At 43.6% G+C, this 243793-nt stretch overlaps 7 protein-coding genes and 1 long non-coding RNA gene across 15 annotated transcripts; 3 read left to right on the top strand and 5 right to left on the bottom strand.

Moving 5' to 3' along the window:
- Positions 1-214: 214 nt before the first annotated feature.
- Positions 215-22201, top strand: CYB5B (cytochrome b5 type B). The gene is made up of 5 exons (XM_075838530.1): positions 215-448; positions 15052-15180; positions 17102-17128; positions 20103-20137; positions 21192-22201. Exons 1-5 carry the CDS (start codon positions 305-307, stop codon positions 21280-21282), a joined length of 426 nt encoding a protein of 141 aa, XP_075694645.1. The 5' UTR covers positions 215-304; the 3' UTR covers positions 21283-22201.
- Positions 22202-32982: 10781 nt separating this feature from the next.
- Positions 32983-50583, bottom strand: LOC142661200 (uncharacterized). Of its 3 annotated transcripts, none has more exons than XR_012850674.1 (4): positions 50385-50583; positions 38393-38511; positions 36601-36679; positions 32983-33293 (listed from the first exon to the last, which is right to left on the bottom strand). It is a non-coding gene; the product is annotated as an uncharacterized LOC142661200 (long non-coding RNA). The 3 variants fall into 3 exon arrangements; XR_012850673.1 differs by lacking the exon at positions 50385-50583 and adding an exon at positions 50232-50292; XR_012850675.1 differs by lacking the exon at positions 38393-38511.
- NFAT5 (nuclear factor of activated T cells 5) lies at positions 50153-116160 on the top strand. Of its 5 annotated transcripts, none has more exons than XR_012850671.1 (15): positions 50153-50494; positions 77642-77767; positions 85423-85954; positions 89434-89620; positions 90268-90458; positions 92010-92182; positions 93706-93840; positions 94656-94708; positions 95919-96051; positions 96729-96806; positions 104333-104481; positions 106331-108599; positions 108996-109222; positions 111258-112320; positions 112435-116160. XR_012850671.1 is itself a non-coding variant. In XM_075838525.1 (14 exons), exons 1-13 carry the CDS (start codon positions 50155-50157, stop codon positions 109217-109219), a joined length of 4590 nt encoding a protein of 1529 aa, XP_075694640.1. In that variant the 5' UTR covers positions 50153-50154; the 3' UTR covers positions 109220-109222; positions 111258-116160. The 5 variants fall into 5 exon arrangements, 3 of the variants coding, with proteins under 3 accessions (XP_075694640.1, XP_075694642.1, XP_075694643.1); XR_012850672.1 differs by having other exon boundaries at positions 111258-112537; positions 112641-116160; XM_075838525.1 differs by having other exon boundaries at positions 111258-116160.
- A 3702-nt stretch (positions 116161-119862) lies between these two features.
- Positions 119863-133111, bottom strand: LOC142661199 (NAD(P)H dehydrogenase [quinone] 1-like). Its single transcript, XM_075838529.1, has 6 exons — positions 132955-133111; positions 122215-122379; positions 122010-122140; positions 121685-121798; positions 120756-120857; positions 119863-120214 (listed from the first exon to the last, which is right to left on the bottom strand). Exons 1-6 carry the CDS (start codon positions 132959-132961, stop codon positions 119900-119902), a joined length of 834 nt encoding a protein of 277 aa, XP_075694644.1. The 5' UTR covers positions 132962-133111; the 3' UTR covers positions 119863-119899.
- Positions 133112-143161: 10050 nt separating this feature from the next.
- LOC142660503 (NAD(P)H dehydrogenase [quinone] 1-like) lies at positions 143162-153111 on the bottom strand. Its single transcript, XM_075837125.1, has 6 exons — positions 152994-153111; positions 149534-149698; positions 149164-149294; positions 146385-146498; positions 145069-145170; positions 143162-143701 (listed from the first exon to the last, which is right to left on the bottom strand). The coding sequence occupies exons 1-6, from the start codon at positions 152998-153000 to the stop codon at positions 143390-143392; spliced, it is 831 nt and encodes a 276-aa protein (XP_075693240.1). The 5' UTR covers positions 153001-153111; the 3' UTR covers positions 143162-143389.
- Positions 153112-156055: 2944 nt separating this feature from the next.
- NOB1 (NIN1 (RPN12) binding protein 1 homolog) lies at positions 156056-164187 on the bottom strand. Of its 2 annotated transcripts, XM_075838523.1 has the most exons (9): positions 164063-164180; positions 163846-163978; positions 162817-162950; positions 161710-161781; positions 160197-160328; positions 159374-159625; positions 158783-158880; positions 157058-157202; positions 156056-156643 (listed from the first exon to the last, which is right to left on the bottom strand). In XM_075838523.1, exons 1-9 carry the CDS (start codon positions 164129-164131, stop codon positions 156374-156376), a joined length of 1305 nt encoding a protein of 434 aa, XP_075694638.1. In that variant the 5' UTR covers positions 164132-164180; the 3' UTR covers positions 156056-156373. The 2 variants fall into 2 exon arrangements, with proteins under 2 accessions (XP_075694638.1, XP_075694639.1); XM_075838524.1 differs by lacking the exon at positions 160197-160328 and having other exon boundaries at positions 164063-164187.
- A 3285-nt stretch (positions 164188-167472) lies between these two features.
- WWP2 (WW domain containing E3 ubiquitin protein ligase 2) lies at positions 167473-203453 on the top strand. Its single transcript, XM_075838522.1, has 22 exons — positions 167473-167532; positions 169699-169770; positions 179123-179245; positions 179351-179408; positions 182231-182310; positions 182988-183180; positions 187048-187137; positions 187243-187417; positions 189063-189117; positions 193338-193419; positions 193659-193787; positions 194385-194469; positions 194715-194786; positions 195471-195559; positions 196542-196701; positions 196785-196918; positions 197823-197963; positions 198054-198174; positions 198265-198369; positions 198894-198990; positions 200228-200300; positions 200589-203453. Exons 2-22 carry the CDS (start codon positions 169710-169712, stop codon positions 200686-200688), a joined length of 2223 nt encoding a protein of 740 aa, XP_075694637.1. The 5' UTR covers positions 167473-167532; positions 169699-169709; the 3' UTR covers positions 200689-203453.
- A 26789-nt stretch (positions 203454-230242) lies between these two features.
- PSMD7 (proteasome 26S subunit, non-ATPase 7) lies at positions 230243-238376 on the bottom strand. The gene is made up of 7 exons (XM_075838521.1): positions 238218-238376; positions 235736-235827; positions 233887-233979; positions 233710-233807; positions 233166-233246; positions 232371-232462; positions 230243-230748 (listed from the first exon to the last, which is right to left on the bottom strand). Exons 1-7 carry the CDS (start codon positions 238289-238291, stop codon positions 230316-230318), a joined length of 963 nt encoding a protein of 320 aa, XP_075694636.1. The 5' UTR covers positions 238292-238376; the 3' UTR covers positions 230243-230315.
- Between the last annotated feature and the right edge of the window lie 5417 nt (positions 238377-243793).

The raw sequence follows: 243793 nt of genomic DNA, 5'->3' as shown, positions 1-243793 counted from the left end.
GATTCTTAATCACAATGCAATGATGACCTTTCACATGGTCTTTGATTCACTTCTGTGCCCGTGACAAAAATGGTTTCCGGGAGCTCCACGCTATTTGACGTATATTCTAATTCGTCAGTGGCCTGAAGGCACCGGCGTCCGTGATTGGCCGGCTCTTTCTCATGTGTCTTGCCTTCTTGCATGTGATTGGTCGTCACCTTGGAGACCTAACCTGTGTCCATGAGCCGAGGGTAAGGTGTCGCTGTACGGAAGCCGGGAGCGGTCACATCGCGACGAGTTACGTAACGCGTTCTACCCACTGGCAATGGCGAACAGCGAAGGCAGTCCCAGTGAGGAGACTCAGGTCGTTTACTACACCCTGGAAGATGTGAGCAAAAGGAACAGTGCTAAGGAGCTATGGCTGGTGATCCACGGCCGAGTGTACGATATTACAAGCTTTGTGGAAGAGGTACGCGAGTTTGTCAGCTCAGCTCATCTCATTACTATGGGGGGGGGGGGGTTCATGACTGAGACTGTGTGGCTTTTGCGCAATTCAGGTCGTGCAGTGTTATTTTTCCCTTCATTAATATCACTGGAAACGAAAACTGATAGTCATGCGCAATTTCCAGTGATTTCTACACACGGCGACGATATCGGCACAAAAATCTACTCCAACTGCTGGTAGCCAGTACGTAGCGGGACTAATAGTAATACTTGATCCAACTGTAGCTGATCGTTACTGATCATCATTGTGTCTATGGTATTATAATGATCGCCTTCAGACTGCGACCCTCGCCGATCCCCTGAGCGTAGGGACTGTGGCGCTCTGACATCCATATACCCCGAGGTCGTCGTCCTAAGATAAGCCCTTTAATTCTATTCCGGAGCTCATCGTTAAAGGGCTTTTCCCATAATCAATATTTATCACCTTTCCACAGGATAGGTGATAAATATCTGATCGGTGGGGGTCCGACCGCTTGGGCCACCGCCGATCATGAGAATAGGCTTACCTTGCCGTTCCTGGGAGCCCCATATATATCCGTCATGAGCGATACTGCACATTCTCGGCCACCGCTCCATTTATTTCTATGGGGCTGCTGAAGATAGAGCTGAATGGAGCATGTGCAGTAGCGCGCTGTTTATATGGGGCTCACGGGGACGGCAAGGTAAACTTGTGATTGGTGGGGGTTCCAGCGGTTGGACCCCCACCGATCAGATATTTATCAACTATCCTGTGCATAGGTGATAAATAATGATTATGGTAAAACACCTCTTATACATTTAGGGCATGTCTTGTGATTATGCCATAAATGTCTGATAGATGCGGGTCCCGGCTCTGAGAACGAGGGGATCCGCGACCCCATACCTTCCTATGAGGCCGCCGCAAGCCTTCTCAGCTGTTTCCGTAACTCTCATAGAAGTGAATGGGGAGCTGCTCCTGTCTGTCATTCTTCACTGTCTCAGCTTTCCCAGTTTCCAGAATGGCAAATATACAGCAACACATTCCCTTCTTTTGAAGCTCTGCATAACTAGGCACATTTTTTTTCTGCACTCTAGGAAAGCTGGGTGACGATGGAACGGCAGAAACAGAAATGATTCAATTCAGGTTTTTTTTTGTACAAAACACATACCAATATACAATCAATACAAAACAAAGACATTCAGAAAGGCATCCGTACCATATAGAGATGTCAACCTAGAGCAGAAGCCGTATATGACAGTAACAGGTTATGCAAAAATGACCATTCCCGAAAGCCTGACTGAATGAAAACACCATTCACTCCCAATCATCCTTGTGCTCTAACCCCCCCCCCCCCCACTCCGCCACTTTCAAGTGACCATTAAACCGCAGTTTCTAGAGTCTCCAACCATCCGGACCAAATTCTCCCGAATTTATCCGGACATTTTCTTCTCAGGTACAGCTTTTTATACATAGGGATATATTTATTCACCAGTTGCTGCCAGTGTATCCACCTTGGACTTTCTGTGCTCTTTCGGGCACAGAAAAGAACAAAGCGTAAGAATATCTTATCATAGTGGCTTTGTGTAACGTCACCCATAATGCCCAAGAGGCACATCTGGGGGGTAAGAAGTCGCGGTAACTCATAATCGGTATGAAGAAAGGCCACTACCTCCGACCAAAAGGGGGCAGCTCTGGGGCACAGCCACACACAATGTAGATAGGTACCAACCTCCGACTGGCATCGAAAACCGCTATCCGAAGCCAAGGCCCCCATCCTCTTAAGCCTAACTGGCGTGTAATAGATCCTATGCAAAAACTGAGATTGTATGAGAAAGTCCCGTGCACTTGCCACCGAATCAAAAAAAAAAGAGGATTCCACCTCCCGCCAGTCCTCCTCTGTCAAGTTGGGGACCCCCCCCCCCTCCATTGCAGATAAGCCTTATCAAAGGGTCTAGCACCCAGGGTAGTCATGAAAGTGTACAACTGGGTGAGGACCTTTGAGAGATCAGGAGCACCAAGAAGGTCCTCTAACCTAGAGAAACCCAATTGAGGTGACATAAAGCCAAATTGGGCACACCAGGCATGCCCGTAGCTGGAGATAGTGGAAGAAAAACCTTTCCCTGAAATATTAAACCTTTCCTGAAGTTCGAAAAAGGATTCAAAACCAGAATCTGCAGTGACCACCTGACCCAGGAATTTAACCGCTGCCCCGACCATATCCCCGCTCCTGGCAACGACTCCAGATGAGGCACCCAAGGATTATTCCAAAGTGGAGTCCTAGGTGAGTACGAGGGGACCGTAGTTACCAAGCCACAGCCACCGTCCGAAGTGGCAGGGGTACGCAACCCGGGGATTTTATCTATATAGCAAGTTAGTCAGACTCATAAGTTCACCCGCCAGTGCAGTGGCTGCATTACTCAGACCTATATCTATCCACCAATGTGCAATCACCAGTTGAGAAGCCAAATAGTATATATGAAGATTTGGCGCCGCCATCCCCCCCCCCCCCATCGTTTAGGAGCCTGCAATAGACTAAGACTGAACCTAAGAAGAACGCCACCCTGCCAATAGAACAATCGCAGTACACTATCAAGCTGTTTAAAGAATTTATTCTGCAACACCACCGGACAGGCACGAAATAGGTAATTCAGTTTTTAATCACCGTTTTTTAGGCATCCTTTTGCAAAAAAAAACAAAAAAAACTTTTGTTGTGCATCATGAGGTCTCGCGGATCCACAACAATTTGCCAGAATTGGTGAATTTGCAAATCCGGGCCGAAAATGACATGTCCCGGGTTTTTGCGGTCTGGATTTGTGAACCCTTGCACAGATCCGTGCAAGCTACGGTCATGTGGATGGGGCCGTAAAAATGAATGGATCCGCAATTTGTCTGGCAAAAATGCGGATAAATTGTGGCTGCAAAAGCACGGTCGTGTGCAGGAGGCCTTCGAATATATGAAAGAGAACATCTCAAGGACTGAATATTTACTGGAGTTGTTTTTCCCGGATGGGGGTGCTCCAGTTACGGACAAATATTCAGCAGACACTTAAAGGAAAAGCACATGATTTGCTGCATGTATAAGGCAATGCGTTAGTTCCACATTCATTTGAGTTTTGGAAACATCAGCCGCTGATCTTATGATTACCACCGTGGATCCCCCACATTCATTTTAGTGTAGGTAGTCAAAAATTGAAGTCTCATCTGCAGTGATGTGAGATCCAATAGAAACCGTACCATACACTGTGTGTCCGTAGACGTCAGACGTATGATTTTCTGAAGGATAATTTCTCCTGGGGATAAGTGGCACCAGAGATGTCTGGCAGCCTCTCATCTTCCCGTGTTCGCTCTGCCGAGTCCAACGTCCATGATATTGAGTCACTGAAGAGCTGAACTTTGGTTCCCAACTCAATGTCCGTCATAAAGCGCCGCTGTCCTGAGTGATGTCTGTCTGGGGATTCGATCAGCCGAGAGAGACCCACTATTCTGCATAAAGTACATGAGGGCTTTGGGGGGGCAATTTTGGTAGGTGCTACTGAACCCACAAAATGCTCTAATTGAACCCTTGAATCCCTGCCCATACGCCTTTTTGCAGAGGTGCTTAAGGGTACTTATGCCACAGTGCCACCTTTTCACGGCCCTGTGTCATAAGCTTAAAGTCAGCCGGGCACCTGATCTAACAGCCTGGATCGCAGTTTACGATCCTGCCAGTTGAACCCCTTAGATGCCATGGTCAATAGCGACCGCAGCATCAAAGTGGATATTTTGGGATGGAAAACCATTTCCATCCTCCCTAAAAAGGTAAACTTACGTATACCAACCTGACGGAGGATACAAGGACACTCTTTTTGGCCTAGTCAGACTAATAGAGCCCTATTGACACAGAGCTTTCCTGACATATATGATAGACATAGTGTGGACAGAGCCTTACTGGTAAGTGATAGCACCTCCTAGTGGTAAAATGGGAATGTGTGAGAGAACTTTAGTATAAGTTAGCTGTTAGAGCTTATTCACATGTGGCGGTTCCAATAATCCGGTTTTTGGCCTATTTCTATGTGAAGAGATATCTGGCTGTGATGGGAACAGCGGGTGGGATTCTCTCACAGTTCAGTTGGGTCCATTCGGTTTAATGGGAGACTCTAGTGACTTTTCCCATTGTGATCATTCATTAGTGAGTTCTGAGCAATGACAGAGCGTGCTAGACGTCACCATCCGGTTCACACGATATCCAGAGATAGAAACTAACGGGCGGCACAATTTACCTATAGCCCCCACCCTTTTTCCTGTAACTTTGATTAGGGTCTAAGGTACTCAGTTGGCGCAAGGACATAAGTGCCACCCACATGCCCAGAGGTTGAATCTCTGGGTGAACCCGACCAAGTAAGTAAGATTGGAGATAGTCTATACATGTACCAAGAGTATGATGTAGCGGATGAGGGTCAGGATCACACACATGCAGTTTTTCTAGATAAACGCAGAAATGACAGGAGATGCATCAGTCTCTTCTTTATACCTTCCCTGCCCTTCGGATCCACTTCTGGCTTTGGCTCTAAAGAGTGAGCCAAAAACTGCATCAAAACTGTGTGTGTGATCTTGGCCTAATAGAGCGGAGTACGTAATATTGGTGCGGTGAACAGGAGGGTAGTCAGACAGTCCAGGCTTCAGCAATGGAGATATAGCAGAGCTGGGTATGTGGTACAATTGATAATCCAAAAACTTAGGAACGAAGAGTCCAGGAAAAATCTTGTGAGCTATTCTCCTGTAGAAACATGGCTCGTATGGGAGAATGCAGCGCTCATGTAAAGTACCATATGGCGCTATAATGCGGACCTGTAGGGACTCGATACACCGTCGCACGGTGTCCATGTACAAGCGCTGATGCTACCTGACCGCTTGTCTCTTGATCTTTTTTTTTTTTTCTTTTCTTTTTGTTATCATTTAATACTATATCATATTGAAATGCACACGACTCCAACTCCGCGCAGTAGTTATGAGGTTGAGTTTTGCAGAATGTTACATCATGTGACTCCCGTCATTCAGCAGGAATCATGGCGCCGCCTCCGCTGCAGAATCCTGTTGGTTGTTTTACTGAAATTGACTTCCTCCCATATTCATTGTTCTTGTCGCTTGGGATGTACGGGAAGAAGCGACACACACCGTAGCAGAAGGCAGTTTGGCGCACAACCTCACATTTAAACCACGCCCATTTTCTGTTTAAGCCACACCCCTTTTTAAAATTCTGCCGAAAAAGTGCCTAAAACAGTTTCTAAATGTGGCGCAGCATGAATATCACATCTGCCGCACTAAGTGATGACTACTTGGCACTGGGTGACCACTGTTGGCAGAAAGTGTGTTGCGTGTTCTGTGTTTGCTCCATACAAGGTGCTCCTTTTTTTTTTTAAAGAGGTTTTGTTTTTCAGCTGCTACAGCCTGTTTGGCCCGAGGTAATTTTTCCTGTGCATGCCATAGTTCCCATAAAGGTATTTAGCATATAATGATCTAATTATAAATCCAGGTCAGGAGGTGCGGAGCCGGGTGATGTGTCGTTTTGTGGGAAGAAGATTCTGTAGAACTTGTAATTTAGTTAATCGAAATCTCTCCTCGTCCTGGGTTAAGGTGGCCGTACACATTAGAAGTATGTCACGAAGGGTTCGTGGACCCACTGGGCCGTCCCGACATGGCGGTATGGCAGCTGGCCAACAGGACGCAGGTCAAAGTCTATAGTTCGTATAGGGTACCTATGGCAGCTCGGACAGTAGCAAGGCAGGCTAGGGAGGAACCTGGCAGCAGGTGGGCGTCAGGTGTGGAGAAGCAGGTCAGGCATAGAATGCAGCACAGCACGGCTACAGCAAGCACGGCACTAGATCAGGATACAGGAGCAGGAAACACTAGGGGGCCATTTGCAAGACAGACTAGGAATACAACAACAAAGCTCAGGCATAGAACTAGGGGGCTGGACCCCTCTTATAGTCCAGAGTACTCACGGGTCAAAGTTCAGGAACGAGGTCCGATGCGCGCGCTGCCCTTTAAGAGCGGGCATAAGCGTGCTCGCGCACCCTACGGGATCCGGCAGTGGTGAGTAGACGCAAGCGCTGGCTTCTCCTGAGGCTGGGGCCAGCGCTTGCCGACTCGTGGCTGCGGCTGTAAGGGGTAGAGCGGAGCTGACAGCACGCAGCCACGGACATGACAATGTATGTCTGTCAGACGTGGAGATTTCAGCGGGATCAGCCAACCATCTAATGTTTATGGCAGTGTCCCGACTCTCACCTACAGCAGATGATCGAGGAGAAAAGAGTCGGGCACCTTGGATTCCAACATGCCCGATTCTTTTGTTCATAAGAAGATAAGCGCCGCCAGAGGAGTCTGGTAGCGGTTTTATCCCGATTGAAAACACATGCATGCTCGGCCGAGGGGGGGGGGGGGGGGTTGTTCGATGTCGGCTGTCGGCTGTCCGCTATTCCTATCTAAAGCTTATGGCCAGCTTTAGGAGTCCAGTGCGCAGCCCTCCGCATTGATTGAGTGACTTCTTTGTATAAATGGGCATACAGGGAAGGCTGTCAATCACTGAATAGCACCGCCCACCGGACTCCTAAGCCCAGAATGAGCAGAGGTCTAGATCAATAAATTACGAGTTATACTGAATTTTTTCCTGGAAAACTATATATCCGTATTCTCCGCTCCTCCCGCTCTATAACCTGCTGTCCACAGCTCGGAATGCATAATTAACGTGACGGATTCCCTTTAAGGGGTTGTGGGGCAGAAATCGCTTGAGCCAACCACTCCAGTTCCTATCAAGTCAGGGCTGTAGGGGGTCATGTGAACCTGTCTCGGCTCTGCTGATTGGTGGATAAAGTTCATAGAAGGGTATATGTCTTAGCACTGTAGGGGGGTAGACGCCATTACACCCTGTAGTTCTAGTTATGGGGCATCTGTAAACTTATTGCCCAACTTCTGCAGATGTAAAAGAGAACTTTTTGGATGCCGGCTAGAGTGCCCCCTACCACTGTGCCACCAATCCCAATATCCTTCGGTCAGTCCTGTTATACTTTAATATTTGCAGCTTCCATTATAACGTTATAAAATAAGAACATTTTATTTTTTCTATTAACAATTTTTGGATCAAGGCTTGCTGCTGTGTGTGTTGCTGCCAGTTTCTGGCATTTGATAAAAGCAGTGATCCACAGAAGCTGACTGGCAGCCGCTCTCACCCGTGTCCAGTGCCCCTGACTTGGTGACTGAATGATGAAAGGGGTCGTACCCTTTACACATGCACTTTGATTCAGAGTTGCCATAACCTGGCATAGGGCGCAGCAGAGTGTTTGTTATCCTGCAAAACCCATCTAAATATCTTATACCGATGCTGGATGACAGCCTGTGTTGGGGTCTTTAAACATGCACTGTGTGAATAGACCCCAATAGTCCAGAGCTGCATTTACAATTCTGCTGGTTGCTATTGGAAACCAACAATCTTGACCTCCGATATACCCCAGTTGGCCTTAGTTAGGATTTGTAATGCCTTCCATTTAGCTACATTAACCCCTTCCCTATCGCCCACTGTCTTTTGACGACGGGCGGTGCAGGTCCAAAATCTACAGTGCCGTCTTTTGCCGTCGGTGTAGAAAAGGCTTGTGAGCGCTCATTCTCTAAGCAGCAGATGTCACTAATCACTTCTGTACTTCGAGATGTCTGCTGGGATTGGCGGAAACTCTGACCCCGGCTGTTTAGCCCTTTGGTTGCCACGGTCCGTGACCACAGCATGATCAAAGAGTTTGATCTCGTCACCGGTGACGCGATCGGAGACTGAGAAACCCTCTGCAGTCATCCCTGGGGTCCTAGAAAGACCCCAGGGCTGTCTGTACAGTATGCCTGCTGTTAAGCCAAATGATGTGCTGCCCTAACAGCAGCCTCTGTCATAGTCTAATGTAAAATAAAGTTGTTAAAAATGTATCCCTTCATGGGATGAAGAAAAAAAGTGATCAAGAAATGTCCAAAAAGAAAAAGTCCTCATTTAGCATAAAATCTATATTTTTGTCCATACATTGAGTAAAAAAACAACGTATATTCGGTATCTATACGACCGTAATAACCTTAAAAATTTATTTTAACAGGTTATTTAGCGTAAAACTTGAACAGAAAGGAAAATATGTCGAAAATCACTTTTTTTTTAATCTATACATCCGCTGAAAAAATACATTACGGTGTAAGTTATGTCATTTATTTATACCCCCAAACTGCACAGGAAAATAATACAATTTCTCCCGCATAAAACAAGGCCTCGTATAGCCACGTCAATGAAGTAATAAAAAAAAGTTCTGGCTGCTGAAAGGCAAAGGCAAAACCGAAAACATGTAACTGGTCATTAAGGGGTTACCAATGGATGCGTGACCCTATTGTAAACATTGTGTTTCACGGTCAGGCAATTTGGGTTCTTGCAGAGCATTTCTTCTATAATGAGACGTAACTCACCATCTGTAAAGTGCAAGTAGCCGGTATATATGCACCGCTCTGCACTGTATACGGGTCGGGTAAGGATCATGCAACAGTTGGAAGCATTTGATATTGCACCTAACGGTGTCCCCAACGTGTCAATAAAACAGGCAAGGATTGGACTCCTTAAGTTGAATTAGGGCTGGGCGATTTTGCCAAAAGATAATTTTTTTTTCAACACTTTGGGCACTTTCAATTTGAATCTCGATTTTTAATTTTTTTTCTGCTAGCGCCGAGCGGGCACTCTGGGGCGAAATTTCATTATAGTGATAGTGTCTGAAGTGTGAGCAGGACCCTGTCCGTACCGGCCCCACCATGGGGTTTTAATAAATTACATTAAGGCCGGATTCACACGACTGTTTTTGATGTGTGTCCGCCGGATTTCCCACCCCGATCACGGGACATGTGGACGGGATTCCTGGCATCATAGACATTTAGGCTACAGTCACACGACAGTAAAAAAAAACATGGCCATTAAAAACTGATCAAATGGCAGTTCTTCATCAGCATTTTGCATCAGTGTCTCCAAATTCTCATCCATTTTCAGTCCGTCTGTCCCACTTTCATGACCGTTTTAAAAAAAGAAAAAGATGGATTTAATAAGTCAGGGTTTTTGGATTAATCCACTGAAAATAACAGTGCCCACATATAGTGACATGGTGCCACAGTGCCCACCTAGTTCCACCCCCAAATATAGTGCCACAGTGCCAGTGTACAGTCGCCACTGTAGCTGCCACTAGGAAAGGAATCCCTAGCCAGAAGTTGCCAACGCTTTGGCCGGGGATTCAGCTCCTAGTGGGAGCTACTGTAGTGCGATCTACAAGGGGGGGGGGGGGTGCAATTTACAAGGGGGGGGGGTGCGATATGCAAGGGTGGGTGGTGGTGGTATCGCTATATACTAGGACTCTGCTTTCCCACGGAACTGCTATTTCGTACTGTATTATTTTGTTCAGAACCGCAGTTCCATGGGGAGGCAGGGACAGAACGAGGCGGACCAGTCAGTGACGAGGCGGCGGGGCGCAACTTCCTCCTGCAACACGGCGCCACTAAAGAATCGATTCAACAATTCTGTTAAAAAAACAGAATCGTGAGAGTCCTTGCGGGCAAATTAAATCTAATGAATTCATTTGATCGCCCAGCCCTAAGTTGAATATTGTGTGACTGTTGGTGTCTCTGCCCTTTAATTCTATTTTTTCATTATACGTGGCATGCCGTTACCAACACTGTCCACATGAGGGTGCTGTGTGCCCATCAACATTTTTAAAACCATTTTCTCAGCATGGCACGTGTCTCACCCATTGCATAGTAAACTGCCCAAAGGGAGGGTGGACGACTACTTTCCACAGGGTGAAAAGTTCGTCATGCCATGCCCCATAGGTAACATTCACACAGCTGTAAATTGTATGTGAGCAACAGATCTCGTGACATCAATTAAAGGGATGACGCTATGAAACCAAACCCCACACGATCTGAGGTCTGTTCTCCGGGTCAGACCTTTTGATTACCATCCTATTATCGGGGTGTGGTTCTATTTTGTGTGTGTTCATATCTTGATTTACACGCGGCCACGCTTCTGCTTAAAATATAGATAATAACCCCGTGCCACGTGAGGATCATTTCGTAATGACTATGAATTCTTGGTAGTGCACTGGTGGGAAAAGTGCCAGAAAATGGAATGATCTCAAATCTATAATATTAAAATTCCCATAATCCATACAACATTCTTGGGGGATATGGACCCTTTTTTCATATCCTGGACAAACCCTTTAAGTAATTATGAACAGTTTCTTATTTGCTGGGCAATAAAATTCCCTGCAGCTGCTCTCCTGGGTTTTTGGGAAAATGACAATTATATATATTTTTTGGGAAGGGTGAAAACGGTGATCACCACGTCCAAATGACAACGCGCACATTACCTTTTAAACAATACACCTTTCACATGGGCATTTCCTTATATACTGATAGTGATCGCATGCCTTCCCTGTTCAGTCTATGCCCGGGCTCCTCATGCACAATGCCCCGTGGTTGTGCAGCGGTCGCCCTGTGATGGATCACGTATATATCTCCCATCCAGAATGACATTTGCGGCTTCCAACTCTCACTGTAATTTCTCTTGCGACATTTTCCCTCCTTCAGGCATCAAAACTCCTTCCAGATGATCACAAGATTTTTATAACCGTTCCAGATCATATTTTATATACTGAACGTGGGGAATAAATGCAACTTTTTGTTGACTTTAAAGGTAAAATATCTTCTTCTTACATATAATTTCTTCATTCATTGCACATAATTCTGCTGGTAAGTGAGCGGAGAGCTGAATACATCCGCAGCACAAATCTCTCTTCAGTCCTGAACCTGTCAATAATGTGTCAGTGTCAATGAAGCCCCTCGCACCACGTTTATGCCCTACGTTTAGCGTGTACGCCAGGAAAGCTCCCGCCATACACGGTAAACGTGTCCATAGGGCGCCATTAGTCCGACAGAGGCCAAAGGGGTGTTCTTCTCGCCTCCGTCAGACTGGAATACTTCTGTATGCGTTTTTGAAGGATGGAATAGTGTAGTACAATACACTATTGGATCCGGGTAACGTATGGCATATGTCACAGGCACCCGTTATATGTATACGTCCTGAGCTTTTCATGACGTATACGTTAAGCAGATACCATAATAGTCCATGGTGACGGATGCCACTGTTAGGGGATCAGTCACATCCTACGTTTAAAGTATACGCTGCTAGATTTTCCCAATGTATAAGCTAAACGTGATGTGAATCTTAAGTTTATCAGGTTGGTGTCCAGACTATTTAGCTCAAAGAGAATTGTCTAGACTGGATACATTGTAGCAGCCCCTCAGTTGTGAGAAATAATAGTCTATGTTCACACGTTCAGGATTTGATGAGGCTTTAGGCGCAAATTCTGCATTCCATGCAAGTTAATGGGGCATTTTATAACCCATTCACATGCTCCGGAACAAAACAGAGCAGTTTCCGCACAGGAAAAGCCGTGGATTTGCCCTATTCAATGACCATTGGGCTAATCCATGGGGGCATCTGCCAGCACATTCGTGATGGAAATCAGAGAATCGGGCACAGATTTATTTTTCTGTAGGTTCTTTTCATGTCAGGATTTGTCATAGGCTGTCCTGAACATGCGAGCCACTGGATGTAAACAAGAACGTTTCCATTCACTGACAGCAAGCAAGCATCTTCAATTTTGAGATATGCAAACACAAAGTATATTTATTTGAATAAGACGAGACAGCATTTTTAAAGGGTTCTGGCCCCCAAACCACTGATGGCCTATTTGGTAGGTGGGGGGTCCAATCCAATCAGAATGGGATGAGCTGAAAAGAATGGGGCTGAGCTTGCAGTACCGAACACAGCCACACGTATGGAGGAGCCACTGTGCCTGGATAAGTTCCAGCAAACGCCGCGGCCACGTCATTCTGATGATCAGCGGGGGTTCGACATTTAATGTTTTATTCCCAGAAAACCCCTGCATGCAATAAGGATGCGGCCCGACGTAATACTACATCAGGATGTTTTCTGTGCGTGCGCAATCCGGCCGTCGCTCTAGCAGCGGGTCTCAAAGACTGTTTAACCCTTTAGGCGCCTCAATCAATGCTAATCGCGTTATCTAAGGAGTGTAAATATAGGCAGCTTACATCTTTGTGAACCCCATCTTCACAATTACCGAGGTCCATGGTTTTAATATGCCAATGATTCACACAGAACGTGTGCTCAGGTTATATAATAAGTTCACACTGTGGTGCTGGCGGGCACACGCTGGGCACAGGAAATAACGTATTATCTATGCTTCATTTACAGTAACAAGGATCTGCTCTGGAATATTCATTTCACTGCATTCTGCTGCTTCAGCGCTATTCTACCCCACGCAGCCTCTATGCCATGAATTACACATACTAGGCCTTAGAGCTCCCTCTATAACCAAAGTCCTACAACTGAACGGCTGATGTAAAATAAAATATAAAAAAAATATGTGGATGTAGGATCCCCTGCCAGATGGCAATGAATTGTGCCCAATAACAAACTTGGCTCTACTGCACTGAAACTCAACACTGCTACATTTGGATGTTTCCTTACTATCGTCAGCAGCCTCTTAGAAATTAACGGAGCGGTGGCGGAGTATGTGCAATACCGCTCCATTCATATGGGGCTCCCAGGTAAGCTCGTGATTGGTGGTGGTCCCACCGATCAGATATTTATCAACTATCCTGTGGATAGGTGATCAATAAAGATTATGGGAAAAGCCCTTTAATTCTGTGTTGGTTGCTGGCAGAGAATTACATGGGACTGCAGGCATCCAGCTCGCCATATCATGTCCTGCTGTCTTATGGCTCGGGATATATTGGCACCGCCGTTATTTGTTGACCATTATATTCTACTAGTAATCGTCCCTTCTACTTTGCTGGTGATCTGGAGCTCCCACCATACAGAGAAGTAAGAGGCCTTATTAATGCCCCAAAAACAACCTTGGGAATGGAATGGGGGTGAACTGGTAGAACCGGATGGTTGAAGCCTAAGGGAATGCGTAAAGTCGGCTTTCTGTTCTTGGCACTACAAGACTTACATATCCTGTGGGGTGTTGAAATAGCAGTTTCTTAAAGAGCCACTGAATGGATTATTATGGATGTGATTTTTATTTTTGCCCCTATAATTATAATGTTCACAACCCTATGATTAAACAACCCCATCTAATACGTCTTTCACGGCCGATCATGGGACGTTGGCATCGAGTCTTTTCTTAAAGGGACCTGGCAAAATGGTCTATATAATAGTATATTTAGCACTATATATATATATGTATGTGTATGTATGTGTATATATATATATAAGCAAAAAAAAAAGTACTAGGGAGCATTATTCCTCTAGCAAAGATGTCTTCTAACTATTTCATTCTCTGGGGCAGGACCACCCGAGATTGAGCGTAAAGTAACGTATACTCCAAATAGTTCAACCAAGAGCCAGGGAGTCTGAGGCTTCGTTCAGATCTGCGTCAGGGCTCTGTTCATGCGTTCCGTCTGAGCTTTCCGTCAGGGAAACCCATAAACGGAGCCCCGACTGAAACAAACGGAAAACATAGGTTTGCGTTTCCATCGCCATTGATTTCAATGGTGACGGATCCGGTGCCAATGGTTTCCGTTTGCCACCGTTGTTTAAGGGTTCCGTCATTTTGACAGAATGAATAGCGCAGTCGGCTACGGTATTGATTCCGTCAAAACTACGGAACCCCGGATCCGTCACCATTGAAATCAATGGTGATGCAAATGGCAGCCTATGGTCTCCGTTTGTTTCAGTCGGGGCTCCGTTCATGGGTTCCCTTGACGGAAAGCTCAGACGGAACGCATGAACAGAGCCCCGACGCAGATGTGAACGAAGCCTGAGCCTTGCTGGATGTTCACCGCACATTACATGTATGCTCGATCCAGTGCAAACTCTTTCCTTCAATCGGCGAGTCTATGTGAGTCTCATAGACTTGCATTGAGAAACTGACCGGTATCTACGGCCGACGCTGTAGGATTTGAGTGGTCAGAATGGAGGTCACGTAACGAAACAGAGTGGCTACCGGTATGATAAAGCACCGGTAAATACACCTGATTACATTTCATCACATGTTCTAGGGGGGGGGGGGTGAGAGACGCCTGAGAACCTGGCACTGTAGGAACCCATTTTTATTTTCGTTCTCTATATAGTGTTTTTATCGTAGGGACTGTAATGGCGGTCGTATGGTTGTCCATGGTTACAAAAAGGGATTTATGTTTTTCCCCAGAACAGCGCTACCCAATGGGCTGTGTTTGGTATTGCAGCTCAGTCACATTAATTTGAACGGTGAAGAGCTGCAATACCAGACACCGAACATGTGCAAGAGGTTCTGTTCACAGAAAAAAGACTGTTCTTGAAATCCTCGTCAGACCCTTTAAACTTATTGGTCCAGCTTTATGGAAAGGGTGGGATCCCATAAAATACCAATATCATTATACGATGGACCGTATATGGTATGGAAAAAATGTAAGTTGCCTCAGAACGCATGCCCCTCCACCATCTGCATTATGACCTGTGGGTTCTTAAAGACACATCACTATGGTTTCTGCGCTTATTTCTGCAGCATCCAGGAGGAGAGGAGGTCTTGTTTGAACAGGCGGGAGCCGATGCCACAGAGAGCTTTGAAGATGTCGGCCATTCTGTTGACGCACGGGAGATGCTGAAGCAGTATTATGTAGGAGATCTGCATCCGGTAAGATTGTTATATTACAGATCACATTTATACCTGGTCATTGCCACAACAACAACTTATGACATCACTTCCTAACCAGTATTAAATGGGTGCTCCGATGATAGACCCCTTTAATGCTTTGGGCATATTACTGGCATCGCTGACCACCTAATGTGTATGGGGGTGTCTCTACTCTTTCCCCCCCCCCCCCTCCCCAACAGCAGGGGTGAAGGAGGATCAGGCATGTTGGATTTCAGCATCCCCGATCCTTTATTCTCACAGGAGATAAGTTGCCGCCAGAGGTGTTATTTCCCCTCTTCTCGTGCACTCTTGACTATGAGTTAGTCCGACAGCTTTCTAAGGTGTAAGGAACACACAGGGCAGATACGCTGCGTATAAGTACACAGTGTATCCGGCCTGGAAGCAGCACGGAATTCCACCCGAAAAAACATCAAATTGTCGTGCGGTTTTTCGGGTGGAGTCTCCGCTGCGGAAATACGACTAGAAAAAAAAAAAAGTACCCTTACCCCGTTCTCTGATGTCATAGCTACGCGACTATGCTATTGTTTCCGGCAAAAAACCTGAAGCCTTTTGGAACGGGGACACACGGAAACCATTTGCAACGGAAGCATTACCATTCAAATCGGTGGTAATGCAAACAGAAGCTATGGATTCCCTGGCAGAAAGGTCTAACGGAACCCAGACGCTGATGTGAACGGGCCCTAAGTGATGGCGCCATAGCTGCTAAAAATGGCTGCTGTAACTTCTACAGAAACGTGACATAAAAAGACACATCACACAGTGATAGAACAAGTGTCACTCCTCTAATACTAATATATGGAGAATTGAATTTTAAACAATTACCTACCGTATTTTCCGGACTATAAGGCGCACCGGATTATAAGGCGCACTTTCTATGAGCGCCTTATAAGCAATCATGTTTCATATATAAGGCGCACTGGATTATAAGGCGCAGCACATTACCGTTAAATAAACCATTGCTCAGACTGCAAGTCAAAATTTATTACACTTTTTAACAATAACTTGCAACTGGTTCAGCTGTAATTGCAAATCAAAACGTTTAGGGTATGTGCACACACACTAATTACGTCCGTAATTGACGGACGTATTTCGGCCGCAAGTCCCGGACCGAACACAGTGCAAGGAGCCGGGCTCCTAGCATCATACTTATGTACGACGCTAGGAGTCCCTGCCTTGCTGCAGGACAACTGTCCAGTAGTATAATCATGTTTACAGTACGGGACAGTTGTCCTGCAGCGAGGCAGGGACTTCTAGCATCGTACATAAGTATGATGCTAGGAGCCCGGCTCCTTGCACTGTTCGGTCCGGGACTTGCGGCCGAAATACGTCCGTCAATTACGGACGTAATTAGTGTGTGTGCACATACCCTTACCGTACTTTTTCAGTTCATTCCTAGGCGCACGGGGGGGAGGAGCATGGTGTGTGCTGTGGTATGCCGCCGCCGACCCCTGCCGCCCACGATAGAGGTAAAGGATCCTGTATGAACCCCTCTCTTTACTGTCGGGTTCATATATAAGGCGCACCGGATTATAAGGCGCACTTTCTATTTCTGAGAAATTCTCAGCATTTTATGTGCGCCTTATAGTCCGGAAAATACGGTAATATATCCTAACAGACACCCCAAAGTCGATTCTACACTATCCTATATTTCGTATGTATACCATGCAGTAAAGGATTATCTATGTTCATATTATGTTCAGTGTTCGAGAATAACCACCAGCTCTTCAATCCCCACTATAACCATTTACTATAAAGGGCATGAAATCTACCCATTATTAAGGTTTTAGCCCCCCCGTATTAATCTGGCATATATCGTATTGTCTCAGCAGGTTTCAGCCGTGTACATAATTTATTTGGCTGTTTTGTAGTTTTATTTTATCTTTTTTTTTTTTCTAAACAGGATGACTGCAAAGACAACAATAAAAAGGTAAGCACGCCTCCTGTATACAACATGCCACAGCTTAAATGGGTTGCCCTGGTTGGGGGCTGATTTTTATACTGATGATCTGTGGGGTCCGACACCCGGACCCCGCACCGATGAGATATTCTGGCTGCCTCCGTGGTGCCGTGAGCTATGCAGGATCGGTGCCAAACCTTTAAATCCCGACACTAGCATCCTATTCTGACCGGTCAGCCAGCAAATTAGGGGAGCACTGGCCTGTTTTCTTAGAGGACTTGGCAGCTTATCTGACATGTCTGTTTGAGTAAATACTTAATAAAATAACAATTCTGGTGCATCTTTTCTTTGAACTTTGGGTTGAGCTGCTCCTCTGTTAATCCTCCTGGGAATATATGAATACATTGCCAAGTGGATGTTCCCATCCCCTTGTCAATATGGTGTGTTCCTATACAGCCTGACACTGTCTACGGCCCTGTTTACATCTGCTTTAGGGCTCTAAGTCGGGGGATTCCTTCAAGGTTTCCGTCACTTTTGACAGCAAGTATAGTACAGCGCGCAGCATCCAGGTGGTATTGCGCTGATTGAATAGTGTCAGGCTGTGTAGGGACACACCATTTTGACGAGGAATGGTAACGCATAGTTATCAATTTATTTGTACATTTCTAGGCGGAACAATAGAGGAACATAGCAACACAGTGTTCTAAAAAAATATATACCATAATTGTTTTTACAGGGATTGAAAATATTTACAGGACCTCTTTCTAGGGTGCCTAAAGATGGCATATCAGAGGATGCATTAGAATACCCCCTTAAAGAGGCTCTGTCCCCACATTATAAGTGCCCTATCTCCCACATAATCTGATCGGCGCTGTAATGTAGATAACAGCAGAGGTTTTTATTTTGAAAAACAATCATTTTTGAGCAAGTTATAAGCAATTTTAGATTTCTGATAATTAGTTTCTTAATTCCCAATTGGGCGTTTTTTAACTTTTGACCAAGTGGGTGTTGTAAAGAGAAGCGTATGAGGCTGACCAATCAGTGTCCTACACTTCTCTCCATTCATGTCCATTTGTACTCCGCACATAGTGATATAGTGAGATCACGCTGTGCTGTCACATACACCCACATTAACTTTACTGAAGTGTCTCGAGTGAACAGACATCACCTCCAGCCAGGACGCGATGTCTATTCAGAATCCCGCCACTTCAGAAAAGTTTGTGTGGGACTTAATCGCTGTATAGTGTGATCTCACGAGATCACGCTACTGCTGTCATTCTGCTGTCATTCGCGAGATCAAGCTGTGCAGCGATTAAGTCCCACACAAACTTTACCGAAGTGTCGGGAGTGTGAATAGACATCGCGTCCTGGCTGGATGCAATGTTTATTTACTGTCAAGACATTTCAGTAAAGTTAATGTGGGTGTATGTGACAGCACAGCGTGATCTCGCTAGATCACGCTGTGCTGAGTACAAATGGACATGAATGGAGAGAAGTCTAGGACGCTGATTGGTCAGCGTCATACACTTCTCTTTACAACACCCACTTGGTCAAAAGTTAAAAAACGCCTAGTTGGGCATTTAGCAAGTAATTAGCATAAAAATTGCTCATAACTTGCTCAAAAATGATTGTTTTTCAAAATAAAAAACACTGCTGTAATCTACATTACAGCGCCGATCACATCATGTACAATATAGGCCACTTCTAATGTGGTGACAGAGCCTCTTTAAGAGATTTAAAGAGTCCTCCAAGTTTGAAGCTGTTTTTGCGACTTTAATATGAAATTGACAATGCTTTGGGACTCTACCCCTTTATGACCTATACCAGGTCTAGGGGTACCCATAATGTGGTTTCAATAATCTCTGCATCTTCACTTGTCAGTAATTATAAGTAGATGAAGTAACGCTGTTGTCGGCCCATCTGCCTCGTATACTCTCCACATCACTGGCAACCGGCCATAGCCAGATTAAATATAATTTCCGATTTCTTCTAATTACAACTTCTTGTAATTACTGTTTGTTTTCTTAATGTTGTCTTGTGCCCTTTCCTCCTTCCCCTGTACCTTGTATCTACCCTGGGCTGGTTATTTCCTCCCTGCTGTGTACACGCCCGGGGCTGACCCACGGATACATATCACAATGCCACTCACTATTCGCTGTAAGGGGCAGGTTTGTGATTAAAGGGCCATTAAATCCAAAATGCTAAATAATCTGTATATTATAAGTGTGATTAATGCACATGTGACCTTCCTACACTCTAGCGCAGTCCGTAAAGCTGGCCGTATGCTTTCGATAGCTGTCGGCCAAACGTGCATGCCTTCTCAACAATAGGAAGAGTGGAAGCCGCTGCCAGACTCCTGACTAAATGATTGGGCATGTTGAAATTCAATAGCCCGATCCTTATCTCATCTGCCGTCAGTGGCGAGTCGGGACAAGGACATAAACGTTAGATGATCGGCTGGTTCGTCCGACATTTATCTATTGTGTATGGCCACCTTTGGACCATTGCAGGAGCCAATTGGACTTCTTGCTAACCCACAGACAGTGGAAGAGGGGGCAAATGGAAAGGAATAACAGGCTGCAGCATCTGACTGCACAGGGTTTGTATGTAGTCTGTAACCATGGAGACACAGATCTGCATGTGAGCTGTATACACAAAACTGTAGAATGTTTTTAATCAAAACTGTTGGGTTTTCACATGATGCATTGTAGTTCTATTAAATGGGAGCGAATGTGTACACATCCTTTAAAGGGAATCTCTACTTTGCAACCACGTCAATATATCAGGGAATTGCGTTACGTGTAAGCCACTAAGCCAAACCAAATGGCCAAATCAAATTTCCAGTGATCCAATATTACCCATAAAGTTATATGCATATAATAGGGAATTTCTCATCATGCTCACGAAAGGTTAACATATGACTTTAATACTCGTACGTTGCATGTGTGTTGCTAGGTAGAATCTATTCGCATTGGATAATTTTATTTTGTTTTTTTTCTTCCAGGATGTCTTGATAACCACATCATCCGATTCATCCAGGTAATGGCTTCTCTTTTCCTAAACTTCGATTTTAGAGCGTTTCCCTTCACACTTTCATGTTTGATGCCTTATTATAAGCCCAAGGTAAATAAAAGTGTAGCTAAACTTTTGAAAAACTTTTGACATGTCAACGTGACATGTCAGAAGTTTTGATTGATGGGGGTCCGAGCACTAAGACCCCACCGATCACTAAAAGGTAGCGACAGAAGCGCTCACGAGAGCGCTGTGCCGCTTAGTTTCTGATCGGCTTTTGCACAGCGCTCACCCGATCGCTTCTGCCGCTTCATTTTAGCGATCCATTTTTCTGTTTCGTCAAAGTAACAGAAAAACAGAATTCAATGCTGTGACAAATCCGTCGCATGAATGACCTCAATAGCGCCCGATGGCCCCCATTCACTATAATGGCTTTCGTCATTGTGTCCATCATATTACCGGAAAACATAGCTCAGCATGCTGCACGATTTTCCTATCATTGACAGAATCTGCAACGGAGGCTCCAATGGAGCACTTCAACACAGATGTGATCACCGCCTTAAAGGGGCATTCCCAAAATCAAAAATGATCACCTATCCACAGGATAGATGATAATTGTCTGAATGCTGGGACCCCACAATCGCGAGTACGGGGTCTTGAACCTCCTGTTCCTCCTCACTGATGGGGCTGTATTCAGCTGCTTCCGTCATACTCATAGACTTTGAATGGAGCAGCAGTAGGCATGCTCGACCGCCATTCCATTCAATCTCCTCCTTACTGCGGTCGAGCAGTGAGGGGGCGCAGGGGGTTCAAACAATCGGTGGGGCCCCCAGCGACCAAAAAATGATCACCTATCCTGTGGCTAGGTTATAATTTTTGATTCCTCGTACAATCGTCTTAAAGGAATACTCAAGGCAATACTAATGCAGGACTGAGGGGCGTGTACTACACGGGGGTACTTTTTGATTGCCAGCATCATGCACCACCCCCTCAGCCCCTGCACCGTGTACCAGCTTTATCCGGAAGTTCCCTTTAAAGTTTTACAATTACTTTTATTTATTTTTTCCTGTTCTTCATACAGTTCATGGAGCAATTGGCTGATCCCGGCTGTGGCTGTGCTGATTCTGGGCTTGATGTACCGTTTCTACTCGGCGGACAGCCGCTCATCCTGAGCGTCGTAATACCTTAAACTACCATAAGCTGCCGGTGTTTTCACGCACAAGAATATGAGCAGGATCCGAAGCACAGAGAAGAAACATCCCACATCTCTGCCAGATCCAAAAGTCAAACTTGGAACGGAACCTCCTCATTTTATGTCAGTGACCAAGACCTCTCGTCCATACCGTGTGCCTGTGTTGTGGTTTAACCCTATGTAAACTCTGGATATTCTTACGGGACTTTTTATCAGAATATTGTGTCACAGAGCATGCCTCATACTTTGTATTCCTTCAAGCTTATTTCCACTTTTAAAAATATTTCTAAGTTTGAATCACCATAAAAACGTAGTAACTTTGCAGATACTTCGTTTTACTGGTTTTGGCCCAACTTCAAAATTCTGCTGGTTGCCCTTGGAAACAGACAACAGTTTAGCTCCACCCCCGCTGTCAGACATGTGAACGAACAGTTCAGCTTGAACTATGTCACTGTCTTCTCAGCTCCCATAATGCTCTGCTGTTTTGTAACAGGAAGCCAGAACTTTTAATTGAGCTAAAACTTTATGTAATTCAGCAAAGTAGAACAAGGTATTTACAAAGTTATGCAACGTTTTATGTCGATTTTTAACTATGAAATGCTGTGAGTTGTTGTTCGGAAGTGGAAATCCCCTTTCATTTTCTCCACTTTTGGGGTATCGGCGGGCTTTTACTTCTACTTTGTCGCTGGGAAGCTGCCTTGTTCTGTGGGATGGAGCTATGGATGCATGTTGGGGACAACATAACGTTCAGTGTTTCAGACCTTTTAATGCCTGTGTGTGAATGGTTCTCCGCTTTTTCAGTAATAACGGTTTTCATCAATGTCATATTTACACTAAAAGCCATAACTAAAGATCTTCAAACATCACTGATTTTAATAAACTCCTTCTCCTGTATCTTATATGTGGTTCGCTTGCTGCACATTGATATTTTTTTTAGAAAGATGCAGGGGCAAATGTTTTTAAAGGGGGTTTGCAAACTTTCCCTCTGATTTATACTTGCTTTACATTTCTGGCTGCCTGCAACTGCCACTAGAGGGAGCTCACTGCATAGGGATTTATACAGCTCCCATTGAACTCTCAGGGTAAGTTCACACAGAGATTTGTTTTACGCTGATTTTGACACGTTTTCCGTGTCGGAATCGGCATCAAATCTGCCTCCTATTGATTTCAATATGAATCAGGTATTTTATTTTATTTGATTATTTTTGCAGGACAGGTTGTTTTTTTTTCCTTCTCTCTCTTGAAGCAGATTTCGCTCTAGAACATCTTTTTAAATCATTTGGAGGCAGAAAAAACTGCCTGCATTTTAAAAATCGCCCAAAATATGGAGTCAGATTTTTTTATAGCTTGACAAAAAAAACGGAGTGTGAACATACCCTAATAAAGTCACATCCTCACCTAATGGTGGGAGAGAGAATTTGCATGAACTCCACAGAGAGGGATTTCCAGGCACTAGGTTCTCGTCCTTGATACGAGTAGATGGGAATGGATGCAGTGAGAGATGGATGGATAGAGGAAGGGAATAGATATGTGGATCTGGACTTTTCATGACCATGTGTTACATGGTCACCCATTGACCCACTAATAGTATTGTAGTGGAAGTTATTAAAGGGTCTTGCTTATATTTCTGGCCAAACAAGGAATATGACTGGCTGAATTTCTCAGGTATGTTGCAGTATTTGTTAAAATACTAGACCATTGTGGTTGTGGCATTATTCCCCATGGTGGACGATGGACCTAACCGCTTGTGTTAAATAGGTTTTACAGAATTAGAAAAACATGGCTGCTTTCTTCCAGAAACTGTCTGGTATTGCGGATTAGCTCTATTGAAATAAATGGGGCTGAGCTGCAATACCACACACAACCTGTGGACAGGGGTGGCGCTGTTTCTGAAAGAAAGAAGCCATGTTTTTGTAATTTTTGTACAACCCCTTTTAAAAAGAGCCTGACAAAGCATGCTGGGACATATGGTTTCTTTAGTTCTTCTCCATGTTGCTTGCTGTCTTTTCCCCCTTCCTGATAAATCAGCTGATGCTGTTCCTCTCTGGATCAGAAGGTTGCACCAAGTCCTCCTCCCACTCATTCATGAGAAGTTTGTTTACCATTTTTATGCGTCCCCCCCCCCCCCCTCCCCCGTTACTTTCTCGTGAGACAGAGCGCCTTGTGTGTTGTGAAGTCTCACACAGTAAATGTTTGTTTGGTTGGTCAAAGCTCACACAATGAGTCTCTGTAAAGTGTGTAGTTTGTCAATACAATTGTCACTCTGCCATCCAAGTGACAATGATGGGACATGTGCTGAACGCTCACAAGTGATGCCTCCATACTACATCCAAAGGGGTGGTCTTCTCGTCTGCCCAGGACCACCCTGTTTAGCTAAAGTTGAGAGTTGTTGCCAACCATGTGGACCATGTCCTTCCACGTAAACAATGTAGATCTGTGCAGCTCCATTGTTTAACCATTATAAATAATAATAGTAGCTGATGGAAGTTTTTTCACATCTTTTTCACGTCCATATGAGATATTAACATTTTTCGGCCTTTTTTGCAAGCGACAGTCACCTGAAACTAATGCCATATTGCCGCCTTTTAGGGTTCACACGTGGCGGAATTTCACTTAAATTCCGCTGCGGACACTCCGCAGCGTTAATCCGCAGCGGAGCTGTTTCTGCATTGACTTCCACTTCTATTTAGAAGTGTTCGTTTAGACGATGCGTAACATTCCGCTGCGGACCATAGGCTGCGGAGCGGAATTTGGTGTCCGCAGCATGCTCTGTCTGTTGCGGAGCAGTGGCGGACTGGTTGCGGACTCATGGCGGAATTTCTCCATTGACTTCAATGGAGATTCTAAGTTCCGCAATGAAGTCCGCAGCTGTCATGCACATGTTATGTGTGCTGCGGATACGTCTTGCTTTTTTGCCATGACATTTCTTCATTCTGGCTGGACCTATGTATTTCTAGGTCTACAGCCAGACTGAGGAAGTCAATGGGGCTCCCGTAATGACGGGAGCGTTGCTAGGAGACGTCTGTAAATAGTCACTGTCCAGGGTGCTGAAAGAGTTAAGCGATCGGCAGTAACTGTTTCTGCACCCTGGATAGTGACTACCGATCCCAATATACAGCAACCTGTCAAAAAATATAAGTTCATACTTACCGAGAACTCCCTGCTTCTGTCTCCAGTCCGGCCTCCCAGGATGACGTTTCAGTCTAAGTGACGGCTGCAGCCAATCACAGGCCAAGCACAGGCTGCAGCGGTCACATGGACTGGCGCGTCATCCAGGGAGGTCGGGCTGGATGCCGAAAGAGGGACGCGTCACCAAGACAACGGGCGGTAAGTATGAAATTCGTTTACTTTCACTAGGGAAAGTGCTGTCCCTTCTCTCTATCCTGCACTGAATAGGGAGAAGGGAAGCACTTTTCCCGCAGTCCGCAGCAGCTAGTCCGCATCAATTTACTGCACATTTTGTGCAGATCCGCAGCAGAATCTGCAACGCAGATTCTGTGCGGCATTGATGCGGACAGTTGCGGAGGATAATCCGCCACGTGTGGTCATGCCCTTACAGAAGATTCTCAACAACGGATGTCAGACTGCCACTTTCTCAGTATCTAGTGAACATCTGGCGTCCGTTTCTGTGACGGCCAATATGGCAGCGGTACCTGCTGACGCTTGACAAAAATGTCCACCACAAAGCAATATATAAAAAGCAGAAGGGGAAAAAAAAAAACAACCCCCGACCTAACAAACTAACTTCTGGTGTATTTGGGTATAGCCGCCGCTTTAAATTTTTGTGCAAACTCATGTTCGAATGCCCTATTAAGGAGTTTTTGGTTATTAGAGGTGGGTCCCCCCGTAAAGAACGGATATGTCGACCGTTCTTAACCCTAGACACTATAATCCAACAAATACTAATATGCCAAGTTACTAAGGGCATGGGTAAGAGAAGTGGTGAACCTGGGCACTATTGCCATAATCTGGGACCAGAACACCGCCGCATAAAATAAACGCTTTTTTCTTTTCGTGGGGGTGGGAGGGTTCCGAGCGTTAATGCAAAGTATCAAGAAGGTTAATACGTCCAGGATACAGTTCTCTATATCCTGCGACTCAGGAAAGGATTAAATCCTTGATGAGAATGAATTCCGTGGGGAATTTCGGACATCTTTTATTTAATATCCCCTTTAATTCCTCTTGTGTTCAGCTAAGGTTACAGAGCAGTGTATCCATGAAGAGCCAAATCAACTGTAGGTTATTGATCCTATCGCCTAATGATACTTCTTATAATTTAGACCATTATTGCCTTTATCTGCATTGTGATTGGAGGGTTACAGTGGTTATATACGCAGCATTAGAATATCTGCATCTGTATAGCTGCTGCTTTGGACTCTTAATGTGGTTCTTTGGGGGTAAACATCTACAGGGGGTTCCGAGATTGTTTAATGATGTCCAATCTCTATGGTTAGGACATGTACAGAACTAACCCACGGCCTCTCATCCATATAGCGCACGTAAGTCAGCTTGGTCTCTGCATTCGGAACTACATTAGTAAGTTAAAGAACTGCATGTAACCCCCTCTCTCTCTCTCTCTCTCTCCTGTCCCCTGTCCCCCCTCCCCATACACCCGTGCACATCGCTGTATTATGGATCTGTGTTGTACAGATCCATGATGGAGCAGCCATAGAAGTCTATGGGTCCAAAGTGTACCTCCGTATGGCTTCGATTTCATGAAGAGTCATATAAAGACTTTTTGTCTTTCAGATTACATCCATTGGCATGCTGTATTAAAAAGGTACCCGTGGCACAGAGCTGCAGGGACTCCATGTGGCACTGTACAGTCTTATCTGTGTGCATGAAGCCTAAACCACATGTGTCTTCCATGTGCAGCATAGGATTTCAGTGCCTCCTAGTTAACCCTCCCCCCCTCCCCCACCCATGGGTGTCCACGTAAGGCAACGACGCTAACGTTTAGTTATCCGGCACATCCTAATAATGCAGATTTGCCACATTCCAATTTAGCACGTTTTAAACCACTTGTAATTTTTTGGGTAAAATTAGACTTGTGTCTTCGAACAACAACGCTTTTGTATAAGTTGTGACGATGCTGTGACACACGCCGGACGGACCAGCTCCTCCGTGTGCTCAGGGGCGGTTATGAAGCTCTGATGGAATATTTCCTACTCTATTCATTTCCAGTCTGAGGTGGAACATAAAGGACACAAACCTTCCAGCCGCACCAGCAGAGATGTTTTCCTTGGAGCGATTCCTCCTCCGCTTTGTGGTGGCGTTAGCAGAGCGATCATTGCTCAGTTTAATGACACAAATATTGCTGCTTTTGTTTATTTTTTATTATGTTTTTTTTGCTCTTCCCTGACCTATAGGAATATGCATTATCCACACTTCCCAGACCCAGTTCTAGAATAATCTACAAACTGATGTCCCTTACGTAGCCGCCTTCTGTCCGTGCTTCCGCCCTCTTGTCTGGTCGATAGAGTAATACATTTGCCATCTTACTCGGAAACGTTGGCATCATTATTCGCTTCCTGTTAGCATCTTTGTTGTGGTGCTTCGTGCTACTTGTGACTTTTTGTGGTAATGTCTCAACTACCTTCGAATATAAATACAAGTAGGTCACCCGTGCATCAAATGTTAAGGTGAGAGCTAGGTCAGTGCTTGTGTGATCAGACATGTCTAATCCAAGTACCTCCTAGTTAAATAAATTACATTGACGTACCCCCAAGGCTGCGAACATACATTGAGCTGGACATTATAAGGACAATGCGAGTACCCCCTAAAGACGTGGCTTAGACCTATTTGGATTCATAGAAGTCAGGGGGCACCATAGCAAAGAACAAAATGTCCCTCTAGTGCCAGATTTGCATTAAAGTACCCCCAAGACTATGATCATGTATTGAGTTGCATATTAAAAGGACAGTACAAGTGCCCCCTAAAGACGTGGCGTGTACACATTGGCGTACATGGAAGTCAGGGGGCACCATAGCAAAGATCAAAATGTCCATCTAGTGCCATAGTTACATTAAAGTACCCCCAATGCTACACTCATACATTGAGCTGCACATTTTAAGGACAGTTCGAGTACCCCCTAAAGACGAGGTGTAGACCCGCTGGCATACGTGGAAGCCAGGGTGCACCATAGCAAAGAGCAAAATGTCCCCCTGGTGCCAGATTTTACCCCACGAGACAGAAAGGCCTGGTATTTTGTTTCCCCCCCACACACACACCCTATTTTCTATTACCCTTGGGCCCATTTCTACACCCTTGTTTGCTGACAATGTAATTCCTCTGGTGAGGGGAGTCCTGCACAGGTTATCATCACAGTGTAAAAAGATATGGGTAATCGGGGCTCGCTCCCCCTCTCCAAAAACCTCATTGCACCTGCCTCAATAAAATGTGTGTACCCCTGGTTTATACGTACGATAGGTTGAGTACCTAGGGACTAAAGGACCTTTCTAGTTTCATATATTTCTGGAGTTTCCCATTGTAATTATTTATCAGGGGGTCCCTTATTTGGTCCTGAGGTTTGCTAAGCAATTTGCTCTCAATATGTTCAAGCTGCTGCAAGGCTGGCCATAGTCTTTAGTTGACATCTCCACGGGTAACACAACTATTGATACAGAGATAGATATTGTCCATTCTTCTGTTTCAGTGCCAGAAAGGGAGCAAGAGGGCCAGTCCTGAATGGATGATAGAAAGGTAACATTTAATTGTTGGTTTTTTTTAAAGGGAAGGTCCACCAACCAATTATATTTCACTTTGTTGTTCAAATGCATCTAAAAATAAAAAAAATGAACCAACTTTGCAAATAATAATAATAAAATCTCCTATCGTTTTGTGTCTACAGCTCCTGTGTGTTTTCATGGCAACAGCTCTTGCACATGACAGAGATCGAGCCGTGAAAAAACGGTCCATGTGTCGGCCGCATTTCGACCACGGAACAGATGAAAGGAACTCCTGGAATCATAGACATTTCCAGGGGCGTAACTAGGAAAGACTGGGCCCCATAGCAAACTTTTGACTGGGTCCCCCCCTCCCCTGGGTATCACACAACCGCCCCCCCTTGTAGATAGTGCCTCCCTGTAGATTACGCCACACAGCGCCCCCTATAGATAGCACCATACAGCCACTACAGCGGTAGTTTCGCCACTGGACATTTCTAATGCTAGGAGTCTCGGCCTCCCCACGGACATAAATGTCTATGACGCCAGGAATCCCGTTCACCTGTACCATGGTCGGGCCAGGAAATCCGGCCAACACACAGACCGTTTTTTCACGGCCCGATATTGGTCGTGTGCAAGAGGTGTAACAAACTACTAGCAAAACCTTATAGTCTGATCCTGCAGTCATAATCTTTCTTTTGTTTGTTCCCTTAATTCTTACTAACTTACTTTTTATAGGTTAGCAAAAAGTATGGGACTACATGGTTAGATTACACAGGGTTTGTTTGTAGTCTGTTACCATGGAAACATAGATCTGCATAGTAGCTATATACCCAAAACGACAATAAATTTTCAATTCGGACTATTTGCAAAGTTGCTTTATTTTTTAATTCTAAAATCATTGGGACAATAAAAAAAAAGTAACTGGCTGCAAAGGTGGATCTTCCCTAGTTCGCTCTTAAGGAGTGGGGGGATTCAGCAGGGTCACCTATCTGCTAAAGTTGTTCGTTTCATATGTAAAATAATGCAGTAGGGGAGAATTTATGATTCATCGCCAGTTTTTTGTCCTAAAAAAAATTTGGAAATGCGAAAGGCGGCCTGACAAATTTACTATAATTTATGCCAGAGATGCGCCTAATTTATTAAGAGGCTTGCACCAGAGGAGACCGCTACAGCCTGTGATTGGCTGCAGCGGCGGTCACATGGGATGAAGCCTCGTCCCCTGGAGCCTGGCCCTCTGACGTCATCCAGGCCAGCCTCTTGGGATGACGTTTCATCCCATGTGACCGCCGCTTCAGCCTCTGGAGGAAAAAACACAGACTCCTGGGTAAGTATAAGATTTTTTTTCTGCTGAGTTGCGCTTTTTTTGCGGTGGAATCGTTGCGAACCCGCTGCAAAAAACGCAACAACGGCTATTTGTTGCAGGTTTTACCTCCCATTGAATTCAATTGGTAAAACCGCAACAAATAAGCCTCGATTACGCAAATACAATTGACATGCTGCAGATTCCGCACCGCAGGTCAATTTCTGAGTGTTTTATCTCACTATTTACGCCGCGTGTGGATGAGATATTTGTTTTACCTCATCCGCTTTGCTGCTACTGTATTTTCCGCAAAGAAATCTGTTGTATTTACGCAACATGTGAAATGACCCAAAGGGTGAGTCTATTGTGAGGCTCAGTGGCCAGAGTAAAAACGCAAACATTTTAGGATTATTTTTTACTGTAGATTATTACATCTAAAAAAAAAAAATGGAATCACCAAAAATTCTTAAAAAAAATATGTTTAACAATAGATCATTTTCAGATGACACATTCCTTTATATCGCAATGACGGACGTTTCTTTGAAATGACATCTACCATCTGCGATATACGAACCATTATACTTATTATAAATGAGACGCTGTTTTATCATCCCTTGGAGGAAGCGAAACAAACAGTTCACTGAGCTGGTCACTGCGGCTCTTGTTCATGCCACCAGTCATGGGCGAAAGTCGGAATTCAGCAGGAATGTGGTGGGAGGCTGGAGGCCGTGCCCTATGCAGGGACTGTGAACAATTTACCAACCAATTTAGTAATGAAAACTTCACAATATTATTTGTTGTTCATGTGAGTTTATTATAGAAGAAAACACTGGGGGACATTTATCGAAAAAAAGTGCAAGGGAAAAGTGGAGCAGTTGCCCATAGCAACCAATTAGATTGCTGCTTTTAATTTTCAAAGGCCTCTATAAAATGAAAGCTGGAATCTGGTTGCTATGGACAATTACTTCACTTTTCCTCAACTGTTCTTAGGTGAAAAATCTATTGGTGGGCATTGAAAGGGGTTTTCGTTGATTGATTAGTGGGGTTCCATCTTTTGGGACCTCGGTAATTCGGCACAATGAAGGGGCTGTACTAGTGGCTGTGCCTGGTACTGCAGCTTGCCCCATTCACTTGTCCTGGAGGTCAGACCCCCACCAATTAAACATGGATGGCCTATCCTAAGGATAGGCTACCAATGTTAAAGTCACAGAGTACCCCTTTAACGTTTGCATGAAATGAAATGTTCCATCGCATACTGCAGCAATATTATGTTTACATATTGTAGGTTTCCATGGTAATCTAAGCTTGGTTTAACCCCTTAAGGTCAAGGCCGATTTTGGCCTTGAGGACAGAACACTTTTTTTATATTTCCCTCTTTGCATCCCGACGCTCATAGCTTCTTTATTTTTTGTACGACGTAGTTGTATGAGACTTTGTTTTTTTGCGGGACGAGTTGTACTCTATGTGGGTACCATTTTTTGGTACAATTACATTATCGTTTAATTTATATACATTTTTATTTTGGCGAAAATGCCGAAAAAAAGCAGTTCCGCTGCAGTTTTAATATTTTTTTTTTACACCATACACCGATCATCATAAATAATGTTATACATTTGTTGTACAGGTTGTTAGGGTCGTGGTGATACCAAATATGCGTATATTATTTCATGTTTTGGGACTTATATTTTAAAAAGTTTATTTATTATAAAAAAAAGTGTTTCTGTGTATTTTTTTTACTTTTTATTTATTTACATTCATTTAACTTTTTTTTTAATCCCATAAAGGGATTTTTGATTTTGTAACTGCAATGTACTAGCATAGATCTATATGCCAGTACATTAGCCTGTTACTGATTGTACACAGGCAGTTGTTGGGGCACACCTCAGTATGCCCTAACAACAGGAAATATGTTCAGACAGCCCTGGGGTCCTTCAATGGACCCTGGGCTGTCTGGCCATACAAGTTATGGGCTTTGATCGCGTCACCGTTATCTTCTGTGACGCGATCAAAGTGCAGTCCCTTCTCCTTGACCGCCGCGATCAGCTTTCATCGCGGCATTCAAGGGGTTAACGGCGGAGAGAAGAGGTTTCTCTTCTCTCCCTCTGTCAGAGCGGGGCCATGGCTGTGTATTACAGTCATTGCCCCGCTCTCCATCGCGCGTCCTCTGTCGGCAACCAGTTAAAGAGGACCTGTCACCTCTCCTGAGATGTCTGTCTTAGTAAATACTTGTATTCTTTATGAAATAACAATGCTGGAACGTATTTTCTTAGAAGTCTTTGTTGTGCTATTCCTCAGTTATTCCTCCTAGAAATGTATAAATAAACTGACAACTGGGTGTTCCTAGTTGGGGGTGCGTTCCTACACAGTCTGACATTGTCCAATCAGTGCTGACAGTGAGACTGTAGGAACACGCCCCTTTGACAAGAGGAATGGTAACACTCAGTTCAGTTGTGAACTAAGGATATGTTCACGCGCTTAAAAAAAAATGTCTGAAAATACGGAGCTGTTTCCAAGGGAAAACAGCCTCTGATTTTCAGCCGTTTTTTAATTAACTAGCGTTTTTTGCGGCTGTTTTTCTATTAAGTCAATGAAAAACGGCTCCAAAAACGGCTCAAGAAGTGACATGCAATTCTTTTTCGTGGGGGCGTCTTTTTACGTGCCGTTTTTTAAAAATGAGGCGTAAAAAAATGCACTGTCGGAACAGTACGCCGTATTTCCCATTAAAATCAATGGGCAGAAGTTTGCAGGCGTTCTGCTTCCGATTTTTCAGCCGTCTTTCGGAACGTTTGTGGCCCGAAAATAAGCCGTGTGAACATACCCTAATTCATAAATATTCAGGAGGTGTAACAGAGGAATAACACCATGCAGAGTTATAGGAAAAGGTTCACAATAATTGTTGTTTCATGGGGAATACAAGTATTTACTAAAACAAAATGTCAGTTTTGGTGAAAGGTCCCCTTTAATAGAATGGGGGGTACAGGTTTCGGCTATGGATGCTAAAATGCAGCTGTATTATGGCTGTCTGGAACTGGCCTTATGTTGGAAGAAAACGACACCATGCCATCCTAATCGATGAGGCACGGTGGAAGCAGTACAATGGTGTGGTAGTGCCATTGATGGCCCCTGGTATGATCTGGTTCCTTTTAGGACATCCCGGGATACCTCATTAGCAGCTACTAAAAACAGTAGGTTCAGGATATTACCAGTAGCTACTAAATATAAGGGTATGTTCACACGACAGCGTCCGTAACGGCTGAAATTACGGGGATGTTTTCAGGAGGAAACATCCCCGTAATTTCAGCCGTAACAGCATGTGCAGGCGCTTGAACGCCGTGTCCATTATGGACGTAATTGGCGCTGCTTTTCATTGGAGTCAATGAATAACGGCTCCAATTACACCCCAAGAAGTGACAGGTCACTTCTTTGATGCGGGTGTCCATTTACGCGCCGTCATTTGACAGCGGCGCGTAAATATACGCCTCGTGTGAACAGACAAACGTAAGCCCATTGCTTTCAAGCCGCAATTTTCGGACGTAATTCGGTGCAAAAACGCCCGAATTACGTCCGTAATTAGTGTGTGTGAACATACCCTAAGGGTTCACAAACTTTTCATCAATGACCTTGATTATTTAAACCATTTACTTAATAACACAAAAACAAAACTGACATTGTAAAATGTATGATGTTTGCCAAATAATAATGCGTTTATTTATTATTATGACTTAGATAAAGATAAGATCGCTTATTAGGAGCCATTCATACAGAGATGCAGATCATTTCAATTGACTCGCAGAACTCCACATGTACAAGAGCAGTCAGAACATCATCTGACATGCGGTCTCTCTGCATTTATTGGACTCGGAATAATTTATCTTCAATCTATGGCTATAGTAGGATCCATGTTGGGAAAACACGTTTGGAAATATGACGTATAACTTCACCGCTGTAACTGTATATACATAGGTTCATTGGTATAAGGCTTCGTTCACATCTGCGTCAGGGCTCCGATCCTGAGTACCTGTACTGAAATGATTATAGGAAATTATATTTACTGTACAACAGACAGTTGTATATATAGAGAGAGAAAGTGGGGACCATAAAGAATACAAGTTATATTCTGTTTGTGTGGTGAGATGGAAGTATGATGTCTTAGTGGAGCAAGTTGAGATCTTTTTGGACACCATGTCTTTCTTAGGTCCAATATTCTGCACTGATTAATTTCTTAATCTATCTTTATAGCGGGTTCTCTCATACAGAGCTCCATATCTGTTGCATTAATGTAAATAATAAAATACTAGCACCCTTTAGCGCCACTAGGGAGACTTAAGGCTATGTTCACACAGAGTATTTTGGGGGAGGAATATCTGCCTCAAAGCTCCAAACGGAATTTTGAGGCAGATATTCCTCCCCCAAAATACTCAGTGTGAATAGCAATTATCGCGCCGTTTTTCGCCCGCGGCCATTGAGCGCCGCGGGCATAAAACACGCTTTCTCCTGCCTCCCATTGAAGTCAATGGGAGGTCGGACGCGGAAGCGCCCGAAGATAGGGCATGTCGCTTCTTTTTCCCGCGAGGCAGTTTTACTGCTCGCGGGAAAAAGACGCCGACGCCTCCCATTGAAATCAATGGGAGGCGTTCTCGGGCCGTTTCTGCCGAGTTTTGCGACGCGGTTTCCACGTCAAAAAACTCGGCAAAAGACCCCGTGTGAACATAGCCTAAGAGTTTCATAGTATTTTATTATTGGGTTCAATGCATACACAGTATACAGCAAGCTCTTAAACTCCCCCTAGTGGTGGCTGCAGTCTACAAGAATTGTATCATATACTGTTTTGTTTTCTTAGATCTCTGTATCAGAAAAATGGATCTTTGACTGGTATAAAGGTATATTAAAGGGTTATTTCCATCTCAGACCTTTATGGCAAATCCACAGAATAAGCCATAGATATCTGATAGATGCGGGTCCCAAATCTGGGCCCCGCACCTATTGCGACAGCGTCACCCTCTTGTTTCTAGTCTCATCTGGTGAGATGGCCGCCAATACCAGACGGGGGGGACGGGGACGACGACTATGTGGAGAGATGGCCATGCGTGCGTGCGTGCGTCTCTCTTTATTATGTTCTATGGGAGTTACGGAAACAGCTAAGGAGCACCAGCATCATCTGCACATAGCCCCTGCCTGAAATCGGCGGTCAGCAGCCGTCTCACCTGACGGGCTGTGTGTTTGGATGACCAACGTTTTCGATATACTGTTGGTGCGGATCCTCGAGTTGGGACCCGTATCGATCAGACATTTATGGCATATCCAAAAGAAAAAAGCGTGTGGAGGAATCCTCCAGCTCACCTGACACACACCTGTGTGTCGTTGAAAGCGCCCGGTTCCTCGTGTCGGCACACGGATAGCAAATAGAAAAAAAGGGATAGAAGGTAGGATCCAGCGCTGTAGTGCGTTTAAAATAGAAACGACGTTTCCAAGTTTAATGTCCTGGGTTTAAAAAGGAAGTCCAGTGGTATAGGTCCAGGGTGTAGATGAAGTGGGAAGAGGGTGTCCTCTGTGGCCTACGCGTTTCGGACGTCGCTGCGTCCTTAGACTTGGCTGTAATTAGTTTTCAAAAAGAGCGCGCTGTCTTATATGGGTCATGATGATAGCAACAGCTGGTGGGTAAGGAAGTGATTGCGTTCCACGGTTGTGATGTGGTGGAACGCACATATCGAGCGTAGATCTCTTACTGCCGTACACGAATGCTTAGTGAGTATAGCAAAAAGATAAAGTTGGTTACGTTCATGATATAATAACTGTAACTGTTTTTTAATTTTCTTTTTTCTTTAGTATATTTGTAGAGATGTGTGTTACTTAAAAGACTTCTCAAATAGCATGTTTGTCTTTTGTTAAAGTTTTGTTTGGTTTATTTGCGTTCCAGGACTTTTTTTTGGGAGATGGCATGAAGATGTGTATTTGTCTTATGTTGTTAAAGTTTTGTTTGATTTGGTTGCGTTCCAGGCCTCACTCTGGGAGACAACTCCGGGACGTGGTCAATCACAATCGGCTTCCAATCAACCGACACTTATCTTACAACAAAGTAACCAATTTTCCAAAATAAAAAGCTTAATTAATAATTACCTGCCAATCCTCATGGAGGACGATACACTACGCACAATTCTGTCAGGAGGTTGTAGGATAGTAGCAAAAAAAGCTTCCTCTCTGGGTAATATCTTGTCTCCCTCGTTATATACACCCAATACCAATACAACAACAACATGGTTAGAGACTAAAGGCTTTTATAGATGTGGCCAACATCCATGTAAAACCTGCTCTTATGTACATCCAACAAAAAATTTCAGCAATTCTACAGATACAGATAATTTTACAATCCAAAATTACATCAACTGCAATTCAGAATCAGTTATTTATTTAATAGAATGCACAGTATGTAGACTCAAATATGTTGGGTGCACAATCAGAAAATTCAAAACGAGAATCTTAGAACACCTGAGCTATATAAGAAACGCAAATATAATCAACATATCAAATGCGGCCAAGCACTTTATTACCAACCACAACAGATCTACCAATACTTTCCGCTGCTATGCAATTGAAAAAATACAGCCACCTAAGCGAGGTGGAGACATTAAACACAAAACTCATTTAAGAGAAGCGTATTGGATATACAGGCTAAACACAAGATACCCAGAAGGCCTAAATCTAAGGAAAGAATTGATGTATCTCTATTAACTCATTCATACCACATTGGGTTTTAAAATGCTATTATGCTTTGTGAATTAAGTCTAAGCCATTATTTTCAAACCAATACGAGGTATCTATACACTTCCAATTTGGAATTTTAATTATACACTCCACCATATGTACAGACATAACATGTGCTTTTTGCTTTGTACATACGAAAAACTACCCCATAAATATTTTTTATCCTATGTTATTGTAAGTTCCCTCACGATACCAGAATAGTTGTGGTCCAATCTACACTTCCCCATATCCCCATCCTCGTCAATGACAATTAGAGCCCCGTTCTCACGGTCACTATTTCTAACTCAGCATACAGCCCTACATTCCAATTTAAAACATATCTCAATTTTTAATAATATAAAAAAAAATCCCAAAAAATCAACATATGTTCAGAGCAAGCATACCGTACTCCTACTGTAACAGATATAATAGCTACAAATTTAAAGAAAAATAACACTTGCATACGTCATTACCCATCGTTAAAAAACAGGATAAGCAAATCAAAACTATACTTCGCTAAACAAGTGGTGATTTACATATTAATCATCACCACATAAGATCATAATTATCCACAAATTAATTTACTTACCGATGCGCGATGACATTCCCGGACAAGATGAGAAGTCGGATTGTTGACCACGTCCCGGAGTTGTCTCCCAGAGTGAGGCCTGGAACGCAACCAAATCAAACAAAACTTTAACAACATAAGACAAATACACATCTTCATGCCATCTCCCAAAAAAAAGTCCTGGAACGCAAATAAACCAAACAAAACTTTAACAAAAGACAAACATGCTATTTGAGAAGTCTTTTAAGTAACACACATCTCTACAAATATACTAAAGAAAAAAGAAAATTAAAAAACAGTTACAGTTATTATATCATGAACGTAACCAACTTTATCTTTTTGCTATACTCACTAAGCATTCGTGTACGGCAGTAAGAGATCTACGCTCGATATGTGCGTTCCACCACATCACAACCGTGGAACGCAATCACTTCCTTACCCACCAGCTGTTGCTATCATCATGACCCATATAAGACAGCGCGCTCTTTTTGAAAACTAATTACAGCCAAGTCTAAGGACGCAGCGACGTCCGAAACGCGTAGGCCACAGAGGACACCCTCTTCCCACTTCATCTACACCCTGGACCTATACCACTGGACTTCCTTTTTAAACCCAGGACATTAAACTTGGAAACGTCGTTTCTATTTTAAACGCACTACAGCGCTGGATCCTACCTTCTATCCCTTTTTTTCTATTTATGGCATATCTTGTGAATCCTATTAGAAATTTAATCAGCACAGAATTTTGTACTTTTTTAGATCCTGATATATAGTCCCTGGACTGTCTGGCACTGTATATGTAAATGACCTCTCCCTTCATGCATTGGGATATATTTTTATTGTGCAGGATCTTATCTTTGTACATACTTTACATTTTCACTACTTGCTCCCAGATAAAACATTTCCAAAGCTTTATGAATGAGGAACCCCTTTAATAACCTGCCTGGCCTATCAGGACAATCTTCCTATCAGTAACACCACAGCAGAGCCCCATTGAATATATAAAGAGAAGTTTATTTTAGAAGGAAACCAACAAACCACCATAAGAAATAAGTGACACCAATTCTAAATTCTGTTCCACAGATGCAAAGATTATTGGTAAAAATGTATTTGTTTCGGTCTACCCCTACCCTTATGGCTCATTTCCCCATCCTAATGGAAATATACATTATACCCATCTCCAAGAGAGACCATATCTAGCGTCTTGGACATTCTTACCAGTGAGGTTGAATTGGCCATGGCTATTGGACTCCATCTGAATATTTCCAAAAATACACACACTAGATATTGTCCCAAAAACAAACAAGAATTTCCTTGAGTCCGTATGCAGGTCTAAATATCGACCTAGTCTTGGCAATGTCCTATAGGACTGTGATTGACCCGGCACTGTGCCCGACATGGAACCAGCTATCTGACATGTAGAGCTTGGCAGCTCTTGGCCTAGACAGTGTTGTGCAAGGGGTTAATTTTTAGGAAAGACAAAAGGGAGAAGGACCAACGTGTTTAACTTGAAAGGACACAGCCGAGAGCTGCCAGACAGGTTTAGGCAGAGTAGCAGAGAGGACTTCTCTTTAATAAGGGACAGCTTCTGCCTCTGATAAGCTGCAGCGTGCGGGTTTGGGAGTGCTGCCGTATGACCTATGGGGACAAAGATCTGACCCTGGCAGTGCAGGTCTAACACAGTGCTACTGTGCCCATGCCAAAATAGCCGAACTGATCAGGACTTTCTTCGTGAGCAGCTGAAGGGGCTGCTGTTCCTGGGTTTTAGAGGCAACATAAAGAGTCTTATTGATTCTTATAAACATTTCTGTAACCTAGAGGGGCTGACGAGCGTCAGGCGGTCCGAGAGTCAGCAACGTTATGCGCTCCCTCTCTGAGGACATCTTTTCTGCACCCCGGCTTGCAAGTCAATGGCGACACGCTGGTCTTATTCCTGGAGTGAGAAGGAGAGGTAAGAGGCAGAAAATAAAATGTCGTTTTTTTTAAAAAAAAAAATATTAAAAACTTTCAATGAAACATAAGTTATTTAGATGAGACTTCTTGTAATTGATGCAGAAATGTGACTAATTCCATTTACTGTACATACTATGCAGTTTTTCTAAAACGATGTAACATTGGTACATTGGAAAAAAAAATTTAAGTGGCTCTACAGTACATCATATTAAACTTTGTCATCTTTTTGAGCAACTTGGTCCCCAAGAACAGCTCTAAGCATTCGAGGCTATGGGGAAAGAGCGTCCATGGATGTAGTGAGCGTACATAAAACTTCATGTATGCATTGCTCGTCTATGGACTCACTGAATGTAAACAAACAGTCCGCCCTTTGTACCCACAGTCCCTGAGATCTCCTCTAAAGGACCAATGTGGCCTAAGAATATATGTTACAAAGTGTGGGCACGCAATCTCGTTTCAATCAGCTTTATTTGTAAATACAATGAGAGAATCCCTTTAAATAACCATCCAGTTATAATGCTTTAATTTTCATAGACTTCTTATATAACAACTTATCACACAATATTACTGTAAGGTTCATCCATGGTGCCATCAGAATAATCGACAAGGGGCAGGAGCCATTTATCCAAGCTCATTCTTGATTTTACAAAGAGGGGGCCGGACTGGGTTGTTAGAGACCCTTTTGGTTCTGCGTCTGCAAGGTGAAGAAATAGTCATACACTAGATCTCGTATGTTTCCTTGCCATAATAGTATGTCCAGGGGGATATGCAACATTTCTGAGCCATAGTGAACGTTATTTCATGAAAAATTATCAAAATGAATATAAATTTTATAAAATTATATATTCCTCCCACCTGTGCACCACAAGCAACCATTAGTATAGTGGGATATCCAGCTTAAAGGGATTGTCCAGTTTAGAAAACCCATTTCCATATACCCTATTAGGGAATTCTGAGTTAATAGAGGGGGGGGGGGGTTGTCTGTTCAGGATCCTTATCTCTTGGCCAGGGTGGAGAGCAGTTAAGAAGGAGGACCAGAATTAGGGTATGTGCACACACACTAATTACGTCCGTAATTGACGGACGTATTTCGGCCGCAAGTCCCGGACCGAACACAGTGCAGGGAGCCGGGCTCCTAGCATCATAGTTATGTACGATGCTAGGAGTCCCTGCCTCGCTGCAGGACAACTGTCCCGTACTGTAATCATGTTTTCAGTACGGGACAAGTAGTTCCACGGAGAGGCAGGGACTCCTAGCATCGTACATAACTATGATGCTAGGAGCCCCGCTCCCTGCACTGTGTTCGGTCCGGTACTTGCGGCCGAAATACGTCCGTCAATTACGGACGTAATTAGTGTGTGTGCACATACCCTTACAAAGAGAACACATTGACATGAATGGACACTGTGTAATGCTTAATTTCCCCTGTGGTGGCGCTGCAGGGAAATTGAACAATTACTGTCTGGTTTCCCCACAGATTGCAGCTGATTGCTGGAGGTCCCAGCAGGGGGACGCTTTGTGATCATCTTATTGTCAAGGGAACCTGTGGAGAACGCCTTTAAAGATCATCTGACATACCTCTTTATTTTAGGACATCTATAAAATACACCTGCACCCACTAAATGGCCCCCTGAGCCTCAATTACAGGGCTGGCTGATGCCAGTGCTGTTTTACTGCAGCCATGGTCCTCAAGATTTAAGACAGTGCTTCTAAACGTCGGGGGTTCCTTGTAAGCCGGAAACAGCAAGGTCATTTTTACAGTAGGGATGGTGTAGGAATAGGGATTCCATGGGGGGGGGGGGGGGGGTTCCCTGGTTCCCTCATGGTAAAAAGGTTGGTAATCGCTGATCCAAGGTCATATACAGAATCACAATGCACTGTAATGCTAAAATGTACGGTATGATCAAACTGGACCAGCAGGTTGTTATTCTTAGTTAAGATGCCATTAATTATGTACAATTATTATGAAATAAGAAAACACCCCATTTTTTCAGAGCACGCCTGACCCATCGCCCGGAGATTTTACGTAATGTTCTGAAGCCCCTCACATAGGTCTGCCCATGAAATGTCCAGACCCGTAGATAAGATCTGTACAGCGCTATGTTTGTGATTAAGTCCGCTGACGTGCTCCAAGCCGAAAGTTCACACTGACGAGATGTCAGGAGATAAATCCGACTAGAAACCCACAAGTTACCGCTCATCGACTTACAGAAGATAAACGTCTGAATCTGATATACGGTTATCATCACACTCCACACGTTACATCGATGTCTGATTGTGACTTGTGTTGTGTTTAAACAATTGCAATTTATATCGTCTTAGCTGTTTACTATATTGTTGAGGGCAAGCCTGTGGGTGAACTAGGTGGGGCAGGGTTTTATTTAGGGCTGTCACTGCCCTGACTTTTAAAGTACACCCAACATTATTTATTGATCGCCCGTATGTCCCCATCTATTTGCAAACCGCTCTCCCATTTGTTTTGCCTATTATTCTTTCTTTGATTAGTCAAAAGTGAACTACAATTATGTTAAATGGATTCGCCCGATATCTCATCATGGCGGGTAGATTATAATTTGTTCACATCAGGGACCTTAAAGGGGTTATCCAGTAACTTAAAAATGATGGCCTATTCTCAGGACAGGCCATCAATATCTGATCTAAGAGTGTCTCCTGTTCTGGAGAACCTAGCACATCCATACATTACACAAACAGCTCAATGATTTCACTGGCAACTGTGTAATGCTTCATGTCTCCTGTGGTGGCGCTGCAGGGAAATAAAATAATATCTGATCGTGGGGGTCTGTCTCTTGGCACCCCCGCCGATCTGCTATTTATTTGGAGGGGCTGAGGTATTCTGGCAAGCACTGCTTCCCGTTCATTGCTTATATAGCTTGTTACCGCTCCGTCCTTGAATTGGAGAAAGCTGTACAATCCCTTTTTGTTAGAATAGTCCCCCGGAGGATAAGTTGATAACAGGGTTTCCAACTGCTGAGACCCCCAGTGATCAGCTGTAATCTTTGGGTGAATATGGCTTCAATTTCCCTATAGCACCACCACAGGAAAAATGAAGAATTACACAGTTTCCAGTGAAACCATTGAGCTGTCTGTGAAAATTTATGGATGTGTCGGGTCCTCCAGATTAAGAGACACTCTCAGAAGCCAATTGTCACTCTGGCTAATTGATGAGGGTCCTGACCGGAGACCCCCCTCTATTACTTCAGAATTCCCTAACATGAAATATGATGTTTTTTAAACCAGAAAAGCACTTTGATTTGTCCATCAGTATTTTTTCTATACCAGAGTGTTGCCACTTTAGGGTATGGCAAATTATGTCATTATATCACCCATAGCTAACCTGCCTGTTGACAGTTTCCAGGAAGCAAAATTAGATGACAATGTATCTAATGTATTCACTTATAGGTTCTATTTAAAAAATATATACATACTGGGTAGAAAATATAAAATAAGTTACTTGTATGAACATTCTTGCGTTTTATAAATCTGACTTGAGAATGCGGCCAGGGCTTCTGGGTAGTGAGAAGAAAGTAAGAGGGACACTTATGCCGCATCACTTACCTGCTAGTGTCCGGATCACACAACCATTCATTAAATTTGCATCTCATGCAAGAAGCAGCTGAATTATGCATGTTGAGGCTGAAAGCACATGTTCCTCCAATGTTACCTGGTAACAGGTATCTTTATCACGCTCACTTGTGTCCTACGAGCGCCGCATGTGGACTCGCTCTGTTCATGCTTTTAGAAGCGTAGGTTCACTGAACTTGTATATTCGGAATATGAATAAGCATCGCTGCCCTAAAAGTCTTTTATTATAATGTCCTTCCCTTTAGGATACGTCCACATGAGCGTAAAGGGTATGTTCACATGCCCTATTTACGGACATAATTCGGGCGTTTTAACCTAGAATTACGTCCGAAAATACGGCACCAAAGCGTCGGCAAACATCTGCCCATTCATTTGAATGGGCTTTACGATGTTCTGTGCCGACGGTCATTTTTTTTACGCGCCGCTGTCAAAAGACGGCACGTAAAAAAGACGCCCGCATCAAAGAAGTGCCTGTCACTTCCTGAGACGTAATTGGAGCCGTTTTCCATTGACACCATGGAAAAACTGCTCCAATTACGTCCGTAATGGACGTAGCGAAAAGCGCCTGCACTTGCCATTACGTCTGAAATGCCGGAGCTGTTTTCTCCTGAAAACAGCCCCGTAATTTCAGCCGTAACGGGGGCTGCCGTGTGAACATACCCAAACACTGCAGAATATCCAACTGGATTTTCTGTGCGAATATACTGCAACTTTTTAGCAAGAGAAATTGACATGCCGCAGATATAGAATCCGCACCGCAGGTCTATTTCCGCACTTTTCTACATATTTTTTTCCGCAGTGAATGATTGAGATTTGTCCAAATCTCAGCTACTTTCCTGCTACTGTAATACGCTGTGGGATTTCCGCACGGAAATTCTGCAGTGTTTACGCTACGCGTGGATGTACCCTTATGAGTAGGAGTGAGGATCCGTTAAGCCATGCGGATTTTCAGACTCATCATCGGATCATCAACAAGGTTTAAGGCTCTTTATACATCTGCGTCCTGGTTTCCAATTATAACCGTCATATTGACTTATAACGGGGTCAGTAATTTTGACGGGTAAAATAGTGATTATTTTTTTGTCGAATCTGATGGAATCTGTGACGAGGGCTTTGAATGGAGTCTCCAACGCAGATGTGAACATCACCGGATATGATATTTGTGTATAAAAGTCACATCCAAATGGGGTTTTCTTATTGTGTCAGAGCTTGGGCTTACCGGAGGATCCTTTTCTACTCTGACCCTACTGTTGGGGTCCTAAGGACACATGCACATGATGCATATTACGTGCAGATTTGCCGCATGGATTTTCCTACGGCAAATCCGCAGCGTGAGACAGTACTAGCAAAGTAAATAGGACAACAAGTAATTCCATCTACACGTTGTGGAAGTTTTCCGCATGTAAATTGACTTGTGGTGTTGATTTTAAAATCATGTCAATCAGCATGTCAATTCATCTTGCGTTTCTGTCTCAGAATTGTATCTGACAAGTTTATTTAAAAAAAAACCTCAAAAAACGCGCCAATATCCGCAGCATAAAATCTGCATCATAATGTAAAATCTACATAAAAAACCCCACAATGTTAAGTGTGGATTTTACCTGCGGAATTACCTGCGGTTTTGATGCAGATAATTCCGCATTGTGTGCATGTCGCCTTAGGCTAAGTTCACATCTCGTTTTTACTGCACGTCTAATGTGCACGTTTTGATATAAAAAAAACAGTGTCAAAACGCGTACCACAGCGTGTATATTTATTTTTATGGGCAGGACGGATGCCCCAAGGGCATGTTCAGACATGGTGCAATTTTTCCGCTGCAGGTTTTGCTGCAAATTCGTGGCAATTACGCAATGAATCTGCAGCAACATTTGCATATGTAACAGTTTGTTCAGACGTTGCGGATTTCACAGCGGACTTGCCACAGATGCCTCTGCATTGCAAATGCTGAAATCCGCAGTGAAAATCCTCTGCTTCTCCACTGGCGGCCATGCATGCTGCGGAATGAAAACTCTGCACCGCAGCCTATTTTCCACAACAGCTTTTCCCGCAATGTCTGCACTGTTACCTAAAAAGCCATAGAAAGTTATGGAAAAAAGTCTGCTGCAGATTTCCACTGTGGACTGTCCGCAGCGGAATTCCACAGCAATTCCGCCACGTCTGAACATGCCCTAATGGTATAGTTTGTGCATACGTTTTGTGTGCTTATGTTCTATCCTTTTTTCCGTATCCTGAAAAGCGTGGGCTACTACGGTTTTCAATACTCTTTCAAAATGTATACCACACGTATACGTTTTTATTTGTTTTGAAGTCAATGGCGACTTATGCAATGTTAAACCCGACATTTGCATACGTAAAACTTTACGTTTTTGTCACCATATATGAGAAATCTTGACTTTACAATGTTTGATTTAACTCAAGAATAAAAAAACGTATACGTTTTCAGAAGAACGGACACAAATGTATAAAAACGTATATGACGTATACTACAAAAAATGTAAGCGTATGTTACGAATGCATACTGTACGTTTTTGTGACTTTAAAAACGTATACATCGTTGTATACCACAAACGTGTGCACAAAACGAGATGTGAACTTAGCCTTACGCGCATATTTGTGTCCAACGAGCTAGATCGTATAATATAATATCCAGTGGAAGGTTCTGCTGGAGTTGATCAAGGATCCACCTGTTTATTTGTCTTGCTGATATTCTTTGTATCCAGATACAGAAGTGAAGGGATAATTGTTTTAATGATACGCTCCACATGGTATCATTTTATTATGTCATTAATCTGAAATGATGAAATGTAATTGCACCTCCCCAGGCACGAGCGCCCAGGTATGATTTCACCCTCTGCACCCCTGTAGATACCCCACTGGCCTTCATTAACACCACAGTTCATGGTCATCCATACTTCTCTTCTTCCATAGGGTATGTTCACACGGCAGCGTCTGTGACGGCTGAAATTACGGAGCTGTTTTCAGGAGAAAACAGCTCCGCAATTTCAGACGTAATGGCGGCAAGTGCAGGCGCTTTTCGCTGCGCCCATTACGGACGTAATTGGAGCTGTTTTTCCATGGAGTCAAGGGAAAACGGCTCCAATTACATCTCAAGAAGTGACAGACACTTCTTTGACGCGGGCATCTTTTTTACGCGCTGTCTTTTGACAGCGGCGCGTAAAAAAAATGACCGTCGGCACAGAACATCGTAAAACCCATTCAAATGAATGGGCAGATGTTTGCTGCCACTTTGGAGCCGTATTTTCGGACGTAATTCGGGGCTAAAACGCCAGAGTTACGTCCGTAAATAGGGTGTGTGAACCCAGCCTTACTGGAAACCTTCCACTTCTATAATGATCCATAGATAATACTATACCTGGATATTATCAAACTCCCATTATATTTCAAATAAATGTATTTATCTTGATCTTGCCATGTAAATCTGTTTCATCCCACATTTAACATACAGAACAGTTGCAAACACTCTACAGTGCTAGAGATTTTGATCTAGTAACAGAATGCCAGAACTACAGTAAAGACTGACACAGATGGGGAACAGTGGGAGAAAGGACACAAAGGCATGAGTGGTAACTCTACATAATAATGCAGATGTATAAAATATTCAGGGTCATTTGGGAGACAACCTCCGAAATGGGTGTATTTTATATTAAAAGATTTCACCAGGCCAATACTTCACCATAGGGTACGCAAAAGGGGCAAATGCCCATGACCTCTACCATTCAGGATCCCCAACAATCCCCTCAGGATGATTCAGAGGCTAGTTATAATTTGACTTGGTACTTAGGTCCTGAGCGTTGTCATGTGGGCACTGTATGGGAATAATATTTGGGCAAAAACACACTCTGCTATTTTGGCAGTGTAAGGCTCTGTTCACACGGAGGAATTTGCAAGCAGGCAAAATGTGCCTCAAAAGTCCTTCAGGAATTTTGAGGCAGATTCTGACCTGCCTGCACTTTCTTGCCGCGTTTTTCGCCTCGCAGCAGATGAGGGCTGCGGACAAAGAACGCAGCGAAAAACGCTTTCTCTGTCTTCCATTAATTTCAGTGAGAGGTCAGAGGCAGAACCGCGGCAAGAAAGAACATGCCGCTTTTTTCTCTGCAAGCAGCTAAAAACCGCAGTGGAAAAAAACGTCTCCGCCTTCCATTGAAATCAATAGGAGGTAATTTCAGCTGTTTTCTGTCGCTGATTCCGGCGCGGTTTTCACTTCAAAATTTAGCGCCAAAAAACTATGTGTGAACTGGCCCTAAGGTAGTATTATTCGGTCAGAAACACGCTGTTATATGGGCACTGTATGGTGGTATTGTTCGGGCAGCAACACTGTTATTTGGGCACTGTACGGTAGTATTGTTGGGGTAGAAACAACTGTATATGTTTGGGCACTGTATGATGGTATTCTTTTGCCACTGTATGGTCTCATTGGCACTGTATGGAGCATTATTTAGAAACAACCTAGTTCTATTATTTGTGCACTTTGTGATGTACTATTTGGCCATTATTGTTGGAATTGTTTGGGCACTACTTGGTCCTATTATTATGGCACTGTATAAAGTATTATTTGTGCCCTGAATGATGTAATATCTGACCACTGTATGGTGGTATTGTTTGGGCACTGTATGGTGGTATTATTTGGGCACTGTATGGTGGTATTATTTGGACACAGGTTCTATTACCTGTGCACAGTATGGTGGTATTGTTTGGACAGTATATGGTGGTATTGTTTGGACAGTGTATGGTGATATTGTTTGGGCACTGTATCGTTCCACTATATGGACGTTGTATGTAGTATTATTTGGACACAGGTTCTATTATTGTTTCACTGTATGGTGGTATTGTTTGGGCACTGTATGGTGGTATTATTTGGACACCGTTTCTATTATTTGTGCACAGTATGGTGATATTGTTTGGGCACTGTATGGTTCCACTATATGGACGTTGTATGTAGTATTATTTGGACACAGGTTCTATTACTTGTGCACAGTATGGTGGTATTGTTTGGGCACTCTATGGTGGTATAGTTTGGGCACTGTATGTTTCCACTATATGGACGTTGTATGTAGTATTATTTGGACACAGTTTCTATTTGTGCACAGTATGGTGGTATTATTTGTGCACAGTATGGTGGTATTATTTGTGCACAGTATGGTGGTATTATTTGTGCACAGTATGGGGGTATTATTTGTGCACAGTATGGTGGTATTATTTGAGCACTGTATGGTGGTATTATTTGTGCACAGTATGGTGGTATTATTTGTGCACAGTATGGTGGTATTATTTGTGCACAGTATGGGGGTATTATTTGTGCACAGTATGGTGGTATTATTTGTGCACAGTATGGTGGTATTATTTGTGCACAGTATGGGGGTATTATTTGAGCACTGTATGGTGGTATTATTTGTGCACAGTATGGTGGTATTATTTGTGCACAGTATGGGGGTATTATTTGTGCACAGTATGGTGGTATTATTTGAGCACTGTATGGTGGTATTATTTGTGCACAGTATGGTGGTATTATTTGTGCACAGTATGGTGGTATTATTTGTGCACAGTATGGGGGTATTATTTGTGCACAGTATGGTGGTATTATTTGTGCACAGTATGGTGGTATTATTTGTGCACAGTATGGGGGTATTATTTGTGCACAGTATGGTGGTATTATTTGAGCACTGTATGGTGGTATTATTTGTGCACAGTATGGTGGTATTATTTGTGCACAGTATGGTGGTATTATTTGTGCACAGTATGGGGGTATTATTTGTGCACAGTATGGTGGTATTATTTGTGCACAGTATGGTGGTATTATTTGTGCACAGTATGGGGGTATTATTTGTGCACAGTATGGTGGTATTATTTGAGCACTGTATGGTGGTATTATTTGAGCACTGTATGGTGGTATTATTTGTGCACAGTATGGTGGTATTATTTGTGCACAGTATGGTGGTATTATTTGTGCACAGTATGGGGGTATTATTTGTGCACAGTATGGTGGTATTATTTGTGCACAGTATGGTGGTATTATTTGTGCACAGTATGGGGGTATTATTTGTGCACAGTATGGTGGTATTATTTGAGCACTGTATGGTGGCATTATTTGTGCACAGTATGGTGGTATTATTTAGGCACTGTATGGTGGTATTATTTGGGCACTGTATGGTGCTTTTTGAAGGAATATTGGTGTGAACGTCCTGCAGGTATTTACAGTAGGTTCTTGTTTTACCTGTAGTCTGTTTATTTTTTGTAAAGCTATTTTCTTTCTTCCATAAGCAAGAAGGACCCACACAGAACAGGACAAGGATCTTCACAAGGGAATATCTCAGAGCCTTCTATTTCGGGATCATTTTTAGATAACAGAACAAATCCTTTCCCATGTTACATTATGATAAATGTTCCTCAATGAGGACCTATGTACGGACTACCTACGTAGTCGATTATAGAACCAGTCCACACGTGCACAGACCTGTAATAATATACAGGAGCATTACATTATTCCAGAAACTGACAATGATAAATGACAAAGGAGAATTCATTACTTGTCTGCCAACCTTTAAAGGTCACGATGGGCATGGCACGCAATCATCAGAGGTGGGAACTATATGTACCAGCTTCCCGATCAGACTATTTTAGCTTGTGTAATTACAGGTAGTGATCTTAATAGTGCCCGTAAGGGCTTTGTGCCGCACGGCATGCAGCAAAAATTGGACGTGGATTACAGTAAATTGTCGTGGTTTTGCAAATGTGGTTTGGGCCACGCTGCGGGTAAAGGGGGAGCACATGGTTTTCATGAGCTTCACCTGTACTTGCAGCCAAAAACTGCAGCGCAAAACATTGGCATTTCTGGTAAAACGCGTGCATTTTTTCGTAGGGGCCACGCAACCGAAAACCTAAGCACAAAACTGTGGCAGCTCGCTGTAAGACCGCGCTCAGTTTTGAGGCAAGGTTCTCGGCCATGTGGCAACTATATTGGCTTGACGGCATCGTGTATGGGCACCCTTAGGGTATGTGCACACGGCTTATTTTTGGCCGAAAAATCGGAAGCAGAATGCCTCCCAACATCTGCCCATTGATTTCAATGGGAAATACGGCGTTCTGTTCCAACGAGGCGTTTTTTTCCCGTGCACTGACATACATACACTCCGTGTACAGGAGCCCTAAACCCTCATTCAGATGGGCATGTTGTATTAGTGTTTGCATTCCTCCGGTGGTGTTCAGTAAGACCGCGGAGGATTCTGCTATTTCACGCAACCGAGATTGATCTTAGTGACGCTAATGATCGATATTGCACTGCGATTTACCGCGATATCAGATTCCGATAATCATGAAATGTTAAATAATTCTGAGTGTGTTTAGGATTATACAGTATATATGTCAGTGGTCGGCAATCTGTGACTCTCCAGTTGTAAAACATCAAGTCTTAGCATGCCATGAAAGCCACGGACTACCATAGCATGCTGGGACTTGTAGTTTTCAGATGAAGATGGAGTCACGTCGCAGACTACTGATACATATGAAATAGATAAATCAGTATATTTGTTAATAATTTATTTTGGTTATTGGAGATGTGGATGCGAAATACGAATATTCTTGTCTTTATCACGATGATTTTGATTGATTGGATGATTGATTGGATGGTGGTGATTAATTGATGATTATGATTGATATTGATGATGATTAATTGATGATGATGAATTATGATTGATTATTATGATTTATTTATTGATATTGATTATGATGATGATTGATATTGATGATGATGATGATGAGACTGTGCGGTATCCGCTCTGATCATTCGCCTCACTCCTGTCAGGCACTTGTTGCCTACAGGCTTCTCATTGGCTAACAAGCGATAGCTTCAGGGCGCCACAGCCAATCACTTTGCCCGCAGAGCCTGTCAGTAGCAAACACTGGCAAAACTGTCCGCTTTTCATCGTCACCCGCCAATCTTTTCTTACAACTCCGCCCGGAGGAGGCGCCACTACGTCATTCTTCGTACAACATATTTCAGCGCATGTCACGGTTCAGCTCCACCCTTAGTTACCGTCACTACCGTGTTGGCTCTCTCACCACGCCCCTAGTAACGCTTACCTGCCTGTCAAAGATTAAACCCCGCCTACTCCCTGGAACGGTCTCTCAGCACAAAAGTCCCGCCCCGCGCTTGCGCAGTATACAGTCAGTAGGGGGGCGTGCCGTCGGTTCCTGTCAGTGTGTGAACAGACCGGAGCGAACACCGGGACTTACCGACTCATCCCCGTATCTCCTGCTGGCCCGGGCGGCCATGCCCTCCGACTTCATATCGCTGCTCAGTGCCGACCTTGACCTTGAGTCCCCGAAATCCTTGTATTCTAGAGGTGAGCGGGGGCGGCTGTGGTGGAGACGACACACGGGTGACTGACACTATTGTTCTGACTTGAAGCTCTCGCTCATGACTTTGGTTGCCGCGAAGGATTCTGGGAAGATAACAATGCTCCTGGTAAATCTTATTGGGGGGAGGGGGGTGTTTCATACACAGTGACCTGCAGGGGGCGACTCGTACTTGTATCAAGAGCTTACACTCTTTACCCACATGACTTTTGTGTACTTTGAATTCGATTCAAGTCACATAATACGACTTTTCTGTGATTTAAGCTGCGCACAACTTTCCACAGACATCTGTGGAGTGCACTTGTTACGTGATACCGTAAAATTGCGCCAAAGTTGCATTGACTTGTGACTCCTGTGACTTGAGAATCTGTGGCTCCTCTCGTGTACCAGCGTGCCACGGAAATCGTTATTGACCATTATAGAACGTATTGTTTACTTGTCATTACCCGGAATTGGAATCTATTGTCTGTCCTGTATATAAAGTGTCATGCGGGAGGCTGGGAGTTGTTTTTTGTGTCTATGAATTGTTTCTATACTGGAGTCGTATACATCAAGGCCAAAATGATTTAAGATAGGTCAGTGGTCTCCAATTTGTGGTTCAATGGGTTACAAAACTACAACTCCCAGCATGCCTGGACAGCAGCAGGTGAGACCATTGACGTAAAACATTGTCCTGTCCGAGAGGATCTGCGAGTCTCCTATTATTTACACCGCCTGAGATATTTTTCTGCCTTCGTCTCTCACCTGAGACATTCTGCCTATAGTACAATATCTCACTCTGTTCCCAAGAGCTCACAATCTAATTCCCTATCTCGTCTAAATACTAGTGTCCATTTTCTAGAAAGTCGATGAACCTTTCCATAAATGTTGCCCAGGTTAGATTTGAACCCAGGTCTCCTGGTCCTGATAAGTGAAGATGATTCCATAAGTTTTCACCCCCCCCTTGCCTCCGTTCCTGAGATGATCAGCCGGTCGCTTCCACATGACAGGTGACTTGCTCGGCTAGTTCTTGGTAGTACTGCATTAACTTAAGTGTAAATAAAATTCTTTTTTTTTTTTCTAACCTGTCACCTAGAAGAGATTTGTCCCCGAGGACGGTTCACCTGCACCGTGGCCTCCTGTTTATACCGGTTTATTCTTTCCTCTTCTGTTACATTTAATAGAAACATATTTCTGTAGACTTTTTATTAGTTATATATCTGTTTCTAGGCAGATCTGTGTCTTGGTACAGTTGGGAAGCTGTTAGGCCTCGTTCACACAGTGCAGATTTGGTGCAGTTTTATTTATGCAGTCTTTAAAGCCACAACCAGGAGTGCATCAAAAGGGAGGCGAAGTCTATAGGAATGATTATATGTGCTCTCTTTTTTTTTTTTCAAATCCACTCATGGTTGTGGCTTAAAAAACTGCACCAAAACCGCACTGTGTGAATACACCCTTACAGCCCCTTGAGGTGCGTTAGCGGTGGCCATATTTGTTGTCACTCAGCTTTCCTGGAAAAGGATATAGGGAGGGTGGGGTAGATGGTAGGTTTACCAGTGTATGGCTGGCATAAGGTATACATAGCTGTCCCAGTACATCAACCATGGGTCAGCCATGGTCCATAGTGGGTCCAATCTCTCCATTTTTTTATAAGATAAGTAGCAGGTCATTGCACATAGATTTTCCGACCTGTTCAAAAATCTATTTTGTGATTATTAAGCCACAGCTGCAGGCTGCTAGTGCATGCTAGGAGTTGTAGTTGCACAGTGTTTAGAGAGTCTCCGTTTGTGTTGGCCCCTGACCGGGTCGGATTAACCCCAGGTAGCCCATGCACCTGTAAATTTGCTGCTGGTGTCCTGCAGAGGGTGAGATGTCTACATAGGTCTATTCTAGTATCTCTGCTTCCTGTCGTGGCTTTGAATCACTCTCCTATAGGTGCTCTGCTAGTTAGGCCTTCATTTGTATAATAATAGAACCCCCTATATATGTAGTTGGTCTATTATAGATTAATGTAGTCACATTGAAAGATTAACTGTTCTGTGTGACACAACACGGGCATTGCCTGCCTATTTAAGGAGCCCTGACCCTAATGTTGGGAGTTGCTGATATCCATCACGTAGATGGAGATAAATCTTTCTGGAGGTTCTTGAGATATGTGTGAGAAAGTATCAATCAGGGTTTTTCTGGACTTCCTGACGGTCATCCGAAACTACAGTCAGAATGGCTGATAACAGGGAACAATAGGTTGACGTTGGGTTTCAGGTTTACTTTCCATTGACTAAGGGCCAGCACATGTTTTTGTTCAGCAGGACAAGTCTACTTTGGGCAATGCAAAAAGGGACCCCCCCCCCCCCGATCAACTGGGAGGGAATACCACAGTAAGTGCTGAATTCCTCTGCAGCGCCACCACAGGGGAAATGTAACATTACACATTTCTGCTACTGAACTCAATTGGCTGCATGTGCAATGCAAGGAAGTCCTGGACAGATTTATCCGTGCATAGCTGGAATAGCTGGGTGACCAGCCCTGTGGGGGCTGTAATGATGCTGGGCCTGGTGGGTGCATCCCATGTAGATGTCCTGATAAGAGGAGTGATCGTGGGTCGGGGCCATCTCCTCCTTGTAATCGCATATTCTGATGAATTCACCAAAAGTTTGTTCTGCAAAAATGAGATAAAATTAGAAGCGTGTAGGAAAAAATATACTTGTTACCATCGAACTTACTGGAGGTGTCTGACTATATAGATTGTCCATTTTATCTTAATCTATATGTCCTTTTAAGCTGTAGGATGTGACCGATGTGGCGTAACCAATAACGGCTGCCGGGACAGCGCCCATAGAGCTGAACTGGACAAATCTCAAGAGCCCTGGAGCCAATACGGCTAGGAATTTGCATTGTTTTCTATTGACTTCTATTAAAGTTTCTAATGTTGAGCCAACAAGATAGTCAAATTGGCTTCCCAAGGTCACCAGACAGAAACCCCCTTTAAGACCGTTATAGCCGCCATATCCAGGTGTGCGCCATATGCAAATGAATTGTCCAAGAGGCGCCATGTGGTGTTAGCTGTAACCACGTGGTGCCTCTTGTCTAAGCGGTTTACCATAGATTGTGGATGGCAGAGGTTACATTGTTCTTGTATCCTCTAATGGTTTGCTGTGTATTCACTGTAGTTTGCATTTTATTCATGCAACAGAAAGATCAGGATGAACGGTACTTTCTGAAATTAGGTATAGAGGAGTGCTGCGGAGGATAAGCTTTTGTCATTATATCATTTTTTAGAATATCTCATTTATATTGTTCCTTTTTATGTCTTTTTTTTTTTTCTAGGTTATCTATTGTGTTGCTTTTCTTCTTTGTTTTCCAGCTCGATCACGCTTGGTCTGTCACTTACCTGTGGACATGATTGTAGGTTGTGTTACCTGCTCCTTTTTTATTTTTGCACGTTCGTAGTACGTATCCCCCGATTATGCAAGTTCTCATGTCATAGACGACATAAGTAAAAAATGAGATGGGAACCGGATACCAGACTGGCACCGCTCACTTACTCATAATGGTGGCTGGCATGTTTTGGGTTGAGTCAATATTTTACAATACATTCGTGGTATGGGCATTGTGCCATTGTGGGAAGCACTACAGATGTAGGAAGAATCCAAGGAGACTTTAGGCATACTCCTGCCACTTGGGTCAATGAGATTAAGTGACGCTTCATTTGTACTGTATGTTGGAGAATTGTATAAATGGCAGTTCATTAGTATGGTGAAATACCTTTTAATCTGGCGTGTGATAATCCATAATTTATTTCCATTACAAGATGTATTATCTTTTTAGAAGGTACTGATTCTCCTTGCGGAGAACCAGTTGGAAGGAAGTCTTAAGGGCAATGCTCATTAGGAATATTAGGCAAATTAGCTCTCCATAAGGGATACAACTGTATCTAGTGCCACCTATTGGTGACTAACTGTAAATCAATATCTGACCCTCTATAGACCCTTGATGTATTTGTGGAAATTCACAGGATCAGACATTGAAGACTGTGCAAAGATTCTTTACTCTTACAAGACGTTAGATACACTTTTCTATGTCCATCCAATAGTCCAGAACATCTGATAACCTGGCATCTATCAGGTCTCATTGATGCCAGATTAAAGGATTTTTACTGCACATATTTATCATTATTATTGCAATTCCTCCTTTTACGAATAGAAGCGATCTCCCTGTAGCTTCCCAGCAGCCCGTCAGCAGTTTTATGGCAGTCTGTGTCTGCTGCTCCATAGACAGTGTACATGCTGCCATAAACAGTTCTTGATGGAACGTCATTTCCTTGCCTTTGTACTGGGAATGGGTATAACGAGTATAGTAGGGAATTGCCATTCATGCAATTCTCCAACTCTTTAAAGGGGAAACTACACTTGAATTTAGTTAGTTGCTTTATATTGTACTTGCTTCTGTATATCTGATGGTTTGGCTTGATTTACAGACTGTCATGTAAACTAAGAGGAACGAGCTGCGTTTCCTAATGTTGTTCCGTTCTCTGAGTAGCTGCAGTTTGATGGTTTTTGTTTTATTTTTCAATAATAGTTTTCATGTAGAACCAGATTTTCCCTCTTCTCCATCCGATTTAACAGGTGTTTCAGGTGACCGGGGTATGTAGTGCACGCATGTATATCTGTTATCATGGGACCTGGCTTGCCTTGTCAAGGTCATTCACTCTGCACGGTCGTCCTTGGTTTTGTACGAGGAGGAGTCAGATCTGGAGGGCTCGGAAGGAAATAGTGAGCCTAACAATGCAGATCACCCTCCTGGCCCACATACTTATACCCAGGGTCTACTGCTTTCCGTGCTGTTTTGATCTCGCAGTAACGGGACTCGTGAGGTCACGCAAGGGACTGGATCTAGTGGTTTCCCTTGGAAGTGACAGAATTTGATTGCAGAAATGGTGCCAGCTTCTTGAAAACCCTTGGCAGGTCCATTCACGTGGATGCCAAAACTATGGTCGGAGTTATTTTTGGATACAGATGCATTGTGTACCATCATCCTGTCAACACTACAGGGGAATGGAGAAAAAAAGTTAAATTCCGCTGCCATTTTAACGTCGCAGGGCTCAGTGGAAAGTGCTTTAGTACTCGCATGTTATTAATCCAGCCGCTGGCTTCCCTTGTAGATCACAAACTCCATTATAAGCTGGACTGACGTAGGTTTAAACTCCAAAGTATCTTAGCAGCCTAGAAAAATGCAGTCTCCAGCATAGAGCGTATTACTGAACGCTGAGTCCCACAAAGCTCTGGAGAGGATGGAAAATGAGCGATCCGGAGGACCAGAGCTTGTGCACTTTAACCTGTTTATTACCAGTAAGGATGCCATACATTAAACACTATTAAAAAAGAATGGAAATCCCAAACAGGGAGATGTTCTCCATCCCTGTACACTCCAGCTCTGAAAGTCGGCTGTCATACTCCTCTAAGGGGCTGGGGGCATCATTAAAGCCATTTCTCCATGATTCTGAGTGACCATGTAAGACTCCACAGACGTGCAAAGATCTGGTATTGTCAATAGTGTTCCTATTCTTAGACAATGGGCAAATATAAAGAGCACGTTAAAAAAAATATATGTTTCTCTAGGCATGCTAAATAACTCACTGGTGTGTTTACAGTACATTTTGGACATCATTTTGGAATTTATATCAAGATATAATCTTCATAGACGAGTACACTGCATTCCTGGTTTATATTCCAGAGCTGCATTCACAATTCTGCTTGTTGTCAGACACCCCCCTACAGTTTATCAGAGGAATAGCTAGTTTCTCCTGATCAGATTACCGTACACTTCCTGGGATTCAACTCCTCAGAGCAAACTCTGCAGACACTGAACAAGCAGGTAATCCTATGGGATTTAATTTTCAAAGCCTACAAAATTGTGAATCCAGCTCTGGAGTATAACACAGGCTGTAACTCCGGATCCGTACAGGATAAGTAATGTATGTACACAGTGACTCCACCAGCAGAATAGGGAGTGCAGCTCTGGAGTATAATACAGGATATAACTCAGGATCACTACAAGATAAGTAGACAGAGATGGCATATGGCTAGGCTATGCCATGGCTTTCAGGATCGGTGGGGGGGTCCGATTGCCGAGACCCCCACCGTTCCTAAGATAGAAGGGGCTTCAGTGATGAGTTAGTTTTTCCATATGCAGCACAGCTCCATTCACTTGCCATTACTTGCTGTGATGAGAATAACCCTTTAACTTTAAATGTATTCCGTAAAAGAGGGCTCAAAGGTGGACATGCCAAAGAAGATATTTTTTATTTTTTTATTTTTTTAATAAAAATGTACGGCTATTGAGGATTTTCATGTGTAGATACCATATTAAGATGACCTGATTACTAAGCCTCATGTCGGCTTTAAAATAATATTACGATGGTAAGTATATTCGTTATAGGGGTGTAGCAATAGTGGGTTCAGAGGTAGCAGTCGCAGCTGGTCCCTGGTGTCTGAGGGTGCCCAAATGCCCCTTTGCTAAACTAGAAGGCACCAGTAATATAAATGACACATGGTAGGTGGGGGCTCTGTTATAGATTTTGCCTTAGGGCCCAGTAGCTCCAAGTTACTACTTTGGGTTTTCTCATCACATATGGTGATTGTATATCGCTTTTGATGGAGCTGATCTGTAGTTCCCTGTAAACCATCCAATCCGAGCCTGAATGCACCAATGTAAACGTCCGACCCATAAACAGTTAATTATTTTATTTTTTTTGCAAGCCTTTATAGAAGCTGTTTTTTTAAACTAGCCAAACTTTTACACCATAAAAAACAAACTCGTCCAGTTAGAGTAAATTTTATGGGTGACTTGGAGGTTGTACCTGATGCTGTCACTAGTGCGGAGAGTGAGTGGTGTTGTTCTTTCACACAATGCTGCTGATAAGCTTTACAGCCACTATTTTACCAATGGTAATCCTGACAAGAAGCTGGGCCTCTTAAACCATGCTCAGTGACATTATGGCCTTAGACAAGGAGATTAACCCTCAACCCAAGAAACCTCGTAACATTCCTTCATTATCTCAGGGATTCTTATTACTGAGTGGTTGTGGACATTTCTTCATAATCTTCTCGAGTTTGTTACTGGTGCTTTGTTTGCTTGTAGTTTATAATTATTCTACTCTTACTGTAATGGAAATCCGCTCTCTATGAACTGACTACCTGCTGAACTTGTGCAGGGCTTGTGCATATATACAGCAGCCAGTCTGAACAAGCCGATCTTCAATGTAAAGCATGTGGAAGGGCAGAACAGGAAACCAAGATTCAAACTTGACAGGAGGTAGATTTCAGACTACTTCAACTCCCACCAGATGATATAGTTGAGCTGCGGTTGCTTCTCACAGCCATGTTCTAAAGGAGCAGAGTTAAGTTCTCCTAGGTTCGTGGTTCTCCTAGGTTCGTGGTTCTCCTAGGTTCGTGGTTCTCCTAGGTTCGTGGTTCTCCTAGGTTCGTGGTTCTCCTGGGTTCGTGGCTCTCCTGGGTTCGTGGTTCTCCTGGGTTCGTGGTTCTCCTGGGTTCGTGGTTCTCCTCGTTTGTACATTTCACGTGAATGGGACAGTGGTGCAATTCCTTGCATGGCCCCTACAAATGTAACGGCGCATGCAAGTACAAATGAGGAGGAAAAACATGTAAACTGCGGCGCGCATAGGATTGCCGCGGCCCCCTCAAACGGCTGATCGATAGGGGTGCCAAGAGCTGGACCCCCATCAATCTAATAATGATGGCCTTTTCCAAGGATAGGCTATCATTTTAGAAACCCGGATAACCCCCTTTCAGGTCAAAATTGGTGCAGCCCTAAAGGTATTAATGTATGTGTGCTTTTTTTTTTTTTTCTCAACTGGGAATTGTAAAATATTGTTCAGAGTATTCACTGTAAGGGTTAGCTGAATTGTTCTCTTGCCAGATACATGGCTCCTTCCAGAGCTGTGCGAACTGATCCCCGAGTTTGTAAGATGAGATTTTCGCCTTGGCACTCGGTTCCACGTACTGACTTGTGACTCCATCCAGCAGGCCATGTAGTAGATGGCCATGTATACGAGATCAGCGGCGCTCTGCGGGCCACTGGTTAATCCTCTATTAACTGTTGAGATGCACGGAGCTGTCAGTAAGGAACCTTTTAAATGAGAAATGGACTAGTCCTGGATGAGATCTGCGAGCCGTGCAGCAGAGATGAAAGAGTCCATTCACATTTGCAGCAGAGCTGGTTACTGGCCGTGTTCCATATACACAAGTTTACTTACGTTTCAGTCCTGAAAATACTGTCCTTTTGTAAGAAAATTGTCTGTTTGAATAAGCAGGATTAATGTGATGTGCGCCATATTTACTCAGGGTATCGTGTAGTTAAACGTCACAAGGTTTTCATATGGTCTCTCTTCTTCACGGCCTTGGCCGGCTGTAAACAGAATTGTTCAACATTACAGATCTCCATAGACTCGCTTGTATGATAGAAGGGAACCGTATTTACTGATGCGGATCTGATCTTCTATCAACCATTCTTATTGTCTAGTGAAGGTCTGGACAAACTCCAGGTAGGCATTGCTCCTAGGGATGTTGTGGTGGTGGTGGTGGGCCTAATTTTATCTGTTGTTTTTTTAATTTTTTTTATCTCTAATACGATCTGGACTAGTTGTCTTTTAAAGTCTACAGTGTTTTGCCTATCCCTTGTCGGCATTTGTAAGTTACCCTAACAGTGCTGAAATAATGAGTGTAGTTCTGTACCTTTAAAGGGTCTCTGTCACCTCCGAAAACCCCTTAAACTACAATGATCAGTTAATAGCTTAAAAGCCGCAGCTTCCGTATTCATAATTTTTATCTTTCGATTCCCTTGCATTCCCTCGCTGTAAACGGGCCGCACACTGTTGAGTCCTGGGAGTCCTCTCCATTATAATCGCTAGCTTAGGAGTCCTCTCTATGGATCAGCATGCAGCGCTTGGCCCGTTTGCAGGCTTATAGCGTGGGAATACAAGTGAGTACAAATATAAAAACTACAGATTCGGAATCGGTGCCTTTTTAAGTTTTATATACTGATTAATGTAATTTTGACAAGTGACAGTCTCTTTAAATAGCCTTGCAGAGTGCTGATCATAGGGCGTCGCATATTCCCCCTTCTGCAGCCTGACTACTTGGGCCCAATGCACACGACCGTAAAACCTCGGACCGTACTACGGTCCGCGGTTTACAGACCCATTCGGTTCTATTGGTTGCGGACACCTTTACATAGCGCTACGGATAGGTGTCCATGCCGTAGAACCGTGCCGGGAATTATGGAGCATGTCCTATTTTTCGTATTTTACGGGCCGTGCTCCCATTTTTTCTATGGGAGCACGGCCCGAAAATGCGGGCGGCCGTCAGAGGCTGGCCGTGCCAACATCCGTGGGTTGTGTTTACGGGCACGGTCTTGTCCATGGGGCCTAAGGCCTCATGCACACGGCCATGCCCGTAATCACGGTCCGCGATTGTGGGCACGGCAGGCCGCAGCCCGCATTCTCGGCCCATCCTCCCATACAAAGTATGGGAGCACGGCCCGTAAAACGCAAAAGATAGGACCTGTCCTATCTTTATCGGTACACTACTACGACAGGGACACCTATCCGTAGTGATACGGAAAGGTGTCCGCGGCCAATAGAAGTGGATGGGTACGTAATTACGAATAATTTTTATGGTCCTGTGCATGGGGCCAAAGGTGGCATATGCTGTAAACAGCTGTTGGCCAAACACTTCTTCAGCTCGCAGCTAACTTCTCTGACCTCGCTTGGCTAAACCTGCATGGAGACATCTGCTGAGAGGGGAGTGTCGGGGCTACCCCCATTAACATTAGATCATTGATCAATCCCGCCGAAATTGCCTCGTTCAGACGACTGATCTAATGCACATGGCCAGTTTAAAGTGGTGGCTCATGAAGACCACCCGTTTTTGTAATAATGCTGGCTTGCTAATCAGATGATCTTCACGAGTCTGTCTTCTAAGGGTATGTTCACACACACTAATTACGGACGTAATTCGGGCGTTTTTGCCCCAAATTACGTCCGACAATAGCGCCTCAATAGCGTTGACAAACATCTGCCCATTGAAAGCAATGGGCAGACGTTTGTCTGTTCACGCGAGGCGTATATTTACGCGCCGCTGTCAAATGACGGCGCGTAAATATACGCCCGCGTCAAAGAAGTGACCCGTCACTTCTTTGGCCGTAAATGGAGCCGTTATTCATTGACTCCAATGAATAGCAGCGCTAATTATGCCCGTAATGGACACGGTGTTCAAGCGCCTGCACATGCCGTTACGGCTGAAATTACGGGGATGTTTTCAGGCGGATACATCCCCGTAATTTCAGCCGTTACGGACGCTGTCGTGTGAACATACCCTAAATGCCACAGTGATCTTCTGGTATTGACTGAAGACTGTGGCTGGCCATACATTTCCTACAGGGGCAGATGATTCTGACCATGTAATGCATGCATGGATCGTGTCACCAATGTAGGAGCTGGTGATCATTAGCAGCTCTCTGCTCGTAGAGGAAAGAGGGGTGTCTTGAGCGGAGGACCACCCTCCTAATAAGGTATATGAAAGGGGGTTGTCTAAGTAAGAAAGGAGTTTCTATGGCGATTGCTACTACTGTAGGCCATTTATTGGGTGGAAACATAAACATTTAATGATGTACAATATATAAAATGGGCTCCTCCAACGCTTAGACCACGGAGACAAACAACTGAGACGATTTGCATATTTAGTTAATAGGCAAGGTTTTTTTTTTTTAAGATGGTGGAAACAAACTCCATGTCTGATTTTACTGGTACAGTTATTGTAGATTACAGGCCCCGTAATATGGAAAGCAATATAGTATTTTTATTAAAATGTATAAAAGTGAAACCACGGACAAGACTAAAACCAGCAAAACGAGGGAAGATATGATGGTACAAGTTGTCTGGGGACATATAATACTCTTTGAACTTCCTAAAATCGGAATATGGCCTGAAAATGCTAATACCGCATGTTCACACATTAAATATGCCAAGGAAGGCATCACAAGTACTTCATATGAGCCCACCAGTGAACCCTATTTGCGATAATCACTTTATTCTGTCGCTTACTATTACGGTGTCATTTGGGCTATTAGTATCCTTTGCAAGACTACAATTCCCAGCATGCTGTGACAGCCACCTGCACTGCCGCATGTAATACTACATTTCTCCTGTAGTGGTCGCTGCTGGGAAAATGAAGTGATGGCATCTTTACTAGTAAAACCACTGTTTGCTGTGGGTCTTGGGAGACATCACTGCAGCAGTTCCCACATTGAAAGAGTTGTCTGAGACGAGGCCTTAAACCTCCAATCCGTGCAAACATCTTAATATTTTGTAATATAACAGGTTGATCGTTTTTTATTTAGGCCTTCAAAAAAGAATAGATATCCAATTGCCTTCGTCACAACACCCAAAAAACATGTCTTACCAATCCCAGATAAAGCTGATAAGAGCAGAGTTTCCTTTAAGAACTTATAACCGCTCATGTTTTCATGGATTCCTATGTTAAACAGGGCAATTACAACAAATCCCCTGTGCAAAATGACGGACATCTTTAAACGTGGCCTCGAGAGGGGAATGTGCATAAAGGGTTAAGAACTCCGGAGCGTGGCGGAGCCTCTCCTCATCTACAGTAAACGTTGCGTTGTTTTGTAGCCGAGCCTTTGCATGTTTTGGAAATAGTTTTATACACAGGGAAACACACGGTGACATGGACACGCGGCCTGCGATTTCCTTTTGATGACGCTGGTGTCTATTACTGTGTCGTATACACTGGCATCTGTGCCACACTAGCCTTTCCTCGTGAATATGCCCAAGGAACCTGATCTTGTCTGAGCTTCGTGCAGGTTTAAATCCCTGCACGATTGACGCCAACTAAATATACTGTAATGGGAAGTTTAGCTCTTGACAAGCTGGTGACGATGAATATCTTTATTGCCTTCTTGCCTTGGTTACTATTAAACCAAGAAGCCGTTAATGTTGTCCTCTGTCCTTAGATTCTCGGCGTATACGTGTGAAGGAGCTATAAGGGAGGGGAATCTGCATTGTTAATCTTTAGCGTTTTGTCGGCGTACCATCATCCCCTGCATTCCTTAAATACTTTGTTGGCTTTGGAAGTGGCTTGGCTCTACATGGGGTACTTTAACCCCTAGCTGCCAGTCCACATAGGGTTACTGTGAGTAAGGTGTATCAAAGGAGACATAAGAAACATATCTTAGATTATTTTTGAATTTATGGATTGCTTCATGAGAAATGTTGTATCGTATTGACTTCTAATAAGGCCTCATTCACACGACCGTGTTCGGTAAGTGATACAAGGACCGCATGTCGGCCGCATTTCCTGGACCGAACACCGTACAGGGAGCCGGGCTCCTAGCATCATAGTTATGTATGAGGCTAGGTGTCCCTGCCTCCCAGTGGGAATACTGTCCTGTACTGAAAAACCATGTGCACGGTCCGTAATTGCGGCACAGATGGCCGTGGAGTTTCATCCGTGGGCCGTCTGCAATCCTGTACTGTACACACAGAAGATGTGCAATTGGGCCAGACCGTAAAATGACTTGTCCTGCGTTTTTGCGGTCCACAATTGCGGCCCCCGCACGGTCCGTGTAAACAGTGTGTATGGTCCCAAAGAAATGCATGGATCCGCAATTTGTCCGCATTTTTGCGGTTGAATTGCGGCAAGAAGTACATTGTTCCTCCATCCGGCCATTTATAAGTAGAAAGCGGCAACTGCAGCTCCGAAGACATGGAGTAAGCAAATATCTGCTGGCCCTGCGGATGGAGAATGTGGGTGGATCGCAACGCAGACATAACTATATCACTCGTACTGTAAATATTGACAAGACAAATATATCTATAAACCTAACACAGAGGTAGACATGATGGGTGTTTTTTTTTGTTTTGTTTTTTTTATAGTATGTTGCACTTTAATTAAAATTGAATAACAGGAAAGCAACAGTTAAAAGGATAGTCCCAATAGGACATTGCACTGTTGTCCTAGTAACATCATTGAGGGTGTCTACTGCTTGGGATCTCTTCTGTTAGCCAGAGTGGATACTGTCATCTGCTCTGGCAGACTCGGCAATACCATTTATTACATAGTCGCCCATTTATTTGAATGAGAGTCATGTAATACTACCGGTCACCTCTCCTGACTTGTCTAGATTAATGAATACTTGTATTTCCCATGAAATAACAATTCTGGAATCTATTTTATTAGAATTCTGAGCTATGACGTTCCTCTGTTATACTTCCTAGAAATGTATGAATAAATTAAAACTGGCTGTTACCATTCCCTTGTCAAAAGGGGCGTGTCACTACAGTCTCACTCTGTCAACACTGATTGGACATTCAGTAGGTGTAGGGACAACCCCCAACTAGTAACCTGCAATGTGCAATGGTCCTGAAAATCTCACTGGTTAATTGCCAGGAGTAGCTTTGATATGAGAGAATAAAGGGCAAAAAAAATTCTGTATAACTTATGACACAATCGTAGACCACATTACTACAAGTAGAGTGTGATGACAGGTGTGTTTGTAGTAACGTGTGTTTTTAAATGTCAGTTATGGAGTACTCCTGTCCGAACCCAGAGTGTTTCTCCGAGCAGGTTCGATTGCCCTTCATTCCTAACAAACCCATGTCTGGCATTGCCTCGCTGTCTTCCCTTTTGCAAGTTTAGGGGGTTATGTGACTTCTGCATGTTGCCACATTTCAGCTTCTTAACCCGCTTCTGCCAATGTACTTCATGTGTGACTGTATGGATGTGGGCAACCTCCTACTGTTCCCTTAATATCAGTGATGCGTACAAACCCAAAAGATTAGGCATCAGGGGCAAATTTCTAGGCTCATTGGCTACCTGTCTCCAAGGATTTGTCTAGTCCTGCTTTAGATTAGGGCATCTGTAAAACAGTCTATGAAAGCTGCCCACCAAAGACCAGAGAAGTACTCCAATTAGAAGCTGGACCCTACAACGCCACAAGGAAGTGTTGAAGTAGATTCCATAATATATTCCCTAATCTTTCAGTCCCTTTTTACCAGGATCAAACGTTTTTACAAACAGGAGTTGGCACAGCTGCTTGCAGGCTTTGCACTATAGCTCTGTTAAAAGGTTACCTATCTCCACAATGATCTCTAGACTTAGGACCGTGTGGATTCGGTAGGGGTCCGCTAGATGAGAGTTGCAGCTAAGGCTCTGTTTACACTAGCGTTGTGACTTCAGTTTAGAACAGCGACATGACGGACATGTTGGATGACTTGGATCGGTTTTCAGATGAATACTGGCGAATCCCAACGGACCTTTAAGTTTAACTGGGTCTATTGGGGTGGGGTTACAGGATTTTTGGTGACAAGAATTGTGCTGCGGTCTTTTTTTTTTTTTTTTCAGTGGAGACACACGATAGAAAACAGTTAGGGACTAGTGACAGATGTGTCTAGTCCTCGTCTACAGCTGACCCCTGACCATGGACATAGGTCTTTTTATCCCAATATTGGGGTGACGGGTCCATTATAAACTATAGTTACATCCTATAAACTGAACGTAGGTGACGGCTAGATCTAAAGTGAGAGGATCGTCCATCGACACTTACAATCGAATTGGCCATATACCGTTATATCTTATCACTAGGGAATCATCAACTTTCCTTTTGTAGAAATGTCATGGTGTCAAACAAGCCAGATTGTAGTGATCGCCACGTGTACACCGGAATCAAGTTATGCACCAATATCAGTCACTGGTCGGTGTTATTATGGTAGGTAGTTATCATAGTAGCCCAGTCCAGATGGATATTTGCCACGTCATGGCGTCTATGCCCAGCCTTGTATGATTCAGCGTAGAAAGACTATACTCATAAATATACATTTCCCATCTATGGGTTGTGTTTAATATTCCACGTCACCTGAGCCAAGCAAATACCAATAGTAATGAATGGAAATATAATGGTTTTATAGACTGGATGTATCCTTATTTTTAATGTATTCCCTCTACTGGTTAGATTTGTTATGGAAGTAGTAGTGGGCCATAGAGGGGAAGGGTCTCACCTTGGTCTGGTTGACTTGGAGGCCTCTCTTTCTTTCCATTCCCCCAACTTCTGGCCATATTATCGTAGTCCTGTACAGATTTGGGATCATTGCGCCAAAATGCACAGCGTCCTCTGCCAATCTAAACCTCCATAGCACTGCTGACTTGGTTGTGACGTCGCTGCAAAATGCTTAAATAACATCATGCGTTTCCAACTCTTTACTTTCTCACCATGAAAGTATAGAGGACTGCAGAGCATCGCGTGGCTCCGAAATATTTTCTTTGGTATCTCCTTATGTTATTTTCATATATTTTTTTTCTTGTATTATGGGTCATTGAAAGTTTATAGAACTGTTTGTTGCCTTGTGAATAGTTCACATACTTTTTACAAATAGGCTCCACGTTTTCCTTTCCGGATATTGATGGCTAAAAATATTCCATGGTTGCTGTGACATGGATTGTAAGCTCTTGAGGTTACTGGCTGCTTTGCTGTGAATGTTCACTGAATTTGTGAGATTTGCGAGTTTATGGGATGTAAATGTGCTATAGATCATAATGTTTAATTTATGACTAACAAAGCCATTTAGTGTGCCTATCACCGACGCGTTCAAAAGGGCATTTACCCCCTTGAAATGTAGTACTCCTAATTGTGTCAGTCTTCCTTGTACAAAGTATTTATCTGTCTACGTCTGCTACACAAGGAATGCTGGGAAACAACCGCTAGTGGCATCCATTACAGCATACATCCCAAATCGCGGGAGGTTTGAAAGGGATCCTGTATGGGTCTCAAAACTGCTGACATGGTGATGTAGACGAGGGAAAGGGCATCTTAAACGTACCTTTTTGTTCTCGGTCTTGTAAGTTGCATGACCGAGCAAATGATTTTTAATTCCCCCAGCGTGACGATCCCAAGTGCCACTGAGGCGGGACTTCATGTGCAAGTGCTCCTGCCACGCCCCTCTGCTCAGAGTGACGGCTCCGGATTGGGTGCGAGAGCCATCACTCAGAGCAGAGAGTGGCGCTTGCGACCACTGCGCCAGAGCAATCAAACGTCGGAGAAAAAAGGTAAGTTTTAAATGCCCCTCTACCTTCTAACCCTGTCAGCAGTTTTGAGACCTTACAACTGCTGACAGATCCCCTCCCAGTTCCGCTGTTAACACCCCAGAGCTGCTTTGAAACGTCCACATTTAGTCAAATATTCATAAGCATTTCCTATTATGACCCCGTTTGCGGGACTGTTGAGAGGTATGATTATAGTGACGATAGGTAGAGGCAAAATCTGTTCCAGGACTCTCACCCCCCCCCCCCCCCCCTAACATTACAGGCAGTTGTGTGCACATTACACAGTCTATATTTAATAGTAATTAGTTACTTTCTTTTTCTATACTCTTATATTGCAGATATCATTTAGTGTCCTCATGCCACAACTAGCTCGGGCAGCAGGGGAGGTTAAATATATAATGCCACGGTCTAAATTTTTTCCCTGGAATTGCAATTTAAAAGGGCCATCTTTGCTGGTCAAAAGAAGACTACGGGAATTCAAACTGCCCTATTAGACGACTTATCCTGCTCGACTAAGAGGGGTGGATGGCGATCGCATGGTATTCTTCTCCAACTCATAGGTAGTAGATGAATGGCTCTCCCGCAGATTCAGGCCTTCAAGACTCTGATTTCTTGCAGCCGATCTGTACCACGGCCCCATAGGGGTGAGTAATGACCTCAATCTGATTCTGCGATTACTTGAAACTACTGAGGATCCGCCGTATCCCGTCACATCTTTAAATCGCATTCTGATTTGGAAGAGCTACCTACTTTCTTTACTTGACCACTTTTCTACTTTTCATCACCATGACATTTGGCACTTCTGGAGCAAAATACCTACTAAAGCTGCATCCACTGCCATTTACATCATAAGACGCTTCTTAGGCCTCATGTGCACGGCCCGTGGTTACGGACATGGCTGACTGCAAAGTGTAGTCCGTGTTCCGTCCGCAATCGCTGACTATGCACACAAAAGATGTGCATTAATTTCAATGGTGCCGGACTGCAATTGTGGACCGTAAAATGACTTGTCCTGAGTTTTTGCAGTCCACAATTGCGGCCCCCACGCGGTCCGTGTAAACCACGGTCGTGTGTATGGGCCCATTTAAATTAATAGGTCCGCACTTTTGCGGATGAATTCTGGACGCAAAAACACGTTTGTGTGCATGAGGCCTAATCTTTGCAGTTTATTCGTAGACTACTATATGCTATTACTATGGACCTTTATTACATCTCGCGATATGGATGGACGATAACATTGATCTTTCTTCGATCCCAATGCGGTCCCCTTAGCAAATGTCCTCTATTGTTTGTGTAGCCACAGTTTCCCAGAGCCACACGAGCTCCCTCCATTTATCGTTGCTACATAAATCTATTTTACTTTTTAGAACTCGGTTTACTTTATCCAGGTCTTTTTTTGATCTAGTTCGATATGATCTGGATATTTGTTTGGTTCGTGTTCTCTGTTTGTTTTCAGTCGTAATATCTTCATCCTTGTTTTGCAACGGATTTCCATGTGTGGTCTCACAAATGTACGCTTTATCGTGTATTTTGCATTTTTTTTTTTTTTTAATGCAAGTACTTGCTCTTATATCTCTGAACACGCCTGCATTTTATGAGATTTAGGCCTCATGCACACGACCGTATTTTTTCCCATCCGTAAATACTGGCGTAAATACGGGTCCGGTGTCACACGTATTCCACCCGTTTTGCACCAGTATTTACGAACCCGTGCTCGTAAATATGGGTCCGGTGTCACCCGTATTCCACCCGTATTTACGAGCACGTTTTTGGCGGCAAAATAGCACTGCACTAATCGGCAGCCCCTTCTCTCTATCAGTGCAGGATAGAGAGAAGGGACAGCCTTTTCTGTAATAAAAGTTAAAGAAATTCATACTTACCCGGCCGTTGTCTTGGTGACGCGTCCCTCTCTTCACATCCAGCCCGACATCCCTGGATGACGCGGCAGTCCATGTGACCGCTGCAGCCTGTGATTGGCTGCAGCGATCACATGGCCTGAAACGTCATCAGGACGTCGGGCCGGATGTCGAGAGGGACGCGTCACCAAGGCAACGGGCGGGAGACCGGACTGGAGGAAGCAGGAAGTTGTCGGTAAGTATGAACGTCTTTTATTTTTATTTTTTACAGGTTTATACTGATCGGTAGTCACTGTCCAGGGTGCTGAAAGAGTTACTGCCGATCAGTTAACTCTTTCAGCTCCCTGGACAGTGACTATTTACTGACGTCGCTTAGCAACGCTGCCGTAATGACGGGTGCACACATGTAGCCACCCGTTATTACGAGAGCTCCATAGACTTCTATGGACTGTCCGTGCCGTTATTACGGCCTGAAATAGGACATGTTCTATCTTTTTAAACGGCACGGGCACCTTCCCGTGAGAAAACGGGAAGGCACCCGTCGCCAATAGAAGTCTATGAGCCCGTTATTACGGGTCGTGATTACGACCCGTAATAACGGGAGTTTTTACGGTCGTGTGCATGAGGCCTTACTTTGTGACGTGTCTGACGTAATATTTATGTAATGAACTATGAAAAGCCTTGGGACTCCGTGCAAAAGCGGCATGGTTTTTTCCAAAATTTGTAAGCATAACCCCATGCACATTTGTCTCCTGAAAAACCTTTAGGCCTCATGCACACGACCATAGCCATGTGCACGGCCCTGATTTTCGCGTCAGCCAGCCACGGAGTGACACCCGTGAGCCGCCCGCAAATTGCGGGCCGTGCACATGGCCGTGTCCATTATTTCCTATGATCCTGGACCGCAGAACACGGGCGTAATAAGATATGTACGTTCTTTGTGCGGTCCGGGCTCCTGGGCCATGCACGGACCGTGGAAACCACGGTCGTGTATATGGGCCCATAGGAATGAATGGGGCCGTAATTGCGGTTGAAATTGCGGCTGCAAAAGCACGTTCGTGTGCATGGGGCCTTAGGCCTTATTCACATGAGCATGCCCGATTTGCGTCCGCAATAAATGCACCCCTTTTCATTTTTTTTATGTCCATATGTTATACGTTTATCCCACACGCAAAAACGAAAGTTTTGAGATTTTTTTTTGTCTGTTCTTTTTAGCATCACTTGTCAACGGATCCATGAAAATGGTCAGCACACAGCACGGCTGTCCGTTTCTTTTACGCGCCCATAAAGTTCAAGGCAACTCTGGTATGCAAAAACGGACCAGAATAGGGCATGCTGTGAGTTTATCGCAACGAACACGCTCCGCTAAAAAAACGGATGTGGGAATAGCCCCATTGGCTTGTATGTCTGTGTGTTGTCGGTTGTTAAAACGGACATAGAGAGGGTTGGAAAATAGGAGGAAACCTTGCTGGTATTCCTATAAAAGCCTCATTTAAATATGTACCGTTCTACCGCTTCTAATATATATATATATCTCTTCCTTAGCGAAAAGTTAAACATTTCCAAAATCCTTGCCGATTTCTGTTGCGGGTAGGATTAAAAGGGTTTTCCCATAATCCTAATTTCTCACCTATACACAGGATAGAATTTGTTACTTTTCACCTGTATTACAGCGCGAGCACACAATACCTCACTCCAACCCCTGTTACCGAGATAGCTTTGCCGTGTCACATTTGTGTGTTGGTTTAGAGAGTAACTGGACTTTTTGCAAACTTTTGTTATGTCCTAGAGACGTATCAAAAGTTTAGACTGATGGGGCTCCAGATACTGAGACCCCCACCGTTGCTGAAACCTAGATGCAGAAGCGCTCAGCTGAGCACCCTGCACCTTCTGCTGTGATCGGCGCTCCTAGACGTGCTATGTGAGCCGTCTTCAGCCTGACCGGTAGTGCCGAGCCTGACCGGTAGTGCCGATCACAGCCAATGGTCCAGGGTGCTCCGCTGAGCGCTTCTACACCCTCGTTTCAGTGATGGTGGTCCCCGGACCCCCACCGATCTAAACTTTTGATTATATCTCTCACATGTCAAAAGTTGCTGACCGTACAGATACTTTTTACTATTCACCTGTGCTCCAAGAAAATGAAAAAAATATTTAGCCAAAGTGTATAAAACAAAACAAAAATATTTACCCTTTAGGCTACGTTCACACAGAGTATTTTGGCGCTGTTTTTGACTCGGATACCGCCAAAAAACTTCTGAAATCTTCTCCCATTGATTTAAATGGGAGGCGGAGGTGTTTTTTTTTTTTCCCGCGAGCGGTTTTCGACATGCCCTATTTTCGTCCGTCCGTCTCTGACCTCCCATTGACATCAATGAGAGACAGTGTTTTTTGTGGCATTTTTTGCCCACGGCGCTCAATGGCCGTGGCCGAAAAACGCAGCGAGAAACGCGGCAAACAGTGTGCAGGCAGGTCAAAAGCTGCAGATTTTTTCACCTGCAAAAAAAAAAATCTGTGTGAACAGGGCCTTTGGGTCAGTTAACACTGAGTTTTTTTTTTACGCGGAAGCAGCATCAAAAAATGTGCCAAATAACGGCTGAAAATGCCTTCCATTGATTTTCATGGGGAGACGGAGGCGTTTTTTTTTCCCCGCGAGCGGGAAAAAGAAGCGACACGCTCTGTCTTCGGGCATTTACGTCTCTGACCTCCCATTGACATCAACGGGAGGAAGAGAAAGCGTATTTGGCAGCGTTTTTTGCCCGCGGCGCTCCATGCCCGTGGGCGAAAAAGCCGCAAAATACGCAGCAAACGTTGTGCAGGCAGATCAAAATCTGCCTCAAAATTCCAGACGGAGTTTTGAGGCAGAATTTTCTGGCTGCAAAAAACTCTGTGTGAACATGGTGAAATTATGCTGTGGACATTTAGGCCTAGTTCACGCAGAGCATTTTGGAAACGCCTGAAGAAAGGACATGACGCTTCTTCCCGCGAGCAGGAAAAAAACGCTGCCGCTTCCCATTGAAATCAATAGGAGGCGGTTTCGTAAGTTTTTTGATGCGGTTTCTGATCCGGCTTCTGCGTCAGAAACAGCGTAAAAAAACACTGTGTGAATATACGCTTAGGCATCCAAAGGGCTTGGTCCTGAAAGTGTAAATGCTGGCCATGATATAAAGGTGTCAGAACACCCAGCCCATCGAGGCTTACTGCATTTGGGGTTGCGTAGCCGCAGACCGGTCAGAGTGCCCCTGCCTATAATGGGCACCTGAGTATTATAACTGGACCATGGAGCAATGGAAGAAGGCGGCCTGGTCTGACCAGTCACTATTTCTTTTACATCATGTGGACAGTCGGGTGCATGTGTGTAGCACACCTGGGGAAAAGATGGCACCAGGATGCATTATGGGAAGAAGGCAAGCCAGCAGATAGTGTGGTGCTCTGGGAAACCTTTAGTCCTGTCATTCATGTAGATGTAACATGCATCACCTACCTGAACATTGCTGCAGACCAAGTACACCCCGTCATGGCAGCGATATTCCCTAATGTCTGTGCCCTCTCTCAGCAGGATAATGCCCCCCTGCCGTACTGCAAACATTGTTCAGGAATAGTTTGAGGAACATGAAAAAGTGCTGAAGGTGTTGATTTGGCCTCCAAATTCCACAGATCTCAATCTGATTGGAGCATCTGTGGGATATGCTGGAGAAATAGGTCTGATCCCTGGCGTCCACACCTCACAACTTCCAGGATTTAAAGGGGGTTTTCGGATCATGGACATTTATGACATATCCACAGGACATGTCAGATGCAGGTCTCTCCTCTGGGACCCGCACCCATCTCTAGAAGGGGGCCACCTAAACCCTGTTCTACCGCTCTGTGCTCCAGCTGACTTGTGTGATTTACGACTATGAATTACCGGAATAGCGCCGCTGAGCTACGCTGTTTCTGTAAGTCCCATAGAACTGAATGGTAGTTACGGAAACAGCATAGCTCACATGCTGCGCTCTTTTCATAGCTGACATTCACTACTATGGGAGTTACGGAAATGGCGTAGTTCAGCGAGCTACGCTGTTTTCTTCTTCATGGACGGAAAGTACACACTTCAGCCGCAACACACAGTGGTAGAACAGGGTTTAGGGGGCCCCGTTCTAGAGATGGGTGCGGGTGGTGGGACCCGCATATATCTGACATTTATGACATCTCCTATGGAGATGTCATAAATGTCCCTGATGGGAAAACCCTTTTAACCCCTTAATGACCGGGCCATTTTGCACGTTAATGACCAAGGATTATTTTTTGTTTTTTCACGGTTGCATTCCAAGAGTCGTAACTGTTTTTGTATTCCGTCTATATAGCCGTATAAGGGCTTGTTTTTTGCGGGACGAGTTGTATTTTGTAATTGTACCATTTTTAGATGCTTATAACATATTGATTAACTCTTATTAACTTTATTTTAGGAGAGAATTGAAAATAAGCAGCTATTCCAGCATTAATTTTCACGTTACAAATTTACGCCGTTTACTATGCAGCGTAAATAACATGTTCACTTTATTCTATGGGTCAGCACTATTACGGGGATACCAAATATGTAAAGGTTTTATGTTTTCCTACGTTTGCACAATAAAAACCCTTTTAGAAAAAAATTACTTGTTTTTGCATCGCCGCATTCCAAGAGCCGTAACGTTTTTATTTTTCCGTCGATGTGGCCGTATGTGGGCTTGATTTTTGCGGGCCAATGTGTAGTTTTCATTAGTACTATTTTGGGGTACATAGGACTTCTAGATTAATTTTTTATGGGGGGAATGGGAGAAAAGAGAGAATTTTGCCGTTGTTTTTTGCGGTTTTTTTGGACGCCGTTCATCCGGCAGTTTAATGTGTTCATTTTATTGTTCAAGTCGTTCCGATCGCGGGGATACCATATAAGTGTATGTGTTATTTGTTTTGACACTTTTACTAAATAAAACCACTTTTTGGGCAAAAAAAGTAGTTTTATTTGATTTTCACTGTAATTATTTTTTTTTTTTTCACCAACTTTATTTAACTGATTGCCATTTTTTCTTTTAGTCCCACCAGGGGACTTCACTATGCGATGTGCCGATCGCATATATAATGCTTTGGTATACTTAGTATACCAAAGCATTATTGCCTGTCAGTGTAAAACTGACAGGCAACCTGTTAGGTCATGCCTCCGACATCGCCTAACAGGCAGATGCTGAAGACAGACCTGGGGGTCTTTGTTAGACCCCCCTGTGCCATGGAAACCCGACGGCGACCCGCGATTTTTTTGCGGGGGCGCCGATCGGGTGACAGAGGGAGCTCCCTCCCTCTGTCAAACACATTAGATGCCGCTGTCACTATTGACAGCGGCATTTAATGGGTTAAACTGCCGGAATCGGAGCGCGCTTCGATTCCGGCAGTTGCAGCAGGAGCCAGGCTGTGTATAACAGCCGTGCTCATGCCGCTGATCGCGTGGGTACAGTTTCAGTACTCGCGCCATCACAGGACGGATATATCCGTCCTCCTGCGCGAACTAGCAGCTGCTGAGGACGGATATATCCGTCCTTCGGCGTTAAGAGGTTAAAGGGGTAGCCTGGTTTTTATTTGTTTTTGTTTATTTGTAGAATCGGACATTATCCAGTTTTCTAACATACATGTATTTTTAAAAAAAATCTGCTAACACACCTTATTAGTGTTTAAGCCCTAAAAAAAATCAAAAGCAAAATCTTCAAAATATACATGTAGATATGTATGGAGTCCTGTATTCTGCTTGGAGGACACACAGGCAGTCATAAAAGGGAGATTTGGGTTATTGCTGTATATGTGGGTCCATAGGTCCAATGTTGGATCATAATAATAAAAAATAAGTGTTTGTCTATAGTTGCCAAAATTCTTGTAGAAAAGAACTAATAAAAAATACAATTAAATTGTGAGATCCTAATAAATATTACAGATGAAAACATTGAAACACAGGAAAATGTAGCTGTTGATGGAGGTAAAATGTATCACTGTACAAGCCCTTGTGAGGGCCGGACTGACTCAGTAGAATTCTCAAGGTTCCTGGATGCAATCTCGTACAATAGGTCACATTTTATGCCGCGGACATCAAAGGGCCAGTGTGGCATTTGGCCAACGAAAGATCCCTTTTATAGATGTCTTAAATGGAGGGGTGGAAGAAAGATTTGGAACACAAAACAAGCACCGGTTTTTAATTTGGTCTCTTGTAGGAACTGGCCGGGGGGTTAAATCTTGCAAGCACTGATGGCATGGGCCATGCACCACTTCCTTCTCAAAAAGCTGGCCACTTCAGATACTAGCGGAGTCATAAGTCCAGGGGGACTTGGTTTCCAAGCTTGGGGTCACCTCTTAACCCTTCAGGCCTCCCCCGCACACATTATCTCATATGTTTATGGATACTTTGGAAATTATTTAGTGGCTGGAGATCTTAACGGGATGCAAATATTTTTGTTGTTCAGGGAATTGGGAAATTAGTGGCGCCATATCCTTTTCCTTGCTTAGAAGATCCAACTGTTAATAGTTGTTTTATAATTGTATTACTTTTTTGGGTTGAAGTCAGAACGTCTCGTATGTGCTGTGTAGAATCTATTGTGCCATTTATATCTCTTTCTGAGAAAGCTGGGGGGCAATATGCCATCACTTCGTAAAGTGGGAAGCCCTTTTTAAAGACGTCCAGGCTGGAGATCATGTGTATTCATTATCAGGACACTTGTGTATGTGGCTGCACATCGTTCTAGTAAGAACACTATGTGCTGTGTAAATGAATGGAGATGAGTGTATGACGCTGACTGGTCATTGATTGGTCAGCGTCATACACGTAAACACGCCCAGTTAAAAACACAATACACGCCCAGTTGTCCATTTCAAAGCTCATTTGCATATACATATATATAAAATAGCTCATAACTTGGCCAAAAATGAAAATTTTTCAAAAAAAAAACTTATCTACATTGCAGCGCCGATCACATGCAATAGGAGATAGGGATTTGAGAATTTGCTGACAGAGCCTCTTTAAGTACCATTGTTTCTCTGCTAGAATTTGAAAAGATTGTCCACTTCAGCAGATGGCAGAAGACTCTGCAGGAGGACAATTACCCCCACCCCTGGTCTTATATTATATTTTTACGTTTAGTGTCCCTTTGAACAGACTGATGGTAAGAATAAAAAAAATCTTATGACCTATCAAATAACGTTCCTAACGGCGGACCAAGAAAAAAAAATAAAAGACTGGCTCCTCCACATACCTGATCTATGGATGAGATACTACTGATTTTTATATAGGTGACCCGAAGGGCCTGTTTACGTCACGTTTAATATGCATGTTGGGAAAGCGACCTTCGTACACGCGTGTCCATAGGGCTCCATTAGCGCGACTGTCCAAAAGAGCATCCTCTTGGCCTATGGCTGGTATACGTCGTTGTTATACCTTCCTTTTTTTTCTTTAGAATTGAATAATGTAGTATACCACGCTATTCCATCCTGTGGGATCCCGCAAACAGTATACTACGCGGTATATGTATTTTTACATGGGAGACTGTTTGACGGATTCCACTGTATGGCATCTGTCGCAGGTATACGTTCAATATATTCCTTGGAGAGATTTCCTAGGTCTGGAATCCCCTTCCAGAACATCAAGTAGCGAAGGCTGAGGATTCGGGCACTGGGGAATCCCCTGATGTCACTATCCATGTATGGACAGTTATGTCAGGGGCTTTCAACTACAGCGTACCCAGCCAGAGCTTCGGTCTTGCTCTCTCCGGGGACTTCCGGGACTGTAGAAGCCGCTGGCATTACTGTCCATATATGGGCAGTGTTGTCGGGGGCTCACAATAGGAGCGGAGTCTCTAGCCAGGGATTTGCTTATGCAAAGCCCCTAATGTCACTGTTCATATATGGACAGTAAAAGGGCTTTCCCAAGATAGGAGTTCCCGGCCGGAGCGCTTGTGATGCTCTGGCCGGGGTCTTCGTGTTTGAAAGCCTCTGATATCACAGCCTATATATGAACAGTGACATCAGGTGCTGTGCTTGGGGATTTCGGGCGATGTATGCCTATACAGTGGGAATGTTGGTGCATTCTGTCTGAGATATACATCGGGACTCCTCCCAATGTATGCCTCCAACGGATGGAAAAAAACTAGATGTGAACAGGCCCTTATGCGTATTCCCATCATAGACATAGGATATGCCATAAGGCGGGATTCACACGACCGGGTCCCGCCCGAGTATCGGCCAGTAAAATCGGCCATTTTTCCTGGCCGGTTTGCATTATTTTTGCATCCGGGCCGGGCAGATCTGGACAGTGACATCAGCGGCAACTCCTGAAGGGGAATCCCCATGTGTTCGGGGATTCCGCTTCAGGAGTTTCCCCTGATGTCACTGCCCAGATATGGACAGAGACATCAAGCGCTCTGTCCAGGAGTGGAATCTCCAAACACACGGGGATTCCGCTCCTTCAGGGAGCTAAAATGGAGCTAGCACATAGCAGAGCGGGGAGATACCTCCCTGCTCTGCTATAGTGGCGTCGCTACAGTAGTAGCAGCAGCTGCTAGTGGCGCCATGGAAGGTGTCGCCGGGCCAGGGCGCTTTTAAAACAAGCAGGGGAAGGGAGCCAGCGCAGCGCTCCCTTCCACCTGCTGTACACCCCGGCCCTGCTACACAGTGTACAGCCATTCGTCCGAATCGCATAAACTCCTCCTCCTCACATGCACTCTGCGCTGTGAGGAGGAGATAGAGCGCAAGCGACGGAAAACCCGGCCATCACTCGGGACACATTCCGGTGATGGCCGTGTATTACCCGGCCCCATAGACTTCTATGGGAGCCGGGCGGCTGGGTACCCGGCCAAAAATAGAGCATGTCCTATTTTTTGACGGCCGGTTTTCCCGGCCGGCAAAAAATCGGTCGTGTGAGTAGCCCCATTAGGGGTCTATTATTCCTAATGCAGCCGGGTGCCGCCGGCCGGGAAACCCTGTCGTGTGAATGAGGCCTTAGTGTTTGATAGGTGTATATCCCACCTCCACACCGGTCTCTAGAACGAGGGCCCATTCAGTTCTGTCGCGTGTCATTTAGGTTCTGGATGTAGTATTTAATGTGTGTATGATTTATCAGTAAAACCAGATACTTTTCCAACTTGAACGCTAACCTATCTGTCCTCCTCTTTTTTAGAATCGGTTTATGACCTTCTCCCAAAGGAACTGCAATTGCCCACATCTCGTGAAACTTCAGTTGCCCCAATGAGTCAGACAAGCGGAGGTGAGGCAGGATCGCCTCCCCCAGCTGTTGTCGCTGCTGGTACGCATATCATTTCGTTTCTCTAATCCTATAATTGCGCCATGAGTTGTTGTTGTTTTCTTATACTTCATCCCTTTTTTAAAAAAAAAATGTTTTTTATTTGATTTCTGGCCTAAATGAACAGCGCTGGTAAAGTGGAGCGCGGCTTATGTAACAATGTCTAGAAAGAGGCAAAGCCATTGTATGAATAAATCTTTTAATAATTCCCCAAAATGCCAATTCCCACCCCCGCCCAAAAAAAAAAAAGTAAATAAAGCTGGAGTGCATGCATTTATTTGCTCAAATGGACTAATGGTATAATGAGAAATATCTTTTTCTGCCAACTTTATTACGTGAAGAGCGGAGCTCAGATTCCAGCACATGTGAAGTATTTATTACCGTGCCGGACTTGGTTGACAGCCCGCGTGCTTCATTTATAAATAATGATGTAATCCTGTTCTATTCCTTCCTAACTCCTCTTTATTCCACTAATCGCCCCTTTCCTTTTATCCCTTCAATCTATGGAAACCATTTTGGGCTATTCTGCTCTCTGGTTAAACCCTTTTACAAAAAAAATGTTTATTGCATTCAAACATGAATGGATTTTAATACAAAATCCCTATATATAATTCATTCAATACAGCCATAAGCAGCCTTCCTCCTAAACCGCATTGTATCTGGTTTGCGCTCCCTGCTACCGATGTGCATGCAAAATCCCCAGTGTGGTGTTAAAAACCCGGCACGATATAACCAGTCCATAAGCCTCACTCCAACTCCGCATTTCACCAATCCTACGAAATGTAAGGGTATGTGCACACACAGTAATTACATCCGTAATTCACGGACGTATTTCGGCCGCAAGTCCCGGACCGAACACAGTGCAGGGAGCCGGGCTCCTAGCATCATAGTTATGTACGATGCTAGGAGTCCCTGCCTCTCCGTGGAACTGCTGTCCCGTACTGAAAACATGATTACAGTACGGGACAGTTGTCCTGCAGCGAGGCAGGGACTCCTAGCATCGTACATAAGTATGATGCTAGGAGCCCGGCTCCCTGCACTGTGTTCGGTCCGGTACTTGCGGCCGAAATACGTCCGTCCATTACGGACGTAATTAGTGTGTGTGCACATACCCTAATACTTTACGGCGCTGCTCATTGTCCTATCGCCGCCAGTAGAGTTACTCCAAATCTGTGGCCTTATTGTCTTATTCCAGGATAATCTATATCCCAGTGCAAACTTTTTTTTTTTTTTTTTTTTGTTAAAAATTTTTTTTTATATATTTATTTATTTTTTTTTAAATCGACCAAATTTCCAATTGCACTGCCGTTTTCACAGTAAGCCCACAGATTGCATAAATTTTTTTTTATTGCTTGGTTACTTGTGTATTGCAATACGAATAGCCCTAATTCATTACATGGAATATACGGTCTGTTGCCTCACTGCTTTTCCGCTAGTCAAACCCACTTTTGGCGTAAGCTAAAAATAATGGCTCTTGTTTATATTGGCTGCGGTTCGTGCTGGTAATTAGAGATTACTCTTATCGTCTGCGGTGATCACAGAATGTGCACGGGTTGATTAACCTACTAAATCAGTCCTGACAGTCCGGCTTTGGTACAGTATGATTTGGAGTTTGCTCTTGGGGGAGGGGGGGTTAAATAGGTATTATATTTTATCTAAAAATAATGGTAGCTCGATGCTCTCGACCTCCGCTCACTCCGAAGGAAATGTTAACCTTGGCAGCGAGGTTCGTGAAATGTAAACTTTTTTTTTTCCTCTCTGTTTTCCAATAACAAAAGTGTTACGGTTTACTTTAGCGCTTCAGTATAAATATATATCGAGGGTATATTTTTATATCGGGGGACTTCCTGATGTTTTAGATCAGGGAATATTTTATTCCGGAATATTTACCAAAATTTCTCCTCCTCGTCCAACAATGCACCTGGACGTAGAATTCCTGCAACACGGCCTAGACAGGCTACAATTAAAAAAAAAAAAAAAAAAAAAAAAAAAGAGCCTAAAAATTGTTAATGCGCAATTTCCCACTAAAATAAAACATATATTTTTTTAATTTCAAGTTCATGAGTCCTCCTCCTTTGTGGACTCTAAATATTTTAGTTCTCATGGATTATTAGATTCTGGATTTCCAAGGTGACGACCAAATTTAGTACCTATAGGCGTTGTCACCCAACTTTACGTAGACCACGAACGGCATATAAATCTACACGTGCATTATACATAGTTTCAGCTTTCTCTCTATCGGTGTGCCTGTTTCTGGCAGTACTGGTATTATAGTCATAAATTTCAGGATGAACAGTACTGTAGGCCCCGACACACACAGTGTATGGCGTTATGAGAGGATGCAAAAAATTTTAAATTTTTGTAAAAGAAATGACTCGCACAATAAGACAAAATTATTGTCCGTTAACAAAGCTGCATATGTGGGTCCTGCTGGAATAGATGTGAAATATTTGCATTACAAAGCCCCCATGAAAAGGGCTAAAAGAGAGAATTGTGTTGATCAATCTCCTTTTTTTGCACATTTACTGTATGTTGCTATAGAGTTCAATAATCCCGTCCGACTGCAGAAGCCCCCAAAACAGTCTTATGAATCTTTATCATAATTGACAATTGCGCTGATTTTTGTAGGACCGCCGCGTGCAGCCCTCTACATAGAGAGATTGGACGTGATGTCTCTGATTTCTTCCCTATTCAGTGTTTTTGTCTCTTTATACTATAATACGGGGTCCCCAATCACTAACTCTTTTTAGTTATTGCAAAACTACAACTCATCATGCCCTGCGGGTGACCACTGCCCAAATGAAATCGTCACCTTGCAACCCGCTGTATTCGTAATTGATAGTTGGGCAGTGGCTTTGTAATATGGCCTAATGGCTTTGGATATTGACGACATCCTTTCAGGTGGAATTTTTTTCTTATTGCCCCATTCCATCCAGATGTTGGGTTCTAGTGATGTATCTGAAATGAAATCTATGTTCCACTAAAGGACTTTTGTCAGAGCACCTGCTTCTGGTAAATTAAATTAGTATTCGTGTTATCTATTCTAATAACATATATGGTCCATGTCGGGATGTACACAAATAGCTGAGGGCCCCTGTTTACAGTAAATGGGTCCATTACTCTCTAATATCTCATCATAGATCACCTCCTTATGTCTCTCTAAAAATCTATCAGTAATCGTTAGCCATAAAATTCATTAGCTCAGGCATTACCAGGCAATCTATTGGACAGAAGAATACTTCTTTAAGGTGACCGTGGGCTCCTGTGCGGCAGCACAGGTTGCACCAATGATATGTCCGCCCCTGGTCCACGTATGTCACTCTACTAGATGTATGCTACACTTTTTTCATATTTTTTTTTTTAGTAGATTTTCCCCAGTAGATTGATTGGGGTCTATTCTCCCAAATATTGGTATGACCCATTGTGTATAATCAGCTGAAAAATCATTAAAATAACCTACAAAAGTTGGTTCTTACAACAACATAATATATAAGATCGCAAACTAAAAATGTAATGGATCCAAAGTCAGCCTGGTCCAATTAAGTTTTTTATTTTTAATATTTCTATTTTATTTGATGTTTTTATTACTAAAATCACTCTTTTAATAAACCAGAGTAGTAAATCTAATCCCGACTATAAGGCCGGGTTCCCACTGGTTGGACCGACCTGGAACCCGCAGTACATTCGTTTCGAAAAACCTGCAGTTTTGTAACAGAATTTCCGCTGCGGAAGAAAGTGCTCATTCTTACCCCCCTCCGTCTGCACGTAGTCCGGCCTCCTACGATGACGTTGCAGGCCGTGTGATGCTGCAGCCTGTGATTAGCTGCAGTGGTCACATGGGATGAAACTCCATCCCAGGAGGCTGGACTGCAGGAAGGAGAGCATTCTGGGTAAGTATGTTTTGTCTTTTTCCTTCCGGAGTTGCGATTTTTGCAGCGTAATCTCTGCGATTGCGCCGCAAAAGTCCACAAAAAAAACGCAGCATAAATTGACACGCTGCGGAAGTCAATTGAATTCCGCAGTGTTTTTTTTTTGTTTTTTTTTCCCCCGCAGCGTGAGCATGAGATTTTCTAAACCACTTTGCTGCTACTGTAAATGCTGCGGAATTTCCACACAGAATTCTGTCGAGAAAATTCCGCACCGTTTACGCTACGTGGGAACCCGGCCTAAGTCGCAGGATTTTCGGTGCACTCTGGATATTGTTTATACTTCCAAACGTATTTTTGTAAACCGAGCAAGACAGAGAGATCAGATTGTTACATCAACATGTGGGATGGAGCGTCAGCTGTCTACATTCCATATGCTGTCTTCCTGGTGAGTCTATGTTAGTCTTGAGTACAGCCAGTCTCAATAAGCAGATCTGCAGTGTAAAGCATAAGGGACAGAACTTTAACCTGAGCCTCTGAGACCGATTTGGTTTTAAACTACTTTAGATTTGCAGTTACTGATCATAAATGTGTTATCCAAGGCTGGAAAAAAAAAAAAAAAAAGACAACCGTTGGCTCACGTATGCTTTAAGGACCGCAACTGCCCCTTGTTTTAACGTAAACCTGTGACTTATGCCAAAAATCTGCATATTCTGTTTAATATGCCCGTGCCAGATACATTGTTTGATTTTTTTTGTATTCCATTGAAATTACCGCCACAACTGCAGCCAATTGCAAGATTCATAATGGGGGGGGGGGGGTGCAATCAGTTGAAACGTTTCGATGAGGCAACCGGCTGTTGAATATATATATCCTGTAGACTGCTCAGTCTGACATGAACGTAAATATGTTCTAGAAATAAACCTTAAAATATCAGAATTGAACCTATGTATGTAGGTATACGTTTTGAAAAGATGGGGGTGGGGTTTGGAGGGGGAGGGGTTGCGGATGTAAACGAGGAAAAGTTCATATTTAAGAGTAATCGTGGGCTAAAATATTGATCAAATTGCCCTAGAAATTCCATGTGATAATTGGATTGCATTTTTCTTTTATATTTGCTGGGATGCTAGCTGTTTTCTCTATTAATACAGTTAACTTGCATTCTAGCTTCTCCACTCAGAGGCAGGCATCGTGTGGTGGGTTGTGTGACTATGTCTGTCTATCAATAGTGAAGACAAATATTGCCAGAGACACTAAACCCATCCAAACTCACCCCAGGGTATAGGTCGGTCTCGTTTTCAGACTTCTTCCTAAGCCTTTTTTTTTTCTGTTTTTCCTTTTTTCTTTTTTTTTCTTTTTTCAGTTTTGATAATGAATGTTGGTAAAAATGTTCATTTTTAATATGTTTTTTTTTTTTTTAATCTCACAATATTAAATAAAAAAAATTGCCGCATCTATTTTGACCATGGATATGTGGCCACTTTGCTTGTACGTATCCGTTTTAGAGATGGATAACCGCTTCAGAGATTAACAATCGGAGGGGTGAAAGAGCCGAGTAGACATCACCATTTGTACATCGTTACTGGAATTCTTAAATATAAATCCCTGGGTATTAAACAAATAAAGAAAAAATTATTTATATATATAATGCCTTTTTTGTCCTGTACATTTTAGGTTTTTTTTTTCTTCTGTACAGGCCAAAAAAATATTACATTTTTTTTATTTTTTTGACCTGATAAATTATCTACATGGCTAGATAATTTTAGATCATTTTTATTTATTCATTGTAATCTCTATAGTGTTTTTATTAGCGCTGCACTGTGCTTTTATATTCTATTTACCGGTCTAAGCCATAGTTAAGTCTCAAATCTCTACACCACAAAAAGCATAAAAATTTATTTTTTCAAAATGTATACTATTAGCCAAAATAAAAAAAATAAAAAATAAAAAAAAAAAAAATATATATATAATGACAAATGTCAAGCCAAAATTTACTTTATAAACTATTAATCTTTTCCAGCCACTTCAGTTTTTTGTGTGGTTGAGGTATATTAGGTTGAAAGAATCCTTAGCAATAAATTTTAATATAATTAAATAATATCCTATATTACTAGTGCTTAGAGTAATTCATTTTGCTCTTGATATTTTTTTCCCTAGATATTTTATATGGGGCAAAATAATTATTAAAAAAAAACTAGGTTCTTGATTATGAGGTGTGGTCATAATAGCAAAAATAAATACAAAAATATAATACGGTCTCTGCGAAGAGCAAAGTGGCTTCAAATCTGGTTAAACAAACATATAATTTTTATATTACAAAGCATTTAATATAGAAGCATTTTCTTAATGCATGACCAAAAGCAACCACAGCACCTATACAGCACCTATACAGCACCTATACAGCACCTATACAGTACTATGATTTACTTTTTTAAATGTGAATGCTTTGGAAAGTCACTGAATTTTTTTATTTTTTTTTCCGTTTCAGCTGCAAAGTATAGCAATGTGCACAAACACAGTGTAAAATGGAACTGATAAAATATGAAACTGATTTTTTTTATTTCCCAAGAAACCGGAATTTCTTAGCTGCCATATGTCAATAGTTAAAAGCTATAGAACGGTTTCGAAGAACTTGTTTCTTCCAAAAAACATGTATTTTTATATTGTAAATGATATTACTCTTTACCCTTGAGGGTACGTTATCTTAATTCATGGTATGGAATTAATTTGTTACCATTATGACTGGCACTTGTCCTGTTCATTTTTATAATTATTTTAATAATTAGGTCTATCATTAATATTCAATATTTAACACATATTTGACCTATTTATCTGCCAGATAAAAAAAATAATAAAAAAAAATATATATATATGAGGTGGTGTATTATATTTTGGGATATTTGCCTAATTGACTGAGGCAAAAATCATCATAAATTAAAAAAAGGTCACCACTTTATAATGTATTCTAGTTTTAGTGCCTTTATAATAAATCCACCTTCATTAATAAGACCTTTTAGAACTTGTAATCAAACCAGTCTTTCAATAAAGTTATTTAAGGTCAATGCCCGATCCCGTAATTACCCTCTTTTACATAATGTTTAGGGTCCAAAACTGTATCAGTTCCATTTTGCTAAATACATGAGTTTGACTCCTAATTTTTTTCTTTATTACTTTTAATAGTTGATTAACTGGAATAATTAGCAGCTGTTTCTCATTTATTTTCTCATATTTTTATTCCAGGATTTGCCTCTGAAGCAGGGAGTGTCTGCATTAAAAATGACCTGTAGTTCTCTGCTTCATAGGTTAGAAACTTATTTTAATATTTTGTGGCTACAGTCAGTCCCACTCAAAAAAACAAAAAACAAAATTAAAAAAATTATACTAATTGGCAAAAATGTTTACAATAAACACATTTTATAGGGGGGTTTATAAACTGTTGAGTTTTCAGTTTGTTTGTTTTTTTTTTTGCAATTGGCCCAAAAATTCTAAATTCTATCAAGGAAGGTCAAATTATGTAAACATTTTTTACCCCCTTTTTTTTTTTTGTGTTGAACATTATGGGCACAGCCATTACAGTGAGGGCATTTAAGTGACCGGAGCCCTTATTGGCTAGTTATTATATTAGCAGAATTTTTTTGCATTTCAATTTTTACCAAATTTCAACATTTTTCTGTGGGAATTAAAGTAGTTGAATATATTTTTTGAAGGAAAAAAAAATCACTTAAATCCATTGGGACTGCTGGCCAGTGCCGGTGAAAATGTGTGTATTTACTTTTGGATTATACACTGCAGATGCCTCATCTTCCTCCTCTTCCACCATGGGCGGTGCTCGCAGTTCCTTTACCACCACTTCCAGTCCTTCTAATTACTCTACCTCACTCACCGATACCAAAGCTATGCAATCCTCTACCACAGGGGTAAGTAAGCCAGGGGTAAGTGAACCGCTGTTAGCCAGTAATGCGGGCCAGCAGCCATCTGTGCCATTGAGATGGACAGTCCTAAACATTTCTCCACCCCCGGAAGACCTGCTGGATAGCAGTCGGATGTCCTGCCAAGATGAAGGGGGTGGACTGGATTCTGAGCAGAGCTGCAATATGTGGACCGAAGACTCCACATCTAATTTCAGCAACATGAGTTCCCATTCTTACAACGATAACACAGAGGTCCCACGTAAGTCACGAAAACGAAACACCAAGCAGAGGCCTGGCGCCAAGCGACGAGATTCCAACATGGGCGTTTTTGATGCAGACAGTGCCAAGGCTCCACATTATGTTCTCTCTCAGCTCACCTCGGACAACAAAGGGAACGGCCAGGCTGGAAATGGGTTGGTATTTACGTTTTAATATGCTTTTTCCCTCTGTCCTATCCATAAATTTTACTGTTCATATGTAAATCAGCGCTAGAGTAGAACATAGTTACAAAAAAGGCCGGTCACTCTACTTCATCCAGAGGAGGGGAGACTATAGAATGGTGGAAAAATTAGAACGGGCAATTGTATGATGTCTACGTGCTGGTAATCTAGGCACTTTTATGCTATAGTCCTGTTGTACAGAGGGTCTTGCAAACATCTCATACACTTGGGTGAAGCAGAAATTTTGTGACTGTCAGCAATATTCTTGAGTTTAAACATTTCTTAAAGTGTAACTAAACATTTAAAAAAGCTTTAGACTTATAGTGACATGTCAGAAGTTTTGATTGGTGGTGGTCCGAGCACTGAGACCCCCACAACCATTAAAACAAAGCGGCAGAAGCGCTGGGGTGAGTGCTGTGCCGCTTAGTTTCTGATCGGCTGTTTCTATTCACTGACTCTTATTATGGACTCTTAGGGCTCATTCAGGCGAGCATGTTCCTCGTCCGTGTGCTGTCCGCTGAACTGACCGCACACAGACCCATGCATTTCATTGGGGCTATTCAGACATGCGTGAATTTTCACGCAGCGAGTGTCCGTTGCGTGAAACTCACTGCATGTTTTATATTGGTGCATTTTTGGGGACGTTGTCATCCTTTGAAGTCTATGGGTGAGTGAAAAACACAGCACAGGGACGACATCTGTGTGCTGTCCGTGTTTCACACATCCGTTGGTAAAGAGATGAAGAGAATTAAAAAAAAAACCTGAAGTGCTTGCAGAGGATAACCATAGACGTGAAAAACGGATGCGACGCGCAAAGCACACTGATGCCACACACAACGCTCCCTGATGGCACATGAACATGAAATGCAGGAAATACGGTCTGTTTTTTGCGCATGCAAATCGGACACGCTCATGTGAATGCAGCCTTAGACTTATTGAGCCTGTGCACCACTCCGAGGAAAGCCGATCAGAAACGAAGCGATACAGCGCTCACCCAAACACTTCTGCCGCATCATTTTAGCGAACAGTGGGGATTTCAGTGCTCGAACCCCCACCAATCAAAACTTCTGATGAGTTCAAAGTTTTCAAAAGTTTAGTTACACTTCAAAATCCACTGGTGGAAACTTGAAGTGGCCGAACACTGGATCATCCATGCGTCAATGAACTCTTTGGCTACAACATTGGCGTACATACACACTCGTTCTACAAGTGCCGCATCCATTGATGGCTCTGCTGGGTGCTGTTATTGGAGAAGATGTGAACATCCACTAGGGCTTCCATTTAGGAGGTGATTGATTCCTGTGGAGAGCAGCTGTCTGGTTGCTTCTCTATGCACCTGATCTATGGTGTATTTTTTTGCCATGAAAGAAGGCACCATGGATGTTGGCTGCACTGTCAATGGTTTCTAGGATGGCACATTCCATAGCTAATAGTTGACAAACTCTACCCTGAAATGAGCAAACATGGCAACATCAACAGTGTATGTAGATCTATGGGTTGAGCCTATGTTGTTGGTGGCCAATGAGTACAGATATAATGTCAGCATCGTTGCATGAGCAAATCAGACCCAAACCGTTATACAACAAATTCAGCCCTGCTACATCATTGACACACAAAATATCAAGCCTTCTATAATATGCTGCTGATATGTACATACTTTAAAATATATTTTTATTTTGTCCTAATCCAACAATAAAGAAGTGCATAATTTATGGGACTGAATCTTCCCGGTTCTCTAGGTCTTGTGTCGTGGAGGCCATTGGTTCATAGTAAATGCATAGATTGCATGTTCTGAAGCAATTGTCTGAGATGGCAGAAGCTTCCATGATGGCCGCTTAAAGTGCTGCATAGTAGCTTTCTATAAATTCATGGTAGAATTTAGCTATATTTATGATTTATAGCAGATTTTTTCCTTTTATCTATTCTTCACAACCAATGCAGGCTTGTACATTAGTAAAGTACGTAGATTGTCCCTAATCGTCTGCAAACATCTAATGTGCCAGCAGTTAAAGTAGATTTTCCAATAATCATTATCACCTATCCATAGGATAGGTGATCAATAGCTGAACAGTAGGGGTCCGACCGTTGGGACCCCCACCTATCACGAAAACGGGCTTACCTTGCCTTGCTGTTCCTGTGAGTCCCATAGGAACAGAGCAGTAGTGCACATTCTCCTAAAACCGCTCCATAAATTCCTATTCTGATGCCGGGTGTGATCTTCGGCAGACCCATAGAAAAAAATGGGGCTGTGGGCAAGCATGCGCATTACTGCTCCATTCCTATGGGCCTCCCAGGAACAGCAAGGTAAGCCTGTTCTCGTGATCGGTGGAGGTCCTACTGCTGGGACCTCCACCGATCACGAGAATTGGCTTACCTTGCTGTTCCTGGGAGCCTGTGGATAGGTGATAAATATTGATTATGGGAAACCCCTTTAAGCAGTTTATCATATCTTATGTTTTACTTGCTAAATCCTTGTTTTTAGAGGTTTTTACAAATTTGACGAGGTTTTGTTTATTTGCGTATTTATTTATTTTTACGCTTTTTGTTAAGCTCCCAATTTTGAGCCACTTTAAAGGGATTGTATGGTTTAGTTGGCTCCTTTTTAGATGCCCTATTAGAGAATTGTAGAGGGTTCCCATTTAATCACCCCCTCCCATAACCCAGAGTTGTGAGCTTCTAAGGGGCCCTCCTCATTCTGGAGCAACCAGCGTGTCCTTACATTACATAGACTGTCTATTGATGCGAACGGAGGACTTACCAGCTGATCGTGGTAGGGGGCAGGTTAGAAACCTTCTATCGGGGGGCCCAAAAAGTGGTTGCCCAAATCGGTGAGCAGTCCATTTACAGAATTCAGGCTACTGCTCCAACTCATAAGGAGAGAGAACCCAATAACATTATATTAAGAAATTGCTTGGGAATCTCATGTAATACTTACACTTCTCCAAGAAAAGAGCCCATGAAAGGTGTAAATAGATCTAAAATAAGAGTGAAGTCACCTATTCGGCTACACAGTGTTTTGGTCTCTGATCGCAGATGCATGGAGGAGGGTGGGAGTTGGCATTCATCTTCCATTGAGAGATACTGGCTATCTGTATAGACATGTAAATAAACAATGGCTCAAAATCTTCACTTGGGGGAAAAAATAAAAGTTATATAGTGTATGTTGGACCTATATGTGGAATCTCCCAGAACCTTCTTAAGGAAATGGGCCGGCTTAGTCCTTGTCACCGGTGGAGAGTCCGTCATACTCCATTGAAATAAATGGGAGTAGCTGTCGGAGGTAGGTAGATGTTGTACAAAGGAAGATTACGTGTGATAATGTGATTTCTTTTTACTCTTTCTTGGTAGTGCAGAGTAGTCAAAGGGGGCAGTTTTGTTGTCACTATTTTGGCTTCTTATATTTGGTGAAATCCCAAGACATAGGATATATTTTTTTACCATGTCCACTACAGAGCCTCCGAGTCTCCGAAAGGAGGGAAGAAGAGTCCATCGCTGTGTGAGCAGTTTCCATCGAAGAGTGAAGGGAAAGACGTGAAGATTGTGGTCCAGCCAGAGACTCAGCATCGTGCCAGATACCTGACAGAGGGAAGCCGCGGTTCTGTGAAAGACCGGACGCAGCAGGGATTTCCTACAGTAAAGGTAGGTGTATTTTCACCACTGCGTAGTAAATGTTTTACTGTAGAGAAGTAGCTGTTACTCTATGGCACCTTGACTGTTTAACTACAACTCCCATCATGGCAGCTGGCAGAACCTGTTTGAAGTTGTTTTCTACAAAGAAATGATTCTTATTTTAAAGCAACTGTCCAGTCTCCTGACTATATGCATCCACCGGTGGGGGCTTAAAAATAAAATAAAAAATGCTTACTGTTCCCATGTGGCCTCTCCCCCAGCCCCATTCTTCAAAATAGAGTAGGAGGGCAGACGCTGGTATATGATGTCACCGGCATTCCTAACTGCTTTCACATAGACCGTACTGACAGACTTCCCACCCCCACCCGATATTGCCACTGTAGGGGATGGGTGACATACTCTGCCATGATCACTCCTTGCCATACTCTTGAGTGCTATGATCGTCTCCTATACATTCCAATTTTACCGTAGTTGGGGCATTATCCAACTGCTCTGGATATCACTTTGTCAATCTGACCAAGGCATTAAGGTGTGCGTATTGCGTGTGACCTAATATAAATTTTCGGCCTGTATAGAAGTACATATGCCAGCAGCGTACAACGCGGGTACCTTTTTATGTTTCAAAACAGTGATGGGATTTTATTACTCTTTTCCAGCTGGAAGGTCATAATGAGCCTGTGGTGCTCCAAGTGTTCGTAGGCAATGATTCCGGCCGAGTGAAGCCGCACGGATTCTACCAGGCCTGCAGGGTGACTGGAAGGAACACAACTCCCTGCAAGGAAGTGGATATAGAGGGCACCACAGTCATAGAGGTCATGCTGGACCCCAGCAACATGATGACTCTAGCGTAAGTAAATCATCTACCAGCAGCTCCCACCCTCAGGATCTGAATTGCTGTACCCCTTGTGACAGGTTTATGTCATTGTGCCATGCGTGCATGCTGCTCTTACTGGGCCTTATCAGACATTTTTATCTAAAATGTGGAAATTCCGGATTCTATCACCACTGGACCGTGCCAAGAATGTAGACTTTCCTGAAACGCTGCATAGAGTAAAAAACAGAACCCTACAGTCACCCTATAAATTGTTTTTTTTTCCCCTTACAAAGCCTATTGTGAATCGTTGAGATCAATTATAGGAGACACTTGTCTAATAAAACGTTTTTTATTATCATTATTATTAGGCTCTAACAGACACAAAAGTTTTAAGTGACAATAGTATTTAGAGAATACAGCCCAAGTAGTTAAATAACTGAGATGTGCGAGTTTTTCTTACCATCCTTGTCATATTTGGCACTGATTCTTGATAAAATAGTGGCCATAATCTAATTTAAAATAAAAAGTTAACTCTTCACTGACCAGATGGCTACCACCACAATAATTTTCTTCATAAGTTAGGTGGCTATTTGGGCTCCCCCCTTACTGAGGTTCATTTGGGGATCACTAGTGGTTTAGTTTCTTGTAATTTGTAATCCTGATTTACTTTATATAAGACATCCGCTCTCTGTGCACTGACTGAAACGTGGTGGGCTTGTGCTTATACATGGCAGCCAATCTGAATAAGCAGAGCTACAGCATAAAGGAAAGGGGCACAGAGCTGCATCCGGGGGCCGCTTATGAGACTGGAGGTGATTTCAGACTAACTCGCATTACACATTATGGTTAAGCTGCAGTCACTTGCCTTACAAATTACATCGCCTGGCATACAGAGTTAAATGAAACAAAATGTAAATGTTTCCCTTTTCTCCTATGTAGCAAACCTATCAGTCAGGAGCCTTTTAGGTTAGAAAAAAAAAAACACTTTGTATGGAGAAAGCATTGAACATTTGTAGCTTTGAGGAGTGTTGATGGAGGAAAAAAAAAGGGGGCGATGGGGAGGGTGAGAGTTTTGCAGCAGCCTGGAGGCATTGCAGACCATGATGAACAAGAATACCTGACTACGCCAAGCTCCAAAGAACAGTGTGGCAAGGACTACTCCGTTACTTCAACAGGAGAGGGGTTGCAACAGTAAAATAGATGTGTGAGCGTGTAAGATGAGAATTTTAGATAATTGATTTATATTTAATACTATTGATATTTCTAAAGTTAAGGTCAAGGATAACAAATTTGTTAACGTTGCCGTATGTATTACTATCTATTTATTGGTTGTAGGGCTTTCACCTTGAGCCATTTATTAGCTTTCTTATACATCCCGTACGGATAATATTGGGATTTGCAGCTGTTTCACGGAGCTGCAGTTTTTGGCATTCTTTCTCCTGTTTTTTTTTTTTTTCCCCACCAGCCAGTTTGGAGTTAATTGCAGTTCAGTGATCATTGCCATAGAAACCATACCCTGCCATGGTTGTCGCATTAAAAGCCTTCACATTTTAACCCTATACTCACATGTCCTTTTTATGACAGGGTTGATTGTGTTGGGATCTTGAAACTCAGGAATGCTGATGTCGAAGCCCGTATCGGGATCGCCGGTTCCAAGAAGAAGAGCACACGAGCAAGGCTTGTGTTTCGAGTAAACATCCCTCGGAAGGATGGCTCAGTTTTAATCCTACAAACACCCTCGTCTCCAATCCTCTGTAGTAAGTCTCTTCACTACTTTACTTCACTTTAAGCATTGCCACCATATAAAAAAAATTTAAGCGGTATTGGTTCCTTCCAAGGTTGGGTTGGTCAGACGTGTCTGATGGTAGCTACGAACGTGAAGACTGTTGCCTGATCCTGCCTAAATAAATGGATCAGACAACAATCCTCTTATATCTACGGTAGTCGGGCACAATTCTGTATAAAGTTATCCATTCAATAGGTACTTGTGACTGTAATATGTTAGCCAACTGTGTAATACATGGATGGGCTGGGTACCCTAGACTCTTTGTGAGGGGCTCTCTGCTGTAACTCATAAAGGGGGTCCCAAGCAGGGCATATGGAAAGGTTGTACTCTTAAGACACCGAGGAACTTGGCCATCCCTGGAGTTCCACCTTAATGAAAAATAGTTTGATAAAGTGCGTTGTTTTTTTTTGGAAGATCAGTGATCTGTTTTCAGGGCTTGTGCCCTTTGTCCGCACTTTGTTTTCAATCTGCTGTGTACACACAAAATCTATTTAATTCATACAGCTGCCAAAACATACATGGTCTCTGTTCTCCGATCAGCTGAATGCAGCTTTAACACCGCCTGAAAAACAAGAGCTGTGGAAGAAAGCATTATACTATATAGTACCAGATCCGGATCGCGGGTCATGTTTATACATCATTGGGGGCTTAGCTGGAGCTTCGCCATTCCAAAGACTACCCGTAATAACGGACTAGCTGACGCGACCCATTACAGCGACAGACATTGGCCTTGTCTAGTATTTCATATTGAACTAAATGAGTTTGTGCATAGCAGAAGTCTTGTTGGCTTCAGGAAAGACTTGTTCATATGAGAATAATACTGGAGTCATTCAGGCTTGGGGATGTCCGAGCGCTGTAGTGTCTATTTTGGCATTAAGAAACTCATTAGCATTCAGCTAAAAATCGCTCAAAGTGGTAAAAATAGATAGTTTTTCTAAATAAAAAGCACTGCTGTCACCTACATTATAGCGCACATCTCCTTATGTAGGAGATAGGGCACTTATAATGTGGTGACAGAGCCTCTTTAAACTACAAGCTATGGTAGCATGCAGAAAAGAGGAAAGAGTGTCTAGAACACAATGTCTCCACTAATCAGCTGTCCCAAGTGAATAATTAGAGGGTACGCATATCTACACAATGCTCAATAACAAAATGAAAAAGGCAGATTACCTGTTACTGGCATGATGGACGATGAAAAACTCTAGAGACACCTCGATGCGCGTTTCGCACCCTTCGTCAGGAAGTGACTTACTGTATCAAGAACAGGGTTTAAATATTCCCACAAAAACAATTTAGTGGAGACATTGTGTTCTAGACACTGGTACCTGCGCTGTAGTGTCTATTTGCCCTACACTACACCAGTAGTCACCCCCTAGGGGGCAGCACTGTTTGTGGCTTCCCTGTACAATTATTAATAAAGTTCCGTACGCAGAAGCCTTTTTCTACCTAAATGGAGAAAAGTTTGTTTTATTGACATTGCCTGTTCTTCTTTAGCTCAGCCTGCGGGAGTGCCGGAGATTCTCAAGAAAAGTCTGCACGGCTGCTCTGTAAAAGGAGAAGAGGAGGTGTTCTTGATCGGCAAAAACTTCCTGAAAGGAGCGAAGGTTGTGTTCCAGGAAAACCTTGCCGGTATGTCCGCATTTAATTCTGCTTATTCGGTGTCATATTAAAATTTGAGGAATCCCATTGTAAGCATATTGGTGTATAAAGAATAAATGGCAGGCTCCAATTGACTGTCTACCCACTTAAGTCTCCTGGAAGCAGGAGCAGACTGACCATTTGGCCAGTGCTTGGGGCCCTATGGTCAAAGGGCACACGAGTCCCTCAGTCCGGTACATTGTTTGTAAAAGGGATATTCCTATCTTAGACATTTATAGCATATCTACAGGATATGCCATAAATGTCTGATCGCTCTGGGACCCACACCTATCTCAAGAATGGGGGTCTTCCAACTCTGTACTAGCCTGATTGGGCAGCCACTGGATTCCACGTGCAGGCAAAGATTCGGGAGGGTTGGTCGGGAGTACGGAAACCGCCGCGCTCACTGTGCTACACTGGTTCCGTAACTCCTATAGAAGTTGCGTGAGGCAAAGATTAAATGGTGCCCTCTGCTTGTGGAATGGATATCGGAAAGTATTGGGGTGGACTGTAGATCTGCCAAAATGCTGCAGACAGAGAAAGGTGCCTCCTGGTGGGAAGTCCTAACCTCACCAAATGGTTGATGCCCCCCTGGTCCAGACCACTGTGTCTGTTCCTGACTGGTAGGGAAAAAGAAGATAAAAATAAAAATAGGGTGAAGGGGGTTGACTGTTTTTTTTTTTTTTTTTTTTTTCTTGTTCCTTGATACAGTGGTAATCGTTTGGGTGTGTAATTAATTGGTGGTTTCTTTTGTGCTTGGTGGGTTTTTGTACAGGGTGAATTTCATTTTCTCTTCTTTTTTTCAGATGATAATTCATGGAAAGCAGAAGCTGAAATCGACATGGAGTTATTTCACCAGGTACCACACCACATTCATTGGCCAAGCTTTGCCACTAGCATTTATGTCCAGATTATGATGGTGGACAAGACTATTTCAGTAACCGATGGTCCTCGCCGACAGAGGTCAAACTGGACACAGTCTAGCTGTTCTCTGGTGTTAAAGGGATTGTTAATAGATGTCCAGTCTACAGTCACGTTTTGACCGTATTGCCATATTCAATATACCCTTTTATTTTCGTATGGTTAACATGGGATAATGCAGTGTTTGATGAATTGACAAATGTAATGTCAGCATAAAACCAATCAAATTGATGAGATGGCCATCCTAACATAGGCCTGTATGGTCCAAAATACAGTATTATATTCAATTCATCCATAAACATGGACACCCCTTCCCACAATTACATACAAAAATATAAAACCTAATTTAAAAACCATGAACTCTTATAGAGACCATGAAAATTTCCAGCAACAACAATGTATACTGTTCTTAAAGAGGCTCTGTCACCACATTATAAGTGCCCTATCTCCTACATAAGGGGATCGGCGCTGTAATGTAGGTGACAGCAGTGCTTTTTATTTAGAAAAACGATCTATTTTTACCACTTTATGTGGTAACAATAGATAGTTTTTCTAAATAAAAAGCACTGCTGTCACCTACATTATAGTGCCCATCTCCTTATGTAGGAGATAGGGCACTTATAATGTGGTGACAGAGCCTCTTTAAACTACAAGCTATGGTAGCATGCAGAAAAGAGGAAAGAGTGTCTAGAACACAATGTCTCCACTAATCAGCCGTCCCAAGTGAATAATTAGAGGGTACACATCTACACAATGCTCAATAGCAAAATGAAAGAGGCAGATTACCTGTTACTGGCATGATGGACGATAAAAAACTCTAGAGACACCTCGATGCGCGTTTCGCACCCTTAGTCAGGAAGTGACTTACTGTATCAAGAACTGGGTTTAAATATTCCCACAAAAAAAATATAGTGGCGACATTGTGTTCTAGACACTGGTACCTGCACCTATTACACATTTATGTAATATCCTGTGGATATGCTATGATTGTGTAACATAGGAATACCCCTTTCAATGATAAAATTCTGGTGGCCTTTAGCCACCACCAGGGGGAGCTTACTGCATACGGTCTTATTCAGTTCCACATTCAATCGTTTTCCAGCTTTACTTATGTTTTATTCACTTTTTTTTTATTTTATTTGCTGTAGAATCATCTTATAGTCAAGGTTCCTCCTTACCACGACCAGCATATCACTTCCCCCGTTTCTGTTGTAATGTTTGTGGTGACAAACGCAGGTCGATCTCATGAAGTTCAGCCTTTCACATACACTCCAGAGCCGTGTAAGTACCAACCTCTAACCAGATGTATGTTGCTGGGGGTCTACAACAACAGATCTCACTTAGGCCTTGGCTACACAGCGACTTGCATCAAAACTGCGGCACTACCGCAACTGCAATGGTCACTGTGTAGCTCGGCTTTATACTGCACAACTCCCAATAATTCGATGGATTAAACCAGGATGGGTTTAGATATAACAAATCTGATGTCTATGCATAATTTGATATCATTTTTAGTTATGCCATTTTATTATATTTTTATGGACAGATCTAATATTAGCTTAATTTTGTTTTTTGGCATATTTATTTTTCTTTACCACGATCTCTGTCCTAGTCTTCTGTACACGTCATGACCCTTCTTGCTTTTGGTATTATGCACGGTTATTTCTGTATGAACTTCCCCCTTGTTCAGGGGGCGCACAGATATGGAGCTTTGGACTCCCGTGCGGATTTTGCTGCGGCATCTGAACTTCTCCTCTTAGTGCGTTTTGGATGCGTTACATAAGAGGACATTGGCATGACCGTCACAATCCAGCACAAAGGGGAGATGGATACAGAAATGAGAGTTTATGTAGCATAGTTTAGATCTCAGAAGTATCACATTCCGCTCTTACTAATACTGAGATTTTATCTTTTTATTTTCTTAACATGTGTGATTAACTCTTGTCTTCCATTGGCAGCCATTCCTGTAAATGTTCTCATAAAGAAAGAGATATCCAGTCCAACACAGTCCTGTACTTTTGAAGACTCTATGAAAGGTATTCATCTGCTTCATATTGATTCAAAAGTTCACTAAATTCCATCTGGACATTATCTTTTTGTTTTAAAGGGCAACTACATCTATAATTGTATTTTTGTAGATTCAAAGAAAAATCCACCATTTGTAGTTTGGAAGCATGGGCACGTGCTAGATGTCCCTAGGCAGACCTTCAAGGTTTTTTCGGGGGCTTAAACGTTGATTGCCCATCCGCAGGACATGATTTGATCATTGAGGGTCTGACCCCACCACTAATCAGCAGAATGAACGAGCAGAGTCACTAGAATAGGACTTGGCTTCACTTACTGGCACAGCCACGTGTACAGATCAGCCACGGTGCCTGAGTAAATAATGAAGGAGCCATGGCACTCGCTGGATTGCCGCTACCCATTAATTCCACTGATCGACTGGTATCCCGGGGGATAGACCCCCACCAATCAAGCAATGGCCATCAATATTGAAGATATAGAAAACCCCTTTTATAGGGTTTAAGTGCAGAGGAAAAGCGCATTGCGTTGAATTGGTGGCTTACCTGTAAAGATATTTTAAATTGTGACATCTCTTTGAGACCAGCACCCAAAATTGTATTAGAAATTGACTCGGGACACAAAATCTGCAAGAATCACATCCCTTATGTTGGCCATAGATATGTAATCCTTTTCAGTAGACTATTTCAAGGGATCCACTTAAAATCTAGTGTTAGGCCTGGCAGAATTTTGTTCGGGGTCGACCATGATAAGGATCCCCTTTGTTTCCCACTTAGATAAGCAGCGCCAGCAGTGTCTGGCAGCTTCTAGTCTCTCCATCTGAATAACATACACGTTTGGGTGAGCAAAATATACATGTGAATGGAGGAATTGGGATTGATAACCATTGGACCAATCATTGTGTGGCCGACTTATCTTATTTCTATGGCCGGCAGTAGTTCTCCCACAGTGATCGAACACTGAAATATTATGGGAAATACAATATAGACCAGTTCCTGTCTATACCACAATACTTGGTCGTTTCCATAAGTCTCTCACGTAGTCTTAACTTGTGCAGCCTCAGCAGCTTAACACAAAGCTTGGGGGTCCCCGCTGAGCAGATTTAGCTATGCATATTTCATGGATATGATTTAGTTCAGTATAAACCTCAGCTTTATATGTCCGCATGCAATAATGGGTTTATTTGCTCTTTAAACATTTTCTCGCTACAGCACTCATTGCACTCAATTGCAGATTCGGTGACCACACTCATGTTGTAGTGAATGATGTACCCTGTCCTGCAAATATTGGCACGTAACAGACTTGGGACAGGACTATGTTGTCTATGATGAGTCTCCGACATACCACAACGTCTGAGTGTCTCCTTTTTCTAATGAGTGACCAGAATAAACCATTGGGCAGAATCTGGCATCTCTCATGTTCTTTATGAATCGGCATAGAACAATAATTGTACTGACAATGTGTTATAGCTAGTTCTGTCAAAATACATCTGTATGTTATCCAGTTGATTTAATCAACAATTCACAGACTGAATTTTTAACAATTCAATGGTGCAGTAAATATTTCTATTTTCATAAGGTTTTTCTAAATACCTATAACTCCCATCATTCCTCAGGTTTGAGCACATGTTTTCTTTTAAAGGGTTTGTTTGCTATAGACTGCTCCTTTTGCATGTTGTCGGTCCCCCAGTACCCAGGGGATCATGGACTTGGTCAGCTCTTACTGACCGAGTTCTTGTAACCACATTGCTGCAGGGATTGTGAAGCATTACACAGCAGCCATTGAAATAATTGGGCATCCACGTATTGCAAGAAGGCAAAAGGTATTTTAGGCTTGCTTCACACGGCCGCGAACGTATATCGGATGTATTTCCCAGACCGAACACAGTTAAGTTCACCGTTCCTGGTCTCCTCGCGGGAATACTGTCCCATACTGTAATCATGTTTTCAGTATGGGACCGTAGTCACGCGGGAAGGCAGTGACTCACAGCATCATGGATGACTATGATGCTAGGAATCAGGCTTCCTGAACAGTGTTCGGTCTGTGAAACGCGGTCCGTATCTCACGGATCGAACATGGCCATGTGAGCCAGGCTATAGGGTGGGGGACTCTCCTCTATTACTTCCATATGCCATAATTGAGCTTTCACCCTGGGAAAAGATTATTCCAGTGCTCAGTGTCGCCCCCTGCAGTGCACTTTGTAGGAGGATGCAATTGGTGGCAACTGCTATAAGCACAGTAAAAAAAAAAAAAAAAAAAAGTTGTCTCTTCTCAATCCAATTATTGCTGGCCTGAAAAATTGCACCATCCGCAATCACTAATCTAATACTGCCCGTATAGACAATGATATGAGTATCGGTTTGAAGAATTTCCATATCGGAGTCGGATTTTCCTTGTGTGTTAAATAATGATCTCTCTCCAAAGTTATTGAAAAACTGTGGGAAAATGCTTACCGTGCTCAGGATTCCCTACATCACGGGTCTCCAACTACAACTCCCAGCATTCATAGACCGCTTTCCTACATTTCCAGTATATACGATATATGACCAAACATTTGTGAGGTTTTGTTTTTTTAGTAGTAATCATCTAGGTAAGAAATGATTAAATTCCTGTCCATTCTGTTTTTTTCTTTTGCTTCCATACTGCATTGTTTTATGGAAATGTAATGTGATTTGTTTATCGCTGGCATAAAGAACGCAGATTTCAGTCGCACTGTAGGAAAATAACAAACATGTGATTGAGAAGTGGTATTCTTCACGGGGTCATCTGAGACTATAGAGCGCTGCTTACAGTACAGCCAGGCATTAACTGGGTAGTAAAGCTGTTTACTGCCAGTCCCCTCTGGGCACCAGCGTGACCTGTGTTTTGGTAGACTGATTTGCATTCCCGTTCTCCCAGGCTGGAGCTATGGAATGCAGTTTTGTGAATGGTGGATGTAATGGACTTGACTTTTGACTTCGAATAAAGGGGAGATCGACAACGGAGAGGGCAAATATCCTCCACTAATTCCTTAAACACACAAGGACTGGTGGGAACTTCCAAGCCCATAGAAAGTGTATAGTCCAGGTGACGGGGGACATGTTGATGCAGGGCAGCGCCATCCAGCTGCAGAGGTATTCTCTGTGCCAGACGGTCATTAAACAACGTAGTGTTTGTAGCCCACTCAGAATAGCGAGACAGACATGAAGTCTATGCCAAGGAACTCCTGTATGAAAAAATTCTTTCAAAATTACTTTGAAAACCTCAGAGAGGCTTAGAAACAGTTCCTGTTTTTTTCCTGTCCGAGGCTGGCCAAGAAAATAAGATGCCTCATAATTTCCTCAAATAGAAATTCAGACTTGGAGACGACGTAGACGGAAATAAAGGCAGATGGTGTGAACGCTAGACGAGCATTAAGCAGCAGGGGACCCTAGAAGTTGATGTTGAACCACTGTCCTTTATGTAAATGCCGTTATCAAGATGAGCGAAAAGGGGAAGTTTGGGTAGAAAATGTAACGGCCAAATTGTGGTGTTGGAGAGGAGGCATCAAAGGAAAAAGAAGGGTAGGTGAAAAATGGATAGTTAAACCGTTGGAAATCCGTAATGGCGGGTGTAGGTCCCAATCACTTTGAATGCTGGTAAGGAGAATAAGCATGTTGGGTTTTCTCATGGTGTGGAGGTGGGCCATGTCGGACAGAGATAGAGTTGGGAGTATAGGGTCTCTGGGCCATGAAGAAAGTCTCCCAAGTCAAAGATGGTCCATCCAGCAGGGGATACTCCACAGGGCCCAGTCCGTCGTAAGAAGGCAAAGAGCTCTTCTGTGGATCTTAGAATCATTCATTGTCCCCCAATAGTAGCACATAGGGAAAAGTAGAACCCCCAATGGTAAGGGATCACTTTATTCCTCAGATTGGGTTTGTTGGCTGGGAAGTTATTTTGAAATCCATAGTGACTTCCTTGAAGCCTGGAATATATACACTAGCCAAAGTAATATTCGTGTAGACCTCCAGGCGTCATAGGACTTAACTTTGAAGACTCCTCGTTGGTTTTCAATGATGGGGCTTGAAAATTGTGAAGCGAAATTCATAAAGTCCTTATTTTTAATGTTTTAGTTAGGTTCTAGGATGCACCATTTATGTTTCCATGTGTGTCCTCTGCCTGGGCGTAGCTTAGTGGAAACATGACTGTGAGGATCTCCAACCTGTGGCAAAACTACAACTCCCAGCATGCCCTGACAGCCACAGGTGGAATCTTCTGCATGGCTTTGGGGAAATTACAAGTGAAACTTTAGGTTAAGCAACAGGTATATGATGCTAGTTACCTTTTGGATGAATACGTTGACAAGTGGGCATCGAGTATGAGGGTCAGCCATGTGTAAATATGTTCACTGGTGTTTCTGGTCTCATTCTAGTCCCTCATATTCCAGAGTAACAGACTTTTTGTTGTACTGCCTTTCCCGGTAGAACTAAACCTATTTTTGTTAGTCAAGGGTTCTGCACTGTTTGTTCACAGGAGTGAGTCTTTCATTAACCCATACAGCCTTTCTGGTGATCGTCGCTGTACCCATCTTGTGGTCCCCATTGACGTCCCCAGGATACAGCTGTAATAACCAGGAGGGATGGAGGGAGGGTTATCCTATTGTAGAAAGTGCAGGCAGCTCTCAGCTACCTGCTGCAAGCAAGCACAAGAGGAGTACATGCCCATCGCTTTGCTCACGAGCAGCAGGTGGTAAATAAGTCGAACACTACCTTCAAAAGTTAAATAATAATCTACGTGCTTTTGCAGCCGCAATTCCCTCGAAAATCCACAGGAGAATTGCAGCCCCATTCATTTCTATGGGGCCATTCACACGACAGTAGTTTTTACGGTCCGTGCATGGCCAGGGAGCCCGCACCGCGGAAAGAACGGACATGTCTTATTATGGCCGTGTTCTGCGGGTCGGACTCATTGAAAACAATGGCCGCAGCCATGTTCATGGCCCGCGATTTGCGGGCGGCTCGCGGCTGACAGTCCGACCCGAAAATCACGGCCGTGCACATGGCTACAGTCGTGTGCATGAGCCCTAATACTTCTCATGTACAATCTTCGCATCCCCCCTAAACTTACACTCACCAGGTAGTTGCTATCTACATTTGTGCCTTGTTTAATCTGAATTCTGTTCTTCCATTGTAATGTGGCCTGTTGCCGGGTTCATAGATAACTATGGGCCACCTTGTGTTTACTTACTTGCCAGAATAGGGCAACAAAGCACTAGTCTTCCTGCCCCCTATCCATGTACTCCTTGTATCACTGCCTGTCATACTAAAGTTCCCCTCGTATTTGCTATTTCTATGATTGGTCTTTTGTCCAAACTCTCCTCCAGAAGAACACCAGGTTCCTAGAGCTCCTGCACTGCCTAAGAACACACGTCCCTTAGATCACAGTTTGTTAGGTGACATGTTTGACTGATTTTCAGATCGTAAACTCAATGTAAAGCTCGCATAGTGTGAGCTCAGAAGACCGTTCGCACTAAGCTGTTAGGTCACGTGTTTGACAGCAGGGCGGAGCTAGAACTGCTGTCTGTTTCCATGAGCAACCAGAAGAATGTTACATTTATTTTAAAAGCAGCTTTATATATGAATGGGGAAAACCTTGTTTAATAACGAAGAATCACTTCCAAACCAGTGAAGCAAAGAATTTGCAAAGCTACTCAACTTTGTGTTAAAGGCGAATTTATACTTGATGTGAATAAAAACATTGTCGTTTTTAAAATCCTATACCCCGTGTGTCCAGGCAGTTTTATGGCTTTACTAGAATAGCTCTTTTATGACCGTGTTTCTGATGCTAAACACTTCCAGGTTTTGATCTAAAGAGTAAATGTCAGTTCTTTGATGTGGAGGAGATCAGAATGAGCGTCCCTTGAATGTGCCCAGATGAATGCAGAGCCCTTTTCCTGCGGGTCCCCAGACAGGAAGGAGATCCAGAGCCCGGCCATGGTTGCGATCGGTCATGTTCAGCTTCTAGAACTCTTTCCTGGCCGTATTTTGGAGCCTTTTCAAAGGTTCCCACATAGATTGGGAGAACAGAGGGAGTACAATGTATCTGCTAAGTGAGAGAACAGATGGGAATGCGAGGTTTTGCCACAACCGTCTCCGCGTCTTTTCAGATTAAACCGATCTATTTTTGGTCTTTGAGCAAATATTCCGTGTGTGCTGCTGGCGTCTGTCCATCCTCTTCACCAGCCCGTATGAGCCAGTCAGAATTTAACTAAAAAGGAGACGCATGGCACAAATGTCGTGCAGACAACACAATAATAGATTTATTTTATGGCGATGAAATAGTGACATGGTCCCTGAGACGGCAGGTATTCTACCCAAGCTTGTGTCTCTGTGCCAGTGTGCACGAGTCCTAATTCTGAGGTTTACCTTGGTAGGCATACATTACAAGGATTTACTTTATTTAAGCTAGCCATGGGTACAATATTTTGGTCCAATGCAATAATCGGGACTGTTGGGCTCTTGAGACATCTCACCATGTACGGCCAGCTATACAGGTCATTACAATCATGTTTATTGTATAGTTTTTAAAGCGCTTCTCCTGGGAATTCCCATCAGCCATTGATAAAATCTTAAGGTGGCCAATACATTAGATGTATGACTGCCGCACCTGACCATTTCGGCGGGATCGGCCAACCAACTAATGTGTATGGCGGTGTCCAGACTTTACCCCAACGTCGGCCGTTAGGGAAGAAAAAGGGTCGGGCATGTTGGTTTCCATCATCTATCTGAAATGTATGGCCAGGCTTAGATCTTTAAAGGTACACATACCCTTTTAAAAAAAAATCCTAAAATATACGAACCCACTCTATAAGGTTTCACCTAGAAATCATACCATCAACCTCATATTATGTGCACTAACCAGTTAATTTGTCTTGTTCTTTAACTCTGTTCTATATAGCGGATGTATAAAATAATAATGCTCCAACTGCGTGATCCATTGTTACTTACAAAGTAGTGTGCTGTCCATCAAGGTCTGTTAACTAGCGTGCACCCATATAAAGGCACCTTAAATAATATTGTATGGGAATTTAATTCGTAGTAGTACCCTAATATATTCTGTTTTATTTTATATTTTTACACATGCAGATTTCTCTGCAATTTTCCCCTGTAAGTTGCAGCAGAAACCTTTTAAGTATTCATTCACACTGTGGTAATGTGCATATCAGGTGGTAGTGGTTCAGATCATTCGCATCCGTATCATGTCTGTACATTTTTGATATGCAGACACCAGTACTTAAAGTAACACTCTAGACATAACACTGCATCATTTGTGTCTGGAGCCCGGCCTGAAGGGGGCGGAGTCTGACAAAGGATTTCATAGAACACCAAATTTTGCTGTGTCATGCTCCGCCCCCTCTGGCCTCGCACTAGGCACCATGTTTCCGTTTTGTCCAGAGTGCTCCTTTAAAACTGAACAGCATTAGAGATTTTCTGCTTTACATGTTAAGCTGCTGGAAGCTCTAACCAAAGCCAGGCAGTCCTCAAGTGTCTTATGCAGCTTGTATTCTTTCTCCTTTCCCCAGCTGTGACTCCACCCGGGTGTAACATTGACCAAGTGAATTTGCTTCCACCTGCTCGAGGGTCTCCGCAAAAATCAGGCAACATAATCAAAAATGAAGATGTGGCTCCCATGGAGCTAACCGGAAACCAGAGATCTTCACCGTTGTATAAGGTGCGTCCACCATTGAAGGCTGATAAGTGTGCGATAGCTGCACTAATACAGTGGAGTCCTGAGATAAGGACACTATTAAAATCCTATTACCTGGTCATGTCCTCTGACATGGTAATATGACTGCTTGACAGTTTTGTAGTAAAGTATTAATGTTGCACTAAACCACTGAGGGAGTGAATAGCGGGGTTTTCAGCATCAACAAAGCAGGGATATATAGGAGAGTAAGGAAATCGTCCTGATCTAATACTTTCCGCACAGGGTCTAAATTGAATAGAAGTATGGCAGTATCTGATCTCTGGATTGCTGCCTGTCCAAAAAAAAATCTGAACCGTACCTGCTCAGCAAGCATGGTGATGAGAGGTCTTACTAATTACATGAAATCCCAAAGTGGGACTCTAAGATCCCTTTATTAAAAATTAGACCGGTCTGGTATAGCAAATACTATACCATAAAATAACAATTCTCGAGCACATCTTTTATTATTTATAACTCTGCATTGGGCCTTTCCTCTGTTATACCTCCTGTAAATGCATGACTAAATTGACAATTTGTTACCATTCCCCTATTCAATGGGACCTTTCCATACACACTCTCATATGGTCAGCACTGCTTGGACATCATCAGTGTAGGGACACATCCTATTGACAGGGGAAATGGTAACGCCCAGTTGTCCATTTATTTATACATTTTCAGGAGGAATAACAGAGGACAGGCACAGTGCAAAGTTCCAAGAAATGGTGCTCCAGAATTATTTAATGGGAGTTGTGTGTTTGGCACTTGTCTTATATCATTGGTGGTTTATTTGTCTCTAAATTTATAATCACTCTTGTTGCAAAAAGAAAAAAAAATTACTCCTAACAATGACTTCCTGCTGGCTTTTGCCTATAGACCAGGGGTCGACAACATTCTGCACTCCAGCTGTTGTGAAACTACAATTCCCAGCATGCCCTGACAGCCTTTGGCTGGAATAATAAAGCCTTTGGCTGTCAAGGCATGCTGGGAGTTTTAGTTTCTCAACAGTTGGCGTGCCGAAGGTTGCGGATCCCTGCACGCTGTAGTCTATCTGAACTGGCAGAAATGCAGTTTAAAGTATGGTGGAACGGCAGAGTAGCGGCAGGTGTCAACACTTGCTGATCATAGCTGTGTCCTTATGGTGAAGATCTAAAGAGGAGCCAACACTGAAGAAAATACATAGCTGCTTAGCATCCTCCAAAGGAAGTGACTTTAAAATATCCAGTCACATATACTTGAATTGTTAGTGTTGCAGCGCCCTCCAGTGGCAAAAGTGAATTTTTGTTCTCAGAGCAATGTTGACATTTGCCTATTAGGGAAGAATCTTCTGCGTGCTCTTGATGTGACTCATATAAAACATGTCTCCCAAGATTCGGACTACAGATGAGTACAGCTAAATAAGTGCAGATTATATGTTCATTTTTACACTGTAGAAGGATTATTGAAACCTGAGCTTTGCAATAAAGGTGTAGTCATGAAGACGACCTCTGTCCAGATGTCATATTAAGGCATCATAGATGGAAGTCCTCCACTCAGAATCCCCTATATGAGCCAAGACTGAGATCTATTAGCCCCATCCTATCCAAGCATTCATGGACAGCCAATAATTTGAAGGGCAGCCGTGTAATGCTACATTTTCCAAATGTCTGGTCAGAAACTGCGCTCCCGGTGTTGACCGCTGATTGCCAGGGCCTAGGGAAGCCATTTAAAGTTAACAAACAGTACATGGTATTTGTAGCCTTTTTGTAATTTAACCAGATTTGCTCCATTCTTATATTAATATTCCGTTTCATGAACAGCTTTTTTTTTCGCTTTTTTTTTTTTATTTGGTCCACAGACATCAAACATTGTCGTATCAACCCAGCAGAACCTGGAGAGCTCACCTGCCAGTGGTTCTTTTTCACCTTCTGTATCCCACCTCCCCCCTGAGAATGACCAGCAGACCCCAATTCAAGTCTTCAGCCAAGAACCGCTATCTACTATCCAGACTCAAGACATTGCTCAGCCCAGCAGTTTCCAAACATCACCGTCCAGCCAGAGCGACGATCCCATCATGCAGCAGACTACAGCGTTTCAGGCCATGGACTCCCAGACCCGAGATACTCTGCAGTCCGATAGGACAATGGTCTCCCTGTCACAGATGGCCGAAGCTACACAACAGGCTCCGCAACCGGCATTACAAAAACAGGCCCAGACTTTGCAGCAGCAGATCTCTACTAGCTTATTCTCTCCATCTAGCAACCAGATGCAAAACACCATTCACCAGCTCCAGTCTGGAAGCTTTCAGTCTGGTGTGAGCCGCAGCAGCAGCGCAGAGGAAGACCTGGTCCAGCAAGTTCTGGAGGCCCAACAACAGTTATCTTCCATCTTGTTTTCTAGTCAAGGTGGGAATGAAAACGAGCAGTCTGCAATGGGGCAGGTCCAAGAACAACTCAACGCTGGAATATTTCAACCTGTTGGTTCAATGCAGAGCGCTCCAAATCAAAGCATCTTTTCTCCTCCTGATTCTGTGCATAGCAGACCAGAGAATGTCCTGTCCGGGAGACCTGAAAGTCTTCTTCAAGCTGAGAACTCCATGTCGCGTCAACAGCAAGCGATGGAAACCAATGCATCCATGGTCATGGAAATGCAGCAAAGTATCCACCAAGCTCCGGGGCCAATGCAATCCGACATATTCCAAACTCAGAGTCCCGGCACCGGAAACATCCAGTCACCCGTATACCAACAAGGTTCTCACTTAATGAGCGGACTCTCTGCCAGTGAAGAGATGCAAATGCAGTGCGATATGTTCTCCACATCCGGAGTCGCTGGCAATGATGGCAGCGCGGGGCAGCAGCAAGTATCTGCCTCCGGCTCCAATCTTTTCCAATCTTCCACTGCCGCAGATAATGATAATTCACCGAGTCAGACAGAACAGATGCAGAACGATGTGTTTCAAACCATTGTCCAGATGCAACATAGCGGGGACGGACAAGGCCAAGTCAACCTCTTCTCCCCGGCAGAAGACATGCTTGGGGTTCAGACAACTGGTGGTCAGCAGCAAGGGACTGGACTGTTCCAACAAGCCGGAGACATGATGACCCTCCAGCAGGGTAATTTTCTTCAGCAGTCTGCACACTCTCATGCTCCACTGTTCCACTCCCAGAATACCATCACAGATAACCAAAATTTGTCTCAAGAAACACAGGGTAGTCTCTTTCACCCTTCAGGCTCCATGGGGCAGCATCAGAGCTCCTCTTCTGCTCAAGACCAGATGCAGTCATCACTTTTCCATCCGCAAGGATCAATTTCGTCTCCTCCTGAGCAGTCGGCCACCAACATGTACAATATGAGCTCTCTACAGAGCAGCCAAGTGCCTCAAGAGAAGCCGCTATCCTTTTTCTCCAATCAGAACTCCCTCCCGCAACTCCAGGGAGCAGCAAGCCCAGAGCAGCAAGCGGCGTTCCAGCAACAAGCCCAAATGTCTCATATTCAGAATTCAATGATCGCCCAGGAGCAGCAACAGCAGTCGACGCAGAACCTGTTCCAGGCGCAGAACCAACAGACGTCTCTTTTCCAGGCAACCCACGCCATGGTCGGCATGCAAGGCAGCCCTTCACCTCACGAGCAGACGCAAAACATCCTCTTTAGCGCACAAAGTTCTATGGCCAATATGGCCGCACAGGAGCAACAGCAAAATATGCTTTTCAATCAGAGCCAGGAACCAATGGCTACCCAAGAGCAACAAAACCAAGCCTTATTTCATGCACAAAACATGGAGTTCCAAGCTCAGAGCCCTGTAAACTCTCAGCATGAGCAGCAACAGTCTCCCATGTTTCATAACTCGACACAGATCCAGCTCGTTCAAGCCTCACCCACCTCTCCAGAGCAACAAGTGACGTTATATATGTCCCCAGCCTCCATGTCCGCTCTGCAGAACAGTATGGGCCAACAGGAGCTGCAGCAAAATAGCATGTACTCTCAGTCCATCCAGGGGACCACTCCTCCGCCTCAGCAGCAGGCGGCCATGTACCACAGCTCAGCAGGGGGAGCCATGAGTCAGATGCAGGGTGCGTCAGCATCTTCTCCGCAGGCCACTGGGATGTTTCTATTTGGAATCCAGAACAGTAAGTTATGACCTTTTTTTTTTTTTTATAGCCGAGTACATTTGCAAATACTCATCTGTTGTCGCAGCATTTTGTATCGTTCATTCAGATCATAAACTGAAGTTCACAACTCTATGATCTTCTTAGCTTTCAACATCCCCTGCTTGTTCAGTGTCTCTACAGACTATGTTATGGGGAATTGGTGGAACTGTAAACATTTTCGTCTGTTTTTTTTGGACGCTTTTTCAAGGGACTTAAACTCGACTGTTTTTTATAAATTTTGGTAGTATTTGCCATTTTACCTGATTTTGTGTAGGGACTTTATTGGTCAATTACGGTTTAGTTATGTTTCCTATGTGGCTTTATTATTGCATCATTTGTAAAGAAATTACTATTTTATTCTATATTCTCCCATAGACTGCAGTCAGCTGATGTCTCCAGGAGCCGGACCATTGCCTGACCAGATGATGGCGCTAGCTCAACCAGGTCAATCCCAAGGAGATGGACAGTCAGTGACCACACTCTTGTCCCAGCAAATGAATGAGAATTCGTCAATGACAACAGACCAGAACATGGAAAAAATAAGTGATTTACTGGTGTCTCTGCACAACCAGGGGAACAACATGTCCAATTCTTTTTAAATGGTAAGAGGATAGCCTGAGCATCTACTATTGAAGAGGTAATAGATCCCCTGATTGGGGCACCCCACCTCCCCTCGATCAGCCTGAACAGAGCGTTCTGGACAGTGTCTACCTAAATTAGAAGATGACTGATGACAATGGGTGTTGTGTAATACTATAGGACACTTTACGTATAGCCCCTAATAAGGACACCATTAAAAGGTGGAGTTGTCCTTTTTAAAGAGGTTTTACCACCAAACACACCTATCCAAATAAATGTTAGATTACTGGGGGCCAAACTCATTACTAGAAGGGGGGTCTTGAGCCTCTGTTCTTACTCACCCATGCATGAATGCGGCGCATTTGAATGGAGTTCTGCTGCTCCATTCAAACTCTATGGGAATTCTGGAAATGGCCAACTGCAGCAAAGGGCAATGGGTATGGTATTGCACCTTGACCCTGTAGGTTCTTTTACACGGGCCAATGATCAGGCAAACGAGCGTTCATATGAACGCTCGTTCCCGATCATTGCCCTATGTAAATAGGGCAACGATCAGTCAATGAACGAGCAAAAGCTTGTTGATCGGCTCCATATAATAATATATAATGGACGCTTGTCGGCAGCACATTTCAATATGTATGTTTCATTCATAGTGAGGATAATGGAGCCCTGAGACAAAAAAAGGTATACTGATGTATACACTTTTGAAGGGAAGGAATAGTGTAGTAGACTATTCCATCCTAAGGCCTCATGCACACGACCGTAAAAACTCCCGTTATTACGGGTCGTAATCACGACCTGTAATAACGGGCTCATAGACTTCTATTGGCGACGGGTGCCTTCCCGTTTTCTCACGGGAAGGTGCCCGTTCCGTTAAAAAAGATAGAACATGTCCTATTTCTGGCCGTAATAACGGCACGGACAGTCCATAGAAGTCTATGGAGCTCTCGTAATGACGGGTGGCTACATGTGTGCACCCGTCATTACGGCAGCGTTGCTAAGCGACGTCAGTAAATAGTCACTGTCCAGGGAGCTGAAAGAGTTAACTGATCGGCAGTAACTCTTTCAGCACCCTGGACAGTGACTACCGATCAGTATAAACCAGTAAAAAATAAAAATAAAAGACGTTCATACTTACCGGCAACTTCCTGCTTCCTCCAGTCCGGTCTCCCGCCCGTTGCCTTGGTGACGCGTCCCTCTCGACATCCGGCCCGACGTCCTGGATGACGTTTCAGGCCATGTGATCGCTGCAGCCAATCACAGGTCAATCACAGGCTGCAGCGGTCACATGGACTGCCGCGTCATCCAGGGATGTCGGGCTGGATGTGAAGAGAGGGACGCGTCACCAAGACAACGGCCGGTAAGTATGAATTTCTTTAACTTTTATTACAGAAAGGGCTGTCCCTTCTCTCTATCCTGCACTGATAGAGAGAAGGGGCTGCCGATTAGTGCAGTGCTATTTTGCCGCCAAAAACGTGCTCGTAAATACGGGTGGAATACGTGTGACACCGGACCCATATTTACGAGCACGGGTTCGTAAATACTGGTGCAAAACGGGTGGAATACGTGTGACACCGGACCCGTATTTACGCCAGTATTTACGGGTGGGAAAAAATACGGTCGTGTGCATGAGGCCTGGGAGAGGGATCTCACAAAAAAAACGTATACCACCCGGTATGCGTTTTTTAACGTGAGTCTATGACTGACTGTATAGCATCAGTCACAGGTATACGCTCTGCCCCAGGACTTCAGCGCTACTCCATACATAGACAGTGACTTAAGGAGTTTTCCTAGGGCGACATATCCCACTGTATGCCATACAGTAGTAGCGTACGTTTGTCTGAGGTATACGTCGGGGGGTCTTCCCAACATTCGTATAGCTGCGACGGAAGGCCTAAACGTGTTGTGAAGGGGGCGTAAAAGGGCCCTAAGTTTACTCGACTGGTCCCACTGCCACCAATCACACATTGATGGCTTATCCTGAGAGAGTCTGTTGTTTTATGTTAGAAGTCGGACAAACCCTTTTTAAATTTACCATTTTTCCTTTTTCCCTTTCAGGTGCAGGAAGAGCCGCATCCGTGCGATTTTATAATAAACTGGATTCTTTTGTTTATCGGTCACGGTCCAAGTAGAAACGTTTTTAGTGTTGTGTTCCCCGACTTGTACTAGTCTGTCTTCAGTATTTAGCGACCAAGACTACATAGCTATTATGATGTCATACTCCAGAAAGCTGTAACCCCTGAGACCCAGCAGGGGGCACTCAGTCGTTAGAACTTTCTACAGTGGTTGTAATGTTTACCTCTTATTTCATCTTTTGTCCATGTATTTTATGTAGGCGTGTATGTATATATAAATATGTACATAATATATAAATATATATATTTTTCTTCCTATATATATATTTTTTTCCTGATGGAATCCATTTAATCTCCCTTCCCAAGAAGCTGTGATAGTGTACGCTTAATGTATATACCTGTCTTATTACAGAGCGGTCTGAGGCAGCTGAGAAACTGCTCTTTGCAGATCGGGCCTGGATCTAGATCGCAGATCTGGTGCTACTGTGGCCCCTACAGCAGCTGGATATGGTTTTCCATTCTAGCGTTGGGTGGAGGGGTGGGACATGTTAGGCAAGTAATGCTGCACTTAAACCTGTTTTCTGCTGCCCTCTAGTGGATGGTAGATGCAGCGACTTTCACTTTTATTGAGCCATGTAGATATATTTTAGTATCTAACCTGTTTCTAGTTGCTCGTTTTTCCTCCTGTGTTCTTTTGTATGTGTGCGTTCTGTTATCTCTCCTCCATGGAGACGTCGCATCTGGGACTGGACACTTTTTGGCAGCGCAGGCTTTGCTGAGCATCGTGGGATACGTTCGTTTGAAGCGCTAAGAAGTGGCCAGTCCCTGATTCTAACGGTTTTAGTAGTGTAAGTTTATTACCGACATGAAGGGAACTTTTTCAGATCGAGGCCCGGTGCTGGCCCTTTAATTTTTTTGAATACCGTTTTCAATCGTTCAAGTTTTTCGAACGGTTTTATCGAACGTGTGTTTTTAATTGTCTTTCTTCACTGAAATCCTCTATTTTGTATTTAGGGAACTGGTATTTGCTACATGTACGGAACAAAGTGCGTGAGCAGAAGTATATATAATAAGTATATAAAATGAAAAAGTTTATATATAAATACTATACATAAGATATTCTTTATTTTTTTTTTTTTTTTTGCACACCTTTATGGCAGATTTTGTCCGTCTTGGTCTCTGTAGCTCCTTTGGGAAGAGGACGGGAAGAACTGGAAATGCTGCTTTTATATGTAGTAGGGACGGGTGTGTATGGGGAGGCAGGTAGGTCTGAAGAGGCAGGTACTTTTGTCTGGTTTTTAAAAAAACCATCTGTAGTTATAATAGTCTCTAGCTATATAATCTACAGTTAAATTCCTTTTCATAGGTGTCCATACATCCTGTGACAAGGAGCCAGAATTGCTGAACGTCATACGTAGCTTTGCAGCTTTAGCACAGATATGGAGACTGACAATGACCCTAAACTACGGGATAAGAATGGCTGCAAGTACTGAAACTGCTACACAAATGTCCACTCATGCTCTTGTAGAACGGCAAGGCCTCATTCACACCAGTGTAATGAAAAACGGAGAGGGATACAGACTTGTTTCACCTTGATTTTTACCTCATTGCTAGATACAAATACAGATCTGATACAGAAGTAAATATGGATTATTTGACTTCCTCATAGAAAATTTGGTACCAATACGGTTAACAATAGTTCTTAATGATACAAAACATGACCGTGTGATTAGTTCCATATTCAGGATTTTCCAAAATACGCTCATGTGAATGAGGCCTGAGTCTTCAGGTTTTATTGTACTATGTCTAAGGCCAAAGAGAAGGGAACAGGTTTTTAGTATGTGCTGTTATTTTTGGGTTTCAGCCCTGTGAATGTTAGGAAATAGTAGAACAATTAATATATTCAAGCACCATCTCTGGTGTATCGTTTTTTTTAATCTACATTCCGACATGAACAAAGTTAGTATTCTTACATTTTTTACTAGTAATATAACCACCGTCACCCAAGTGGCTTAAAGTTACTTGGTCTGGAATAATCTGACTATTTTATAGATCTGGTGACAATTGAATGAAATAGAAACTAAGACCGTCACAACTTTTTATGTACCAAGTATTCTTATTCATTTGCACCCATAACGCTCCTCATAGTAGAAAGTTCCATTGTGTTGTATGAACCTGTATTAAAGCTCCAATATCCAATTACTGAAGATAAATGACGATCTAATATAACCTTTTTTTTTTTAAATACCTAGTTGATATTTTAACATTAATCAGCCTTAAATGGCAGAAGGACCAATATTAGCATTATAGCTGGAAGTTCAAGATCTGGAGAAATCATATGAATATGAGATTGTATGGCAGGTTATAGCCTACAGGTGGCGCACTGACAAACGATCTAAGGTAACAGGTGCTAATTCTGCCATGTTATGTCACACGCGGCCTGTGTTTACTGTACACAGGCCTTATGTTCTATCCAGCTATATAACGGCTTGGAGAAATCATTTATTTATGGTAATAACAAATCAAATTTTAATGTGGAGCGCCACGTGGTAGTCGCGTGACTTTAGTCCACAACTTTGTCAATAACGCTTGGTGCAAAACTTATTTCCCCATATATCTCTCAAAAAGAATCAGAATGCGAAAAAATAAACTTTCTTTGAACTTTAGAGCTCCATGTTCAGCCCCTGTACCGGTCCTACCCTGCGTTGTATTGCAGATAACATTATTGAGGTGTAAATACATTAGTATGTCCTGAAGAACTCCTTTGCAGAGGTAGTACCGGTATTTTTAAGCCAGCACATACAGAGCTTTAGGACGAGACTAGGGTCAGGTTTAGTATCTTGTCTTTGGCCTTACATGTACGCGATGACCAGTATCGGACGTTTATTGGCTCCATGTGCTGGATCTGCAGTCATTCCTCTCCACAAACCCTGCATGATGACTATACAGCAGATATGACTGGACTTGTTACGTGGCTGTATCTGATGTCCACATTAGCTTCTGGTTTTTTCATAATTGGACTGCGTAGGGAACATAGACCACATCGACATAGACCACATCGACATAGACCACATCGACATAGACCACATCGACATAGACCACATCGACATAGACCACATCGACATAGACCACATCGACATAGACCACATCGACATAGACCACATTGACATAGACCACATCGACATAGACCACATAGACATACAGTCATTCCATAATTTGCTGCTACAATTTCATTCAAGACTGTGCTCCTCAGCAGGGTGGTTTAAGGATTTCCTAAATATTGTAGAGGAATCGCCACCTGTGTACCCACTGTTGGTGCTGTCAAATAGTGACCTGCCCGGGGGTACTTCAGGACCATAAGTGAGAAGAACTGCTTTAGATAACTCACAGTACACAGATCTAGCTCAAGCATAAGGGGCTTTATGAAAGTCATTTTTGTTTTTTCCCCAGATAGTGCCTCTAATTCACTTGAATGGGGCTGAGCTCTCTGAATACCAGAAATAGACCATAGACCAGAATGACGCTATGTCCTGAAAAAACAGCACATCCCAGTTGTGATCTGAGGGTTTGTTCACACGCTTAGCGAAAACTTCAAGGGAAAACCGCTCTTGATTTTCAGCTGTTTTTTTAATTCAAACTTGCTTTTTGTCACTGCGTTTTTGGAGCTTTTTCTTTAGTCCATTAAAAACAGCTCAAGAAGCGACATGCAGTTTTTCGCAGGCTTTTTTTTTTACGTGGCTGTTTTTTACCCAGCCATTTAAAAAAAAAACAGTCGGTCGGAACAGAATGCCATTTTTCCCATTGAAAACAATGGGTAGATGTTTGGAGGCGCTCGGCTTCCGGCCGAAAATAAGCAGTGTAAACATCCCCTAAGCGTTCAGGGAAGATGGACAGATTTACTGGGAAATTAAAACCGAAACATGCAATTTAGTTTTTAGTGGAATTTGCTAAATGTTTTACTTACCTGGGGGCCTTTGCGCAATTTGGCTCTCCTACTGGAGTGTGGGAATGGGGTTGTCAGACTATTTTGTGTAAATGCATTGGGGCCTTGTACTGTCCAGACGTGTCTCGAGGATGATCCCGGACTGTAGAGAACTGATTGTTTAGATCAGAAATGGGTCTAACAACCCTGTTCGCAGGGCCCATAGCACGAAAAGACCACAGGTAAGTAAAACTTCACTGAGTGTCTAAAAATCATCACCATGCAGTTTATGGTAAACGGCGAACGACCAATGAATCAAACACTAAGCGGAGACGGACAGAACACTAACTTGTCACATTCATTGACTTCTAGACTAAATGCTTTAGAATCTGTATTTTGGGTGAAACTATTCCCCAGATTTAGGCTCGTAGTCGGTTAAGCTGCAGATGGGTCACCTACATATGACGAGTTCCACTAAGATTATTGTATATTGTACTAGAAGATTTAGATTGAAACCCATCAGGCCGCAGCCCCCAGCACATGAATAGTTTCTGTACAGCAAGACAGTCCCTGCCGGTTACATATTCATGGCTGCTGACCACCCCTATGGTCTTGTTTCTTAAGATGTAAGGACAGAGCGAGGTGCTGCAGCAGCCGGGGGCCACCTTGTACCTTAGTAGTATACGATGCACCAGTCAGACCTGCTGAGCCTCTCCATCCCCCTACCAGAAGTGAGCGGTGCAGGGCACGGCTCCGGGGTCAGGAGCAGCAATTTATTTTATACCAGTTACACAGAGTTTGTTCTGTCGAGGGGCAGAGGTATTTTTATTGTTTTTAGCAATCTTGTAATAACGTGTTAAATATTAAACAAAGGATATTTTGCTTCTATTGGGACATTTGTATACTCTGCAACTATATTTCTGTAAACCGCTCAAATTGAGAAATAAAACATTGAAAGTTTTCAGTCTGCGTGCTCTGGTTTTATTCTACATTTTCTCTTTTGCTAAAGTTAAGTTGCTTTGTATTTGGGAAAGCCGATGACAACAGCGCTAATCCACTATACCGCCTTTTACCATAGACCACAGCACGGCACATCCACCTATGGTCTCGCCTTATATTGCTGGTTAATGTACAGGGGTTGTCATGAATATTTTTTATTTTTTTTTGTATTCTAAAAGTTATACAATTCACTTTGTATTAATCCCACCCGGTTTACAACATCTCTGCTTGTGTTTGTGTGAACATTCATGGTTTACTAAGGCCCCATGCACAATACCATAAAAAAAAAATCTCCGTACTTGTGGACCTGCCTGGTTCCATTGGCCACAGTCACCTTTCTGTATCGCTACGGATAGGTGTCCGTGCCGGGAATTATGGAGCATGTCCTACTTTGATTTTTACGGGCCGTGCTCCCATACTTTGTTTGGGCGCACGGCCTGAAAATGCAGCCCGTAGCTGGCTGTGCCCACAATCGCGAGCAGTGATTAAAGGGAAGGTGTCATGAAATTTATTTACTTTTTATATTGCTTTTAGTATGAAATTTAAATTATTTGTGTTCTTATTGTTTTTCTTACTTTTACTTCTCTATGGGGGCTGCCATTTTATTTTATTTTTTTCATCTCTGTATGTGTCGATTAACGACACATACAGAGATGGAATACGGCACATACAATCCCATAGAGAATGCGAACGAGAGCCGTTCCATTCTCTGCAGCATACGCCGTCTGTGTGGGAATGGCACATGCACCGCTCCCACACAGACCAATACGAAGATAGAGTGAAATCCGGTGCCATTTTCATGTGGATCGTAAGCTGCTGCCGGACAGTCAGATGACTGCTTCCGGTCATATGTTCAAGGAAGCGAAGACGCAAGGAATAGGAGCGGAGGCAGGAGCAGGTAATTTATGTTCATGTATGTGATGTGTGTATTATGTTCGTGTGATACTGTCTGCTGAGCCCTGTATCTAATCCTCCTACACTGTGCAGTCACCCAGAAAATGGTGGCACACAGTGTAGGAGGTTTGAAGATTCAACACCCTCCTTCTCCTGGCACTAGCCAGAATAAGGGAGGGGGGATTGTGTGAGGACACTAGAGGAGAGTGTGTCCACCCCAAATTTGCCGCATAAAGCAATGAGGTTACGTTACCATATTGACCATGCTGCAATTTTGGGAACTGCTCCCTCTAGTGACCAGCACATGGAAATGTTATAAATTAGAGTCTAATTTATAATATTTCCTGACTTGTGAAAAAATTAAAACCGTGTAATCACTTAAAAAATAATTGAACTAAAAAAAGAAATATTAAATTTCTAGCGACACATTCCCTTTAAGGGCACAGCTGTGTGAGACCTTACAGTGGATACAATGCTGTCCAGGGTCATGTGATGGACACATGGGCTGGGATTGTTACAAGACCGCACTGATAGCCATGTACCTGTGTGTCCATCACATGGCCAGAAGTTTATCTACTGGAAGTAAACAATGTTTTTACTGAACAAAACAATCAGGAATATAGACAGTATAATGGAAAATTGTATAGCTTAATTATACAAAAAATTTGCTGAAACCGGGATATAAAGCTATAGTCACACCTGTGTCCGAGCCTCTGCCAAAAACTCCAAATTGAACGGGAAAAAACGCTATGCGTACGTTGCTATCTTTCCTGTCAAAACAAGACATCTTGGTGGAACCTGACAGACCGCGTAGGTCACTAGAGTCCCTTGTGTACCGCTGGTATTAGTCAATGCAGTGGATCTGGCACGGAGTCATGGTTTATACTTAATGGGGTTTTTTTTGTCTTCAATTCGGGGCATGTGCTCTTTAAATCTGTTGCAACATCCACTGGGAGAAACGTTTTTTTTTTACGTCTGTGCTTTGTGCGTACAGTTGGTCACAGGAAAAGCATGTGCTAAATACATCAAGTAAGGCATAGGGTTACCAATTTAAAGAAAATCAGTCTCCTAAAATAACCAGAATAGAACAGCATAGTGTGAACAGGATTTATTTTTTTTAAATCCTTTCACTGCAGTGTAAAAATCTGACATCTCAGTGGCCCTAATGAATCAAGAATGGAGTGTGAACACATACCAAAACAATAGTCCTGATCATGATTGTCCAAAAAAAGGAGGGGGGGGGGGGGGGGTGGAGGTGGGGGAGGGGGACATGCACACAAAAAAATAAAATTCTGATGTATTAAGCTATTGGATATTCAGTGCAGACTGATACTTCTGAATGCTGCATATTATGAAAAGCCTCAAAACAAAAGTTGTAGACCCCATTAAGGGTATGTTCACACGCAGTGTTTGTAGGCGTATTTCGGGGCGTCTACGCCTCAAAAAAAAACAAGCTGGCTGCCTACAGCCATCTGCCCATTGAAATCCATGGGAAAAACAGCATTTAGTTAATACGAGGAGTCTTTACGCCGCTATTAAAAAAACGGAGCGTAAAAAGATGCTCCATAAATAAGTGCATGTCACTTCCAGGTGTTTTTGGAGCGGATTTTTCATTGAACACTGAAACGCCTCAAAAGACGCTCCAAATTAAAAGCTTCAAAAATGCCTGAAAATTCTCTGAAAACAGCTCCGTATATTCAGACGTTTTGTTAAGCGTGTGAACATACCCTAAGGCTGGATTCACACGAGCATGTTCGGTCCGTAATGGACGGATCGTATTTCGGCCGGAAGTCCCAAACCGAACACACTGCAGGGGGCCGGGCTCCTCGCATCATAGTTATGTACGATGCTAGGAGTCCCTGCCTCTCTGTGGCGCTACTGTCCTGTACTGAAAACTTGAGGCCAAATTCACACAACTATTTGTTTTTTTAAAATCTGCGGTGCAGCCGTGCTCTGCGGGATGCGATATCACACATCCCCCATAGACTAGCTTATGGAGGGATGCGTGAAAAAAAAACAAAACAGGACATGTCCTATTCTCATGGACCCTTCACACAGCCGTTGTTTCAACAGACAGTGTGAACAGCCACATTGAATTATAGGTCCGTGTGAATAAGGCCTTAATTGCAGAAAGTCTACAGCGTAATACAGTAGCCGTAGAGTGGATGAGATGTGCACAAATCTCATCCACACGCTGTGTAGAGAAGTGGGGGGAAAAAAATCCTCAGAAAATGACCTGCGGTGCATATTTTTTATTTTTTTTTTAAATCTGCAGCACGTCCATTATATTTATACATAATCGCTGCTTATTTGTTGCAAGATTTCCTTACTGAATTTAATGAGGTAAAACCCAGAACAAATAGATGTGTTTTTTTGCGGCAGAAAACCAGCAATTCTGCCACAAAAAAAAAATTACCCAGAATTCTGTGTTTCTTCGTCAAGGTTGTCCTAAGATGACATTTCATTCTATGTGACTGCTGCAGCCATCACAAGGGATATAACGTCATCCCGGGAGGCCGGACTGTAGGACGGCGGAGGGATGCGTGGTCATCGCTACGCAAGTATGAATATTTTTTGGGTGCACTTTTCCACAGCAAACATTCCTGACTAAAAGCCACAGTTCAGTACGGTTTTTCGGCCAGAATTACCTGCGGCGCACAAGGCGGATACGCGGTGTGGTTTTTTTTTCGCACTGTATCTGCCCTGTGTGAACATACCCCACTGGTCAAGACTTTCACATTCCTCTAAAGTACTATCCAAAAAAAAAGTTGCCTTACAATTTCTAGTACTTTATTTAACATGGGTGATGCTCAGAGCCAGGTGCTGCCAGCTTTCACTTGACTCTCAGGTGGTAAGGCCTTGCCCTCATGCTGACCTACAGTCAAGCCATATTTATTGTTGGCGTTCTTCTCGACCACTTCCTTTTTCAGTACAAACCCCCCGGCGAAGGACATGTCGAAGTCTTCATTGGCTGCAAAGGTGATTGGTTTCTCTTCCAAGATCTTGCCCAGGCGCGCCTGCCATGCCTCCAGGATGAGGGAGCGTTTCTCCGGAGGAGTGTGGGCAATGCTGTAACTGATCTGAGGCTCCAGAACCTGAAAACCACAGAAGTGCAGGATTCCTCTCTGTGGGAAAGAAAACAAAACAGTCTCAGCTTTTTTTCCCCAGAAACTGAAGAATAGCAATATCATATTTCTCCTATTCAATTATTTAAAATGGCTGATAACAGGGAACACTAGATTTCCTCTACATTTGCTGTGATTTTCTAGTCCCAGTATGTTACGTCTGAACGGGATTGAAGTCTCATATTGGTTTTTATTATCTCTTCTAAGGCCATGTTCACACATGGCATAAACGCTGAATGATTGTCCAACCTGGCATTCTGGGTGGAAATTCCACAGCGGTTTCGCAAGAGAAAATCGCAATGCTGCAAATTGAGATTCCCCACCACAGATTAACAAATCTCAGCACGCTGTGGAAATTAATCATCCTCTTTGCAGCTAGGCTGCCGAAATTCTGCACAGAAAATCTGGTATGAAATTCTGCAGTATTTATGTGTTACATGTGAGCATACCCTAATAGCATTACTGGCAGATTGGGCATGACAGTTGCTCTTGCCTGGCACAAATCCGCCCTTTGATAATAAAGCAATGTCAGTCTTATTACCTGTACTGGCCACAGAAGGACATTGATATCTCCATTGATCCCAGTTGGGCTGTACATGGATTCCAGACCCCCAGTGGTGAAGGACAGAATTGCCTTTTTATTCTATGAAAAAAAAAAAAAAAAGATTGGATTAATAGTTTTACAATGATATGGAGGGGGATTTAAAGAAAAAAAAAAGAAAATTGTCAGACACACCTCTAAAAGGGGTCATCATAGGAGTATAGAAAAACATGGCTGCTTTCTTCCAGAAACAGCGCCACTCGTCTGTGGGCTGTGAACGGTATTGCATCTCAGCCCTATAGAAGTAAACAGGGCATGTTCCAGCCACTTAATGACACCAGCAGGTGCTATATGCAAATTAAGGTTCCCCTTGGCCTAAAAATGGGCACTTTAGTGCTGAAAGGAGTAGAGGCTGTGACCACGTGGGGACTGTGCCAATCAGGATAAGAGGCGTCTAGATTTGCATATAGCGCAGGCTTTAAATTGCTGTAGCCAAGCGCTTAATACCCATGGCGCAAAACTAGGATTGCATGGTAGACTGTATAGTGCCAGCTACCAGTATAGCTTGTGAAGTTCCAGAAGATTTGCCATTCAAGACTCTGGGAAAGCTGGGTGACAACCCCTGTGGAAACTGATGGCAGCCATATTGATTATGACGCAGCTTTCCCAGAGACAGATTTACTTAAGGAAACAGCTGGATAGAGGGTTGTTTTTTTTTTTGTTTTTTTTTTACAACTTGATTAAAAAGGACGATTCTAGGACTTATTATTATATTCAATGTTCTTTAGTGGGAATTGCTCTTATTTTCCTTATTTGGTTTTTATAAAACATCAAAACAAGAAATAAAACCTGTAAAATAAAGATCAAGGTCTTCAATTTCAACCACTTCATACAGAAGCATCTAAAGTGTCACTTATTGATAATTTTACCTTAAAATGTCCATTATCGTACATGGATGATAGACTGTAGGCAAACCCCTGGGTTAAAACGCGATCAAACCAGCCCTTGAGGATGGCGGGAAGTCCAAACCAGAACACCGGGAACTGTCAAAGAAAAAAACAAACATTGGGGCGATCAAAATTAATGAAAAAAGTTTTTTTTTTAAATGGTGCAGTTGCCCACAGTAACCAATCAGGTTCCTGCATTCATTTTCCAAAGTGAATCAGAAAAATGAGCTTGAATCTGATTGGTCGCTATGGGCAATTCCAGACCGTTATTATACAGTGCGGCTGTATGTACGAATGATGTTTGCACCTGAAATATCACAAGATCCGCAGCTTCCAGTTTCTTCTGCTCCGTTACTATGTCTTCGTTGAGTCGCCCCTCTTTCCAGGCGTTCATTGATTCTGGACCATATTTGAAGTTTTCAGGATCCTGAGCTTTTCCTGCACACAAAATAAAATAATAATATATACCCACACTTAGTTTCTAGGACATGCACCCCTGTTGGATCAGTTACCTGTAATATCATCTCTGGACACTAGGGGGTTGAACTTCATGGCATATAGATCAGACACCGTGACCTCCCATCCATTCTTTTTGAGAGCCTCTACAGCGGCCTCCTTCATGGCATAATTAAAGGACGTCCGCTCCTGATGAGCCACCACCACAAGAGCACGTTTTCCTGAAGATATAGAACTGATGGATTTACTGATTGTTTTCATACTTTTTTTATTATATGAAATATCCAATAGAATTAAAAAAAAAAAAAAAAGTGTTTGTTCAGTACAACGGTCCGGCCATTTTTATACACATTGGGCAGTAACATAAAGCTGCATGAGCCGGTCAGCAGCCTGTATCTGTGTATGACAGACATGAAGTGCATTAGGGTGCAGGGAGTGTGGGGGATACTGATGAATGAGGGGTTCAAGATCTCATGACTAATGTAACGGGGGGCCAGGGAAAGGAGTCATATTAGGGAATGTTATTGTCCTGTCTAAATAGATGTGTTTTCAGGGAACATTTAACACGGTGAGTGTTGGGAATTGATCGGATTGTCCGGGGGAGCACATTCCAGGGAACTGGTGCAGCACGAGGAAACGGAGGTCTGGATTATGGAGGATGTAATTCTTAGATAATTCTCATACATCAACAACACTGTTAAAAGGGGTTATCCCACCAAAAATAATTCAAGTCACATGGGGTACACTGCTGCCCACCCACAGATACTGGTATGCACAGCGGAGGAATGGTGAGTAAACGGGGGGGGGGGGAATACAAGTATTTCAAAATACTAGAGGTGTAGACTTTTTTTTTTTGATGGGTTTTGTGGGATAAACCCTCCTACGTTACATGGCAATGACTAAAATATATTTATATATTTTTGTTCCCAATTACCTCTGTACTTTCAATGTACTCTTATGCCGTGGGATGTTAAAGGGGTTGTAGGAGATTAGGGAATAAAATAAAAATAAAGCAGAAGTGTAATCGTTACTGTACACTGCTTGATTTATTCTAAAGCAGTATAAACTGCCCCCTGTAAGGCCTCACGCACGACCATAGCCATGTGCATGGCCGTGATTTCCGGGTCGGCTGGCCACGGAGTGACAGCCGCGAGCCGCCCGCAAATCGCTGGCTGTGCACATGGCCACGGTCATTATTTTCAATGAGCCCGGACCGCGAAAACCATGGTCGTGTGCATGGCCCCATAGGAATGAATGGGGCCGCAATTCTCCCATGGATTTTCGGGGGAATTGCGGCCGCAAAAGCACGTTCGTGTGCATGGGGCCTTAGGCTGGGTTCACGCGACCTATTTTCAGGCGTAATGGAGGCGTTTTACGCCTCGAATTACGCCTGGAAAGACTGCTCTAATACATCGGCAAACATCTGCCCATTACTTTGAATGGGTTTGCCGATGTACTGTGCCGACGACCTGTTATTTTACACGTCGCTGTCAAAAGACGACATGTAAAATTACAGCCTCATCAAAAAGAAGTGCAGGACACTTCTTGGAACGTAATTGGAGCAGTTTTTCATTGACTCCAATGAAGAACAGCTCCAAATTACATCCGTAAAAGACGCCCCGCAAAATGCGAGTACATGCAATTACGTCTGAAATTCAGGAGCTGTTTTCTCCTGAAAACAGTGATGTAATTTCAGACGTAATTGCAGTTATCGTGTGCATATACCCACAGGGTATGTTCACACGGCCTATTTACGGACGTAATTCGGGCGTTTTAGCCCAGAATTACGTCCGAAAATGCGGCTCAATAGCGTCGGCAAACATCTGCCCATTCATTTGAATGGGTCTTACGATGTTCTGTGCAGACAGTCATTTTTTTTACGCCCCGCTGTCAAAAGGCGGGACGTAAAAAAAGACACCCGCGTCAAAGAGGTGACTTCGTCAGACGTAAATTGAGCCGTTTTCCATTGACTCCATGGAAAAACAGCTCCATTTACGTCCGTAATGGACGCAGCAAAAAAGCGCCTCAACATGCCATTACGGCTGAAATTACGGAGCGGTTTTCTCCTGAAAACAGCACCGTAATTTCAGCCGTTACAGACGCTGCCGTGTGAACATACCCTTAGAGTTCAGATAAGCTACCTGGAAAACAGCTTGATGGCTTTTTCCAGCAGAATAGTGAGTGCAGCTCTGGAGTATAATACAGGATGCAATTCAGGATCAGTACAAAATAAGTAATGTAAGTACAGACTGAGATTTATGTAGATTATATATATAAAAAAAAAAAAAAAAAAGTGAAAAAAAATCTGGAGTTCAAAAGAAGGGCATACACATCAGATTTGGAATTTAAATATCCTCGCTGTATTTTAACATAACCAGTAGGTGGCAGTACGGTTATGCAGAACAGAAGGGCATGAATATAGGCAGCATTTACATCATATGTGCTCCTTATTCATTGTATACATGTTTTCTCTTTATGATGACCTGTATATGTTCTTCACAACATTTTGTTTCTCGATTATCCATATTATTTTGATTTACATTCTGTCAAAACTCATAAGAATATGTCATTTTTTGAGACTTTAACAACTTACTTCTACTTGCAAGTAGAACGGTTCATATATACTTTCTGATGTCAAGATGCAGGCAGCGTATGGATGGTTTCCGTGCTCGGTCCATTATTTTTGCGGACCCATATACTTGAATGGTGACACAGGACTGCAAAAACAGACAGCGATAGGACACGTTCTATTTGCATAACGGGGACAACAAATCCGCAAAAAACGCTGGTGTGTGCATGGGCCCCATAGAATTGAATGGTTGGGTGTGCGATCCAAAAAGCGTACAGCAGACGAAAGAAAATAGTGGTCGAGATCATGAGCGCATTTTTACGGAGATCGAACACTCATACAGTCCATCCAAGGCCGGGTACACACGAGCATGTTCGGTCCGTAAAATACGGATTGTATGTCGGCCGTATTTCCCGGACCGGACACTTCAGGGAGCCGGGCTCCTAGCATCATAGAAATCCCTGCCTTGCTGCGGAAAACGGCCCCGTACTGAAAACACGATTACAGTACGGGACAGTTTTCCCGCAGCGAGGCAGTGACACCTAGCGTCATAGATAACTATGACGCTAGGAGCCCGGCTCCCTGCCGTGCGTTCGGTCCAGGAAATACTGTCGGCATACGAGCCGTATATCACAGACCGAACGCGCTCGTGTGAACACGGCCTAATAGAGAACAGTCTGTAAGGCAATCCTTTTTAACGGGCAAGAATTCAGCAGTGGCACATAAATGCCTTCGCCAAGAGGGTGATCATGTGCCAGAAACGAGAAGAAAGGGGAATGTGTCCGCACCCTTCAGGTCTTTAGATAAAGTTGTAGTAGGAGTACAGAATACACTGACAATTAACCCTTGCGTGTTCCCACATGGATTTACTGTACCCAAGGATACACAATGAGCAGGCAGAAGAACGACATTGCTATGGCTTCCTGCCACTAAATGAGTCAATGTTGATTCAATGTCATGGACCGGTGTCTTTTTTTTAATCTTTTTCAATTTAGAAGCTGCAGAACTTTACATTACACAGTTAACCGTTTACAGCCAGAGATCCATTAGACCCCGTGTATAAGAAGTGATCACCACATACAGTGAATATATATATATATTATATATATATATATAAAAAAAAAAAAAAAAAAAAGTCTACACACCCCTGTTAAAATGCCAGGTTACAAAATTAGTCCAAGAAAAAGGTTTCCACCTTCAGGGTATGTTGACACGACAAATGAAAAATAGCTGTGAAATACAAAGCTGTTTTCAAGGGAAACCAGACTCTTATTTTCAGCCGTTTTTTATGTGGTTTTTTTGTAGACGGCTCCAAAAACGTCTCAAGAAGTGACATGTACTTTGAAAAATGGCCGTGTAAAAAAAAAAAAAAAAAAGCCCCGTGAGAACGAAACACCATTTTTCCCATTGAAATCAATGGCCATTTCTTAGGAGGCGTTAAGCCTCCGTATTTTTAGCAGTTTTTCAGGGCGTTTACGGCCCGGAAAACGGCTCAAAATAAGCTGTGTGAACTTACCCTTAATGTCACCTATAACCTGTACAATTGTATTGAAAAACAAACTGAAATCTTTGAGGCCCCATGCACACGACCGTAAAAAAAAACAAAAAAACTTACGGACGCGCCCGGTTCTTTTGGCTGCGGACACCTTTCGGTAGTGCTACAAAAAGGTGTCCGTGCCGGGATATATGGAGCATGTCCTACTTTTCAGATTTTACGGGCCGTGCTCCCATACTTTGCGGTGAGCGGGCACAGCCGTGTGCAGGAGGCCTTACGGTGGAAAAATAAAAGGCAAAAATAATGTGGTTGCATAAAGCTGCACACCCTTCAACTAATACTTTGTTGAATTACCCTTCGACTTTATGACAGCGTTCAGTCTATCAGCATGGCACATCATGACTTGGAAATTGTTGCCCACTCTTCCTTGCAAAAGCTCTTCAAACCTGTCAGATGACGAGGACATTTCCTTTGTACAGTCCTCTCCAGGTCACCCCACAGATTTTCAGTGGGATTGCTCTTCATCTTAAAGAGACTCTGTCACCACATTATAAGTGCCCTGTCTCCTACATAAGAAGATCGGCGCTGTAATGTAGGTGACAGTAAGGGTATGTTCACACGAGGGCGTCCGTAACGGCTGAAATTATGGGGATGTTTCAGCCTGAAAACATCCCCGTAATTTCAGCCGTACCGGCATGTGCAGGCGCTTTAACGCCGCGTCAATTACGGCCGTAATTAGCGCTGCTATTCATTGGAGTCAATGAATAGCGGCTCCAATTACGGCCAAAGAAGTGACAGGTCACTTCTACGCGGGCGTCTATTTACGCGCCGTCATTTGACAGCGGCGCGTAAATATACGCCTCGTGTGAACAGACAAACGTCTGCCCATTGCTTTCAATGGGCAGATGTTTGTCAGCGCTATTGAGGCGCTATTTTCGGGCGAAATTCGGGGCAAAAACACCCGATTTACGTCCGTAAATAGGCCGTGTGAACATACCCGAATGCTTTTTATTTAAAAAAAACGATCTTTTTTCACAACGTTAGGAGCGATTTTGGTTTATGCTAATGAGCTTTCTTAATGCCCAAGTGGGCGTACTTTTACTTTCGACCAAGTGGGCGTTGTACAGAGGAGTGCATGACGCTGACCAATCGGCATCATGCACTCCTCTCCATTCATTTACACTGCACTAGCGATATAGATATATCGCTATGTGCAGCCTCATACACAAGCCCTAACATTACTACAGTGTCCTGATAATGAATACACATGAAATCCAGCCTGGACGTCAGGTGTACTCAGAATCCTGACACTTCTGAATCTTTTCTGTGAGATTCCAGCAACGGATACGAAATCTCGCGAGACAACGAGATTTCGTATCCGTTGCTGTAAATCCCACAGAAAAGAGTCAGAAGTGTCAGGATTCTGAGTACACATGACGTCCAGGCTGGATGGTCAGGTGTATTTATTATCAGGACACTGTAGTAATGTTAGTGTCCATGGTCTCATCTACCATAACACGTTTTCCCACATGCTTTTGGCAGACTTGATGTAGGTCTTTGCAAAACAAAGTCGGGCTTGGATGTTTTTCTTTTAGAAAAGGCTTCTGTCTCGTCACCCTACCCAACAGCCCAGACATATGAAGAATACGGGAGATTGTGGTCCCATGCACTACACAACCAGTACCTGCCAGAAAGTCCTGCATCTCCTTTAATGTTACTGTAGGCCTACTGGTAGCCTCACGGAGCAATTTTTGTCTTGTCTTTGCATCAAGTTTTGAGGGACGTCCAGTTCTTGGTAATGCCACTGTTGTGCCAAATGTAATCCACTTCCTGATGACCGTCTTCACTGTGTTGCATGATATATCTAATGCCTTGGAAATTCTTTGGTACCCTTCCCCTGACTGATGCCTTTCAACAATCAGATCCCTTTGATGTGTTGTGAGCTCTTTACAGGCCATGGCTTATGCGGGCACATGCAACAAAGGAAATGTCAGGAAAATCCTAATAGAACGCCTGAACTTTATATGGCGTTATTCAGAATCACTTTAAATAATGGCAGCTGTACACTGACTACTATTTAACATGAGTTTAAATGGGATTGGCTAATTCTGAACACAACCACATCCCCAATTATAAGAGGGTGTTCACACTTATGTAACCACATTAATGTAGTTTTGTTATTTTTATTTCCCCCCCCTCTAAATTATTGCAGTCTGTTTTGCAATGGAATTGTACAGATTATGGGTCACATTGAAGGTAGAAAAAAAATTTGAGATGATTCATCTTGTACTGATTTTTTTACATAAATACCTGGCATTTTAACAGGGGTGTGTATACTTTTTATATCCACATATTTACAAGCATTTAATAGTCCAGTGTAAATAAGGAAATATAGGATATCTCATGTTAATCAGCCTATGGGTTGGACAGATTGATAAGCGGTGCAAATTATTTCTGGCAGCTGCTATTCTTTCCCGCTCTGTAGAAATAACTTGTACTCTACGCCAAGTCATTAATGATATGTCAAAAGCTGCCGGACAAAGCAGGACTTCCCCGGCCACCATGTTTAGAGCTTTTCATAAAACATGGACACGTATTGGAGTGTGGAGCATACCCATCTCCAAAATAGGCCAAGAAAGGGGATTTTTACAAGTAGAATATGAAGGATTCAAACTGTAAAGACATTTTTTTGATAAAGCCAGGGTTCACATGTGGTGCAGCAGGAGAATGGAGATCATACAGGCAGTATCCAACCTAGCATAGTCCATGGAGGATCAAAGTGTGCTTTCTTTTACAAGGGTAGAATCCTGAAGAAGGGATGGCTATGTAATATAGGTTTGTAAAAAAAATAAAAAATTATTATGAACCTTATGTTTGCAGGCAATGGTGGCTCAATAGGTCTTTAGATTGGCTCAGGAAAAACAAGTACAGATGCCATCTTTACTAAATTATGCTTCCCCCACCAGGCCGGGGGGAAAGATTTCATAAAAAAGGTGGCTGTTCCCACTTAGCGGAGTCCATGTACGGGCTGCGGCCCCGAAAGCAAAGTTGAGTTGCCATGGACCTCCCTGCGATAGTGACTCAGTGACCGAAAGAAAGGAGGAGGAACTGGAGATCAAAGAGGAGTAAGATATAGCTCTGTCCACGAAACCAAGCTGGTAAGCCACTATTGCCTGACATAGCCAAAGATATTCCGCCATTTTGCATTTGGAAACGGAGAAGAGACTGTGCCTTCTCCGCTGAGAAGCATTTACCCCCTTTGTGACCGTGAGATTAAACTTTTTTGCATCAACCTGGGCAGCGAATAAAATCTGCATAGCCTTTCCGCTTGGCTTACACATTGCACTTTTTTGCAAATAATTTCCATACACCGCCCACAAAAATACAGCAAAACAGTACCCAAATACTGCCCTGCAGTTTCCAAATAAAACTACAATAAAAGCAGTACTCTACCCGACTACCGGAACTGACCACAGTGGAGTGGAATGATTTTCTTCTCATGTGCTAAGATGGCTCTTTGGCCCTTAGAAAACAGGTGCCCTGGGCAATTGCCCAGTTTGCCACCCTTTTAGCCCTGGTTATATGGCTGTAAACTACATACGGTTAATAATTTACTGACACGATTTACCAGGAATCCTACGACAATCTAAGTTTGATTCATGATTCAGTAGAACCACGGGAGGTGCAGTTGTGCCCATATTACCGCCATGTCAGATTTACCTGGTCCATTCTGCTGGACCAACAGTTTCCAGCGAGTGTTCGGTATTTTACTCCAGAGCAACTACAATAAACAATCGTCGTCTCATATCAAGACTTGCAAAAATAATGAGTCATATAATTGCTACTAGAGAGACTTCTTATCTCCGGAGGAGAAATTAATTCCTAGAGGAGACATGTTGTAAAGTTGTTTTCTTCATTAAAGTGTGACTCCACCTTCAGGCTACACAGCATCATGAAGTCCCAAGCAAAATGCAATAAAATCCCAGTCAGTACACAACTTCCGAGGAAAGAATGTTGCAAGTAGCCTTGTGGTGATCACAAAAACCGCAACCCCGATATACAACACGTGACCGGGCAGCCCGAGCCTTAGGCCTCATGCCCACTTCAGTTTTTTCCGTCAGCATGCTATCTGTTGTTTTAACGGATAGCACCCTGACACATTCATTTCAATGGAGCCATGCACACTTCCGTTGTTTTAACGGAACCGTGCAGCCGTTCCGTCAAAAATAGTAGAGGTCCTACTCCTGCCCGTTTGACGGAACGGTCGCGGCATTTTCATTGATTTGGTCCGTGAAACAACGGACTGCACACGGAAGCCATCCGCGTGCAGTCCGTGTTTCACGTAACTGTCATTTCCAGCCGTACAACGGCCGACGGAAGTGTGCGTGAGGCCTTAGAGCGAATGTAATAAATATTTAAGGAAACTAATATATTCCTTCATTAACCATATAGGTCACTAAGAAAGTGTTCCTGGGGCTTTTACATTGCGATATACGCGCCGGATCAAGTGAAGTTTATGTCCCCCTGCTTCCTCCGTGACATTGAGGAGATTTATAGTAAGAATGTCCTTTGTTGCCCATAGCAACCCCACAGCTTTCATATATTAATAAGCTCAGGTAAAATGAAAGCAGAGCTCCGATTGGTTGTTATGGGTAACAAAGGACATTCCTACTAGAAGGCCAAATTCAGACGAAGTGCAAAGTCGGACGGGAAAAAAACCTGAAGTTTTGGAAACTGACCGACGGAAGTTTTTCACGTCCGAGTTGCACCCTTGCGGGTCCCATTTCCATGGTCCCCATAGACTTGAGTCTATTGAGGGATCTGTGAAAACGGAAGACAATAGGACATGTTCTATTTTTCGATGGACCCTTCACACGGTCCATTGAAACAACGGCCGTGTGAACAGACCAAATTAAATACATGCGTCCGTGTGACGGCCGTTGTTTTAACAGCCGTCACACGGACGTATACTACGGCTGTCTGAATTCGGCCTAAGACCGCTTGATAAGTCTCCCCCATTAATTGCAATTTTTTTGTTGCACTTAAATTAAAATGGAGATTTCTTTGAGCAGCCGCTGCAGCCTATTACAGCTTGTACGAATAAAACTGATGTCGTCGAATTCATGAAACAGCGCGGTTTACTTGCAAACAATCTGGACTGCGAAAACCGCCGTCAACCTCTGCGTTGGAACGCTCGTCGCCAATGTTCTGATTGATATTCTTGGAAAGGTATTTACAAGAACTGTGCGTCATCATGGCGATCCATCAGAAAGGGCTCGTTCTAAGAAAAGTCGCACATCCCTCCGAAAAAGTGGCTACACATTACTTACCTCTGGTGTTTTCATGTAAGTGACAGTATTCCCGCAGAGAGGCAGCGACTCCTAACGAAGATGCTAGGAGCCCAGCTCCCTGCAGTGTGCTCAGTCCGGGAAATACTGCCGAAATACGGACCGTATATCACGGACTGAACACGCTCGTGTGAATCCGGCCTTAGGCCAGAATCCCACACACAGTTTTGATGCAGTTTTTTGAGCCAAAGCCAGATGTGGATCCAAAAAGCAAGGACAGGTATAAAGAAAACACAGGTGCATCTTATTTCTTTTGTGTCCACATCTGTGTTTGGCTATAAAAAAAAAACGCATGTGTGATCCTGTCCTGAACGCACGTTCCCACAGGCAACACTGCAACAGAAAATCTGCAGCGAAATCTTATGGAAAAAAAAAATGCTTATTGCTGCTTTTCAGCTGCAGTTTTACATTCAAGCACATTTAGGGTATGTTCACACGGCAGCGTCCGTTACGCAGCTGTTTTCAGGAGAAAACAGCTCGGGAATTTCAGACGTAATGGCAAGTGCAGGTGTTTTTCGCAGCGTCCATTACAGACGTAATTGGAGCTGGTTTTCTATGGAATCAATGGAAATGGCTCCAATTACGTCTCAAGAAGTGCCATCCAAAGCTATTGCCCAAAAATGAAGCTGCTCCGCTCAGAACATGCAGCATAAAAATGGACATGCCGATCTAAAAGTCGCACCGCAGAACACTCGCCTCACAACTTTTCTGCATTTGAGGCTGAGATTTGCAGAAATCTCATCCCCTTTGCTGCTACTTTAAACGCTGTGGAATTTCCAGTGTGTATCCTGCCTGCGGGAACGTACCCTGTCAGGTAGGTTCCAAATACAGAAGCAAAAATACTGCCGTGTGGAAGTGGCTAACCTCTGTAAAAGGTGGACTCACACGTTTGTTTATTTTTGCAGAAATAAAAACATTCAGATGTATGGAATGGATTTTCAGTTGAAGAAATTTGCTTTGTGTGACTGCGCCCTAAGATTCCCTTTATGGCCTTGTTCACACAATGCAGTTTTGATGTTTTTTGTTTTAATAAAGCCACCAGGGTTGGATACAAAAAATAAAAAAGGAGAACATGTTTACCATTCTACCTTCCCACTGGCTATATTCCAATCCAAAATTATCACCAAATCTGCACTGGGAGAACAAAGTCTTATAAACAAAACCCCTCCCTGCAGACAGACTAACAATTCCACCTCCATTTTTTTTTTTTTTTTTAAATGAGAATTTTCAAGAAATTTAAGTACACACAGATCAGCAGCAAAAAAAATTAAAAAAAATAAATTGTGAACTAGCCCTGAAACCCAGGTCAACTATCAATCATCTTATAGAGTACAAACCGTATCTGTCCCCTCACCCGGGGACATCAGCACAGTCCAGGACTTACCCATCATGACTGCCTGGCACGCTCTCGCTGCTTGTCCTCAGAAGGCTGCAGATAGAGTTTCTGCTTCCTGAGAGGAGGATCTGGGTAAAGCCTGGCCCTGGGGTGGAGGCTGCTGTGTCGGATTACAGGCTGCTAACCTTCTCCCCGTTCACATGTGACGTATTTATTGCAGATTTTTGGTGCAGATCCCGCACATGGATGTTGCTGCTGCCGGTTTTTAGGACTACTCCCTCCCTCTGACTATGGGATAATGAGTGTGGTGCTCCTAATGACACAGGTGCTCGACTTCAATCCAAACATTCAACTTAACACAAAATACAACCAAATCCCTCAAACATTTTACCACAACCCCCAATCCTGAGGTTGGAATATGCTAAAAGTTTTGTCGTTTATTAAAGGGGTTTTCCAGCCACTAAAAATTGCTGGTCTATCCTCAGGACGGGGTCGGGGTCCGACTTTTGGGACCCGCGCCGATCAGCTGTTTTGACGGGGCCGCAGCGCTGATCATTTCTACTTGCTCACTGTGAGTTGTCGACGTGGTGCATTTAGCGGCGATTCACAGGTATTGCAGCCTTTTTTTTCACTAAAGGGAATGGGAGAAAAGGCATTTACTTTGCTGGTAGCGTATTAGACCTCATAAACACGGCTGTGCCCATAATCACGTAGTATGGAAGCACGGCCCGTAAAATACGAAACTAGGACATGCTCCTTAATTCCCGGCACGGACACCTATCCTTAGCGATAAGGAAAGGTGTCTGCGCTCAATAGAACCGAACGGGTCCGTAATTGCAGACCGTATTACGGCCCGCAATTACGGAGATTTTTTACGGTCGTGTGCATGGGGCCCGAAGGTGCGGGTTTGCCGCACAAAAATACACGCGACAATTCCGTTTGCATTTGGCCGTAGGGTACAGTCACATGTGGCGTGTTTGCGGTGTATGTTTACGCTGCAGAAAACGTTACATTGTATGCCTATGGGAAAAATATTCCGCAACGCAAGAACTAGAGAAATCTGTCCGAGTTGCAAAATGTTTTCCCATAGGCATACATTGTAGTGCATGTGTCAATGCACCCTTACGATGCTGGTGGGTGGTACTTCCCACACAGTGCCAAAAATGCATCGCTCGGGCATGGCACGACTCAGCTGCTGAGCCCGCACCATCAGCAGCAGGCGTCAGCTGTAACAACTAATACCCAAAGGCACCAGGATCAGAGCTAACTCAGATTCTGGCCCTTTAAGGATACCCCCACACCAAGCGGATTTGTTGCAGATTTTTCCGCAGCAATTTTCGCCACAAATTACACACAAAGTGTTACATGCACATTTTGCTGCGGATTCGCTGGTGGATTTCACCACTTCTACATTGGAAAAAGTGAACTCCGCTTTGAACATCCACAACAGAATGAGCATGATGATTTTAAAAAATCTGCTGCGAAGGGGCGTGGCTTAGGCATGGCGGTGTGAAGATGTGTTTTGCTGCAGCTCCGGACTCACCGCACAGAAAATCGCCCGACAGGGCATACTTACCGGTCCCCACTGCAGGACGACGAAGGGGAGAAGCCGCAAAAACCTCCCGGTCTCAGCTGGCTCTTCTACCATCGGCAGATATCTCTGTTCCACGATGGACGGGACTCCGCCGCGGTCTTCCTCCACTCCTCCTGCAGGTCGCACCCAGACTCCGACGCAGCGTGGCTACTCGCCGCCGCCTCCTTCCTCAGGTCAGATTCAGGCCGGCTGCTGCTCCTGGGCCCCAGGGGCGGACATGGCGTCTTCAGAGGGAGGTCAGTGGGATGCAGGCGTCCGAGGGTTGGTCATACCGGCCAGATTAGAGGACTTTCCCCCAATACAGCCTCAGACAGCATCAGGACAGGGGGTGAATCTAGTGGCACCGCCGGGCAGGGCGACTGCGACGCCATTTCTTCCTGCCACCCCACGGCAGTTTTCCATACAGGATGGTCCGCTGAGTCAGAGCACGCCGGCCATTTTTAGGGGCAGACTTGCCCGTGAGGGAGTCCGGGGGATCCATTGCCCGGTTTGCCTCTGGGCCCCCCGCTATCCATGGAACGGACCTTGGCGGAACTGTGGGAAAGGGTGAAGGTGTTGCCCACCAAATCGGATCTGGATCAACGCCTCTCTCGGTTGGAGGAGAAGCACGACAGTGCCATTGGCGCGGTCTCACAGGAGGTGCGGGCCCTAACTGCGAGGGTAGAAACCCTGAGTGCCAGAACTCCATATCTACTGTGGATATCTCGATTCTCTCACAGTCTCTGGCCACTCAAGCCTCGCAATTACGGGACTTTTCTCTCCATTTAGACGATGTCTAAAACAGGGGGGCGACGTAATAACCTGAAGTTGAGGGGTTTACCGGAATCAGTACCCCCGGATGGCCTCTACGACGCCGTGTCACGTATCTTCAACAACCTCCTGGATCGCCCACGAGACATGGCCATTGAGATGGACAGAGTTCATAGGCTGGCAGGTCCCCGGGTCAGAGATGGTAACCGTCCCTGAGACGTCATATGATGGGTACACTTCTATAAGCAGAAGGAGGAGATTGCCCAGAGAGCGTGGGAGAAGGGAGCCGTTACTTTTCAGGGCTCCGAGATCACCGTCCTGCCGGATGTATCCCGATTGACTCTCTCCATGCGCAGAATTGTCCGTCTATTACTAGAAGCAACCAAGTCTGCAGGAGCTACATACAGATGGGGCCACCCCTTCCACATCATCCTTCGCCGACAGGGGCAATCGTTCGTGGTCAGGTCCCCAGATGACCTGGAGGAGGCCTTCCGATTTTTGGAAATCTCACCGGTGCGGTTGCCGGATTAGACTGAACCCCCGGCACCGTTTTCTATTAGAGGTGGTCCCTATCCTGATTTTGTGCCTCATCATGCCCCTCGCCCTGGAGTCAAGCTGTCTGATCAACGGATTTCGGGGCGGCGATCCCCATGAAGAGATGGTGGAGCTGGTCCAGTCGAACCACGGCCTCAGAGTGACGATCCCCGCGGAGAGATTGTGTAAAGGATCTGCCAGGTACTACGTCTGTGTATACTCCCGGGATTAATCAGTCGACACCTGAGGCCAGACCTCTTAGACTGACACCGGCTCCCACCAACCAGGGTGACAGGCTCAGGAGTGGGAGAGCCTATCGCGGCCTGGTCAGTCGGAGTTAGCTCCGCCCCCTGTCCATTTATACCTGCCGTGTTCTCTTCCTCAGTGCTTGTTATTCTTCTTGGATTCCTGGCCCCACTGCTGCCTTGCTCCAGCCTGCTTCTGCCGTGCTTCTGCCTTGCTTCAGTTCCGCTTATCCTGCTTCGCTTTGCCCCTGGCTTGCTTCCTGCTCCGTGCTCTCGTTGGTATACTCCACTACATCCTGATCCTGACTGACTCATTCACCGCTCCGTTTCCTCGCGGCGTTCCGTGGGCTACTGCCCCTTCCCTTGCGTGTTCCCTGTTTGTACTCCCTTGCACTTAGACAGCGTAGGGACCGCCGCCAAGTTGTACCCCGTCGCCTAGGGCGGGTCGTTGCAAGTAGGCAGGGACAGGGCGGTGGGTAGATTAGGGCTCACTTGTTCCCTTCACCTCCTTCCTGCCATTACAGATTGATCTTCTATACTCATGTGGGACGTTATTTGCACTTAACCCCTCTTTTCTCCGCAGGGTTCCCCGTCAGCCGTGACTGCAGTCGTTGCTGGTGTGGCCCTAGGGGTCATCTGTACCAGCTACGGACCGGGGAGTTCTCTATAGTATGGATCGGTCCAATTACTTAGTTTAACAGGGGAGGGTAGGTTCAAGTGTTAGTTAATCCGGTGGGTCCGGGGTTGTGCCACTTTCCATTTGTGCCTTTTAGTTGTTTACTGTATTTGCGTGACATTGTCTTCTACATTGCTGTCTTTCTTCGTTCCCCATTAGGGTTCCGTGTCGCTGTGTCGTGGTCGGAGTGATTTCCTCTGAGGACGGCAAAGCCCACGGTGAGTAGTGGAGGGAATTTGTACTCCGATTTTAGAGGGATAGTGTTGCCTCTTAGCTCTTGTACTTTGGTTTTCTGTGCAGGAGCCTTTCTCTTGCTTTTTCTTTTCTGTCTTTTTGCCCCTTCCCTCCTCTGTCCATCCTTCTGTCCACTATGACTGACCTTACCATTGTCTCCGTAAATGCACAGGGTCTGAACATTCTGGAAAAGAGGTCCTCCATTCTCCGTCTCCTGTGGAATAGGAAGGCACACGTGGCGTTCCTGCAGGAGACCCACTTTCGGGCCGACTGCATACCAAAGCTTACGGACTCTCATTATACGGAAGGGTTTCATAGTGTGTCTCCTGATTCCAAGACTAAGGGCGTCTCCATCCTGAATTCTCGCTCTCTTCCCTGGGAGCATGTGGAGACTCGCACAGATATCTCTTCGTGAAGGGTAAGCTGGATAACACTCTGTACACACTGGCCTCATATTATCTCCCTAACACGGGTCAAGTTGCCTTCTTGGAGAAGGTCCTTGTGGATCTGGATGACTTTCTGGAAGGCACTCTCATACTGGGGGGAGATTTGAATGCCACTTTAGACCCCACATTAGATTCCTCCCGAGGGCATTCATCTTTGCCTAGGTTGGCACACCGTCGCATTCGTCGGCTGCTGCATGAGCATCAACTTGTTGACACATGGAGGCTTATGCATCTCTCGACCAAAGACTACACGTTTTTTTCGGCCCCCCATAACTCATACTCTAGACTGGACTACTTCTTTCTACGCCATCCCCACCTCTCCAACCTCACGTCCGCCTCCATAGACGACATCACTTTCTCGGACCATGCCCTTATTACGATTACTCTAGCCCGCCAAACGGCCAGCCCGCGTCCCTGGCAGTGGCGACTGAATGAATCGCTCTTACAGGATCCGGCAGTGGTATCGGACATTCGCAGGGAACTAGGGGAGTACTTCGACATGAATGTCTCGCCGGGAGTTGACCCTTTTTGTATCTGGGAAGCCCATAAATGTGTAGTGCGTGGTTCCTTTATACGTATCGGTTCTAAACTTAAGAAGGAGCGGGCGGCACACCTCTGGGACTTATTGACCCGGATACATCGGCTGGAACAGTCCCATAAGGTGTCTCAGAATCGGGTTGTGGGGGCAGAGTTGGGGCAGCTGAGAGAGAAGGTACGTTCGCTCTGTCTTTCTAAGGCTCGGGCTGCCATAGTTAAGTGTAGGAGGCACTTCTACGAATTTAGTAACAAACCAGGTAGGACTCTGGCGCGGGCACTTAGGAAAACACGTTCAAGTACCTATGTCCCACACATTCTCGGCTCCCATAGTAGACACCTAAAGCTTCCACAGGATATCACGGAGGCCTTCCGTGCCTACTACCACTCGTTATATAATCTCCCTCAAGCCCCCTCTTCCTCGGGTGGCGGCAGTTACTTGGGAAAGATTAAGCAGTACCTCCGGTCCTCAGGGATGAAAAGCATCCCTTCGGCGGTGATTGAAGCCTTAGAGGCTCCCATTTCCTTGGAGGAGTTGTCGTGGGCACTGAAGGATTCACCAGTGGGGAAGGCCCCGGGTCCGGATGGCCTGCCGTTGCAATATTATAAGACCTGTTCAGACGTGCTCTCGCCCCACTTCCTGCTTGCATTCAATTCACTCACAGAGGGGGCAACATTCCCCGGGACACGTTGAGGGCACATATCACCGTGATACCAAAGGAGGGTAAAGACCCCTCCATGTGTCAGAATTACTGCCCTATTTCCCTGTTGAATGTCGATCTTAAACTCTTTGCTAAGATTCTGTCCCAAAGGCTGTCCCCGCTACTTCACAATGTGATACACAATGACCAGGTAGGCTTTATGCCCTTATGGGAAGCACGGGATAATACCACACGAGCAATTAACCTGATGTACCAAGCGGCCACTTCTGCACTTCCCACTTGCTTTCTGTCGATGGACGCGGAAAAGGCCTTCGACAGATTCAATTGGGAATTCATGTTGGCTTCCTTGTGCCATATAGGGTTGGGGACACAGATGATGAACTTGATTTCGGGTCTCTACTCCTCCCCATCGGCTCAGGTTAAGGTTAATGGACACCTCTCTTCTCCACTCGCAATCTCTAATGGAACGAGGCAAGGCTGTCCCTTGTCTCCACTGATTTTTATTTTATGCCTGGAGCTCTTCTTGTGCCACATTTGCTCCAATCCGGATATTGCGGGTGTAGCCCTGGGAGGTAGGTCCCATAAGGTCGCCGCCTTTGCGGATGACCTTCTCTTTTTTATCACCGCCCCCAAGATTTCCTTGCCTAACCTGATGGTGGAGCTGGGTGAACACTCGAAACTGTCCAGTTTCAAGATCAACTACTCGAAGTCAGAGGCGCTTAACATATCGTTGCCACAGACTCTTGTGGCCGATCTGTCGGAGTCGTTCTCCTTTAAATGGGCTAGGGATTCGCTCTAGTATCTGGGGGTCAGGCTTCCGAGTGCCCTGTCGCGCCTTTATGAGGTGAACTACCCTTCTCTCCTTCAACGGGTAAAGAACGATTTGGACTCTTGGACGTCGGGTACCTTTACCTGGTTTGGTAGATGTGCTATATTTAAAATGAACATTTTACCACGGATCCTGTACGTCTTTCAGGCGCTGCCGATACATATCCCACGCCCCTTCTTTCAGTCTCTGTTGTCCATGCTTCATAAGTTCATATGGGCGGGGAAACCTGCGCGTATTGCCCGATCTATGCTCTTTCGTGCGAAGTGTGAGGGCGGTGTTGGCCTTCCGGATTTTGTTTCCTATCATCAGGCCTCCCACTTGACACAAATTTTGGATTGGTTCAGACATACTGAGACTAAAGAATGGGTGTCCATGGAACAGGTCTTTATGGAAGTTCCTCTGCAGGCCTTACCATGGTTGGGCAATCATGTCCCTCTAGCGGCAAGGACACATCCGACGATTGGGCCCTCTCTGGCGATTGCGGCACGGATCTTTCCTCGGAAAGAGATTTCTCCCTCTCCCTCCCCGATGTTCCTGGTTTTGGGCAATCCTGCATTTCCACCGGGGCGGGAAGGAGGTCCCTTCCAGCACTGGTTGAAGGCAGGTAAAGGACGTGCGGCCCATTTTTTACAGGATGAGGTGTAGATGAGTAGCACTCAGTTGGAGTCCATGTCGGATCCGGTGTCTTTTTCTTTTTGGCAGGTTACCCAATTGAGACACTTCCTCGTGTCCTTAGCTGACCCAGCGGCGTACTCGTGAGATAACTCCCCTTTTGAACTCTTATGCACGGGCACAATTCGTCACGCACTGTCTAGACTCTATGCCCTCCTGATCTCTCCCTCCACCCTGTCCACACCTTCATACTTGCTCAGTTGGAAACGGGACTTAGGTCTAACATTTACCTCGGAGCATAAGGATCGCCTGTTCCACATGACACATAAATCATCTCTGGCTAGCGGATTTCAAGAGGCAGGGTATAAGATTTTGTCTCGCTGGTATAGGGTGCCTTCCAGATTGCATGTGATGTTACCGGCGTTTTCGCCGTTGTGTTGGAGATGTGGCGACCATCTGGGTACTCTCTTACATATTTTTTGGGACTGCCCCATGCTGACGGACTTTTGGTCTGAGGTATGGCGCATTTCCTCGAAATTTACGGATTTCCCCCTCCCGAGATCACCGGGCCTCTTCCTGCTCCATTTGTGTGAGGTGCCTTTATCTGCTTACCAACGGTCAGTGGTGCGCCATCTAGTGAATGCAGCCCGGGCATGTGTTCCCGCGTTGTGGAGACAGTCCTGTCCCCCGACTGTGGGCATGTGGTTTGGTAAAATTCAGGAGATCATGAGAATGGAGGACCTCACGGCATCAATGAAGGGATCCCATGCCGCCTTCCTCAAAACGTGGCGTGAATGGATTCGCTTTCAATCCTCAGAGGAATACAAGACCGTCATGGCTTCTTGAGCTAACCCAGTGGGTCCCATGGGTCAGGTCAGTTCTTTCCCCCTTCTCTCTTTTTTCTGTCTTCTTCCCTCTTTTGTTGCTCTGCAATGCTTTACTCCTCTTCCTTATGGGTATATATGCATGGCTGCGGGTTCAGGGTGCATACCAGAGCTTCTCTAATCTCAATGTTCTCAGCATTTTGTGATATTTTTCTCTGTGATTATGGTGCCTATGTATTCTCAGTTGTTGGCCTGCGAGCCGATGTTGGTGCAGCTTTGCTTTACACCATAACACAATGTTCTTATGAAAACGGAAAATAAAAGAATTAAAAAAAAAATAATCTGCTGCACGTTCTGATTTCCGTGGGGACTTTGTTCAGCAGCGTGTGGATGAGATTTGTTCAAATCTCATCCACATGGTTGGTAGTATAATCCACTACAGATATTCTCACGAAAAATCCTCATCATTTCCATCTTGTATGGACCCTGCCTTAAATCGCACTGTCAATAACGACTGCGGCACCTAAGGGTATGTTCACACGGGCTATTTTCAGCCGTTTTTCGGGCCGTAAACGCTCTGAAAAATGACTAAAGATGCGGGGGCTGAACGCCTCCAAACATCTTCCCATTGATTTCATGTCACTTCTTGAGCCGTTTTTCATTGACTCAAAAGAAAAACGGCTAGAGAAAGCGCAGTAAAAAACGCAGTGAAAAACGCTAGTTTGATTAAAAAACAGCTGAAAATCAAGAGCTGTTTTCCCTTGAAACGGCTTCGTATTTTCAGCTGTTTTTTGTTTACCGTGTCAACATACCCTAAGGAGTTTAACAGAGGGAGGGGACACCCTTTCTCAGCCCATTGGCACCTCTGTGGGGACTCTTTAGCGTGCGTGCTACCGACCAAACCTGATGCATTGAGTCTCTGTACATCGGGTATTTCTGGAACAGATGTGCACTGTACCTGTTCATCGTGCCTGTGCTGTTTTCTGATTGGCCAAGAGCAGATGTGCGCTGCTGCGCGAGCCGCACTTCACTGTGGAAACTCAATCTTCTGCAGCATTTTTGTATATTTAGAATGGCGCAGAATGATGGGGGAAAAAGGTACAAAAATAAGCCCAACATCCAGACGTTTAGGTGGTATTCGTTCTCTTACATATACCCAGCACAGTCCTGCTTTTTTTTGTCATGAAATGACAGTTACATTTTAGGGCCCAAACTAGGCCGCGTCTTAAAGGGGTTAATGCATCTAGATAAACATGAAATATAACATGAAGTAACTTTGCAAACATTTCCTATCATTTGTGTCTACAGCTCCATTGCAGACCTGTCTCTATTTTCAGTCTCCTCAAAGCTACACCTAGTTTGATGTCTGTAGCCATGGTGACACATAGATCTGCATAGGAGCTGTATACTACACATGCCGAACCATCATGGCCCCATTTGAATAGACCCTTAGGGTGGATTCCCACGTAGCATAAACTCTGCGGAATTTCCGCAACAGAATTCTGGGCGGAAATGCCGCAGCATTTACAGAAGCAGCGCAATGGATGAGATTTAGTGTTTTAAGTGTTGCGACTTTTGCAGTGTATTCGCATCGATTTACACCGCAAAAATCGCAAGTACGGGAAAAAAAAAAATCATACCCAGAAGGCTCTCCTTCTTCCTGCAATGCGGCCTCCTGGGAAGACGTGGCATCCCGTGTGACCGCTGCAGCCAATCACAGGCTGCAGCGTCACATGGCCTGCAATGTCATCCAGGGAGGCCGGTGCGGACGTCAGAGCAGCGTGGGGGTAAGTATGAACGGCTTTCTTCCGCAGCGAATATTACGCTCGAAAAACCGCACCACAATGCGGTGCGGTTTTCGGACGGAATGTACTGCGGGTTCCAGGTGTTCTTTACGCAGCTTATCCGTCCAATGGGAACCCGGCCTTAGACTATATGCACACATGGCTGCAAATAAGTTGCGGATTTTCCATGTACAATTCGAGTGAGTCCACGTGGATTTGAGAGCATTCTGCGCAAACTTAAGCAAATTCATTTATTATCAAATATACTAAATATCGGTCATATTAAATGATCTGCTTGTTCATAGCAAGTTTAAAGCTGATCATACATATAGGATGATTGTCATCCGATCCCGCTAGTTTCAACTGGATCTGCCTGACTTTTATTGGGAGAGTGGAGCCATAGATGTCTGGAAATGCCATAGGATGAGGGGGATTAGCAATAAGCATGCGCACCCAGCGGATAGGAGCTTGAATGTTTACGGGCTATCTGAATTGTATGGCCCGCTTTTTAAATAAGACAATGATCAGATGTACAATGAAACTGATGCAAACTTTAATGTCGTATAACTGATTTACAGACTATATCATGTAATAAAAAAATAATAGAAGAGATTGAGCGGAGGGAACCATGTTGTCCAAAATGAGCCTCTGACGATACTTCTCAGTGCGCCACATCACAGTCACATGATCCTGGCACAGCCAACCGAGCAAAGATTGACATGGCACAGTCCACATAAAACACTTTACCAGGCAAGTCCCTCATAACCTGGTGCTTTCAGACTTCACCTGGCTGTCAGGTGGCAGAGGTTTGCCCAGGTTCTGCCCCAAAGTTGGGCCATACTTATCATCAGATCTGGCCTCCACCACTTCCTTCTTTAGCACAAATCCACCAGACAAACCTTCAAAGTCCTGAATGGGAACGTATTTGATGGGCTTTTCCTCCCAGATTGTCTCCAGTCGTTTCTCCCAGTTGTTAAGTATCCCAACACGAGCTTCTTGAGGTATGTGTGCCACAGCGTATGAGATCTGGGGCTCCAGAACTTTGAACCCACAAAAATTCAGAATGCCATTCTGAAAATACAAGAATAATTCATTTGAGCATAATGAGGATTAATGGCAATACCAGACACACCCCATAGGCAAGAGGGGCACTGTTTCTCAAAAAATGGCAGATACTCTTTTCTGGTCTTGGACAATTGCGTTAAAGAGGACCTGTCAGCTCTGCTGTGTGGTGTAGTAGTGAGGACCTAATCTGTCTGTTTTAGTAAATACTAGAATTCTGAATTGTGCTGTTCCTTTGTTATTCCTCCTGGAAATATTTGAAAAAAATGACAACTGGGCGTTACCACTTCCCCTTGTCAAAGGGGCATGAGGGAGCCATTTGCTAACTGGTGTCTTCGTAGGTGGCAAATGGCTCCCTCATGCACCAGGGCACTGGGACTACTGCTACCTCTGCACATTCTATAGTTACACCCCTGTCCCAGTAGATAATATGTTTCAAAATCTACAGTCATAAAAAATGTCCGGCAGAACATGGAGGTTGAGCGGTGTTTGCTCACATTCGCTTCCTGCATACACATCGATACAGGCTATGGACGGGGTACATTCAGGGCTCTCACTGGATGTATCTAAAGTATCTGAGTCACACAGTGCAGCCTTGTATGCAGTTTAATATATGACTACTAATATAAACTGATGGATAGTCATGCTCAGGGAAGTCCTGCATTCCAGGGCACCAAACCCACTCTCCGAGCACCCTCGTTGTGTAAACCAGAGTATGAAGGAGGGGCAGGTAGGAACAGGGTCACACCTGCTTCCGACATGTCGCCCATATGATGAGCTATAAACGGTTTGAGAACCACATGTGGATCACAAGATTCTATTCTATTAGATTCTATTGTATCGAGTGATCCCTCCAGTTCTTAGATTGTAAGCTCTTTTGGCTCTCTTCTGCTGATATATCCTACCATGCTGTGTATTGCATTGGACGTTGTATTTGCAGCCCCCATTATTGTTCAGCAATGCGTGATATATTTAGACTTATAATAAAGGATAATAATACGAATAGTGTGCATGGTACCAGCTTTTACATTCATGCCAATGGACATGGGTGCCTGGCAAATGTTGGCAAGCAGACCCATGGTGCTGTATAATCATGTACATAGATATAATCAGAGACTGTTCTGGAAAATACTCTGGTATCAAAATACCTTTTGATACCGGCAGTTTAGCTACATCCCAGCAGACGGATCCCATTGGGGCTCGAATTCCCATTATTCTACTGGACTGGTGACCAATATTGAACTGGACTGCCCATATCTGTCACCATGTGCCACTAAGGCTGCTAACCATCGTCTACCAGCTCAGATGCCATGCATAGATTGTGCCAGCTTTGTAGCCACTGAACATGATCAGCACAATTAAAATTGTTAAATTACCTGCATAGGCCACAGATTAACATTGATGTCTCCATTAATCCCTTTGGGCGATGACATTGACTCAGGGCCACCAGTAGTGAAGGATAACAGCGCTTTCTTATTCTGTTAAAGAAAAATCACAGAATTATACAGATTCTCCAAAAAACCAGGTATCACAGCAGTTCGATTGAGATTCCTGCAATCCGGCATCCGTTAATCCAGAAAATCTGATAATCAACAAAACATCAACATCATGTGGAATTTCCGAAGAGCAGAAGCAGAAAACTGAACAGGGAGACCCAATTAGGAAATTCCGTTCATTAAAAAGTTTAAATGTATTAAAGGGGTTCTCCGGGCATTTTATAGTGGTGGCCTATCCTTAGAGTAGGTGATCAATATCACCGCCGCCGATCAGCTGACTTAAGGGGCTGCAGCGTTCGTTGCCATTGTGTGTACCAGACACAAAGCCATACGCATCTGTAGCGGCTGTGCCTATTACTTGAATGCGACCAGAACTGCAATCCCAGGTACAACCTCTACAGATGTGTACGCCGTTGTGCCTTTAAACTGTGAGTCAGCTGATCGGTGGGGGTGCCGGAAGTCGGACCCCCACCGATCTGATATTTAAGACCTATCCTAAGGATGGGCCATCAATAAAAAATGCCTTAAATGTTCTTTGGGGCTTCCTAAAGGTTCTCTCCCCTTAGGCCTTATTCACATGAACGTATAATACGTCCGTGCTATGCACGTGGAAATCACACGCGTCGTACGGACCTATGTTGATGAATGGGGCCGTTCAGACTGTCAGTGAATTTCACGCAGCGTATGTGCGCTGCGTGAAACTCATGACATGTCCTATATTTGCCCGTGTTTCGTGCAGCACGCAACCATTGAAGTCAATGGGTGTGTGCAAATAGCGCTCGGCACACGGAAGCACTTCCGGGTGCCGCGCGTGATTCGCGCAACAGTAGTGAAGAGAATGAATGAAACCAGAAAAGCACCACGTGCTTTTCTGTTTGTAAACATAAAAACAGAGCGTCATAATGATGCCGTCTGCGCGAAAATCACGCAACCATGCATCATATGCTTATGATACACTGAGCTTTTGCGCGTGCAAAACGGACACGTCCGTGTGAATAAGGCCTTACAAGTGAGTTTTATATATGTTTCTATGGCCATCTGATCCTCTAGAATATGTGATAATCCATCACCTATGACTCCAATTTTATCCGGATTAAAGGACTTTTAATTAGTATGATCTCTGCTTTCTTGCGCTCTCACACCTGACATGTTCATGTATGATGACTCGATCCTAACAGTAAATGAGGGTGGTTTACCTTGAATGGACCTTCGGAATACATTGCTTCAAAACTGTATGCAAAACCCATAGAGAAGACTCGTTCCACCCATCCTTTCATTATCGCTGGCATCCCGAACCAGTACAAGGGAAACTGTAACAACAAACGACATTGAAAGCATATTTGTGTCACAAAGTAATATTACAAGACTAGAAAATGACTCCAATGCCACCAATTTTTAAGTCTCTAATCTAATTTGCTACAAAATTTTATTCTGTCACAAAATGGTCCTTTGTATCACAGAATAGAATTTGACTCTTTAATTAAGGTCACTTCCACACGACGGTATTTTAGTCAGTATTTTGCGTCTGAATCTTGGCGTGGGTCCAAAACATTAAAGAAGTACAAATCTTTCCATTATGCAATTCCTCTGTTTATTCTCCACTCCTGGTTTTGGCTTTCAAACCCTGATACAAAATACTGTTGTGTGAAAGCGGCCTAAGGTTAGGGACACACACGGCGTAAACACTGCAGATTTTCCGCAACGGATTTCAATATGAAAAATCCCCAGCGTATTACAGTAGCAGCAGAGGGGATGCTGCTACACTGTGGAAAAAATTCGCCGATTTTGCTGCAGAATTGCTGCTCTTCTGTTGCGGGTTTTCCCCATTGAATTCAATGGGGAGGTAAAACCCGCAACAAATAGCCATGTGTTGCGACTTTTTCGCTCGAAAAACGTCACGGTGTGGTTTTTCGGGCAGAATTCCCTGCGGTTTCCAGGACTGAGACGCTGTGTACGTTTAGGCAGCGTACCCGCCCTGTGTCCCTACACTAAGGCTTCATGCACACGACCGTAGCAGTGTGCACGGTCAGTGATTACAGCACGGACGGCCGCAGAGTGACATCCGAGTGCCGTCCACAATCACGGACCATGCACACAGAAGATGTGCATTTATTTCAATGGGACTGGACTGCAATTGCGGACCGTAAAATTATTTTTTACGGTCCGCAATTGCGGCCCCACATGGTCCGTGTAAACTACGGTTATGTGCATGCGGCCATATCAATGTACGGGTCCGCAATTCATCCGCAGTTTTGCCTGAGCCCTCATTCAGACAAGCGTATTTCACGTCCGTGTTACGTGCGTTAAGACAACAGACGTCACACGGACCTATGCAATTCAATGGGGCCATTCAGGCCCCATGCACACGAACGTGCTTTTGCGGCCGCAATTCCCCCGAAAATCCACTGGAGAATTGTGGCCCCATTTATTTCTATGGGGCCATTCACACGACCGTGGTTTGCACGGTCCGTGCATGGCCCAGGAGCCCGCACCGCAGAAAGAACGGACATGTCTTATTACGGCCGTGTTCTGTGGTCCAGGCTCATAGAAAATAATGGACGCGGCCATGTGCATGGCCCACGATTTGTGGGTGGCCCGCGGGTGACAGTCCGCAGCCGGCCGATCCGAAAATTACAGCTGTGCACATGGCTACGGTCGTGTGCATGAGGCCTCAGTGTTTTTCATGCAGCGTGTATCCGATGCGTGAAATTCACTGCATGTCCTATACTTGTGCGTTTTTTGCGCATCACGCACCCATTGAAGTCAATGGGTGTGTGAAAATCACGGACAGCACACAGACGCACATCCATGTGCTGTCCGGGATTCACGCAACAGTTGCTAAAGAAATTATGAGAAAAAGAAAAATACCTCATTCAGTTTGTTTTGCTGACGTAAAAATCGTGTGCCATACGGATGACATACGCGAGTAAAAAACGCAGATGCGCACCGTACACGGATGTCACATGGAACGGCAACGCAGGAAAAATGCTGCGTTTTATACGCGCGCAAAACGGACACGTTCGTGTGAATAAGGCCTTAGGCCTCATGCACATGAACGTGTTTTTTTGCGCCCACAATTCACCACATTTCAGTGGGCCCATGCACACGACTGTGGTTTCCAGGGTCCGTGCATGGCCCAGGAGCCTGGACCCCAAAAAGAACGGACATGTCCAGGCTCATAGAAATTAATACACGCAGCCATGTGCATGGCCCGCGAAGGCCTTAGGCCCCATGCACACGAACGTGCTTTTGTGGCCGCAATTCCTCCAAAAATCCACAGGAGAATTGCGGCCCTATCCATTCCTATGGGCCCATGCACACGACCGTGGTTTTCAGGCTCAGAGGAAATAATGGACGCGGCCATGTGCACGGCCGGGCGGCTCGCGGGTGACACTCCGCGGCCGTCCGAACCACAAATCACGGCCGTGCACACAGCTACGGTCGTGTGCATGAGGCCTTAGGTTTCCGTCACGCATAGATTTTCTTCTGCCATTTTAAACTGCATGACAAATCGCTCGTAAAATCTGTAGCGTTAAATGTATCATGCCTTTTTTTTTTCTGGCCTTCTTTTATTCCTTTCAAATCCACCCCTGACTTTAACTAAATAAAACTGCATCAAAACTGCAAGTGTGATTCCAGCCTAAGAATACATCTTGGACGGCTAATCCAGTAAATGTACAGAGCTGCCTATTCTATATCATAGATGCTCATACAAGTAAGAGAGTTTCTCTAGGATGAGACAGGCAGAACTGGAATGGTTTGTACATCTGAATGCAGCGTTTTAGGCCCAATTATTTAAGAGCACAAAATCCCTTTAATCCCATCTTTTGATGCCGCTGACAGATGTTAACTCTTTAGGAGCTACAAACCAGCAATTTTTGTTTGATTTCCGGTGTAATACTGGTGCAGACGTTAAAAAATGTGTGAACGACCCCTTATTGTCCCCCGATCACAGCACTGGTTTCCCACACTCACCTGAAAGATCACAAGGTCAGCCATCTCCACTTTCTTCTGCTCTTCCATAATGTCCTTGGCGAGGCGTCCCTCCTTCCACGCTATCAGAGTCTCTGCGCCATATTTGAATTTGTTCGGCTCCTTAGGACTACCTGCATTAAAGTGGCATTGGTCTAATAAGATCTATATCCTTCTAACTGCAAAAATGTATGGTCTATATCAGGAGTCTCTAACCTATGTCACTCCGGCTGTTACAAGGCTATAACTCCCAGCCTGCGGCTGTCAGGGCATGCTGGGAGTTGTAGTTATGCAACAGCGGGAGAGTTACCGGTCGGAGAGCACTTTCCTATGTGCATACATGGTTTCTTAAAGTGCTGCTTATTATTTCTACCTGTGATATCATCGCGGGACAAGACAGAGTTAAACTTCATCATATAGAGATCAGACACAAGAACCTTCCACCCCTTCCTCCGCAGCGCTGCCTGAGCCGCTTCCTTCATGGCGTAGTTAAAAGATTTCTGCTCTTGGTGAGCAAATACAATCAGCGCAGTTTTGCCTATAAATAATATAACACGCAAAAAAAATCATTAGCCACAATAAGGATTTTATGTTTTAGCCCCCCCTAGGCCACTTTTATTGCAGTATCACCTATAGAAGGTGTAACACATGGGCAGAATTCAGAGATTTAAAGGGAACATCCACTTTGTGGCCACTATTCAGGATATATTTTATTGTACAATGGAATTGCTTAAATAGCAATCTCCTAATATGTTGCTTTTACAATAATTGCTGACGTGATCCTCCTCCACCTGACTATATAACGCCTATATCTACGTGTGGATCCAGACTGCAGTCTATATCAGATATTAAGCAATTCTCTCATATATCCAATGGGTTCCAAGTTCATTAAGACAGTCGTCCCTACATCTACATCTCGACTTCCCACGAGGCATCCTGGATAGATCGCCAAGGCTCGTTGTGCGTATAACGCTCGCCACTGACATTAGATCATGTTTATATTGACTTGCAGACTGTCTTGCAATATCTGCCATAGGAGGAAAACTGAAGTTGGACAGGTTTTATTTCAATTTGTCCAATCCTAAAGGTTTCCTGGGATAAGCGGCGCCATATGGGTCTGGTGACTGCTTAACCCATACTTTTCATTAAAATATCATGCCTATTCAGCTGACTAGAAAGCGTTTGCTTATTGTGGGTTGGGGGGGGGGGGGGAATAAGGCAACAGTTATACTTATGGCCATTATGCAGCCAGAGTTGTCCAGCGATGTCCGTGTCCTTCGTTTTGAAGGGTGTTAATACATCTTATCCCATCACTAGAGGCAGGTTTAGTTTTACAGATGGAACGCAGTGATTATATACAGCAGGGGATGTATACACTATAGACCTGTCCCGCTGATCGCTGTTAGGGTATGTGCACACGACCTCTTTTCAGACGTAATGGAGGCGTTTTACGCCTGAAAAGACGGCTCCAATACGTCGGCAAACATCTGCCCATTGCTTGCAATGGGTCTTACGATGTTCATGCAGACGAGCTGTCATTTTACACGTCGCTGTCAAAAAATACGGCACGTAAAATGACGGCTCGTCAAAAGAAGTGCAGGACACTTCTTGGGACGTTTTTGGAGTCGTTTTCTCATAGACTCTATTGAAAACAGCTCCAAAAACGGCCGTAGAAAACGCTGCGAAATACGCGAGTTGCTCAAAAAAGTCTGAAAATCAGGGGCTGTTTTCCCTTGAAAACAGCTCCGCATTTTCAGACGTATTTTGTTAATCGTGTGAACATACCCTAAGGGTATGTACACACGACCTATTTTCGGCCGAAAAATCGGAAGCAGATAGGGCGTTTTTTTTACGCATAAAAGACGGCCACGAAAAAGAAGCGTAGGACACTTCTTGGGACGTTTTTGGAGCCGTTTTCCATAGACTCTATAGAAAAAAGCTCCAAAAACGGCCGTGAAAAACGCTGCAAAAATCACGAGTGGCACAAAAAACCTCTGAAAATCAGGAGCTGTTTTCCCTTGAAAACAGCTACGTATTTTGAGATGTTTTTGCTCACTGCGTGTGAACATACCCTCATTTGTCAGGTCGAGCCATCTAAACCCATGCTAATATTCTATCTCCTTCTGTCACTTTGCAAATCCGTCCAAGGGAGAAGAAGAGGCCGCATAAAATGTTTTACCTATTATTTATTTTACTCTTTAGCTGCTTCTCAGTTTTCATTATTTAAGATGCAACTATGATGAATGAATTCTGCATTACTTTACATTGTCTAATGCAGGGGTGCACAAACTTTTTTTGGTTCAAGGGCCACAATGTCAGATTGTATCATTTCCAAGGGCAGCAATACCACGAAAAGGGGCATTCGCATTGGAGACACATCGACAGTATATACCATAAATGTCTGATAGGTGGGGGTTCCACTTCTGAGACACCACTTATTGGGAGAATAGGGGTCCCCTGCCCCTCCATTCGACACTCCAGGGAGGAAAAGTCAAGTGGGCCATGAATAAGCTCAGCTATTTCCACTGTAGCTTATGGAAGTTATTTCTGTAAACTACAATGAAGAGAACTGAAATAATAACTATTTCACAACCTCATCTTTTCTTCTCTGAAATGCCATACAGGAACAGCCCCCAAATACAGGGGGGCCAGAGATGGCTAGGTCCATGAAGAATGGCATTGCCCACGCACCACAGGTTGTGTAGCCCTGGTCTATTGGAAGTCTCCTGTATCCCCAGAGGTCCAGGCTGCTACTCTGTCACTTCGTCGTACTTTACACTGCAGCGCTGCCTGATTGGCTGCTATATATATATATATATATATATATATATATATTGTAGCAGTGCAGCTACTGGACCGTGCAGAAACTCAGGTTTTAAGCAACCAGGGAGCATGTACAGCAGAGAGGGTTTTCTCTGCTCGTGCTTGGGCTGTCTGATTAGCCTAGTTATTCTCCACCTGAGACGCCTCTTTAAGTCAGGTGTGTACAGTTCACACAGGGCTCTCAGTCCGGGGAAGACAGGCATGCCGGCCTGTGAGAGTCACCACCATGTGAGGTAAAACTGAAAGTTTTGAGGTGCTGGGCACAAGGCTCAGTGTCACATAGTGAGGGACACTGAATGTGTTAGTTAGAGGCTGGACGGCCTAGGGTTTATTTTGTATGTTTATTGTTGTACCACTGATTGCTGTTGTGAAGACAATAAAGCTAGCTGCGGCTGGTTTAAACCTTTTACTCAAGGAGTTGGAGTGAACTTTCTATGTGTGCCAACCATCTCACCTGGGAGATGGCGATCCCATGAGCTAAGTGGTCCCCAAGATGTCACAATATATATATAAACACAAGCAGCTCCAATGCAAAATCTGTAACAGCCTCTCCCAACGATCACGTGTCTTTAATAGTACTGGTCTTTTGTCATAGAGGGCAGAGGGACCTCCACGGGATCTATGGTCTGGGTGCGACAACAACCTTTGCACCTCTATCGTTACACCCATGAACAAGCCAAGCCCTCCACTGGCCAATCAGTCAGCTTTTAGGAAACTCTGGCGCGGTTTACATTGCCATGTGGACCAAATGAATGGCAATTCTGGGTAGAATAGCTCTGCAATGTATATATGTTAATATTCTATATCAGGGGCCAGCAACCTTCGGCCCTCCAGATGTTGTGAAACTACAATTCTGAGCATGCCCTGAGAGCCTTGGCTGTCAGGGCATGCTGGGCGTTGTAGTTTGACATCAGCTGGAGTGCTGAAGATTTCCGACCCCTGTTCTATATCATAAAAATGAGCGAAGCAGAAAAAGGTTCACGCTCCTGGACGGCACATTCAACACTCACCAGCCATGATGTACTTTCTTGGAAAGCAGAGGAGAAGGATTCACCTTTGCTCTGTTGTAGTCACTTTATCGACTTTCAGACGAGAACTGCACATTTGAGGAAAAAAATCTGTGTTTTTATAGAGCGTTGACCGACCAGTCCTGCCGGAAAAACTGTCACCATGACGCAGGTAATGGGAGGTCATAGGGTTTACCTTGAGATAAGGAACACTCCCTCGCTCTGCCTCTAGTTCAATGATAGAACAGACCCCCAGCCAGCAATTAACGAAAAGGACCGATCACGGGTAAATATTGATTTTTCTTTAACATACATATCATTGGGTAAAATATGATATCATAATATGAACGTGACATAGCAGATTGACCAGAGCTGAAGAAGAATAAGGGACCAGTACATGATTAATCCAATATTTTCTGCAAAAAAAATAGGGATTGGATCCAAGGATTTTCTACGTCAGAAGAAATCCAATCCTATTTTAGGCAAGGAATATGCGGATGGAACATGGACTGCAAATAATGCTGTGTGAATGTGTCACAATGTAACAGACAAGAGACGTGTGTATGTCCAGCACGAGTGTTACTTGCCTATACAGCGCTCCATATCCCCTGCGTAGACATATAAAAAAAAAACTAATAAAAGTCTACTTGCCTGCAGCCACTAGGGGGAGCTAACACCGCGATTTATACATAGAACTCAATAAGCTCCTCCTAGTGATCGCTGCAGGCAGCAAGAATTTTTTTTCCACAATCCTGTTTGTTTTATTATACTTAAAGGGATTGTACAGAATCAGAGAAGCATGGCCACTTTTTTTTCCCAAAGCACACTTTCCATGGGTTGTGTCTGGTATTGCACAATGAGACTAAGCTGCAATACCACACACAGCCTGTGGACAGGTGTGGCACTGTATTTGAAAGAAAGCAGCCATGTTTTTCTAATCCTATACCACCCCCTCAAAGGTAAAATCTGACGAAAAAACATGGCAAAAAAACCTTTGACATTTCAGCACCGAGACCCCCACTGATCGCTACGATAAAGCTTTTTAAGCCGAGCAAGCGTTGCACGGGCTCAATAGAATGTCTAAGTATCTGTACACCACTTGCTCGGCTTTCCGAGGAAAGACGATCAGAAACTAAGTGGCACAACGCTCACCCGAGTGCTTCTGGCACTTCGTTTAAGCGATCGGTGGGGGTCTCAGTGCTTGGACCCCCACTGATCAAAACGTCTGAGATGTCAAATGTTTTTTAAAAGTTTAGTTACCCTTTAAGGGAGTCAACTCTTTTAGCAGCAGGCGTGATATAGATTATCTGGCGGTCCGTAATGCGATAGCTGTAAAGTAGCTTCAGATTAGAAATTGATATCAGCTCTTTAAGACGCTTCCCGTGACCATATTTGCAGTGCGGCCTATATTAGAAAAGAGCGCAATACCTACTATTGCTTTTCAGGCACATCAGGGGTATATGCTGGGAGTATTCCCTGATGTATACTACGACACGCCCATAGAGCGTCCTTCCGGCATTCACTGTGCTGGTATGAATCTGCAACCTTTTCTGTCACTATATAGAGAAGCATGGTCTACCACGCGTTTCCGTGCAGTCTGACACATGTAAAAAACGTATACCACATGATGATTTTTTTTTTTTTGTAATGGGAGTCAATGGCAAACATATGCCGCATGTCAGGGAATACTCCCAGCGTATACCTCTGACGTGTGTGACAAACGAGATGTGAGGGCATCATCACAGGACAGCCCTAAGGTCTTAAGGGGGTTTTACACTGGGCAATTATCGGACAAACGATCGTTCATAGCACGCTCGATGCCGATAATTGCCATGTGTAAACAGGGCAGCGATCAGAAGATGACGGAGCAAGCTCGATCATCCGCTGGTCGTATCGTTTTAAAGAAGTAAAATATTAATGTTGTCGGCAGCATATCTGCCTGTGTAAACTGGGAGAGGCGCTGCCGACATGATAATAATGTATGGGGATGAGCGATCGGAGTAATGACCTCTCGTCCCCATCCACAGCGCCTGGTGACAGGAGCAAACGAGCGCCGATCAACTAAATGTCTCGTTGATCGGCGCCATTTTGGCCGGCTTTATAGGGCCTCTACTTTGGCCCTGGGCGGTCAGTATAAGACAGCAAAGCCGCATTTCACAGTAACGTCACACAGCAGCTCTACCTTCAGCATTGACCGCTATGTTGTGAAAATTAAATGGTCGAGATCCGAAAATTCTGACTGTTGCCGTAACACAGGAGGCTAGCCAGCTCTTCTGTATAAAAGGAAAGGTTTATGTGCCATTAAAAAAAAAAATATGAGGGTGTGGGGGGCTGTAGTAGTCATGCTGGGTTGCCCTATAGATTACAGCGGACTGTTGGGGTCACGAAAGTGGCACATCCTATCATCAGGAGACCTTTGTAACAAAAACGGATTAGCCAAACCAGAGAGCCCCTTTAAATGTATTTTCTCCTTTTCCTATAGGGTCAGTCACAGCGGTGTTCTCTGAAGCATCAGGAGGCAGAGTCTATATTACTTATGCATAGTGATTCAGCTTTCTCCATACAGATCATGAGTCGCTGCGGTCTAGAGAGGAGTTAATAGTATCAAGCGGTAACAAGGGAGGCTAGCCAGATCTTCAGCAGGACGGAGCAGGCTTTGTGGAGTTCAGTGCTGAGTCACTGTGACATTAGAAGACTGGTTTCCCCGACAACTCTGAAACAATCCTCCGTCTCGCTATGTAAAGCCGACTCCTTCAAAGCGACTACGTGCTACCTCCTCCGCCTTGTCCATAATGTCTAAACAAACGCTCAGCTAGAATCTCCTGCCATAAAGCGGACAGCCGGCGACCGAGCTCCAAAATAAATGACAATGGCTCAATTAAAACATATAGAAATTGAATTTGACCTAAAAAGGCAAAAAAATTAAGTTCATTTGGAAAACAGAATTATAATTTTTTTGCAAATTTGGTCTTCAGGCTCCACCCACTTTGAGGCTAACTTTCGAACATTTCTTGTAGGTCTTCTCACTGGAATGTGGAGTTTTCCTTTAAATGAAACACATACAGTAGAATTTCCGGATTTTAATACCAGACCACACGGTATGTTTCATAATACATCAATTTGCTAAAAGGAAAACCGACAGACACAAAATGTTTGTTTAGCAGCATAATAAATGCCACAATTACAGTCATTGACAATTTCCCCCGGCTTCGGAAAACACCAGTAGGAGAAGACTTCTTTGCTCCGTTGCTACTTCCGTATGCAATTCTCTGCCAGTTCTTATGATCTTTCCATCCCTTCACAGCATGCCAGGCTGATGTAAAGCACATTATAAATAAACGTCCTCAGATCCTTGCTTCTCCCCCTCCCGTGCCGATTACAACTCATCTCTTCTTCACTGCTTTTTTCCGGGGAGCATTTGGGTTCACGCGCCTTCGCCCGGCTCCTATTGTTCCATCTCGGATGTTCAAATTAGCGGCACGGCTATAGATGTCGTTTTCTACAAATGGTGATGCTCCAGCAATGTAATCTGGGTTGAAGACGTCGGTTTTGGATCTCGCCTTCTTGGAGACGCGCTGCTGGGGGAAACTCTGGTCGCACACTAAATGCGGGTTTGATGCATGTTTGCCACCTTGTGGGGCTGGCAACGAATACTGCAGAAAAACAGATAATAGTCAGTTCCGCTACAATTAACCTCCAATTAGGCCCATTATAATATTGTTGTGTCTAGGTCACCATGCCCTCCCAGCTAGAATACTGGCTTTGTCATGAATGTTATGAGTAGGTTACCACCCCGTGCCAACCTATATGTACAATTTATAAAACATGAGCAACTTTAATCCCCAAAATGTAGATTAGATTATATATTAATAAATTACAAAAAGTCACCGAAGTACAAAGGTAGCACTAGATATACGGAACAGAAAATCTTGGCCATATAAAAAGGGGTATTACAGTGAGTGCCACCTGGTGGTCACTGGCGGAACAGCCACAGTAAAAACCTCCAGCAATAGTTGTGAAATTTGCAGCAGAGAAGTCAGCCATTCAGTAATATATATATGTCTTACCCGCAACCCACGAGTGTTGAGAACTTTGGGGTTTCGGGAGAAATGCATGTGGAGGCTGCCATCTTCTTTTAAAGACACGGCAACCTTCTTCAGGGTCTTGTTACCGCAGCTGGGGCAGAACAACTTGGTCATATCGGCTGTAGTCCTGAAAGAGAAGAAGTAGTTACTATTCTACGTGTGTACCTTATATCAATGTCTGCTGAGCACTCAGGCGGAAACTCCTGGTGCAAGGTTTGAGAGTACGTCGGGCACTTAAAGAGGCTCTGTCACCATATTTTGCAGCCCCGATCTGCTATTGCAGCAGATCGGCGCTGCAATGTAGATTCCAGTAACGTTTTTATTTTTAAAAAACGAGCATTTTTGGCCAAGTTATGACCATTTTTGTAGTTATGCAAATGAGGCTTGCAAAAGTCCAACTGGGCGTTTATTATGTGCGTACATCGGGGCGTTTTTAATACTTTTACTAGCTGGGCGTTCTGACGAGAAGTATCATCCACTTCTCTTCACAACGCCCAGCTTCTGGCAGTGCAGATCTGTGACGTCACTCAGAGGTCCTGCATCGTGTCGGCCACATCGGCACCAGAGGCTACAGTTGATTCTGCAGCAGCATCGGCGTTAGCAGGTAAGTCGATGTAGCTACTTACCTGCAAACGCCGATGCTGCTGCAGAATCATCTGTAGCCTCTGGTGCCGATGTGTCCTCGCTCGTCTGACACGATGCAGGACCTGTGAGTGACGTCACAGATCTGCACTGCCAGAAGCTGGGCGTTCTGAAGAGAAGTGGATGATACTTCTCATCAGAACGCCCAGCTAGTAAAAGAAGTAAACACGCCCCGATGTACGCACATAATACACGCCCAGTTGGACTTTTACTTTTAAACACACCCACTTGGACTTTTGCAAGCCTCATTTGCATAACTACAAAAATGGTCATAACTTGGCCAAAAATGCTCGTTTTTTAAAAATAAAAACGTTACTGTAATCTACATTGCAGCGCCGATCACAATAGCAGATAGGGGCTGCAAAATCTGGTGACAGAGCCTCTTTAAAGGGAACGTGTCATCAGAAAATGACCTTTATTGTTTATAATAAAGATTTAAAAAAATTTTTTTTTTACATTTTCTAGGTCATTAGCTAAATTAAAAAATTATCCTAAAATCTTGCAGTTTTCACTCTGGCCACTGAGCCTCACAGTAGACTGATCCTTCCTGTTCTGTAGAGATCACTTCTCAGCATTCATCTTAATATCACAGGCAGGATTACAATGACAGGTAACACCTATATATAGATGAGAGAATCCACTATTGACAATAGGCGATATCCCCGTTCGGGCCCCCAGCGATCAGACATTTATCCCCTATCCTGTGGCTAGGTGATAAATGTTGGTCTTGGCACAACCCATTTAACCACGGTTTATGCCATTCAGCTACATTAGTGAACACATTTAGTATAAGACATGTTGTTGGATTAGAGAACCTGTATCAAGAAGACTCAATGGCACATTCCGGTGCTACCCATAGAAAAAAAGTCATGCAATATGGTCTTGACACAATTTCTGACACAGAACCTAAAACATAATTGTGCACGTTTACCTACAATGAGAAAATATGGCATTCTAGGGACGGATGTAAAGTCCTTACAGAGCAAATATGCCAAATGGCACATAACGCAAGTGTTACAAAAAGCCGGAGTGATATTCCATTCATCCAAAATTGTAGCCACTCACTTGAAGCAGCCATGACAGTGCAGAATGTGGTTCCTGGTATGGCGGATCAGCATGCCGTCCACAGAGAGCACATGAAGCCCCATCTGCATGATCACGTTCTGAGGGCAGGAAAAAAAAAAAGCAAAAAAATGACGTGATGTGGATCAGAAACCATACGAAGGGTTTTGGTTACAAATGTCACAGCGTCAGTTCTCATATAAAATCTCACATCTGAATTAACTGTCCACATTATTAATAGAGAACATTTTCTGTTTTTAAGGACAGTTGCTATTTAGGATTTTGAACAAATACGGAGGGTCTCTAACCCAGAAAGTAATTTATATGGGTCAGAAAGACCTAAAAGTGAGACAGGAGAAAGGTGTAAAGACACCTCTGACACCGCTTATCTTCAGGGGAAACAGGATCTGACAGGTAATAATGAAATCGTAATTTACACTAAAGACCCCCATGGTCAGTGAAATCAACAGGACCTGCCAATTAAAACCCAACGTATATGGTCAGTTTTACTCTTTGTATAAGTAGCATTGGTAACAATAGCACAACCAGTAATTCAATGAACCTGACTGGCATCGGACCCTCCTGGCGTAATACCTGCATAGCAAAGTCTGTAGTCAGGCAGCCGACTACCACATTAACTGGAGCCTCCCGGGTGCCCATGTCCTGCTGGATTTGTTTGATGTTACTGGGTGTAATCCAGCCTCCCCCATCATCATCATCATCATCATCCTCCTCCTCCTCTTCTCCTTCCTCCTCCTCACTTGTAGATTTGTCTGCGACGCGGTCCTGTTCGTCAGATAGAGGAGCCTCCTTCGGGCTTGTAGTCACAGACACAGACTGAGCGTTCTACAGGAGGCAAAAAATGGGTTTAGTATTCGCTATTATTTACAGTCTAAGACTGAGGCTATGCAAAAAATGTATAACCTGCAGCCATGACACTACAATCATTGATGTACACCGTATTGGGGGGGGGTGCAGGCGAGGTATCGCACTTGTTTACAGATGGGGGAGACCTAATGCTATGGATATGGGCTGCAGCCGTGTGCAATGTTTCTATATGAGACTCCCTCCCCTTGGGAACCTAGACCAGTGGTGGTCATTAGTGCTGCTGCCAAAATACTTGCCCTTGACTTATTTAAATGGGCCAGATTTAAAGGGGTTGTCCATTTCATACCGCAGATGTTCATGTAACATGCCCCTCGGGTGGTCCCAAAGTAGAAGCTTATTGTCTTTGGAGCCCCTTTTGCAAAGGAAATGTGACATTATAAACCCAGCAGTCCTGGGAGAAGACCCCCCAATATTATAGCAAAACCCATAAGAGGTATAATAATGGCGTACAGCTGGGCTCATAGGGCGGCCAGGACATAACATACTGCCATCCACCCAGCCGTGCCTCATATCTGAACCTCAGGCGTACCATTAACTCCAGCAAATCATCCTCAATATTCGGCAGGGGGTTTCTCCAGAAGAAAAAGGAATTATATTCTCTATTCTCTGTGCCGTCTTTAGCCTCCTCGGTCTTCAGCGAGTCGTCTTTATTACCGGAGAACTGGAGACGCAGAATCTTATTATATTGTAGAACATTTCACAACAGCAACTGATAAACCCTCTTATAAAATAATATTTCTGAATAATCCTCACATATCTGCCCTATGTCCCTGGGTAATAGAACCATAGACCTGCCTTCAAGCAAAGGTGCAGAAATTACTATCTTCTCACAAGTGCAAGATAGTGGGGGCCTGTTTGATGAGAACCCCCCCCCCCCACCAATTAGTAGAACAAAGAAGTTTTGGCCTTTTCCAGAAGATTGTCCCATTGGCAGAGCTTAAGGCCCTTTTACACGGGCCGATCATTGGGGAACAGAACACACGTTCCCGATCATCTGTGAAGAAGGCCCAGCGATCAAACAATTGTTTGTTGGCTGATCGCATCTTTTACGCGGTAGTGAAAGTCATCATTGTCGGCAGCACATCTCCCGTGTAAAAAGGTTACGTGCTGCCGACAATGATGCAAACTTTATGGGGACGAACAAGCTCGTTTGTCCGCATACAGTGAAATTATTGCTCCATGTAAAGGTGCGCCAATCAACGTGCTGTAATTGTCAATCTGCGCTCGTTTACCAGCAGAAATCTGCCGGTGTAAAAGAACCCTTAGGCTGGATTCATACGAGTGCGTTCTATCCGTGATATACAGACCGTATATCGTCAGTATTTTCCGTACCGAACACACCGCAGGGAGCCGGGCTCCTAGCGTCATAGTTATGTAATCATGTTTTCAGTACGGGACAGTTTTCCCGCAGCGTGGCAGGGACTCCTAGCATCGTACATAACTATGACGCTAGGAGCCCGGCTCCCTGAAGCGTATCCAGTCCAGGAAATACTGCCGGCATACGGTCCGTATATCATGGACTGAAAACGCTTGTGTGAATCCGGCCTTAGGATGGTCCTACGGACCTGGGCCATGTAAACGAGTGCCAATCAACGAGTCAGCTTGTTGATAGGAGCTCGTTTGCTTCTTTCACAAGGAGCTACTTATGGGGATGAGCGCTCGTTACTACGATCGCTCGTCCCCATACATTTCTATCATGTCGGCAGTGCGTCTTGCCATTTACATTGGGCAATGATAATATTTTGGGCATTTAAAATGATACAATCAGCCGTTTGCATGTTCATTGGCTTATCGTTGCCCTGTTTACACTGGGCAATAATTGACCAGTGTAAATGGGCCCTCACAGTCAATGGCCCGATAACATCTACAGTGAGACTGATAGGAGCCAAAGCCTCTTTGTTATAGCCATTAGTGGGGCTTTTAAGACCCCACCGATATTATATTCGGACATATAATAATTTAATCCACAAAGATAAAGAGTTTTTTCCATACTCCAGATATATCTAGATAATCCCGTCCCATTCAGTTGCAGATCGGTTTACCTTGGAGGGAAAGTGGAAACCAGCCACATTAACGGGTGCCTCTGGGTGTTGAGTTGTTGTGCTGACAGAGATCTAAAAATACAAATTTCTCAATTACATACATAGTGTATATATCAGTCCTGACCACTTCTTTAAGGGAACATTTTAAGTAAAATGTATACACTGTATGAAGCCTAGTGAAGGTCCTGAGTGGGTGGAGCATGACACAGGGACAGATGTCCAGCACCGTCCCCTCAGGACCTGCACTGAGCATACGACAGTGTATAAGTTTTTCTCTACGTCTTACAAGTTTGGGATCCCAGGATGATAACACCATTGACCAATGAGAGGTCCAATAGCAATGGCTCAGTTGGGGAGGTGATCCAGAATAATCAAGCTTTGGTTTTGTGGATGGGGTGGGAACATATACACACATTTTAGAGATTGTGGGGGTCTCAGTGCTTAGACCCCCACCAATCAAAACTTCTGACATGTCAAAAGTTTTTGGAAAATTTAGTTACACATTAACATATGGGATATCATTAGTATCCTAAAAATTAAGTTTTTGAAGCCACAAACAAAAAGTGGAATAAAAAAAGGAGTAAAAGAAGAATATTTACTATAGAATTACCCTCCTGGTTGTGGCTTCAAAACTTCATTAAGAAAAACCTGCACTGTGTGAATAAGGCCTGTAATAACAACATTTATTACCTACCCACAGGCGCACGCTCACTTAGCCGTGTCCACATCTCCCATTAAATAGTATGGAGAAGCCGCTCTTGCTCGGCCATCGCTCCATACAACACCTATTTAATGAAGCTGTGCTTTTGAGGAGGGATGATCATTGGGGTCTGACCCCTGACCCCCCCCCCCCACTAACATTTATCATCTTTAGATAGGGGATATAGGTCATTAGTGGTCAATATAAAAAAAAAAAAAAAAAAAAACACCTCTTCAAATGGTTAAAAAAGATCCATCATAACTAGAACCCCAAAATAAGATTTCCATCTATAACCTATATTGCTCGAGCTCAGGCCTGGAGAATATCGTCCATATCTATAGAAGCGCAGTCCTGAAAGAAGAAATAGATTAGGGTCTCTGGGTATTGGGGGGCAGTCCGTTACTCACCTTCTGTGGTGGCTCCTTTCTAATATGATCTGTACCAACATGTTCAACCTCGAGCTGGTAGGTGAGAGCGAGGACCTTGATGTCAATGGCGGAGAGGCTGACATAATCCCCGGTCTTCTTAGAGAAATCTGTAACTATAGAAGAAAGAGGCGATTACCAGACCGATGAGAAATGTGTCTGCAGTCATTTTCCAATGCTACTGAAGGGTTAATCTGCCCAGATATAAGTGAAATGGTAGCGGATGCATCACTAGGCAGATTTACCATTCAGTTGTGAGACTCAATAAAGGTTAATGAAAAAGCGCACAACATTAAAATTAAGTTAAGATGCTCTAAATTAATTAAACATCATGCACCCATTACATAAATTTGGCGCAATCTGCACCAGCGAGAATAAATATAAGTGGTATCAAAACTTCCTCGTTGAGGAATCCGCCCAAAAGTTTCCATAGCTAAACGAATCAAATCGGATCAGTAAAAATTAAACCCATGAAGTCAGTGTGAACCCAACCAGGACACGACCAAATGGGCACCTACTAAGCCGACCACCTGCTGGGTTGGGAAATAAAGAACCTCCACTTTAGAAGCCCCTTGGTCATTCCGGATCATCAAGAGAGCTCTCCTAGCAGTCTCATAATCCCGTTTCAGAGAAAAGAGGGGGCAGGGATGCTACATAGGGGCTGACAAGAGGGGGTGTACCTTAAAAAGTTGCATCCCATTGCAGTCTCTGTGGCAGCATTAATGTCAGCACCCCTCAACCGCCACAAAACTACAACTCCCAGAATTCCCTGACACCCACAGGCTTCTAAGGCATGCTGGGAGTTGTAGTTTTGCAATAGCTGGAGAGCCCCAGGTTGGAGAACATTATATTATAGTATACAGCCAGTCAGAGATTTTCCTGCTCATCACATTACAAGAGGATGATATCGCAGAAGTCACTGTCTAGTCCTAGCCTGTCATCCTGGGACTTGTAGTACCACAGCAGCGGATCAGGTCTTCTACACTCCCTACCATTGACTGATCTTCTTACCCAGCTGGATGTTCTCGGGTTTGGGTTCTATGAATATAAGCTCATAGGGCAGCACAGCCAGTCTCCTCCTGGTCGGCTTGTCCCTGATTTCGGTCACCACGTCCCGCACAGTGTAGATGTGAGTCCCGATCTCCTGCAGACACATGAGCGGTTTTAAGTAGACACAATAATATTAATAGTAATCTCTTCCTACCTCTCTATGGTCCGCTACTCTCACCTGTAATGCGGCATTTCTCAGAAAAGCTCCCGAATCCGCCACAACGTGCGACACCTTGTAGATCGCCATGTTTTTTGTGATTGCCCCGCCGTTTAGCCAATCAGAGAGCGTAGAGCTTTCTATCGTTTTTTTTTTTACTGCAGCGTGTTGTCGCCATCTGCTGGCCACATAAGAATATTGCAGGCTATAATAATAAATCAGTAAGGACTATAATAATCATTATTAATAAGAATAATAATAATAATAATAATTATTGTTATTATTATAAATGATTCTGGTTGTTTACAATTCAATAGCATTATTATGGCTGTTATTATTATAGCTGTTACAGGCAGGGTCCAGTCCAAGTTTACTGCTGTCCCTTACGGTAAAGGTGGCCATACATGGCTCTGTTCACATTGCTTTGCAACGCACGTTCGTCATAAATGCACAGAAAAAAAAAATCTCTGTATACATACAGAAGACGTATGCAGTTGCCCATTATGAAAAAAATAATTTTCTTTCACAGTGGTATAGCTTTTTTTTTCACTGCGCTTTTTAATACAGTTCTGAAAAAGTATTGGCAACACAAACCGCACTGATGTATAAATACGCCACCCTTTGGCAAAAGCTGGGTCCATAGAAATCTATGGATATGTTTGTGGAGGGTACTTTGTGAACAAAGCAGTGTGAATATAGTCTTAGATAATATTTGGCTTATCCTGAATTGAATGTATATGGGGGGGGGGGGGTGTACATAATACATTTCAGCACCCCTTAGGCTTTGTACCCCACATTAGTTAGATAAGCACTCTGAAAGGTATCTGGCAGCAGCATATCTACTTCTATTGGTAGTAATTATGCATGCTCAGCCATTGACGTTTATGGGGAAGGGGGAAAATAGATGTCGACTGGCATGGAAATCTTAGTTTTTTTCAACTCATCTCAAAAGGTGTCAATAAGTTGCATGTCCCAATGGCTGGGTTAACACATTGCGGATTTGTAAATGGAAATACTGCAGCGAAATACAGTAGCAGCAAAGTGGGTGAGATTTGTACAAATCTCATTTAATGGCGCAGAAATTTTCCACACAGCCTGCGGTGCAGATTTCTAAATTTTCCCAATTGAAATTAATGGGGTAGAAGAAATCTGCAAGAAAAACTATAGATGCAGATTTTGTTGGGGATTACCTGTGGATCCACAGCAAAATCCGCAAGTCCAGATAGTTTAAAATAAGTTCAAATAAAAAAATACCATCTCCTAACTAACCTCCCCTGGCAATCCTGTGGCAACAGTGGCCCCTGCCAGTCTCTGGCCGCCAGTGAAGATGTGTCGTGTCGATCACAGGCTGTGGTGGTCACATGTGACGACACGTCACAGCTGGAGGATCAGAAACGTAAGGGGAGGTTAATAAGACATTATTGTTGTTATATCTTACTCAGAAGATATTAGACGAGGGGTTATTTGATGTATGGAGATGCCAACATGGCACAGAACGAGACTATACATTTTTTTACTCTCCTAGACTCTCGTATAGACTATTTCCTGACTGATAGACAAACTACTATTGACAAGATCATCTTCCATTTGAGTCATCACATGGTCTGAACATGTCGCTAATTGTAGAGATTCCTCTACTCCCCGTCCCTCTCAGTGGAATCATATGATTAAATTATGTCACACCATGACTACCAACATAGAATTGAAAGACGCCCTCTCCACTTATTTTGACATCAATTTTCCTTCTGTCACTAACCCCCATTGTTTGGGGAATGCACATAACGCCTTTATGAGAGATTCTCAATCCAGGCTTCTGTGCAAGCTAAACGTATATTGCTGGGTTGACACGAGCATGTTCGGTCCGTAATGGACGGAACGTATTTCGGCCGCAGGTCCCGGAGCAAACACACTGCAGAGAGCCGGGCTCCTAGCATCATACTTATGTACGACGCTAGGAGTCCCTGCGTCGCTGCGGGACAACTGTCCCGTACTGTAATCACGTTTTCAGTACGGGACAGCAGTTCCACGGAGAGGCAGGGACTCCTAGCGTCATACATAACTCCCTGCAGTGTGTTCGGTCCGGGACTTGCGGCCGAAATACGTTCCGTCCATTACAGACGTAACATGCTCGTGTGAACCCAGCCTCAGGGAAAAGGACGTGACTGATAAAGTTGCTAAAATATCTCAGTTGGAGAGCCTTAATAAAACATCCCCCTCGCCATCCCGAGCGGAAACTCTCCGCAGTCTGCGACTCCACTTACAATCAGTTCTGGCCTCTAGACATGGCTTCACGCTTCGGAAATTTCAGCTGAACTCTTATGGACATAACAATAGAGCTGGAGCCCTCTTAGCTAGAAAAGTAAAACACTCTACTGGAAAATCAAAAATTGCGTACTTGAAGGGAAGAGACGGTCGGAAGGTTATAGATCCCAGGATAATAGCAGAACAATTCCGTCCGTATTATGAAGCGTTATATAAACTTTTCTCGGACTCCGCTACTCACCAACCCTCTTAACAACATTGTTTTCCTGCAGGGAAATCCGTGTGATTTGGTGCGGATTTCCTTGCGGCAGTCTGCTGAATTTTCCGCAGAAAATCTTCTACGTGTAAACATAGCCTTATTCTGTTGCCTATTGAAATGAATAAAGAGTGCAACTGTTGTGTGACTGCGTTGTGTCCCAAAAAAGTTGCACGGCACCAAATTCTCCATCTTAGGGGACAATACCATAATACAGCGTGTGATGTAACATGCCACAATTATTTTCTCACATGTTCAATTTGAGAAAAAATCTAAGAGATACGGAGGTACAGGGTCTACAGTGTCACACGTGTTCATACGGCTGCGTCTGGTACTGTACATGAATGGGCAGAGGCACGGCCGGGCACGCAGGGACATCGCTGTGTGGGTACAAGAGTAAGGGGGCTGCGGGGAGGACCACTGCCCCCTTGTTCTGCTGATTGGTCGGGCCTCAACACATTGATGACCATCCAAAAAGTCTGGGAGGTTGGGTGACAACCCTAATGAAAGCTATAATGGCGGCCACATTGGTGGTTACCCAGCTTTTCAACAAACTATTATAAGTAAGGAAAATGTGAATAGATTTTTTTAAAAACTTTACAGAGTTCCACGCGAGGAATTATATGTACTGTTTTGGTTAATGTTACTATTTATGGGCCATATTTAATTCTTTTTTTTTTTAACCTGTGAGAATTTCTAGAATAATAATAATCATAGTAATACGTGGCTGCAGGTGCAGACAACCAAGGATTAGTCCCATTGGAAGGCATGTACCTATTTTACACGCTAACAGAACACTGTAACTAATAGAAACTAATAGAGAACGGTAACTTCCGCCCCACTCAACATGGCTGCGCTGAACTGCCGGCTCGCGGCTGTATTTCCGGTGCACTGTCACACTCACTTCCGGGTCAGCTGACAAAGCCGATGGTCACATGATCGAAAGTACAGAAGGCGGAAGTAAAGGAGACAGGTAATGTCAACACAGACCAAAGAGGGGGTTAACGGGGAATTAAAGGGGGACATAGTGACCAAAAACGGAAAGAAAGGGGGTGCATGAGTGAAGTTAAGGAAAAAGGTGGCAGTTGTTTGTGCAGTCGTGACTAGGGTTTGGGCAACCAATCTTTCATACAGTGTGGCACTACAAGTACCAGCATGCCTTATCATCCAGCTAATTACAAGGGTTGCTGGGAGTTGTAGTTCCACAGCAGCTCCCAGTCTTGACAACAATAAGGTAGGTGGGGCTGGTAATGCAACGAGAGGTTAATGATATAGACATTAAGGAGTTCACTTCAGATGGTTGTATTATGGCTTCCCATGAGGGTTTTTTTTTATTTAGCGCCATAAACATGTTTTATGGCAAAGCAAAAAAACAAACCTTTCCGCTGCTAAAATTAAACCGTTGAGAAATATTTAGCTTCTTCCCCCTGACAGGATACGATCCAGTGTTTGCGCCAAATGTTACATCTTTAGCACAAAACCGTAATAAGACCATCTGATTAAAGCTTAGAGCCTTAAATCCTATTTTTGTTATTGTCTATGGGTAATAATACTCACGTGCGCTTCACGATCACCGCAGATATTTCTCTCGTGTGAAACCAAAGTCACATCTAAATCTCCTACCCCCCGGAAATAATAGAAATCCTACATAGCCGAAGTTCTAAGCGGACTTGTTGCCCTAGCTCATAGCTGATCGTAGAGAACGCGCGGTCTGAGGAAGGGGTCACGCCGGCACTGAAGCGCGTTGCTGATCATGAAATTAATTTTGGTTTGCACGCTGATGTTGTAGCGACTCTGCCTTTATTTTTACTCCTTCCATGATAATGATGTCCTTTCTATAGGTACACGGATAAGGTAGATACGACCAATAATTAACACCTTCCACCCGTATGATGACAAAACACTTAGGGTATTTTCACACACAAAATCAAAAACGTCTGAAAATACGCAGCTGTTTTCAAGGGAAAACAGCTCCTGATTTTCAGACGTTTTTAAGCCACTCGCGTTTTTCGTGGCTTTTTTTTACGGATGTTTTTGGAGCTGTTTTTCTATAGAGTCAATCAAAAACGGCTCCAAAAACGGCTCAAGAAGTGACATGCACTTATTTTTCGCAGATGTTTGGAGGCGTTCTGCTTCCGATTTTTCGGCCGTTTACTGACCGAAAAACGTCCGAGGATAAGTAGTGTGAACATACCCTCATCCTCCGCACTACAACCTCCTCCATATGTTCCACAGACTCTGGCACTTTGAAGCCTAGTGCCCACCAAACAGCTCCACATATCTCAGCTTCTTGGATTTGGGTGGGATGCTGCTGTTACCTGCAGTCACACCTGAGTTTTTGGGGCTATAATAAATTTAATCCTATAATTCATTCATACCAGTAAAACCTCCTCAGCAATACAGATATAATTATTATATATTGTGTATTATGTATCCCGCCATGTAAACAGTCAGGGGTCGGTCGCTGCACAGTCCCGTGACTTCACCTGATCCATTCTTTTGTCTTGTGGTCCTTCCTGAAGGAAAAATTGAGGACAGGTACTTAGCTATAGGGGTGTAGAGGTAGCATTTGTACCCAAGCTCTGGTGCCAAAGGTGGGCCCAAATGCCCCTCTGACACATAAGAGGACACCAGTATTATAAATTGCACATGGTAGGTGGAGGTTCTGTTACAGATTATACATTGGGGCCCAGAAGCTTCAGTAGCAGTTCACACAGTGTTTTTTTTGTCAAGCAGAAAAAAAAAATCATGTTTTGAATTTCCAGCATTTTTTTGACACTTTTTTTTCCGGAGCTTTTCCTGCGTTTTAGATTAGTCGTTTAATCTGATGCAAAGACCGTGGGCAAAAACGCAGCAGAAAACGCTCCAAACAAGCAGCACAGGTTTTTTCTGCTTCCTATTGATTTCGCCGGGAGGTCAGAGGCGGAAAGAAAGAGTATGCTGCTTTTTTTTTTTTTTTCTTCCACAAGTTGGCAAAAGCCGCCAGGGAAAAAAAATTCTCTGCGTCCCATTGAAATCAATGTGGAGCGTTTCTTGGCGCTGATTCCAACGTGGTTTCTGCGTCAAAATCAGCGCTAACAAACGCTGTGTGAGCGCGCCTCTCAGGCAATCCTACGTCTAATTTTGCTTTTTCTTGCAGGAAATAATAACATGGCGTCTGCAGGCTCAGGACAGGCTAATGATAGCCAGAAATTGCACCTTAATCTGAAAGGTAAGGCTGTGACCAACCCCACTATGGGATGATAGGTTGGCACGTTGCATTTCATCATGGCCCATAACGTTGCATTGAGATGGGTGCGGAGCAGTGTGGCTGGGTTTAGATAGACGCAGGCAGTTGCAGCGAAGCACAACAGCCCCAATATTACCAGCCACAATTCTCCAAAGCACCAGACACTGCAGCATCATTGTGCTGGATCAACAGGTGACTGATGTTGCAGTGAAGTCCATTCTAAGGCCGAGTTCCCATGGGATGGATACACGTATCCGACCTGGAATCCGCAGTACATTCTGTCCGAAAACCGCACCACAATGTGCGTTTTTTCGGACAGAATTTCCGCTGCAAAAAGCAGCGGCAAAAAACGCTCTTACTTACCTAAGCCGTTGTTATGGTGACGCATCCCTCCTGTGCAGTCCGGTCCGCCAACCTTGGATGACGCTGCAGCCCATGTGACCGCTGCAGTCTGTGATTGTCTGCAGCTCAGTCACATTTGATGTAACGTCATCCCATGAGGCCGGCCCTCTGACGTCATCCAGGCCGGCCTCCTGGGATCTCATATAATCCGTTGTGACCGCCGCCACAGCCTGTGATTGGCTGCAGTGGCAGTCACATGAGATGCAACGTCATGCCAGGAGGCCGGACTGCAGGAAGGAGGAGGGCGTTCTGGGCAAGTATGATATTTTTTTTTTCGTTATTGCGTAATCGCTGCGAATACACCGCAAAAGTTTCAATACTTGGCTTTCTGTTGCAGATTTTGCATTCCCATTGAATTCAATGGGGATAATCCGCAACGGAAAATCAACAAAAACGCAGCATAAATTGACATGCTGCGAAATTAAATTCCACACCGCAGGTTAATTTATTAACGTTTACGCAGCAGGGTTTTTTTCCACAGCGTGGGTGTGAGATTTTTAGAATTTCATCCACTTTGCTGCTACTGAAAATGATACGGAAATTCTTCGCAGAGTTCCGTTGCGAAAATTCCACAGCGTTTACGCTACATGGGAACCCGGCCTAAGAGGTATATCGCCTCACACACACCATGTTTTGGAAACTTTCGTATCAATAATTTTTTTAGGGTCATGTTTTTTTTTAAAATATATATAACTTGAACGCAGAGGCAGATTTAATAAGCCAAATGTGCCAATATTCTGGCTCAAATTTGCAGCAAAAATACTTACCGATTCCCGCATCTTGTCGTTCTTTGGGTCCAGCGCCGCTCACGTAATCTTCATTCTGACCTGGTCTGGAATCGCTTCATTTCAGAAAACCGGAAGTCAGGCTCTCAATGCCTCGTTCTGGCTCCCATAGTAACGCATTGAGAGCCCGAGTTCCGGTACACTCAAAAGCACATTGACTCCAGACAAGTCAGAATGAAGATCACGTGAGCGGCGCTGGCCCCGAAAAACGACAAGATGCGGGGATCGGTAAGTATTTCTGCACACATCACCCCACTGAAACACCAATGTACAAATGGGGGGGGGGGGGGGTGCAATAAAAAAAAAGTGGAGTGCTTCTTTAAATTCAGTCCTGAACTATAACACAGGCTTTAATTTAGGATGAGTACAAGATAAGTAATACGATGTAGCGGCGCTTATTTTTAAAAAGGAAAAACACTTTTTGACTATGGGGCCTAAGTGCACCACTCCGCTCAGTGCTCCAACCGTTATTCGTCTTACAAGGCTTTATCGTTTTACTGTCTGTAGTTGTAGTGGGAAATTAGAGCAATCTTCCCATTACAATAAGCATTGATGGCATATCGATTTATTCCACCACTTGGACCCCATGATGCATAGCGGCTGTGACTCTTTTAGCTTTAGTTCAGTTACAGCGCCTCTCATGAGCCAAGACTATCCTGGGAATTGCAACAATTTCATGTGACTGGGGCATGGTCAGGAAAGAAAGCAGAAGACGCCACAGCCCCTTCATTCTAGGCACCGGTGAAGGTTTTCTCAGTCAGACCCCCACCAGACATCGGTGGCATATGTAATTGATATACATGTACCATCGCTGCTTATGGTGGGAAAACTGATTTAATCCAAGTGACATTCCCACAGAAAAACAGCAGCAAAAAGATTTTACATAGTAGAGAATGGGATTTTTTAAAGGAACATTTCCCCTGTTCACTGTTTGCTCACATTTATGGTGGTTACGTGCCTAATACCACTAAAAGAAGATCCCGTTCTCATTGCACTATGCCGGAACTGCTCTTAGCGTGTTGGGGAACACGGCGCTCATACTGAATATAAGAAATTAAATCACAATCTTCATAGGTACAGAGGACGACAGTAAATAGCCAGTTGGTTAGTGGTGGATAAAGAATGGCTGCTGACATTTAACCTGCCTGTGCACCTGGGTGTAAGGCCGGATTCACACGAGCGCGCGCAAAAGGCACTTAACAGCTCCGTGTGTCAGCCCCGTATGATGCGCGGCTGCGTGCTTTTCGCGCAGCCGCCATCATTATGACACTCCGTTTGGATGTTTGTAAACAGAAAAGCACCAGGTGCTTTTCTGTTTTCATTCATCCTTTTCACTGCTGTTGCGCGAATCACGCTCGTCCCACGGAAGTGCTTCCGTGTGGTGCGCGTGATTTTCACGCACCCATTGATTTCAATGGGTGCGTGATGCGCGAAATACGCCCAAAGTACGGACATGTCGTGACTTTTTTTCGCAGCGGACTCATGCTGAGTAAAAATCACGCAACTGTCTGCACGGCCCCATAGACTAATATAGGTCCGTGCGACGCGTGTGAAAATCACACGCGTTGCACGGACGTATATCACGTTCGTCTGAATAAGCCCTAACTGTGTGCTCTGGTGTGCGGTGCCGAGATACAGGGCACATAGTTACACCCTGACTTTTAGACATCCTCCACCTCCAGTCTAACAGCGGGAAATGGAAATAATCTGTTCCCTGACATTTAAAGGGATTTAAAGTGTCCAATCACTTTACGAGTAAGGCCCCATGCACACGACCGTATTTTTCATCAGTAATTACCATTAATTTCTGTTGGCCACGGACACCTTTCTGTATTTTTACAGATGGATGTCCGTGCTAAAAAAAATGATACAACTTGTCCTATTCTTGTCAGTAATTACGGCACAGACTCTCCCATAGAAGTCTATGGGAGCTACCCTAAAATACGGACGGCTACGGATGTGCATTCGTAAACCGTCCGTATTTACGGAAGCGTTGCTAGGCAACATGTTGATGACATCATTTGCAGCCTCCCTGTTTTTTGTTTTTTTTTACTGATCCGTATATACGGATCAATTACGGATGCAATACAGACCGTATTTGTGGATACCAATCCGTACATATGGATGAATTATGGATGCCTACGGCTCTGTATTTACGGACAGTATTAACTGATAGAAGAAAATACGCTCGTGTGCATGGGGCCTAAGTCTGCAATATCTCCAGTTAGGGTGCGGTGCTCCATTTCGACCACTTGCCCGACTTTATAAATAAACTTAAAGAGGTCGCCGTGTAGTGGCAAGTGGGCTTATATAGTTTGATCAAAATTTTAACAAAGAACCTCATGTTCATGTTTCTAAATTATGCCTAGCGGCTCAGATCAACGTATATATTGTGGATTGTGCGGTCCACGTCTAGTTTCTCACAATGCTGGTACTTATGTAACTTAAGGCTGCTTCTGTTTGTTCTCCGAACGGGACAAAATTCGTATTTGGCCCCTGGTTCAGGTCAATATACAGTGCAGTTTGGCTGTCACGGCCATAGTGTCTTCTGGCAACACCAAAAAAACACCTACCGAGAATAAATAGGGGGGAGTTTTGATAATAGAAAATTGGCTGTTCTTGCTGTTGGCATTGGAACTTTTTTTTTTTTTTACTGGAATAACCCTGTACGTACACATGGGTGCTCATAGTATCTGTTTATTAACACTCTAGGGATTTTTTTTTATCATGGCCCCCTTTGGAAAGTACACTTGGTAAAAGTTAGGGCAGGTCATCGTCTTATCGGGTGCTTTGTTGCCGAACTATTTGCTCTGTTCCCGGGCCCCGTTACGTGACGTAACCGCAACGCGACTGCCTGTTTACCTACAGTGTCTGCTGCGTGGTTCGGAAGTCTCTTTCACTATGCATTCCTACAGTGAAGGAGACGGTCAACACCGCAGACTCTCCAGGAATCGGGCAGTCACGTGACGTTACGGTTGTCTGGGAATGGAGCATATAGTTCGGCAACAAAGCGCCCGGTATGAGGATGACCTGCTCTACCTTTTTACCAAGTGTACTTTCCAAGCGAGGGCCACGATAAAAAAACTTCACCGGAGTGTTCCTTTAAGCTGCATTTACACATCACATTTTAGCAAACCACTGACAACGTTGCTATAAGCATTGGATGGATGTTTACATCATTACAATTATCATACATACACCGCCATATCGAAATTCCATCGGGGACACGAAGTGCATAACATAACCAGTCATAACAATAATTTATATGTGTAAAGTTCACCAACGATAGGCCATAAATATTTGACTGCTGCGATCTCCTGCTGGCTCCGCTTGGCTTTTTCCGGAGGCCGTATTGTTGGGCTATTATAGTCAATGGCCGACCATGTGGTCAGACCACCACCCATTGGACATTGATAACATATACTAAGAGTATTCCATCAAGGTTGGTGCTGAGACAACCCCTTTAATATGGAAGCCGCTGATTTTGCCGGGGAAAGCCGCAGCCGGCCAGGAGCAATGTAGTATCACATATCAGCCTGAATGTCCATCTGTGTAATAGACGTCTCAAGTGTTAGCGGCTCTTCGCTCTGGTACATAGGATCCTGAACTGAGGACCCCCCATTGTATGTCCATATGGACAGGAGTTGTCCTGATGTAACAACCCTTTTGATACACTTTAGGGTTTTCCTTGTATTTCCGCAGTGTAAAAATACGCTCCAAAAAACGTTACAATGTAAGCCTATGCGAAAATTATTCCGCAACTCAGACAGATTTCTCAATTTCTTGCGTTGCGGAATATTTTTCCCATAGACTTACATTGTGAAGTTTTCTGCATCGTATATTAGGCAAATACGCCACGTGTGACTGCGCCCTCAGAGCGCGGAGGTGTATTACTCTGTATTGGCAATGTACACCTCTATGATGCAGAGAAACGATCCCCAGCCTGGAATACGTGTCCATTGTACCTTGTTGTGTTAGGACACAGGGAGCCTGTAATTGTAGAAGGGGATGACACATTTTGGGGTTACATGCTGGCACACTGGGGCCCGTTCATGGATAAATATCCAGGTTTAAACATTCATTCACACACTGCACTTTTTGTTCATTATGAAGCTGGATATTGTATAGCGCCGGAGCCTCTTCTCTGCCGTCACACAATAGTGGCTTGTGTTAGCCCTCTCCAGGTAGCCTGAGGTTACTGCAGTGAGTCAGCCAGGGACACACCGCGTTCACAGGCTCATGTAACATTCCTCAGATGGATCTGGGGGGACGGGACGGGTTATATTCGTTGTGGCGGTGGCATGCCGGAGGTGATAATGACATCTCCGCAGGGAGTGCGCAGGTTTCATGTCACACTCTTCCATTCTCTGCTGGTTTCAACAGCTGAAAGATTTTCACTGGTAATTCATTAATCACAGATTAAACTGCAACTTTCTGGGCTCCGCTGCAGATGTTTAATTATTGGATTTCTCCATAGTCTCATAGATCAGTAAATAGCAGGATAGAATTACAACACGTGGACTGTGGACTCTCAACTGCAGGGTCCAAATTCATCCGAGTGGGAATCTGTTCCCTGTTTATATTGAGCAACCTAACAAATGTTCTGGGTCTTTTTGGTTTGGGTTATTTTGGTCCCTCATGTTGTAAGTGGGCTTCCCATTACCTGGCAATGGGATAACGTCTTATAAACGTAGCGCAGTTTAATAAGACGAAATTCGGTGGCATGCTAAACCACCTTCTTGTCAAGACTACTCCCAAAAGCATCCGGGGTATTGGAAACAGCCTAAAAAGACGTCCCAGCTGATAAAAAAAAAACAACCGTATGCTAGTTGTAAAGCTACATGAGGATCTTTGTCCTTTATATCATTTGACTTTTGGGTCAATTCCTTTTCCCCTGGCATTTAATAGTCCTGCACTTGACCTAAAATCCATAATGTTACAAAACTATAATGGAAGAAGAGCCAACCTGATCGAAAATTAAATAAATGCAAAAATAAAATAAATGGAATTCTGGTTTTCTCTGATAATCCAGAAGGTTTTATTAATCCAGCACCTATGCAGTCCCACGAATGCTGGATTAAACAAATCTTATTGGATGCCACTTAGAGACGTAAATCTCCTATCCTAAAACTGCAGTGTAGGGAATAGCTGTTTTGGCCAGCTCTTCTAGAACTACAACTCCCAACAAGTTCGCCAAGAGAGAGCCACATTATCTAGAGGAAAATCAAAGAAGTGCTGTATGATCAGGTATGTGAAGTCAGGCTGGTCATCTGCAGGTGGAGTGGCATGGTGGAGTATTCTCTTTGGCCACATTGGTTTCTACGCAGCGCCGTGTTATAAGTCTGCAGGGAGCTCTGGTTTGCACTCTGCCATCTGCATTTTTGGGTGGTGCTCGTAATCCTCTAGGATATAAAAAAAGTTTTACAAGCTTCTTGGGGGATTTCCAAAATGTTGACATTTTGAACCAGACATTAAAAAAAAAAAAACGGGCAGCGTTGGATTTGGGTCTTAGAAGTGAGAGACCGATGGGGGGCATCATAAAGAGTCAGAAGCTCATTTTCCATTTCCCGGGTCATTCCCGTGCCTTAAGATTTCAGCAGTCGCTCCACTTGTGCCCGCGCCTTTCAGTTCTAGCGTGATGTGGAGGCTGGCACCCCCACATTTTTAGCCATGAAGGGGTTAACACGGACCATGAAAAGGAAACCTTTGTCGTCGTCGTCCCCCCAGTAGCTGGTCAGCCCCTCCCAATTAAAAATGTAATTGGCTTTCATTCACTATGCAGCGAAAGGTCCGCTCTGCTATACAAACAGCACCAATATAGTGGTTACAGAGCATTGCTGTGTGCCGGGGAGGGGGCACAGAATACCCCTCTGTGTTTTGCACCCCCCCCCTCTCTACTGACTGTGTTTATTTAACTGCAGAAACAGAGAGGTGTGTGTGAGGGAACGAGGGGGAGGGGGTTAATTCCCCCAATTTGATACACCTTGTAAAAGCAGGGGAGTCTGCTCCGGGCAGACCAACTTCCTCCAAGTCATTAGTGTCATTAGCGGAGGGGAGCGTAACGCACAATGGGTCCTGTGTGCGCCACTCGTGTAGAAAGAACCATTCACTGCCACGTGAGACACCCCAAAATGACTTACAATACAAGCACTATGCACCTCTATCATTATCTATGTAAATCTCTATGCAGATCCCTTCATGGGTAATCTCGCATACGTGGGCACGGTGACAGCCGTACATGCCCACAACATGAACAATGACCTGGACATGAAGGTCACACACACCTCATATGAATGACATGATGCAAGTTTAGCAAATATCTGGGGATCGCCCGTACCTTTTCCAAATTAATGGTTTTCAGGCTCGAATTTCAAAGTGCGGAGCAGATGTAGGGCAGGGGTAGAGAATCCCATGTGGGTGGCATGCTGGCACCGTCGATGTTTATCATGCCTTGCATCGCTAGGGTCGCAGAATTGATTCTGCGATTGTACGTCCAGATTTTAAATGCTTTTCAATATGTAATGAAAAGTACCGCAGAGTTAGAAAAATACTTTGGGGGAAATTTGTTAGCCGTGGCATAAAAAAAGGCACAAATTGTAGCGCACGTCATGTCTGCACTAAAATTTTCGACTTCTCTTAACACTTGAAAGTGGCCTGAAAAGTGGGTGGGGTTAATCAGGAGGGGGCGTGGACACCATTGGAACGGCAGATTTATTATGGCGTATGACAGAAATTGGTCCAATTTGTATATATATATCCATTTCTGACATTCCAGCCACCCAAAATGCTCCAAATTTATTAAGAGGTGTGCACCTCTTAATAAATTTGGCGCATCTTAGGCAACATTCACACGAGCGTGACAGATTTTACGCGCGTAAAAAACACGCGTAAATCTGTCCGTGTGCTTTGCAAGCGCTTTTTTTTTTTTAAATGTAATTGATGCGTGAAACACTAACCGCACACGGATGTGCGTCCGTGTGCTGTCCGTGGTTTTCACGCACCCATTGACTTCATTGGGCGGCTAGGTGCGTGAAAACGCACCAATATAGGACATGCAGTGAGTTTCACGCAACGGACACTCGCTGCCTGAAAAACAATGCATGAGTGAATGGCCCCATTGAAATCAATGGGTCCGTGTGCCGTGCGTTGTTTGAACGCACAGCACACGGACGAGAATCACGTCTGAATGAGCCCTTATTCCAATGCACGTCTGTTTAATAAATCTCCCCCTTTGTGCTAAAAATCCTCTAACTTGGAATGGAAACACATTCAGATGCTGAAAACCTGTACAGAGCTATTCGGCCGCGTTCACATGTGCGTCAGGCCTCCGTTCAATCGGTGCTTTCCGTCGGAACGGAGCCATGACTGACACAAACGGAAACCATAGGCTTCCGTTTCCATCACCATTGATTTCAATGGTGACGGATCCGGTGCAAATGGTTTCCGTTTGTCTCCGTTGTGCAAGGGTTCCGTCGGAATGAATAGCGCAGTCGACTACAGTATTGATTCCGTCAAAACGACGGAACGGAGCCCTGACGCAGATGTGAACGCAGCCTTACTTCTCACAGCTGAGGGTTCGTTACAGTTGTCTCCATTCCAGGCAATCCTCTGTTACAATGTATCAGTGCAAGTAAAATGTATCAAACTATGAGGACAGGATAGAGATTTGCGCTGCTGATGTATTTAGCTCCAGGAAGATTGTTTAGACTGCATACAATTGTAGCAAACTATTATGTCTGTACCGAGCGTGTTACCGTTCACTGACAACAACAAAGATCTTGAAATCGACGAAGAACACAAAGATCATTAGAAAGATGCAAAACTTTTCATTATACAGTAAAAACCAACCAAAAATGCAGAGAACATACAGACGCCGTGCAGATGCTACCCTCGTCGTCTTGTAGGTTGGGGGAAACGTTTTATATTTGGGTTCCTATGATATTGTCTATGGGATGGTAAGTTGCTGCATATGGTGACCCTATGTAAATAACAGAAATAATTAGGACCACTCATGCTGGATGCTGAGGATGTTGGTGGCAGTAGTCTCCAGAAACTTCTGTAGCCCTGGCTTAAATGTGCAGGTATTTATTTTGGGATCGTAAATCTGTAGAGTTTCCTGTGACCTCTGCTTTTGCTCCGGCTTCCAGTAAAGAATACCCCATTGCTGCTGAACATACAGACCCCTACAGAACACACAGGCAGCCTGGAGAGCAGAGGGGACACTGACCGGGGTAAGCCGCATGTTGAGCCAGGATCGCCTACTGAGGATGGTGAGTGCAGAACACATGCAGCTCCTGTACATGGCTGTGGAAATCAATCCGAGAACTTGTTAATCTCTATTACCCTCTGACCGTGTCTGTTTTTTTACCTTGCAGAAGCCGCAGACTCTGAGATGATATTTGAGAATGGTCACTTTGCTCTTGACAAAGTCAGGTTTGTACACCCACTTACATGTATTTCACTACATGCATTGTACGGCCCTGTATACATCTCTGTATCAGAATGACTGTATTGTATGAACTTGTATAAACAGCAGCAATATAGACACTTCTTCATTCCCCGCAGATTGGCATAGCACACATTTAACCCTTTTAACACTGGATTTGCTTTGCATCAGTTTCCATTCACTGGCAGCAATACCATATCTTGAACAGGAACGGATTCACAAAGTATATTAAAAAGTTGCAGAACTTTTTATGATACTACGATTCAGTTTTATTGACTTTAGCAGATTGCACTTTCCAGGGAAGGCTGAGACCTGCCCAAGATCAAGTATAAAGGCAATATAGGCTCAACCAAGTCCTGTCCTGAAGGGTAGCCGCTAAATCTACTGCCTTCCAGGCTAGCAGCCACATCAACTCTTTGCTAGCTGCTGGGCAGCTGCTTTCCTGCCGGTCTCTTCAGTGCAGGTGGCTGCTTGCCTGGAGGTAGCAATATGCTGATATTGTTTCTTCAGGCACTTTAGGACTGCGGTGATATACTTCAGCATTCTATGGACTACTTATGTATCACTGACCGTTCCAGCTATCTGGCCCTTAGGCCTTTATAGTCTTAAAACTTGGGGACATCATCACTCTTCGCTCTTGACATACACGCTACATGTGTCCTTCTGGCCTCCGTATGGCCGGTATATGTTGGTGTAAAGCAAAAATATATAGGAATTAGGCCCCATGCACGCGACCGTATATTTCATCCGTAATTGCGGACCGTAGTTTAGGTCCCATTAATTTCTATTGGCCACAGACACCTTTTAGTGATCAGTGTCCGTGCTGAAAAAATGACAGAACCTGTCCTATAGTTGTTCGTAATTATGGCACGGACCCTCCCTCCCATAGAAGCCTATGGGCGCTTCCGTAATTACGGACGGCTACGGATGTGCATCCGTAAACAGTCCGTATTTACGGAAACGTTGCTATGCAACATGTTGGTGACATCGTTTGCAGTCTCCCATTTTTTTTTAATGGATCCGTATATACAGATCAAATACGGATACCGTTCCGTATATACGGATAAGTTACGGATGACTACGGATACGTATTTACGGACAATATTTCGCGATAGATGAAAATACGGTCGTGTGCTTGGTGCCTGAGTGTAGTGGACTACCCTATGCCATCCTGCGAAGTCCAGTAGAAACGTATATATTAAAAATATATTTTTTAACATGTTAGCCTATGGGTGATAAATGCTGCTGTACGGCATTCGTCACAGGCATCTGTTAAATGTATACGTCCTGAGCTTTTCATGTGCTATCCGTTAAACAGGATTTTAGCCTATAGGTGACGTATGCGTTAAACGGATTCCAAGCAATGGCATCCGTCACCCATAGACTATTACTGTTTAACGTATATGTAAAAATGGTCAGGAGAGTTCATGAAGTATCTGTTAAACGGATACCATTATAGCCTATAGGTCACTGATGCCACTATTGGGAATCCGTCACAGCCTATGTTTAACGTATACGTATGTCCTTTCAATATTCCCAGTTATCCGATAAGAGGTAGAACTATGACCACAAGCCTTCTGCTTTCATTGGCGGTAAAGTCCGGTTTTATCTTAGGCCACAATACCCGGACCCTCGCAGTTCTGTTGAACCAAACAGATCACCATAGCGTTCCATAGTGGTCTAAGATCAGTTCAGTATGGCGCCACCTTACGGCCGTCTGGATCTGGCCTGCCGCGGTACTACACTCTACTATGAGGCAAATAATGTTTTGTTTTTTTCCTTCTTCATAGAATAAATAGTCTTCACGTAATATACTGGAAAACCAGCCTTCTCATTTTTTCCTACTGAGCATGGCACAGGTTTCTTTTCTTGGGCTGAGCAGATACTTATATTATATTTATAAAAATGCCATCACTTTTTCCATTGCACCTCCGGTAATTTGATCTATTTTATTTTTTTGTCTGTTCACTGTACCGCGCTCTTTGTTTCCAGGAGCCGCGGCTCAGCCTCATGTGTTGTCCTCTCCTTTTATTTCACACTGCCCTGTAGAATGTCTCATAGGATTGTATCTATGAGGTGTTACTGATGGGGTCATTGTTTTTTTTTCACCTACTTACCAAAAATCTGCTGAGAATCCACATTAGAGCCAGGCCACATTTAGAACGATTGTGTCAGCCCTGGAGTTTATCCTCCTAGCAGCTTCTATGTGTCCGGGATATTCTACAACATCTTCTTGAAAACCTAAAGATTCAAAGTTTAATATTTATTCCTTAAAATTACGACATATTGTAAATTCTGGAGAATGCAAGCGAAATATATCAGTGATGTTCGGTCACCCAAGAGCCAAGCTACAGGATGATTGGGCCATTCAAATAAGTGTTAAAATAAACAAGAACTGACCTGCAGGTTTAGGGATAAAAAAAGCAAAAAGTTAAACTTTTTTTTTTTTCATATTTTTGTTTTTTTCAGAAACAGCGCCACTCTTGTCTACGGGCTGTTATTGCAGCTTATCTCCATTACAGTACAGTGCCCTAAGTAAAGGACACACACTTACCAGAATGCAAATCACTAGAACAGGCTCTGTACAGACATTGAGCCAGCAAGGCATGCTGGGAGATTTCAGCTCTGAAGGCAGAAAAATTGTTAATTCAGCTTGGGCATAAAAACAGGCTGTAACACCGCTTTTTCTGTAATAAACAAAAATAGATTAAAACATTTTGGGCCTTTTTGCCTATTTGAAATGTAAAGTTATTTTGTTAATGTTTAAAACCTCTTTTTTTTTTTTTTTTTTATTACATATGGACTACAGTTCTCATCCTCCAACTGCAGAGAATGTTTCCAGACAGCCAGTTAAAAGCCATACTGACACAAATGACGTCACTGTGATTGGTGAGTGAATAAGTGACAATAAGGGCTCGTTCAGCGTGTAAGTCGTCCGTGTGACGGCCATTAAAACAACGGCTATGGGGTCTTTCAGACGGCTGTTTTTTCAACAGAGCGTTTGAAGGGTCTGTGGAAAAATAGGACAAGTCCTATTTTCTTGCGCTTCACATATCCCTCCATAGACTCTAGTCTATGAGGGATCCGTGATAATGCGTCCCGCACGGGTGCACCTCGGACATGAAAAACTGCAGTTATTCACGTCCGAGGTTGCCCACGCTTGTGTGAATGTAGCCTAATATCGTACCACCCCCACTTCCCCCCAATACGTCATCCGCAGCATTCATCTCTTTCTTGCCCTGATAGTTTGGTACAATGTATCAGTGCAGGTAAAATGTATCAGCCTGGAGTCCAGAAAGTTTAGCTCACACATGATTGTCTAGACTGGATACAATTGTAGCACACTTTCAGCTGTGAGACGTATTAGATTTGTATGAGTTTTTTCAGCCTGTAAATGCAAACGAGAATGTACCCATGTAGTGACAGCAAGCAGAGATTTTGAAAATGGTTAGAAATTGAAAGGCAAAGTACTAATTTATATATTTACATGAAACCTGATAACCCATTTACGAATTTGATTTTATAACTCTGCATCGAATTAGTCATTTTATTTTGTGTCTTTACAGTGAATGGTGATTGTGACCACACATCTGGGCCAAACACTGTGACCTCTGTAGAAAGCACATTGACTAGTAGTGTCACTAGTTCTACACCTTCCCCTGGCTTAGGGTTACCACCCGGGGTAAACCTAGAGTCATCCGAGACCCGCTCATCACTGTCTAGTGCTGCCACCCCATCATCAGACGGTCTGCCATCTGGGTAAGAAAGGAGAAGTAAATGGGATGTACGGGACGGTGACTCTGCCAGCCGTGATGTGTACAGGAGTCGGCAGCACACACAGGTTTGGTGGAGTCTGCCCAGCCATGAATGCTTCATTATGTATTTGCGTGAAAGACGTCTTTCTCCTGACACAGAGACGGCCTGTTTGTGTACATAGGACAACCCTGTCCAGTCACACACCTCACTGGAGATGGGGGGAGCTTTGTCTGATCTCAATTCCTATACAGCTCCACCCCGCGGTATGCCACTTTTACGGTCATATGTACCCTTAATGCCCTGATACCCTGTGCCCTGAAATCTGCCTTAATATTTACTGAATCACATAGCATCATACTATACTAGATGTTACGAGAAAAAAAACAACAGATTAACTAGTTACTTTCCAGTGATCCATGGTGCAAATCAGGCTTACCCGGGTTGGGCAATCAAAGCACAATAGATTACATATATACTGTATGGACAAACTTTTTGTCTCACTGAATTATCAGTGTAGTTTTGTTTAATGGGGTTTCCTGACCCAAAATGACTTTAATATACTTACCTTCCCAGTCCAACTCTGCCGGTCGCTGCGCCGCCTCCTCTGGTCTAGGGTGATGACGTGTTGTCCAGCGTGACGTGACAGCGGCAGCGCCAATTACTAGGTCCCTAGTGATCTCACTACCACGGCCATTTTTGGGGGTCAGAGAAATAGTTTTAAAGGGCTTGTCTTACCACAGATAACACGTTTAATATAGGAACCAGCCATACATTTTCTGTGCAGCGGATTAATGGCTATCCACATATCAAGTCTGTAAGAGCAAGAGTTGCTGCTGGGCTCATAGACCCCCCCCCCCATCTATGACGTATACTCTAATAGAGCATATGGACAGGGGTTGTCCTGATGGGACAATCCCTTTAAATATATAATATATATATATATATATATATATATATATATATAGTATTGATTTATTAACGGCATAGAGATTCCAATCCAGTACTTTACTAACAAACCAGGTATATATACACTGAGATCCGACCTCAGGGGGGCGCTATTGGTAAGTAATGTAAGTAATGTTTATATTATTTACAAATGCAATAGCGGAGCTTATCCAGGTAGCTTTAGTGCCTGGAGGAGATATATATGTATATACATAGAAGTCTATCTACATAAGCCACCATTTAAAACATTACAAATGACATCATATACTTAGTGTTTAACAGATCCACACAGGACATAATGTTATATAGTAATTAGAACATGTTCATCAGCATTAATTAGAACTATTTTTATTATATGCTACTGAAATCTTTATTATTTTTAGTTCTCTGCTGGTACTTGTAGTTCCACAGCTGCTTTAGGGCAACCTGTTGGATTGGCTACTCATGCCTCATCTCTTCTTTTGGCGTCTCCCATTTGGCATTAGTTGGACGGAGTTTTGCTTCTTAGTGGGTCTTTGTACCATCGGTGTTTGTTTGTGTGACAAGGGCGTTAACCTGCACCGCTGCCTTTTGTACAAAGAAGGGTTAATTAGCGGCTATGGGGCGCTTGTTTGTTTGGTCGGTGAGGTCAGAGGCTGGGAGCAGTGTCAGTCACAGGTAATTAGGGTTGTGCTCTCACAGGCTCTTTATGTGTTCTGTGTAAGGGGCTCTGTTCTCTACACACGGCTCTTCCTGCCCGACTCCTGGAAAACTTCTGCATCAATTGTGAAAACCCCCTTTATGTGAGTGGGGCTGAGGGTCGGCCCTTTTATTCCGAACATTGGATGTTACAGGGGCAAATGTAATTCACACTCATTTGAAGTGACCGAACTATAGCAAATAAAACAATCCTGACGTATTTCTATTTGGTTTTTTTTATAGTACGAGGAAATGTGCGCAATATTGGTGCCAAAATATGTGACGTTTTTAATAATTAGGCAAAAATATATATATTTTTTCCTCTTAAAATTAATTTGTCTCATTTGTTAGATTGTTACAAATTTTATGCAGCCATTTCTTAGTGATCTCTATTCTTGGGAAAGCTGGGTGCTGACCAATACCCACTCCGTTATACTCTAGCTTTTGTAAAGTCCTGAACAGTAATTCAACCTTGCTATGCAGTGATGCTGTAACTTTGCCATTCAGGACACTGGGAAAGCTGGATAATAACCCCTGTGGGAGCTGTAATGGGATCATAGTGGTTGTCCGATGGGATGTTGGTAGTAGTTTTTGCAATTGCTTTTGGGTCCAATTGGATGTGGATCCAAGCTCAGGTTGGTTGCTTCCTAATGGATGTTGGCATCCTGCACTGGGCACTCATTCTTTATTGGCACAACGGCTTGAGAATCCAAGGTAGTTATGCCACTGAAAACCAGAGCCAGGTCCACCTGTCCTACTACGGTTATGTTGTGGCATGAACCGGCGCCAGGAAGGGGGGCCCATTTTAAATTTTGCTATGAGGGCCCCCTTCTTCTAAATACCCTGAGAAATGAATGAAAGCTTATAGACTGATATAATCTAGTAATATGGAGGTGGTTGCATCTTTAAACTGCATTGTCTCACCTGAACCGCTCCAAGTGCAGGTAAATAATAATGTGTCAGTCACATGAATGTTCTTGGCCAAAAGTCCTAAAACGCAGACACAGAAGTGTGAGCCGGGCCGGGCAGAAGGTAGACGCGTAATATGGAACACATAGACGGAAAGACTAGGTAGAATGGAAATGCAAACATTGGCTCCTTAGCAGCCATTTTTATAGCCTGGACTCCGTTCTATCCATTGCTTTTGTTTTGGGCGACACTTGTTGCTGATTTGTATGTTGTATGCTGGAACCCGAGCGCGTGTCGTAGCGGCAGCGACATATTATTAGTGCAATGTGTGCAAAGTTTTTCTTTCTTCTGCTCACTTGGCTGCTGTTCACTTCTCTGTCTCGCACAAAGACACTCTGTCTGTCGCCCTGGCGCAGAGGCAGCAGTTTCCTCCTGCAGTTAAAAGAGGCTCCTTGGCAGTGTAATCGAAGCTTTGTGCCCTAACTATACAGAAACTGGGCAGAGCTGCTGTGCCCACACGACAGCACAACCCCAACAGCTTCTAGAGGGAGTGGGCACCGGTCCTGCCTCCAACCCACTGTATGTACCATATGTCTGCGTACCCCGGACTGTTGATATTTTTCCGATTGAAAGCTATATGTACATTAGTACCGTACCTGCCTTGGAAACTGTATAGGAAGCAAAATACATGAATCCGGCCTTAAAGCAATTGCCCTGTAGACAAAGAGCTTGCCGTCTGTATGGCCGGGACATGGCACGGCTCAGATGTCGGTGCCAGTTACTGGATGTAATACAGGCATGGGTATGACGACATTTCCAGTCACTGCCACAGTCGCAGACGCTCACCAGGTTACACTCATTTTGGCAATATTCCTGCTATTTGCTTATATAAAGTTTTTTATTTTGTAGGTGGCCCGAATTCTGACAAATATTGTGAAAATCATCCGAATTTTTCTATATATTTATTTTCATACCTGCATTCCTACATGTAGCACAATAATCCATCATGTTCATAATTAGAATGGGGCGCGTGGTCCTCCTCTGAGTGCAAGTGTCTCAAAAGACCAGGGAGGGATGGGTTTAGCTCTTTCTGAGTAATGAAGTATCATAAAATTCCTATTATTATCCAGCATGGCTTGGACCAGTGGGGTGCAACTATTTCCAAACTATGGGGTCAAAATTATCATGACTTCTGCTTAAATACAGGCTAGATTCTATTAGCGTCACATGGCTGCCTGTAAAGGGTGTATGAAGGATGTTCTTGTATTTCTGGCTGTTACTCTTCTGTCCCCATATTTTGTTCTAATATTACTGTAAAAATGTTTGTCTCTAAAATAGGTGGGAACAGAGACAGTTGAGCAATGGACGTGTCTATTATGTAGATCATAACACCAAGACCACCACGTGGGAGAGACCTCTACCGCCTGGGTAAGACCAACCACACCAGACATTGCTGGGCTCACAGCTGTACTATATATACCCTGTATGGTGCAGACAACAGTGTTATTTTTATACTCTATTATCCCTTTGTAGATGGGAGAAGAGGGTGGACAATCGAGGTCGATACTACTACGTGGACCACAACACTCGTACGACCACATGGCAGAGACCCACCGCTGAATATGTCCGCAATTATGAACAATGGCAGACGCAGAGGAATCAGCTGCAGGGAGCAATGCAACAGCTAAACCAACGCTATCTATACCAGGTTAGACAAATACTATTCATCTCGCTACCTATAGTCCAGAATGATTACTGGGCAAATCTAGTTTGACAAATGATAGATATGAAAATACTCAGTAGTCTGCCATTTTCAGGATCCGAACACAGGGAGAGCGCTAGGTTTTCTCTGTTACACTTTTCAGTTGTAAACAAAAAAGACAAACGTTTCCACTAATTGAATATAGATAGATAGATGGAGATGATATATATCCTTTCCGCTGGTGGACCCACAGAACCGCAGTACATATACAGGTGGCTACTTTACTTCAGGCTTGGTCAGCGAGTCAAGAGACTTGGCACTTGGGTTATAGTATACGCTTTATGCATTGGTTGGCTGTATAGTCCACAGCTGCTTGCAGTGATCAGCTGCTGATCGCTGCTCCTGAGTCATAGTATTTATTCTTATCTTCTCTTTAGCGCCCCAGCTGGACAAACAAGGCATAGCAGCCTGTCCATGCTGAAACAAACTGTGTAGCAGAATTGTTTATATAGATAAGCTTTTCCATCCTTTTATTCCCTAGTCCCAGTGCTGCATCCCCTGTTCAATAAACATGCCATGGCATTTATTGAGTGGTTTTTCCCAAAAGTGGACATCTCTTTTTAAATATTTATACCTTACCTCGGCTTCTTGAGGGGTGTAACATCCACAATAGCAGTCATACTTTTTCTATACAGGGTGCCTATATGTTTAAAGTACAAGATGGACTGAGCCTGACAGATATGACCTTATATAATTTTACCAACTTTTAAATACAGTCATCTTGCATATTATTAAAATACACAATAACCTAATACATAGTGTGTGTATATATATATATATATATATATATATATATATATATAAATATTTTGTCGGATGTATTAAAAATCACGTGTTGGAAATACATGCACCATACAACTTTGCATAAAAGTTTCTCGCAGGCTATAGAATAGTGCAACAATTCCCTGTTTCATCAGAATAAGAATCCACAAATAGACATGACATGTGTTTTCACAACTGTTCTTGTATTTCTGGGGGATCCTTTCAGGAGGTTGATACAAAACTCCCCACAGTGGAGCCTGGTCCTGATTCCCGGGGGACTTCTGATCTGGTCAGAGGGGGAGTTATATAAACATTAGCAATCCGCACGCCCGCACGCCCCCTCTGCACCTCCCAGCAATTTCACACCCCCCTTACACACCTCCTCCTTCCCTCTAAGCATCCCCTCACTGCAGAAAAAGAAAGGTGCATTGTAAGCCAGGATCTAGGGGAAGGGGGGAGCAGCCTGGGCCTATAAGTTGCTGAATGTTTCTTCAGTTTGGGCTACTCTTAAACACCGCTCTGCCAAGGGACGGGCTTGGTTGGGAGGGGAGGAGGTGAGAGGGGCTCTGCTTGGAAGGGGGGCCAGGATCTGAGCCCAAAAGCCGGGAAGAGCTGGGCGTTTACTGGTGGCTTGTGGGAATGATTTCATTTGAAAGGCCTGCAATATTTTCCCCTCTGGTTTGAGAGCAAGTCGGACGTGAGTCCAGCTGAGGACGTCTGCAGAGCACATGGCTTCTCCCGCTGACTCCTGTTCTGTCACTAAAGATGACCTACCCCGTTACCTGTCTGCCTTTCCTCACTCCCTACCTTGCTGTCTCCCTGTTTGCAGTCTCCAGCCACAGCTCCAGATAATGACCCACTTGGATCTCTACCCAATGGATGGGGTAAGTGACTACGCACTTTGGGATTGGGGCACTTTTTTTTTTCTTTTTCATCAATGCTGCTCTCCTAAGGGATAATCTGCATTAAGTCACTGCTAACGAAATATTTAGCAAAGTTCAGTCCAGTGGTACAGCAATGATTTTAGAATTACCCTTTTATTAAAGGGGAACTCCACTTAAACACCAATGTTTCTTTATCACAAGGTTTTTACAGAGCACCCTGGGCAATTTTTTCTGTTAAAAGATGATGAATTTGGGTAAAACGCCCCTGTAATTGACTAGCTTTTCCAGCTGTACCTGCATGGGTTCTTTTGGAGCCATACAGTTAGAGTTTTTGGAAATCTTATCCATAATAAATGTTATGCCTTGGAAAAAAAACATGACTTTCTCTTTTTTTCCGACCCAAGCCACTTTGAGGGTGTGTAGTGCCAGGATAGTAGGGGCGTGTATAGGTCCAGAGGAGTGTAAGTAGCTTAATTTAGAAGCGGTTCATACTAGAGTGGAATTTTCCACGTCCTTTCAATGGGTTTTAAGAATATATATATATACATCAAGTACAAATGGTGTTCAGAGCAGAAATAAGACTGTACTGTGTTCTTAATATTTGCCTGGGATACAGTAAGGCTTATTGTAAGGGGTCATTCCTATAATGCATCACATATGTATATATGTACGTGCTCCAGGTTGTACTTAAAACATGGAATTGTGGGAAAATCTAACTGATAAAGAGCCCTTTAATCGGAGGGGAAGATACAGTTTCCGAACAAGTAGCTTGGCACGTGCTGGAGAGAGAGGCTGTGGTTTTGTACTTTGGAAAACTGATAAAAGGTAATTGCTGTGCACAGAAGGACGACATCCTGCCAAAAGCTTTGGAGCGGAGTTATGTAGAAGTTAGAAACATCTTGGTCCTGTCTGAGACCTTTTAAGTAGGACCCCGAGGCGCAGCTGCGCTGAAAGTAATTGTTTGTTCCTTGGCCGTAGTTCAACCTGCACCTGCTCTTATGTAAAAAGAAAGGGGTGAAGAGGCGCAGGGTTCATCTGTGTCTTTTACCAGTGTATTTCATTACCGCCTCAATATAAAACAGGCATGCACGTGATTTTTCGTGTAGTGTTGGCAAATATGGCAATATCTGCTATGTATATATATTTCATATTTATAAAATAAATCTAATGTAAAGGAGGCTTCATACAGGGACATGGCTGGAGTCCCACTTCTGGCACTGGTGCTACCGGATGAAAAGTTGCACCATGCAGAGGAAAGTTTTGGGGACCCCATTAATAGTTAAGATATTGAATTGGTTTACATTGTTGCAGGGGAGAATTCGTCCCGTGTGTCCGGCGGTTTCCTTGTGGACAGGCTGGAGTCCCCATGGCGTTATTTGGGTGTGGTTGGGTTTTTTACCAGCCTCCGCGTCGCTTGCATTCAGACTATGTCTTAAATAGAACCAATTATATCCATAAGGGCTTTGCATTCAGCACTTAAGCGATGTGAGTGATGCTCCAATTGTACTGAAAATCCCGAGAATTAAGTGGCCAGTTACGAGGGGAAGTCCATTTCACTGCGTCCTATTGTTGTGGGTGACAAGGAAAGGTAACTTCATCCAAAATACAGAACTCCCACACTTACTTTATTGTTAAGTTGCCTGTCCAGCGGGTTTACATTGTGATCTGGCGCACAGTTATTATATAATTGATATTCCCGTTTTATGATGATGATGGGTTGTTACAGTCCATGTTTATCTGTCTGTCTGTCTGTCCGTCTATCTCTTTATCTGTCTGTCTCTCATATCTATCTATCTGTGATACTTATCAGTCTATCTATCACCTGTCTGTCTGTATGTCTGTCTATCATTTGTCTGTCTCTCTCCTATCTATCTGTCTGTCTGTCTCTCATATCTGTCTGTCTCTTCTATCTATCGATCTATCTATCGATCTGTCTGTCTCTCATATTTATCTATATCTATCATCTATCTGTCTGTCTGTCTGTCTCTCCTATCTATCTATCTATCTATCTATCTAATATCTATCTATCTCATATCTATCTCATATCTATCCTATCTATCTATCTATCTCATATCTATCTATCTATCTATCTATCTATCTATCTATCTATCTATCTATCTATCTATCTATCTATCTATCTATCTCATATCTATCTATCTATCTATCTATCTATCTATCTATCTATCTATCTATCTATCTATCTATCTATCTATCTATCTATCTATCTATCTCATATCTATCTATCTATCTATCACATCTATATGTATGTCTTTATTGATGATTGTTAGTGATATGTGTCTATTCATTATACTCATCCAAGTACTTTTTTTCTCCTGTTTTGGGAATTTTCCACTAGATTTCACTACACATGGAAGTAATTCCACCAGGATTTTTCATTCTGCACAAATCCTATGATATTTGATGGAGAGGGAACTGTATACATGAGATGGTCCCAGACACAGAGCTTTGATCTTCTCTTACGGTGTGGTACGCTCAGACGTTAAGACCCGGAGGATTTGCCAGTGTGACAAGTCCTGGGTTTAAGCAGAACCATCATGGCGGCTTCTGATTGAGCCCAGACCAACTTTAAGCTTCCCCCTTGGGAACGTCGGCACTCAACGCTTGCCTTAAAGGTTCCTCTGTCTGAGACGAGAGTGCAGGAGCTCTGGACAGGAAGCCATCCTCGTGCTTTAAAACAGTGGAGCTGTGTAATACGTTATATAGACTTTACCCAAAATATGTTTGTGCTGCATTCGGGGTTTATATAGGTGTTATATGACAAGCAGCTGGTCCCCCCTTCCCTGGGAGCCCATAACTTAAAGCAGTTTCAGTACTTTAATAAAGGCTTAGACAAGAAAATCGGGCCAAATCCAGCGATGAAACAAGTTCTGTGTGTTTTTGCATCTGCACAGCATATATATATATATATATATACATATACAGACGGTCCGGCAGGGAGAGTGTGTGGTAAGAGTGAGGTCAGCAAAACTGACATTCTGGTGTGCAATTAGCAAAAACTTGGAACGTTAAGCGGCGCTTGTGCCTCCCGCTGAATGTTAACTGGGTTCTGTGTGATAATTCATCCTACCATTCATTTTAGAACCTATGACTAGCTGCCCTAAGACTACAACTCCCAGCATGCACAGCCTCAGGCAGTTTGAGGACACAGATCATTTATGACATGTCATCGAAAGGATACTTTAATATTGAGTTCTGTATAAAGCTGGCCATACACGAAAGATAAATGTCGGCCAATCCCACCAATTTTGGAAGAGTCCGTCAACTATCTAATGTGAATGGGGCAGACCGACTGTCCCGCGACATCTGCTCGGCTAATGGGGCAATGATCAGGCATGTTGGGATGCAACATGCCTGATCTGTTGTTCTACATGGAGATAAGCGGCATTAGAGGCGCCTGGCGGACACATATCCCCTTATTCAATGGACATGCACACACAGCTGATTCGAGCGGACATATTTACGGGGGAATTGAGTTCTCAATATGCTCTGTAGGTGTAAATCCAGCCGTAGATGCTGACCATAGGCAAGGAGATTAGGTTGGCTGTCGCTTCAGTGATAATGCTCATTCATAAGCTGTCTATACACGACAATCTCTGGGTTAATTTGAGCCATATAGGGATAAGTTGGATCAATTGGAAGTATATGGTATAAGACGCAGAGATTTTTCTTGACACGCTGTCTGCAATGATCCTTTACTCATAGATTTACCCGTATAGATTTCTTTAGGAGTATATCACGTCGGTGGAAATACAGTTGTTTGCAAGATATTCCGTTATTGTCAGTCTAAAGATCTTGTCTGATTTCTTCATTACCATTCACATTCAGCTTATCTAAACATCCATGTTTAATATATGCTAATAGGAGATAAGCGTCTGCCTTATGCCGCTTATCCCCGGGAAAAATAGAATTAAAAAAATCCAACCGGTCATATCAATATTTTTTTTTACCCTGAGATTATATGGTACACAGAAATGCATCCTAGGTCTGGGCATTAGGCTACACTAGTTTTTAGGACTTAACTAATATCTGAAAATGGTCACGGAGTTGTCTCAATGATACATGATACGGACCTTTAAGTTCTGACTGTTTTCCTTTTTCTTTTCCGAATCAAACATGTTCCTGAGTCAGGTAAAATCAGCGTATCCAGGCAGAAGTTGTTTGAAGATTTATTGACACTTCCATTTATTTTTTTCTTTCAGAGAAGCGACAAGATAACGGGAGAGTGTATTACGTGAACCACAACACCCGTACCACACAATGGGAAGACCCACGGACACAGGGGTGAGCACATGGAAGCACTTTGTGTATAATATTGGGTAGTAGAGACCACTTTGAGAATGGGGAGAGATGGCGATTAACTTAGGAGACTGTATGATGAATGGATGGATAGTAATAAGCCGCACGCTACAGAGATCAGCTGAATGGGTTGCCTGACAACACTGTCCTAAGTGCTTGGATGTCTGTAGGACATGGTTGTATATGTGATGTTATGAGCTAAACCATCTCCACCTCCTCTCCAGTATGATCCAGGAACCAGCGCTCCCTCCAGGATGGGAAATGAAGTATACCAGCGAAGGGATCAGATACTTTGTAGATCATAATAATCGTACAACAACCTTCAAGGATCCAAGACCGGGATTTGACTCTGGGTAGGTGCAAGATGCTTGATCCCTTAATAGGAGGACAAAAAACAGATCTAAGAGTAAGAAAAAAAGGTAGAACCAGAGAGACTGTGCAAGAATTATACTATGCCAACACCGGTATGCAGAGCAAAAGTGCCACGGCGACTGCCTCATGTACAGATACGCTGCTGTGCCTGGAAAAATAATGGAGGGGGCACGGTGGTAACCCACCAATTATACATTGATGACCTATCCTTAGACTAGGTCATCAATCTGCATTTCTGGAAAACCCCTTTTAACCAGGTCAAAGTACACGGTAGTGAAACTGTTTGCGTCATATCTACAGGAGTTTTATGTCGTTCTGATTGGTTCGGACTACAGCATGAGATAAATAAGACATTAAACCTAAAGTAGAAATCTTATAAATTCAGTTTTCTTATAGCACCTACCTATATTAAAGTAGTGTCGTCAGGGGGGCAGGTTTTTTTTCTGGACTCTGTCAGTCATCCCGTTGACAAACACTACAGTCTGTCCGTGAATGGCTGATAACAAAAGGCAATAGATTGTATTGGATACAGTTCCCCTTTAAATGTTTGATTTAAAATAATCTCTTTGTCTTCTCAGGGTCAAACCGGGGGGCTCGCCGGGAGCTTATGATAGAAGCCGCAGCTTCCGTTGGAAATACCATCAATTTCGGTTCCTGTGCCATGTAAGCCTTTAAAATCATTTATGAAAATTCCTTGAAAAATCCTACCCACAAGTTTCCTGACCCATTTCCTCTGCCCCAGAAAATCCCACCCACTTATATTTCTAAACCACTTCTCCATACAGATGTATGACTCGCTTTCCTACGATCGCCGCCAGGGATTTACTGTATAGATGAAATATTCTGAAGATGAACGTTAAATGTACAGACCTTTTAATTACTTACTGTTTTCTTTATTCTTTTCCAAGTCAAACACTCTCCCGAGCCATGTGAAAATCAGCGTATCCAGGCAGACGTTGTTCGAGGACTCCTTCCAGCAGGTAACATGAGAAAATATACAGTCGAGCTATATTCTTCAGGATGATTTTACCATACATTGTGGATTATAAATGTAGCCTATGTAGCACATGCTCAGGATTTCGTGCCCAGGATCCTTGGTTTACAAGAATATAATGTTCTGTGCCACCGAGCGGAAGCACTTGGGGTCTGGTACAAACATTAAACCTGGGCCTTCCACCTAACTGGTAATAAGTTTGCATTCGTCTATTTTTGACTTTATTTGTATAGTGAGATCATTTTATACATCGCGGTTACATCAGTGTATATTATAATTAATTGGACTTCATCATTTAAGTATACCGCTACCGTAGCATTGGGGGTCTAAGAAGGCACTAGTCTGCTTGCTGCACCTGCTACATCCGCATAACCCATAGCTACGTCCCTGGTCCCAATTGTTATAGGAACTGTCGCTTCCTTTCATACGGAGAGCGCAAAAGGGGAATATCAAAATAAATGACTTTGCTGATCCACAATTAAAGCGCGTAGAAACTTGATGGGGCCAAAATGGGATTTTGACTAGGGCTGAGGGTAAACAATCTGGATAACTAGGAAGTCGTGTACGGGACTGATGAGAGGCAAAACGTCTCCTGGAGGTTAAAATCCATCTACCAAGACCGTTCCCATTGACTTGTAGAATAATATTATTATATATAACCGATTTTCAGATCATGAACATGAAACCATATGATCTCCGACGCCGTCTTTACATCATAATGCGCGGTGAGGAAGGTTTGGACTATGGAGGAATTGCCAGGTAATTAAAGATGGAAGATATTATGGAGCACTATTGTATGTAATCTGACCACATAGCTAGAGCATCTATAAGCTTATGCAGGGATATTATATTAAGACTATGCCTTCTCTACCGTGCATGTTAACGTCATAAAAAGTCATTGTCAATATTGATATCATGACTATTTAAAGTCTCACTTTACTTTCGCGCTCCTATCCGATCTCACATGGAGTGTGGAGAGGCGCAGGTAACACGCTGGGTAGTACAATTGTTTAGGCAACCATATGACACCCGGTGAGTCTTGTCCACGGGACCTATTCTTATTAATAGATCCCTTGCAGGAGACTCCTCAGGTGTCGTAGTTATCTCAGCGACTGTACTGCCGATCGTTCTACCTTTATACTCTGAATATTAGTGACAACCTCACTGGATGTACATATGTCACTTATAGATGTTTGTACACATGTGTGTAATGTACAGCTATATCCATGCAGGTAGCGTTGTTGTATCCATTGGTTTTGGGTTTTCTATGTCTTCAGCTCGACGGTTTTGAGCATTGTCCTTGTCTTCCCGTCCCGGGTTCTCATGTCTACACCCAACTGGCAGCTTGTCCTGATTCCTTGCATCCTACCTCATCTTTAGACTGTTGTGTCACCCATGGTGCCTTGGCTCCTAGCTTCTCTCTCTCTGTGTCCTCCCAGTGGTTTTACCCTATGGTAGGTTACGTCAGGCTGTTCTACCACAGGGTAGAACCACGGACAGGATACGGAGAACTCTCAACATGGAACCTACCACCCTTTGAACTTTTAGCCTGTAGTTCTCTCTGTGGCCGCAGCATCCCACAACACTTTGTGGGAATTCCAGTATTAATAATTGGAATAATATTTCATAATTTAAGGGATCTGTATTTTTTTGTGATGATGTCCGTTAGGTTTCTTTACTTATTGACTCTTTTTGTACCCGCTACTTCTTTCCCCTATACGTCCCCTGTATCTCTCTGCAGGGAGTGGTTCTTTCTGCTGTCGCATGAGGTGCTGAATCCCATGTACTGCCTATTTGAATATGCCGGGAAGAACAACTACTGCTTGCAGATAAACCCAGCCTCGTCCATCAACCCCGACCACCTCACCTACTTCCGATTCATTGGACGCTTTATAGCTATGGTAAGTATGGAAGACTTGTTTGGAATAATGTTGGGTAAGTCATACTTGTCCCTGGTAAAAAAAACATCTTCTGCCTTCTTCAGGCTCTTTACCACGGGAAGTTCATAGATACAGGATTCACTTTACCATTCTACAAGAGGATGCTAAACAAGAAAGCAACATTGAAAGACCTGGAATCCATTGACCCAGAATTCTACAATTCCATTATGTGGATCAAGTAAGTGCTGAGATGAGAAGTGGTCATGTTTGTGGTGACTTCAGCCATCTGTGCCGATGATGCAGTGCTATCAGGAAAGCCTGCCTTGCGCCAATTCGTTCATATATCGCAAACATTTCACGTTTCAAGTTGCTATTTCATTGCAAATCCAGAGACCCGGTCTAGTCTTGGACAAACAACTGAACTATTATTATTCATGATAACGCAGCCTACCTATTTTTTTCTAAATATAAGGGGCATCATTGAGACAGTAAACTAGTACAACCCACAACATGGCCTCCTCAGGGGTAAGTGAAGATGTAGTTTCACGGATGCCATTTGGTTTTATGGCCTTAAAGGGGTTGTCCCAAGAATAAATGTTATCCCCTAACGACAGGATAGATGATAACATGCTTATCAGTGGGGGAACCGACCACGATCACCACTGAGACCCCCACGATCATGAGATCAGTGGTCTCGTTCCCCACCCAAAAGAATGGAACAGCAGGTTGCACGCACACACTGTCGCTCCACTCACGGTCTATGGGACTGCCGGAGATAGCCGGCTATCTCCGTCAGTGCCATTGAGAATGAATTGAGCAGAGGGGCGCATGCGCGACCTGCTGCTCATGTTCATTCGGAGGAACGGTACCCCGTTCTTGTGATCGGTGTGGGTCCCAGCGGTCGCACCCCCACCGATCAACATGTTATCACCTATCCTGTGGTTAGGGGATAACATTAAATCTTGGTACAACCCCTTTAATTTTGTGGCCATTGCTGCATCTCATTAAATATTTTGCCTACATGAGAACCCTTTGTTCTTACCGCTTTCTATAGAGCTCTCTTATTTTCTGTTCCATTTGTATTGTCGGTGGTCCCCGTTGCTAGACTTTCATCATGAGTTTCTCTCAATTTTTATCTGCAGAGATAATAACTTAGAGGAATGTGACTTGGAGCTTTATTTTGTGCAAGATATGGAGATCCTGGGGGAGGTGACTTCTCATAAGCTGAAGGAGGGTGGTGAGAACATCCGAGTAACAGAGGAGAACAAGGAAGAGTTTATCACGTATGTCGGCTGGATATCTACCGTTTGTTCATCGGTCTCCGGTTTGTATGTTTACAACCGGTTTGTCATGTCTTATGTTATGTCTCTCAGGCTTCTCACCGACTGGAGATTCACCCGTGGAGTGGAGGAGCAGACCAACGCTTTTCTAGATGGTTTCAATGAAGTTGCTCCTTTGGAATGGTTGCGATACTTTGATGAGAAGGAGCTGGAGGTGAGATATCTGATCACTGATCTTCCACATAAACTGGGTATGATGAAATGGATGGCCGAACTGGTTCTAAGCATTTACTCTGTGTTTCAGCTGATGCTCTGCGGGATGCAGGAGATTGATCTCAACGATTGGCAGAAAAACACAATCTACCGGCACTACACCAAAAACAGCAAGCAGGTCCAGTGGTTCTGGCAGGTAGGTCTAGAGATACAAAGAGGTTGAACTATAAGGCCCTGTTCATACAGAGTTTTTTGCTAGCAGAAAAAATCGGCCTCAGAATTCCTTTAGTAATTTTAAGGCAGATTTTGAACTGCCTGCGCTTTTTTCTCACGTTTTTCGGCCGCAATGTGGGGCGATTACGGCCATTTTTTTGGGCAGATTCAGACGCGGTTTCCGCGTCAAAATCAGCACCAAGAAACTCTGTGTGAACTGACCCTAAAACGTAATAAAAAATAGTGGAGCTATCGCCATCTATGCAGATGCTTGCTTTAATTTTCCACATTTCGAATTCCCTATTAGGACATTTTTAATAGTAACGCTACCCTGCCTGGGCTCCTCTCTTTTAGCAGAACCAAATAACTTCACAGGATGTGGCTCTGAGATCACCATTCATTCCCCCCTTAAAGATTTAGTGATCTTGGCTATTATTTGAGACAATGGGGGTTTTCCTCCGAGCATCTATGTCGGATCCTGCTGTTCATTCTGTGATCTTTTCATAGGTGGTAAAAGAGATGGACAATGAGAAACGAATCCGGCTGCTGCAGTTTGTGACCGGAACATGCCGCCTTCCAGTCGGGGGATTCACAGAACTGATTGGTTAGTGTTCACTTTTATATAATATCATTTTGCCAATTCTTTCCTCCACCAGGGAATTCCATGGTATGGGTAACTCATTTCTTAGTAGGCAATAAACAAATGATGGAGGATAATCCCTACAATGTAATCAATGTCCATTATCTAGAACTGTAGAAACTATAGTTAGATAACCATTCTATATATGTTGGCCACTCAGCACACACTAACAGGCTTTTACCGACTAGCGTGGTACGTGTACTCCAGTGGGTACACCCCATGTCTCTCGTGGATGCTCGCACTGTCTTCGGGCTATGCTTTTAGTAAATACAGCAAAGTGTATGAACATAGCCATGTGGATACTTCGCTTAGAAACACTGATCTACACCAAAAGATAATGTTCTTTCTTCAACTTTAACTATAGCAGGAGTAATGCCCTATGGTCACCTCAATATTGCATCTAGTTCCCTCATTTCAGCCACGGTCGGGGGGAGGTGGGGCCAGACCGAACTGTTCTCACTTTTTGTTGTTTCATCAAAAACTAAAGTATCCAGAATAAAGAAGAGATTCTGAATAATCTCTGTTTCAGGGTTTCTAGGTAAGTTTGAATTTGGTCTGATTTGGAGAAAACGTATATGTCCGTACCCATAGTTGATACATTTTAGGGGGAGATCTCCATTAAAGAAGCACTCAACCCCCCCCCCCTCAATTTTGCAAATGTACATTATTACAGATTTTAGGGGGAGTTCTCATTTAAAGAAACACTCCGGCTATCCCCAGACCCCCCCCAATTCCCAAGTTTGCAAATGTAATTTAGTGTAATGTAGACGTGTGTATTGATTTACCTGGCGCCATATTTCACGGGCTGCCGCTTAGTTCCGGTCCACCGTGGGGGTCACGTGATCTTCATTCTGACAACCCAAATCCTACAGCGTCCGCTGTACAACCTGGAGGTCAGTCTCTCAATGCAAGTCTATAAGAGTCAAGGCTTCCGTAGACTTGCATTGAGAGCCTGACTACCGGTTTCTACCGCAGACACTGTAAAATACAGTAATGGAGCGGCTACCTGTGTAATACAGTTCCAGGTAAGTAAATACGCATGTCCACATTACACTACATTACATTTGCATAGGGGGTTGGCGAAAAAAAAACCAAGCCCAGAGTGCTTCTTTAAGTTATATACTATATGTTACAGACAGGCTAGCTCTCTTTAGTTTCCCTAACCTTATAACGCTTCCACCATGCTGGTTATATCTTACAGGTAGCAACGGACACCAGAAGTTCTGCATTGACAAAGTTGGGAAAGACACTTGGCTTCCTCGAAGTCACACCTGGTAAGAGAATTGTACTGCTAATATACACAGTGCTATAATACAGATATTGCAAGGACTCTTTGGTGTGATAATTATTTTTGTGGGGTGGTAGGGTTAGTGGGGGAGCAAAATAAGTAGTATGTAATAATAAAATAGTGCCCGCATCCTTTTAATCCAGTCCACTTTTTTCTTATGGATCCCTTTTAAAGAATTGGGCGTGTCTGTGACAACCACTCATTTTCACAAAACGATAGGAAGTTGTCACCATTGATAAAAGTAAAAACCTCTCGTTGTTTATGTCTCCTTAAGCTTTAATAGATTGGATTTGCCTCCTTACAAGAGCTACGAGCAGCTCAAGGAAAAATTGTTTTTCGCCATTGAGGAAACTGAAGGCTTTGGACAAGAATAATTCCTGAGTTCGTGTGCAGAATAATCCTCTTTCGGCATCAGGTTCCATATTGCAATTGTTTAGACACCATCTGGATTTGGAGGAAAGGTGTCCAGTCCTTAGATCATCTCCACCCCAGCTTCTTCCTGAAGCATGAAGGGCACCATGATCGGAACAGTGTCAATTACTGATAAGACTGATGAGGGGTAAAAAGCCGTCTATTCAGTGGGCACCTAAAATGCTCTGTGAATGGATAGGCCCAAAAAAGTTGTCTAAACCGTGATTTTTGTAGCAGGTTCTCTTTAAGAAAATGCCAGGACCATTCACTGAGACTGGAGGGAAGAGGTCAGACAACCAAAACCTGTAGCAAACGACTATTTTTTTAATTTCTTTGCCTTTCTGTTCTCTTTTTCTCCATCCCATGAAGTATTTTGATGATATGGCTTAGCAGTATGGATGATTTATCTTATTGGTCTCTGCTTGCCTTGTGTAAGGTCATGCACATATTGTGACTATCCGCAAAATGATCGTCAGTCATCTTCCCCAACTCCAATAAACACTCCTGTTCAATCCATAGCGCCGCTTATCTCACTGAGAAAATAACAAGCAGACAGGTTAAAATTAAACCCTTTTCCTTGAAGTTGGGGGGAAATCTGGCTGTCCCCATAGAAATGATATTGACTGTTACTCTTGTTTGTATGGGCAGCTTAAAGGGGTTCTCCGCTTTAGACATGACCTATTTGTTATAAGAGTCCCTTGATCGAAAAAACTCTGCCTCCAAGGACCCCTAGTGATCATTCATCTGTAATCTATAGGGATACCTGGCAGTAAGTGTTCGATTTCCCTACAGCGCCTCTACAGGGGAAATGAAGCATTACACAGTGCTTATTCATATCAATGGGTTGTCTGTGTAAGACAGGACAGGTCCTCCAGAACGAGAGACGCTCCTTGTAACCGCTCCCCATTCTGGCAAAGAGATGACGATCCTGAACAGAGGACCCCCTCTATTCACTCAGAATTACCTAATTGAGTGTATGAATATGGGTTTTCTAAACTAGACAACCCCTTAAAGGGTTTTTTCCATAATCTAATCATTGGCGGGCTATCCTTAGGATCTCAGGAACTTTGGCCTATCAGCACAATGAAAGGGGCCCTGACACTACAGCAAGCACCAAGTCTCCTTTATTGTTTTCCCAGTCACAGCAGCTCAGTCCTATAAGTGAATGAGACCGAGCTGCAGTACCAGACACAGCCGCACTTGTATGTATGGCGCTGTGCCTGTGTAAACAATGAAAGGGCTGTGGAGCTTGCTGCAGCACCGTGACCCCTTTATTGTGCTGATAGGTGGTGGTCGGACCCCCACCATTCATACATTAAGTTCTAGAAAACCCTTAAAGAGCCTCTGATGACTACAGATTGTGACCTGCAGATGACTGCACGCTATGAGATGTAGGTCAGGACTGAGGAAAATCGATTCACACAGGGAAAGCGGCAAAAATGTCTCTCTTTTTACCAAATCCCAGAGCTTGTAAGACAGCGAAAATTGCTCATTGCATATGTAGAGACCTTCTTTTATGGCAGTCATTTTGATCACCTTAACATTTCTTTTGTTATTAAATTGCAGTGGAAAACTTATATTTCGAGGTTTTAAGCAGATGTAACGTCTAGTGAACCTGGGCACCAGAGCTTTTAATTATTTGCTTGTCATTACTGCAAACACACAGCCTTAGTTCGCCATTGTGTCTTCAAATAAAGCAGCCATTAACAGCGCCACCTCTAGTATGAGGCAGGTACTGTATGCAAGATTATAATATCTTACAATTATTTTTGGATAAAGGCTGTAGGTATGCTGCATTAAAAGTGGACATTAGCCCTAGGGTCAATCTATATAAACTATGTAATATATGTACAAAACCTGTTTTTGTATTTTTACTGTGTGCAATGTAAAAATAAAACCTACTATTTGGAAACCATCGACAAGCAGGATACCGGCTGCTAACAGATTTGATCTTTATATTATATATTTGTATTTAATCATTTTAGATATCTTAAGAGTGTACTGTCCGGAATGTGCTGAGGATCTGATTAAGACTTGCTCATTAACACATAAATATTTAATGTTGGATAATCTAAGGTATTCATTAAAAAAAAATAATGGTATTCAGATGTTTATGTAGTAATGAGTTGTGCTATCCTGGGTGTACACTACAATATGTGCAATCTCCATACAAAGATCGTAAGAAGTCAGCAGTAGCTAACCTGCTTGTTGATGGTTTCCAGGTTTCAGAGCTACATTTTACACTGCCCAGAGTAACTAGACTTGATTCTACATTTGCTGACCGCAGAACCTATGTTAGCTTCTAACAAAATGCATTATCCATGATCTTTTATTGTGTGTGTGTGGGTGTGATACATTTTTACGTGTCAGAATTGCTACAAATTTCATTATGATTTTCAGTGGTCCCTTTGCAGAATCCAAACAGTCCCTCTGCTTTTTCAAATCATGAAGACATGAAGGCTCTGACGCTCCCATTAAGCCCTGCTGTATAGATTTATTACTTTTTTGTATTTTTTTTTTAGTTAATATCGATCATTGTGATGAAATACAGAAATTGTACATAAAGTGTATATAATAAACCATGCTATGTATATACATATATATCTATAAAATAAACAAAATGGGAATTTGCAACAGCTTTGGACTAAATTACCTGAGATTTCTAAGGTCTGATCTGCATCCATGATGCTCTATTTCATGTGCAATAAAAACATATGTTTGTATATAAGATGTGTGTCTTAGTGATTAGATAAATGTATATTAATATTAGGCCACGTTCAGTTGTGCTGGATTTGTTGCACTGCAGTGCTAGTGAACGGGGTCTTACAAAGCCCCATTTATGCATGTTAAAATAATCCATATAAACTTTAGGGCATGCTGCGTGTTCTCAGATACCCTATATATTGAAGATTTTTGCAGCGGATTTCACTTTTTGTTTTCTAATTCACTGCAAAATCTGTAGCATAAAATCTCCACTATGTCTTATTGTAGTCTTTATAGAGTATCGCTAGTTCCCTATATGTTCAGGTCCATATTATTGCCTGTAGGGGGCAGTATTATGCTTGTAAGTGTTAGGGTAGTGCTATAATGGTCTTGAGCCTCTTGACTCTATTAACCTGAACCCATTCATTTGTCTTATCTGGCTTCCAACAATAATGTTCTGGATAAGGCTTTGTTCACATCTGTGTCAGGGCTCCATTCATGGGTTCCGTTGGAACTTTCCATCAGGGGAACGCATGAATAGAATCCAAACGGAAACTGTAGGTTTCCGTTTGCATCACCATTGATTTCAATTGTGATGGATCCGGTGCAAATGGTTTCCGTTTGTCTCAGTTGTACAAGGGTTCCGTTGTTTTGACGGAATGAATAGCGCAGTCGACTACGGTATTCGGTCAAAACTACGGAACCCTTACACAATGGGGACAAACGGAATCCATTTGCACCAGATCCGTCACAATTTAAATCAATGGTGATTCAAACGGAAACCTATGGTTTCCGTTTATGGGTTCCACTGACGGAAAGGTCCGATGGAACCTATGAACGGAGCCCTGACGTAGATGTGAACGAAGCCTTAGCAATTAGTTGCCCTTTAGCAGTTTAAGACCTCACATGGAGGTTGTACAGAGGTGCTTGGAGTAGGCCATCCTATGGTACTTTCGTACGGTGCTGGACTACGGAGTTATATTCCCCCGGAAGCAATGCTTCCAGGGGAGACTAGCTTTTATAATACATTGCCCAATGGAATATGGCCCAATTTTTTTTGCAGTCAAGTTTGTACTTAATCCTCCAGTAAAAAAAAACACCTCCGTATGAAATCAGTAGGGCCCCATAGATGTCATTGGCTTCCCTGTTAGGAATCCTTACAACTGTATGAAGCCGTAATATGGTCCTGTGCCTGAGGCCTTACTTACCTTGTATGAGAATTGGGGATTTTTTTGTAAAATAAAAAATAGGGTTTTTGTTGCTGTTTTTGGTGGGGGGAGGAGGGTGTTCATATTTACAAATGACCATATTTGAAGATTAAGACCTCATGCACACGACTGTAAGGGTTTTTACTGTCTGCAAATATGGATCTGACGGCTATGTATGCACATCCGTAGCAGTCTGCAATTGCGGAGGCGCCTATAGACTTCTATGGGCGAGTCCGTGCCACAATTGCGGACAGGAATAGGACATGTTCTATACTTTTGCGGATCATTTCTACGGCACGGACACACATACTTAAATATAGGGAAAGGTGTCTGTGGCCAAAAGAAATCAATGGGTCCGCAGTTTCATCCGTGATTACGGATTCTGTCATTACAGATGAAAACGACGGTCGTGTGCATGAGGCCGAAGACTTTAAATTGATCCAAAATGGCCAAAAAATAAAAAGTTTCCTGTAGTTTTATTAACGTGAAACACTAAATGAGGTTTATTGATATTTTATTGCTTGATCATATAAACTTTTTAAGTTTATTTTCATTAACCAATAAAACCAACATCACTTCTCCATCCTTAAAAAAAAACCAACCAGTTAATGTTCGTCTTTGAGTCATTGTTACTGGTTTAATCTTTGAGTCGTCGTCATCTGTGAAGTTGTAGTCGTTTTTTATAACAAAGACTTCTGGGAAAGTTATTTGACAACCAATATGACCTGCACTACGGCTCCAATGCAGCTTGTCATCCATCTTTCCCTGGTTCCGAAGTGGCAAACCACCTCATTATGCAACAATAACTATCCGCAGGGAAAGCTGGGTGACAACCCTTATGGGAGCGGTAAGTAGTTGATGTTTTTTTTTTTTTATAAAACGGGATAAAAAACTGTAACAATGGCGGTCTAGATACACAGTTAATGGGTTAAGGGGGAATTGTCATATATCAAAGCTATACCTAACGTTCAGTAATGATCTATGTAGTGGATTTCCAGATCTCTCCTCATTCTCCCGGTTTGCCCTTCCCTCCTGCTCGCTTTATTGCTTCATCCTAGCTTTGCTGTGTCTGGTGCCAGCTGGGAGAAGCAGGAAATGCTTTCATGTAAGGGAGAAATGTGGAGTATGTGAGCTGTTCCTGTGCAAATACACAGTCAGCCACCTTACAAGGATGGCATTGACAGGCTGCCTCACCTTCTATAATAGCATCCTTGTGTAATGCGAGACATGGTGTGCAGGCAGAGAGGAGGCACGTCAGCTGAAGACACCAAAACATACAGATCATTTAATAATGATAATAAAAATTCTGTGGACAGGGCCTGGGCGAAGAATTTTACCTATACTGGTAAAATTTTAAAGATACAGAATACAAAAAAAATATATTCATGCTTGTATGTTAGGGAATGGCATTCTGAGCAATTCCACAATATAGTTCTATTACCCAAAACACTCCATATAGGAGCAGGAATGAGCAGGGTTCAGTGACCTATGCACTACAATTCCCAGCATGCCTTGACCGTCTGTGTCAGGAATAATAAAGCCATTGGCTATCAGGGCATGCTGAGAGTTGTAGTTTCTCAACAGCTGCAGTGACGAATGTTGCTTATCCCTGTAATAGATGGTGTATTGTAAATGTAGGGAGCAGAGAGACTTTTTTTTTTTTTTTTTAATCGATTTTTATTAAATTTTTACAATGCAAACAGCAAAGTAAATAAGGCAATCGGATCGTACAAATACTGCATTTTAGGCAAAAAAAGAGTAGGTGGGGAAGGGGGAAGTATTAGTATTTTCGGATCAAGAATCAAAACTATTCAAGTGTATACAGTGGATATATAGACCTGTGTATGGAACATATATATATTGAAATATAGACATCTGGCATCTAATAACTAGGGATAGTAAAAGAACACTTTCACATGAGTACCGAAGAAACATGGACATAACAGATTCGTATGAATGATTACGAGGAAACAATAGCTTGAAAGAGTCCACTGGAGCCATACTGACAGGTCTGAATGAACCCTAGGATATCTAGCATCATATAACTGCTCCATCTTACTGAGAGACCGCGGTAATGACCTGTAGCGAGGGAGTGACCTGTAGCGAGGGAGTGACCAAGCGCGAAGCAAGGATGATATGACTGTTGACCACTACGAGGTCTTTCGGGAGGTAGTTTGCTCCCAAGAAGCATAGTACCAGCGCTGGGTCGGGTGGAATCAGGTGTTTGGTTACTGTATGTATAAAAGTAAAGATGGAGACCCACAAGGACCTGATTATCGGGCACGACCACCACATATGGAAGTAAGTCCCTTATGGCCATATCCTCTCCAACAGGTCTCAGGATATGTGCTATACATTTTCGCAAATTTAACTGGGGTATGGTACCAACGAAGGAACAGTTTTTGAGACGATTCCCAATGGTTAATTCCATGACACACTTTTTTTTTAACCCAGGAAGGAGCCTGTTTCCAATCTACCATAGAAAATAATTTATTAAAGTCCAGTTCCCAGGTGAGCATGTGTGAGGACTTGTCTAATGAGGCAGGAGCAAAAGAAGAATTGTAAAATGTGGAAATTCCTAGAGTAACTGGGGGTTAATGAAAAAGAAATTAAGGCAACTTTAGGAGAAATAGGAGTAGTGATGTCTATGGGCAATAAGGCATGCCTAACTCTAAGGAACTTATAGAAGTCAATATCAGGAATCTTGGAAGTTATTTCTAAGCATAGAGAAATCCTATAATACTTCGTCCTTATAAATATCTCCTATTTTTCTAATACCCAGAGGTTCCCATGTAGTGGGATAAACGTATGTAGGAATCTTAGACCTTGTTGACATGGCCGTGTTCAGTCCATGATATACGGACTGCATGTCGGCCGCATTTCTCGGACCAAACACACTGCAGGGAGCCGGGCTCCTAGATTCATAGTTATGTATGACGCTAGGTGTCCCTGCCTCCCCGCTGGAATACTTTCCCATTCTGAACATGTTTTCTGTACAGGACAGCATTCCGGCGGGGACGCAGGGACACCTAGCGTCAAACATAACTATGATTCTAGGAGCCCGGCTCCCTGGACTGTGTTCGACATGGTCCATATATCACGGACCGAACACGGCCGTGTGAACAAGGCCTTAAGGGTAGAACCGGGACCGGCGCCATACCAGAAGATTCTGAAGTCCACACAGATACAAGATGCGACCGCGCCCGGACCCCCGCTCTGATGCTGGCTACTTGTGGCAAAGAATGTACAGGAGGTGTGTTCTGCGGGTTTAAAATGGAAATTAAAGAAGGCTTTCAAAAGCACCGATTCTATAGAGACCCAACGTTTATGTGTGGAGGAGGGCCACCAGTATTTAAGCTGATCCAGAACAGCAGCATAGTAGTACCTTTTGTCAGGAGCTCCCATGCCGCCAAGCACATGTGGTTTAGAAATTGTGGAGAATTTGATTCTGACATGGGATCCTCCCCAAATATAACTATTTAAAAAGGATTGGAGCTTGGTAAGAAATGACACGGGGATGGGGACAGGCAAAGTTTGAAATATATATAGAATGCGTGGGAGAATCATCATTTTGAGTACCGCTATTTTTTCCGGCCCATAAGATAAATGGTTTGCGAAAACTATTTGAGTTTCGGGATAGAGGATAGTAATGGAGTAAAGTTTTTTGCAAACATCAGAGAACTCGGGTTTGTTAAAGAGATGCCTAAATAGGGGATACTAGAGTCACCCCATTGAAAAGGCAAGGAAGTCGCTATAGTTTTTTAAGTGCATGAATCTATACCTATGTTAAGGAGTAAGGACTTTGAATTATTAATTTTATAATGGGAGCAGAGAGACTTTGGCCATCACCACTGCCCCGTTTTCTCCATTGACAGAACACAGATACCATAAAGGGTGAATGCATCCTGCAGATGGTAATGAGTAATGGATCTATATTAGGGTACTACTCATAATACAACTCCCATATATATTATTAACTGGCCCCAATGTTGGAGCTTCATCGGTTAAGACTCCAGCCCTGTCTACCACAACCATGGACTACAGTGCCAACAGCAAAATAAAGGCACAAGTCACTCAGATGGCCGCTTGGGCACCCAGAGGCCCTTAGTGTATTCTTACCCACAAATCCCAAGCACCAGGTTGCGTGTAGGATATTGTCGTCAACGCTGAACTTAGGGAGCATTGGTATTTAATTTGGGTTTGTAACATTAAGGGTATGTTTGCACGGCTTAGCAAAATACATCTGAAAATACGAAGCAGGCAAAAACAGCTCCTGATTTTCAGACGTTTTTGTAGCAACTCGCGTTTTTCGCGGTGTATTTTACGGACGTTATTGGAGCTGTTTTTCAATGGAGTCAATGAAAAACGGCTCCAAAAACGTCCCAAGAAGTGACATGCACTTCTTTGACAGCGACGTGTAAAATTACACCTCGTGGGAACAGAAACATCATAAAACCCATTAAAAGCAATGGGCAGATATTTGAAGGCTTAATGGAGCGTTTTTTTCAAGCATAATTCTAGGCGTAGAACGCCCGAATTACGTCTGAAAATAGGCCGTGTGAACATACCCTAATAGTTCTATATCTGTCCTACCCGCCTCCCATTCTGAGCCTTTTTATATACTTCAGGTCATTTATCAAGCAGAGAAATTTAATGCAAACCTCAGGGTGGTTTGCCAAATTCTGCAAACTACCCCCCTCCCCACCTTGCTTCCTCTGCCAGCGCACGGCGGTTTTATAAATGGACAAGCTCTCTTTGTTAAACTCTGTTTTTTTTTTACTGTTAGGGGAAAAAGTAGATTGGCCTTAAGATTAATAAGAATCTAAATACTGAGTCCTGCGAAGAGGCTCAAGCAGCCCCAATCTTTACATTCCTGCAGAATGTGCCAACTATGTGATATGTTACTGGTCTCTGACATATGTATCACACAGTAATCCCCTCATAGTCTTCACAGTTCATTAATGCTACACAATTATTCGCACCCCTATCTATCCTTTAAGACTTGGCCGCAGTATGAAATAGGGATGTGCCACAGGTTATTTAGGGTAAATGTTTAAATAAGGGTTGTTCTACGTCACTGCTCCTTACTATGGCGAAGGATCTTTCAGATGGGGAATCACTGTATTCACGGTTCATATAGAGACACCTAAACTAGCAGATGCAAAATCAAAAGAATAGAAGTTTAGAATGATCAAATTTATATGTTTCACTGTATATGTTAATACAGCAGGGTAGTTACCAGAATGACAGTGCAACAGGGACACCCTGGTACCCCATTTAGGAGAACTGGCACCATTTTTTTTCCCTTAAGCCTTAGCCACACCCCAGAATAATTTGGCCACACCCCACACCTAATATTTATTATACGTTGATATATCAAATAGGACAACAGTAAAAAAAAAATCCAAATATGCCATATGTTTTTAAATCATATTAAAGAAATATCAGGTATATCACATAAGTGATTGCATCGATGGCCTGCTGGGCATCATCACCATTCATGCTGTGCTGTCGGATATCTAGTATCAATCAGACCCAGTCAAAGGAATAGTGACCTGACGAGGATACAAATGAGCACCCCCCAGGCAATACATGGGGCACCAAGCAGGCCATGGAAATGTACCCTCAGCGCACTGTTTGGGTATGTGCACACACACTAATTACGTCCGTAATTGACGGACGTATTTCGGCCGCAAGTACCGGACCGAACACAGTGCAGGGAGCCGGGCTCCTAGCATCATACTTATGTACGATGCTAGGAGTCCCTGCCTCGCTGCAGGACAACTGTCCCGTACTGAAAACATGATTACAGTACGGGACAGTTGTCCTGCAGCGAGGCAGGGACTCCTAGCATCGTACATAAGTATGATGCTAGGAGCCCGGCTCCCTGCACTGTGTTCGGTCCGGTACTTGCGGCCGAAATACGTCTGTCAAATACGGACGTAATTAGTGTGTGTGCACATACCCTTTATTATATTAAAATATTATGTATATAAAGTGTTTTTAGTATAGCATCACATGCAAATATAATTGTATATATATATATATATAGATCAGTGGGGATCTGGGTATTTGCTGAGGCCAGCGCTACCATTCAAAAGCACAAACATATAGAAAGCAAAAGGTTATTGATTATAGGGATATAAACAAAGTATTTTCTGGAGTTCCCATTTAAATCGAGCTGCACAGCTAAGCCAGGAATAAACTAACACATAAGGGGTGAATGATATTTTGAGAAGAGTCCCCCTTTAATTAAATATATAAATGCTCAGCTTATTGTTTCTCTTCAGTCTGGAGACAGTATAACTTGTAGGACACAAAAGGCTCGATTTCCTGTAGCCAGGGCATGTGGGCCGGGGCTTTCTACGGTACATTAATAAAAAAGACAAAACATAGAACATATGATGCAATCAAATCGAACAAATCCTTCAATCCCTAAATATAGTAATGTCAGGAAAGCACCTAACCACAAAAACAAGAGGAAAAGGAAACTTTATTTTCGGCTCCTGACAGCTCAGGGAGAGAACATCGCTGCCTGTTCTCTGGCACCCAAAAAGGTGCAAGTTACAGAGTGTACTCAAAGCTGCTCACATACGGAGTCTGCTCCCAACGCCGTTTCAAGGCCTAGAATAATGAGGTGGTAATATCCTCCAGTCATCGTCTTCAGGGCTGGAGCAGGGAGGGTTTAATGGTCTCGCTCAATGCCTCCTCATAGATATTATGAACGCAGGCCAGCCTTATAGGACGTAGTCATTTCCATTGTGTTCTGTTATGTTTATCAGTGTTTTATTGTCGCAGGTCATTGCAGCTAGTCTATGCCTGGAGCTGGCACTAGATACAGACTGCATTGTTTAGCGCCAGGCTTGTTTCCTGGCATCTGTTCATTCAGAAAAGTTGCAATTTGCAGGTAGTGTAAATGTCTTGTTCCTGACACATTACCGCACAGTGAATGCAGTGGCGGATTAAGTAGACCATGGGCCCTGGGCTGTTACCCAAACTTGGGCCCCCCTTCCTCACCGCCGCCCTGCCGTAACTATTTTTGACACTACTTTTTTGGGCAAGCATTAACAGTGTTACGATTTCCCTTGTCACAGGGCTGTGTCCCTACATACTGACAGGATCACACTGTGCAGGGACACAACCTCCTGACAAGGGGAATTGTCTATCAGTCCTGGACTGCAGAAATACTTTTTGTGAAATACAAGGATTTCCTATAATAAACATGTCAGGAGAGGTGACAGATTCTCTATAAATCTAGTGACTCACAGGTGACGACGTCTCAGATTCTAGTAGTTTTTTTCCTCTTTTCTTCTCCATCCGGTCCAGCGCTCATGACGACTTCTCCCGGCCATGACTCATTTCTGCAGAATTTGCCACTCAGACGTCTCCTCACTTTTCCAACATTTCCACACCTATAAACGAAAATAAAGTTATCATGGTGCCACATACTGTGCCCCTAAATATAATAGCACCAAACACTGCGTGCCTGAATATAATAATACCACACACTGTAAAACACCACATACACACAGCCCCCTGTACATAGTGCCACACACAGCCCTGTAGATATTACACACCCCCATAGATATCGTCATACACAGCCCCCTCTATATATCACACATCCTCCCCGTAGAGAGCGTTACACACAGCCCCATATAGATAGTGCCATACAGCCCCCTGTAGAGAGCGCCACACAACCCTCCCCCTCTTGTAAATAGCACCAAAAAGCCCCCCCTATAAAGAGCGCCACACCCATACCACTGTGGATAGCACTACACAGCCCCCCCTTGTATATATTGCCACACAGCGCTCCCCTTGTATATAGTGCCACACAGCGCTCCCCCTTGTATATAGTGGCACACAGCGCTCCCCCTTGTATATAGTGGCACACAGCGCTCCCCCTTGTATATAGTGCCACACAGCGCTCCCCCTTGTATATAGTGGCACACAGCGCTCCCCCTTGTATATAGTGGCACACAGCGCTCCCCCTTGTATATAGTGCCACACAGCGCTCCCCCTTGTATATAGTGCCTCACAGCGCTCCCCCTTGTATATAGTGCCACAAGGTTATGTACACATTTAAAAACTTAATATCATAATTTTATATATATATATATATATATATATATATATATATATATATTACCCAATTACCCTAATATAGACATGTAATATATAACAATTTACGGTAAACAATGACGATTACAAATAAAAGGTCTATTTTAGGGTAAAACTATGTTATTACCAAAAAAAATAGCTGAAACGTAAAAAAGCTTTTTTGTTTACTATTATTTTCAAACTTTATGAATAAAAATTGTAAAATAGCAAAAAAGGTGTGTATAAAAACGATAAAAAACGAAACCTGCATTGTCTACGGAAAAAACGTCGCAAAAATCACGTCGTTTTTATTTCTTTTTTATAAAAATGTGTGTTTGGTGCAACTTTGTAATTACGTTTTATTAAAAAATATTTTCACTTTTTGAGATACAGCTGCTTTGTATCCTGTATCCGTCAGGTCAGCAGGACTGACAGGATCAGTGACACGCAGGATCCACCTCAAATCTATCACATCTAAGATTATAATTTAGCGCAGGGCCCGTTTCACTGATCCCGTCAGTCCTGCTGACCTGACGGATACAGGATACAAAGTAGCTGTTTCTCAAAAAGTGAAAATATTTTTTAAGAAAACGTAATTACAAAGTTGCAGCAAACACACATTTTTATAAAAAATAAATAAAAACGACGTGATTTTTGCGACGTTTTTTCCGTAGATAATGCAGGTTTCTTTTTTTTAATCGTTTTTATACGCACCTTTTTGCTATTTTAGAATTTTTATTCATAAAGTTTGAAAATAATAATAAAAAAATAAGCTTTTTTACGTTTCAGCTATTTTTTTTGGTAATAACATAGTTTTACCCTAAAATAGACCTTTTATTTGTAATCGTCATTGTTTTCCGTAAATCTTTTATATATTACATGTCTATATTAGGGTAATTGGGTCAGCGCTAGCGTTACAACAATGATTGGCGGGGGGGGGACGACGGTTTTTATTGGGGTGGGTATTTTATGTGTATTTATTATTTCATTTTTTTTTGCACTTTACTTTCCTATTTTTTTATTACTGTGGTCTGTTCCTCAAAGGTCAAAAAAGACCTTTGGGGAACTTTATATATTTTTTTTCTTTCTTTTACACCATGTTTTTCCCCTGTAACTGGAGCTGCACAGCAGCCCCAGTTACAGGGGAAATCAGCCCTCTCATAGTGACGATTGTCACTAATAGGGCTGTGCTGGGTCTTGTTAGACCCAGCAGCAGTCTGCCACTAACGGCACCCGGCGATCATGTGACCAGTCACATGATCACCGGGAGGAATAGAGACAGCGCCGCTGCTGCTGCTGTCTCTATTCCTATACACAGCGTTCATTGAACGCTGTGTAAGAAGACATCGGAGAAGACAGAAGCAGCGAAAGCTGCTTCTGTCTTCTCCTCAGGGTCCCCGGCAGTCACTGACAGCCGGAGACCCGACATTCAGCTGCCCGATCGCGCGGGCAGCAAATTAAAACCCGAGCCGTAGAAAGTCTATGGCTCGGGTTTTAAGGACCCGTCCCTGACCGCTGGCCGTAAAAATACAGCCAGCGGTCGGGAACCAGTTGGGCAGGAGGATAAGCCTGCTGTACTGACCTGAGCGCCGGTGACCGACCGCCCGGCTCTTGTCTTGCAGATTCGGAGTAACAGAACAGCCGTCCGTCGCTGTTCTGTTACTCAATGGCGGCGGCCCGCACTTGTCAGGGAGGCGTGTCCTACCCCTTTCCCGGCCAATTCCCTGCTCCTCCCCTCCTCATCTTCGTTAGTTAGCAGCGCTAGCGCGCTGAATAGGTGCCTTTGCAAGATGATGTGCGGTTCGGGCTGCCATGGGCCCCCTGGGAGCCTCGGGCCCCGGGCGGCCGCCCGAATCGCCCATATGATAATCCGCCACTGAGTGAATGCTGTCTGTAGTTTTCACTTATTGGGCCGGGTTGCTTATTTTTGGGCAGCCCCCGATTTCAATACAATACCCCCTTATGTTTGGATGAGCTGCCAATGCACATTTTCCAGGCTGAGTACACAAAACTTAAGGCCTAATGCACACTTCAGTCTTTTCCTTCAGGGTGCTCTCCGTTTTTGTCACTGATAGCACCCTGAACCCATTCATTGCAATGGCCCCATGCACACTTCCGTTATTTAAACGGATCCGTTGTTCCGTTCCGTGCAAAGTAGAGCATGTCCTACTTTGCTCAGTGATTCAGTGACCGTGTGGCCCATAGAAGTCAATGGGTCAGTGAAAAAAACGGATGGCACACTGAAGGCTTCCGTGTGCTGTCCGTTTTTGACTGATCCGTTGCCATAGCAACGGCTGGGTGGGACAAAGTTCACAGACTCACAGACTACAGTAGCCAGTCAGTTCTGAAGATGGATGTGGAAAGAATGATCGTATTGGTGCAGGATCACCCAGAACTGTGGGATACGCGCACAGAATGCTACCACGACCGTTATAAAAAGGACGCCGTGTGGGAGGAGCTTGCCAAGGAGCTTTTGACACGCAGATGGCAGAAGGGAACTAGTGCCCAGCGTCACAAAATAAGTAAGTAAATGCACACATTGCACTGCTTGTTTTCTGAGCATGCTTTTCTTTTGTTCCATTGTATGTAATTCTCAGTAGGTTAAACTTTACACACCCGCAGTAATGTTATTTTCGCATTGACCTGCTGTCTTATAACATGTGCTTTGCAATCCCAAAATTCTGACCGGTATAGACTTTGCGCAGTTTCAAGTGTGTCAGAGGGTAGCGTAGACCTTGCACAGTTGTATTCTGTATTATTTCTAGTAGAGATGAGCGAACTTATGAAAAGTTCGGTTCGGCTGGTTCGCCGAATTTCACGAAAAAGTTTGATTCGGACCGAACTAGTTCTGACCGAACCTGTAATTTCCGTGCGCCGAGCATGCTACTGTCCAGGGTGCTGATAGAGTTAATGGGCTGCACTAACTCTTTCAGCAACCTTGACAGTACCATGCTCGGCGCGCGGAAAATACAATTTTAATGTAATAAAAAAAATATATAAATACGTTCATACTTACATTCCTCCTGTCCGGCCTCCAGCGATGACGTTTCATCCATGTCACCGCTCGCTGCAGCCAATCACAGGCTGTAGTGGCGGTCACGCTCGTCACGTGACCGCCTCTACAGCCAATCACAGGCTGCCGCGGCCTCTGCAGCCAATCACAGGCTGCCTCTGCAGCCAATCACACGCTCCTCTCCTGAAATACTCTGTGCTGCCTTAAACTCTGTGGACAGGTCAGGATCCTGTTTCTTTTAAATGCTGCACTGTAGCGCAGCCTTATATCGTGGATCGAGCGGGTTCCCCAGCAGCATTTAAAAGAAACAGGATCCTGACCTGTCCACAGAGTTTAAGGCAGCACAGAGTATTTCAGGAGATGAGCACGGCCGGCCACGGGCAGCCGGTCGTTTTTCCGAGCCGTGCTCCCATTATAAAGTATAGGAGCACGACCCGTAAAATAAAAAAATAGAACATGTTCTAGCTTTTTAACGGCTCGGGCACCTTCCCGTGAGAAAACGGGAAGGTACCCGTGGCTAACAGAAGTCTATGGGCCCGCTATTTCGGGTCGTAATTACGACCCGTAAATCCAAAGTAAGCCAAGCAGAGTAATCTCAAACTGTTCTCTATGCTCTGAAAGCTAAGAAAACAGCACCAAAAACTTCTTGTAACCTTTCTATGGGTGTTTCCTGGGACATGTGACAGGTTCAAGTGAAGTTCACATCCGTTTTTTTAAACGGAAACACGGAACGGAAAAGGAGTGCACACGGAAACAAAAACGGACACACGGATCAATCAAAAACGGCCGCTAAAACGGTGATGGAAGTGTGCATGAGGCCTAAAGGGTAACTAAACTTTCAGAAAACTTCTGACACGTTAGAAGTTTTGATCGGTTGGGGTCTGAGCACTGAGACCCCCACCGATCGCTAAAACTAAGCGGCAGAAGTGCTTGGGTGGGCACCTTGGTTTCTACGCGGCTTTTCTCGGATAGCAGAGTAGTTGGTGTATAGGCCCATAGAATTTCTATTGAGCTTGTTCACTGTTACATCAACTTTCCGTGAAAAGCCGATCAGAAACCAAGCGGCTTAGCCCTCACCTGAGTGTTTCTGCCGCTTCGTTTTAGCGATCGGTGGGGGTCTTAGTGCTCGGACCCCCACCGATCAAAACTTCTAACATGTCACTATGATATGTCAGAAGTTTTCTGAAAGTTTAGCTACGATGTGCTCACATCAGGAGATGACCAGGGTGCACAAGAACCCCCTAGACCTGTGTTGTGTACCCCCAAGCGTACACATCAGAGTAATAGAAACCATGGTATAAGGCCTCATTCAGACAGCAATATTTAGTTCAGTATTTGGAGGCCAAAACCAGGAGTGGAACATAAACCGAGAAGTATAAAGGAAAGATTTGTACCTCTCCGTGTTATGGACCCACTCCTGGTTTTGGCTAACAAATACCAAAGCAAAATACGGACCAACATACTGCCAAATGAATAAGGCCTAAGTCTGAAAAACACCTCCTGTCTAATCAGTTGCTCAGACTACTACTTTATCGCTCCTCCATGCTTTACACTGCAGCTCTACGTTCTTAAATTGACTGCTGTGCATAAATTCTCTAGGAAGGCAGTGAAAGGAAAGTAGATTTCCTTGACAGCAAGGATAGAAGGATTAGAAATTTGCAACTAAACTATCAGCAAGAAAAAGATGATCAGGTAATTGCCACAAATATACTGAGAGGGGTTAAGAAAACCCATTTTCAAATACCCTATTAGATACCCTATTTTAAATTAGTAGATGGGGATCCCCGTACAGGACCCTCAGCTACTATAAAGAGTGTCCCTCACTCTGGAGGACCCAGCATGCCTATGCATTACATGGACAGCTCTTTGATTATGATGGCAACTGTGTAATGCTCCTTTTCCCCTGTGGTGGCGCTGCAGAAATATTGAACACTTGCGGCCAGGTTCCCCTAGAGATCACTGCTGCCTCATTTAACCCGTCTCATTTGTCATATATGTCTTCTTGCAAAAGGGACCTCCATGAGTACATCAAAACACTAAGCAACAGAATCCTGATGGAAAAAAACGAATGCAAAAGTGAACAAGAGTCCAACATGTACCAGCTGTGAAAGTACAACCGGTATTAATTCCTATAAACCAGGGAACAATGCGTTAAACATTAAGAAATCTCTCTAAACAAGACAAAATATGACGTTTTCTCCTCTAGCCAATACTACTGTGTTACCGCTTATAGGCTCCTGTCACAGGACATTATAAGCTCCACATCTGTTTCTTATTAGTGCTACAAATAACATGTAGACATATAAAAGGGATATAAGAAAGGTAGGAACTTGAGAACTGTCTGACTACGTCTAGGCTGACACCTAGTGGTCGAATGTTGGGAACTTGAGAACTGTCTGACTGAGTCTAGGCTGACACCTAGTGGCCGAATGTTGTATAGCAACACATGAAATGTCTCCTTTGTTGTTCTTTCCACCAATGCATTGAATGGTGATAAAGTCTCAGGCTCTGTTCACATCTGCACTCATATTTCTCACTCATACTTCTGTTTTCTGTTCCGCCATAGGTACAGAATATCAAAAATAACGGAAGTGATGGATCTGTGAAATGATAGACACCAATGTCGTCCGACTGAAACCATTGACTTATGTGGCTTCTATTGGGTTTCCATTATGGTGTCCATTGTTTTACGGGACAAAATAGCAATTTTGAACGATCTGTTGGAGCTTCATAAGCAGACGTGGACACTGCCTCAGGAGGGGATCTCATCTGTAACAGATAGGTATTGCTGCTAATAAAAATAAACCGAGGACAGTGCAACGTGTCCCACTTCCCCTGAAACACACAATACATACAAGTTTATCAACAAGAAAATTTAATATGTATTTTCTGCAAGAAATTACATTACAGCCAGGCAGCCCCCAAAAGATCTGAATTTTCCTCAATTTAAAGGACTCTGATACTAAAAGTTCTGCAAGACACTATAAGGGTATGTGCACACGATAGCAGGCTTTTACGTCTGAAAAGACAGACTGTTTTCAGGAGAAAACAGCTGCCTCGTTTCAGACGTAAATGCTCCTCCTCGCATTTTGCGAGGCTTCTCTGACAGCCGTAAATTTTGAGCTGTGCTTCATTGAGTTCAATGAAGAACGGCTCAAATTACGTCTGAAAGAAGTGTCCTGCATATAATGTATATAAGTCTCCTGCATATAATGTATAGAAGTGTTCCGCATATAATGTATAGAAGTGTCCCGCATATAATGTATAGAAGTGTCCCGCATATAATGTATATAAGTGTCCTGCATATAATGTATATAAGTGCCCCGCATATAATGTATAGAAGTGTCCCGCATATAATGTATAGAAGTGTCCTGCATATAATGTATAGAAGTGTCCTGCATATAATGTATAGAAGTGTCCTGCATATAATGTATAGAAGTGTCCCGCATATAATGTATATAAGTGCCCCGCATATAATGTATATAAGTGTCCCGCATATAATGTATATAAGTGTCCCGCATATAATGTATACAAGTGTCCCGCATATAATGTATAGAAGTGTCCCGCATATAATGTATAGAAGTGTCCCGCATATAATGTATAGAAGTGTCCCGCATATAATGTATAGAAGTGTCCCGCATATAATGTATAGAAGTGTCCCGCATATAATGTATAGAAGTGTCCCGCATATAATGTATACAAGTGTCCCGCATATAATGTATACAAGTGTCCCGCATATAATGTATAGAAGTGTCCCGCATATAATGTATAGAAGTGTCCCGCATATAATGTATAGAAGTGTCCCGCATATAATGTATAGAAGTGTCCCGCATATAATGTATAGAAGTGTCCCGCATATAATGTATAGAAGTGTCCCGCATATAATGTATAGAAGTGTCCCGCATATAATGTATAGAAGTGTCCCGCATATAATGTATAGAAGTGTCCCGCATATAATATATATAAGTGTCCCGCATATAATGTATAGAAGTGTCCCGCATATAATGTATAGAAGTGTCCTGCATATGATGCATATAAGTGTCCTGCACTTCTTTTGACGAGGCTGTATTTTTATGCATCGTCCTTTGACAGCTGTCAAACGACGACGCGTAAATGACATGCTGTCTGCACAGTACGTCGGCAAACCCATTCAAATGAATGGGCAGATGTTTGCCGACGTATTGTAGCCCTATTTTCAGACGTAAAACGAGGCATAATACGCCTCGTTTACGGCTGAAAATAGGTCGTGTGAACCCAGCCTAAGGGTAAATTCTCACACGTAGTTTAAATACTTATTTTGTTGGAAAATCCGCAGCATGATACAGTAGCAGCAGAGTGAATGAGATATGAACAAATCTCATCCACGCGCTGCGTAAATGATAAGTGGAAAAAAACCGCTCAGAAATTGACCTGCGGTGCGTTTTTTTAAAATCCGCAGCATGTCAATTGTATTTGCGTAATCGCTGCTTTTTTGCTGCAGGTTTTCCCCTTTGAATTCAATGGGGAGGTAAAACCCGCAACAAATAGCAGATGTTGCGATTCTTGCAGGGGAAAAGCAGCGATTCCGCCGCAAAAATCACAACTCAGGAAAAAAAAAAAAATCTTATACTTACCCAGAATTCTGTGCTTCTTCATACAGGCCGACCTCCTGGGATGACGTTTCATCCCATGTGACCGCTGCAGCGGTCACATTGGATGAAACGTCATCCCAGGGCAGCAGAACGTCAGGATGTCAGAGGGACGCGTTGCCAGACTACCGGTCAACAGTTTTAGAACACCTCAATTTTTCCGGTTATTTTTTACATTAACACAGTTCTAGTACAGCAAATAACGTGAAATGGTTCAAAAATAAGATAAAAACATAAAAATAATATTTTTTTTTTTAACCTCAAACGCAACAGTAGTCTGAATTTATGATTTTAACCAAAGGGCTTTTTTCAGGAGACATCAAGAACAGCTGCTCTGCAGCACAGAAAGCAAATTACTGTTTGAAATTAGATACAAACTATTCCTACAGGTGTCTCAACTTTGGAGATTACTTTCAAACCCTCTGATTTTATATTACCAGTGTTGAAACAGACTGCATTACAACACCCTGTAGGGCAGGATTTTGACAGTTTTGCTCTTTATTACAGATCACATTGATATTATAATGGTAAGATAGAGGCAATTAACAAGAGACAACAGACATACAATTATAACCCTTAGGCCTTATTCAGACAAAGTAGAATACGTCCGTGTAACGGCTGTTAAAACAACGGCCATCACACGAACACATTTCAATGGGGCCGTTCACACGGCCGTTGTTTCAACGGACCGCGTGAAGGGTCCGTTGGACAATAGTATAGTACTCAAGTCTATGGGCATCCGTGAAAGCGGAACCCATACTGGGGCAACGCGGACATGAAAAATGGCAGTTTTTCATGCCCGAGTTCCACCACCTTCGTCGGAATAAGCCCTTAGAACTGTAGGTCTGTCCTACAGAGAAATTGCAAAGAAAACAAGGTGGCAGTCAGTACAGTTTCCTATACCATCAAAAGGCACTTGGAAACTGGGGGAAACTCTGACAGGAACAGGTCTGGCAGACCACGTTTTTGAGAGTCAAGTTTGGGTAATGGCGCCTCACAGCACAAAATCTTCAAGCCCAGCTTAACCCCTTCCCCCTGCTGGCATTCTGGGCCCTAATGTCCAAGCCATTTTTTAGATTTTTCCATTGTCACATTCGAAGAGCTGTAACTATTTTATTTTTGCGTCGGCATAGCTGTATAAGGTCTTGTTTTTTGCGGGACGACTTGCAGTTTTTATTGGTACCATTTTGGAGTAGATGCGACTTTTTGATCACTTTTTCTATCACATTTTTTTTAAGTCAGGATTAACAGAAAACAGCAATTTTTCCATTGTTTTTTATTTTATTTTTTACGGCGTTCACAGTGCGGGTTAAATAATGTAACAGCTTTATAGTCGGGGTCGTTACGGACGCGGCAATACCAAATATGTGTAACTTTTTTGCTTTATTGTAGTTTTTTTTAATAGTAAAGCATTTTGTAAGGGGAAAAGCTGGGTTTTTCATTATTTTTTTTTCACTTTTTTTTTAAATTAACTTTATTAAACTTTTTTTACTTTTTTACTAGTCCCACTAGGAGACTTCCCTATCCTCCGATCGCTATTATAATACACTGCAATACTTTTGTATTGCAGTGTATTACTGCCTGTCCGTTTAAAACGGACAGGCATCTGCTAGGTCATGCCTGCGGCATGATCTAGCAGGCATTCGCTGCAGGCAGACCTGGGGGTCTTTATTAGACCCCCGGCTGCCATAGAAGACACAGACACTCGGCGATTTTATCGCCGGGTGTCAGTAAGATGAGAGGGAGCTCCCTCCCTCTCTCCAAAACCATTCAGATGCGGTGCTCGCTATTGTGCACCGCATCTGAAGGGTTAAACAGGTGAGATCGATACTAATATCGATCTCACCCGGCAGAGCAGGGACGCCCCCAGCCCTCAGCTGCTTCTGGCAGCTGACAGCAGGGAGATTTCACGGCTCCCTGCTGTTTACTTTATTCTAATGCAGCGACGTAGTTTGGCGGCGCTCTAGAATAAAGCCCACTAATGACCGCCGTAAAAAGACGTATCGGCGGTCATTAACCCCTTAACGCTCCAGGACATACTATTATGTCATGGTAAGTGCATCGTTCGCGCTCCATGACATAATAGTATGTCATGGAGTAAACACGGCGCCGTTCGCGCGGGGCGCGTTCATGAGCTGTGATAGCTGCTGTTTCCGACAGCAGACTATCACTGCTCAATGTGCCGGGACCGATCGCGGAGCTCCCCCGCCGATTAACCCCTCAGAAGCCGCGTTCAATAGCGATCGCGGCTTCTTAGGGGTTAATCCGCCATCGCCGGCCTGCTACACGATAGCGGCCGGCGATGGTGACTATGGCAACCGGACACCAAACAATGGCGTCCGGCTATGCCATAGACGGAAGCCTAGTGGGTCCTGACAACGTCAGGACCCACTATGCTTGCTGTCAGTGAGTAGCTGACAGTTCTAATACACTGCACTACGCATGTAGTGCAGTGTATTAGAATAGCGATCAGGGCCTCCTCCCCTCAAGTCCCCTAGTGGGACAAAGTAATAATAAAGTAAAAAAAAAGTTAAAAAAAGTTGTGTAAAAATAAGAAAATAAATGTTTTAAAAGTATTAAAAGTAAAAATCCCCCTTTTTACCTTATCAGTCATTTATTATTAATAAAAATATATAAACAAGCAAATAAACTATACATAATTGGTATCGCCGCGTCCGTAACGGCCTGAACTACAAAATTATTTTGTTATTTATCCCGCACGGTGAACGCCGTAAAAAAAATAATTATAAACCGTACCACAATAACAATTGTTTGGTCACTTCACCTCCCAAAAAATCGAATAAAAAGAGATCAAAAAGTCGCATGTACCGAAAAATGGTACTGATTGAAACTACAGTTCGTTACGCAAAAAATAAGTCCTCGCACGGCGTTATTGATTGAAAAATAAAACGTTATGGCTCTTAGAATAAGGCAACACAAAAAGTTAATGATTGTTTACAAAACATATTTTATTGTGCAAACGCCATAAGACATAAAAAAAAACTATAAACATCTGGTATCGCCGTAATCGTATCGCCACGCAGAATAAAGTGAATATTTTATTTATAGCGCACGGTGAACGCTGTAAAAAAAAACGAAAAAAAAAACAATCGTACAATTGCTGTTTTTTAGTCACCACGCCACCTAAAAATAGAATAAAAACTGATCAAAAAGCCGCATGCACCCCAAGAAAACTACAATGGATTCCTCAAGGGGTCTAGTTTCCAAATTGGGGTCACTTTTGGGGGGTTTCCAATGTTTTGGCACCACAAGACCTCTTCAAACCGGACATGGTGCCTAATAAAAAAGAGGGCTCAAAATCCACTAGGTGCTCCTTTGCTTCGGAGGCCGGTGCTTCAGTCCATTACCGCACTAGGGCCACATGTGGGATATTTCTCAAAACTGCAGAATCTGGGCAATACGTATTGCGTTGCGTTTCTCTGGTAAAACCTTTTGTGTTATAAAAAAAATGGTATAAAGAGGATTTTCTGACAAAAAAAAAGTAAATTTCACCTCTACTTTGCTCTAAATTCCTGTGAAACACCTAAAGGGTTCATAAACTTTCTAAATGCTGTTGTGAATACTTTGAGGGGTCTAGTTTCTAAAATGGGGTGTTTGATAGGGGTTTCTAATATATGGGCCCCTCAAAGCAACTTCAGAACTGAACTGGAACCTAAAAAAATAAATAAATGAGGCAATACTTCGCTTCTTACATTATACTGATAATGAGCCGTGCCCACCCCGAGATGACCCCAGTTTTGACCGTTTGTATAAACGGAGACCCCTATTAGACCGTTTCAGTGCCCGATTTTCCCAAACATACACCCCCAAGAAGTGTATTTCTATTGATGAGTCCTTGGTAGATTTTAAAGGGAGGGTTCAATTCTGCGAGTACCTGCCGGGTAAGAGGGCAAGGTATGGTGTGAAGATGTATAAGCTGTGCGAGAGTGCATCAGGGTATACCTACAGGTTTAGGATATATGAAGGAAAGGCCACCCCCAAACCAGACTGCATCCTGGACTACAATAGGTACATGGGAGGGATGGACTTGTCAAATCAAGTCCTGAAGCCCTACAGTGCCATGCGGTGTGGTATAAGAAGCTGGCCGGGCACATCATACAGATGGCTTTGTACAATGCGTACGTGCTACGTCGATGTGCAGGCCAGAGGGGAACTTTCCTGGAATTTCAAGATCTAATCTTTAGGGACCAGGAAGGGGAAGCACCCAGTACTTCTGGAAGCGAGGCCACACGCATCGTACCAGGGCAACACTTTCCAGGAGAAGTTCCCCAAACTGGTGGAAAGGGAAAGAGTCAAAAGAGGTGCAGAGTCTGCTATAAGAGGGGGATAAGGAAGAACACAATATACCAATGTGACACGTGTCCCGAAAAACCAGGGCTCTGTGTAAAAGATTGTTTTAAAATGTATCATACATCCCTTGATTTTTTATTTACCCTGATGCACTCCGCACAGCTTACCCCCCTCATCTTTCCCTTCTGAGCCCTGCCGTATGCCCAGGCAGCTGATAACAGCCACATGTAGGGTATTGCCGTACCCAGGAGAACCCACATTACAATTTAAGGGGTGTATATCTCCGGTGGCGCATGCTGGGCACACTATATTGGACACTGAAATGGCATATATATATATAAAATTGCAAATCTCACACTGCACCATCTGCTGCGCATTATCTTTTACACAGTACCTGTGGGGTCAAAATGCTCACTACACCTCTAGATGAATGTCTTAAGGGGTGTAGTTTTTAAAATGGGGTCACTTCTCGGGGGTTTCAACTGTACTGGTACCTCAGGGGCTTCTGCATACATGACTTGGCACCAGAAAAGCTCCAGTAGGCCAAATGGTGGTCCTTCCCTTCTAAGCCCTGCCGTGTGCCCAGGCAGCTGATAACAGCCACATGTAGGGTATTGCCGTACCCAGGAGAACCCACATTACAATTTAAGGGGTGTATATCTCCGGTGGCGCATGCTGGGCACAATATATCGGACACTGACATGCCATATATATATATAAAATTGCAAATCTCACTCTGCACCATCTGCTGCGCATTATCTTTTACACAGTACCTGTGGGGTCAAAATGCTCACTACACCTCTAGATGAATGTCTTAAGGGGTGTAGTTTTTAAAATGGGGTCACTTCTCGGGGGTTTCAACTCTACTTGTACCTCAGGGGCTTCTGCATACATGACTTAGCACCAGAAAAGCTCCAGTAGGCCAAATGGTGGTCCTTTCCTTCTGAGCCCTCCCATGGGCCCAAACGGCAGTTTATCACCACAAATGGGGTATTGCTGCAGTCAGGACAAATTGGGCAACAAAATGGGGTATGTTGTTCCTTGTGAAAATAAGAAATTTTGATCAAAAATGACATCTTATTGGAAAACATATCATTTTTTTATTTCACAGCCCAATTCAAATAGGTGCTGTGAAAAAAATGTGCGGTCAAAATGATAACAAAAACCATAAATGAATTCCTTGAGGGGTGTAGTTTCCAAAATGGGGTCACTTCTGGCGGGTTTCCATTGCTTTGATACCTCTGGGGCTCTGCAAATGCGACATGGCACCCGAAAACCAATCCAGCAAAATCTGGACTCCAACAAACACATAGCGCTCCTATCCTTCTGAGGCCTCCCATGGGCCCAAACGGCAGTTTATCACCACAAATGGGGTATTGCCGCACTAAGGACAAATTGGGCAACAAAATGGGGTATGTTGTTCCCTGTGAAAATAAGAAATTGTGATCAAAAATGACATCTTATTGGAAAAAATATCATTTTTTTCATTTCACAGCCCAATTCAAATAGGTGCTGTGAAAAAACTGTGTGGTCAAAATAATAACAAAAACCATAAATTAATTCCTTGAGGGGTGTAATTTCCAAAATGGGGTCACTTTTGGTGGATTTCCATTGTTTTGATACCTCAACACCTGGCATGCTGCCTAAAATATATTCTAATAAAAAAGAGGCCTCAAAATGCACTAGGTGCTTCTTTGCTTCTAGGGCTTGTGTTTTAGTCCACGAGCGCAGTAGGGCCACATGTGGGACATTTCTAAAAACTGCAGAATCTGGACAATACATATTTAGTAGTATTTCTCTGGTAAAAACTTCTCTGTTACAGAAAAAAATTTAATAAAATTGAAATTCAGTAGAAAAAATGAAATTTGAAAATTTCATTTCCACTTTGCTTTAATTCCTGTGAAATGCCTGAAGGGTTAAAAAACTTTCTATATGCTGTTTTGAATACTTTGAGGGGTCTAGTTTTTAAAATGGGGTGTTTTATGGGGGTTTCTAATACATAGGCCCCTCAAATCCACTTCAGAACTGAACTGGTACCTTCAAAAAAAGGCTTTTGAAATTTTCTTAAGAATATGAGAACTTGCTGTTTATGTTCTAAGCCTTGTAACGTCCAAGAAAAATCAAATAATGTTCAAAAAACGATGCCAATCTAAAGTAGACATATGGGAAATGTGAAATAGTAACTATTTTGGGTGGTATAACCGTCTGTTTTTCAAGCAGATGCATTTAAATTCTAAAAAATGCTATTTTTTGTAAATTTTCTCTAAATTTTGCAATTTTTCACAAATAAAGACTGAATATATCGACCAAATTTTACCACAAACATGAAGCCCAAAGTGTCACGAGAAAACAATCTCAGAATCGCTTGGATAGGTTTAAGCATTCCGATGTTATTACCACATAAAGTGAAATATGTCAGATTTGAAAAATGGGCTCTGAGCCTTAAGGCCCAAACTATGCTGCGTCCTTAAGGGGTTAAGGGGTTAATGCAGCAAAGAAAAAACAAGTTTCCATGTCAACTGTGAAGAGAAGACTTTTATCTGCAGGTTTGACAGGTTGAGGATCAGTAAGAAATCCACTGCTAAGATTGCAAAATAATAATAATAAAAAAAAAAAAAAAAGACTTGCCAGGGCCAAGCAGCACCTCCAGTGGACTACTGAAGAGTGGCAGGTCTTATGGACAATCAAAATTTGACATCTTTGGTACATCATGCAGGGTTTTTGTACGTCGTGGAGTATGTGAAAGGATGCTTCCTCAGTGTGCGACACCAACTGAGACATGGAGGAGGAAGCGTGATGGTCTGGGGCACTTTTGCTGGATCCAGAGTTGGCAACTTGCACAGGGATAAAAAGGGCTACCACAGCATTTTGATGCGCCATGCAATACCCTCTGATGTACACCTAATTGGTCGGGGGTTCATATTACAGCAAGACAATGATCCAACATATAGTGCTAGGTTATGTCAGAACTACCTAAGGGTATGTTCACACGGTCTATTTTCAGACGTAATTCGGGCGTTTTACGCCTCGAATTACGCCCGAAAAGACGGCTCCAATACATCTGCAAACATCTGCCCATTGCTTGCAATGGGTCTTACGATGTTCTGTTCAGACGAGGTGTAATTTTACGCGTCACTGTCAAAAGACGGCACGTAAAAAGACGCCCGCGTCAAAGAAGTTGACTCCATTGAAAAACAGCTCCAATTAAGTCCGTAATGGATGCCGCGAAAAACGCGAGTACTTGCAAAAACATCAAATTCAGGAGCTGTTTTCGCCTGAAAACATCTCCATAATTTCAGACGTATTTTGCGTTGTCGTGTGAACATACCCTTAGGAGGCAAGAAGCTGGTAGGCTTCAAAGGATGGAATGGCCTACAGTCTCCAGACTTAAACCCTATTGAGCTTGTTTGGGATGAACTTGACAGAAGGGTGAAAGCAAAGCAACCTAGAAGTGCAGCACATTCGTGGAAAGTTCTGCAACAACAATATCTGAATGCAATTGTAGAAAGAAGGCCTCGATTGTGTAAAGCCGTTATATCAGCTAGAGGTCGCTACTTCGAAGAGTCAAAAATTTAGATTTAAATTTATTGACAAAGTTAATCCATTATTTTTATTCATCTTAACTTGTTTATTTATTCTATGCTTTTATTTCTAAGTCCATTTGAGACATTAACCCCTTAGTGACCACTAATACGTGTTTTAACGTGATTCACTACTGGGCTTTAGGCTAGGCTGACGCCTTTTCACGTCAGCCTAGTCTAAGTCCTGCACGGGTCTCCCGTGCAGGAAGGAGCCGGGGCTCTGCTGTCTGATGACAGCTGAGCTCCTGCTCCAACGCCCGCGATCGAAGTTTACTTCGATCGCGGCCGTTTAACCCGTTAAATGCCGCCGTCAATAGCGACCGCGGCATTTAACTTTGTTTACAGAGGGAGTGCGCTCCCTCTGTCACCCATCGGCGGCCCGCGAATGAAATCGCGGGTCTCCGATGGGGTGTCATGGCAGCCGGGGGACTGATAAAAGCCCCCAGGTCTGCCCTGGACATATGCCTGTTAGGACGCGCCGGAGGCACGTCCTAACAGATTGCCTGTCAGATTTACACTGACAGGCAATAATGCTCTGGTATACGAAGTATACCAGAGCATTATAGCAGCGATCGGAATATCGCACAGTAAAGTCCCCTAGTGGGACTAATAAAATCAGTCATCAAAGTGAAATAAAGATTATTAATAAAAAGTACAGTAAAAAAATTAATAAAACCATTTTTTTTCCATAAAAAGTGGTTTTATTTAGTAAAAGTGTAAAAAAAAAAAAAGTACACATATATGGTATCGCCGCGACCGTAATGACTCCATTAATAAAGTTAATATGTAATTTAAACCGCAAAGTGAACACCGTAAAAAAAAAACGCCAAAAACTATGGCGAAATTGCAATTTTTTTCCATTGCCCCCCAAAAAAGTCATAATAAAAATGAATCAATAAGTCCCATGTACCCCAAAACAGTACCATTCAAAACTACGTCTTGTCCCGCAGAAAACAAGCCCAAAAAATCACTACATTGATGGAAAAATAAAAAAATTACGGCTCTTGGAAAGCGACGATGCAAAAACAAATAATTTTAGTTCAAAAGTGTTTTTATTGTGCAAAAGTCGTAAAACATAAAAAAACCTCCACATATGTGGTATCGCCGTAATCGTACCGACCCATAGAATAAAGGTCACATGTTAATTACGTCGCACAGTGAACGGCGTCAATTTAAAAACGCATAGAACAATGGCGGAATTTCAGGTTTTTTTTATAATCCCCCCCAAAAAGGTTAATAAAAGTTAATATAAAAATTATATGTACCCAAAAATGGTGCCATTAAAAAGCACAACTAATCCCGCAAAAAACAAGTCCTCATACAGCTATGTAGACGAAAAAATAAAAACGTTATAGCTCTTTGAATGTGACTATAGAAAAACGAATAAAATAGCTTGGTCATTAAGGCCTAAAATGGGCTGGTCACTAAGGGGTTAAACTGTGTAAATATCAATAAAAACTGGAAAAATGTAGGTGTTGGAAAACTTTTGACCGGTAGTGTATATCCAGTTTTGTTTTTTTCATTTCAGGATTTCCGCAGTGGATATTCTAGAGCAAAAAAACACACCACAATTTGATGCGGTTTTCCAGCCAGAATTCCCTGCGGGCAACAGGGCGGATACGCGGTGTACCTTTACACAGCGTATCCGCCCTGTGTGAACTTGCCCTAAAGCTTATTCGCAGAAGATGGATAGCACTCTATTATTTTAATATACCATATTATGTACTGTAGGTAAAAAGAACATATTACAAACTTTTATCCCCATTCCGTGCGATCTCCAATACGTTGTATATATAGTGTCCTAGAGAACCCCTTGAAGGGCAGGCAAGATATCATCTGCTAACTATATACTGCTGCATGTTACAGTATCCTGCGAAATACTGATGAACAGTAAATTGAATCATGTGATTGGATGAACCCTAGCCGCTCTAAAGGACATGTGAAGATCCTTCCTCAGTATACACAGTAAAGCTGGATCAGCAGTAGGTTATTTTTATTAGACTATTCAACCACCAGCATACATACAAATAAAAATACTAAGTGACAATCTCATTTCTTTTCTTTCTTTTCCTCTTTCTTTGCGTCAGTCTTTTCTTTCTCCTTCTCGTCTTTTCTTTCCTTCTTGCTCTCCTCTTTCTCCTGCCCTTCCTTCTTCTCGGCGTCTCTGTTGGCGATCTTGTTGTTGATGAGATTGTGAAGGGCGACCACTGAGCGAATGAGAGAGGCCAGATACACCACCAGCATCTGGTCGTTAGTCTTTAGGTAAAAGGCTTTGACGAACTCCTGTAGGTTTACGTCAGGCAACAGGTTGAAGACATCCTGGAGCTGGTAGATGATCTGGTGGTTGATGGGCAGTTTTCCACTGGACACTTTCTCTAGGTAACTCCTGATATCCAGCAGTTTGGAGTTCAGTCCTTTCAGCCCATGTACCTGATTTGTGATACGCTGTGACAAGGTCCCCACTGTAGTGTCTTTGATGTCTCTGCAGGAATACAGGTAAAAAATACAATTTTCATATCAAGCCAAAGTAGACAAGGGTTGAGTTGAGTACACACACAACGCCCTTAAGATGTCTACAGGCCTGATCATTTATTCATACAGGAGATGAGCAGTGCCATGTGCGTAGCTGCAGCTTATCTCCCTCTCTGAGCATGCATGTTTATGGACTGGGGAGACAGGTCAGCAGTCTTATGTGTATGGTCAGCTTCACACGGCCGTATTCGGTCTGTGAGATACAGACCGTATGTCCGCCGTATTTCCCGGAACGAACACAGTTCAGGGAGCTGTACCCCTAGAATCATAGTTATGTATTATGCTAGGAGTCCTTGCCTCCCCCCAGGTATATTGTCCTACACTGAAAACATGGTTACCGTATGGGACAGTATTGCTGCAGGGAGGCAGAGACTAGATAACTATGATGCTAGGAGTTCGGCTCCCTGAACTGCATTCGGTCCGGGAAATACAGCCGACATGCTACGGACAGAACGCGGCCGCGTGAAGCAGGCCTTACTCAGCAGCTGTCACAGGAGACCTTCATATCTGATCACGTTAAACTTGCAGTTTATAGAGCACTGTGCATTCGGATCGAATACACGTTGCACATGAAACAGCTGTCAGTCATATATGCTCTGGAAGATGGGGGACGGGGCGAATTAGCTTGATTTAATTTTTCCTTCATTGTATTGGGGTGACGTATGGAAACAAAAATGTTTTCTTTTTGCAAAAATAAAAACTTTAAAAAAAATAAAATAAAAGAGGACCTGTCAAGCTTACAGGTCTGTCACCTTGTAGTCACCGTGAAATAATTATTTTCATTTTCTAAGAACTTTCAATTGTTTGTCCTCTGTTATTCCATCTAGAAATGTATGAATAAATGTACAACTGGGCTTTACCATTCCTCTTGTCAATAGGGTGTGTCAAGCCTCATTGTCAAGGGAAATTGTAACACCCAGTTGTCAATTTATTCATACAGTTCCAGGAGGAGTAACGGAGGAACAGCTCCAATTCTGGGGAAAAAAAAAAGGTGCGCCAAAATTAAGGGAGAATGCAAGTAGTTACTGAAATAAGTCAAGAGCTAAATATCCTATTTAATGCAGATAGATGAACACACATACAGTGGTGGTCTTACTACAGATCAAAGGCTATTTATTTTTTATTAAACAGAGTCCTAGCACACATACTATATATTACAATGTTAGAACCATATGCTAAACTTTGGTCCCAGAGAGCTGATCTTTGGAAGCAGAACTTAGGGGAAACACACAGTCTGTATACATTGCCACTTCAGTGCACACTGCTTTAAAGGTTTTTTTTTTCATAATTCATATTTATCGATAAATATCTGAGCCGTCCTTATGTGCCCCATATGAAAGGAGCGGTGCTGTGCATGCTTGGCTAACACCAGCAGCCCCATAGAAAGTGAATGAAGCGGTGGTCGAGCATGCGCAGTACCGCTCCATTCATATGGGGTGCACAGGGACGGCCAAGGTAAGCCTGTTATAGGAATCGGTCGGACCCTCAACAATCAGATATTTATCACCTATCCTGTGGATAGGTAATGCAACATAAAGAAGACTCAGATTTCTTAAAAGCCTGGGAAGTTACCGTAACAAGTGTTCCACTCCAACTTCTTCTGCCTCCTCAGCTCCAATTTCACTGGTCACATGTTCAAAGGTCTTTGAGGTTGGAGTACCATCCTGATGGAGAAATAAATCATGTTAGAGAAAGTAATACAAAAATAAAAAATCTTGGTGTGACATTCATGGCAACCATAGGTGAATACATTGACTACCCCTAGGGAAAACTCAATGGGCCTATGAACTACCCCTTATCCCAAACACCTAATAAGACTGTGTAAGTGGAGAAATAGTTATGGACATTATGCGTGTGCTGACATTTCTTTTCCGTTATGAACATCATGGTGGCTCAGTGGTTAGTACTGCCCGCTTGCAGTATTGGGGTTGAATCCAACCAGGGAAAACATATGTATGGAGTTTGTATGTTCTTCCTGTGTCTCCATTGTGTCCTCCCATATACTAAAAACACGCAAGTCTGTTGGATTCTTTTAAAACTTGCCCTAAGATGTACGAGATAGGGAAATAAGTCTGCATATATTAGGGCAGATTTACTATTCAAAATGCACAAATACTTTGGCGCACAAAACGGAGTTAACTAAGCCAACCTTATAGGTGGTATAAGGAAAAGAAAGCATCTAACATGTCCAGCAAAACGCAAAAAATTCATGATAGATTTGGCACATTTTCTGACTGCCTGGTCTAAGTTTACAACGTCTAAAGCTTAAACAGTATTAGTAAATCTGCCCCACGGTCTGATGAAAGTCTGTGCCTACAATTTACTGCATATATGGAACAACATTAGGCTAGAGAGTTATTTGCTTACATCATGAACTTCCTCCACGGAGATGTATGCCTCGGTGGGAAGTCCCAGGTCTTTTGGCTTCACATCAATGATCACAAGAACCTGAAAGTAAAAAGGACATCCAGTGAGGAATGGTAATACCTGTCCGGTGATCAAGTAAAAGGAAGAATCACAAGCACTTAAAAGGGGTTGTCCCACCAAGACAACGCCTTTTAAAAGGAGCGGCATCTGCCCACTAATTTCTCCAGAATGGTTTTCCATGTAATATATGGACAGGCCACGTCGGCCGAAGCAGCTCTTAGTGTCTCTGTTCTGGCTCAGAGGGGGGGCCCCCAACAGTGGACTTTCCTTTATGACTTCCATATGCCCTAATCATTTGGACAGGGGTTATATTGTGTGCAATAAACACAATCCATCCTGTCTCTAGGAGGATGGTGCTCGCTCCTCAAAGAGATTGAGGATGGGTAGATCGTGGCGGACAGACATCTTTCTGTGGCTGAACTTTGCCAATACCATCAAAGGCCCTGCTCAACATAAAAACAAATACCAACAAAAAACAACTTACAGAATTTGGACAATATCTTTTCATCAGCTCATTGATTGCAATGTCGTTCTTATGCAGCTTGGGTCCTGTGTGGTACCAGCCAACTATTCTCTCTCGAGCTGTAGAGCGAAACGTTAGAGATATAATCACGAGCTCTCGTCTGAGACTGCACACAGCAATGTAAAAAGCACAACTCACCATTTACTTTTTTGAACATGCCATACATATTCTCGAGGTAGTCGTGGTCCAGAAACCAGACAGAGTCGTCTTTATCATCTTCATCAAATGGAACTGCGGGAAGAGATGCGATTAGTTATCAGTAAACAACCGAACATGGAGCCATGAAATAGTAAGATGCCATGTACCTGCCCTATGTGAGAGATGGGCTATAGTGGGATTAATGAGCGATCATTCTGTGATCATACCAGAGGCCGGAAGGTTCAAATTCTGCATCATGAGCAGGCAGACGTCTATGTCTATCACAATCTGTGTCTTATGATGCACACCTTCATCATCGCCACTTCCAGGTCTCAAGGGAATGTAGTGATGCGCAAGTCTTGTACCTCCACATTGCTATATTCCCTATGCAGGCATGGATGTCGTTTGTTGTAAATATATCTAAGGCAGTGGTCTGCATCCTGTGTCTCTCCCATTGTTGCCAAACAAACTACCAGCATCCCCGACAGCCTTCAGAACGGTTTTGCAAAAGTTGGGAGAGCCACAGCTAAGGCTTCATTCACATCTGCGTTCAGTCTTATGCTGTTCTGCTTTGTCGTAGGTGCAGAACGAAAATACTGGACTTAAGCATGACTTACACTAATAGCGCCCGACGGAACCCATTGACTTTAATAGGTTTTGTCGGATTTCTGTCGTGGTGGCCGTCGTTTTGCCTGCCAAAATAACGCCCGTTGCGCTATTCTTCTGCCATTTTAGACTGGATTGGAATACAGCCTTAGAGATCACCTATCCAGGAAATACCATGCAGTTTGCCTTTAGTCATGTAGACAGAAGTAACCGAGGAACACAAGGCATCTTGCCCATTTTTTTGCAACTAAAGTTTATCAAATCCTCCTCACACTGTTTTTCCAGGGTATGCTGCATTTTTTCACCATTTCCCTACTTGCTGTCATAGGACAATCCACAAATACGGTACTTGGGTACTTTTAGTGCGGTATTATAATGCTCTTTTTCATAGCATCAGAAATATTTCCTAGAAGGGATTCAGACAATTTTTATTGATAGTCTATCATTAGGATAGGTCACCAATATCAGATAGGTGGGGGTCTGACTCCCGGCACCCCCACCGATCAGTTGACTGAAGGGGCCGCGGTGTTAAGTCACCGCAGCCTCTTTAGTGTTTACCAGGCATAGCGCCATACACAGCTGTAGCGGCTGTGTCTGGGATTGACGCTCAGCCTCATTCACTTGACTGGGACCGTAACTGCAATCCCAGGCACAGCCGCTATGCCTGTAAACTGTGAAAAGGCCGCAGGGACGAATGTCACATCTCCATTAATCAGCTGATCGGTGGGGGTGCCGGGAGCCAGACCCCCACCGATCTGATAAGCCATCAATAAAATAAATTGTCCAGACAACCCCTTTAATCAATACGGCTGAAAAATTTACTCTATTAACATGCATCTTCTGTGTGGCTATGTGCTGTGCCAGTACTGCCCAATATACATGCACCCTTAAAGTCTTGTTCTAAAATACTACATGCATAATGAAAGAAAAAACTCCATCCAAACCCCTCTTACTACTACTTAGTTGTAAAGTCCTTAATCAAAAGACCCATCTGAGCAGAGAATCAGGTTAGTAAAAGTGAGTAATATATTATTAGTCTCCACAATTTCCATTAAAGTTAGGCTGTCACCAGCCCTTTAAGAAACAGCATATATTAGATGTGCTGAATGGCCCCCCTGAACTTATCATATGGACCGCTGCATGGAAATGATGGCGCCAAATCGGTGTGATCACCCAAGAGGCACTACATTCTACACTACCAGGTGGGGCCGCTTGACCAGTCAAAAGAAAGGAGGCGTCTTACCAGCAAAACTGTTGGAAACATCTAAGACCTTCTTGTGCCAAGACCCTAACAGGACACCGACCACTCGCTTCTGGTTTCCAACTTTTCCAATTCTGTGGACAAATGCATAATGAATGTACAATACAGAAACGGTTACTGGAGAATATAATTTTTAGAGACATTTCCTTCTAATGAACGTGTGCTATTAAAACACTAGAAACTTAAGTGCACCCATTATTCCAAAAACAAAACACAATCACGCCTCTTTCCCTCCATCTACAAGGCTCCTGTGAATGTATTACTTTCTGAGCGGGCAGGCTCTTCCTTGTAAAGTTTGCCCTTAGGCTGGATTCACACATTGCGTTTTGTTGCAGATATCGATGCAGGTTTATGAGCCAAAGCCACAAGTGGTTTCAAAAGGAATGGGAAATAGAAAGAAAAAAAATGTATACTTTTCCTTCCTCCTGAAACTACTTCTAGCTTTGACTCAAAAATATGAACCAAACACGCAATGTGTGAATCCAGCCTAAGGGTATGTTCACACGTGCACGTCTGTTACGGCTGAAATTACAGAGCTGTTTTCAGGCGAAAACAGCTCCTGAATTTCAGCCGTAATGGCATGTGCAGGCGTTTTTCGCAGCGTCCATTACGGACTTAATTGGAGCTGTTTTTCTATGGAGTCAATGGAAAACGTCTCCAATTACGTCCCAAGAAGTGACAGGCACTTCTTTGACGCGGGCGTCTTTTTTACGCGCCGTCTTTTGACAGCGGCGCGTAAAAAAAATGACCGTCTGAACAGTACATCGTAAAACCCATTTAAATGAATGGGCAGATGTTTGCCGACGCTTTCAACCAGTATTTTCGGCCGTAATTCCAGGGGTAAAACGCCTGAATTACGTCCGTAAATAGTGCGTGTGAACATACCCTTAGTTTGTTGTAGCTTCCTGCTGCCCACGAGGGTTGAGAGAGATTGCAGCTGCACACCCCTCCTCCCTATCTACTGTATTACCGCGGATAGTTTCTTCAGATATTAATCAGATGCAGGCTTCGTGCACACAAGTGTATAGAAATCTGGAGATACACAGACATGACATGCAGACTGTTTTGTCCAGATTTACCTCCATATTGTTGTATTATGCGAGTCTTATTTTTCAGCTGACAGAAATAAAACATACAGTATTAAACGTTGATCAAAAATATCCTAAACTAGTTACACAGGCCAAAGATCGGGCGACTATGCATTCATACAAATGCTTATTCCTGTTCATTGCAAACGATCGTTCGTCGGCTGATACATTTTTTTAGGCTGTGTTCACACTGTGCATTTTTGGCTGCTTACTTTTGTTTTGGTTGATGAACTCCCATTCTGGTTTATCTACAAAAACAATACAAAAAAACCCTGCAGCCTACAGGGTGCGAACCCATATGTGGCAGTAAAAATCATTGTTGTCGGCAGCACGTCCCCCGTGTAAACAGAGTATGTGCTGCCGTCAATATGTAAACTATATGGGGACGGACGCTCGTATTAGTGATTGTTCATCCCCATACAGGTTGCATTGGCCTTTGTAAAGGACCGTTAAACGAGCGCTGATCGAACGGATATTATCGGCCGAAATGGATGCTGCTTTCAGAGAACATTCGCAAATTCCCAGATTGGTTTATTTGGGTAACTGCTCTACACTTGTATTTATAAATCTCGCTCTACGTCCAGTAATCTGCAAGCAACGTTCTTTATTGCTAAGCAGCGCGGCCCAAGAGTCTCACTTATTGCCAATTGGGAGATCCATGGGGGTCCTTCTTGCAAGTCACACTGTGAGGTCCCCAAATCACCCGTATAGAAGGGTCAAGACGACCAAAACAAGATCCGACAACATCTGAACCACAATGATAGTGAACCACTAACTCTGGGATGGAAATGGCAATAAAGGGCCATGTCATGCCGGGCAGTGGGGACTCCTGTGATCCCAAAACAGATTCACTTTCCTGGCCGGAGACAGAGTGCCCAATTGTTTAGACTATAACGGAGAGTGCCTGCGTGGCCACCGTCCTAAAACAAAAGAGACGGGAACAGGTATCCCAGGAGCAGGAGGGTCCCCAATGATCATTTATGGCATATACACTAGATAGACTATAAATAAGTGATGGAAAACCCCTTTAATGGATCTATAGTCATATAATATGATGTTATGTCTATGGTAGGCTACAGGCAAATTGTGCACTAGGACTGGAGCACTCTATGGATCTGTTGCTGTTGTGGAACTACAGGTGCCAGCATGCCCACCAGATCTCTGCAGCCTCACAGCCGGTCTGATCCTCCATACAAGGCTGTTATATGCACATCGTCCCCTGCCACAGCACATGATATGAGGAGGGGAGCTGACATTTGAAGTGCCCTGTCACTGTGCGGCTGCAGGCCTAGCTCCCCTAGATGAAGCCGGGACTGGCAGTGAAGGCCTCTCCAGTCGGTGACTCAGCAGCTTTCCGTGAAAAGTTGAGGACTCACCTGTTAAAATGATCCACCACACTGAGTAACACCAGCGGGTGAACCACAACCTTTTCTACCGCCAGCTCCGGCATCTTCCCCGGCTACAATGACTCTCACACACCGGCCGGAACCACAACTGACGCTGGCTCCCACCACTTCCGGTGACAACACTCCCAGGATGCACCGCGCGCCGGAAATGCTCGACTGTGTGGAAGCGGACGCCATGTTTCTGCAGGCAACGTGTTCATTAGGAAGAGTCATGAAGAAGTAAAAATAGACATGGAAATATAACGTTTACAATGTCACAGAAAATACAAAACATATTATATCTGCTTATGTTGTGGCACTTCATTTTTTTATTTATCAAATTATTTTTAATCTGTTCCTGGGAACCAACATGGCCACTTTTCATCCCTCACTGGTTTTCACTCAGTTATGAATGATAAAGATTGCTTCACCATGACAACCTCCTTTTCAAGGAGCCAATGCACCGCTAATATCGCAAGTAGCGGGAAGTCGCGGTTAGCTATACATTGTGTCCGCTGCAAGTTAAATGTTAGTAGTAACCACTTAAGGACGCGGCCTAGCTACGTTTTTTTTTACTGTTTTTCCGCAACGCAAAAGCCATAACTTTTATATTTTTCTGTCAACGTAGCTGTATATGGCCTAATTTGTTGCTGGATAAGTTGTATTATTCGATGGCACCGGTTTGGGGTACATTTAATGTATTGAACAAGTTTTACTAGTTTTCCAGGGGGGACATAATGAAAATAAAACCCTGCAACTGCGCCATTGTTTTTATGGCATTTGATAAAAAAATGACGACTTTGTTCTCCAGGTCGATAAGATTACGGCGATATCACATTTATATGTTTTTTTTAAATGTAAACTACTTTTACACAATAACAATTTCTGGGAGCCATCATTTTTATTTTATTTTTACCGTTGACGGAGCTTGTTTCACGGGATGAGTTGTTGTTTCATTTGCTACCATTTTGGGGTACATATGACTTTTTGATTACTTGTTACTTTTTTTTTGGAGACGAAATGACAAAAAACGGCATTTCTGCTATTGTATTTTAGGTTGTTATGTTTTTACTGTGTTCACCGGGCGGGATAAATAACGTTTTATTTTTATAGTACTGGTCATAACAGATGCGCCGATACCAAGTATGTGTAGTTCTTAAAATCTTTTCTAAATATAAAACGTTTTGTAAGGGAAAAAAAGTGTTGTTTTCTTTTGACTTTTTTTCTAAGGATTTTTTTTTACTTTTCTTCAAACTTTATTTTACTTTTTTAACTGGCTCTTTTTTTTTTTGTCCTTCTAAAGGACTTGAAGATCCGATCTCCTGATCGCTTGTATAATAGATTTCAATACTTCGGTCTGTCTGACAGCCACAGGCTATAATTTACATAATTGGCTCTCATACATGGCAATGGCAGACTTGCACACGACTGAGTTCGGGCCGTGAAAAAGGTTCCGTGTCGGCCACATTTCCCAGTCCGACCACTTTATAGGTGAACGGGACTCCTGCCGTCATAGACTTTTATGATGGTAGGATTCCCTACCTCCACACGGAACTGCTGTTCCATATTGAACAAAATGATACAGTACAGAACAGCAGTTCCGTGGGGAGTCAGAGACTCCTAGCATCATAAATGTCTATGATGGCAGGAGTCTCGTTCACCTGTACCGTGGCCGGGCCGGGAAATGCTACCGACACATGGACCGTTTTTCACGGCCCGAACTCGGTCGCGTGCAAGAGGTGTTAGCGCCATTGTTAGGCCAATGGCTGCCGATGGGCTTACAGAGGGATCCTCCTCCCTCCACAAAACCACTTTGGTGTTGTAGTCGTTCTTGACTGCAGCATCTAAGGGGTCCCTGTTATCTCCGATCTTGACTTTTAGAGCGGGAAGTTGGCTGTATAATGCAGCAGGCACGGCTCCTTTGCCCACTCTACACTGTGTTCCAACTTATTATGCACATTGGATTTAAGTGTCATAAACATTTAATTATTCTTTTTTCAATTAAACTCTTGGATGGTATTGTGTCTTAGGCTGGGTTCACACGACCATGTTACGTCCATAATGTACGGAACGTATTTCAGCCGGAAGACCCGGACCGAACACAGTGCAGGGAGCCGGGCTCCTAGCATCATAGTGATGTACGATGCTAGGAGTCCCTGCCTCACTGCAGGACAACTGTCCCGTACTGTAATCATGTTTTCAGTACGGGACAGTAGTTCCACGCAGAGGCAGGGACTCCTAGCGTCGTACATCACTATGATGCTAGGAGCCCGGCTCCCTGCACTGTGTTCGGTCCGGGTCTTCCGGCCGAAATACGTTCCATACATTACGGACGTAACATGGTCGTGTGAACCCAGCCTCAGGGCTCTTTGGATCATTGTAATCAATCTCAGACACCTGTGATAATTAGTTTGCCAGGTGTGCCCAATCAAAGGAAAACTACTTAAAGAGGCTCTGTCACCAGATTTTGCAACCCCTATCTGCTATTGCAGCAGATAGGCGCTGCAATGTAGATTACAGTAACGTTTTTATTTTAAAAAAACGAGCATTTTTGGCCAAGTTATGACCATTTTTGTAGTTATGCAAATGAGGCTTGCAAAAGTCCAAGTGGGTGTGTTTAAAAGTAAAAGTCCAAGTGGGCGTGTATTATGTGCGTACATCGGGGCGTTTTTAATACTTTCACTAGCTGGGCGCTCTGATGAGAAGTAACATCCTCTTCTCTTCAGAACGCCCAGCTTGTGACAGTGCAGATCTGTGACGTCACTCACAGGTCCTGCATCGTGACGGCCACATCGGCACCAGAGGCTACAGTTGATTCTGCAGCAGCATCAGCGTTTGCAGGTAAGTCGATCTTACCTGCAAACGCTGATGCTGCTGCAGAATCAACTGTAGCCTCTGGTGCCGATGTGGCCGTCACGATGCAGGACCTGTGAGTGACGTCACAGATCTGCACTGTCACAAGCTGGGCGTTCTGAAGAGAAGAGGATGTTACTTCTCTTCACAGCGCCCAGCTAGTAAAAGTATTAAAAACGCCCCGATGTACGCACCTAATACACGCCCACTTGGACTTTTACTTTTAAACACACCCACTTGGACTTTTGCAAGCCTCATTTGCATAATTACAAAAATGGTCATAACTTGGCCAAAAATGCTCGTTTTTTAAAAATAAAAACGTTACTGTAATCTACATTGCAGCGCCTATCTGCTGCAATAGCAGATAGGGGTTGCAAAATCTGGTGACAGAGCCTCTTTAAGAAGGACGTTCCACATTAAGCAGGCCACAGGTTTCAAGCAATATGGGAAAGAAAAAGGATCTCTCTGCTGCCGAAAAGCGTGAAATAGTGCAATACCTTGGACAAGGTATGAAAACATTGGATATTTCAAGAAAACGTAGGCGTAATCATCGTACTATGAAAAGATTTGTGGCTGATTCAGAGCACAGACGGGTTCGTTCAGATAAAGGCATAATGAGGAAGGTTTCTGCCAGACAAATTAATAGGATTAGTAGAGCAGCTGCTAAATTTCCATTGCAAAGCAGCAAACAGGTATTTTAAGCCGCTGGTGCCTCTGGAGTCCCGCGGACCTCAAGGTGTAGGATCCTCCAGAGGTTTGCAAGTGTGCATAAAGCTATTATTCGGCCACCCCTAAACAATGCTCACAAGCAGAAACGGTTGCAGTGGGCTCAGAAATACATGAAGACTAATTTTCAAACCGTGTTGTTTACTGATGAATGCCGTGCAACCCTGGATGGTCCAGATGGATGGAGTAGTGGATGGTTGGTGAATGGCCACCATGTCCCAACAAGGCTGCGACGTCAGCAAGGAGGTGGCGGAGTCATGTTTTGGGCTGGAATCATGGGGAGAGAACTGGTAGGCCCCTTTAGGGTCCCTGACGGTGTGAAAATGACCTCTGCAAAGTACGTAGAGTTTATGACTGACCACTTTCTTCCGTGGTCCAAAAAGAAGAACCGTGCCTTCCGTAGCAAAATTATCTTCATGCATGACAATGCACCATCTCATGCTGCAAAGAATACCTCCGTGTCATTGACTGCTATGGGCATAAAAGGAGAGAAACTCATGGTGTGGCCCCCATGTTCCCCTGACCTCAACCCTATTGATAACCTTTGTAGCATCCTCAAGCTAAATATCTATGAGGGTGGGAGGCAGTTCACATAAAAACAGAAGCTCTGGGAGGTGATTCTGACATTCTGCAAAGATATTCAAGCAGAAACTGTCCAAATACTCACAAATTCAATGGATGCAAGAATTGTGAAGGTGATATCAGAGAAGGGGTCCTATGTTAACATGTAACTTGGCCTGTTAATTTTTTTTTGATTGAGAGAGCTTTTGATTTCTGTAAATATGACCTCCTGATGCTGCAAATTCAACAAATTACCATTTTAGTTCTCTTTACAACCTTTAAAATGTTTTGATCTCTGTTGTGCATAATAATGTGAAACAGGGCATTTTGAGTTTTTTACTTCTAAAAACAAATCTGTTATCATTAGGAGATTTGTTCAATAAAATTTGCATTATACTCCAACGCTTGATGGCTTGAAGATTATACTGACTGTCATTTGCATCGACTATTTAGGAAAATCAGCGAAAAATAACATTTGCATAATAATTTGGAACGCGGTGTGAGGCCTTATTCAGACGAACGGGATTTACGTCCGTGCAACGGACCTATATTAGTCTATGGGGCCGTGCAGACATGTGCGTGATTTTTACTCAGCGTGAGTCCGCTGAAAAAAAGTCACGACATGTCCGTTCTTTGGGCGTTTTTCGCGCATCACGCACCCATTGAAGTCAATGGGTGCGTGAAAACCACGCATGCCACACGGAAGCACTTCCGTGCGACCAGCGTGATTCGCGCAACAGCTGTGAAAAGGATGAATGAAAACAGAAAAGCACCAGGTGCTTTTCTGTTTACAAACATCCAAACGGAGTGTCATAACGATGGCGGCTGCGCGAAAAGCACGCAGCCGCGCATCATATGCTGAGGCCACACGGAGCTGTTAAGTGCCTTTTGCGCAGGCAAAACGCCATGTTTTTTGCGTGCGCAAAAAGTACACGCTCGTGTGAACCCAGCCAGTAGTGTGGCGATTTGTGGGAATGACCAGCGAGAATCACCACAACGTACTATTCTGGGAAAGGGGTTAATAATTTAGGGGTTCTTTTAACACAGTTTTATGGGAGTGAGAGATGTATAAATACATATAGCTCCTTCTCAATGAATTAGAATATCATCAAAAAGTTAATTTATTTCAGTAATTCAATTCAAAAAGTGAAACTCATATATTATATAGATTCATTACACACAGAGTGATCTATTTCCAGCATTTTTTTTTCTTTTAATGTTGATGATTATGGTAACCGTTAATGAAAACCCAAAATTTAGTCTTTCAGAAAGTAGACTGATGGTGTGACGCTTTAATCAGCGAATCAACACAAAACACCTGCAAAGGTTTCCTAAGCCTTTAAATGGTCCAACAGTCTGGTTCAGTAGGCTACACAATCATGGGGAAGACTGCTGACTTGTCAGTTGTCCAGAAGATAGTCATTGAC

The sequence above is a fragment of the Rhinoderma darwinii genome, chromosome 9 (assembly GCF_050947455.1).
Source record: "Rhinoderma darwinii isolate aRhiDar2 chromosome 9, aRhiDar2.hap1, whole genome shotgun sequence".
Classification (NCBI taxonomy): Eukaryota; Metazoa; Chordata; class Amphibia; order Anura; family Rhinodermatidae; genus Rhinoderma; species Rhinoderma darwinii.
The sequence above is the reverse complement of the archived record's forward strand: the minus strand, read 5'-3'. Positions and strand labels throughout refer to the sequence as shown.

Excerpts from the sequence above, each read along its gene's own strand:
- LOC142661199 (XM_075838529.1), bottom strand. Across the intron at positions 122,141-122,214 it reads GTCCAGAGATGATATTACAG|GAAAAGCTCAGGATCCTGAA; the intron begins GTAACTGATCCA and ends TTTTGTGTGCAG. Across the intron at positions 120,858-121,684 it reads ACGATAATGGACATTTTAAG|AATAAAAAGGCAATTCTGTC; the intron begins GTAAAATTATCA and ends TTTTTTTCATAG.
- WWP2 (XM_075838522.1), top strand. The coding sequence starts at position 169,710 with ATGGCGTCTGCAGGCTCAGGACAGGCTAATGATAGCCAGAAATTGCAC. Across the intron at positions 169,771-179,122 it reads ATTGCACCTTAATCTGAAAG|TAAAGAATACCCCATTGCTG; the intron begins GTAAGGCTGTGA and ends TCCGGCTTCCAG. Across the intron at positions 193,788-194,384 it reads AGACCGGGATTTGACTCTGG|GGTCAAACCGGGGGGCTCGC; the intron begins GTAGGTGCAAGA and ends TTGTCTTCTCAG.
- LOC142660503 (XM_075837125.1), bottom strand. Across the intron at positions 149,295-149,533 it reads GTCCCGCGATGATATCACAG|GTAGTCCTAAGGAGCCGAAC; the intron begins GTAGAAATAATA and ends ACTTTAATGCAG. Across the intron at positions 145,171-146,384 it reads ATTCCGAAGGTCCATTCAAG|AATAAGAAAGCGCTGTTATC; the intron begins GTAAACCACCCT and ends TTTCTTTAACAG.
- PSMD7 (XM_075838521.1), bottom strand. The coding sequence starts at position 238,291 with ATGCCGGAGCTGGCGGTAGAAAAGGTTGTGGTTCACCCGCTGGTGTTA. Across the intron at positions 233,808-233,886 it reads CATGTTCAAAAAAGTAAATG|CTCGAGAGAGAATAGTTGGC; the intron begins GTGAGTTGTGCT and ends TTCGCTCTACAG. Across the intron at positions 232,463-233,165 it reads CCGTGGAGGAAGTTCATGAT|GATGGTACTCCAACCTCAAA; the intron begins GTAAGCAAATAA and ends TTTCTCCATCAG.
- NFAT5 (XM_075838525.1), top strand. The coding sequence starts at position 50,155 with ATGTCACGGTTCAGCTCCACCCTTAGTTACCGTCACTACCGTGTTGGC. Across the intron at positions 89,621-90,267 it reads AGGGATTTCCTACAGTAAAG|CTGGAAGGTCATAATGAGCC; the intron begins GTAGGTGTATTT and ends ACTCTTTTCCAG. Across the intron at positions 108,600-108,995 it reads TCTATTTGGAATCCAGAACA|ACTGCAGTCAGCTGATGTCT; the intron begins GTAAGTTATGAC and ends ATTCTCCCATAG.
- CYB5B (XM_075838530.1), top strand. The coding sequence starts at position 305 with ATGGCGAACAGCGAAGGCAGTCCCAGTGAGGAGACTCAGGTCGTTTAC. Across the intron at positions 17,129-20,102 it reads GCAAAGACAACAATAAAAAG|GATGTCTTGATAACCACATC; the intron begins GTAAGCACGCCT and ends TTTTTCTTCCAG. Across the intron at positions 20,138-21,191 it reads ACATCATCCGATTCATCCAG|TTCATGGAGCAATTGGCTGA; the intron begins GTAATGGCTTCT and ends TTCTTCATACAG.
- NOB1 (XM_075838523.1), bottom strand. The coding sequence starts at position 164,131 with ATGGCGATCTACAAGGTGTCGCACGTTGTGGCGGATTCGGGAGCTTTT. Across the intron at positions 160,329-161,709 it reads GTTTCCACTTTCCCTCCAAG|TTCTCCGGTAATAAAGACGA; the intron begins GTAAACCGATCT and ends CTGCGTCTCCAG. Across the intron at positions 158,881-159,373 it reads CTACAGACTTTGCTATGCAG|AACGTGATCATGCAGATGGG; the intron begins GTATTACGCCAG and ends TCCTGCCCTCAG.